Raw genomic sequence first — 288,358 nt, forward strand, 5'->3', positions numbered from 1 at the left:
TTTAGAAGATTTCTTTGTAATTGTTTCACGATTATTTCATCAAAAATTTCAGTGTCTGGAACGCCAGATTAATATTTTATTTCATTTTTACGATTAACTTAGATAGAGATTTTCAGAGACCCAAAGACGATGGCATACTAGAGGCCACCTGTTCGAGTCCCAGGGCACATCCTTGATTATCTGTCACACACAAGCTTATTTGCTTCATGAATACATCCAGTCATATTTGTAGATTGTTTATTTGTATTTTTGTGGAGTAATTTGAAGTGTGTGTAAATACTGTATCCATTTGAATGTGTTCTTTGAGGGTTATTCTGTTGATTTCTGAATTTGAGAGCGGGTTTTGCCCCGTGATTTCTTCGGTCTTCGTGTTCAGTGCAATGAGGGTTCGATTCCGGCGACGACATTTGTGAGATTTGTTGTGTGTTGCGTCATTTATTATGGTAATTTTTAAATATTGATTCTTTCGTTGATAATTAAGAGTGTTTTAATTAATTAGGCGACCACTCGGAAGTGACTCTGAGTTTGTGGAAGTATTGTGTTAGTTCCAATTGGGAGTAAAGGTCTTAGGTTATACCGTCGCATTTACAAAGTTTCTCTTGTGTTCAAACATATTTCAAATTAGTCTTTTGTATGTGTTAACCCTGTGCTTGGCATCAGGTCATAAATAGGGGAATGATTAAATCGTTATCAAATTTTAAATGAACGGAGTGATATCTCCGAGTTTGTATTCAGTCCATGTGACATTATATAGTTTTGATTCATTTTGCACTCATGGTAACGTTTGATGTCATTGTTTGTGTTTTAACACGAGTTATTAAATTGTGCTTAAGGTTTTTGTGCTTATAATTTGCCGTATTTGAATGTATCCTAGTTTTCCTCCGTTCACTTATGCCTATAAGTTAATTATAGTATAAAGTTGATAATGTGCCGCGAACGCTTTTTGGCCATGGGAAGCCGGATATTGTATTTTAGAACGGAGAAAAATGCGTTCGACCCTCGCACAGTCGAAACAGCATTTTTTACTCATCAGTTTGGATTATTTATTGCTTTCAAGACGGAGTGGCATTTTTCTCTAGATTAGAAAGGTCCCTTGACTATCGATCGCCGTGGCGTATGGCTCCATATAGCTGTAGACCAGCTGGGGTGTTATTGCCGTCGTATGGTTCAATGGGACTGTGAGATTCGATGGGGAATGTCTCATATGGCGCCCAACGTGGGGTACTTTCGGCTTTTGTAATGTTAAGCATTTTCGGCATTTTCGATAGGCATTTAGGTGATTGTTTCGAAAATGGGCTCAAGCATGGTAATGCCATATTCAGAATTTTGGGACTGGCGAATTGTAGTAAGCAACAATATGGTAGTTCTTGTTATAGGATGCTGATAACTGAACCAGCATTTTAACATGAATGACAGATTAAATTAAATGTTATGGATTAGAGGCTAATGAAAATATAGTCGTGGTTATAATCAAGTTGATGAGAACCATGACAGTCATTCGTATAAAGTGGCGTACCCAAAATCAAGTAGGGGTTAAATTAAGTCCAGGGAAACAATATAATTATTTTCCCAAATCTGCGGAAAAACGAATATCGATACCCTTCAGGTAATAGTGTTCATGGGTACCAGTCACGCGGCACTGACTGCGAAAGGCCTCATTACTAATTGCGTACCATTTATTAAATTTGTGTTGGTTTTTTCGCGGCAGAGAAAGGTGACCTCGGGCGTTATGAGTTTCGTGTGAAATGGCAGTAAGTTAGGAGTCATACGTTAAGTTTGGGACGGCATTACCCATTGTATTAGGTGTATCTGCATCAGTACTGGAAGGATGGCTTAATTCATTGGCATATACCACCTGTGTTGGTGATTAAATTGTGTTTATACGTTACGAACTTATTCCAAATCTTATACATGATGATAGGCTACATTTCTTAATTTTTCATGAAGAATATTCTTGGTGGAATGTTATTTCAGACAACTTCGAGATAGCTGTATTGAGGCCAGATATTTGATTTAATTCGGATTATTGTTGAAAATTTATGAAGTTGTATAGGGGAACCCTGGATAATTTACCTGTCGAATTGATCATTCTCAGTCCGGGGTTCGAGTCAAATGGGGCTCACTTTAATGAAATATTGTATCTACAACGGATATGGAAGCGATGCGGGCTCTAATGGAGGAGATAATGGAGCAAAGGTGGGACAGATAAGTGAGGACATTCAGGAGAAGGTTGATCAGAAGATAGATCATATAGTGAAAACGTTAAGGAATGATTAATCAGAACAGTGAAAACGTCAATGAAACAGTTAAACAGAAGATAGATCAGAATAGTGGAAACGTTAAGGAAAAGATTAATCAGAATAGTGAAATCGTTTGGGAAATGATTGAACAGAAGATAGATCGGAGTAGTAAAAGCGTTAAGAAAATGATTGATCAGAGAATAGGTCAGGTTAACGAAAATATGGAACGAGTACAAAAGGAATGTAAGGAAAGGAGAGAAGAGATGAATAAACAGATGGGGATATTCAATGTATCGTTAGAGGAAACAATGGAATGTTATGACAAACTAGTGGGACAGATAACGGCATATCAGGAACAATGCGAAAGAAACACCGCTTATTTCGAAAAGTGATTAGACGAGGAGAACGAAAACAGGGACGGTTCGAAAACTCGTTAGGTATGGCGATTGAGCGTGTTGAACGTGGTGAGGCCCGGACATTAATTATGACGGAACAAATTGAAATTCATATCCAAATGGTGGTGGTGCACCACGAAACCATAAAATATATTTCATATATAAATATATTAAAAGGCAGATACGTCAGACTCAGGCCAATATGCATGAAAGTAGGAAACAGACCAACGCTTTGAAACAGGAAATTGTGGCCAACGCGGATAACCAAATATCTGAGGTTAGAAAACAGGCATATGATGAAATAATTGCGATCCGAGAGGAGGTACGTAAGAAAGAAGATGTCAGAAAAGATAGAAGCCTCGTCGCAAAAGATCAAAAGGCGAAGATTCGAGTGGACACACACGAAGACCTTATCCACGAAGTGAAGGAAGAAATGGAGAAATTGAGATTGAAAGATGACCTTCAAGAACTCAAAAATAAATCAGCTCCGATAAAAATGAACCACATTAGTCCTTATGATCTTAAGGTGGAAGCTGAAGGAATGGGTTTATTCGAGGGGTTGAATACCAGTGGAGACCAAATACCGGCGGCACAAGTACATAACTCGACGCCTCTTCCCATCGAACCCATACCATTTTATAACGTGGTGAGGATGGCTGAGGATAAACCGAAGCGTTTCAAATCAGGAGGTAAAGTGACACCAAAGTAATATTTGGCTGAGATAGACGGCTATATACTTGACCACCCGCTGGCTCCAGAACGTAGGTTAAGGATAATGGAGAAATTTTGAGAGGACCAGGCTGTTGTACGATTTCAGGCGTTCCGGTATTATTTCGATGGCTATGACAGCTTTAAGAATTTGTTTCTTGATAAATACTGGGGAATGGAGACGCAACAAAGATTACGTCTGGAACGATATAATCGTCGCTATTCTATGATCAGCCCGGGCAATTAGTGAAGATTAGAGAGCTCCATAATCCTCCGGCGGAAACAGAGCTTATATCGGCCATTAGCAAGCGATTCCCAGCTGACATTCAACGGGCATTGTTCGCAGCTTATGTAAAGACGGCTGTGGAAGCAAAACATGCATTGCAACACCTCGACCAAACGTCAAGCGGACATCACCCTGGTGCTAGACAAACCGAAATGGTTAATACTCTTGTTTGTCAGGGAAAAGATCGGATCAAGGGTCAAGGTACCAATACCTGTGAGGCCTATGCAGATAAGCAGAACGTAAAGGACACCCAATGGAATTCTCGTGCTTGAGGAGAACCGAAACCACAATATGGCGGAGAGTAGCAGAAGGAAATGGGCATAACCGAGATCATCGATCCTATTCTATGTGTCAGCGGTAAAACAACCGAAATTTTCAGCAGCGGATGGAATACTTCCGAGGAGATCTCGAGGATAGAAAGAGGGAGTCGCAACAATACGTTAGAGACTTGAACTTATCACGATCAGAGAGAGACATATGGGAAGAGCCCATACGACATCTGACTCAAACGGCTGAATGCCAGGGAGCTGAAAGCCTCGCGTTACAGAACCAAAACGTAAATAAAAGCAAATTAAATTCTCGTGTCCCAGAATATGAGGTCAATGAGGAAATCCCTCTTAAAAACCCCGTCTTCTAAGCGATGAGATAGCCGGAATTTCGGAGGCTATCAATTCTCAGAGTTCTCCATGGACAATAGTAACGATTGACACTGGGGTGGTACAGCCGGATGACTTGCTCGAGGACAAAATCCAGATGAATACAAAGGTTGTAAGAGAATTGCCAGTAATCTACATAAGAATAAAGAGAATACGCGTTCGATACTTGGTGGATTCGGGCACAAGTGTCAGGGTCGTATCGAAAATTTTATTAGAAGAACTGAAGTCAAGAAACCACTTTCTATTCATTCCCATCTCGAATATTAAAATTCGCGGCGTGATTCCCGGTCGAACTACTATCTGTAACGCTCAAGCATACCTTGATTTGGAATTGGGGGATGATACCATTTCACATCCATTTATTGTATGAACGAATATGGAATACAATGTATAGTTGGGTCAGACTTTCTCCGGGAACATAATGCCAATATTAACATGGAAAGTAATGGGATTTGTTTTAAATTAAATTCGGTCCAAAAGGAAATAAAATTGAATGATGTTGAAAATTTAGATCTTCAAGAGGTGATTTGAATACCCAGTTATGTTCGGAAGAGGAGAAGAAGATGGAGAAATTCTTAGAATTTGACGAAATTAGTAGGAAGATATTTGATAAATCTGAAATCACGATCACGGCAGTGGAAGCAGATGACGATGAATCGTCGTTTGAATTGCTCGTCGAGAAGAAATTTCAGTGAGGCCAAAATTGGAGATGAAGAAGAGTTCGGTTGCAAGAAATTTTATAACAACGCAGGAAGTTTTCGGATCACGACAAGGGAAGATTCCAAATTTTCAATAAACCCTCGTTGTAAATAGTTGGGAACCATTTATGCAGCGTCCTTACCCTATTCCAGGGAAACATCATAACAAAGTAAGCCAGACCATTAATGAAATGGAAGAAAGCGGATTGATTACTAAATCCCCGACGCCCGTTTTAAACCGGCTAGAAATTGTCGAGAAAGCAAACGCGTCATTACGAATTTGCTTAGATGTTTGGGCAGTACGGAGTACGCCCACGCTCCTTTTATCAAGAATATTCTAAAGAAATTTCGGCACAAAAGTTGTACAGTGGGGTCGATTTGATTTCGTCGTTTTACCACGCGGAACTCGATCCCAAAGCTAAAATATTGACAGGATTTATGATTGATTAAACGACGTAAGTTTCAACAGGCTCCCATTCGGGATCATAAATGCTGTTTCGGCGCTTATCAGAGCGTTGGATAGAAATTAAAAATGAAGAGAATGGATTCATGATGAGACATGTCATTGATAGTAGTATAGCAATGTATGTTCTAAAACAGTGGGTGCTACGTCAGCATTTTCCCACGAGATCATTGCCCCTAGTAGTGCACCTATGCGGGTTCTCATCCGTGATCATTGACCCCTAGTATAGTAGTTGCCCAATGCCGATTCGCGGGTTTTGCATAATGGAGGAAGCCTAATCTCACAGACGTAAACTTGGATGGGCAAAGCCTCACTTTAAAGGCTAGATGCCCTTCCCGACGCCATCTTGAGTAGTAGGGAAATGGGGATTCTCGCGACGCCACCAGGGCAATGTGGTATTCGCTTAAGAGAGCAAGTCCAACCTCATGGATGAGGCCTAACTACACAGGTCCCGATGGCATTTTTAATAGTAGTGCAGTGTGGATTCTTGCAAAGCCATCTTGAGTAGTAGGACAAAGGGTGATTCGTGGAATAAGAAGACCTTTTTTATCTGCCCTTCTCGACCCGAGAGCTTAGTTTTACGGCCGAGTGCCATTCTCGACAGCATCTTAGTGGTGCCTAACCTCAAAGGACCCTAGTTCTAAGGCTAGCTGCCCTTCTCTACACCATCTTGCCGGATATACTTTCACGACAATATCTTGGAGAGGCCTCACCTCAGGCGACCTAGTTTTAAGGCTAGCTTCACTTCTCGACTTCCCCTTTCCCGACTCTTTCTTACAGGGGCATAACCTCAGCGGGTCCTAGTTTTATGGCTAGTTGCCCTTCTCGACACCATCTTGACACTATCTAGGATAAGTCTACACTCAGAGGACCATAGTTTTAGGTCTAGCTGCCCTTCTCTATATGCCCTTTCCCGACGCCACTCTGGAGGGGCCTATCCTCAAGAGGAACCTATTATTAAAGCTAGCAGCCCTTCTCGACCTGCCCTTTCCCCGACACCATTTTAGAGGGGGCCTAAGGTTTCTAGTCTCAAGGCTAGCTGCACTTCTCGCCATATCCCTTCCCGACACTATTTTCTGGGCCTAAGAACCCGTCTTAAGGCTAGCTTCCCTTCTCGACATGCCCCTTCCCCGACACCATCTTAGAGGGCCCTAACATCAGAGGAACCTTATTTTATGGCTAACTGCCCTTCTCGACGCCATCTAGATGCTATCTTCGATGGGTCTAACCTCAGAGGAGTCCATTTTTATGGCTAGCTGCCATTCACGATATGCCTTTTCTCCGAGACCACCTTGGAGGGTCCTAACCTCAGAGAAGCCTAGTTTACAACCCTAACCTCACAAATGTCATCTTCAAGGGACTTAGCCCCGTCAACTGGGGGCCTGAGTGCACAGAGACTTGTTTTTACAGCTAGATGTCCTACCATCGCCATTTTGTTAGATTCCCTTCTCGACACCATCTTGGAGGGTGTAACCTCACATGATCCTAGTATTATGGCTAGTTGCCCTTCCCGACACTATCTTGGAGGGACGTTACCTTAAAGGGTACTAGATGCTTTTCCCGACATTATCTTGGAGAGCCTAACCTCAGAGGATCCTGGTTTCAAGACTAGCTGCCATTCTCGACATTCCCCTTCCCCGAGACCTTGGAGGGACCTAAATTCAGAGGACATTAAAGCTACCTGCCATTCCCGTCATCCCACTTTCCCGACACCATGTTATAGGGGCCCAACGTCAGAGGATCCTAGTTTTAATACTAGCTTCCCTTCTCGACATGCCCCTTCCCGGCAACATATTATAAGGGACCTAAGTTTTCTACTTTAAGGCTAGCTGTACTTCTCGACTTGTCCATTCCCGACACTATTTTGCAGGGGCCTAAGGACCCGTATTAAGGCTAGCTGCCCTTCTCGACATGTCCCTTCCCCGACACCATCTTAGAGGGCCGTATGGACCCTAGTTTTATCGCTAGCTTCCTCTCCTCGACATGCCCCATCACCGACACCATCTTTGAGGGACCTAACCTCACAGGTTAATCAGATGCCCCCTTTCCGTTACTATCTTGCCAGTTCCCCCTTCCCGACGCAACTTGGATGGGTCAAACCTTCTAGTTTCAAGGCTAGCTGCGCATAGTTTTATAACGAAATGCCCTTCCCCGTCGCCATCTTGTAAGATGCCACTACCGAACGTCATATTCTTTGTCTTATGTGAAAATGGAAAACCATGGAACACTCTGTATCCGACACCGTTACATTATGGAGGCCAGCTCAATCCCTCCTCCTCCTCCTCCTGCTCCTCACAGTTTTACAGTTAGATGGCTATCCCCCATTCTCCTTATCTGACACAGTTTTTGCGGGAAGATTCCCTCCTTTCTGTATTCGGCCAAATTGCCCTCCCCCTCTACTATTTTTGAAGAAGCCTAACTACACCGTCGCTAAGGCTTTAAGACACCATCCGTCACATGACTTCCCGTCCAAAACAAGACAAAACATGTTGTTAATCTGTACATGTTTAACGCTGTTACAAGGGACCGAAAAATGCAATGTGCTATGCCCTCTACTAAGAGCAACAATTGTTTTTTGTTTAGAACGTATATAGTCTCTTGCTATCTTTCAGTAAAGTGATGAATAGTCAGCATACATGCCCATCGTGTTCAGAACAGAAATACTTACTTATTATAAATATAAGGTATGTTAGGAGGAGTGCGCGTTATCTTGTTGATAAAAAATTGAAATTGACACGCAGGCAAATGATGATTGCATGTAATAAAACTCTACGGGAAACTAACTCTCCCTCCTTATTTCGCGAACATAACATCAGCTTTAGGACGAAAACACAATAGTTTCCGTAACAGAAAACAAATCTTGGATTCGATCTCTGATCTCTATCTGTTCAGCGTTAGAAAAAAATCACTAATACATGCAACACATGGAATCGAAACCTGAACTCTCTGATTATTGCTAGAATAAAAATACCTTACATGTAGCCTCTGCAGTTCAAACCCAAGATTTTCTGAACCGGAGGCCTCAACGCTGACCATTTAGCTACGAGTCGAATAATAATAGCCGGTCTCTCTAATTCGATGCTAGGAGGCAGCCGGACATTTTGTTCATCCGTAGGCGACATGCGCGTCGTAATAACCATTACCAAACTCCATAGCACTTTACCTCTGGAATGGCCTTGGCCTACCAAGCTCTCGGTGCACACCCTCTGAAGGCCTGCAGATTACGAGGCGTCGTGTGGTCAGCACAAGAAATCCTCTTGCCCCATACCATTTGACCGCTGCACTGCCTCCGAAGGCCTGAAAAATTACGAGGTAATGGTATCTTCAGGGCTGCCGACAGTAGGATTCGAACCTACTATCTCCCGGATGCAAGCTCACCCCGACTAGGTCATGTGGGATCACGGGTTGTTATCCACAGAGCACACTGTTGGATTCCTTGGTTCAAATCCCCCTCTAGTTAATTTACGTGAGATTTTTGCGGAGGCGTGGATAAAACACATCCCTATTATCCCGGAGTTCGAATCCTAACAAGGTAAGGGATTATTACCTGCAACTATAAGACAAGCTGATAGCGACAAAGGACATTCTAGACTACATAAATATAATACTGATATTATTATTATTAATATTGTCTGTCTCTTACCGGTGACCGAGGGTTCGATTCCCGGTGAAGTTACGGATTTTTACCTGAACCTAAGAGTCTTGCAGGTCTACTTAGCTTATGTGAATAGGATTATGGAACTATATGACAAAAATATAGCCCCCTCAGACTAGTGAATCAAGATTAAGGATCATAACGATTCGTCGTCCTAACTACACAACACCTCGTAATCTATAGGCCTTCGAGGTGAGCAGCTTTTACTTTGCACACTAGTATGTATTTAATATTATTAACTTAACGCACAGATATACTTGGTAATTTTCTATGGCGTGCAGAGAACACATACGGTGCTGACCGCAAGAAGCGTGATTTGCTGACTTGCACCCACCGTTGATAAGCCCGACAGGATGTCGCTGTTTAAGGGGTGTACAAAACTCTATCGACTACTGTACTTGCGTTTCTAAGCTAGAAATAATAATAATAAATTTTATTATTTCTTGACCCCCGTTGGTGTCGTAATAATGAAAGGCTGGTTATCTATCCTTGTAGAGGTGTGTGTTGCCTATGCAGTTAGGCGTAGGTCCTTTGGTGTCCTGCGTGACGTTATAAGGATAACAAGGGCGAGTTGTCTGAACGGTTAGACGTACGCAGCTGTGAGCTTGCATCTGGGAGATAGTGGGTTCGAATCTTACTGTCAGCACGAGCCCGGGTCTCCGGGTAAAAGGCAGACAGTATTAATGATAGTAAAAATAATGCTGATATTAATAAAAACAGTATTATAGAGAGGTCCATAATGTCCTTTAATTTTGAATACTCTGTGGGTTACAGCCCCGAGGTGTCTTAGGCTACCAAGCGACCAGTACCGGTACTCATCCCCGAAGACCTGCAGATTACGATGTGTCACGTTTTCAGCATGATAAATCCTTACGGCTGTTGTTCTTGGTATCTCCAGACCGGGGGCCGCTATCACACAGTTAGATAGTTCCTTAATTGTAATCACGCAGGCTGTCTAATCCTCAGGGAGGTAGTGGGTTCTAATCCTACTGTCTTCAGCCGCTAAAATTAGTTTTCCGTGGTTTCACACCAGGTAAATGCTGGGGGATGTAGCTTCATTAAAGGCACGGCCGCTTCTTTCTAACACTATGAAAACCTCATGTTGCAACCGTAAATAGATAGCGTTACTTGTAAAATAATAATAATTTTATTGGCCGTGCTGTTAGGGGCGCGCAGCTGTAAGCTGTAGCAAGCAAATTTCTCTCTTCTCTCGTTCCCCCTGCCTGTGACGTCTATGGTGTATCGTGTGAACAAAAGGCAGTAGAGCAGTGCATGTGGGCTGTGCAGTTGCGCATAGACACTCGCTCTGTTCGGCTGCGAATATCAGTGTTTTTTGTTTTGTATTGAAAAATTCAATAAATATTATTTTCGTCAACACAGTGATCAAATATAATATCTGTGTGTGTGTATGTGTGTATAAACGTGGAGGCAAACGCAAAAAGTGCTCGTCGTTTTATAAAAAATGCAGACGGATAATGAACTTTGATCGATACTTGGAAATATAAGCAGACAATCAATTGTCCCCCCGTTTCTTTCTTTTATCGAAGCAGCTTTCACTACAAGTTGAACATAGGTAAGCACGTGTGTACTGTTTGTAAAAATAACTATATATAGATTTATACCGTAAAACCTATTATATATATATATATATATATATATATATATATATTTACGATTTTTTTCTTTTTAAAAGGTCATCATCATTTTTATCGCCATCATCATCGGGGACTGTTGTCTGCAGTCTACTCCATCATCAACGGTGATTGTTATCTGTTGTTTACTCTTGTTAACATTTATCTTGTGGCTTGATTTTCATCATTAATCCCGAAAAGTATGTTGATTTTTAAAATGTATGAAATATTATTATATATTATTATTATTATTATTATTATTATTATTATCATCACTATTTAGTAATTTTAATTATTTTTTGTTTTCTTTTTAGATATTATCTTCATTTGGTAAAAAGAAGGCACATAATATTACAGCGACAAACGTTTACTGATTGGAATATTTTTTGTTGTATCTACATCGCAGAAATGATTGGGTCCTTTTCTGTGACCACTTTTGCCGAATTCATCATTTTTATCATTTGAATGTATGCTTCTATCGTTTTATTAAACAACCGTGCGTTTGTATATTGACAAATATAAACTAATTGTTACGGAGTTTTCCGTGGTAGTTAGAGGTGAAAGAAGGTGCGGGGTGGTGAATAGGTCTCAGGCTACGAAATTAAAGTGAATTTAAAATTTAACAAGGTTATATTTTCTTTTCAAAATCAAGAAATAACAAATATGGCAGGTACAGAGTAGCAAGGCAACAAAAGAACAATTACAGTATTTACAGGATTTGGGCTTCGAGCCCCGCGATCACAATCCTTGAGCAATCAGCTCAGTTTTACCCCAAACACAAGTGTCAACAGAGAGGGAAGAACCCCATTCATACCTAGGAGCACTTGCTCCAAAATACACAGTAAGGCCTCCTTGAGGCGCGCAGAAAACAAAATTTTCGGGAAAAGAGCAACTTGCTCTCAAAATTCAGGCCTGTCAAAGGCCACACCTAATTCTACTTTCAAGCTGTCCTCTCAGGACATATACACAGGGGTAAAATACCCAACCTACTGAGGTCTGTTAAATGACAAGAAGGTTAATTACATTACCTCTAAATCAACAATTTGAGAGGAGGCGATTTTCACTCCTAATGTATTTGTTTCAAAACCTAATTTGGCTCTAGGCCACTGATGCAAGGGCTAATCCCATACTAAAGAGGTGACTTTAGAAATTGACAAATTTACATAATGTTAAGGAAGAATAGGTTGAGAAAACAAGTTCACCTGAAAACAATATGAGTGGGAGCTCGAGAGGGTTAAGCACTCTCTATCCCAATATGTAGTTTAAAAGATAGAATAGATACAAGGTCCTTTACATTTAAGGAAGGTTACATAATGGAAAAACTTCGGACCCGCCCCGAGAGTTAAACTGCTGAGCAAGCAAGAAAAGAAGTAATTAATCGGCCATTACCTGGTTGTTGACTGCCGCCGAAGAAAGAGGCGCTTCCCGCCCCCTGCTATGTACTTTACACACGAAAAGATGGAACAGAAGTGGCCCGGAGACCCTAAAATCAGCAGTTTATATCCTCTCGCGGAAGGTTCGAGGCGTTAGGGGAATGAAAACACCCTCCCACAAACTCTTTATTGGGTAGGATACAGCAACATATTCAAGTTGGGGGAAGATACATCTGATTGGTCAGAAATTAATAAAAGAAATTCGGGATTGGCTAAATACAAAACAAGGGGAAAGAGAGGGGTATACAGCCAACTTAAACAATAACAGAAAGAAATTTAACAAGAAACAAACTTTTGAAATAAAAATTTCTCCAAAAAATAGTTCTTTCACTCCGCACTAGGGTGCACTATTGTTGATCTTCAGTAGTGTCCTCTAGAAGAGAAAGTTCACACTTCTTACTACAAGCAAAACAAAAATACGTCGAAAATGACACAGTTCAAAAACTCTAAAATTTCCACGTAGTGACATCTTCTGAGAAACTTGAAAATTAATACCGTCAATAAAGTTCAGACTTCCTCCAGCAGAGGAGTTTCAACTGGCGCACATTTTAAATTAGCGGCGTGGAGGTGTACCGCCCGGTACACTAATATTTGTATTTTCATTATAGTATGGAAAGAATTAACGAACTCGGACGATTTTCAGGGACCCCTACAAGAAGATTAGGCGATCTTCCTGTTGATGAACAATTTAGAGATATTTCACTTGAATGAATATCTACAAGATTTGGAAATATAATATTGTGCACTTGAGAAGAATTTAAGATATTTCTACCTAATAGATTTTATACGTTAACCGATAGCGAACTTGAAAATATAAATCAACGAACAATTGTCTTATCATATCACGGATTGGAAAACAACACATGCATTCTTAGCTTTAATTATATTTAATTCAATATTATATTATGTGAAACATTAACGCACATATAGCATAAATTGAATATTAATTAATTATATATTTATTAATATTTTCTAATATGGCATCTAATTGGAAACTATTAATATCTCTTTTACCTCACGTATAAGTGGTATTATAAAAAATCATTGAATATTTTAGATCCAAATTCGTTTTTAATATCATGCTAAAATGTATTTGAAGGAAAAATGTTTCCTTTGCTAACTACGCATTCTGCCCTTAAGCTAAATGCCTCACTTGCATATCCATTTATTCTTTTTAAAGATAATGATGAAATTTACGAAACTTCTTATGTATCATCGAAAATGAAAAACTGTTATGTTCTGATTATATTTCAGAATGGTTTCGTGAACACTTGCTTGCAATATTTCAAAAGTTTGAAGTGTGTGAGAGAAATAATGTTCTACAAAGTATTTCTCATCTTCAGATTTATGTCTGTAAATTTGATCCATTAAATTAATTTCAGACAAAAACCTGTTATCAATATTCAGAATAATGATGACTATTATGCCTTTGCTGGGGAGATGTAGTGTTTACAGTGCACTATGGATTCTGGTATGGGCTATATCAAATTTGTTACTTTGATTGACCTGTCTCAGTCTCATCCTTCGCTTTGATAATATGAAAGTGACTGAGGTATGAGTGATGCTAGTAACACCATTCCTTATGCAGCCAGTCTCTGTTATGAATGGTGTGAAAATATTGCTCATAGGGTCGGTTGGTGCATACATTTCAGTGGGCTTGGCAGACTGATATGTAATAGCAACTGCTGGCTCGGTGAGGAAAGCAACGGGAAACTACCTCGCTCCTCTTTTCCTTAGTACGCCTCTTCAGTGACGCCTAGGCTATTTATGACAGCTGTTGGCGGAGCTGTAGAGGATCAAACCAGCCTTCGGGCTGATTACCCAACATACATACATTGCTTTCTATGGTGTGTCGCAATGATATTAAAACCAGCAACGCATAATCCTTGAATAACTTCACAGTATGAAGATGTTTTATGATTTGCAACATACGTTAAATTTTGACTGTGTCACTTTTCCAATGGACATAACAAACATTTCCAAATTTGAGAAAATCCTGATTTTTCATGTTATTTGTACGGTGTAAACGGAGAGAGCATTGTAGGTCCACTTTATACAGTTTCTTCTCCAAAATAACACCATATTCATCTTTTGTATGTTTCCCGTGAAAACACAAGCTACTACTCTCTTAACAAACCTTTCCTGATTTTTAAGCTCGCAACTTTCATCGCACACAGAAAATATGTTTATATGTGACAGATGCTTGCAGTACTTTTCAACAAAAAGCAATTTAGCTACTCATTCGTTGATTGTACAACACACCCAGCCGTAAAGATTATTCTTCCAAATATGGAAAATGCAGAAATGAAATTTGAGAATTATCGTCAGGAACCTATTCCGTTTACTTTTTATACATATTTTGAATGTTTTACAGCACCTTTTCATCGTTGCCGACCAGAATTGTCTGAACCATATACTGTTTATATAAAGAAGCATACACCGTTTTCTGTAGCATACAAAATTGTTTGTTCATACGATTCATCTGTATAATTTTTTAAGGTGTATCGCGGAGAAAAATGTACTGAATGGCTGTTAAATCAATTACAAGAGTCAGCAGATCGCGTTGATTTACTTATATCACATCCTTTTCCAATGCAAATGGCATATGATGGTATGATTATGCATGATGAAACAGATGAATGCCACATCTGTAAGCAGCCTATTATATTCCCTGAGATTAACGTTAGAGATCACTTCCCCTTTACTGGAACATATTGTGGACATGCACATCATTCATGCGACATTTTATATCGTGTTCCTGAATTTCCTTCTTGCTTTTTCATATCCCCTCAGGCTACGACAGCCACTTTATTGTTTGAGAGTTTGCAAAATTAAAATGCACAAAGTTCACTGTAATTGCTCAAGATCATGAGCGCTTCATTTCATTCTGTCAACGTGTAGGCGATATTAGCATTCGTTTTCTAGACTCCTATAAAATTATAAACTTTTCTTTTGATCCGCTCGTATATGAACTTTCAAGTGAGGACTTTAAATACATCCATGAGTATTTTTCACATCCTGAGAAATTTAAACTTTGTTTAAGGAAAGGTATTCTGCCATATGGTTATATTCAAAGCTTTCAAACGTTAGAAGAAACAAAATTACTTCCACAGTCTGCATTTTCTAGTGTATTAAATGAATGCAGTTCACCATGGCTCATCGTCATATGATGAGCATACAATTTCCATTTCAGATGGAGACTACTTGCATGCATGTAATGTGAAGTCACCATTTAATATAAAGTCATTAGGTGAATATGCTGAGTTTATTTAAAAGTAGACACACGTTTTCTCTGTGATGAGTTTGAAAAGTTCCGCAAAATGTGTTTAACAATTTATAGATTAGACCCTTGCTATTACTACACGTCTCCTGGTATTTCGTGGGTGCAATGTTAAAGTATACAGGTGTTAAACTTGATCTTCTTACTGATGTTGACATGCTTTTGTTTTTTGAACGCGGAATTCGCTGCGTTCTTGTTTCGCTGGTTAACAGACATGCAATTGCAAAGAATCCATACCTCAACAATTATGATTCGGAGAAAGAAGATTATTATCTGATTTATTTTAATGTTAATAATCTGTTTGGATATGCGATGTCACAGGCTTTACCATGTAAAAATTTTGTATGGCTTTCAGAAAATGAAACTGAACATGTCGATGTTTATCTAGCTGCAAAAGGTCGTAATCGCGATAGAGGCTTCTCTTGGATACCTTTGTAATCTGCATAAGTCACATTCTGACCTTCCCCCTGATAATGTATCAAAGCATGGTAAACTGCTAGCGACCGTATTTCCAAAAAAGCGGTATGTTATTCACATCCAATGACTTGTTCAATGCCTAGAATAGGTTTACAATTATAGTGTATTCATCATATTATCGCGTTTAAACAAGAAGCATGGCTTAAAACGTACATGGATTTAAACACAGAGCATCGTCAACGTGCTACATCATTTAAAAGTACATTTTTCAAACTCCTGAATAACTCGCTCTATGGGAAAGTATGGAAAATGTACGCAAACATTGCGACATTCATTTAATTAATCAATGTGATGGACGGTATGGGGCACGCAAGTATATCTCGGAACCGAATTTTGAATCCTATCATGTAGTTGATCGTGACCTTATTATCGTTGAAGTGAAAAACTGAGATAGTTTATGCAAAGGAAATTCATTTGGGAATGGTCATACTAGATTTCTCAAAACAAAAATGTGTAATTTTCATTATGGATTTGCAAAGCAGCTGTTTTCAGATCTTTCACTTTTGTGTATGGATACAGATAGTTTTATTTATCAAATTCGGGAATACAGACGTCTACAATGTCATGCGAAAACATTCTGAATACTTTGACACTTCTTCCTTTTCACCATGTAATCAATTTAACATTAAGCCATTGAACGAGGAAGCCATAAGCCTTATGATAGATGAATGTGGTATGAATATTATGACAGAGTTTATTGGTTTAGCACCAAAAATGTATGCCTATGAGACTGAAAATTCTCAATATGTAAAAAAGAAGAAGGTGTACATTCAAGTGTAGTTAGCCATTTTCATGTTCAGCACGGGGATCAAGGAAGGAGCCTTCCCGAAGGTTGAAGTTACTGCAGTCGGGCGATTCCTACGCAACGGTTTAATACGGGATAATTCTTCCACAAAGGTGCTGCTACACAGCAACAGGTATGTAAGAGAACTTACGAACGAAAAGTCCTTTTTCAGGACCAACCATTCACAGAACACTCATCAATCCCTATTGGTAACAGCTTACGAATATTTCACTTGAACATTGAATCGATTTCCTCTGCTAAGAGTCAATACCTCTCACGTCTGATGCTGTAGAACGAAGTAGATGTTATAGCAATACAGGAGACTCACACCAAGAATGATGCAGATCTTTACAGAAGAGCAAGAATTTATGGATACGTTCTGGTTGGGTCCATAAATGATGAACAGTATGGCATTGCAACATATGTCAGGTGCCACCTTACTGACTACAAAGTAACTTACCAGGATAGAACGGCAGATATTTTTGCTTTGGGTGTAGAAGTTGCCGGCACCACGGTTGCAAATATTTACAAACCACCACAAGTTAGTTGGCCAAATCCACCTGTAAGATTCTTGAGTCATCCAGTTGTGTATGCTAGTGATTTCAACAGACAAAGACATGTCTGGGGATACCAGAAAGAAGACGAAAATGGAGCTATTCTAAATGAATGGATGGACATGTACAATCTTCAGCTTGTGTATAATGCTAAAGATCCTGGTTAAAGGATTATTCTCCTGATTTGTGCATCACATGTAGATCTGGATCATACTATAGCATAAACTGTGATATTCTGAGTCACGTATTTAACATCGTAAAACAAAAAGTGAGAATACGAACTATGCATTATTTGTGTAAGTGTAAAATACCAATCAAACCATTATATTGTGCCAATTGAACTTTCCGTGATCCAACATTTCCAGCATGGGGTTAAACGTGGTTTCTTCAACTGTGGTATCCAGCGAGGGAATGATAGTGATTTCGACGAGGGATAGTAACGTGGTGTCTTCATTGAATGGACGTGTCAAGCTGCTGGTGATGAGTTCGAGTCTTGCTGCACGCTGCAGAAAGTTCCAGTCACCAAGCCGCAGGACAGTACTTCATCAATTCTTATAAGCAGATTGCAGGCGATATAAGTGTTTTTCATATATTTTCTTGAGTGAGTAATTCCACTTAGACACTAACTGACTTTTAACAAAGCACGCAATCATTTATAGTGCTACATTCGTCAACAGAAAAGTGCTTCGTTTGAATTTTACTATTCCTAATAATTCAAGAAGACTCCATGTCTTGTTTTTTTGCTAGGGGCTTTACGTCGCACCGACACAGATAGGTCTTATGGCGACGATGGGATAGGAAAGGCCTAGGAGTTGGAAGGAAGCGGCCGTGGCCTTAATGAAGGTACAGCCCCAGCATTTGCCTGGTGTGAAAATGGGAAAACACGGAAAACCATCTTCAAGGCTGCCGTTAGTGGAATTCGAACCTGCTATCTCCCGGATGCAAGCTCACAGCCGCGCGCGTCTACGCGCACGGCCAACTCGCTCGGTCCATGTCTTGTTTGAACTGTAGATGTCTCTTTAAAATCTTTTATAAATTGGAGTAATTTCACTTAGACGAACTATATGGTTTGCCATAAAGCAAGTGCACTATTATATTTTCTTATGAAACCGATTTAGATGAACTGTAGGAGTATACAGCAAGTGATTGACGATTTAGATGAACTGTAGGAGTATACAGCAAGTGATTAAGAACTTTTATTTGAACTATGAGATTATTAATGGAGGTGTGTGTTAATATTATGTTTAAAAAGATCTTATAAAAACTGTAGGTTTGCATCACAAGTGATGGACTTCGGTTTTATACAATTTGGTTAAATGAAGTACTATGTGCAAAGTGTTATTTTGGACTTTAATACTATATGAGAGATCCTACATGAACTGTAGGGTGTTTATGATCACAGAAAATTGGTATTCCTTTTGGACATTTTTAACATCAAGTGGATGTATCAGAATACAACGGCGCCGATATTTCATTTTTGCATTTTGAAAAGATTGACTGAAAATTTAATTTTAACAATTCAACTGCAGGGTGATTAACATGAAAATTTCAATAAATATTGTCAGAATGATTTTACCATATATTATTCACCCTGCGAAAATATCCTTCTCTGTACCTGCTCCAATAAGTGACCGCACTCTACCTGAGATGCTTCCCATGCTGTGGCCCCATAATCATTTCCCGGTACAGTGTATGTACAACACTATCACAATGTACTAGCTTCCAAAAATGCAGTTTTTGTAAACAGATGGGAATACAATCACACTATTGAACTATTGAACAGAATAAAAGTTCATTAATTCCATTTGATAATAAACGTCAGTGGAATAGTGATTCTCTTACTAATGTACTATGGGGTACAAAAACATATAGCTGTTTGTTATGCCATGTTATTTTTATGTAAATAATATTCATGATTCTTTCATTATTGAAAAGATAATAATTATATGCAAAAAGGGGGAAAAGATTATCTAAAAATATTATTATGTTGTCATTTTAAATTCTATTTTTAATTTCTATGAGTATGATGTAAAGTTTTAAAAACGTATTCTCTAGATTGTTACATTTATCTGCAATATATAAAAAATGAAATATCGATTTTTATCATATCTATATATGATTTCAATATACAGATATCACAAATAGTGTTTTCAAATTATTTTTTAAGTTCTAATTTAATTCAGTTATTGAATATGTAACATGATGTTTTTTCGATAAATAATGAATATGTAAAAACATTTTCAGAAAATTATAACATTCCTATATGTATATAAACTCACAAATACTAATACTAATAATAATAATAATAATAATAATAATAATAATAATAATAATAATAATAATAATAATAATAATAATAATAATAATAATAACAACAGTTTGCAATATTCAATAATTACAAACAATGATAACGATGTTAATGTTGATAATGAATAAAACAAAAATTAAAAATGATATATTGTTCTATTTTTACTATAATAGATTAACATCGTATATTTATTCCTCTTCCTTTATTCATCTAATTATTATTTATTATATGGTGAAACCTGTTATAAATGAGTTAAAAAGTATCACCTTTCTCCTCACCGGACCCCTCCTTATTCATCTACTGCTCTTTCCTCTTCTTTTATCTAACGAAAAGGGTAAAAAGTGAGTAAAAATTGCAACTTATGGGCCACATCTTATCAGGAGGTGAAAAAAAGAAGAGGACAATTCTACACCATGCTTACTAGATTGATAATATAACAATAACGTAAGCATATCTATAGCAAAACGGGGTGATATGTGTTATTAATGTATTCTTGCCATGAAATGATAATTTATTAAATTATTTAGTCTAATACTCTCATCCATTATTCATTGCAAATAGAAAGGGGATCGTTATTAGATAGCTCTTAATTTATATTTAAAAACTATGCGCTGTGGGGATAGGTCTCTCGAAAATGGTGCCGGGAACTTATTCAAAATTCCGCGCCTTACACTTGACAAAAAGCAAGTGGCTATTCCCCGTCAAGATGATAGCAGTGAGGTTAGGGTTCGACCTCTTTTTTAAAATCATGACACGTCCTGTCAAGATAACAGCAGTGAGGTTAGCGAACTTTCGGGGCAAGTCGTGAAGAGCAGCTAGCCTTAACACTAAGGTCCTTAAGCCCCTCTAAGGTGGAGACGGGGAAGAGGCATGTCGAGAAGGGCAGCTAGCCTTAAAACTAGGGTCCATAGACCCAGACTAAGATGGTTTCAGGGAATGGGTATTTCAAGAAGAGTAGCTAGCTATAGTGTAAGAGAAGGCCTAATGGCCTTAACTACGCCAATAAAGACATTTATCTATCTATCTATCTATCTATCTATCTATCTATCTATCTATCTATCTATCTATCTATCTATCTATCTATCTATCTATCTATCTATCTATCTATCCATCTATCTATCTATCTATTTATCTATCTATCTATCACTGGAGGTCCTCTGAGGTTAGACCATCCAAGATAGTGTCAAGATGGTGTCGAGAAGGGCAGCTAGCCATAAAACTAGGATCCTCTAAGATTAGGACCCCCTAAGATGGTGTCGGGAAGGGGCATGTTGAGAAGGGCAGCTCGTGTTAAATCTAGGGTACTCTGAGGCAGCGAATCCCCCACTGTCCTACTATTCAAGATGACGTCGCAAGAATCTCCATTGCTCTACTACTCAAGATCGCGTCGGGAAGGGCACCTCATCGTAAAACTAGGTCCTCTGTAGTTAGTCCCCATCCATGAGGTTAAGCATGCTCTCTTCTGCGAATCCCCATTGCCCTACCACTCAAGATGGCGTCGCGAGAATCACCATTGCCCTACTACTCAAGATGACATCGCGAAGGGCATCTAGCCGTTAAAGTGAGAAGAGGCCCCTCCAAGATGGTCACCGTGTTTCGTCGAGAAGGGCATCTGGCCGTAAAACTGAGGTTACGCCCCTCCAAAAGCGTGACTGTGAGGTTAGGCTGGCTATCTTATGCAAAATGCACGTCGGGAAGAGCAACCAGCCGTAAAAAGTGGGGATAGTGCCCTCCAAGATGGCGTCTGTGAGGTTAGGCTTGCTCTGTTACGCAAAATCCGATAATCGGCATTGCATAACTACTATGCTAGGGGTCAATCACCTCGGGTCAGAACACGCATAGGTTCACAGATAGGGTGGTGGTGGTGGTGATTATTGTTTTAAGAGGAAGTACAACTGGGCAACCATCCTCTATATAACACTAATCAGAGGGAAAAATGGAAGGGATCCGACACTTCGAAAAATGAAGATATTGAACCGTATCCTGTCCGAAAATGGGGCTAAACTCAGCGGTAAGATGCGCGTGGTACGTTCGGTAAAATAGGCTACAAGAAAAAAAAAATCTCAAACATAAATATACTGGAAAAGTATATGGACAGGCGTTACGATTACATTATTTAGTGAATAAGAACGCAACATATAAGGGATGAGATGGATTTATTCGGCTAAAACATAAATGTCAATCACACTAAACTCAAACTAGATTTTAAAAATGAAAATTGAAAAGACGACCTCTAAAGGATCAAACAGAAAGAAAAATGTGTCGCGCTACGAGCGACCATACATAAAAAAAACTTAACACAAGTAACATAAAATTCGGGTATCGCCCGATAATGATCAAACAAAGTAATTTTAAAAAAAGAAGAAAACTGAATACTTCGATGATGTTACATTCAAATGGTTTGTCGCCGCGGCCAAGTTTTCTAAGCCCATGCCCGAGGGCTGCAATATATAAACTGTCTCAATGATGCCATATTATCAAATAATACACTCATAGGCAAATTAAACGCGATAAATACACACTCCGACACAGACCAATTCGGATTTAAAAAACAACAACAAACATGTCTGGTTCAGGCATCGCATTACACCCCAATCCAAAACCACAGATTCTAAATATGGTCCCGAGCCATATGCAAATTGGACCGGTTCAAAAGACCGTCGACCAGAAATTTAGCTTACGAGCTAAATAAAAAAAAATATTAATCAACGTTGGTTATATATACAACACTTCGACACATGGCATAAAACAATAGACAAACAGAAATATAAAATCACACACTCCAGATACCTGTGAATAAATAAAAGTATGCACTGCATGGTAAATCTATCGGGATAAAAATTCCGATAGGTGGGCGTTGTCATGTTGCGCCGAGCCCGGGACAAATACTTCCGTATTCCACTCTCAGTTTCTTCGCGGGCAGGTTTCATACACGCAGCTGTTACAGACAAAAACCACCGATGCTGGCTGGCAAGGGGCTGCATGATTCTTGGAACTAGCGGTCTCGCACATAACATCGTCCTTGACAGGGTGACCAGGCCTCAGCTGGACCCCTCTTTATCTAACGCTGGCTAGCACAAGCAAAACTTAGCCCTGGCAGGCAGAAATCCCTGCACTCTCGAGACGAAACTCATTCAGAATTATAAAGCCCAGCTCTCGCTTTCAAGTGGCACCAATAAGAACTGGGTATTTCGCACATACTGATTCGATTCCAGCAAATAGATACGGCTTCCTGCCTATCACCAACATATTTGGCTTCACGAGCCCTCACGGGCTCCACTGGCCTCTGACTCAACGTATCTAGAGTTCGACCCTTAACGTAACCAACTCCAAAAGGCGCCTCTGGCCACTCCGCTACATTCCCTAGGTTATCTCTCCTAGATTAGGCCATTCATTTATCATTACATGGGCATCTCTAGCCTCATACCACATATACCGTAGGTTCGACCCTAAATGGTCCCAAGAATCTGCTTTCCCTGCATATTAAAAGATCTTAATTCAATCAACGTTGATCACAACTCTGCTGCGCATCACATTGGGGGCGTCAAAGAAAAACATGCCGCATGCACCGATAATAAAACCAAGGAAAAGCCCCTGTTCTAATTCTGTAAACCTAAGCTCGTACCCGCGCGACATTAGAGGCAAATAGCTTCATGGCCGTGTGAGGACTCTAGATATCGATTCTCTACCACAAATGTAATAACGTGAAGCACACAATTGAAAGACAAAAATAAATATAAAACTAAACTACAACACACCTGTATCTACGCTATCTCATCCCTTTAAACCCATCTATCTAACTTAAATGCAAACGTCCCAAGCTATATCATGCACTTAGCTCTGAACATATTTACGTTAATAAAAATTTAAGTAAACAAAAGCCTCCACGGGCTGACATTCAAAACTGAATTAAAAATTATTTACATGAAAAGTTTAATCTGCCTAGTGTATCTTTGATGACTACAGCATGCTAAAGGACATTAGAAAACTTAGCTTTGACGACAGGTACCACCAGCGGCGCTCACATGACCGCTATTGTCATCCAGGCCTTAGCCTGACATAGCAGCGGTCTCCTGGATTTGAAGCATCATCCTTTGGAATCCAATGGCGGCCATGATTGTCCTGAAGGTGCCGGAACCCCCTGCAATGTGGTCGTACTGGAACTCGTCTCCTTCACCGCTTAGTAGTGCTCGTGCACATAGATTCCGCCCTTAATGATAGGCTGCGATTAGCTACAACCTGCGTGAAAATTTATAGTTCAAATTATGCACCATTAAATTAAGGGCACAAAGCCCGGGCAGATATCAGTCTTTCACAGCGGCAAAATTAATTACGAAACGCACTCGCCATACCCGCGAACCGCACGCGCGACCCGGAACGTTTATTGCTAATAAAGTAAAGCACATGCGTGAGATTAATCGCAAATAACGAATGGATCACTCACAGTCAAAGATTAGCAACTCAGAGCCTTTATCACCATCCCGCACCTTGGTGTCTACTCAATTACGAATGTTTTAGGCAGAGGTAACTGATCAGATCATTGTTTTTTTTTACATGAATTAAAACAAACTGAGCTTCTAACATGGCGCGGCTTCCCCTTTCCAAGTTCCTTTTCAACCACCTTCCTCCGTCCTGCCAAAGAACTTCGCCTCGTAAATCCTCGCCTTCCGGTCCCACAACCAAAACAGTTTCAAACCAGGCTATCGGTTTGAACGTAATACACATGAAACAGGCATAATTATGCAATGTTATTATTCACAGGCATATGACAATTCAAGTCTCGTTTTCTCCATATGAATAAACTGTGGAATATGGCTCCGTGACGGATATCTTCTGACAGATTCCAATGAAATTTTATACCACGTTGGGTCAAGTTGTCTCCATTTCGCTTGCAGTTTGCCAGCTCCGGAAGCTCGGTTATCCCCACTCCAGCTCGTGGTTGGTTGAAAATGTTAACCAGCGGACAGAACCTCCGCGCCTACACGTCGAAAAATGTCCGTCTATCCATGGCTTGGTACCGACTTCACTCTAACTAGGCGCGGTATAGCTTCCTAACAGCCATTTTCCTCCTACATGCAATAATCCATTTTTTATGAACCCTGTGTGTTGTTCATAATAATATGTGGCATATGGCGATATGTTACAATATCGGCCAAAGTAAAACAAGGGCCACGAAGGGCGTGAAAATGAAAGACTCCCTAGCCCTCGCAAACCTAATAGCGTCGGGGTCTGAAAAGAACAAGAGTTGACCAAGGGTGGTCGGATAGGATAGATGAAAGTAAGGAGCCTGGCACAAGTAAGTGGAACCAATGCCAGGACTCAGCTGAGGGCCCCGTCTTCGCCAACCCACGCTCCAAAGTTCAGAGCCCCTGAGGCCCCTTTTAGTCGCCTCTTACGACAGGCAGTGGATACCGTGGGTGTTATTCTACCCCACCCAAATAGGGTTCAATGACCAAGTGGAAAATGCTGACGTAGCACCCATTGTTTTGGAACATAAGTTGCTATACTACTGATGATATGCTGGTTGCATCGGGGACCTTAGATGAACATCTCGAGAAGATCAAGAAATTACTAATGGATTTGGAAAGAAACAATTTTAAAATTAACCTCTCGAAGCCACGATTTTGCCAGGGCAGCATTCTATTTTGGGGAATATTATCGATTCCGGAGGTGTTATCCCAAACCCAGTAAAAATTCAGGCAATACCAAAATTTCCAAGACCAACTAGACTCAATTATGTTAGGCAGTTTTTAGGTATCTGTAATTTCTTCGCCGACCACTGTCCAGGGTATGAGGAAGTTGGGCACCATTACTATATTCAATGAAAAAGAACAATCGGTGGAAGTGGGACGATGAATGCGAGGCGGAATACATCAAGAGGAAGGAACTCCTCAAAAGCAGCGTATAACTCGGGTATCCTGTTTACACGAAAAAATTCATTGTGCAGACGGACGCATCAAGTATCGAAGTAGGCGCCGTCATGTACCAGGAAGATCTGGAGAGGGAAACGAATGTCACATATTTGGCATTCCTGAACCGTAAGTTCTGAGCACATGAACTAAAACACACAGTAACTGAGCTCGAGATGTTGGCCTTTTTAGGAGCTCTAGGTAATTGGCGGAAGAATATTTATGGTTTCCCAATTATTGTCCTTCGAACTGACCACAAGGCTCTTGCATTCATGTTGAAATCAACCATGAAGAGCGAGAGGATTTATCGATGGTGTTTGTTTGCACAGCAGTTCACATGACGATAGAACAATGTGCAAGCAAAACTATCGTCATTGCTGATGCGCTCTGTCGTAATCCAGATCCTGATGATACTGTCGTTCATCAGATCCAGCTTCCGGATGAGGATTGTGAGAAATTGGATAAGTTAAAGAGCATTTTTGAAGAACAGGAGAGGTACCTGAGACGAGCAGATTGATCAATTTCTTTAAACGGAAGTTCCAACCAGGTACAGCGGAGTACGCATAACTGGAGAAGGGATCGGAGAAGTACAACTACTTTAATGTCATTTTGAATAAGTTCGTCGATGACAATCACACGTGGTACAGGAGAGTAGTACCACCAGTTTAGCAGGAGGAATTGGTATGGTTGGTCCATCGAGCCATAGGTCTAAATAAGGTATCAGCAACTTTGAAAGAAGCGTTTATTTTGCCAAAACTGAACAAGATAGTTCGCCGGATCCTGGTGAATTGCGACAATTGTCAAAGGGTAAAGCCCAATACTTTTCTGTTGGAGCAGCTACCACGACCTTTGCTGCCAAGTAAACCGAAGGAGTTGCATGCTTTAGATCTTTACGGCCCGTTACCCCGTGCCAGGCGCTGCATGCAACATATTGTTGTGTGCGTCGACGTATTTTCAAAATACGTAAAGCTATGTCCAGTTCAGAAGGCAAATTCCCAGCGGTTATCAACCAAATCAAAGACAAAATTATTCCTAAAATGGGAAAACCGGAGTAAATTCTAAAAACCATGGTTTTCAATTTATCTCTGGAGTTTTCAAGCGCGACATTGACCAGTTAGGGGTGAAGCACAATTTAAGTTCGATTCGTTACCCCGAATCTAATCCTGCCGAACGAATCATGAGGGATATTGGGAAATTCTGCCGAATTTACTCCGCCTGTCAACATTGGCGCTAGGTTGACATCCTTCCCATATTTGAAGAGTGTATTAATGGAACAGTACATGAATCGACCGGCCAAATTCCAAGCGCCATCCATTTCGATGATATGCCGAAGAGACCTTGGCATGCACCGATTCAATGTCCACAAGACCCTCGTTTGTCTGCAGAATTATGCATCCAAGCCACCGCAGAGCATCTGAAAGAACAGGCAGAAAAGAGATTGCGACGACACCGTGGGAAGAAATATCATCGACCGTTGAGGGTAGGAGAAATTGTTTTCGTAAAGCGACCAGCAGTATTTGATCCTGCCAATAAATTTTATCATAAATTCTCGGAATTGTACATTGGACATGATAGAGTTGTTGAAAACTTGGAGAATAATTCCTATAAAGTCCAGAGTACGGATGGTGTGACAAAAACCGTGTGCAATGCGGAGAATTTAATACTATACCCTCCACTGGGATGTGGACCATCCGGATCAGAACTCCGAAGAAGAAGGGGAGGACCAAGAAGAAGAAGGTTGCGAACACCCACAGGGCGAAGAAGAGGAGAATCTAGACTAAAGAGAGGTCCAGATGATAACAACTGAACAGCAGAAAGATAAGGACGGACAATGGTGCGAGGAATGTGCAGGGCTGAAACAGCGACGTTAGATCTTAAGTCAATGTTGTTTCATCCTCGAACGAGAAAACGGATGGTTGAGAATGGAATAGCATGGCCAAAGAATGCATGGTCAATAATTTGAAAGATATGTTTTATAAATTGAGTATTAAGCCAAGAAATTCGCAACCCGTTCCAGATTTCTTGAGTCCGATGGAGGGGCAGATGTAACCGTATCGGTGATTTCATATTGAATTGGAAACTAATCGAGGGGAAGGAGACATTTTAGAGTATCTTTGTCCATGTAGACGTTAGGTTGCTTCATAATGCACAACACTTCCGAATGGGTAGCGCCGATTCAAGTGTGGCATTCTTTTAAAAGCCCCAAGAGAGAGCGAGGTAGCCAAGGAAGGACAAGGAAGGAAGACATATTCTGTCAAAACCTCCCACTAAAATGGCTGGATTACGGTAATGTCAACGCGCTATCTTGATTTCAGATGGAATATTTCTAGATAATCGCCTTAATTATTATTATACGGTACATCGGCGTGTTAGATATTTGGATATTAGACCCTTCCCAAAATTATAAATGATCATAAGATTTCTTCGTGAAATAAATTGCGTTGCTAGGAATGATGTAAGCGTCCGTAGCGTGCCCAGGCTGGCAGAGAACCCAGACTCCGGACGGGGAATCCCAAGAGGATCGTCTATATTTGATGGAAGATAACAGATAACTACCGATCGATTTGTTTTCCGCTTAGTATCAAATGATAAAGAATGATGGGTCACACGTTCAGTCGTATCGCCAGTATTGTAGCACCCGGAGAAAGCGAAATATGAAAATTGTAGTGGGAACCAACCGCTAACTATTCTCTGAATCGGGGTGAAGTTATATATCAGCCTGCCTGGGGGGGCAGAGGGACGACTTGACGTGAAGTACACGAGGCAGACACACGGTCCGTTGGTGTCCTGGCCTTGCCCGTGTTCGGGAGTGTTAGTGAGTAATTTGTTGATACGCAGTAAGAAAGACTATATCCAAGTGTACAGATAAAGTTACATTACGGAAAGTTGGTGAAAATTTGACTAACAGGACGATCGTATCGATGTGAAAACTACCGCGAGGATTTGCCGTGAGAACTTGCATTTCTTCGGGGTGAGAAAAACGAAATGTGTGGTGCCGCTGTTTTAAAGACAAGTTTAATGGGGAAAATATCAAGTAATCTTGGTGACATAGTGTGAAAAGTCGAGCGGGCTGACGGACGATTGTATCGGTGTAAAAACTACCGAGGGACTAGAATTTCATGAACTGTGTCAGTGAAAGTATAATAAAACCTACCGTAAATTAGCATTTCATATACTTTAGCAGTAAAATTATAATAAAATCTACCGTAAATTAGCATTTCATAAACAGTAACATTAGAAATAGTGGTAGAATCCATTAGAATTCAGATCTCACAAACCGTGTCAAAGGAAGACGGGATTTAATTGAACATCGTGTATGTTAGTGTGTTTCCAGTGGATATGATCGCAGGAGTATGAAGATGCCTGGGATGAACGCAAGAGGATTTGAACAAGCGGTCCTCGTCAACACCATGATGGCTTAAACACCTACCAGGAGCCTTTCCGAGTTTCGAACTATGGACATCATACCATGATGTTAAGTACATTAATTTGAAATATTATTTGTAAATGCGGGGGTAACTTCTTGTAAATATAGTAGTCTATTTAGGATAGGATTGTAGAAGTGAATTGCATTTGTTTTAAATTAGGGAATAGTTTTGAAGTGGTCTTCATGTTTTTATTAAGTAAAGTTAGTTTTGCTGGGAATGAAGACTTACGAATAATATACAAAAGTGAAGGATTTAAAAAAAATTAATCGAGAGCTAAGCATGTGCATGAATTTAAGTTTCAGAGTGCTTTAGATCAGGAGGGTAAATAGTAAATTTGTTTGATGGGTTTCAAACGATATAATATTTTCTTCATATTGGATCATACATTTATGATGCATGGGTCTTCTAATGTGCCTGTAGTGATTTGCAAATTGCGGTAATAGCAATGCACTCTGTTCGTAATGTAAAATTGTATGAATCGAGATAGAGAAGCTATATAAATGTGTGTAACTGTGTATTACGCGGACTCGAAGCTACGTCCTTCCAATGTAGATAGGGTTTGTCTTCCCTGTCAAGTGGAAAATTAATATTACTTTTTTCTTTCATGAGATTAAAAATCATTGTTTTACATTCTTAACCAGTAGAGATTTTGTTTGAGTACAGATCTTTGAGACAAAACCGTACGGATATCTTATGTGCGAGTGGCAGGTCGTGAACCCGTGTCATTGTGAATAAAGGATATGATAAGATGAATGACGGCTTGACGTGATAAAGATACGCAAGTGTGCAGAGAACGCATAAGTGAAATGAAGCCATGAATGTGATACAATAATCGTGGTACCGCAATGTTTTCTTGAGAATAATGTTTCGCTTTTGAGCAGATTTAAAGAATACGTTCTTGGCATGACAAGAGGCGGGGCCCCGCATGGGATGTAGGATCGTTAGAGGGAGTGCACCCTGACCGTGTTTTTGTTAAAGGAAATAGCTCTGCAGAATGACAAGCAAGAATGAATGAATGCCGGGGAGCTCACGAAAATCACTTCGCATTAGAAGATTTCTTTGTAATTGTTTCTCGTTTATTTAATTAAATATTTTAGTGTCTGGAACGCCAGATTAATATTTTATTTAATTTTTAGGATTAACTTAGAGATTTTCAGAGACCCAACGATGATGGCATACTAGAGGCCACCTGTCCGAGTCCCAGGGCACATACTTAATTTTCTGTCTCACACAAGCTTATTTGCTTCATGGAATCCAGCCAGTCACATTTGTGGACTGTTTATTTGCATTTTTTGTGGAGTTCTTTTGAAGTGTGTGTAAATACTGTATCTATTTGAATGTGTCCTTTGATGGTTATTTTGTTGATGTCTGAATTTGAGAGCGGGTTTTGACCCGTGATTTTGTTTGGTCTTCGTGTTCAATGCAATGTGGTTTCGATTCCGGACCCAACATGTGTGAAATTTTTTAGTTTTTGTGTGATTTATTATGGGTAATTTTTAAATGTTGATTCTTTGGTTGATAATTAAGAGTGTTTTAATTAATTAGGCGATCACTCTGAAGTGACTCCGAGTTTGTGTAAGTATTGCATTTCTTCCGATTGGGAGTAAGGATCTTAGTTAGTACCGTTGCATTTACAAATATTCTCTTGTGTTCAAAGATATTTCATATGAGTGTTTTGTTCTGTTAACCCCGTGCTTAGCGTCAGGTCATAAATAAGGGAATGAGCAAATCGTTATCAAATTTTATATGAACGGAGTGATATCTCCGAGTTTGTATTCGGTCCATGTGACCCTGTATAGTTTTGATTCATTTTGCACTCAGGGTTATGTTTGATGTAATTGTTTGTGTTTTTCGACAAGTGTCATTAAATTGTGTTTATAAGGTTTTTCTGCTTATAATTTGCCGTATTTAAATGTATCCTAGTTTTCCTCCGTTCACTTATGCCTATGAGTTAGTTATAGTATTTTAGTTGATAATATGCCGCGAACGCTCTGTGGCGCTGGGAGGCTGATATTGTGTCTTAGAACGGAGGGAATTGCGTTCGACACTCGCACATCCGGTAGACCATTTGTTTACCCATCAGTTTGGATTATTTATTGCTTTCCAGATGGGGTGACATTTGTCTCTAGACTAAAAATGTCCCTTGATTATCGATCGCCGTGGCGTATGGTTCCATATGGGTGTAGCCCAGCTGGGTCATTATTGCCGTCTTATGGTTCCATGGGGTTATGGGGGTTGATGGGAATGTATATGAATACGCAACACGAGAAAACAGCTGAAGAGAATTTGTTGAAAATTGGTATGTAAAGTCGGGGAATACGTCACAACAATCTAAGGTATAAATAATGTTATTGACGCTGAGTGAAATGGTAGTTATGGGGAAGGCCTAAATTTTAATTCTCAAGTATTTATGTTATTAGTGGTCCAATCAATAAGTAATACATAACTTAAAATATATAGTATTACATTTCCGATCAGTTACGTCTTATACATTTTTACCGTACCGGCTTTTATAACAGAGATATTCATAAATATGTATTTTTTAATAAGTTCATGTCAGCACCGAACCACAAGAAAATGGGTAAAGAGAATTTAATGAAAATTGGTATCTAAAGTGGGAAGAAGGAACTAAAGTTTACGCTATAAATAGAAAAATAAATAAATAAATAAATAAATAAATAAATAAATAAATAAATAAATAAATAAATAAATAAATAAATAAATAAATAAATAAATAATTGTATAAGACGCCCTAATATCATGGAGTCAAAACAAAACTAAATGTGAAGGCCTACAATATACAAAGCTCGTAAAACTGATCAACAATAACATTTCATTGATCATTGTTTCTTGTGATGTGCTTTGTGTCTTCTGTTGCCACTCATCGCCGATAGATTGGATTACTGCTGCGTACCGAGTATAACAGCCTGCTTGAATATTGGCGGGAAGTAGATGGGGAGTTAGATCTCTCTCTTCTTTAGCATGCCATTCCTCTGGTTCATACAATTTCTCATACTACTGGTAAGTAACACAATGGTTCATCATAGCATTCCAGCTATTTAATCCCTACGCTGAAGCGCTGATTGGAATGATAAGTGTGCAAATTGAACGAAATAATGTTCACGGTTGTCTGCGGCCTGTAGTACTGTTCGTTAACAATGAAAAAATGTGCGGTTTTCGTTTGATCGGGTACCGTAATTTATGTGATAATATTGCCTTTAATCGGTACATTTCTACCGGTACTGACGTCAGTGTCATGACCTATGTTGACTTCAGTTGGGAAAACCACAAAGACAGTCTTCCTGAGCACTCCGTAGCGAAGCGCGTGTACATCAGCTAGTCATATATTAATTATAGTAGTAGAAATAAACAAATACTAAAATTCCCATCCCACAGGTTATCTTTACTAGAGGAATGTTCCTTTTATATGGGTATCATGTATACAACGAATTACCAAGCAGAATAAGATAATGAAAACATAAGGAAACATTTAGATGAACTGTAAAAGAAAAGAAAATATTAGGAGAAAAAATACGGTAATATTCCATAAATGAGTACTGCATAAGGTATGAGTACTGTTTAAGGAACCTAGATCACTTAATTTAATGTACTCTCGCCAAAAAATCTATCTATGTCGATGCAACGTAAAGCAAATTCTAAAAACACAAAATAAACTAATGCACATCTGTTACTGAGTTTTGATTATACTTTGTAAAGATAAAGCTAAATAATAATAATAATAATAATAATAATAATAATAATAATAATAATAATAATAATAATAATAATAATAATAATAATAATAATAATAATAATAATAATAATAATGTCCGACTCGTTGGCTGAACGGTTAGCGTACTGGCCTTCGGTTCAGAGGGTCCCGGGTTCGATTCCCGGCCGGGTTGGGGATTGTAAGGTTAATTGGTTAATTCCAATAGCACGGGGGCTGGGTGTATGTGTTGTCTTTATCATTATTTCATCCTCATCATGATGCGCAGGTCGCCTACGGGAGTCAAATAGAAAGACCTGCAACTGGCGAGCGGAACCCGTCCTGGGATATTCTTCTTCTACTTCATGTGCCATGTCCTCGCAGAACGTTGGCGATCAGTAGCATGATCTGTTGGTTGTTCATAGCTGTTCTGAACAGAGTAAGCTTCGTCACCCCAAACCACTGGCTCAAGTTGCCGAGCCATGATGTCCTACTTCTCCCCGGACCACGTTTTCCATTAATTTTCCCTTGGAGTATTACTTGCAGAAGGTGGTATTTAGAGTTCCGAATCATATGACCAAAGTATTCTAGATTCCTTCTCTTGATGGTAGCGAGAATTTCTGGTTCTTTGTTCATACGGTGCAAAATGTCTATATTGGTCATTTTAGCTGTCCAAGCTATCTTCAGCATCCTTCGGTACGTCCACATTTCAAATGCTTGCAATCTCTTGCACATGGTCTCAGTTAGTGTCCATGCCTCAACGCCGTATAACAGAATGCTGAAAACGTAGCACCGGAGTAGTCGTGTCCGTAGTGAAATGGAAAGGTCACGGCTTGTCAAAAGTTTCCTAAGTCTCTGAAAAGAAGTTCTGGCCTGCTCAATTCTGCATCGGATCTCGTGAGTAAGGTCCCAATCATCATTGATGTGACATCCCAGGTATTTAAATTTTGCCACTCTCGCGATCTGTTCCTTCGCTGTTGTGAGATTACCTCGAATGCCATCTGCTTTCCTACTTATAACCATCCACTTGGTCTTCTTTACATTAAGCTTCAAGCCCATTGCGCTGCTGGCTTCAGTGACAGCATTAAGTAGTTCCTGTAGATCCTGGAGATTGGTTGCAAGTAGACCAGTGTCATCGGCGTACCTGATGTTATTTATGATGAAACCATTAACCACAATTCCTTGAGTCTTTCCGTAAAGAGCATCTCGAAAAATATTTTCTGAAAAGATGTTGAAAAGCATGGGGGAAAGAATACAGCCTTGGCGAACTCCTTTCATAATTGAGACTTCTTCCGAGACACGACAATCAACTCTTATGCCAGCACACTGGTTCCAGTAGAGATTACCAATAATACGAATGACCCGTCCATCAAGTCCTAATTCCCGAAGAATGTTCATAAGTTCATCATGGCGGACTGTATCGAAAGCCTTTTCGTAATCGATGAAACAAGCAAAAACATCGACATTGACATCTCGGCACCGTTGGACTAATACCTGCCTCTCTAGTACCAAAACCTTGTCTGAAGCCAAACTGCGAGGTTCCGATATTCTCCTCACATTTATGATAAATTATCGCATGCAAGACTTTTAGGAATACTTTCAGAACTAATTGTTCTATATTCATTGCAGAATTTTGCATTGGCTTTCTTAGGCAATATTACGAAAGTCGATTTGAGCCAGTCTCGAGGAATGGTTCCACTGCGGTGAATACTGTTGAATAGGTCAACTAATAATGAAAGGGAGTTTTCTTTCTCAAGGAGTTTCAGTATCTCAGCATACATCTCATCAGGGCCTGGATCCTTCCCATTCTTCGCTGATCTTATGGCATATTCTACTTCTGCACGTGTGATATCAACACCATCGTCTGCCCAAGCACCATGATCCACATTTCTGCGATCCAAGAAGAGATTTTGTACATATTCCATCCAGTCCTTCAGTTTCTCTTCTTTGCTCGCTAAGATGTCACCATTCTTATTAAGGAGGACTCCACTACCCTTCCTGTTATATGCACCAGTTACTTGTTTCACTTTCTTGTACATGTTGAAAAAATCATGTTTGGAATTCATTAATTCTATTTCGTTGCATTCCTCAGAGAGTTGTTGTACTTTTGCATTCCTTATTCTTTGTCGTATTAAATTCTGCAAACTTTTGTACTTTACAGGATCTTTGTTTTTAAAAGACCTTCTCTGGTCCATCAGCTTCAGGATTTCTTCTGTCATCCACGGCTTGTTTTTCCTTCTTCCAACATTCATTAATTTTACTTGACTTACGTCGTTAATTGCACATTTGATGTGATTCCAAGTGCCTTCAACATCATTTATATTAACGCTGTTTCGAACTTCCGCAAGTTTTACACGTAGAGCTGACTGAACTTCATCCTTCAGTGCTTGATCTTGAAGCTTCTGAATCTCAATCCGACTAAAACTCCCCTTTAAATGACATTTCTTCAGCCTGAGATTCATGGAAGCAAACAGTAGGCTATGGTCTGAGTTGATATCAGCACCTGGGTATGTTTTCACACATTTGATGGAATTTTTGAACCGCTTGTTAATTGTGATGTAATCAATCTGGTTCCTAATACTGTTGTCAGCATTAGAGGTCCACGTATAGAGGCGACGTGGAGATAGCTGGAAATACGTGTTTTCTATAATAAGGCTCTGCTCTTGGCACATCTGGACCAGTCGATCACCTCGAGTATTGCTTGTTCCTAATCCGTAGTCAACGACTACATCAGCCCGTCGACCATGGCCGACTTTAGCATTGAAATCGCCCATCACAATGTTTATCTCAGATAGTTTGGTATATGACAGGGCTGCTTCGATTTTCGTGTAAAAATCTTCGACATCAACGTCTTACGCATCACATGTTGGAGCATATACTTGGATGATATTCACTAAAATTGGTCGTGCATTAAGCTGTAATAAACATACCCTATCCGATACTGGTATAAAATTTTTCACAGACTTACTTATATCTCGATGTACAATGAAACCCACGCCATTAAGATGGCGAGGATCGTCATTACCAGAATAGTATACTTGATAACCACTGACCACACTCTTTCCTGAATGAGGCCAACACATTTCGCTAATGCCAAGAACGTCGATCTTGAGTCTCTCCATCTCTCTGATGGCGTTATGAGTCTTTCCACTTTGAAACAAGCTGCGAACATTTCACGTTGCTATCCTTCTCATGACTGGCCCGGAGATTCTTAGCACCCCCTGCCCACTGAAGGGCTGCCGGGGACTGGGGGCCTTGGTTTCATGTTTTCCAGTCATGCTAGAGATTTTCCTGGGGATTAAATACGAGGTGGTTTCCCGTTGCCTTCCTCGCGCAGTTTTGAGACCGCTTACACCACTATGGTTACGCTCCCAAATGTGTGTCACATCACCGTATCAGCCGATACCTTGGCTGACGCCAACGTGCACTAATGGCGAAGCTGCTGCCCTCCGTCATTATGGATTCCAGTGGCATTTCCTCCACTGAGGGCCATATCCCTCCCTAAAGGTTCAACCGCCCGAAGCGGTTGGCCTTTCAGGTTGGTCGGGTTATTTCCGGCCGCCCAACATTCGGCGTTGAGACACTAGCTGTACGGTCTACACCATATGTCATAACAGATTCTGTGGTCTAGGTAACACCGGTATGTGGTGTGAAGTTGTGGTTTCTATGGCAATTATGTTGAATCGGACAAGATGACTGACACTTAGGGCAAGAGACTATAGATAGATATAATAAACTGCCGTTCTATCTAGTGTTATCTATGGAATGATTGTGGGAAATCCAATATGGCTGTCATTTAGGGCGTAAAACTTTCACAAATATAACCCTAATAACAGCAAATAGAGATTGTAAAACTACTAAATAACACCAGCACCAGGTCAGCACATCAAAATAAGCCATAAACATCCAACAGAAATCACAACAGAAGCATACTTCTTGCATTTAGTTCGATATATTATGCAGCACAACTTCACTACAACCTTTGCATTGCAATTGAATAGGACAACTAATAATGAAAGGGATATCCCGGCACTAAAAGACATACGACATTTAATTTCATAATAATAATAATGGTTCGAATCTTTCTTTTTCAAGTTGCTTTACGTCGCACCGACACAGATAGGTCTTATGGCGACGATGAGTCAGGAAAGGGTTAGGAATGGGAAGGAAGCGGCCGTGGCCTTAATTAAGGTACAGCCCCAGCACTTGCTTGGTGTGAAAATGGGAACCACGGTAAACCATCTTCAGGGCTGCCGACAGTGGGGTTCGAACCCACTCTCTCCCGAATACTCGATACTGGCCGCACTTAAGCGACTGCAGCTGTCGAGCTAGGTAATGGTTCGAATCCAACTGTCGACAGCCTTGAAGATGGTTTTCCGTGGTTTCTCATTTTCTCACCAGGCAAATCCTGGGACTGTACCATAATTAAGGCCACGGCCGCTTCTTTCTCACTCCTAGGCCTTTACTATCCCATAGTCGCCATAAGACCTATCTGTATCGGTGCTACGTAAAGCAAAATTGTATAATAATAATAATAATAATAATAATAATAATAATAATAATAATAATAATAATAATAATAATAACCGTTCCCGGTCAGCTTGCGTGGTGGTCTAGCTCTGAACTAAGTAGGAGTTAGGCTACTACTGAATTATTATTATTATTATTATTATTATTATTATTATTATTATTATTATTATTATTATTATTATTATTATTATTATTATTATTATTATTATTATTATTGCTCAGAATCTGAGAGAGGAAAGTCTTAAGATATGGACCGGTTCCAAATAGCAGTGAATGACGTATAAGAACGAATCAGAAGAAGGAAGCAAATAATTCCGAAATTTGATAGTAGTAGGATCCAGCCATCTCTCACCGAAGAATTAGAGAAAATGGAGTCCAACAATTGGCAGCAACTCAAGACCAAAACAAAGCTAACAGGGTATCAGCCACAAAACCTTTGCTTTAAGAAAGTAAATGGGCAATTTGCACTGAACAATCAAGAAAACTGCACTGAACTTGCAAGTTATTTTGAAGAACTGCTTAACTGCCCAGAGCCAACACAAAGATTTCCACCGCAGGAACCTGACTTCACAAACCCAAATTCAGTACCACCGGATGAAGAAGAAATTACCAGACAGATAAAACGACTTAAAATGAATAAAGCTGCAGGTGAGGATGGGATCATAGCAGAAATTCTCAAATCAGCAGGCCCAAATACTATAAAAGAATTCACTGGTATCATCCAAGAGATTTGGGAAACAGAACAAATTCCAAAAGATTGGAAAAGTGCACTAATTCATCCTTTACATAAGAAAGGGGACAGAATAGACGTAAATAACTACAGGGGAATCTCATTGGTATCTGTTGCCTACAAAATTTTATCTCAGTGCCTTCTCGATAGAGCCCAACAGCAACTAGAACCAAAAATTGGAGAATATCAAGCAGGTTTCAGACCAGGCCGTTCATGTCCAGAGCAAATTTTAAACCTAAAGTTAATTCTAAGATATCAGAGAATTTGTAGCAAAAATGTAGTTTGTACTTTTGTTGATTTCAAAAAGGCCTATGATTCAGTTGATCGTCAATCACTGTTTCAGATATTAAAAGAACAGGGTCTAGACCGGAAAACACTCGCAATTGTAAAAGAGACATTGACAGACACAAAATCTAAGGTTAAATTCTTGGGGGAAATCTCAGACCCTTTTCCGATCAAAACAGGAGTAAGACAGGGAGATGGGCTCTCTCCACTACTCCTCAACTGCGTCCTTGAAAAGGTAATACAGGAATGGCGCAAACAGAAGTCTGTCCTCAAGATTGACCAACCAATCACTCTTGGTAGGGGCAAATTAGCAGTAGACTGCTTGGGATTTGCGGACGATCTGGCAATCTTAACTCGTGACGTTTCAACAGTCATAAACCAGATCGAACTCCTGAAAGAAACAGCGGAAAAAGTCGGCCTCCAAATATCGTTTGAAAAAACTGAATACATGACCTGCAACAAAGAAGCCCCTAAATTCATGGAGACAAAATATGGCAAAATAAAACGGGTCCAGCAATTCAAATATCTCGGTGAAATAATTCAGGAGAATGGAATGGAAACAAAAGCCAATGAAGTTAGATGCCAAAAAATGGAAACTGCGTATAGACTCACCCAGAATATCTATAACAAAAAGTGTCTCTCCAAGCATGCAAAACTAAGACACTATAATACAGTTATAAAACCAGAATGCCTCTATGGATCAGAGACACTAATTTTGAACAGGAAAACTGATTTAGAAAATATTCAGAAAAAGGAACGCAAGATCATTAGAAAAATTTTAGGCCCAAAACTCGTAGATGGACAGTACCGCCTTAGAGGGAAACAGGAAATCAAACAATTTTCTAACATTCACAGCGACATCAGAAAACGCAGATTAAGATTCTTTGGACATATAAAAAGGATGAACCCAGATAGACTTACCAAGCAAATAGTTGAATTTTATGAAAACCGAAGTAAAGCCAAAACGGACACAATAAAATGGATTGGCGAAATTAAAACAGATCTCAAACTGGCAGGAATTACACCTGAAGACATCCAAAGCCGGGTTATCTTCAGAACCAAAGTTCATAAGTGGCAAGTTGACCAAGAGGAAAAACCAAAGAAGAAGACCGGAACAACATGGTCTCAAGAGAGAAAAGAAGCACACAGCAAACGAATGAAGGAAATGTGGGCACAAAGAAAGGCAAATGCCTGTCTCCAAGTACTTTGCGTAGTCCTAATGGGCTCATTCGCACAATATATAATAATAATAATAATAATAATAACAATAATAATAATAATAATAATAATAATAATAATAATAATAATAATAATAATAATAATAATAATAATAATCATCATCATTCGCACAATATATAATAATAATAATAATAATAATAATAATAATAATAATAATAATAATAATAATCCGCCTCTGTGGTGTAGTTGTTAGTGTGATTAGCTGCCACCTCCAGAACCCCGGGTTCGATTCCCACCGCAGCCATCATCGAAGTGGTTTTCTGTGGTTTCCCCAATTCTCCTCCAAGCAAATGCCGGGTTGGTATCTAACTTACGGCCACGGCTACTTCCTTCCCTTTTCCTTGTCTATCCCTTCCAATACCCCTGTCCTCCTGCAAGGGCCCCGTTCAGCATAGCAGGTGACGGCCCCTCCCCCATTGGGCGAGGTACTTATCCTCCTTCCCAGTTGTATCCCCGACCCAAAATCTCACGCTCCAGGACACTGCCATTGAGGCAGTTGAGGTCGAATCCCTGCAGCCATCATCGAAGTGGTTTCTGTGGTTTCCCCAATTCTCCTCCAAGCAAATGCCAGGATGGTATCTAACTTACGGCCACGGCTACTTCCTTCCTTCTTCCTTGTCTATCCCTTCCAATATCCCTGTCCTGCTACAAGACCCCCGTTCAGCATAGCAGGTGAGGCCCCCCCCCCACTGGGCGAGGTACTTATCCTCCTTCCCAGTTGTATCCCCGACCAAAAATCTCACGCTCCATGACACTGACATTGAGGCAGTTGAGGTGAGATCCCTGCTGAGTCCCAGGGAAAACTATCCCTGGACGTTAAACGGATTATAATAATAATAATAATAATAATAATAATAATAATAATAATAATAATAATAATAATAATAATAATAATAATAATAATAAGAAGAAGAAGAAGAAGAAGAAGAAGAAGCAATCGTATGGCCTCAGCTACCCTGTGCAGATATTTAAATTTCACTCCATCTGGCTTTCTCCTCGTCAAGTTCGACGTTCCGATTTACTCAAGGCATACTAGATGGCAGAGTAAACCGAATCTCTCTTAGGCGTCTATGGCTGAGTTTTAATGACTTTTCTCGGCTAAATAAATACCAAAAATGTGCGACAGGTTTTGGCAGCCGGCACACTTCCTACCCTCGCCGCTAGATGGGGGCTTCATTCATTACATTCCTGATCCGGTTGAATAACTGGAAACTGGTCGTGGATTTTCATTTTCAAACACCAAATGTGTCACCAGAGATCTTTTACAAGGTAACTTAACATCATACGGTATGGTGTGTCGAATGGACTTTTTTCCGCCCTTCAAAAATATGACTACCTCTGCCGAGTTTGAACCCGCTATTTTGGGATCCGGAGGCCGACAGTCTACAACTGATCCAAAGAGACAGGACGAATAATAATAATAATAATAATAATAATAATAATAATAATAATAATAATAATAATAATAATAATAATAATAATACCGAGCTGGATAGCTGCAGTTGCTTAAGTGCGGCCAGTATCCAGTATTCGGGAGATAGTAGGTTCGAACCCCACTGTCGGCAGCCCTGAAGATGGTTTTCCGTGGTTTCCCATTTTCACACCAGGCAAATGCTGGGGCTGTACCTTAATTAAGGCCACGGCCGCTGCCTTCCAACTCCTAGCTCTTCCCTGTCCCATCGTCGCCATAAGACCTATTCGTGTCGGTGCGACGTAATAATAATAATAATAATAATAATAATAATAATAATAATAATAATAATAATAATAATAATAATAATAATAATAATAATGTCTCTACCGTTTGCACACATTTTAATTTGACGTCATCTGGCTGTCTGCTCGTCAGTTTCCACCACGATTGTCAGATACCTGAAATCAAAATACGGGACAGATGTTCGATCGAGGAAATCAACGGGCTCGTATTCTACAAGTTATAAACTTCGTTTCAAAATGATACGCTCCACCACGATTGTCAGATGCCTGAAATCAAAATACGGGACAGATGTTCGATCGAGGAAATCAACGGGCTCGTATTCTACAAGTTATAAACTTCGTTTCAAAATGATACGCTTATTACTATGTGACATTATAGTGCAGTTTATTAATTCATGCCTTAACATTTATACATTGACTGAAACTTACAGTACCGAGCAAGCTGGCCGCGCGGTTTGGGTCATGTAGCTATGACCTTGTATTCGGTAGACGATGGGTTCGAACCTCATTGTTAGGGGCCCTAAAGTTGGTTTTCCGCGATTTCCCATTTTACACCAGGCAAATGCTGGAGCTGTAGCCTGTTTTAAGGCCACGGTCTATTGCAATCCTAGCCCTTGTCTATCCCATTGTTAAAAAATCTTTGTCTGACTCCATATTTATATTAAAACATATTTTATTTTCTCTCGTGCGAACTATATTGAAATCAACCTTCCAACAATTTTATAAAATAAACAATAACAACAACCACAATATTATGATAGCAATTGCCCCATGATAGTTACCGGTACGCCTACTTACTCCCTGCGTACCCCTGAGAGCTCTGAATCAACAGTCCATGGAGATGATAAATTCAATGAGTACAAGCGAAGAAGTAGCCTATTTAAAACACCCATCGTCACCGTAATAGACCTGCCTTTGTCTGTGCGACGTAAAACAAAATAGGAAAAACCCTCAGTTTTTTAATTATTCATACCAATTCTGTCAGTTTCAATATATTTTCATTTCTCTGAAGTGCTGTTATATAACAGTTTTTTGTAATTCCTAGCAATTTCATGAAAATTTCTGCATGACATTGAACGAAAATTTACAAAAATGAGCAGCTCAGACCTAATCAAGTCAACAGAACACATTTCTCATATCCGACAATTTCACGCTGGAGTCGGACTACCTCATGTAGCTGTCCGCTAATACGCGTCTTTTCGCGAGGATGAACAACCCGAGAACTGCAAATAATAAGATAAAAATCAATTTTAATAATCTACGAACTCACACAGATAAAGAAACCAAGGAGTGATGAAATGAAATGTCGTATGGCTTTTAGTGCCGGGATACCCCAGGACGGGTTCGGTTCGCCAGGTGCAGGTCTTTCTATTTGACCCCCGTAGGCAACCTGCGCGTCATGATGAGGATGAAATGATGATGAAGACAACACATACACCCAGCCCCCGTGCCATTGGAATTAACCAATTAAGGTTAAAATCCCCGACCCGGTCGGGAATCGAACCCGGGACCCTCTGAACCGAAGGCTAGTACTCTGACCGTTCAGCCAACGAGTCGGACCAAGGAACGATGAAATATATCCTCTTTGAAAGAAAGAAGAAAGACTCTTAGTACTTTTCAGACGTGGAAACACTGACGTATTTCTCTCGAGGTTCAAAATACGGCACAATTGCCGTTCCGCATAGGAACTGTCCGGTATGCGGGACTTTTAACACGAATACGGCACTGTCCTGTAAAATCTGGTACCGGTACCTCTGGCAACCCTGGTTTCCACGTTTCGTTTTATTCTAGGCCTATTAGATGGCAGAGTAAACCGAATCTCTTTTGGGCGTTTATGGCTGAATTTTAATTAATTTTGTCCAGTAAACAGCAAAATGTGTCACCAGATATCTTTTACGTGCCGACATCGTACGACATGGAGTGTCGAATGGACTTTTTACCGCCCTTCAAAAATCCGACTAGCCTAGCTCTGCCGGATTTGAACCCGCTATCTTAGGATACGGAAGCTGACACTACCATTGATCCACAGAGACAACAACAACAACAACAACAACAACAACAACAATAATAATAATAATAATAATAATAATAATAATAATAATAATAATAATAATAATAATAATAATAATAATAATAATAATTTAAACCTGTATTTAATTATTTGTACCGGTAGGCTATTTAATTACTTCAGTGTTTGTACCTTATGTATTTATGCTAATTATTATTTGTCAGCCATGCTGACTATGTAAGTTATGTGACAGTAAAGAAATTAAGTTAATATATAGCCTGTCGATCCGAGTGGCTGAGATGGTAGAGTGCTGGTCTTCCGAGCTGAAATTGGCGAGTTCGATCCTTGCTCAGTCTGGTGGTAGGCTATTTAAAGGTGCTCAACTACCGGTACGACAGTCTCGCGACAGTAAAATAAACAGCTGTAGGCCTATGCACAGAGTAATTCTAATAAGTTAGACGATGATAAACGATACCGGTATCGGATTTCTCTCTTATTTAATAATAATAATAAAAACATGAGGTAAATACACAACGATGATCGAAATAAGCTAATTTCTATACAGGTTTAGCTCGATTGTAGGATTAGGGTGAATGTTTTACTAAGATTTTGGAGCATAGCAAACAATCGCGTAGGCCTACTGGTGGAATATTTTTTTATTATTAAGTTTCACCCGCACCTAAAGTACATAAGATAAATTCAACTTTAATTTTACAATATTTTAAACAATTTGGTAATAAACCATGTTAGAAACCAGATAAGTATTACGTCTTTCATTACAAACGAATAATATTAACTTAGGAACTGTTTAATTGAAGAGTGCCGTACTTACGCGCTCTCTTATGTAGTGAGACATCTTAATACGTGAATAGTTTATTTCAGATGTCATTATAATAGTAGTAGTGCTACTTGCTTGTTTCTTTCCAATTGTTATGAAATGATTTTACTAGCACGTGAGTCCCTTGTCCGTATCATTTTAACGTCGGCTGTATGTGGTCGTATACATTTAGTATTTCATTGCAGTCTGAAGAAGAATAATACGATTCATTTCACAGTCGGTTTCTACCGAAGTCAAGTAAATAAAGTCCGTGAAATTATATTTACAAACATTTCCTGCCAAGATAAGAAAATGCCAAGTGCTGTCAAACAACCGAAAGATAAACTTCCGTAACCATAGCAACGTCAGGGAGGTGTTACAACTACATGGAGAGACATACAGTATTTTAGAGAATGAAACGATTTTACACAAAATGAGCAGTGAGCAGTGTTGTACAAAATACGATCTAAATTATCAGACGGGAGGAAACAGTTACATTGAGGAAGGACGCGAAGGAGGACCGCTGCAAAAAATCTATGTGGCATAATTAAAATTAATTTCACGGTTAGCAATATTGTTAAGAGGTAATATATAAAATGTTCATTTCATAAAATATTGGGACTCAAGAAGCGATAAATACGATCAAAGGCCAAAAAGAAAGCGCCATGTGTATGTGTGTGCGAACGTGAACCAATGTGAACGATCACGAATACGGAAATCACCGACAGGTGCCGAACAAGTTGCAGTCGCCATTTTCTTTGGGAGTGAGAAGTGTCTAAAATAATAGTTTCGTGTAGTAGAAATTCTAATACTATAGAAAGGTACAATTTTTATGCAGGCAAACTACAAATGGCTTGCCTGGTCACATTAAAGCAAGAAATAAAGACATTAGAGTCAGTGTTCCCGAAAAATCATGAACGATTTCAGATAGTGTCTGCAAGTGTGGATGAGTTAAATTGTAGATTTGTGGGCAAAAATGGGAAGAAATACGAAATACATGCGAATATTACGGTAAGTTAGTTGTACCTGAGTGATCCCTTGATTGCTGTTTATTTAGAATAATTTTTTTGGTCGTCATAACCTTATTTCTAGTGCTGGGTTGTCGTCCATTCAGAACAAAGAAATATCAACTTTTGGACCGTAGCTAGGTTTTAGGTTATCGAATTGATACCGATAACTGTTTATTCACTAATTAATAGACTCAAATTTTCGGATAACTGTTGAATGTTGTGTACCTTTTTAACGTACTTACCATAAGTTTGAGAGTTAACGTGGTAGAAACGTCAAGTTTTCTAATGCTTTTGTTTTAGGAAACATATCCTTCTACACCACCAGTATGGTTTGCAGAATCAGAAGAAACCAGCGTAACAAATGCTGTCCAGATCTTGAGTAATACGACTGGAAGAGACAACCACGTAAGTTACATACTGATATCTCCACAGCTGTGAGCAAACTGGAAGGAAAACATAACCAAAGACTATGTTCGTAGTGGGTTACCACTGTTTAAAATGTAGATTGGCGTAAATTTTGATTAACTTACATTGTTTTCTGCTTGATTTGACAGGACTACATTTTAATCTGATGGATGTTTTCTGAGATTTTTCATATAGCATAAAGTGTGGTTTTAAGTTGGAATATAGATAAAATACAATGTTTTTATAAACTATATAGCCTAGCAGAAATGAAGTTCTATCAAGGTATCAATTAGGACTATAATTTGAGAATCGGTAATGAAAGATGCTCATCATTTCCTTTACTTACGATAGTTGTTCATGCTCTGCTGTATATTGAAAAAGATCAAGTTGTTGTGAAATAGCCTATTAATGAATAATTTGCATGACTGCCAATTAATTTCTACTCCAAGACTTCAGATTTTTCCCTCTTAGCATACACATATCCAGTGGAAGATTGCTATTTCATTTATTTATAATACTTGAGCAGTTGTTACATTGACTCCTAATCAGACCAGAATATCATGTGCAGGCTTTCATGGCCTATGTCAACTGACAAGCTACAGTAATTACGGTACAAGAAATGTGAGAGGTGAGAGCCGTGCGAGTTGGCTGTGCGGTCATGAAGGTGTGAGCTTGCATTTCGGAGATGGTTTTCCGTGGTTGCCCATTTTCACACCAGGCATCTTTATTAAGGCTACAGCGACTATGTTCCCATTCCTAAGTCTTTCCCACCCGTGTATTCTAATATTCTCGTACTGTACAACAGTTGTTACTGAAGATTTTGTATTGTGGTGTGCAGTGATGCATCACGGTATGATTTGTGCTGATACTGAAATTCACTATGATTTTTATCTGTGCTTGGTTTTGTTATTTAGCTATTGTTTAAGCGGATTTAATTTTTACCATTCTTTTCATGGGGCGATACCTGACTTTACCTGGACAAATTTATTAAATGTAATTAACTGCATCCTCCATCCCCCGAGGCTACAACAATTATCTGTTGTGTATTTTCTCTCCCAATTTCCCTTGAATTTCAATACTGAGGTTTTGTATGTGCAGTAGTTTACCATTGTTGCTGTAAACACTTAAACCCTAGATTTCATAAATATAATTTGCAGCCTAGTTTCTTCCCCCTTTTATCTTGAAATTAAATGGTGAGTTTTACCAATATTTATGCTGCTGTTTTCCCATGCTGCTGTTGAGCAGAGCTGTTTGATATGGCAACATTGTTATCATAAGAGCAATACTGTTTTCTTAACATGGAATGAGCTATTGTAAAATAAGAACTCTTCATCTCTCTCTAATAGTTGGTGATAAACATCATTATAAACTTTGGTTTAGGCTATATTTAAGCTATATTTCATAGTATCGAGTGAGTAGGCTATGTCGTTTGGATTGTGTAGCTGTGAACTTGCATTCAGGAAATAGTGGGTTCCAACTGCAATGTTGGCAGCCCAGAAGATGGTTTTCTGTGGCTTCCTATTTTTGCACTAAGTAGGTAAATGTTGGGGCTTTTCCTTATTTGTGACCACAGTCACTTCCTTCCTCTTCGTAGCCTGTCCTATCACATTGTTGCCTTAACATCTCCTTGTTGGTGCAATGTAAAACAGATAGGCCCAGGAAATAAAATGTTTATATTTGATAGTAAATGAAAGTAAGTTTTGTTGAAAACGTAGTCTACGTCTTCATCCTTTCAGTTACTGTTATAAAACTGAATTGCTATTGCTATTGCTCCTTTTACCTATTGTTAAATCTTTTTTTTTTTTTCCTTCCAACCTTGACAATGTCCATGGAGTCTTTGATTTTTGGGCCTTTCTTAGTCCATCCCTTTCTGTTACCTATCCCCAAATTCCTCATGGAGTTTAACCTTTTCTTCTTTATCATGTGATTAATTTTAATTGGGAGTGATGGTGATATTTTCCCCTTAACTCTATGATTGGCTGACTTGGATCTTGCTAAATTACTCTCGTGCATCTGTACAAGGTGAACACAGGGTTCTTGTTCTAGATATGGGGAATCTATAGTGAAGGAACTTACTTTAATCTTCTTCTTCTTCTGTCATCCTGGTCCAGGGAGCTCCTGGGTTGAGCTGTGGATCATCGAGTTCTATTTTGTCCTCTCCTTCCACTGCTCTTCTTTATATGGTTTCCACCTCCACTTGTTGTCTTCCTTAATCCGGTCCTCCCATCTCTTTCTTGGTCCCCCTCTTGCCCTTTTTCTGTTACATCTTTGCTCCAAACTTACTCTTGGAATTCTTTGTGCTCTAGTAATTTATCAAAATAATTGATAACATCATTAGGGCCCCATCCTCACAGGCACGCAAGTAGCTTATACGGCATCGACTCGAAAGACTTGCACCAGGCCTCTTCATAGGCCACACGTATACGTATATCGTTACCTTCAGCAGTATTAAATTGCAGTGCAGATTTGCTGTTGCAGCTCTGGTAACTGAAGGCAGAAGCAATTGTCTCATTGTTCAAGGATGATTAGTATAACATATGGTTTTGTTCTGTTTCTAATTTAACATGTTTCACACTAAGACAACTTATTTGCACATTTTTAGTAGATAACCCTTTTTAAACTCAACATATTTCACCTAGTCAGTCCCAAAAATCTCGGATCATTTCCTGTGTTTTTGCAACATAATGTATAAAAAAGATAGTAACTGATTCAGTTCGACTAGCACAGAAACATAAAAAACTCATTGTATTGAACATTCTAAATTCCAAAGAGATATATTTGTCTATCCTAAAAACATACTCAACTGACTAAAAGCCTAATTGTACTTAATAAAATAATCTTTGTCATTGGGACTGATAAGCCCACTGTTTTTGTCGTTTATAAAAAGTCACCACCACCACCAGGCTGTGGTTTCTCACAGCATTGTTTCCCTGTAGTCTTCAACTCTACATACAGTAATCTTCTCTGTCAGAAATGATGTGAGGAGTTTGTGATGTAGGCTCATTTTGGAGCACTTGTCTTGCTCTGAGAAATCATAAGGGCTTTTTAGGGGGAGAATTCACTATGACTAGTGGGATGTGATAGCTGAGTGGCATAGTCTCTAGCTTCTCACTAAGGCAGCCACGGTTTGAATCCTAGCCATTGCATGTGGGATTTTTGAAATGAAATGTTATGTCCCCTTGGTTTGAATTGCTTGCAAAATCAGATGTTCTATGGCTATGATCACAATATGAACAGTCACGTAAAAACTACAAGTGTACTTTTTAATGTTGCTATGACTACCCAATATGTTAAATATTCCAAAACTTAGTAGATATTAAGCTTTGAGCTTGGGCTAGCTGAAGAAAAATCACTGATCTTCACATTGTAGCTAAAATGATAATCCTTTGGAAAAACTCTGAATGAAGTGTGAAATATCAGGATAACCACTAGTGAACAAAACTACAAAATATGACTTTTATTAAGTGGTAAGGCAGTGGTGAGCAAATGTCAGTCCACTGGGGTAAATGCGGGTATACAATATGCCAATGTCATATAAAACAGGATCATTAAAGTAGGTAAATGGCCTGTTTAGATATGTTGTTCATTAATTTTTTTTTTGTGACTTTGTTCACTTGCTTGTGTGACATATAACTAAGTGCCACAGATTTCCTCCTGAGGCTGATCCCTGTTCCGGACTGATATTTCAAGGGAAGAGTAGAATAACATTGTTAGAGGAAAAAAAAGTCAGCTGTACATTTCTGAGCATAAAACACAACACAGTTTGTGTCAGTGCCATTAAATGTAAACGTAACTGCAAATGCGATCACAAGGACTGCATCGGTGGATATTGTACAGTATGCCCGAATAATTCTGAGCACAGAACCTCATTGGATTTGTCCTAGTTTGATTTGAACCCACTTTCTTTTTAGAACTTTGCAATATGCAGATGCAACATCATCATAATAGTAATAAAGGTTCCACTGTACCATATATATTATCTTCAATAAATCTGTATTCAAACCCCAGGTCTTTCCTGAAGCAGTAGTAAAAAACCTGACAAAAATTTGCTAGCTTTGGCAGATAACATGTTGAAATGAGCTCTAAAATTTAATTTCTGTTCAGAATAATACTTAAATAGGACATTTGAACAGCTAGTTTTATAATTCGCCCATTCATTTGAGCCATAGGTGCTCGAATCTTCCTCCTCTTTATAATGAACATGCCACGCTATTCTTCTTCTACTTTATAATTTGTCATGAACCATTAATTATACACTATTTTGCTCAAAATATATTTGGATTAAGAAACTTTTTATTTGGGAATATTATAGTGATAGAATGCTCACAAGCTCTGCATTTGGGAATCACTTAGGTTCAAGCCCAGTCATTGGCTGTCTTTAGAATGGTTTTGAGAATGATTTTCTCTGGTTTCTCAGAATATGTCGTACGTACTAAAGAGTAGGCACATGTGGAAAGAAGTGGTGGTAGTTGCTGTTCACATGGCCTGTAGATGTATCCATTCCCAATTCATGTTTCCTTTTAAGGAGGTCTGGGTGTGATTTGTCACATCTAGAATTTTTTTGCCATATTGTGCAAACATATCTCCAGAAGTTTAAAATAATGCCAAAACGAGCAGGCCGTCCCATTACGTCAAGACAAGTATTCAACCGGGTAGTGTCACTGACGACATATGACTTTACGGGGTTGGGCACCTTGTAGTGCCCTGCAATCAACGATGCTTTGCTGGAAAGGAATGCTCCAGCACGGTTCGCACAGAGTGCATAAAATGCACCGAGTGCATAAAATGCAATGTTGGTCTCTGTGGTCTATGCTATGTCCTGTTTCATACAATGTGAATTAGTTGTTTCTGTTGAGTAAAATGCGTGAATTAGGTAACTTGTACGTAATATACGACGACAATCTTGAAACTTTCAGCGCTTTATTTATTTATTTATGTATTTATTTATTGTAATCAGTGTATATTCATAACTTATCTTTAGTTTTAGTGTATTTTGTTTATAATTTATCAATACCAATACATAACATCTATATATACTAACTAAATGCTGTACAGCAGAGGTCCTCATACTGGGCAATCCGTCCCGCGGGTGCCCAGCTTGGAAGCGGCCGGGCAGGCAGGTGTTGGAGCGTATGCTATTCAATCACAGTGACGTGGTTACGTCACAGGCCTTGAAGGTTGGGCGAAGTTCTTCCAGTCACTCTCCATCACTGCAGCGATACCAGAGTTTGAAATGGAGGCAGAAAATAATGAAAGAAAGAGGGCAGAAATCCACATTATTTTTAATTTAAGAAATAAGTTATGTTCATTACAGTTTATGTATTTTTGACTGGATACAATAAAGAGTTAGGCCTACAATCTCGAGTATTTTTATAATGTATGTAATGAATTACAATTTTCACGATTACATTTTAAGAGGTGCTTTAGAAGCATTTCTTATATAATATGGAGTTATGGTGGATAAACTGTGGCATGTGGTCGAGTTTAAATTATCTGATAAACTCGCCAACAATCCAATCATTATTACATGGGAATAAAATCAGTTAGGTTATTTATTTGAAGTCATACTGTACATCTATCTGGTAGATACATTTACAATGTTGTTGTACTTTAATCTTGGCTAGTAAATATCTATGTTCTCGCTCGTGATGAAACTCCCTCGCCATTTAGAAGCTAGCTATTATCAGACGCCTGTTAAATTTTAAATACTATTTTCGGAAATTCAGTGAACAGGGAAAGTCGCACAACACTACAACATTGTGCAAAATCAAGCAGTAAACTTGTTGAATTATATTACTTTTTTCTTGATGAATAACAGGAATTTTACTTTAAAAAGAAATGGAAATACTGTCTTTCCCATCAAAAAGGAATTGTAAATACTAGCCTGTACGTTTAAACCCTATACCTTTATAGATTGTAACACAAAAATTATAACATGTCAGTTTTCTTTGAGTGAATAAGTATAACAAAATAAAACAGACCGTTTACATCGAGCACAGTATAATCAGACTGGAATATCTTGAAAAGGTTGGTTTTCTTGCAGTTATATCATTTTATTTTAAATAAAAATAAAAAAATAAAAAAAAAATCAACTCAGTACATGTGAATATGCACATGAACATGATCAAATGTTCTATTTTACAGTGTGGAACGATTTTAAACAATTAAAATCTTATACATTACATTTCTCATGTAGAGTACGAGTTTTTCTTTCACAGTCCTTTTTGTGACAGCATCCAGCACTCCTGCATGCATTGTCTGTAAGGAAACCTAGCCCGCACATATGTGCGTATCAACATTCAAAACCTCATGGTATTACGTACGATGTTGTAAGTTCACAATTTACGTTTGCTACACAATCTACATACTTCATTGATTATATTCTGATATTCAGTAAAGCTTCTAGATTAATATGAATGCAATAAATAAATACTTACATTAGGCATTACTGCTTCCCGCCATATTGCTAATGAACTCTATTTTTAAACTCTTCTTCCTGCCCCCTGGTGGTCAAGTACTAAATAAAAACAGCTGAAGTACAGCTACGTGTCTCGCACAAGCACTGCAGTACGGTCTAGTGCCAAGAAAAAGTCAAATAAGCTTAAACACAAATAAAATACGAACCCGCACAATTGTGCGTACACGGTCTGAAAGGGTTATCCATACTTAACCCTACATATGCTTTTCACGCTAAACTTTAGGTTGCCTTATACATTATAATGTCTAGTTCTCAAAAACTGCTCCATTCTTATCTATTGGCTCTGATTTAGGTAAATATGCGAGAGCTTAATTTAAAATTTACTTTACATTGAATATATCCATACTACAACTACATACTCTCCGTTTTAGTTTAGAGACATTTTTAAAATATTTTATTTCAAGTAAAAATTGTAATTTAGGTGAACTTAGCTCAATCATTCTCTGGTTTGGGGTGATTCAGCTGCCATCCATCCTTGGCCTGTTACTCTCTCGACTGCTCGGAAAACCAACGACTCGCTGCCTTCTCATTCCTTCTCGGGTGGGACCGATCTCGTGGTGTCGAACACATCTCTAGGGTCGCCCATTGCACATTTAACTGGAATTCATGACGATCTTCTTGCTTGAACTCACGTTAAAAAAGAAATATACAGATGAAATATGGGAATTCATATTGATATCCTTATAAAATAGATAATATATATTGCTTTTTTTGACTCTGCTGTTCTATAGAAGACTGCTCTGAATTGTATCATGGGAATCTTGGTATTGCTCCCAATCTATATTTTATTTCCAAGATGATCAGGTTTTAACAATCTGCTTGTTTTTCCATGATAATTTCTATTTTCTCTTCTTTCTTCTTGAATATATCTTAGATTCCACTTGGCAATCTCGATATTTCGCCGACTACTGCTATCTCGGCTATCATGTAGCAACTTGGTCTGGTTTGTCAATCTCTTCTCTTCTTCTCTTGTAAGAAATACTTCTTCTATGAATGGGCATATTTCTTTCTGAAGTGCTTTACGTTTTTTTCCCTTTAAATATTCCACAAACCTGCTACGCAGGCGTAGCAGGGGGAGAGGTGATACTCCCACGTGGCGCGTCCCAGGTGGCGGATAGGGGGGTCCTAACCGGCTTGCCGGCGGACTTGAGGGAAATAAAATACCTCTCGCGGACCAAACACACACCCCCTGCGGGTGGGGGACGCACATGTAGAATACAACCGCGGTATCCCCTGCCTGTCGTAAGAGGCGACTAAAAGGGGCAACCAAGGGCTGATTGAATTAGAACCATGAAACTAATTTTGAATCGTACCACCACGCGGGGAACACCATAGGTTGCCTGTACTTGCGAGTAGTACCACGCAATTAGGTACGAAATAGGTTTGTGATTAGTAGCAGTAAAAAGCCTGGCCTGGTGGATTCCAGTACCCGTGCATCGTACCCATGTGAGCAACACCGCGGGTCTGGGTGTAGCCTGTGAGTTGTACCACTATATGAGCAGCACCGTGGGTCTGCGTTGCCTGTGATTAGTACCCACTATGTGAGGAACACCACGGGAATACCGGCGCCCGTGTTTAGTACACCTAGGTGGGGAGGGAACCTTCTCGGTTTGCGTTGGCTATGAGTTGCGCCATTGTGTGAGACACACCATAGGTCTGCGTTACTTGTACGTATTGCAATACTTGTGAGTAGTACCATCTTGTGTGGAACACCGTGAGTCTTCACTACTTTTGATTAGAACCCCAACATGACACATACCATGGTTCTATTTTACTCGCGACATGTACCATTTTGTGGGGCCTTAGACGTGCATTTTGCACCCCGTTTAGACACCAAGTATCATTGTGCTTTATAAGTGGTTCCTTGGTCGGTAATAATATCATTTTCGATCTGTTTTGAGTCTGATCCACTGTTTTTCTTTGCTTTTTGTTGTGTTCATGCCCATTCATTCATTCTTCATGACATATTTAATTTTTAATTTTGGTCAGTGGATGCATTTGAAATTTTTGTTATTTCATTTCGTACCATTAGGGGCCGATGACGTTCGATGTTAGGCCCCTTAAAACAACAAGCATCATCATCATCATCACCTTTAAATATTACTTATTATCTATCATTAGATATGATTTAAAACTTGTTGTCCATTTGCTTTTCTTGGCGATGATCTAGTAGTTTTGTAATCCTTTTTTTTTTTAATAATCTATACTCCACACGGCCTTACTTCTAAATTGAAGTTTCGCAAAACAAATGAGCATCGCCTTCCCTCTGTTGCCAGCGCGCTATGCCTGCGAGAACAGCTGATGCAATATGACTGTGGTAAACAGCCCTTGTAAATTGTAATACAGTACTCAGAAAAACGAATGAATATGGATTGAAAACAAATTCACAAGAACTACACTTTCTAACAATATCTGGCACTAAAAGAGAATACATTATTAACAATAAAAGAGAAAATGAGAAAATAACACATCACTAACGGCTAATGGCTGGGACAGAAAGGAGGTTATGGTATACAAAGGGAACACTCTACTGATCTCAGAGTCACTGGAACCCTCCAACAATATGACAAACACACTAAATATTGAAGGAAAATGTAAAAGATCGCGAATTGTACCGAATACCATACACGCTAAGCGAGATAGGTTAACCACGGGGCGAATGTAATATTAGAGTTGGCACCTAGGTTTCGAGATCGTGCTCTGCCGATATAAATCGATATGAATGGCAGCTTGGGATTGGTTGGATGTCTATGCTTCAGCGCATGACCGCCAGACAGAGCCAAAATCTGCTAAAACGTCAATTTAGTAGTAGAGCCGTACGGTGTGTAGCTTGCTTTTCTTTGTCTTCTCCTCCACTGCCATATTGATCACGCTCTTCTTCTCTAAGTTAGGCCCGTATTAACTTCTAAATCATACTCTTGTTCGCCTTCGCTCTGCATAAATCCATTTCACGTAACTTCATTCATACCATTAGGCGACATTTTTTAAAAATTACGTAAAATCCAATGGCACATTATGAATGTGTACCCTGTTCATACTGGCTGGCTCACTTGTGTAGATATTAACCTTTACTGAATCTGAGAACAGTTGGTTGAAATTTATAAGTCCTTAAAAAATTTTACACACTTGCTTTATGAATAAATCATTGTCTGTTTTATTGATCTAATTTAATTCTAGGATGACCCAATTAGTATAGACACAATTATATGCAACCATGAATGACCACACTCCACTAATTGCTGTCAGTTTACAGTTCTCTCACAGCAAGACTCCAGCTGGGCAGTCTTCACTTGGAACAGGCTATAATCCTCATTGACAGGCTTCACTTTCGCTCCGCTCCGCATGGCTAGTTGCCTCACACAATTGGTGTATGCACAGAGGTTTTTTTTGCTAGTTGCTTTACGTCGCACCAACACAGATAGGTCTTATGGCGACAATGTGATAGGAAAGGGCTAGGAATAGGAAGGAAGCGGCCGTGGCCTTAATTAAGGTACAGCCCCAGCATTTGCCTGGTGTGAAAATGGGAAACCACGGAAAACCATTTTCAGGGCTGCCGACAGTGGGGTTCGAACCTACTATCTCCCGAATACTGGATACTGGCCGCACTTAAGCAACTGCAGCTATCGAGCTCGGTCGCACAGAGGTTTGAACACAGGGTTACTAGCCACCACAGCACATGACAACTGTTCCATGGCTCGACTCCAGAGAAAGTCCACACCTCACACAATCAACACAGTCAATTCATGTGTCTGCTCCTCACAGTGAACTACTTGACATTGATGACTAAACAGTTGTCACATAACAGCATCAACTTAAAAGTATTACCAAGCATGAAAGTGAACAATGAAAAGGTAGCTAGACAAGTTATAAAATTATTCCAGTTGAAGGTAAAGGAAATATTATGTAACACAATTTAAGCGGAACAAAATTCCACGCCATGGCTAATTAAGGGTTCAGTACTGTAACCCTGGACCCTGGTGCATTGTTGCGGGATGAAAGGAGTCATGATTGGAGGGCAGTAAACGACTCTGATTGTTCAAAAATCTCAATATATTGAAACGACTATTTTATCTAGTTGAATGCGGAATTCTTCCCACAAAATACACTCTTTAAATAAAGTTCCCAGTGCTACGAATGGTTGGGAAACAAATGAAAATTTGAATTGTAGTACGAAAGTGAACAATGAAAAGGTAGCTAGACAAGTTATAAAATTATTCCAGTTGAAGGTAAAGGAAATATTATGTAACACAATTTAAGCGGAGCAAAATTCCATGCCATGGCTAATTAAGGGTTCAGTACTGTAACCCTGATTACTGAATGTGAGGAGTTTATCGTCGTCGGCTGTAACTCGATCCGAGTATATATAACTTCTTCCTGCGTACATTGACCAGTTCAACTCAGTTGATGGATATGTTTGCGATGACTAAACAGACCAATCCTGGCATAAAACATACGCCCACACAAATCATACTGAATGGATAGAGGAGGGTAGGGTTGTAATTGACAGAGTTATCTTGCTTGTCGCTTGGCCTCTTGATGTCTGCGGCATTCTCTTGCAAACAAGTGGACAGCGGTGGATGTAGTGTTCCGCCACAGTGAATGGTCCACAGCACATTCTTCCCATGTCTGTATATCTATACCGCTTGTCTTCATGATGTTTTTCAGCTGGTCCTTAAAACGCTTAAGAGGGGCTCCATGAGGTCTACTGCCGGAGCAAAGTTCACCATAAAGAATTTGGCGGGGAAGCCTGATATCACCCATGCAGTGAACATGGCGTAACCATCTCAGTTGATGAGCGATGATTGTTGCCTCAATACTATTTAGCTGCGCTTTGTCGAGAACTGCCGTGTTGGTCACATAGTCCTCCCAATGAATATTCGAGATGAATCTCATTTTCTGTTGGTGGAAGCGCTTAAGATTTTTGATATCACAGCAATAGTGTGTCCAAGTTTCACAGCCATACAGCAGTGTGGAAATGACAACAGCTTTGTACACCATGAGTTTGGTATGCAGTTTTAGGTCGTTATTCATGAAGACTCTGTGCATTAACCATCCGAATGCTGCATGAGCAGCCCCAATTCTTTTATCAACGTCTTGTTCGCAGGTACACTGTTTAGACAAGATGTTTCCAAGATATGACAAGTGATCAACCTGTTCCAGTGAAGATGGAGATACTGAACTCAGGATGAGTTAATCCTGGGGCAGGTTGTGCAAGTACCTTCATTTTTTTTTTTTTTTTTTTTGCATAAATTGCAAGACCAAAGCGATTACATGCAGTTTTAAAGCAATTGACTGCCTGTAGTAGTTCTGCAGGTGTTAGAGCAGGAGATGCAGTGTTATCGGCTTATTGCAGTTCTGTCACCTGGGTAACCGGAGTATGTCTTTGTGAGCGAAGTCTTGCCAGATTGAAAAGGCCTCCATTAAAACCAAAATTTAATCTCCATGCCTAAATTGTTTGCAGATGATTCATGTAGTATGGCAGCCATGTACAGTGCAAAGAGTGTAGGAGCAAGCACACAGTCTTGTTTCAATCCATGAGTGATTGGGAACGAATCTGATACTTAGTTACCATGAAGAAGAACCTGTCCAGACATGCCAAAATGAAGAGCTTGAACCAATTCCACATAACGTTCAGGACATCCAAAATGTCTCAATACTTTCCACATAGCCGATCTTGGTACTGAATCAAAGGCTTTTTCCAGATCATAGCAAACTAAATACAGAGGCTGATGTTGCTCTCTGCATTTTTCCTGGAATTGTCTTGTACAGAAGATCATATCTGTTGTGCCTCTGGAGGTTTGGCAACCACATTGAGACTCAGGCAAAATCCTCTTTGAGATAACTCGGAGCTGGTTTAATACAATTCTTGCGAGAATTTTACCTGTAATTGACAATAGTGATATACCACGGTAGTTTCCACACACACTACGATCGCCTTTCTTGAAGATGGTGATGATGTTAGCATTTTTCAAGTCGTCAGGTACTTCTTGAGTTTCCCAAATCAAGAGGATGAATGTGAAAAGTCTAGTCTTCAAGGATATACCTCAATTTTGTATCAGTTCCAGGGGGATGTTATCAGGACCAGGAGCCTTTCTTGGTTTTAGTTGATTGAGTGCTTTGGTGAAGTCTCTGTATGTAGGTGGAACTGCCATCCATGGTTATTGGGGCTGCTGAGGGACATTACGAAGAAAGTCCTCAGCAACATTGGAGACACGATTTAGAAGCGCAGAGAAATTTTCCTTTCAACGCTCTAAAATTTTTCCATTATCAGTTAAAATGGTGGAGTTGTCAGCAGTCTTCAATGGCCCCGATGAAGATCGAATTGGACCATATATCTCCTTTATGCCAGCATAGAAGTTTTGCAGGTCATGGGCATCAGATAGTCTTTGCAGTTCTTCAGCTTTTTTTTTTTTTTTTTGCCACCAGTTATTCTTGATTTCCCTAATTTGTGCCTGACCTTTTCCTTTAACTTCCAAGAAATGCGATTTCTTCACATTGGAAGACGGATCTTGAAGATAGTATGGATGGGCTTTTCCCATTTGGCATTGATCAAACATTTAATTTCTTCATTATTGTCATCAAACCAGCCCTGCCTTTTTTCCTCACAAAACCAATTGTTTCCTCAGCTGACTCAGTGATGACCTTCTGAAGTGTGGCCCATACCTGATTTGTACTATCACTGCTGACTGGATGGCTAGCCAGTTCGTTTGAGATTGCATTTCCATAATCTGTAGCAATGGATTCAATTTGAAGTTTAGAAGTATTGAATTTCTTTCTGGGCAGGTTGTGGATGGATCTTTTTTGGTTTGTGACAGATTGAAATTCTCAACCGGCAAAAAAGGAGATTATGATCTGTCCACCAGTCAATGACATTTCTTGTGGTTCTTGTAACCAGGACATCTGTTTTATCACATTACCTGGTGATGATATAGTCAAGGATGTGCCAGTGCTTTGAGCAAGGATGCATCCAAGTGGTCTTGTAGCGATTAGGCAGGTGGAACTGAGTATTAGTAATGAAGAGTTCATATTCAGCACATAAACCAAGGAGCAGCAGACCATTGGCATTACAGTTACCAAGTCCATGTTTTCCCATCACATTGTCCTGTAATTGGTGATCTTTACCAACTCTGGCATGAAATCACCAAGTAGTAAGAGTTTGTCTCTTGGTGGTACTTTGGTGATGGTAGTGCTCAGCAGGTTGTAGAATTGGTCTTTAGCTTCTACATCAGCATCCAAGGTGGGAGCATATGCAGAGATGAGTGTCATAGATTTGGCTCCAGAGAGTGGGATTCGGAGAGTCATAATTCTTTCACTGACAGTGGTTGGAGTTAGCTGATAATCATTCACCAATGTGGTCTTCACAGCGAATCCCACACCATCAGTGCGGTGTTCTCCCATATCTTTTCCCTTCCAGAAGATTGTGTAGCCTGAGCTGAACTCTGTAAGTTTACCTTCACTGGGCTCTGGTTTCACTTAGGCAGCAATATCAATGTTCATTTGTCCAAGCTCATAGGTGACAAGCACTGTTCTTCTCTCAGGTCTGTTATTGTCTTTCAAATCAAGTAGGGTTCAAACATTCCAGGTTCCTATAATCAAAGTTTTGGTAATCTTAGTTTTTCGACCACATAAGGGGTGACCCGCTGAGTGCGGCCTCCCAGCTGTCTGAGTGTGTGACTACCGATGTTTAGCCCACATTTTCTAGGGCCTTCCCTATTCAGAGTGGGCAGCGGTGATCCTAATTAGGCCTGCCTAAACACAGATGCCGGACCGAATTCCTGAGTAGTCACGGGGTCTCAGAAAGACGACCAACACACATCTGCTACCAACGAGCAGATCCGAACTAGAGGCTTCCAGTTTCTTTTAAAGTAATAAATTTCATTTTTATCCATATTGAACTGAGATTACAAAGTTTAAAAAAAAATTAGGGTCCACCTTATTCAATACTATACAATTTGTTGTGTAGATGTAAATTACAACATATTACGTTTATTCAGAACTTGTTTTGATGCTATACACAGTAATTTACATCTACACAACAAATTGTATAGTATTGAATAAGTTGGACCCTAAATTTTTTAAAAGGCTTCCAGTTTCACCCGAAAACCTGCCTCCACCATCCTTATCCCATCGCTGTTGGACTTGAGTTGAAGGGGGTGACAGCAGGAAAAAGTGCTACAAGCGGGATTTTAAGGTGGATCACAGCTTGCAAGGAAGTGACCCACACACTGTGTTCTCGGAACTATTCCCTGTAGCACAAATGAAATCCGACATGCAGGTTCTAGTACCACGACTGCAACGGACTGCCGCAGACTCGAAATACCATTGAGTTGCACCTTCACAGCCAGTTCGTCTTGCATGACCTCATCCGCCTCCTTGACCGATGAGAAAGAAAAAGGAGGTTCCTCCATCCGCTTTGCCGTTGGATCAAAGACACAAATGATGGGTTCCAGTGTCATTTCTTACACTGAGGGGACCATCACCCCACCCAGAGGGGCTCATCCGTCCGAAGCCGTTGGCCCCTATGGGGGGTCGAGTTATTTACCGCCACTCGACACTCGGCGTTAGCTGTTTTTACAGCTGGTTGCCAAGCCAGCTAACCCTCCTCCTTTCCCATTCTGGACTTGGGACAGGACAATGGTGGAGTTTGAGGAGCTTGCAGATCTTATGGAAAGAAGAAAGATTTAGGTCTTTGGACCGAGCGAAACAGAGTAGAACGGGGAAAGGAAATAAATTGATGCGGAGGGTACAAATTACTGGCATGGAAATAAAAGAAGGTAACAAGGAATAGTGTGGCATTTGTAATAAGCAAGAACATCGATGCTATGGCTGATGTAGAATATGTTAATGAACGAATCATTAAGCTACATCAGAAAATCAACAAAAACACCCCGACATTTGTTCTAGTTTGTGCTCCATAGACTGGGTGTATTCAAGAAAAGAAAGATGACTTTCTTCAAGAATTAGAAGACCACATCAAACAAGTTAATACTCCTGTTATGGGAGACCTAAATACTCAGGTGGGAACTGTAAAAGCAGAGTATGAGGCAGTGATTAGACCTCATGGATATGAAAATGGGAACCACGAGGGTGAATGTCTCCTTGACTTCTACATTCAAAACAACCTAATAATCAAGAACACCTGGTACAAACAGCAACTAGCAACTACTACAGCTGGAATGGAGAGCAGAAATCTTTTATTGACTATGTCATTGCAGGCTGGAACATTTATTAGAGATGTGAAAGTGCTGCCAGGAGAAAGTTCAGGTACGACCACAGGTTGCTAGTAACTACCTTAGGAAGCATTGTGATAAAGACTACGCATAAATCCAAGATTAAAAATGTTTGGGGATTTGACAAACCAGATGAAAATTAGACACAAACTGCCCAAATGTGAAGTGGGACAGCAGAAGAAGAATGGTTTAAATTTAAGAAAACCCTGGTGGACTCTGTAGTCAATATTGTTGGCAACACAAGTAGCAGAGTAAGAGATAAAGTACCCCCATGGTGGAATGAAACTGACAGAACAGCAATTAAGGAGAGAAATGAAGTGAAGAAACTAAGATATACAGAAAGTCAGAAAAGTGTGGCAAGGAATGAAAAATTGGAACTCGGTGTGCTGTACCGAGATATGAAGCTCAAAGTGAAAAGAATAATTTCTAATGAGAAAGAGAAAACCTGGATGGAATTCGCACAGAAACTAGAAGGCAGCAAAAACAACAAGAAACTGTTATATCACTTGGTGAGAAGCAAGAAAAACAACTATGAAGGAATAAAGGCTGTGGAGAAGGAAGATGGAAACATCACTTGGAATGACAATGAAATGAGAGGGACCGTATTTTGAAAAAATGATATAATGGTGAAAATTTAAACGTCAAACAACAGGAGACCACGGTGAAAGAAATATTTGAAACGTGGAGCCTCCTACGACATGGAAATGGAAAATGCCCTAAAGAACATGAGTAAAACCAAGGCAACAGGCAGAGACGAGGTAAGCCCTGACATGATCAAGGCTGCTGAAGTGCAAGGATTGCAATGGTTGTTTAGAGTTCTAAACATCATTTGGAAAGAAGAACTACCCAAAGACTGGAATAAAGGAGTCATCACCCCTATGTTTAAGAAATGAGGCAGAAATTCAGCTACGGGGGCATTACTCTACCTCGTAGATTCTAAGTGGTATGAATCATGGAACAGAGATTAAGAACCATCATTGAACCACAGTTTGAAGAGGAGGAGTATGATTTTAGAAGAGGGCAACAAAAGATCTGATATTTTCTGTAAGGATGATCATTGTGAAACACTGGGAAAAAGGCAAAGGTGTCATGTTCATTATCCTAGATCACGTTGTAATGGATGAAATAATGAAAAATGTTAAGAGACTCAACAACAACTCTTGAGTTTAAAGCTCTTGCTTTTGCGGATGATGGGGCCTTGGGTGATAGTGAGGCTGAAGAAATACAAATTCTGTATTCAACTAATTTGGTCTCTAAGCAAGTTAAAAATGACACTGTTGCCTGTTAGTGTGCCACACCTAGTGGTCTTAATATTTTATTCCTCAAATGGTCTTGTTATTCTATTCCCTGATATCAATATCATATGTCTGTTATTTGAATATGGTAACTGTTCTCTGACTTGACATCTGCTTCCTCCTCGTTATGACAGATGGTGCCTCATGCTATCGTGAATTTCCAAAGCATTTCTTTCTATCCTAACTTTGCTTTGTATGATCTCTATGAGAAAAGAATGGAAACCTTGGTTAAAAAGATGGAGAGCTATGAAATGTGTTTCGTATCATTTAAATGGTACTTTAAAAAGATTTGTACTTTTTCATACGTGGCTCTGCTTTGAGTCAACGTACGGGATCTGTTAATTTGTGTGGATTCTTATTCCAGGTCTTTAATTTTTTATTATTCCCTTGATTTGCCATAGCTATGCTAGGCTAGTGTTCCTTGTGATCCCGGTTATGTTCTTTGTTCTTCATTTTTTATTGTGGCGATTAATTTTCACTTTTCCCTTTACTTTATAATTTACTTGATATATTTCCTACGTAGGGACAAAAAAAAGGTAACACTGACTCGTTTTGATAGAGGTGTGCGTGATGTTGTTTATGAAGATTTTTCATTTGAGATCTGTTTCTTTCTCTTCTACTGCGACGTCCTACTTGAGCACATGTTGTGATGTGTATTTAAAATGTTAATTCCGTACAATTTATCTTCGCTACCAGGGGGTGATATGAATATGTTCCATAGCATATTTGTGGTTTGATTATTGTAATGACTAGGTGAGCCTTGCCCTGTACTGCGGCCACCCTGATTATTTGATCTAGACTCTCAGATCGAGCTCATGAGCCTTTGACTCACTTTTCTCATGCTACTGCGGTTTTTATCGCGGTGTGTCTGGATTCTGCATTTTATGTTGCCTTGCGCTTCTGGTCTCTATGTGTGCATGTGTGATGCTCTGTGTGAATGTCAGGTCCATGCTATTTTTTTTTTTTTTTTTTTTTTTGGTACCTTAAGTTTTACTGTTGTGGTTGTTTATTTGATTACCTTGTTTCAGTTCTTGGCTGGTTTAGCCGTTTTATTTTTATATTTTGGGATCTTATTCTGTCTTACATATCATTTTTGACTGTTTATTTCACTTCTGTAGCTATGGCAATGCCTCCTGTCTATAACCTCTTTGTATTCTGTGATTATTCTTTTTGGCTGAAGTGCTTCTATTTCATCTTAAATTCTAGGAGAGGCTACTCTTTGGAGATTGTTGATGTCTTGGGGATTAAAGTTTGGCCTCATTTTGTTCTGGAGCGGTTGCAATTACTTTTCGGGTTTAAAGGTTTCCAGCCTTTGATATTGGGCACCGGCAACAATCCCAGGTTCGTACACGGGTGATCCCCAGAGATATCTTCGAATAGAAATAGCTAATCTTAAATCACTAAGCAGGAGGGATAAGAGAGAAGAAAAAAAAAGATATGAATGAGAACCTTTGTTGCAAACAAATTTATTAAAGAAAAGGAAACTTTGGCAAAGTAAAATACGGAAAATAAATTGAAAATGAACAACACTTCACAATAAACGTATGTCACTCCTGCACTAGGTCACCTGAAACCCTTAATAATTGATTAATATTACAAAATTAATCTGACCCATTTAATATTTATTCCAGTTAAGCACCAATGCTTTATTTGTTGAATTAAACAAGTTGGCCTAATTTCAAGCTAATCCAATTCCACTCTTAAAATTATAAACTCCAAATCCAGATAAATGCATATTGAATGGTTGAAATATTTTTACATCACTTAATATGAAATGAAATGGCACATGGCTTTTAGTGCCGGGAGTGTCCGAGAACAATTTTGACTCGCCAGATGCAGGTCTTTTGACTTAACGACTGTAGGCGACCTGCGCATCGTGATGAGGATGAAATGATGATGAAGACCTATACTGCTAATAATAAGAGATGGCTTGTGACATTTCCTAGAGGGAGGTCCGTTTACTGCCTGCCGAGGCGGGATAAAGGGAGTGGCTGTGTGGTTGCCATGGAAACGAGGGTGGGGCGACTGCGGTTGCCATGGAGATAAAACTTCTGGGAGGCTCGTCTTGCTGGGAGTTGCCAAACCTCTCACTTCACTTGTGAGCTAGATCTTGTTGCAAGCAGTTCAGTGTGAGTGGCCGTTAGTAAGTTTCTCATTGTATTTTAAATACTATTTACGTACGTACGCACGTGCAATCATTGTATTTATATTTTGTGTACGATGAATACTCCTCGAGGGAGAGGGAGGCCCAGAACTCGTCCACCTCGTGAAAAAAATGCCGTCGGCCATGGTGTGACAATTCATCACCAAGGAAGAGAAATGATATGTGCTGCAAGAGAATTCTTTGAAGAGGAGGCTACGAGTTTATCGGAAAGGAATGTTCCCTTAATTCCATTCCAGAGCAAAATTTGTTCTATTTGCGACCAGTTCCATTACAGTGGAAAACAAGAATGTGAAGATAGACCAGTTCTTGTCTCATTTGCGATCACTGTAAAATTTTCAGCAGCCTGTCATGGTTTCCACTCTTTAACGCAGCAAGGGGACTGCTAATAAAGGCATAGCTTTATATAATGGATACTCTTACAGAAATTTACGGAAAAGTGAGGATGTTTGGTGACAAGGGTTTGTTTTACCGCTGGATTTACGTCGCAGCGACACAGATTGGTCTTACGGCGACAATGGGATAGGAAAGGCCTTGGAGTGGGAAGGAAACGACCCTGGCTTGTTGTGTTTGTTGTGAAAATAGGAAACCATGGAAAACCATCTACAGGGCTACCGACAATGTGATTCGAACCCACTATTTTCCGAACGCAATATATTCTCTTCGGGCTATCATTATAGAATCGTCATTTTTTCAACTTATTGTAATCTAAACATTTTCTTAACATTAAGTTCTGGAATCTTGTACATCTAATCGAAGCGTACAGACAAAAATTATAATTTTATTTATATAGATGAAAGTAGACCGAGTGGCCGCGCGTTTTAACGCTCTGTGGCTATGGAGCCAAGCTCTGCATTCGGGAAACGCGTGGGTTCGAATCCCACCGTCGGCTCTTCTCAGAATAGTTTTCTGTGGCTTAATATCTTCACTTCCAGGCAAATGCCAGTACAGTTCCTATCCATAGGCACCCCTTACCCAATTTTATTCACCATAACACATTTCGTCTTTATTAGCTCCTCAACTGAGGTTGGTGCCAGGAAGGGCATCCGGCAGTACAAACATGCTGTGTAAATTAATTAGGAAACCACGGAAAACCATCTTCAGGGCTGCCGACAGTGGCGTTCGAACCCACTATCTCCCGAATACTGAATACTGGCCGCACTTAAGCGACTTCAGCTATCCAGCTCGGTAAATAAAAGGTTTATTTGAGTCCTGTTTATTATCTGTCAATCCCGATATAAACGCATCAGTCTCAAACGGTAAATATAAGTAATTTAATGACTTTCAACATACGATTCGTAAAATTCCCAGTTTACCGAGCTCGATAGCTGCAGTCGCTTAAGTGCGGCCAGTATCCAGTATTCGGGAGATAGTAGGTTCAAACCCCACTGTCAGCAGCCTGAATATGGTTTTCCGTGGTTTCCCATTTTCACACCAGGCAAATGCTGGGGCTGTACCTTAATTAAGGCCACGGCCGCTTCCTTCCCACTCCTAGCCCTTTCCTGTCCCATCGTCGCCATAAGACCTGTCTGTGTCGGTTCGACGTAAAGCAACTAGCAAAAAAAAAAAAAAAAAAAAAAAAAAAAAAAAAAAAAGAGAGAGAGATTCCCAGTTTCGCCAGTTACTTGAGGGATGTCTTCCTGTACTAAACCTTCAGTAAGGATTTCCCTCACAGCAACCTGACTGTTTGTATGTTACTGATAAGAACCTGATTGTATAAGAGTGATCGCAAATGGGACGACACCGCCTGGCCAGGCAGTCTACAACCGATCACAGTGGTCAGAATGACGGAGAGAACAAGTGAGCCGGAAGCGAGGGGTAAGAGCATGTACAGAAAGGAATGCTGGAATGTGGCAACATCGTGAAATGCCACGTGCAGTGCTCCTCCCTCCAACCATACCTGTCAGACGCCATCTCTTCTTATTAGCAGTATAGCCCCCGTGCCAATGAAATTAACCAGTTATGGTTAAAATTTCCCGACCCCTGTAACCAAAGGCCAGCATGCTAACCATTTAGCCATGGAGCCGGACATCACTTAATAAATTCATATTGACAGCTTTGTTACAACAAGAATACTGCCGACGTCCACTTGATTAGTTCATTTAATTACCCCTTATTGGGTTTCGTTATTGTTAATTTATTAACATTTTTCCAAATATAGTTGAGCTGTGGTATCTACATCAAATTCATTTGAGTGACATTTCAATCCAAAATGTAATTACATTTCTTCTGTACATAAATTGTTTAATCGATATTAAATCATTATCTTTCTCACTTGGCTTCATACCTCCCATATACAAACAACTACCATGAAACAAATCCGGACTGACAAAGACGTTAAATTACATGTCATAAACCTCATGTTTTATCCGTATTGAAAGTTATCATAACTTAAAATCCAATGAAAGTATTTATCAAGCCACCTATTAAATACTTTTTGTCCACTTATATGTGGTTACTAATACATATAATCACTTATCAGTTTCGGGACATGTTTCACCCTATTTAAGGGCATCTTCAGCCTTGAATATAATCTTAAAATATTACACTTAAATACTAAAAAAGAAGCTAGAAAATTAGCCCTGTAACCTTATTATCTAAAATATTGGTACATTTTAAATTTAGAAATGCATTTATTTCTGCTTCCCCCATTCGGAGGCTGCCAAAAAGACAAAGCTTACATAAAAATTTTGATTAGTAATTGCAAGGGCCGTTTAAAATGTGTCTATAAATAGGTATACTACAGTAAAGCCTAAATAATTATATTGTGAAATGGATTATATTTGATAAAGTCATGTTAAAATGTCAATGGAGTACTATCTATGGTCATTCTAGAATAATGTGGTCTTAGATTAAAACTAGATCATCCTCTTGATAAAATTTAAAGTTCTATTAAAATGTTACATTAAATGGTATACTATTTATCCTAGGCAATAGTATGTATATACATTATAAACAAGTGATGTCACAAACACAGGGAAATATGTCTGTCAAAAGACGTGGTCAGGGTCGCAGCTTATGTCTTTAAATTTGAAGGTAGTTAAACGTTCGAAGAGTAATTTGGCATAACGTGGAAACTGAGGCCTCGAAACATGATAATGAGAAATATGAAACATCATGCAGGCGTAATTTTGACATTTTATCATAAGTTAATCAAATGTAATCATCCATTTCACAATATATGTACCAATATTTTAGATAATAAGGTTACAAGGCTAATTTTCCAGCTTCTTTTTTGGTATTTAAGTGTATTCAAGGTTGAAGATGCCCTTAAATAGGGTGAAACATGTCCTGAAAGTGATAAATGATTATATGTATTAGTAACCACATATAAGTGGACAAAAAGTATCGAATAGGTGGTTTAATAAATACTTTCATTGGATTTTAAGACAACACGAATACTACGGAATATCACTTGATTTTCACTGAGAAATGGTAACTCCACATAAACAGGGTCAACAGAAGAGTGATTGCTGATGTAACGGAAGGTCGTGTATAACTACGCCTGCATGATGTTTCATATTTCTCACGATTGTGTTTCGAGGCCTTATTTTCCACGTTATGCCTAATTACTCTTCGAATGTTTAACTACCTTCACATTTAAAGACATAAGCTGCGACTTTGACCACGTCTTTTGACATACATATTTCTCTGTGTTTGTGATATCGCTTGTTTGTAATGTATATACGTACTATTGTCCTGGATAAATAGTACACCATTTAATGAACCATTTTATTAGAACTTCAAATTTTATCCAGGATGAAGATCCAGTTTTAATCCCAGACTACATTATTTTAGAATGACCATAGATAGTACTCATTGACATTTTATCATGAGTTTATCAAATGTAATCCATTTCACAATATATGTACCAATATTTTAGATAATAAGGTTACAAGGCTAATTTTCTAGCTTCTTTTTTAGTATTTAAGTGTAATATTTTAAGATTGTATTCAAGGCTGAAGATGCCCTTAAATAGGGCGAAACATGTCCCGAAAGTGATAAATGATTATATGTATTAGTAACCACATAAAGTGGACAAAAAAGTATTGAATAGGTGGTTTAATAAGAACTTTCATTGGATTTTAAGAAGACATCAAACACGAATACTACGGAATATCACTTGATTTTCACTGAGAAATGGTAACTCCACATATACATAATCAGCTGTTTTATATTTCACACAAATAAACACAAACCTGAAGCGAAGGGCCCTACAACTAACACAGTCTCCCAAAAGCTTATATCTACACTGAGTCTACAGCTTTGGGACAGAACCCCTACTTCAAATATGACAACCACATGGAATTCAATCCGCAAATCAAAAATCATTACAACCACAAATCAGAATTTGCGTTGCCAAAAATATGCAATAAACAGATTCACATAAACAACAGAATAAATTCATCCATCAGTTATAACCATCAGGAAATCCCAAATCCATTGACCTGGCCGAGAGTCGAAGTAATGACCGTCATGATGTGACATTACAGTGACCTGAAAATCCCTACCTTTAATTAGAGTATTACAAATGATGTTAAATCTTTAAATCTCTATGTGCTGTTACCTAACTAGTCACTCTGAATGAAATAATAAATGACGTAACTATCCTTTGATGACCCTATTTCAACGGGGTTTATTCTTTAACACGAAACGCAGAGCAGTGGAGAATCTTATCTTGGAACTCAAGCTCATTTATTTCCTTCGCGCCTTCAGCAGTATATCTGTCAACACACCAATATCTTCATGTCCTCGGCAGTTCATATAATTCCTCTCAAATCGTACTCCACATAACTTAGCCTTCACTGGGCTTATAATCTCAATTGTTCCTTTGCATTCTGCATTTCAAATACACAATGTCACATCTATAATCGTCGCATCCACTGGTTCAAATCTCACTAGGATTCACGTCATTGTTCATCAAGACCACTTAATCTCTTTATCTTCAATATTCTTAACAGTATCTCGTTCCATATTATCATTGGTTCACCACCTCTCACTAGCATTTTTAGTGTAAAAGTACCTTATCCCAAACTGAGCTCAAAACAAAGTACAAGATGAAGTATATAAAAATATAAAGTAACTCACAGCATATGTCACTAGCCCTCCGACCATTAGGTCGGCCCACCGATGTCGTGTTCACACCATCATGACTATGACTTTACCGTCTGTGAAAATTCTCTTCTTGATGTCCATGTTCTTGACACACTTTACGTATGGCATAATCGTACACACGTCTGCACTTGTTAGTTACACTGAGCATACAAAGGAAAAAATACAAATTAATTATATTACAAATTATACAAAAAATACAATCTTCTCACTCGCGTACAGTTCCCTTAACAGTTAATTAGAATTACATCTCGGCAGGAATCCATGATTCCGTGATAAACTGCACTCCAACGCGTCCTGTGACTTCATTTAAAATCACGTTTGCTACTGCTCAGCGAATAAGTTTATCGACACTCATTAATTAATACTTTGAATATATGACATGGGAATAACCCCTGCGGATTAAGTTCTACTTTATCCAGTTATTATTCATTAAGTCAAGAAATGCTCAGATCCACGTTTCTCCAACGGCGATCACCATACCCTTCCGTACCGTACCGAAGTTAAGAGAGTAGTGAGTTTCTTCTTCACAGCTTGGCGTCCTTCCGTCCGCTTTCCTCGTGGCACAGTGTCTGGGGAATCCTCTGATCAGTTTCATCATATCCTGCTTCCAGTAGCCACATATTTCATTTACAAAGTTTGCCAGGATATTTCAATTTAATTTTCCCAATTATATGAAAGTCTTATTCATCTTTGATAATATCTTCTAGTGGATTGGAGGTAATATTGCAGCGCGTTCATATTGGTGTCCCTGCTACTGCATCGCTGTTTCCTCGCACGCTATCTTGTGATTCGCTGTTCGAAAGTTCTGCCAACTAAATTTTGGATATCTCTGTCGCCTAAGTCTCACGCTTCTCTCTCTAGAGTGGAAGATTCCATTGCCTTCTTTCTTATGCAATATCTGCCGACCTCGACATGTGTGCTATTGGACTTATAAATTTAGCAAGCTGGATTACAACATGCATCCTGCTTCCCATACCGACTTTGCCTCATATACTATTACTTCCATTCAATTTTAACAATTACATGCCGACATGAACCAATTGGGCTCTATATATATATATATATATATAAAATTATTCATATATTCTTTGATTGAGGTTCCACTTTAACGAAAGAAATGTTTTGTGACAAACTCAGAGTACCATTGGTTGGTATTGTCTGAATCTATTGATATTATCCTTCCCTATGTACCTATAAAAAAATGAGAAGTGAAGAAGTTGATGAGATTATTCCTGAGGAAGTAAAAGACTCCTATGCATTTTAAAAGAAAATAGCCTCTAAGAATATGTATGTGAGTAACATATTTCCTTATGTATCCTTATGTTTGTTATCTGCCCATCTCATATCTGCTTCAGCCAATTTTATGATAATAAACCCCAACCTATTTTAATCTATTTCTCTATTGGGTTCTTGCCTTTTATGCTTTATTCATTTGTATAAGAGGCCTGGGTTTAGTTGCTGGCTGTCTTTCGCCAGTTTCAACCAGTCAACAGTTAATGTCCTCGTTAGCAAAAGGTAGTGGGTAGAGTTGGTAAGCAGAGGGTCGAAATGTTTCACCAAAAGGTCGAATTTAGGTGAATTAGAACTGGATTTGTTGTAACCCAGACTCCTCTCGTTATGTATCTGTGCATAATCACCTGAAATCGGTATTTTCTACTTATATTGTTTCTTTGTGAGTATTTTGTTACGTCCTGCATGTAATCTTTATGCATTCACTTTTAAGTTCTTTTATTGATGTGCCATACTTTCTGTGTGTTGCCACACTCATTCGAACTGTAAATCATGGAGAAAGAAAGTGAAACCGTCCCAAATACTCCTCCCAGGGTTGAATTACAGGAGAGTATGCTATGTCCAACAATTGTACTTCTCAGTCCTGTACAAAATGCAGTGATGATGATAGTAGGATTATGTATGAAGGTAATGCACTCATCCCTAATCAGGATAATTTGGTATTGGACCAGATTTCCCATTCGGTCGCGACTAGTTCGTCCCATTTGAATTCTTCCCTTGATGTACGTAAGTGGAATTTGAAATTCTCTGGCGAAGAAAAGGGTCTTCCTGTCGTTGAGTTTCTGGAAAAAGTAGATGATGTTGCTGCATGCACCTCGTCTTCAGATTTGTTTGTACCGGTTATTCCCGGTATGCTGGAAGGTTGTGCCAGCAAGTGGTTTCGATTGTGCAAACATAAAATTCCGTGTTGGTCTGATTTGCCAAGGAACTGAAAGTAAGATTCGGCTTGTCCGATATGGACTTTATACTCAAGCAGGAAATTCTTAGAAGGACTCAAGGCAGAGGAGAGTCCATCGATGATTATGCCACGGGTATACTAACCTTGTTCAATCGCCTCGATATCAGGGTACACGAGTCTGAAATTTTTGACACATTCTACCGGAATCTAGCCCCTCAATACAAATTACACTGTCCTGTGATGGTTTCATTGCCGCCATTCTGTATTGCTTTTTAGGATGACTTCTGCATTCCGAATCAGGATCCGATGTTAATTTTTCCCCATCACATCACATTTTCTCAAAAATCCTGTATTACGTTTATTTCATCACATGCACTAATGCACTTCTTATGTTGTTAGGAAGAGTGTTGCTTTAATTTAGATTTCCCTATTCTTTTATTAATTTATTTGATTAATGCGACGTCCTCCAGCCATCTCGTAGTCCTGTATTATCATGCTCAGAGTGTAGAGCCGGCAACTATGTACAACATTCCCGGCAACGCGTAGTTTTGGCTGAGTGGCGTCATTCTCTTGTTGTGCTTCGTCCGCGACAGCCTGAGTTGTGTTTCGCTTGCTAGTGAAGAGAGATTTTTGTCTTCATAAGCGTTCTATATGTGAGTGACGTACTGTGTTAATATTTTTATTGAACTTACATCTATCAACATGCCACGACGTGGCTGCAAGAACAATCCAGATACATTCTACTATGTATGTGGAAGTTTCGTGCCGATGAGACAGTGGCACAATATAACAGAGTTCGGGAGAAAGGCCTCCTATGCCTGCTTCGGCTTGAAACTTGGAGACCAAGTTTGTAGTCATATCTATGATGACTACAAATGTTATTACTGAACTAACTCAATTTCATATATACCATTATGACTACAAAGTAGCTACGACCCATATTGATCTTACAATGTGAAAAAAGCTCATTCCATTTTTGTAATCTTAACTGTACAAATATTTTGGTGTACACCTTTCTATATTCAATTTTAATGATAAAAACCTTTGTACATATGTAAAGTAATTCAGTTCAAGCATGTACATTTAAAAAATGTATTGTTAATATTTTTAAGAAATGTATTGTACTCTATGTCCAATGTATTTGTCTTACTTCCTAGGCTGATGATGGCATACCCTCTTGCCGAAACCGGTCCCAAATAAAATGAATACGTGATGACTTTTTAATTATCACTATTTCTTGTATTGAATAGGTGAATCCCTATACTTAACAATTTTGAATGTAAATCTCGATTCAATACGGAACTTAAAAATGAAAATTTTTGACACTAGCAGACTTGAAGAATGCTACCATTATCACTATCTTGAAGAAAGGCGTTCATAGTGCATGTGGGAACCACCGTGGTATATCACTTTTGTCATTTGGAGGTAAAATTCTCGCAAGAATTGTATTAAACCGGCTCTGAGTTATCTGATTTTGCCTGAGTCTCAATGTGGTTTTTGAACCTCCACAGGCACAACAGATATGATCTTCTGTGCTAGACAAGTCCAAGAAAAATGCGGAGAACAACAGCAACCTCTGTATTTAGTTTGCTATTATCTGGAAAAAGCCTTTGATTCAGTACCAAGATAGGCTATGTGGAAAGTATTGAGACATTTTGGATGTCCTGAACATTATGTGGAATTGGTGCAAGCTCTTCATTTTGGCATGTCTGGACAGGTTCTTCATGGTAACTCAGTATCAGATTCGTTCCCAATCACTCTTGGATTGAAACAAGGCTGTGTGCTTGCTCCTACACTCTTTGCACTGTACACGGCTGCCATACTGCATGAATAATCTGCAAACTTAGGCATGGAGATAAAATTTCGTTTTGATGGAGGCCTTTTCAATCTGGCAAGACTTCGCTCACAAAGACATACTCCGGTTACCCAGGTGACAGAACTGCAGTATGCCAATGACACTGCATCTCCTGCTCTAACACCTGTAGAACTACTACAGTCAGTCAACTGCTTTAAAACTGCATGTGATCGCTTTGGTCTTGCCATTACAAGATGAATTGTTACAAAACCAATATTTTGTAAACTAAGAGGTCCGCAACCTCACTATGTGCACTCATTGTTAATATCCATCTGTATCATTTGTTTTCATTTCTTTTCTTCTTAGGTTAACACAGTTTTAAGTTTGAATAATGTTTTGTGTTAATCCTGTTTTCACTGTATTTTATCACAGCGAGTTGTTTTTTGCTCCACGTGATGATGTAAATATTGTATATTGTGCTAATTTTGTTTTCCGTTATGTGTGTCTTTTGTTTTTTCATTTGTTCCTTCATTATGTTTTTTGGCATTTTTTAGCTTGTATTATGTAAATTCCCCTTTTTTCACTGAAGATGGCTCAAATGAGCTGAAACATGTTTGAATTTGACTCCATCTAATGATGGAATTATATGATGTATTGAATTAGGAGGGTACACTCAATTTTTTACGTTTGTAAATTCTTGCCATTAATGCGAAAAAACGAAGGTAGGCTACTTGAACAACCTTCCCCAGGATTAACACTTCCTGAGTTCAGTGTCTCCACCTTAGACACAACACTGGAACAGACTGATCACTTTTCATATCTTGGAAACATCTTGTCTAAACAGTATACCTACGAACAAGACGTTGATAAAAGAATTGGAGCTGCTCATGCAGCATTTGGACGGTTAATGCACAGAGTCTTCATGAATAACGACCTAAAACTGCATACGAAACTCGTGGTGTACAAAGCTGTTGTCATTTCCACACTGCTGTATGGCTGTGAAACTTGGACACACTATTCCCGTGATATCAAAAAACATTAGCGCTTCCACCAACAGAAAGTGAGATTCATCTTGAATATTAAGTGGAAGGACTATGTGACCAACACGGCAGCTCTTGACAAAGTGCAGCTAAATAGTATTGGGGCAACAATCATCGCTCATCAACTGAGATGCTTAGGCCATGTTCACTGCATGGGTGATATCAGGCTTCCCCTCCAAATTCTTTATGGTGAACTTTGCTCCGGCAGTAGACCTCATGGAGCCCCTCTTAAGCGTTTTAAGGACCAGCTGAAACACATCATGAAGACAACTGGTACAGATATACAGACATGGAAAGAATGTGCTGTAGACCGCTCATTGTGGCGGAACACTACATCCACCGCTGTCAACTTGTTTGAAAGAGAATGCCGCAGACATCAAGAGGCCAAGCGACATGCAAGAAAACCCTGTCAATTACAACCCCACCCTCCTTTATCCTTTCAGTGTGATTTGTGTGGGCGTATGTTTTATCCCAGGATTGGTCTGTTTAGTCATCGTAAACACGTCCATAAACTGAGTTGAACTGGTCAATGTATGCAGGAAGAAGTTATATATACTCGGATCGAGTTACAGCCGACGACAACGGCTTAAGTGCAATTGCATTCTCCAGTTTTAAAAACTTGAGTAAAGAAATAATTTTTTTTGTTAACTTCAATACTTTTTCTTCAATACTTATTATCAGTGAGGTCACAAATTAAACTGTCCTTTATTATCTTATCTGCCAGTTCCTAAAAGAAACTAAACATTTCTTCCTGTCTTTCTCTCGGGAAAAAATGTGTGGCTGTTTCTCTTGCAACAATTTTCAGTATAACTGAATATTTTCTTGGAAACATTCTTTCCACTAGTACTCACATAGCTGTCACCACGATTCCTCTTGGCTTTGTTCTGCACGTGTTTCCAGGAGTCTTGCTGTTCACTAAGTTCATGCCCTCTTCCGCTATATATTCCAAGACTAAATTTGTTCTTGTGCTAGTTTTATCAATCGGGCAATTGAAATCCCCGAATAAGATCTTTTCATTGTCTGGTACAACGCTTCGCTCTTTGTATACTGTCTATTACATCTATAGGGCTATAATCTGGTTTGAAGTAGACTCTGATGATGGTCCCTATTCATGTTTGCACTACCAGTTGGTTTTCTTCTCTTAATAGAACTTTGAACGGAGGCAATTCCGGTTTTATGAGGAATGTTACCCCTCCTGACGGCCTTCTTCTAACGTCTTCCTTTGCTAACACATGAATCTTGTAGAATCCTTCCATGTCAGTTCTTAAATCTGCAGTTATAAAAGTCTCTGTTGGCACACGTATGTCTGAGTCTCTAAATACATTGGTTGGTATATTATCTATTACACCGCTTAACCCTTCAACATCTCCCCCCTATGGGTGGGGGGACGCAGATGAAGAATACACCCACGGTATCCCCTGCCTGTCGTAAGAGGTGATTAAAAGGGGTGACCAAGGGATGATTTTATTAGAACCATGAAACTACTTGTGATATCACCACGCGGGGAACACCATGGGTCGCTTTTACTTGCGCGTAGTACCACTATGTTAGGTATCAAATAGGTTTGTGATTAGTAGTAATGGAGTACGTTGCCAGCTTCTACAGTACTTGTGATTCGTACTCCTATATGCGCAACACCATGGGATTAGCAACACCATGGTTCTGCCTTGCCTATGCTTAGTACCCACTATGTGAGGAACGCCACGGGATAGTGCGGGTCCCTGGGGTTAGTCTACTTATGTGAGGAACGCCATTTTTTGCGTTTTTTCCATGTGGTGCACAAAATGACCAACAGATCACGTTGGCTGGCCATCAGAGAGATTCATCCTACACTTTATCAATTCCTTCAATGGAATGCCTATCTTGAACGCCTGTTCATGTCACTATGTTGCAGGTGATTTTGCCAATGATCCCATTTTCCTCCAGATTACCAAAGCCTCTGTGGTCGTATTTGGGCTGAGTCTGCCTACGTATAACCAGCCATTCTTCTCAGCTTCTTGAAGTTTGTTTTTCCCTGTCACATGTAATAGTGGAGAGACTGTGGCATGTCCTCATGTCGGCTGTTTTGTCCACGACGTGGCTTTCTCATCCCTTTCAGAAAAAAACCGAAGAGGGTTACAACAGGTGTGGCATATATTGACCCTCTTCAAGAGCTGCTTGTCCCAATCAGATATCTTCTCAGCTGTTCATGGGTATGGCTCCAATTGAGTTCAGATGTGCCACCTTCATCTTGGCCCCTGTCACATCCGATAGCTGACATTGTTTATTCCCCTCAGAACGAGTTAAGGGTCTTCCCACGCCTTCTAGAGCTTGAGAGACAAACCTCTCTTCTTTAGATGGTTTCACAGCCACCCTGGTTTGTTCTCGCAATGTATGGTGGTGTCCGCTCTTTGATCGTACTGTGCCTTCTTTTTGGTTGCTCTCTATTCTCAAACTCTTCCTGACAGCGGTGTGTTCATCCTCCAGTCTCCTTGTCAGATCCAGGCAGTACCGATCGGTGGGGGCAGGATGGTCCACGGATTGGCCGAATGTTAAATCCACTGGGAAGCACAGCTCACTTTCAAACTGCATCTTTGCAGGTGTGCATCCGGTGGTCTCGTGCAGTGCAGACTGGTAAGCCAGGGGGACCAGTAGAGGACAACTATTCCCATAGAGGCGTCATGGCTCCAGTTTCCCTTGAACTCCACGGTGGTCTTTCGGCAGGGAGCTTCGTGTTCACCCTCTCTCCCTCCAGGAACAGAACTTGCAGTCTTTGGGACAGAGTTTTGACATGCAGGACATGCTTTATCTTGTGGAGACCCACTTCAACCTCTTGTGAACTTATGTCTTCATCTCTGTCATCTAGCTTTCTAATGTATTCTGATCATCTTCCATCTTCTGGCTGTCTCCAGTCTTCTGGTCACCTTCCATCTCCTTTATAATCATCTTCTGCCCATCTCCCATCTTCTTTATCAACCTTTCCTGGCATTCTACCATCCTCTTCTGACTTTATTCTGTCTTCACATAGGCCTCTTTCATAGTCATTTTTTTGGCCTTTTCTTCCATCTTTTTCTCCATTGTCTTCTGCATCATCTTCTTGTTCTTTCATCTCCATAATCTCCGAGAGCGCATTTAACTGAACCTCCAGTTTGTTGTATTCTCTGGTCTCGACTGACATGCAGAAATTTCATACACAAGAAAACCTAAGGATTTATATATCCATACCTGAGAAGCAAAAGGGCTTATGTCCATTTTATTAATGTCACAGTATAAGCTAAAAGCAGTAACTGACTGCACATTTATGCCAATTGCTTGTTATACAAATGCAGTAGAATCGTAAATGTGTTATATATATTTACTCTGCATATCATATAATTATGTAGATGTGAAATAAATTCATATTCATATACTCCAATCTAAATTTTCTTGGGAAAACCGTGAAAATGGACATGTACTTTTTCCTTCATAATTTCTTATTGCACTTCTGGATGCTGTAAAAGTAAGTTAAAACATAAATAACTGTGTGTAATGTCAATTTATACCTGTTCTTTAGCTGAACAAACAAGAAAAACATAATATAGCACAAAATGTTATAATTATCATATTAAGACAATTTTCACAACCTTTTTTACTCATTAATTTTGTCACTGAAGTTTTGCGCAAGATAATTATTGTAAATTATTTTCCCGAATGAAATGTTCTCCAGAGAATTTCAATTTATATCTATAGAAGTATCACTCATCGGTAGGATATTCATCTTCTTCTCCATGTGGGAGGTCACTGTAAAATACACTGTACTGCCGCGGAATCCGCTGAGTTAACATTTGCAGGCCCGTGTATTTTGCTGAACTAATGGGTTTGAGTCCGCTTCGTGTGGTCGGAGTTTTCTTTCGTAACAGGAGAGCATTTCTTCGATATCTTCTGATATAAATTTCTTGAAAACAGGTGTTGTCGAAGGATGTCTTGTAGGCAGTAATTCCAGGTTTGTCAGTTGAAACTTATAGCTATAGGCTACTTAGGGACATTTCACCAGTAGTACATTTCTTGCAATTTGTGAAAGGGGGTCTAGATGTTTCAGTTAAAGATGTGAATTTTTGAAACCGCTACATTGCATTTCATGGACTACTAGCGGCTTCTTTACCTGGCATGTTCTAATGAACTGAGCTGAATCACATGGTACAGCGATCTCCAAGTTGGTGAGTTTCGACTTTTTCTTTTCAGTGGTTGAATGAATATGTTATCTTTCTTCTCTGTGTAGAACTACCCATTTCTTTATGAGTTCTGTGTCTCCATGAACCTACTATGCTGGCGTAGCAGGGGGAGAGGTGATACTCCCACGTGGCGCGTCCCAGGTGGCGGGCAGTGGGGGTCCTAACTGGCTTGCCGGCGGACTTGAGGGAAAGAAAATACCTCTCGTGGACCAAACACACAACCCCCTGTGGGTGGGGGACGCAGACGAAGAATACACCCACGGTATCCCCTGCCTGTCGTAAGAGGCGACTAAAAGGGGCGACCAAGGGATGATCAATTTAGAACCATGAAACTACTTGTGATTAGTACCACCATGCGGGGAACACCCTGGGTCGCTTTTACTTGCGCGTAGTACCACTATGTTGGGTACCAAATAGGTTTGTGATTAGTAGCAAACAAGAGCGCAACGGTTGTTATAGTATCTGTGATTCGTAGCACTATACAGGGTGAACTTTAATAAAACTGATGAACTGCAGGGACTGATTCCTGACTGGAAATGGATCAAATAAATGTCCTACAAACATGTGTCCGGAAATGGACGGTGTGCGTGCAACGACACAAATAGTCCCGGAACACAGTACATAGCTGAATCGCATCCACGTCACAGCAGATGTTCAAAGTGGCCTCCATGGGCTGCAATGTAGGCGTTCAGACGTATCATGGATTGCCTCGCTCTTTCGCACATTCTGCCTCTCGCTGAATGGCGTCACAGGCGTTGTGAACATGCTGCTGAAGGGTCTGCACATCAGGAACTGGTCACCATACACAACGCTTTTCAGATGTCCCCAGGGGTAAAAATCCAGGTGGTTTAAGTCCAGTGATCTAGGAGCCCATACAACAGGGCCTCCACATCCTCTCCAGCGCCTGGGGAAGATGTTGTTGAGGTGTTGGCGAACTGTAATGCGGAAGTGGGATGGTATTCCATCATGCAGAAACCACATAACCTGTCTTATTGCCAAAGGCACATTCTCAAGCAATCCAGGCAGAGTATTCTGCAGAAAGTCCAGGTACGTTCCTCAGTTGAGGCGTTGTGGAATAATAACTGGTCCAAGTATGTGGTCGCCAAGAATCCGTGCCCAAACATTGATGCTGAACTGATGCTGGTGAGATGCTTTAGCCATTCCCCGGGGATTTTCTGTAGCCCACAGATGAAGATTATGTAGATTGATGATGCCATTTCTGGTAAAGTTTGCTTCATTGGTAAAGAGGACTGACGAAGAATCCCATATCTGTGATGGCCTGGTGCAAAAACCATCGACAAAATCCTTCCTGTAGAGGGAAGTCCGCTGCTGATATCCTTGCACTTGTTGCAGGTGATAGGGATAATAGCGGTTGTCATGCAGGATACACATAATCGTCGTCTGGCTTACACCATGTTGGCGGGCCACTTGCCTGGAGCTTGTACTAGGCTTCGTCTCAATGTCCTGCAGAACCTGTTCCTCCAGATCTGGTCTACACGCAGTCCGCCGCCTCCCTGAACATTCGTCTGTCTGAAAGGACCCGGGATCACACAAACTCCCAAATATGGCATGAAACGTGTGATGTGGTTGGTGTTTGTGAGGGTACTTGTTTTGGTATAGCCGTGCTGCCTCTCGGCCGTTTCCATTGCCTTGGCCATACATAAACACCATCTCGGCTTGTTCCCGACATGAATACCGGACCATTCTGCTTCCGACAGTATGCTGCTTCAATCACACTATCTGCAACAGAAGAACCACACTGCAAGTAGTCGGAGAAAATTTCATTCGTCAGTGCCATCTACCGTCGCAACGATGCATTTCTGGACACATGTTCATAGGACATTTTTTCCCTCCATTTCCAGTCAGGAATAAGTCCCTGCAGTTTGTTGGTTTTATTAAAGTTCACCCTGTATGAGCGACACCATGGGATGGGGGAACCCATGGTTCTGGCTTGCCTATGATTAGTACCCACTATATGAGGAACACCACAGGATAGTATGAGTCCCTGTGGTTAGTACACTTATGTGATGAACACCATAGGTTTGTGTTGCCTGTAAATGGTGCCACAATGTGCGAAACACCGTAAGTCTGTAATACATGTACGAATTTCATGACCTGTGAGTAGTACCATAATGTGTGGAATACCGCGAGTCTACGCTACTCTTGATTAGTACCACAACATGACAAATACCATGGTTCTACTTTCCTAGCGATAAGTACCATTGTGAGGGGCCGCTGACTTGGATTTTGGACCCTTTCGACTACAAGTATAATCGATTCAGTATTGTGCTATAGAAGCAGTCCCTTGGTCAGTAATACTATTGTTCTACACCACCTTCTGTGCCTGTGAGGCACCGTGGGTCGGTTCCACCGATCGTTTTAAATTCATATCCGTCCGTCCACCCACCCACCCTCATCACGTTTTGAATTGTGATCAGTGGTCGTTTTTGGGCTTTTAATTTGTCATTTCATTTCGTCTCATTTCGTACCATTAGGGGCCGATGACCTAGATGTTAGGCCCCTTTAAACAACAAGCATCATCATCATCATCCTCCTCCTCAGTTCTGTGTCTTTTTTGAACTTCCTTCACCAAGGTTCTTATCATCTGACATTTCTGTTCCGAAGAACTAGACTCCTTCCAGAAGCGTCAAATATATTTTTCGTTCCTCTTCAGTTAATTTCTCGTCATATTTCATTCTACATTTACATGGAGGCTTAAGTGTGCGTGCTGGGACTTCCTTTCCATCCTTAACTGATTTATAAGGTGCCCCAATCAACCTGCCTCTTTTAGCACTATTTCTTTTCTAACTTGAGGGGTCTTGTATCCTTTTTCTGCCGTGATATACTACTACTCTTCGTTAGTTGCAGGTAACTCACATGCCTCTGTTATTCTGACATTCTGAAATTAAGAGAGACTTTATGATGATAATAATAATAATAATAATAATAATATTAAAAATTATTATAATTATAATTGGCATAATGTTGTGGGTACAAAAAGTCAAGCTGACTGTCTACAGAAAACCCACTACTGCCTTCAGGTTCATAATTTTGGTCCAAGTCAGAGAAGTCTGATGCAATGTCATCCTGCAAGTCTTCCATATGCTCTTCATCCACAGGTTTCTCATATGAACGCTTGCCATCCAGTGTCTCTTCACCTGATAATATTATTTTTTTACGTTAGCAATGTACAATATTTTTAGTGGAAGTTTAAGAGTTAAGTTTAATGTTAATAAATAGCACTAAAACTGTAATAATAACGATGATTAAGATATTACTAAGAATACAGCCTACGTTAATGAGATTTAATTTTAATCAGTTCAAGTTAGTATTACTTCAATCTATACATCGAAGTTGGTGATTAGGGCGTAACTCCACAAAGCATAGTCAGTAAAAAAGTGTAGGCTATTATGGAACTGTTTAGTAAGAAACATAAATATATTTACCTCTCACTTCACGTGCTTGCTTCAGAGCAAGTTGCAATATCATCTTTGGAAAACCATTCATTTTGCATACTTTCAAACACCGAAGTCTCACGTAACTTTTAACTTCTTGTGGCTTACAATATTTCACTGTTGTTGTTTTCACGCTAATTTACATTCGATAATGCAGGTATTTTATATTCTCGTAACAGAGGAAACTATAATAACGTTCACAATAATGAGCACACTTCATTATCGTACTCCCATAATGTAGGCAAAAGGTGAATGTCTATTGACTCTTTCCACGGAGAAATTACTTAGAAGGAAAATGGCGAATGTCCCACATGCGACCTAGCACCACAAAAAAGTTTTTTGTGCAAAAGGCAGATATCCCACATACGCCCTTTCCGTCCTAAAAGCACTCTAGACTACCGCCTTTATGCCACACACTAATGGCATGGCAATGGAATGGCAATAGGATACCCGCCTTTATTCCATAGTTGCGGTCAGTTATATCGAACACAAAAATATCCGTAACTCAGATTCACAATAAATGGTCGACGCCCTTTTGCCTCTCAGGTACGGATATGTGTGTACTCGCTATATAAAGATGTTCTGGAATGCTTCTGACAACAGTCAAATCCTGCAGTATCCGGTCCCCTGATTCACGCCAATTAAAAAGATGTCACACGCAGGATCTATCCCACTTCCTATACCACCACTTCTGTTACGAATGAAACTCTGTTAGATTGACTTTTTAATCTAGGATGACTCTCTCTCTCTCTCCAGCCATGAATGACCACACTCCACTAATTGCTGTCTCAGCAGGGCTCCAGCTTACCAGTCTTTACTTGGAACAGGCTATAATCCTCATTGACATACTTATCCTTTCAATTTTGCTCCACACGGTCAGTCGCCTCACTCAACAGCTGCTCGCAGACATGTTATAGCACAGTGTGACTGGCCACCACAGCACACGACTGTTCCATGGTTCAAGTCCAGAGGAAGTTTGCCACTCACACAATCAACACACTAAATTCACGCAGCTGCTCCTTACAGTGAATAGCTCAACACTGACTGCTAAACAGCGGTCACATAACAGCAACAACTTACTACAATACTCCTCACAACAAAGTGAATACAGCACTTTACTCGCACCAACTGTTCCACACACAGACTCCTCATCGGTCTACGGTCCGCAGTAGTTCACACGCCATATTCCAAGGCAGCGCGCGCACACAATACTCCGCGTAGTACTCCAAGGCAGCACACACACAGTACAGGCAGTACACCACATCGATGCCCTGACACTGGCTGTGGTGGAACACCCATCACACACCCGCCTCTCTATCATAGCAACAACTCCAACTACTGATTCCAAGACAGTACTAACACACTACTGCCCTCAGTGTATGACGATACTCTGACTCCGGTGGAACACTGACGGCAGCCAGCACTACTGCTGTTCCACTTCCATTACTCAACTCCAACAACTCGCGGCTAGCCTCCTTTTATATCCTGGTGGTGGAGTACTAAGATCTTCCGGGCTGTAGTAGAGATGGAACATTCTCGTTGCACCTTCGAAAAGGTGTATGGGAAAAGCAGACGAGAACAAAGAGGCTGCGGCATGTCTTCCAGAAAATACTGAAGGGGGCTACAACAGGGCTGGCACGTAATAAGGCCATGTTAAAAAATACCCTCTTTAGGCCAAAATCAATGTGTCAGACACATCTAAGACTGATAGCTGTTGAAGCAATGTAAAACATATTGTTAGCACTGCTGTCCACACCTGCTCTACCATTTTTAACATTTCGTTATTTTGCACTTCTTGATATAATTGTTCTTCAAGGGATACAAATCTTTACCTTTTGTTTCCTTTCTTTGGACTGATTACCTGGGCATCTTCATTTGAAACTTTGCCAAGTGAGTTGGCCGTGCAGTTAGGGACGCGCAGCTTTGAGCTTGCATTAGGGGGATAGTGGGTTTGAATCCCACTCTCAACAGCCCTGAAGATGATTTTTCGTGGTTTCCCATTTTTTTAATCAGGCAGATGCTGGGGTTTTACCTTAATTATGGTCATGGCCACTTCCTTCCCACTCGTAGATCTTTCCTATCCCATCGTCGCCATAAGACATTTTGGTGCAACATAAAGCAACTTATAAAACAAATGAAAGTTTTATTATTCTATTACATGTTAAATTTGGCTTCAATTAGTTGAATTTTTATTGGAAATTAGTTTGTGAGCTAATATTTTCAGTTATTAATGAATTTTTTCTTGCAATTGCAGGTCCTGAACCAAGTTAGCATTTTGTTGAGGGAGCTGTGTCGATTACATTGCATACCAGAACCTCCAGATATTGCACTTCTAACCATGCCTGCTCCTCCTGTTGGGTACCGTTTACCTGAATGCCCCGATGAGGAGCGTGATATGGAGGACGACGATGATGATGAGGATGAAGATGGTGAAGAAGATCTGCATTTAGAAATGGATGAGGGGGAGAATGTTGCTAAAAATAAGGTGAGACAACTTGGAATTTATACAGGTTCCATATTAAATTAATTTTTCTTTCTGGCATGCGTGGGTTTTGTAATGGAGCCACTAGTTTTGCATAACCAGCAAACTCAGTCAATTTTCAATAAATAATGACTGTAAACCAACTTGCTCAGTGATTGAGAGGTTCATGAATCTATACTTGTAGCTGTCATTAAGCAGTTCACTTATTGCATTTAAATTTTTGGCCATGGTGTGTGACATGTCAGTGTAGTGTTGAAGCAAACCACGTAAGTTTCTTCTTCTGTTAAATATTTGAAGAACAGGCTCAAAGCTTTGATATCTGTCTGTAGTGATAGTTTCATTGAAAAGTATGTACCCTAATATCCCTTTTACATTACAGTAAAACCTCGTTAATTCGAAATCGTTGGGGCGCAAAAATCGGACTTCGATTTATGTGATTTCGAATTAACCGCTAACACGTAATTAAGAAATGCCAACTCTTGCGGCGTCACAATATATTCTAAGACCCGTTACTGCATGCAATTAACCTTGATTCACAGTTTAAACCTCTCAAATATCATGGAAAAAAATTATTTCCAAAATGTATCCAACAGGGTGCATTTACAGTATTCAAATAATGCACTTGGATAACACATTGGCAAACATAACCTCACGCAATGAAATCAATAGAAAGAAAACATGATTCAGAGGCGAGGAGAAATCTATACTGGTTCCCCTGTGCAAGGGCTTTATTCATTCGTTTATTGTACTGTATGCATTTCAGATGGCTTGTGCTTATACGGAAAGTACCGGATGCCCTTAAAACATCGTGGCTTATCGAACTTTCCTATGACAAGGGGAGACTGTCTCTGGCTTCCGTCCACATTACAACAGTACAGTGACTATACTTGTATGATTTCCTGCCATGGCACTTCTAAGACCCATTAATGCATGCAATCACCTTGATTCTCAGTTTAAACTTTTCAAATGCCATGAAAAACACTATTTCAGAAATTTATCCAATGAGGTGCATTTACATTATCCAAATAATGCGTTTGGATAAAACAATGGCAAAGATAACCTCACGCAACGAAAGGAAGAAAAACATGATTCAAAGACGAGGAAAAATTATGCTGGCTCCCCTGTGCAAATGCTTTATCTTTCGGATGACTGTACTATTTGCATCTTTAGATGCCTTGTACTTGTATGGAAAGTGCCCAACGCCCTTAAAACATCGTGGCTTTTCGAACTTTCCTGTGACGGGGAAAGGAAGTCTCTTGCTCCCGTGTGCACTGCACAGCAACACAGTACATTTCCCGGCTGGCAATTCTCTCCTTTAAAACCATTAGTCCGTTTGGCCTCAGCATTTAAACAAAGATAAAAGAAACAAACAGTGCTGTTTCTTCGGCATTGACAATATTGTTTGGTGTGTATGAATTGATTATAGGCTATAAGCCATGCTTTTTCGCCAGCTGTCAGCATTGCCAGTGTTCGCAGATTCTACCGCTCCGCACACTGCCTGCTACGTGATATTGTGGTGTTCCTTAAAATAATTACGATTCCGCTCGAGCTTAGCAGATATGAAGCACACTGTAGACACGCCGAAGTGGGTGAAAGTACGCAAAGTTACCCCTGCATGTTCTGAAAGACACGTTCTTTCATGACACGGAGAAATTTTGAATTTAAATTACTCTGTAAAATACTTTTTTTTCTTCCCAAAATGTAAATGCAGTTTCGAATTAAAAGTCTGAATTTCAGTAACAGGACCGACATTGTTCTTCGAATTATGAATTATCTGTATTTTGAACTAAACGATTTAAATAACATGCAAAACCGTACCTCATTTTTCCGGGACCGAGAGGTGCTTCGAATTAGGCGAGATTTCGAATTATCGAGGTTCTACTGTAATCGTATTTGTTCAGTCATTGAGTGGTTTCCAAGCTTTTGTGACACTATGTACTAAAATTCACCATTCTGGTGGGTCTTGAACTATTTCCCACAGCCTTTCCACACTTGGATTGCATGCTTCCTTGACTCCATTCATCCATCATGTCCTCTGCTGCCCTTTTCTCTTTATGCTGTCATAGTCTTTTCCTGCGAGTTGTGTCTCCTTATTATGTCCAAAGTACTTCTTTAATTTATTTGACTTTCTAAATAGTAATGTGGATTGATTTCTTTTAATATTGACTTATTGGATCTCTTAGTGGTCTGTTGAACTTTTAGTAGCCTTCTCCAGTGACACATTCCGATTGCACCTCTACCTCATCATTCATATTTCCTTAATGTCTAGCTCTTGCAACCATGTGTTACAACTGGGAAACCAAGCAATAGTGATGTCTGTGCTTTTAGAAACCCAATCCAGTTTAGCCATATCCTTTCTGCCCATGAGCAAGCATCTTTTGATCTCACAGCTGCTGAAATCTTCAAACCTAGGTAGATAAAATCTCACTCCACCTCTATGTCTTCTCCGCCTGTCTGCCATGATTTTTTTGGTTCCAGTTGCCATTTGTTCAGGGCCACCCAATCTACTACCTGCCAGCCCACAAAGGCTTGTTTGTGTAGTCTACCTGAACTGAAGTTAATTTACTATCGAGTATCTTTTGTAATGAAGTGGTTATAATAAACAGTTGCAATTTCTCTTCTCCGCCTGTTTGCCACGATTTTTTTGGGGCCATTATTTCAGGGCTGCCCAATGTACTACCTACCAGCCCACCAAGGCTTTTATGTGTGGTCTACCTGAACTGAAATTAATTTACTATCAAGTATCATTTTTTATTAAGTGGTTATAATAAACAGTTACAGTTTTAACTGAAATTATATAAGTTAAATCCACCATACACATTATAAAAAATATTTTTGCCTTGTAATACCAGGCTTAGGTCATTAATATATTTGCCCATGTCAACTTGAAATGTTAGGCAGGACAATCAGTTGGAGTCTCCTAACTATTCACACGCTTGACCTTTCTTCTCTAGAATTTTGCAGATTTCCTCTTGCAGAGCAAACAGTCTATTGTCGCGGCCACCAAATTAGGAGGGTGAGGAAAACTGCGCTGTCGTCAGATATGGGAACGGCAAAGCGACAGATAGTCGAGAGTCGCTTACCTCCGAGCACGGATTGGCAATGCCGATCGTGCAGTGCTGTCTAGTTGAAGCTCATCCGCTCCAGACCACCTTAACCCGAGTCATTCCCTGTCATACAGCTGCTGAGCTCACACCGTAAGTGCTGTTAAAGATGGATAGTGAATGTGTTCAGCCTGGTGTTTCTTCGGGTCTATCATCTGAAGAGGACGAAGTAAGTGCGAGAAACGAACAAGAAACTCCTCTGAAGCGTTGTTGGTTGGTTGGTTGGAAGGGCATAAGAAGAAGGATTTAGCCAGGCAGACAAAATCCGTAATAGTGAATGTATTGCAATACGTGCAGAAGTTGGCCGAATAAAATATTTTGCAGACTGTGAACTTCAGGAAAAGCCAAGAATTGACTGCAACAGTTTGTAATGTTAGCCTTTGTTCAGTCCAGAGATGTGTTAATGAAGCGAAAATATTCACCCAACCAAGAGGTACTTTCATCTCCAAGGAAAAACTTGATGAATTAGCTCTCTCTTGGGGCCGTGAGGTAGTAAGGTTGGCACCCTACCACTGCCAATACAACCCAATTGAATTGATTTGTGCTCAAGTCAAAAGAGAGGTGGCAGAGAGGAACACAACATTCAAAATAAAGGTCGTAGAAAAACTCGCATCAGAAGCCATCGACCGTGTGACTGCTGCAGACAGGGAAAAGTGCTTCAATCGCCCGGAAAATCTTCAAGCAGACGATTGGGCCAAGGAAATAGTAAGGTACGAAAGAATGGAGCCATTCATCATCAATGTAAATGACTACTCGACAGTGTGATGAGTGATGACATTGGCTAAGAAATCTTAGACTGCCATGTAGCTAGAAACCGATTCTTAATTCATTGTAAAGTAATTTAAACCTATTCTTTAAAGTGGTTATTTTTCTATATTACTCAGTCCAATATACAGTATTCAAATATTTAAAGTTATAATGTAATAAAACTGATACAGATTAATATATAATCCGCAAGTATTTACGGCGTCCTGCAACCTGTGCTGGCACGGGCGCCCCTAACTGCCTCAGCTAAGTGACGTTTACATGATCGCTTTCCGAGCCATTTTCCAGGAAAATTACAAGACTCACGGAAATATGGTTCAGATAAGAAATATAAGCCAGGCAATTTTTTACATTTTTCCCGCAGACAAAATTTTATTGGCTGAAGAAATAAAAACTTGGCCGCTCACTGAAATTTTCAATACATGATTCTACGGATTTAAATTTACTCGTTCAAGATTTTATTTTAAATAATTATTTGAAGTGGTTTATATGAAAAACAGTTATACCACTGAAATCAGCAGTCTTTTGTGAAGCTTGTAGTATAATTTGTTCTGAAACATTGTATGAATTAACATCAGGAGCTTGAGAGAGAACAACTTGCCTCGCGCTCCGAAATGATGTGTTCAGTTAGACATTTCTTTGCCAGTTGCTACATAACCTTGGCAACAGCGTAATTTCTCTGACCCGCCTAATTTGGTGGCCGCGACTATAGCTAACATTTGACCACAACTTAGCCACCTTACTTTTGCGTGGTAAATTACATCACCAGTTATCTAGAAATTATTAAGTTCAGAACACCAATTCCACACTTCTTATTAGGTGAAAAGTTTTGCGTGTGTATTATTCCTCTTTTTGTGGAAATTGTCCATTTCTTTAAGTATAAAGGGTAGAACATTATCCTAAAATCAAAATAGGGACCAGAGCTTCGTATACGCTCTGTCTTTTTTTTTTTCTTTTCTGAATGTCTTGAACACAATGTGTACTGTTGTCTGCACTCATTTCCCCCTTTTTCCAACCATGACTTACTGTATGGTTCAGATTTGAACATAATGGTAGGAGCACCAATTAAAGACACAAACATTACGCTTGGAGCGGTACTTAAATTCAAGTAAAAAATCTAAGATCGGACACTATTATGTTCATACGCTATACCCAATAAAACGTTCATGGTATTTTACTTGGACTGTTTCTCTAAACAGTTTGTATATAAGGACACTGATATCTTATAGCAGTTGAGGCTTTCACGACTGGTGTTTTAACCTATATCTGTATTTTTCGGGCTTATAGGCCATGGTCCAGGAGAGTTTGGAACCACACTCTCAACGCAGGACTGGAGAAAGTAGGTCATATCACCTACTGTTCTATGCATTCAGCATTCGATCAGTCAACCAGCCAGCAGAAGAACAAGTTCAATTGTTATCAGCAGAATCAACCCATGCCAAAGATTTTGCCAGCCCTGGACACCTCACAATCGTTAACGTGACTTACCTCTGCCTGTCAGAGACAAAAACCTCTCCACTGGCTAATGGAAGGAACTTCGCTATTACCTCTCCCTTGATTCGCGTGGAGGAGGTAGACGCGAATATTGGAGCTGCTGTTCGCAATTTACCATCAGACCAGGCGGACCAAATCTTTTAAATAGCCTCATATATACTAAAAAATGCACCAGCGCCGAAGAGCATCCTCATTGTTAAAGAAAGGAAGGCCATAAAGACACTGAACATGGACAAGTGTACTAATTCTTTCTGCAGGTAAAGGGAATGCCACAGTCATCATGGTTACTAATGATTACATTACCAAGATATTGAAGCTATTAGACACTGAGACCTACTGCAGATTACCAAGATATCCAATCCAGCCAGATTCTTTGAAACACCGATAGCCTTATAAAGGCCTCTTCGCTGTCAGACAGTATGAAGAGAGAAATCTCCAAAAATATAGCTCTACCACCAAGGCAATATGGCTTACCCAAGATACATAAGGACAAGTGTACCTCTATGACCCATCATGAATGCTATTGGATCACCGAATTACAGTATCGCAAAATATCTGGCCATCTTGCTGCAACCTTATATCGGTGGCACACAAGTATGTCAGAGAGACCACATCATAGAAAAGCTGAGGAACATTCAGTTGGAAGTTGGAGTTCTGCTTGTCAGCTTCGATGTGGTCTCGCTCTTCACTAAAATACCAGTAAAAATGGCCCTTTACAACATCGCTCAGGTTTTTCCCGAGTACATCACAAACTTGTTCAGCCATTGTTTCACAAGTTATTTCCTCTGGAATGACAATTTCTATGAACAAATCGTTGGTGTCGCAATGGGCAGTCCACTTGAGTCCTTTGATCACAAATTTATTCATGGAAAAGTTTGAGCAAACAGCACTCGAGACTGCACCACTAAAACCTTTGTAATCTTGAGTCATGGAGAGGAACAACTACAGTGGTTTCTACAGCGTCTGAATAACATTAACACTATGGAGGTAGAAAGTGAACAAAAACTCGCATCTCTCATTGTTCTGGTAATGAAGCCGGCCGGTTTAAATTTGGGCCAGTGTTCCGCAAGCTAACGCATCCAAACCACTATCTGCAGAAGACAACCAACCACCACCCGCGACAAAAATATGGAGTGATAATAACGCTAGCTGATCATGCGAGAAGAATTTGTTAAGCACAACACTTAACTGCAAATGAGGAGCTCAGCCACTTCAGTTTGGCCCTACACGCTAACTGGTACTGTCTTAAAGATATACAGTAAGCACTTCACCCCAGGCATGCAATAACTAGGGAGAAAGAAGAGGAGCAGCTGGCAACTAAATCTTTTATGCTGTACATTGGGAAAATAGCTGATAAAAGAGGGAGGCTGCTGGAGTCCCATGGAGTAAAAACTATGTACAGTTGAACCTCAATATCTCGAACCTCCATTACTCAAATTTTCAGTATCTCGAGTAACATACGTTTTCCGGCTGTTTATCCTATTCTTAACGTGTATTTCTGTGTTACTCGAAATTTGGTTACACGAATTTCTCAAAGCAAACATTTCCTCTCTTGAAGCAAAAAATACCCTGAAACTCGAATTTTGTGCAGCATTAACTGTGCAATACAGCATCTGTAGTTTGTGAGGAACAGTTAAAAAGTAAAGAAAGGGTTACAATGATGCTGGGAACTAATATGATGGGAAGAAGAAAAAAATGAAAACTTCTAGTGATTGGGAAATCGGCAAAGCCTCACTGTTTTGAATTAATTACCGGTCATGTACGAAAGCAATCCCCGAAGTCGCGGATGACAAGCTCCATTTATGAATCTCGGCTGTGTGGTATTGAAGAGAAGTTTCAACGTGGAGGGAGGAAAGGTTAACAGTAACAAACAGAAGAGACTAACGGATTTTTTTCATAGGTGTTAACGTAGGTATGTTTCTTGTTTCACTACTGTATGTACTGTAATCTGTCTTCTAAAAGTGTACTGTAATAAGGGTTATAATTAAAGTGATGCCGTAAAATAGAGTTTGTATATTTTAAATACTGTTAAAAATAATGTATTCAGTATAAGCCTGTATATACATATGATTCAATTATTATACATGCTCAAAAATGGTATTCTCTGTATCTCGAAATTTTGATGACTCGAAATAAAATTGAGCTTCTGAGGTAATTGGAGATATCGAGGTTCTACTGTATAGGCCCAACTAAGAAAATACTAAGGTCTGCTAAAGACAAGCATCATACTTTCTCCGCAGCAGGTGTCTACAATATCCTGTGCTGCTGCAGCCAAGTTTACATAGGCACTATGAAATGCAGCATCGCCATCCGACTAAAGGAGCACAAGTGACACAGCCGGCTGGGACGAGCGAAAGTTCATCAGTTGCTGAACACTCACCATTAACAGCCCATGACATAGTACAACACTGAAGTACTGTCAACTAAAGTAAAGTAGCTACAAAGGAAGCCATTGAAATCCTGAAATACACCAATAGTTTCATCCGTGAGGTGGGATCTGAATGGGTGAAGAAAGCTTGATTTCAGTACAAAAATCTTAAAACCTGGAGGACACGGTATCTGCGGTGGACCAGAAAAAGCAACAGGCAAGCAGTTGCCCCTCTCCGCAAAGGCTAGTCAGCTAATGCTGAGCTCTGTATTGCTGCAATCATTGGCAAAAGAACAGCCAATCACCGACTGCCCTTCCACCATGGCAAACCAATAGGTAAGCAGTGCACCACAACCTGCACTATATATTGAGGTGGAATTGAGACACCACTCCATTCCACTGAGAGGTTCGAAGCATTACATAAAATAAAATAAAATAAAAAGTACTTAGGTTCGAAGCAGTCGAAGACAGCAGAAACTTCGAGAATGCTGAACGTAGTTTTTAGTGGAATGCTGGGACTATCAAATGCTCCTGGGTCATGGCCTCCGTTTATGAGAAAAATATATGCAAACATTCGTTTTAATTTAAAGCGGTATGGAACAGCGGCCATCCGTTACGTGAGAATGTACGCGCTACGAAGTAACTAGGCTTGAGCAAATTTCTCGGTTGGAGCAAGGTTTATGTAAGCTGGACTGAAGTGCGTAGATTATTTAAGCACATATAGGCCTAACCACGCCTACGAGTCTCCTGGAGCTAAGGCTTCTGCTCGAAGCGCCAAGCCGTCAGTGTGCTGTTTCATTTAATTGTGGGTGGACCTGTGCTGTGTCTTTGTTGTGTGCGGCGATTACAATTTTATCTATCATTCGTAATTACATTGTTTTTCTCATTTTAGTTCCTGTGTATTATTGCTATTCATGACATGTCACGTCCCATGAAAAAAGTAAGAACGTCCCGTGAAACCAGTAAGAACTCTGGAAGAACGACTGCAAATGATAGAAGTTGAATCAAATCCGTTCATAAAACGAGTAGATACCGCTGAACGTCTTGGGTTAGTGCCTTCAACTTTAAACTCCATATTTGCTTAGAAGATTGAGATAAGAGAGCAAATTGATAAATATGGCAGGTCAAGTAAAAGCAGAAAAGTCGGAAGAGAATCTAGATTTGCTCAGCTGGAGAATGTCCTTTTCACTTGGTACCAGCAAGCATGGGCTTCCAATATCCCTATAGATGGAACCATATTACGAGAGAAAGCAAAGAAGTTAGCTGCAAGATTGAAAATTGATAATTTTACTGCATCAAATGGATAGATCGCTCGATTTAAAGTTCGACATGGACTAGTCTTCAGAAAGGTTTCCGGAGAAAGTGCTTCTGTGGACACGGAAGGTAAGGATCTCTGGATCGAGAGACTACTACTTCAGGGGTACGAGTTGCGTATAACACGGATGAGACGGGACTTTTTTTACGTTTCCTTCTGGACAGAACACAGGCGCTGAAGGGTGAATCTTGCTATGAGGGGAAAAGTTCAAAAGGAAGACTAACCGTTATGCGGTGTGTGAACAGTGATGGCAGTGACAAGAGAGTGCCAGTCATAGTGGGAAACTCATTAAAACCACGTTGTTTGAAGAACACGAAAAAACTGCCAGTGACGTATCATGCAAACAAAAAAGCTTGGATGACCACCACTGATATTTTTTCACAGTTTTTAAGGTAATTTGATGCCTCCATGGGTGCTCGAGGAAGAAAAGTCGTGCATCTTGTGGATAATTGTGCCGCTCATTCACAGGACTCGCCATTTCTTTGCAGTGTGAAAGTTGTGCATTTCCCCCTAATTGTACCAGCGTGTTGCGGCCTCTTGATCTTGGGGTAATATAATGCTTCAAGCAACTATACTGTAAGCACCTAGTGCAAACTGCTGTGTGCTTCTTGGATACCGGGAAAGAAATAAGCAAGGAAATCAATTTATTACAGTTGATTCATTTCACAATAGCAGCTTGGCGACAGGTATCACAGCCAACTGTCGTGAACTGTTTCCATAAAGTGGTTTCAGCTGTCAGCTACATACGGCGGAAATAGACTCCGCTGAAAATCTCTGTGATGATGGCGAAGCTAGTGATGACGATTATGTCTTTAATGAAGACTGGGAAGTGAAGTGATTCTGTCCCCGTTGATTTTGAAGATTATGTGCTGATCGATTCTCATGTAGCCACGTGTGGAGTGGAAACAGTTGAATAGCTGTGTGTGATGATGTGGCGGTGAGGAGTGATGAAGTGGAAGAAGACGATCGTGAGCCCGAAGCCGTCCTGAGTTTTGCCGAAGCGCATGCCGCCTTAGCCAAGGTGAAATTCTTTATGTACTCGCATGATATCAGTGATCGTCAAGAGAACATTATGTAAGTAGAGAAGGCTTTGTTTCGTCTGAAACGCAAAGCTTCGATGAAACATAAAACAATGACTTTTTTAATAAAAGGAGAAAGTAATAAAATGACAGATGCAGTATTGCACCATTATTTTGTTACGTTTATAATGAGATTGATAAACATTCAAATTAGCATCCTGTAACATTAATTACTCAAAGCAATATCAGTTATTTCCTATCATCTGTTTTGATATATTAGGCCTATACCAATATAAATGGTCCGTTATTGGACATTATAAATTTTCCAGCTAACTCATTCCTGGTTGCCAGCGTTTCGCCCCCGTGTGCTAGGCTGGGCTCATCAGTTGGTACCTAACACACCTACCAAGACGCTGGGCTAGCGCATACCGTGGAGGCCTATTTGAGAGAGACAAATGAAATTCAGATATTATGCCTATACAAGTGAACGTACATAACCTAACCAACATTACTGTTGTGTTAAATAACTAGACCAGTGATAGTGTCAATGTTGTTACCAAGAAAAGAAGATCAAATTATGTAAGTTTTGTGCATACATTTGAATTAAAGAATAACATTTCACAAATTTCAAGAGTTTCTTCCGTCAATGCTTTACAGTATAAACACTGAATGAATGTTTGTTTTTAAATTTAACAATTGGCAATTATTGTAAGTATATTTTGAAAATTGACAAAATATTACAAACACTGCCATTAAAAAGAGCCTTCGTATTGGTGCATCCCTTCATTCCTCACAAGAAAACGAATGTCGCTCACTGTCCTCTGTACAATGTGCGGATTATAGATTGTCAGCTGGGAGCCGACTTCATGCTCATGATTACAATTTAAATGTCCATAAGTAAGTGATCTATTTTTCACACATTGATTAACAATTCATGGATGGTGAATTGAGAATGCTTATACCACGTTTCTATTCGAGCCTTATGTACATATAGAACGAAACAACCGAGCAAGTTGGTCTTGTTTTGAGAGTCGCACAGGTGTGAGCTTGGCTTCGGGAGATAGTAGGTTCGATTTCTACCATTGTCAGTCCTAAAGATGGTTTTCTATGGTTTCCCATACACCAGGCAAATTCTGGGCCTGTACCTTAATTACTGACACGGCCAATACCTTTCTAATCCTAGCCCTTTCCCATCTTTCTGTCGCTGAAAACCTTCCGATGTGTTAGTGCGACGTTAAACAAGTAAGAAAAATAAGGGAACAAAACGAAGTCTACAAACGTTCTATTTCAATTCTAAATAATAAAAAATTACGCAAATTTTTGAAATCATCCGTATTTTGCTGAAAATGCAGGTTATCGCTGTAATATCCACTTGTAGTAATTTGTAATAAGAAAACTTACCTTAATGGTTTTCCATTATTACGCGATGTAAAGAACAGTGAAGAGAAATGCTGTAAAAATTATGCTTATTATTTCCATTACGTATATCGTGGTTGCAAAATTTTGACACCTCTGTAAGGTTTACATACAGAAATATGTTCAAATACAGTAACTGTATTTTATTATTTTGCTTTCCCCAATTTTTTATGTTATCCGCATTTATCGTTTTCCCGCATCCATCATAATTTTCCCCCTCTCCCTTGAAAAACGATGCATCGAAGTTTTACTGTATAAGATTGGGGATGATATGAGATGAAATTTTATGGCATGTTTTTTTATATAGCCAACCTCAGTTGAGCAGCTAATGAAAAGAAAATGAATGACGGTCAGAGAAATTGGGTAAGGAGGTGGAAGGTATTGGCTGTGGCCTGTGAATGGGATCTGTCCTGGCATTTTATTGGAAGTGAAAATGGGACCACAGAAAACAATTTTCAGGACAGCCAGGGGTGGTATTTTAATCTACTCATGTTCTGACGTTGGGGCTTGCCTCCCTAGCCATAGCGTATTAACACACGCAGCTCCCCTGCTTAGTACTTGCTCTCTTTAATCCATCATTAAAATGAGGTAAAAATATTAGTTTGTAATTTTACCTTTTCAGACAGCAAAAGTTCACGTTTCATATTGTTCATAAAAGGTTTTCTTTTGTATTATAAAAACTATTAGCATTACACTGTATTTACCTGATGTAAACCTTTTCTTCATGCTCATCACGACGCATAGGTTGGCTGTGGGTGTCAAAACAAAAGACCTGCACCTGGCGAGCCAAACATGTCCTCGGACACTCCCGGCACTAAAAGACATATGCCATTTCATTTCATTGGTTCAGAAAATATTCTTCGGTTTAGAATTGGTTTAGTTAATTTGCCCCACTGTCGGAAGCCCTGAAGATGGTTTTCCGTGGTTTCCCATTTTCACACCAGGCGAATGCCGGGGCTGTACCTTAAGCAAGGCCACGGCTGCTTCCTTCCAATTCCTAGGCCTTTCCTATCCTATCGTCACCATAAGACCTATCCGTGCCGGTGCGATGTAAAGCAAATAGAAATAGAAAAAAAAAGAAGAAAAGAGTGGGAAAATGTTCTTTAAAATAGTGCCATAAGCATGTTTTTGCCATCGTGTAACGATTCAGGCCCAGTTTCATCAACAGGCTGAAGTAAAACAGAAGCTGAATGACTGGAATACTATATTCAAGCAATTTGGTTTGAGATAAGCAAGTCTAAAATGCCAGTGTTGCGTGTTAGTCGACATTACATCTGTACTAACATCATTCTAGATGGATCAAAGTTGGAACAAGTACATCAGTTCCATTATTTTGTCAGTGTGGTAACAACAGATAGCCGACCATCTGCAGACATCACTATACTGAGAGTCAACTCAAGACCTTAGCGGTCCCTTTGATGTTAGTCAAACTTCTGGTCGGTGAATAGGCTTCCGCAGCGCTAAATAGTTCTCTAGGTTTGTTACTTGTTCCTGAAGTCAGGAGCTTCCTTCAGTTCGGTTAGATATTCTGGTGAACTGACTTGACGAATTAAACATTTTTGCCCTGTATAAATACGGAAAATATATCACAGGTTGTATGTTATTCGGGTTCGTTACCAACTCTTATATTTCATACGTAGATGGCTGTGGATAGTTATGGTTCTCAGTGGTGCATCTAGCAAAATAATAATAATTTAATATGATATTGACATCCTATTGCACTGTCTACTTAGTAAGCTTTGTTCGAGTTCATTCCATTGCTGATAAATTCGCATAATATGTGCAACGTTGAAGATGGATCCAAGAAAACTGTTGGCAATACTGGCTGCAATGCAACAGCATGTTCAGTATTCATATTGGCTGCCAGCTGAGAGGAACACGTGTGTGATGCTGTGGCGCTTGAGTCCCCTGTGAAATACTTTAAAGCTAACAAAAGTGGAGAAAAATTAAGTAGGAAATATAAACAAATTGTTTTAAACGTTTACAGTAGCCTACGAGATTAGAATCCGCTGTGGAATACGTGGTGAATAACACCGCGCAGCGGACCGGCGTTTTTGTGTGCAGTGTTTACGCCGCTCGCGTGGAATTTAAACTCCACGGAAAATCCAAGTCTCCAGCAAAAGGTCGATGTGTCAGCTCAGCACTTGCCATAAATAAAACAGGAAGGGCCTTAACACGGTATGGGAATAGGATCCTTGGCGTATCCGATAATAATAATAATAATAATAATAATAATAATAATAATAATAATAATAATAATAATAATTTGTACTTTGCTTTATATTCGTAACGGCCCTCTACCTGCAGAAATGTTGTCATGAAGAGATCTTGAGTTTGGTTTTCCCTTCCAAATGACAAGACTACAATATTTACAACATTCCTGGAAACATTGTATTTTGCAATCCCCCTCACAGGTGTTTTTTTCAGCTTTTTGAACTGTGAGAAACTGCCACTGACAGTCGTTGCACGAGAGCGGAATCGTATACTTATGTTGCAAGTTCCCATGTGCCTCACACAAATTGTAACCTGTAGGTTTTACATGGTCAATGAAGGAATACATAGGTATGGTACGTAATCAAAGTACAGCTATGTGAAAGGATGTGATTTTGGTTGATGTTTCACTATCTCAGAATGTAGTACTTGTCAGACAGACGCACGGCGTTAATAATAAGCTGGTTGTGGCGGAGATGGAGAACGGAAACGGAAGGGGGAACAGGGGACGTGCTCACGTGCGGAAGGATACTTTTCCTAAGCTCTTGAGTTGAATTTCAGTATAGTAGAGTACAGAATGGAGCACAGTTTTATCATCTTGTGAGAAAACTTCTTTGGGATAAGCAAGTTCCATTAAGATGAAAATTAATATTCTACAGGAGCTTCTTTGTACAAGTTACCTTATACAGTCTAGAAACCTGCATCCAAACCAACAGAAATATTAGCAAACTAAAAGCAGTGGAAATGAAGTTTTGAAGACCTATGATTCAGAAATTGAAGAGGTACAAAATAAGAAACAGTGAGATACACCATGTTGTCCAAGTGAAAAATCCCCGTAGTGAGATGTATCGAAGCCTAGCTGAAATATTTTGGTCTTCTCAAAAGAATGAAACAAAGAAGAGCTAGAGTGTGGTTTGAGAAGGAACTTGAAGACAAAAGATCAAGAGGTCGGTCATGGAAGAGATGGATCGATCAGATTGGAATTGATCTAGCTGGATGAGGTCTAGATTTGCAGCAGGTTATGAAAGAAGACATCTGCATAGACAGAAGTAAATGGAGAGCACTCGTTCACTGCACCCAGACTGCAGCTGGTTCCAGGTGATGATGTTCATGATAATGTGAATCTAGAAGGTGGTGGCAGAATCAAGCAGTTTTTTTAGTGCGGTCCTATGCGATTTTGTTTGAATACAGTTCTAAAACCGGTTGGGGAAAATGATCATAAATATGTTGTTTTAACATTAGAATCTCATTTCCCATCTAAGAACGGGAAGCAGCCTTTAACAGCCGTTTATCATCCTTTCCATGGTGTTCAGGATCCCTTTGTAACTTGACCTTACTTTGATTTCCTGATTTGGAGGCTATTTTATTAATCACTACGGTTCGGATGTTAAGGAAATGCAATCTCTTTTCTGAGATCATTTTACCCAAAATCTGTAAAATAAGTATAAATGATGGGTCCCTGACTCCGTTTAAAGCAATTTTATGTTGCATATAAATGCTTATTTTGACCATTTTTCGATGTTTTGGTTATATTTTGGTCATTTTAGGGCCTGTACTATGACCTTCAGATCAACAGCCAGATGCATAGGCTGCAGTTTTGCAAACTAGAAGTTAAATATTTTCTTGCGTACTACCAACAAATTTTAACTACGGTATTGTTATGCGGAAGTTGTTGTAACATTTTTATTCAGTTGGCAATAAGGTTACTGAAAATGTAGTAAAATTTTGTGGAGTGGCAAACCTGTTCCCTGATGCTTTCGTTTGTTTAGCACTATTCCTTTTGAAATTGTATTACTAGAGTCCAATATTACTCTTATTAGGCTATAATGTGGAAGTTCAGGTCAAGTAAAGAATTAGGACAGAAATCTATACAAGAAGAAATGTTGAAATTAATTAAATAATGTAACGAAACTCAAAAATTGTTGTAGAAAATTAAGACTGAAAGTGTTACCTGGACGCAAATGGTAAGATTCAGGTTATCTTATCAGATAATTCCTACCATACAATATAGTTTTGTTCTTTGTGTAATACTAATTACGAAGATACGCATTAAGGCGAAAGTAAAGTTTTTATTCGTAATCAGTGCCACGGTATGCGGCTGAGGATCATTAATTGTGTTATTATTCAATTTACTGTTGTTAATTTAATAGGTAGGTAGTTTATTTTTTCAAGACAATGTTAGAAGAGTAACTGGCAAGATTTTATCTTTCTTTAGTGTAAATACTTGGTAGTAAGTTGTTATGCAGGCAAAGAAAGATAACCTCCTTAATGTCCTCATTCGATGGACGAATCACATGGACAATATCGTATACCCTTACTCCTCTGTGGATCAGTGGTAGAGTGTCGGCCTCCGGATCCCAAGATAGCGGGTTCAAACCCAGCAGAGGTAGTCGGAGTTTTGAAGGACGGAAAAAAGTCCATTCGATACTCCATATCGTACGATGTCGGCATGTAAACGATCTCTGGTGACGCATTTGGTGTTTACCCGACAAAATTCATTAAATCTCAGCCATAGACGCCCAGGAGAGTTTCGGTTTACTTGGTCTGCCATCTAGTGGGCCTAGAGTAAAACGGAACGTCGAAATTGATGACCAGACAGCCAGATGGCGTCAAATTGAAATGTCTGCACACGGTAGCTGAGGCCATACAATTATTATTATTATTATTACTACTACTACTACTACTACTCCATGAGAGATTTGGAATAATAACAAAGCTTTTGGCATGCACACTAGCTATTAGGAAATGTGTACTATCACCTCTAATTCCCTACTACCGAGCTCGATAGCTGCAGTCGCTTAAGTGCGGCCAGTATCCAGTATTCTAATTCCCTGCCGACTAACATTTAGAAGGTAAAAAATTTTGAACTATTGGGACTTGAACTGTTAAATAAGTACATGACAGCATCTAGTAATGAAGCCGTAACGACCATGGCTACCTAGCAAGCTTGTCGTTGATGTGTTTGCGTGTAAGTGATATAGTCAGTAGCAATAACTTGCTAGTTTGGGAAGTATTAAAAATTTTTGTGATAGCTGGACATGGAGCGCGACATACATTGAAACCCTTAAACTTTACCATCTTTTGTATGTATTGTTTAACTCTTCCTGTCTGAGGGGAAGGTTGAAGGTCCAATACACTAGATTATAGCAGGCCGCTCTTTTCTGGCTGCTCGGATGTAACGACTTATTTTTAATTGTAATTGGTGAAAATGTTGGTTTACCGTACATTTTGTAAGTGAACCTATCCCAGTATCGTGTGATCATGTTGTCTAAAATAACTGAGGGAGCTGTCAACTTCATCTTCAACTGTAAATTTAATGTTATTATCTGATGAGTTGAGATAATGTAGGATGTTAGCGCTATTATTGGATCTTTGATCTGTTAGGATGAATGTGTCATCCATATAACATATCCATGTCTCTAGGCCTTGTATTTGATCTATGTTTTTTGTGTGTTCTAAATAATCTAGGTAAATACCTGTGGCTGGAGCTACCATAGGAAGAGCCTTTTGGTTGTATATTTTTTGATTCAACATTATATAATTGCCGTAGAGCATGAATTCCAAAATGTTTATGAAACCTTCTATTTCTGATTTACTGATATGACCTTGATTTAACAGCTTCATGATCAGTTACCATCTATCACTTCAGTTTCCCTATAGAGCTCATCTGGTTTTATCAGCACCACGTCTAGAATATTTTTCCCTCTAGTTGGTTCAATCACTTTCTGATTCAGCTGTCCTTCCCATAACTTATTCACCATTTGTTGGTCATGCTGTGGCGTACCAACAATTGACCACTTCAACAGCCAAAAGAAATGACTGTTCCATACCGCAAGTACACTGTGTCAATTATCAGCACAACCACATGAAAATTTAGAGACCAACCCAGTGCGAAAACGCACCAACTACGGAGGGAAGGTCCTTAAAGACTAGGTCACACTTGGCGATTTTATAGGAGCGAGTCAGCTAGCAACGAGTACTCGCTGTTTAAATCGTTCAGTGTGATTAAAAAAGTCTCTACTCGCCGAAAGCCCAGCAAGAAGGAAAATCGCTGCGAGAAGAGTTGGACATGTTTAACTTTTCTCGCTGCTAGCTAGTCACATGATCATCACGCAGTGACTCATTGCCTTGTGTGACAGCGTAATCGCTGATGCAGGAAGTGCACAGTAGCGAGAAGTTTTAGCTTAAACACCTTATAAATATACTTTCCAGTGTTATCATTTTAAATGAGTAATATAAAGTGGTCAGGTGATCAGATAATAACATTTCTGGAGGTTTTGCGGAAGTATTAGGCCCTATGGGACGCTTCAACCTGTGATTACATGGAAAGAGACCGTAGAGATAATGCTTACTCTAATATGATCAGTGAATTACACGAGTTGGGCTTTACGGTTACGCTAGATGAGGTCAAGAAGAAGATAAAAATCCTAAAAGGCGCATTAGTGTGTTGGAGGCTCCAAGCTGACCCCTCCTTTCTCTCCGGTCTCTCACCCATTTACGTTTTCTTCTTTCTTTCGTCAACACTGCCAATAATTCGCGACTGGCCTCGTGCACCATAAGTCTCAACAAACGTCTTATAACATTGCTCCGTAATTCAATAGACGGCATTATTATAAAACACCACGAAAATTACACAAAACTCAGCAAACTAATCTACTAAAACGCAGAAAAACAATGTTATCACTGCTTGTACCTCTACATACTACCTCGCTTGAGTCTGTGTAATGTGACATAAATTCTCGTAGCGATTTCACTATCAGCGAGAACTTGCAGCTAGAATTAGCAAGGAGAATATCGCCAAGTGTGACCTAGGCTTAAGTACAGGAATTAGGAAGCAATGGACTCTGGGCAGAAACCATGGTTAAAAGTCTGCAACTGAGGATTGGATCTTAGACAACATAAGGAATAGAAGACATTCAAAATAATGCAACTCCATATTATAGTTTAGGAGATCAAAATTTTAATTTAAAGTAAATTTTTAAATGGTGGCTGGACAAGAAGATAGTAAAATGAATTAAGTTAAACATAGGAATTTCATGTCCTCAGACACTATTTAAGTTAAAAAATCAGGATTTTAGAAAAAAGAATAACTTAGAATAACCTGGAATGACAATTAAACTGAACCATTACAAATTATGGTACAGTACCTTCCGAGCTCAGTATTGAACTTTTAAAATTAGGAGTACTCTTCATGCGTACAATTAACCGTTTCACTGCTAATATTGTGAGTGACTATCAGAACTCTCCATGCTGAATTATTTTTTAAAAATATAATGTCTCAAAATACGTGAAATATATGAAAAATGTGCAAAAATGATATGAAATTTCATATGAACTGGCAAAAGAATTTCAGAACAGCTTTAGTACCAGGCATTCACTTGCATATAGGCATTCCGGTTTCACCACTGTAGTGTAGTGTCTTATTTTAAGATTTTTAGATACATACTTTTTGTTATAAAACTTCTTTGTGATACCATATGCTCTTTCCATCTTGTGTACCTTCTCTTCTTACTGCAGATTTGTCTAAACCATTTTCTTGAATTATTTCTCCCAGATATTTGATTTTCGTTACTCTTTCCACTGGACCAATATCTGTTGCCAAAAAATTTTGGAGTGTTCTTGATGTTTGTAATAAAGTTTGTTTTTTCTGCGGAAATTCTCGAATCTTTTCATAATTAGAACATTTTATTGATAGTCAGACATTGGTTTTCATTCCACTCAATTACAGTAATTAAGAAAATAGATCATTCTTAATTTGCATGCGAGCAGTATTGCCATTCTGTGTAGATTTACGATGCATTTATATGCTGAATAAATCCATGAATGATACTTGAAATGTGTTGCAGACGGATGAAATGGATACGGAGCACTTGGCCACCTTAGAACGACTGCGACAAAACCAGAGACAAGATTATTTGAAAGGATCTGTATCAGGCTCAGTTCAGGCAACGGATAGGCTCATGAAGGAACTGCGAGATATATACAGGTCTGATAGTTTTAAAAAAGGTAAAACTTTTTTCTTGTTCATATTCCTTTTTGTTAATTTTCTCCGTAATCAATTACTAATGAGGTATACATATTTTTTAACTTCATTAGGAATGTACAGCATTGAACTGGTTAATGACAGTCTATATGAATGGAATATCCGTCTGATGAGTGTGGATCCTGACTCACCTCTGCATAATGACTTAGTTCTGCTCAAAGAAAAGGAAGGCAAAGATAGCATTCTTCTCAACATGACCTTCAAGGTACGGTATTGTATTTGGTATATCTTCTAGTTAGTATCTTAGAACGTGTTTTCTGTTGTTACGGTTATGTTATTTGTGTGTTCCTTTGTTCAGAACTTCTCTATAACTGTCAATCTGTATTAAAGTACATCTACATGGAGACGAGACTGACTATTTGGCCTGCCGGTCGGCCGTGATTACCCCATACACATCCATTCTGCCTGTCAGGTACAACGTCCCGTAGTTAGGAGTGACTGAATTCTCACAGTCAACAGTCCAAATGATAGGTCAGTGGGCCACACCATACATGTCGTTTCTGCCTGTCAGTCTTCAACTGTTCAGGCCAATCGGTAGGCAAAACTGTACATGTATGAGGCCCCTTACAGTCAATCGGACAACATCCAGCAAACTGAAAGCACAAACTGGCACAAGGCAAGGCTGTATTCACACACACACACACACACACACACACACACACACACACACACACACACACACACACACACACACTCTCTCTCTCTCTCTCTCTCTCTCTCTCTCTCTCTCTCTGTCTCTGTCTGTCTCTCTCTCTCTCTCTCTGTCTCTGTCTCTCTCTCTCTCTCTCTCTCTCTCTCTCTCTGCAGGGTAGGAGAGGTGGTGGTATACAATTTCTAATCACTAGATTGCATGCCAAAAGCCTGGATTAAATTCCAGCCTCTCCACGGTGTTCATATGGAGTGAGGGCATATGACACTGTTGATGGTGATTCATCTTTCGGGTGGAGTTGTACACCTTGAGAATATCCCACGGTGGTATTCGCAGGGAATAAGCTATGTTTTGGCACTGGGTTTCACCTGCTCCATTCCTATTATTATACTATTATATATCAGGTCTTTCATTTCTTCACATTCATTCCTCTGATGAGATTTACGTTGGGCAGGGCATCAGGTCTTAAAAACTCGCGAAGTTTCATCTCGCATCATACCCGATCCTGTTTTGAAACAGGGCAAGTGTTGGACATACGTACATCCTGTTCAGCATATGCACTGAGCAGATGAGAAAGTCTTAGAGAATTGTGTAGGAGGACTCTCTTTTGGGGGAAAGATGATCAGCAATTTTGGATTACACTAATCCTAGGAGCTAACACACAGGAACTGTAAGGCATAATGAGTACGCTGACTTTGATAAGCATAGAACGTTGGTTTTGAATCAGTAGAGTTAAAATAAGGGTATCGATCATCGATAGGCAGATAGACAATCATTCCAGCGTGTGAGGGATAGCAGGCTCTGAGGTGGTGGTGGTTATTATTGTTGTTTAAAGAAGAAGTACAACTAGGCAACTATCCTCCAGGCTTTGAGTTAATAAATTAGTATACTTAGGCTCCTTGATCTCCAGCTATGCTTTGATAAAAGCGGAAGGAGAACGGCCATGGTTCGTTTAACCACCTTCCAAATTTGGAGGGATTGTGCTATTACAAGAAACATCAATGCAATGTATGCCGCTGAAACTTCGATCACAAAATAGGAAGGTAGACAGCTTCAAAATGTGGATATATTAGCGTATCTTTAGGATCTCTTAGAATGAACACTGTGCCAATATCTCCGTGTTGAACTAACTTGTCTTAAAAATGAGATTCCTGAAGTGGATAAGTGGAGTATACCTCGGATAATTCTACCACGTGACAAAAATCATTGTTAATCCGTATTGAAGATACTGAATGTTGGATGCTAAATGGTTTATTTTGTCACCTATTCAATACATATAAATTTGTACATTTAGGAATTTATTATTAATTCCACTTGAGACATGTTTCGCCCTTCATTGAGGGCATCATCAGTCAAATCACCTCCTCTAGGCAAAAATCAGGTACCTGATTAGTATTTAACATACACACATTAATATACATTACAATGGGAAATTTAAGTACGAGAAACACTTGTACAATGGTGATAGTTGACAATATAAGTTTATAGACTAAGTAGTCGGCACCAATGCATAAAATTACTGGGTAATTTTAGCAGAGCTAGCAGTGGTGCTCCGAAGAATAATTGACGCACTCATAGGAAATTATAACATTTTTACAAATTATTTACATTATAACAGTCAGGGGAGAAAGGGTATAGTGCTCGGCGTCAATGTTTGTAACAAAAATTACTGTCAATGGTTGGTAACTATACAGTAAATTTACATTATCCAGTTGAACAGTTGAGAATTTACAGTTTATATACATATTTACAAGAGAGCTGCTTGGTGAGCAAGGATATAACAATGTCTAGCACCAAGTGCGTCCTGTTGTTTTAATCGTTGGAAGACGATTTTAGCATTGACATATCAGAAATATGCAGAGTGGTTTAATCTTATTTTATAATCACAGGGGGCAGGGAAGATATTCCATAGCCAAATGAGGTTCTATAGGCATCAAACTGAAAGTTATCTGGTTGAAGTCCCGGGTTCGGTACGGTGAACTTGGTCAGCGTGGATGGAGACTCGTTGGGTGTCACTGAGTAAACGGTGCATTTGAATTGCAACAATGATGGCAGTTATTTGTAGGTAATTGTATTATTGGGAATATGTTGCGGGTTGAATCTTTCGCTTTTACTTTAGTTAACTCCTTGTAGCTTGGAATGTTATGTGAAAACATCGGTGTGAGATGCCAGTGAGACTTAAAATGATATTCTTACGTAAATGAAAGTATGAAGGACCTCGGGACGAAGTTACTGTTTTTGTTGCTGGTCTGGTGAAATAGAAAGGAGTTGCTTATGCTACAAACTGCAGTGGAGAGATTAGAATGTATAACTACATAGTCAGAGCGTTGTAGCTTGGGATGAGGCATCTTCTCATTCTGTCTGCGAAGAGGAGCCGTAATGGCATGCCATGGTCGTGCCGGTGTGCGCTGGATTCTAGCGTGTTGTTGGAAGTTGTGTTGTATGAAGTGGAAGTTATCTGATGTGTCGCTGAGAGGCTATTTGTTGGTGAGTGTTGGTTGATTATGAAGGAGGCTCAGTCGGTAATACGCACGTGTGTAAATTCTCAACTGTTCAATTGGATAATGTAAATTTACTGTATAGTTACCAACCATTGACAGTAATTTTTTTACAAACATTGACGCTGAGCACTATACCCTTTCTCCCCTGACTGTTATAATGTAAATAATTTGTAAAAACGTTATAATTTCCTATGAGTGCGTCAATTATTCTAAGGAGCACCACTGCTAGCTCTGCTAAAATTACCCAGTAATTTTATGCATTGGTGCCGACTACTTAGTCTATAAACTTATATTATCAACTATCACCATTGTACAAGTGTTTCTTGTACTTAATTTTCCCATTGTAATGTATATTAATGTGTGCATATTAAATACTAATCAGGTACCTGATTTTTGCCTAGAGGAGGTGATTTGACTGATGATGCCCTCAATGAAGGGCAAAACATGTCTCAAGTGGAATTAATAATAAATTCCTAAATGTAAAAATTTATATGTATTGAATAGGTGATAAAATAAACCATTTAGCATCCTAATTCTACCACATCGCCGGAAGAAAAGGCAGAATGGGGAAACTAAGTGTAAAGAATGACGAGGGAGGCCCCGAGGAAGTTTCCCAACCACATGGATGGACGAGGTGCAGCCCTATTTCTCCAGGAGGTGATCCACTCAGTAACAGACTGGCATTCTTGGAAGGATCACATCAAGAGACCTATTTCATGCAGAGTCACCACGCCCTATCAAGGATAAAAGATCCAGGAAAGGGACAGCCTACTTGTGGATTAGGAACATAATCATAAGAAGTTCAGTAGCTTGGTGCATATTTGTCTTGTAATATCCTGGTTACAGATAAGAAAAATGTTTATGAAATCACCGCCTTACAAAGTGCTTAGGGTAGCAAGATTCCACCACTGAGTCGTGTTTAAAGAGGCGTTCTTAGTATCGTCTCTCCTGATGTTCAGTGTTAGCACGTCTTCTTTGAACATTCGGTTGCCATATTTTGTGTGGTCCAGCTTCTGCCTTGACGTTGGTTTGGGGACTTGTGTGTTGGTTGATCCCGAGGGCTGTGCCATCTCAGGGGTACCAATGCTGGATTGGCCTCAGTGTACAACCAGTGGCCTGAGAGGCCTCTGTGCTCTCTTCATTTGTAATTCTACCTTTCCTATGTTAACCTCCTTAAATGTTATTTCTCTGACACTCTATCCTGCCTCTCTACCTCAGGTAGTATGTATGTTTGTTTTCTATGTGATTAAGTACCTGTGTGTGGTGGCTTCCTTCTCCCCCAATCACAAGAGTTTTCAAAATGCACAGTGGTGGCTGATGACTTGCTGGGGTCTATTGACCACATTTATTCCTTTATAACTGGAATTCTAGCTGCTGCGGAGAAAACACCTCTCCTCCGGCATCCCTCGCCAGAAACAGGCCCCATGGTGGACCAATGAAATTGCAGCAGCTGTATGTGACGAAAGACAGTCTTTTAAGCATTATCGTCGGAATCGTACGAATGGCCAACCATATAGCTTTTAAACGTCTTTGTGCTGAAGTCTGTTTCTTGATTCGAGAGAGTAAGAAAGCTGCTTGGGCAAAGTATGTGTCTTCCATGACAGCACATACTCCATCATCACAAGTGTGGTCAAAACTCTGCCTTATTGTTGGAAGTTCAGAACATTCCTTCAGTACCTGAAATATGCATTAATGGGGATAGTTTCGAGTTCTTCAGTCATTGCAAATCACATCACGTCAGCTTCTGCAGATACGTCCAGTTCTGGGAAATACAACCCTGCATTTCTGCCTATTAAGTGCGAAGCAGAGGCTCACCACCTCTCCTTTGCCTCCAGTGCTTTGTATTCCTATAACATACTTTTCACGGAATTGGAGTTGTGGAGCACACTCATACTGTGCAGGTACACTGCTCTTGGGCTGGACAAAATCCATAATCAAATGCTTAAACATTTGAGTGATGTACGTCTCAGTGATATTCTCATTCTGTTCAACAGAATAATATGGACGGAGGGAGAGTTTCCATCTCAGTGGTGCGAGGGAGTTGTAATACCAATTTCCAAACCAGGTAAAGATCCAAAGCTTGTGGTTAGTTACTGGTGGTGTGCCTTACAAATGACCACTGTAAGCTTTGAAAAGATGGTGAACCTTGGAAGGAAGAGCTTTCCAGATCAATTACCAGTGAGAGTTTCGCTCTCATCTGGTTAGACTAGAGTGTGCCATTCCAGAGGCTTTTCTTTGGAAGGAACACCCAGTCATGTTTTTTGACCTAGAAACTGCGTACAACACTTCCTGGCTTTATGGGATTATCTCCATCTACACCATTGGGGATTCTGGGGAAATCTGCTGAGACGGACCCATCACCCAACAGACACCGGCCAATAATTGTAAGCAATAACAAAATTGAAACAAGGCAGAGAAAGCGACAGAGACTGATGTAATATTATTTATTTGATATATTGTATTGAAAAGGTCGTGTCAATTCATTTCTTATAATTGCACTTCAATTTTGAAATTAAACTGGACTTCGGCAGGGAGATGGGCTCTCATCACTATTATTTAATTGTGCTCTAGAAATAGTAATGAGGTTATGGTTTAGGAAATGTCCTCCAAAAATAAAGATTGGCTATAAAATCAAGACCAATTGCCTGGATTCCGCCGATGATTTAGCATTACTTTTTTTTTGCTAGGGGCTTTACGTCGCACCGCATTTAGCATTACTAGCGGTCGACATAAATGAAGCAACAACCCAGATATCAGAACTTCAAAACATTACAAATAAAATTGGCCTCAAAATATCATTTGATAAAACAGAAAATATGCCCCAAAAACCAACACAACTAAAAGAAGTTACCATAAATGGTCATAAAATCAAAATAGTAACCCAATTTAAATATCTTGGAGAAGTAACAACACATAACCTAATGAAAAAAATCTCAGTCCAAACAAGATCAAATAGATTAGCTAAAGCACAAAAATCACGGGGGACATCTACAAAAGAAATGTTTTATCAATAAATGCAAAAATAAAACATTACAACACAGTTATAAAACTGGAAGCTACATATGCAGCAGAAACACTTTTTGACCTGAATAAACAATCAAATGCTGACAGACTTCGGAAAATTGAAAGGAGGATTGGAAGAATCTGCATCGACAACAAATACCAGAAAAGATGGACAGTGGTGGATAATATCTAACAAAGTCATGTACAAAGAGCTAGAACCCATTACAGATACTATGCGTAAGAGGAGACTGGGATTCTTTCGACATATCATGAGGATGCAGGATTCGAGACTTCTGAAACAACTAGTATAACAAAATCTCGTCTCAAAAAATACCACAACAGGATGTAAATGGATCAGAGAAGAGAGGATCTGAAGGAAATAGACCTTACAACAGAAGACACCACAAATAAGATAAAATTGAATACAAAACTCAAGAGATCTCCACTTTACCCTTACGCGAAGCAAACCAACAACACGCACATTTTCAACCGAGGAAAGGGCACGCTGATCGGAAAGTTTTCAGAAGTACTTCAAAAAGACCTGAACGATGGACTGACTAAAGTGATCCTCTGCGGTCATAAGACAAGAAGATGAAGAAGAATTGCACTTTAATTAGGAACAAAAATGAAATTTATAGCTTATAAGATAATCACGAAGTCTGATCAGCTCAGACTTTATCAAAAGAAATGAGAACTAGATCCCATGCACTCATTTCACACTAGCTCGTGAAGCGGACCCCAGAAAGAAGACAGCCCCCTGCAAACAATCAAAGAATCACAGAGTCTAAAAAAAAAAAGCTTAACGCAAATGCGGGATGACGTAAATACGGGCCCCTTAGTTGGAGAGGAATATATGGCCTTGTGCAGATCAAAACATAAAATGGTAAGTAAATGGAGAATTCCATGTTGTCTAGCATGAAGAGCTAATGATTATAATAATAAAATATGTAGCCAGAGGAGAAAACACAAAATATAATATTGTGAGGAAAAACAAGAAAGGGGAAAAAAATAAATTAAAGCAAATAATTCTCCCTGGTGCTCGAAGGTCCATATGATCTCCACCTACACAAATTCACTCGCAAGCAGGAGCCACTACACCAGAAAGAAAACATACTTAGAGACAACCCAACCATATAAGGAGCCAAACTTGTTCTCATAGATCCAAGTGATACAAGCAAATATTGCATTAAGCCCAAATACTCGCAACTCCTGATAACTAACGCCTTGTCAAAAGACATAGTCATAACTCAAAAGTAGCATTGTAGTTTCCACCTTGCGTACGAAAAATCATGAAATCATCTCCTGCTAATGGCTTTGAAAAGTGCTGAAAAGGACTCGGTTAAGGCACATGACGGTGAAATGTTTAAACCACTCATGTGGAAAAATTCTGAGGTGTAGAGAACCAAAATAAGATCAAAACAAAAGCTCCAACATACAGATCACCTCATGGCCCACACATGTAAAATTATAAACCATATCTCATGCACTATGGGGAGAAAATTCAAGCTAGAGAAAAGCACATCAAGTAAATATAGAAAACATTTCTAATTCGAAGCAAATATGTGAATTAAATGAAAATTGAAACGGAGTAGCGTTACTTTAACAATTTCAATCAAAATATACCTGAAGTCATGATAACTTTTTTACAAATTGTCAAACTGTATTTAATTATCCTCCTGATCAATACATAATATACATCTAATTAAGATGAGCTTTCAGTTAGAAATGTTTCTACCCAAACATAGGGTCATCCTCAGTAAAATACATTATAATAATAATAATAATCTAAAAACATTAGACGTGATTGTATACAGTGCTTGTTAAAAAAGTTTTTCTTTAATAATCATGATGAAATTAAAATATGAGGTGATGGTCTTTATACAAGTTTTTGTGCTGAAAGTCTTTTTGTTGTAACTTCCTCATTGTCCCTTGATGTAGTTCAAATATATTTGTACACTGTTGACAACCAACATAGGCGAATATTGAGAATGAGAAAAATATAAGAAAATTAAAATCTAGCCTTGCGAAATAAAGAACATAAGAAGAAGGAGTAGAGGCGATTATAAGTTAGCAGTTACATCGACGAAGGCTTGAAAAGAGTAAAAGTTTGATAGTTTTCTGTTTGACACATTAAGACCCTCATTTTCCTCTCAGCCTAGGGCAGGATCCTTAGAGAAAACATAGGCAAGGACAGATAAAGAAATAAAACCCTACCCTTCCACGAGATTGGAATCTTGCTGTCCTCTGGTGGCGGAGAGGTGACATACATAAAGAACGTGAATACAGAATAAAAGAGGAAACTTTAGATTTGACATGAACAGTGCAGCTTTCAAAACCAAGGCCAGAAACAGAGACTGGCTCACTACAGACTTCTATTGAGAATTTCACGTCCCTTCGGCTCTTTCGAGTCCGAGTACGGAATGCATATTCTCAGTATTACGTTCTAGAAAATGAAGTACCACAGGGATCTATACTTAGTGCCACATGAAATAAATGTCAGGAAACTCATTCGTCAAAAGTTACCAGTGTTTCGCCCATGACTGCAGCATGACTGCTTTTTCACGTGCCGTGAAGTTTTATCCTGGCCCTAATTACTCACAATATAGGCTGATACATTCAACTGGTGAAAATATCCTTGGATTGGTTACTTTTAAACACCTGTACTGCCATTGTAGCTGTGTTATGTGTATTTCATATTGACCAAAATATCTTGACCTAAAAGCAGCCTTTAAACATTATTGGACGCGAATTTCAGTGTTCCGACTGTTCCTTCATGTTCTGTGCAGCTTTACGCTGGCTGTAACTAGTGTCCAAAAGTTAAGCATAATCATTAAACGAGGCCATACTGCCTGATAGGTATGTCAGATGGACTGCTGAACAAGCGGAAGCTAAATCACACATCATATGTCACACAACTTGTCCAAAAAACCAGTGTCAGAAAGGTTCTGATAGCTAAAGTACACCTTTGACAATAACTAACGAAACTTGGCAATGTCTTCCACAATAAAATATGCTGTTAATGGGGTGTATGGTTACCCTTAACGGCCACACGTTTCGCAGCGACGTGGCATGCTCTCTTATCAGATGGTCCAAAAGCTCTTGTGGCAGTCGATCCCATTCCTCCGAAAGGGCAACGCGGAAGTCTTGGACGGTCCTTGGCGGAGGCTGACGGGATGCAGTTTGCCTCCCCAATACATCCCAGGCATGTTCTATAGGATTCAGATCTGCAGACCTCGCTGGCCAGTCCATGTGATAATGTCTTCCCCAGTCAGAAATTCATCCACCAGAGCAGTGCGGTCGGGCATTATCGTCCATTCAGAGGAAGCTTGGACCAACAGCACCTCTGAAGAGTCGAACATGTGGTCTCAGTACCTCATCCCTGTAACTCTGAGTGTTAACAGTGTTCCTCAGACCACCCGTGAAGATATGCAGGTCCGTACGGCCGTTCAACATGATGCCGCCCCACACCAGATTAATGTGCGATGGGAATCATTCTGCAAACTGAGGCGGGATTCATCTGTGAAGAGCACATGCCTCCATTCATTCATGATCTAGTTTTGATGCTGGAGTGAGCGGGACACACACCGCTGGACGTTGGGCAAACAGTCCTGCTGTTCGGAGCCTCCGCTACACAGTTTGCCGGGAAACGGCAACTCCTGAGACGGCTGCAAGCTCTGCCAACAATTGTCTTGCAGGTGCACTCCGATTTCGTTGGGCGGTTAAGGCCAGATATCGGTTCTGCTGTGGGGTGGTTACCCTTGGTCGACCTGGTACTGGCCTACGACTAACATCTACTGTGTCTCGAAATAGTCTCCAAAGCCTAGAAATGACACTTCGTGGCACATTCAAGGATACGGCGACTTCAGTCTGTGTCTGGCCTGCTTTCAGGTGGCAGAGTATTCTATCCTGCCAAACGGGGTCCAAACGGCGGCGTCGTGCCATTATGTTGTCATGTTCACCACGAGGCTACACTCCGCACACTATAACAGGGCAAACACGACTGAGGGAATATGGGGCGCAGGCACTGTTTGTTTACCTTGCAGTTACGCTGCTAGTCAAAGCAGAGAACACTCCTTTCCTATACAGAGTGAACACATAATGTTGGTAGGTGCATATGTCGTGCGATTTGCGGTCTATTTCCTGTTGCCTTGCTTACTTGTAACTTGGGCTTAACTTTTGGACACTAATGTACACACAGCACGTCCGGTACAGCAGCACATTCCTGCTGACGCGGAGTCTGTCATGTTACCTCACGAAGTTCTCTCTACTGCGCAGTTACAGTCCTGTGTGCCTGCACACTGTACCGAAACACTCCACCTCAAGCTCCTAATGTTCTGGAACAACTGACTCTTCCGTTCTGACCAACCCTCCCAGCATGACCAAAATTATGGCTTCCAATTTAGGTAGCTAAATAAATTTCAGGAAACTCAAATCATAAAAAATTACCAGTGTTTCACCCCAGTGCGACATTGGCTCATCAGTTTTGATGATTGAGTTTTCCGAAATTTATTTAGTTACCTTAATCGGAAACCATATTTTTGGTCATGCTAGCCCGGGAGGGTATATTGATAATTCAAAATTGGTTAGTTTAAAATCCCGCCTAATTTGAAACAGCTCTCATTCCTGGAAACATGAGGTATGGTTTTGCATATTATTTAAGTTGTTTAATTCAAAATATGGATAATTTGTAATTCGAAGAACAATGTCATTCCCATATCCGAAATTCAGACTTTAAATTCAAAACTGCCTTTACATTATTAAAAAAATTAGTATTTTATGGAGTAATTTAAACTCAAAATTTATCCGTGTAATGATAGAATGCATCTTCCGGAACATGCAGGGGTAGCTTTCCACACTTTCACTCATTTCGGTGTGTCTACAATGTGCTTCATAGTTACTAAGTTCGAGTGAAATCGTAATACTTTTGTATTCAGAGTCATAAGGAACGCCACAATATCACCTAGCAGGCAGTGTGCGGAGAAGAGGATTCCGCGGACGCTGGTGATGCCTACAGTTGGCGAACAAGCGTGGCTCATATAATCCATTCGTATGCACCAAGCAATATTGTCAGTGACGATGAAACGGCATTTTTTTTTTTTTTTTTTTTTTTTAATGCCAAGCGCAAACAGACTTGTAGTTTTAAAGGAGAGAACTGCCATGCAGGAAAATTGTACAAGGGTGGGGTCACTGTACTGTGTTGCAATGCAGACAGAAGCAAGAGACTTCCTTGTCTCGTCATAGGAAAGTTCGAAAATCCACAATATTGTAAGGGCGTGCAAGTACAAGGCATCTAAAAAATGCAAACAGTACAGTAATCCAAACAATAAAGCACTTGCAAAGGGGAGCCAGCATAATTTGTCCTCGTCTTTGAATCGTGCATTATTTGAATAATGTAAATGCACCTTGATGGATACATTTTGGAAATAGATTTTTTTCCATGGCATTTGAAATGTTTAAATGGTGAATCAAAGTTAATTGCACGCAGTAATGGGTTTTAGAATATTTTGCAACACGGCAGGGGTTGGCATTTCTGAATTACGAGTTGGCGATTAATTCAAAATCACTCGGAGTCCGATTTTTGCGTCCCAATGACTTCGAATTAACGAGGTTTTACTGTATTTCCACATTATGGTATTTGTTTTCTGTAGATGTATGTGATTGGTCGAACAGGATTATCAATTTGAAAGTAGCCATTAAGCTTTGCGCATCTTCCAGTGCAAGGTGTCACGCTTCTAGCTTCGTAGGAATGCAGAGATTTCAATCAACCAATGAACATTACGATTTCATATCTCTCCATTGCTATTTTATTTATTCTTGTCGCAGCAGCATTCATTGTTTGTCTTTAATTCGTAAAGTAACATGTTTTTCTATGTGCCAGCAATCAACACAGAAGAAAATTACACAATTACTACATGCAGTATAAGTCTGTCTACAATAGCATGTATTAATCTCAGAGAATTTTTCAAATGATCGATTCAGAACTCAGTCTTGTAATATTTCAAGGTCAGTACCGCCATTTGAGAACTCGATTTGACAGTATTGCTGTAGATGTAAGACCTAACCTATATAACCTTATTCAACATACTTTTAGCTATGTAAAACTTAATTTTTGGTTCTAAAAAAGGGGCACGAGGAATGCAGAATATGTAAGAATAATATTTTTAAGAATATGCATAAGTAATATTATGGTACTGATTTTTATTGCAGTTGCAATATAATATTGTTATGAATAAAACTTTGTCTGTTTCGTTACTCTGATTTATTTCACGATAACCCTATAAATGCCCACGCACATATACGCAGACAGTTCTACAGGGTGTCGGAGATGTCCCCATGCCCCTACTTTCATATTATTATTTTGTTATATTACGACATGAACTATTGAGTTTGTAAAATTGGGGAATTAAATAGTTGTTGTATTGGTATCCCTGAAAATTGGGGAATTAAATAGTTGTTGTATTGGTATCCCTGGTTTGAAACTCTCAAAACACATTGTTTTCAGTCTTATTTCAATTGTGAAGCCATGGTTGATGTGAGCGAACACCACTGTTGAGGATTGATTAGTGGCGTGTGTGTGCCCAAATGAACAGTCAGGGCAAACAATGACAGAGATATTGAGTGTTTTTAGAGGTCACTTTGGCAAGCTCCCACCTTGTAAATCTACTCTACTTGATTGGGAGGAATGTGTTTTTGCCTCGGGCAGTGTCAAATACAGCCTGTGTAGTGGATTTAAGAATACGCAGGAAGAAACACGTGCCACTGTCACTTGATCAGTTGAGCAGTCTCATATTGAATCCATTTGCAAAAGAGCAGCTGAACTTCAAGTACCGTGGTCAGTAATGCATGATCACATTTAAAAGATTTGAAAATGAAAGGATTTAGACCGATGATGTAAATGAATTATCTGACAATGACATGGAGCAGCGACTTGCAGCCTGCCGTGCTTTGTTGGCACAATTTCCAATTGACATGTCTCGCTTAAGAGTGTTATTTTCTGATGAATGCGCAGTATATCGCTGGAATGTGGTTTTCTGCCCTAAGGAAAATTCCCATTATGTGCAAGAGTTGGAAAGGAACCTGCCTCATGTTATGGTATGGGCCAGGATATCATCACGTCACTTGTTCAAACCGCATTATTTTGAAGGTTATGTGAATGGAAATTATTATTTGTACATGTTACAAACTTCGTTAATACCTCAGCTTCAAGATAAGGGAATCGTGGATCGTGTGTTTAGAGCAGGACGGGGCTCCAGCACATTTCGCTATTCAGGTGCTTGAGTTCCTTGATGAACAATTTCGAGGGCACTGGATTGGGTGTGGCTCACCAACTTCTCCAGCCCCATTGAAATGGCCATCACAAAGCTTGGACCTACTATGCCAGACAGCTCGTTATGGGGAGTAATCAAGTCCCATGTGGCTCAACATCGGTATTGCAAGTTATGAATCTCATTCCGTATCGACGGTTATCACTTTACAAATGAAAATATTTATAAAATCCTCCTTATCAATACAAATCAAGTCATCTGTTAGATGAAGCAAAGTCTATACATGTTTCAGCCTAATCTCAAGGCCATCTTCAGTAGCAAAACAGTAATTACATAATACACAAACAAATTAAAAAACGTAATGAAGTGAAGTGACAGTTATAATGATTAGTGAGTTTAAAAAAACATATTGAGGTACAAAGTCCTCTAATAGATCATTCTTGAATTGTCAAATAAAATTTGCTGACTGTTAAAATGAAAACACTGTGTAAGTGCAGGCAGTATCCGGTATTCGGGAGGTAGTAGGTTCGAACCCCACTGTCGGCAGCCCTGAAAATGGTTTTCCGTGGTTTCCCATTTTCACACCAGGCAAATGCTGGGGCTGTACCTTAATTAAGGCCACGGCCGCTTCCTTCCCACTCCTAGCCCTTCCCTGCCCTATTGTCGCCATAAGACCTATCTGTGTCGGTGCGACGTAAAGCAACTAGCAAAAAAAAAGAAAAAGAAAACACTGTGCTGAGGAGTGTAGTGAGACCGTCAATACTATGGATTAAAACTTGTGTAACATTTGTAAATAAAAGTTGTCGTCTCGAATGGAGATGACCTTGTCAGCCTCAAGTCACATCGACAACAACACTTCACTTCATTACGATTTTTAATTTGTTTGTGTATTATGTAATTACTGTTTTGCTACTGAAGATGGCCTGGAGATTAGGCTGAAACATGTATAGACTTTGCTTCAACTAACAGATGACTTGATTTGTGTTAAGGAGGATTTTATAAATATTTTCATTTGTAAAGTCAACATCGGTATACAACTAATGAAGTATTGTGCCATTGTGGGGAGTAATCAAGTCCCATGTAGCTCAGTTGTCGGTATATGACTAATGAAGAATTGTGCCAAAGTGTGGAGGAATCCTTTCGAAACATAACTCCTGAGATGGTCCGCAAGAGGTCAATGAGGACTTGGAAAAGGATAGAACTCTGTGTAAGGTATGATGGTGCACATACAGGTCCCCTGGATAGAGATTGGGCCAGCTAGGAAGACGTCTGGGAGTGCATGTGCACTTTGGACTATCCTGTGTAGCGCATCCCCTCCTAACAGAGCTCCTGCTACAAGGACAGTTCAGTGCATAATTTTACACTCAGCTGTCACGCGCTGCTTTCTAATTTCTCGTTGTGTAGTAACTGTGGTTAGTGGTGTAGTGCGTTAGGCCTATCTGTGATGGTATGTAAGGCGTTAAAAGTAGCCTGCATCGTTAGGTGCTAAAGAGTCAGACTCGTGCAGCAATCTTGAACATTATAGGCTTTATGGAAAGGGAGGCAATGGAAGAAAAGTTTGTGATAGATTGTAAGGGAGTGCAGTAAAGAGTAGCAGCAGCTGTTGGAGTATCAGAAAGTTCTGTGGCACGGATTAAGAGCAAAAAGTGATAGAATTAGGAAAACCTATGGATAGTCTGTTTGAAACACCAAACAAAAACAGAATGCGCACAAAGAATATTACTGGACTGGACGACTTTGACGAAAGTGCCATACGTCGTATTGTTAACAATTTTTATTTAGATGAGAAATGTTTACCTACAGTTTCAAAAATTCGTGCAAAATTAGATAAAGACTTAAAGTTCAAAGGATCCAATACTAGTGTCAAGCGAATCCTTCGATCGTTTGGTTATCATTGGAAAACACTAACACTAACAAGCGCATCCTAATGGAAAAATATGACATAAAATACAAAAGATTTGTTTATTTGAAGGAATAAATTTCCCAGTCGGGCGGAGGATAGGCCTATAGTGTACATGGATGAAACCTATTTGCATACATCCCCTGTATCCAGCAAAGGCTTGTCTGAAAATTCAATATCCGGTATATCAGCGCCCATGTCAAAAGGAAAAAGACTTATAGTTGTACGTGCTGGCGGTGAAAGGGTTTCATCGAGAACTGTCTGCTAATCTGGTAGTCTGGCAGCCAGAATGTGACTACCACGATGACATGAATAGTGACAATTTTTTTAAGTGGGTGAAAGATATGCTTATTCCTAATCTTCCACCCCACAGTGTTCTCGTGATTGACTACGTGTCATATCACAACAAGGAAGTAGATCATGCTCCAACCTCCAGCTCACGTAAAGTGACGATCTCCTGGCTAGTGAATAGGAACATTTCACAACGTGAGACGATGTATAAACACGAGCTTCATGAGCTTATCAAATTGCACAAGCCGGCACACAAAACCTATGTCCTAGATGAACTCGTGGAACAGTACGGACACTCAGTCCTTCGACTGCCCCATATCACCCTGAATTAAACAGTATTGAAATAACGTGGGCAAAAGTGAAGAACTGGGTAGCTTCTCACAACGTCACCTTCACTATTGACGACGTACAGAAACTCGCTAGACAGAAATTCGCGTCAATATACGCCGAAGACTGGAAGCGTAAATGTGAACACAAAGAAGGTGGAGAAAGACTTCATGAGGGATGAGGAACCTCTTGACATTATAGAGTCCTTTGCAATTCAGCTGGGAGCCGACAGCACGTCATCCGGTGATGACAGAAGTGATGACGAAAGACTCAGTGGAATTGAAGATCTGTAGTGGATGTTATAAAACAAGTATGTGTTCATTTTGTGAATATAATGTCATTATTTTATTATTTCAAGTGGCGTTTAAGTTATCGTTGTATAAATATATTGTTGCCTTTTGCTCAGCATATATAGTTTTGCTCAGCATATATAGACCCTTTATGGTGTTTCTTTTTATGAATTATATTTTATTTCTGTACCTGAGAACAATTATATAATTATGTCATATTGTTAAGTCACATTTCTTATTTTACAAGAGAGCAACAAAATATTGGCATTAAGCAGCTAGGGACGAACGATCATATGGTCTAACACATCTTTCTCGCATTATGGCAAAAGTACCTTTATTATTATTATTATTATTATTATTATTATTATTATTATTATCATCATTATTTCATTTCACCCTCTTTGGGGTATATTGAATCAATTCTTTTTCTGTGTGTTTTTCTTTTCATAGTGCCCAGTATTACTTCATTTTTTCTGATCTTCGCTTCTGCTCGTCTTCCAAGATAATAGGTTTGGCTTTTAATGTAGATTTGTTTTGGAACCTTATATTTTCTTCTTTAGTTATTACTTTAGCTGTTCGACCGATTAGTGAATTTTGTGTAATTTTTAATTCTACCAAGTCTTTTTCAGTTTCTTTAAACTAGTTCGGTTTTGTTTTGGGTTACGGAAGAAGTCAAAGATTTGTTCAGTTAATCTATAAGAGTTCATTCTGAGGAGAAGATGACCATAAAAAATTATCCTTCTTCGCATGGTATCTGAGAGTTTTCAATTTTCTTGTAGTGTGTTCCATTCTCGATGTATATTATTATATTATTGTTATTAATATTATTAATATTATTAATATTATTATCGAGTTATTTTACATGACGTGGCTCAGGTTATGAAACCTGGTGTTATAGCAAACCATATTCTACACTGTTCATCTACAGTGTCGTAAAGTTAATTTTATATCAAAGTATAATTTAAAATAAGGACTAGGCAAAATGATATACGAAAACAATTTTGACAGCTACTATAATAACAGGTTAAATTAAGTTCTAACTCCTTAAATATATCATCTGTAACACTTCTAAATACATTCATTTCGGCTAGGTATATCTGTAATTTACAGCTGGAAGGGAATTCCACTAACTGAAAATCTGCAGTGTGTTGCATGTCAGTTATAACAAATATTTTGGGTCAACTGTACGTTGCCACAACACTGAGTGAGAAGGGGAAATCAGCATTCTCGCTTCCACGGCTCTGCTTCCTCACTTGCACACTTCCCCTCACCGGGTGTCTTGATAGCTGGCCTGATCTCTACAGAGTTTTTATATGTAAGTACTCCACTATACAATGTAATGTTTTGACGCAGTAGTGCGGGGTCTTCTCGGACATCCTGTAAGTAACCATGAATGGCCACACTTACTAATTGCTGTCCGTTAACAAGTCTCTCTTCCGTACACACACCAGGGAATCTTGGCCGGATGGAATTACAGTAAAACCTTGTTAACTCGGACATCCGGATAACCCGGACCAGTTTTTTAAAATAAATTATCTTGTTTAGCATAGTAAATGAAGACTTGTTTTACAGCCGATAAGTTGTTATTCTCAGTAGGTACAATACTTGAATTCTCTTGCCAACGGCCGAGTTCATTGCACTCACCCCACCTGCAGTTGCTACGCGGTAGCTTGGTAACTCAACCCTCTCCTTCCCCACCCGCGCCTTGCACTTGACATTGACCAAGAAACAATGTTCCTCAGTTGCGCTGCAATCTCGGTCATAATGTTCGCGAGTTTTCCTAGTGTCATACTCTAGGTACAGTATCATTATGCTGTTTCGTTTGCTCGTTGTCCGCAATGCGACGAAACATAAAAACATTGTTGTGACTATGGAAAAAAAGATGGAAGCATTGACAAGAATTGATAAGGGAGAATCATTAAACGACATTCTGCTGAGTTTGAAGTAGGAACATTGACCTATTCGATTGGAAAAAGAACTTAAAACGCATTGAAAACTTTTGTTTCAAGATGATTTCTGAGGACAGTTTGCATAATCGGTGTAAAGCAAAAACTGCTAAACTAGAAACTCTGGATGAAGCCATGTTTGCCTGGTTTTGTGCTGATAGAGAACGTCGTTTGCTGATTTCTGGACCAATCATCCAACAGAAAGCATTGAGTTTGAACAAACAGTTTCCCCATGGAGATCCAAGTTTTACAGCAAGGCAGGGATGGTTGGACAGATGGAAAAAAACGGCATGGAGTGCGTCAACTTACAGTCACTGGGGAAAGCTTATCTGGTGATTTTGAAGCAGCAGAAAAATTTAAAAGAAAGTTTGAAGACTTTATTAGAAAGGAAGAATTGATGGCAGATCTTTACAATGCCAATGAACCTGTTTATTTTACCGGATGTTGCCGAGTAAAACACTAGCCTCAAAAGTAGAAGATTCAGCGAAAGGGTATAAAAAAAAAATTAAAAAAAAGGGAAAAACCGCATCTCCATAATGGCTTGCAGTAATGCATGAGGAAAGCACAAACTTCCTCTCCTTATAATAGTGAAGTTAAAAACTCCTGTGCATTGAAAAATGTTAAATGAGATTCATTGCCTGTAATTTACAGCTTACAAAAAAGTGCTTGAATGGTTTGTGACATTTTCAAACAATGTTTTTTTCAGAATTTTGTGCCGTCAGTAAAAAATATATTTGACGAAGTGTGGCCTTCCCAACAAGGCGGTTTTGCTGATTGACAATGCACCTTCGCATCCACCTGTCAATGAACTAGTCAAAGATGATATTTCAGCAGCATTTTTACCACCTAATGTAACTTCTCTTGTTCAACCGATGGACCAAGGAATTCTAGAAAAAATAAAAAAAAAGTATACAAAAGGCAAATGGTAAGTCAACTGGTTGAGAACGAAGGAGAGCATGGTGTGGTAGAGGTGCTGAAATGTTTTAATGCAAAGACTGTTATTTATATTACAGTAGAGTCCCGCTCATCCGACCTTCGCTTATCCGACATTCCGTGTTATCCGACACTGGTAGACTTAATTTGAACTTTTGGTGGAGACTAAATTCAGGGACACCCGGTGTGGAGGGTGCGACCTTGGGACAAGCACTGGCCTGACCGCTGGCGGTAGGACCGGCTTTTCTCTCAAGCACAGGTGCAGTGAGTCTTCAGTCATTGTTCATTATAGTATTGGTTGGGTGCGGATGTTATAGTTTTCATATCCTTTGTGAGTATGGCGAGTAAACGGAAGAAAGTGATTGTTTCTATGGAAGACAAGTTGAGTGCACTAAAGAGACTGGACAAAGGGGAAACTCTTCAAAAAGTGGCTTCAGATTATGGTGTTGGACGTGTTACAGTGGGAGACTGGAAAAAAAAGAGGGAAGAAATTGAAAAGTGGTGCTCTACCAGAGCAACAAGTGATGCACTGAAAATTAGAAAAACAATGAAAAAATGTGAGTACGAAAAAGTAAGTGAAGCGCTATTTCTTTGGTTCACTCAACACCGGGAAAAGGGCCTGCCAATATCGGGCCCTATTCTGCAAGAAAAGGCGGTGTATTTCCAGAAGGAGTTTAATGAAGGGGACCCTAATTTTACTGCCAGTGCGGGGTGGCTTGATCGGTGGAAAAAACGGTACGGCATTAGGCAGCTTAATATCTGTGGAGAAAAACTGTCAGCTAAATCCGATGAGGTTGTGAAATTTAAAAAGGAATTTCAAGAAATAATTCTTGCTGAAGGATTAACCGGTGATCAGATTTTTAATTGTGATGAGACTGGGCTAAATTTCAAGATGCTGCCATCAAAAACTCTCGCAGCCCAAGCCGAGACGTCTGCACCTGGCTACAAGCGTATTAAGGAAAGAGTTACTGTTCTTGCCTGTAGTAATGTTACTGGGAACTTAAAAGCAAAATTGCTTATGATCGGTAAAGCAAAGAAGCCTAGGGCTTTTAAAAACATTTCTGTTAATGCTCTTCCAGTCTAGTACACGAATCAGAAGGCTGCCTGGATGTCTGCTGACATATTTAAAGACTGGTTTTTTACACAGTTTGTTCCAGATGTAGAAAAATTTCTAGCTTCGAATAATCTCCCGAGAAAAGCGCTTCTTCTACTAGACAACGCTCCATCACACCCAAATGAAGAGCAACTTAGAAGTGGTGACATCAAAGTCATGTTCCTCCCTCCTAACGTGACGTCATTATGCCAGCCAATGGACCAAGGTGTGCTGGAAACATTGAAGAGGAAATATCGGCGGAAACTCCTTTCATCCCTGATAGAGGAAATGGACAATGGCAATGACATGATAGAAAAGTTAAAACAAATCAACATGAAAGACGTGGCATATTGGATAGCGCAGTCTTGGGAAGAAGTTGAAACAACGACATTAGCAAAGTCTTGGAACATATTGTTGAGTGAGGTTGAACATCGAGAGGTGGTAGAAGAAGACATGGAAAATATTGTGCCCCTACTGAATTGCATTCCTGGCTGTGAGGATGCTACGACTGAAGATGCGAGTAAGTGGTGTGCACAAGATCAGGTGTTTGAACTAACTGACCCTGATATTATTGATTTTGTGAATGCTAATGGAAACGAGGATGATGATGAAGAAGAACGAGGCATTGCAGAACAAGAGGAGAAAACGATGACTCACAGTGAAGGATTAAGTGCATTGGAAATGGCATTAACCTATGTTGAGCAACAGCCGGAAGCAAGCGCAACAGAGGTGCTGATTTTTCATCGATGGCGGGATCTCGCAGCAAGAAAACGTGGATCAGCAGGCAAGCAGACATTGTTGACAAGTTTCTTTACATAAGACATTTGGAATGCTTTCATTCAATACTGCATGCAATGTACAATTGATCTGATAATGCATTAAATAGAGTACCGTAAAACATGTCATTGTTTTAGTACTAGAGTAAGCCTTCCTGTTTGTTTCAGCTCATTTTCAAAGTTGTTCTGTATTATCCGACATTTTCGGTGATCCGACATACTCCAGGTCCCGTTTAGGTCGGATAATCGAGACTCTACTGTATTGGGGAAGCTTGGGAACATGTTGGAAGAGAAATTTTGGTAAAGTAATGGAAAAAGTTGTGGCCTTGTGTGTGTGACTTGCCAGAAAACAAGATTGAAGAAGAAGAAAAATAAGTGTGGAAGAAGATTTTCTAGACATTTTTAAAAATATCGATGGCTGTTCCAATGTTGATGAAGACATTGGAAATTGGTTGCAGATTGACAATGACAGGCTATAAACAGATTACAGAGGAAGACATTATTGCATCATGCAATGTTATTGAAAATGAAAATGAATAGGATTCAGATTCAGACAGTGTTGATAAACCAGCTGTGGTTATGACCCACGCTGAAGCAGTAGCAAACATTGAGAAATTGATGGTTTATTTCAAGAGTCAAGCTGAAACATTGCGAAATGAACTTCTAATGTTAAAGCAGATGCGAGATCGTGCTGCTCATAAGCGATACACTAAACTGAGATAGGACAAGTTCACTGCCTTTTTTACTACCGACTAGTTTATAGTTATATCGTGTACAGTGCAAATACATAGGCTATTACAGTACATACAGTATGTTTTTTTTAGGTGAAAATGTGCCGATAATAATTTCTAAACTCCATTAAAAATATTTCGGTGATGTACATGTTTTTCCGTTATTCTCTGAATAACCCAGTTGAACTGGGACCAGGGTCGATCCGAGTTAGCGAGGTTCTACGGTACCTAGGGATGGCTATGATTCTTACTTTCCCTTATCCAAGTCTTGTCACTTCATACAGCAGCTGTGTGTAGACTGCTGGATCTGAACACAGGGTACGGGCCACTCAGTGCGCGATGACTGTTCGTTGGTTCGACTCCAGAGACAGTCTAGTAATTCACACTGTCACATGCAGTGAACAACCAAACAGCAACAGCTCGACAGTATTTAGCAGCAGGACGATACAACGGCGAATATTAACACAGGTCCAATTACCCTCACACTTACGATAGTGGCTCCCCTCACTGACTCAGTGATCCTCCATCCACAGAAATACACAAACAGTACTCACAGGTTGTACACAGTCTTCATAGGTAATAAATTTCATATTAATCCATATTCAAGAGGAATATAGTGTAAAATATTTAACTTTTTTAAGGTTACAACAAACAGTATTGAATAGGTGGAAACCTTTAGCTTTTGTTTTACACTATTCTGTACATTGTCTGCAGTCCAGCTACTCGCTTGACACTCCGACACACAAACAACATCTTCTCGTTTGGACTTAGGTGAGACACTAGCAACAGCCAATACCTCTGTTGTCACCTTCAGCCCAGACACCGAACCCCAACACATGAGTCTCACACTGGCACCACCACGGAGTCCAACACAGACTGACTGTCCACGGCTAGCCCCACTTTTTATGGCTCGGGTGATGTGAACCAGAACATTTGCAAGGTGGCTAGAGGCGGAACATTCCTGTTGAATTTCCAAAAAAACTTGCAGGTAAGCCAGCCGACGAGAACAATACAATGCCAGCCATGCCCTCCAGGCCAGCTGGGAGTTCCCCGGTTGGCTGACTCACTAGACCCTTCCAAGAAGTAACGAAAGGGGCTACGACAGGACTGGCACGTGACAGTATGGATACCTATATGGGTAATCAGTAAAACCTGACTCAGGGACAGCATCTGTTTTTTCCTATTATGGGACACAATTTTTTGGCAAATTTAATCAATTTTCTGTTTAAGTAAATTTCTCTATTACAAAAATAATGATTATACCCCATCAGTTCATTGTACTGACATTTCACTATATGACCCATAATGGAGTTAGGGTGACAACCAGAGAGCTTTCTGTAGAGATCGGGCCAGCTAGGAAGACATCCGGTGAGGGGAAGTGTGCGAGTGAGAAAGCAGAGCCGTGGGAGCGAGAACGCTGACTTCCCCTTCTTGCTCAGTGTTGTGGCGACGTACAGTTGACCCGAAATATTTGTTATAACTGACATGTAACACTCCGCAGATTTTCAGTTAGTGGAATTCCCTTCCGGCTGTAAATTACAGACATACCTAGCCGAAATGAATGCATTTAGAAGTGTTACAGATGACAGATAGATTGAAGGAGTTAGAACATAATTTAACCTCTTATTACAGTAGCTGTCAAAGTCGTTTCCATGTATCAGTTTGCGTAGTCCTTATTTGTAAATTATAATTTGATGTAAAATTAACTTTACGACGCTGTAGATGTACAGTGTAGAATATGGTTTGCTATAACACCAGGCTTCATAACCTGAGGCACGTCATGTAAAACAACTCGATAATAATAATAATAATAATAATAATAATAATAATAATAATAATAATAATAATAATAAGCTTCAAGAAAATTGAAAAACCCTCAGAAACTATGCGAAGAAGGAGGATAAACTTTTATGGTCATCTTCTCCTCAGAATGAACTCTATAATTAACCGAACAAATCTTGACTTCTTCCGTAACCCAAAACAAAACCGAACTGTTTTATAGAAACTGAAAAAGACATGGTAGAATTAAAAACTACAGAAAATTCACTATTCGGTCGAACAGCTTAAAGTAATAACTAAAGAAGAAAACATAACGTTCCAAAACAAATCTACATTAAAAGCCAAATCTATTTGTCTCGGAAGACGAGAAGAAACGAAGATCAGAAAGAATGAAGAAATACTGGGCACTAAGAAAAGAACAACACAGAGAGAAAGAATTGATTCAACATACCCCAAAGAGGGTGAAACGAAATAATAATAATAATAATAATAATAATAATAATAATAATAATAATAATAATAATAATGAGAAGAAGAAGAAGAAGGTCCGCCTCTGTGGTGTAGTAGTTAGCCTGATTAGCTGCCACCCCCGGAGGCTCGGGTTCGATTCCCGGCTCGGCCACGAAATTTGAAAAGTGGTACGAGGGCTGGAACGGGGTCCACTCAGCCTCTAGAGGTCAACTGAGTAGATGTGGGTTCGATTCCCACCTCAGCCATCCTGGAAGTGGTTTTTCATGGTTTCCCACTTCTCCTCCAGGAAAATGCCGGGATGGTACCTAACTTAAGGCCACGGCTGCTTCCTTCCCTCTTCATTGTCTATCCCTTCCAATCTTCCAATCCCCCACCAAGGCCCCTGTTCAGCATAGCAGGTGAGGCCGCCTGGGCGAGGTACTGGTCATTCTCTCCAATTGTATCCCCCGACCTAATGTCTCACACTCCAGGACACTACCCTTGAGACGGTAGAGGTGGGATCCCTCGCTGAGTCCGAGGGAAAAATCGACCCTGGAGGGTAAGAAGATTAAGAAATAATAATAATAATAATATAATAAGTACTTTTGCTTTAAGGTGAGAAAGCAATGTTAGACTATGAATGTGACTCAACGATATGACATATATAATTATATAATTGTTCTCAGGTACAGAAACATAAAAGGAAACACCATAAAGGGTCTACATATGCTGAGTAACAACGTATGTACACGAAGATAACTTAAATGGCACTATAAATAATAAGTAATAAAATAATGACACTATAATTATTCACAAAATGAGCACATTCTTGTTTTATTATGTCCACTACATCTCTTCAATTTCGCTGAGTCCTCCGTCATCACTTCTGTCGTCCTCACCGGATGACGTGTCGTCGGCTCCCAGCAGGATCGCAAAGGACTCCATAATGTGTTCAAAATGTTCCCCATCGCTTATGTTCCAGTCTTCGGCAGATATTGACGCGAATTTCTGTCTAGTGAGTTTCTCTACGTCGTCAATAGGGAAGGTGACGTTGTGAGAAGCTACCCAGTTCTTCACTTTTGCCCACATTATTTCAGTACTGTTTAATTCAGGGTGATATGGGGGCAGTCGAATTACCGAGTGTCCGTACTGTTCATCTAGGACGTAGGTTTTGTGTGCCGGCTTGTGCAGTTTGATAAGCTCATAAAGCTCGTGTTGGTATATTGTCTCACGGTGTGGAATGTTCCTATTCACTAGCCAGGAGATCATCGTCACTTTACGTGAGCTGGAGGTTGGAGTACGATCTACTTCCTTGTTGTGATATGACGAGTAGTCAATTACGAGAACACTGCGAGGTGGAAGTTATCTTTCATATCTTTCATTCTCTTTAAAAAAAAAAAGGCACTATTCATGTCATCGTGGTAGTCGCCACTCTTGCTGCCAGACTTCCAGATTAGCAGACAGTTCTCGATGAAACCCATTTCACCGCCAGCATGTACAACTACCCTCCACCCGATACTGGGTATTTTTTAAATAAACAAACCTTTTGTATTTAACGTCATGTTTTTCATTACAAGTTGTCCATTTCATGACCGTATCGATGTTTCTTCATGTTTTTCAATTAGGATGCGCTTGTTAGTGTTAGCTTTTTCTGATGATATCCTAATGATCGAAGAATTCGCTTGACACTAGTATTGGATCCTTTGAACTTTAAGTCTTTACCTAACTTTGCACGAATTTTTGAAACTCTAGGTAAACATTTTTCATCTAAATAAAAATTGCTAACAATAAGACTTACGGCACCTTCGTCAAAGTTGTCCAATCCAGTAATATTCTTTGTGCGCATTCGGTTTTTGTTTGGTGTTTCAAACAGACTATCCATAGGTTTTCCTAATTCTTTTGTTTTTCGCTCTTAATCCATACCAAAGAACTTTCTGACACTCCAATAGCTGCTGCTACTCTTTCCTGCACTTTTTTACAATCTATCACGAACTTTTCTTCCATTGCCTCCCTTTCCATAAAGTCTATACTCTATAATGTTCAAGATTGCTGCACGAGTCTGACTCTTTAGCACCATACGATGCAGGCTACTTTTAACGCCTTCCATACTGTTACAGATAGGCCTAACGTACACTACCACTAACTACAGTTACTACTCAACGGGAAATTAGAAAGGAGAGCGCGGCAGCTGAGTGTTAACTTATGCACTGAACTGTCCTTTTAGCAGGAGCTCTGTTAGGAGGGGATACGCTACGCGAGATAGTCCAAGTGCGCATGCGCTCCCTGATGTCTTCCTACCTGGCCCGATCTTTACTAATACAATTCCCAGCCTACTTACTGAATCAGGAGTTCTATCTTCACGCAGAGGGCAGCAGTAAGTACTCCTCTTGTACGCTGCCAAAATTTGGGGAATGCTGCAGGGATATACTGTAGTAATTTAAAAAAAAAGGATGAGATTGCTGTTCTTCGAACAACGAAAACTCTAAATGTTTCATTTGCTTTTGGATAATGGTGGGTTATCACAAGTGTACGATAGAACGCCATTATAATGCTGTTCACAAGAACAACTTCGATGTCATACTTGATGAAGAAAGAGAAGCAAAGCAAAGAGAGCTCTAAGCCAATGCAGAAACACTTAAAAGAAGACACTGATGATATCATTTACTTGTTGATCATTTACAGTAACCGTAACAAATCTCTGTTTTTAAATGTTGTTCATTTATAGCCCCTACCTTTATGTAACATACAGTTTGATTGATAATTGACAGGCTTAACATCTTATGAACAGTAATTTCAGTTTTCTCATAATTTTTACTGAAAAATTAACGACTCTTATCCTGTAAAATTGTGACGAGTGAGGAGACTTCTACTGCGCGAAGAAATGGGGACGCAAAGACGGATGGGATTGGAGGAGATCTATGCTGGCCAGTGATTCCTAGTTACACACTGTGTAGACCTCTGCGTGCTGTGCAGAATACTGGATGCTGCTGATATAAATAAGAGTTAATTGTTCAAATAAATTGATTATTTTGGTATGTTGCTGTGTTGCCATTTCATTTTTCTGTTGTGATTATGGAGGAAAATGGCCTATGTGAGGATATTAAGTATTGACTGTTTTGAGTGTTGTACCAAGTACAGGGTGGTCCGTGGGAAATAAATGCATTTGTAGGAGACAATCCTGTGACAACCAACATGCATTCGTGTCATCCGTCAAATGGAATCGGATGTGCAAGGTATGCTGTTCAGTCCACCATGGAACATTGGCCGTTGTGTGTGCGTATTGAGGTAGTGGAGGCGTTCAGGCATTTTAGGAGTGTTGTGGCCTTGCAGTGTGAAATGCACCGTCGAAGGGTATGCCATGCCCGTGTTCCAGAGGGAAGGGCAATATTCATTTGGGTGCAAAAGTGGCATTAGTGTGGTTTAGTAATCAATACAAAGCATAAAGGGCCTACAAAGATTGTTAGAACAGTGGACAATATCCAACATGTTCAAGCAGATCTATGGCGAAACCCCTTGTGATCTCTTCTTTCCCATTCCAGAACATTAGACATCTCTCGTATGTCCCTGTAGAGGATTGTGAGGCGTGATTTAAAGTTTTATCTGTACAAGTTGCAAATAGGTCAGCAGTTGTGGCCAGTAGATAAAGTGAGCCGGTGAGGTTTCTGCACAACATTACTGCACAGAATTAACCAACGTGGCACTATTTTGACAAATCTGGCGGTGTCCGATGAGGTAAATTTTCATCTTAACGGGTATGTCAGTAGCCAAAATGTTATGTGGTGTGCTATTAGACATTCCATTGGAATTGTTGAACAGTATTTTTTTAAAAGATGATGCGATGCAGGCAATGACTGTCAGTACCAAGTGATACTAAACCCTGATTGAGAACTACTTCATTCCACAGCTACAGGCACAAGGTCACCTGGACTTGGTAGGGTTTCAACAAGATGGGACTATGGCCCATATGGCCTGTGCCTTGATGGGTACACTGCACCACTTCTTTCCACATTGATTATTCTTTCCTATGAGGTTATCTGAAGGACAAAGTTTTTGCATGACTGCTTCATGCTATTATTGAGTTGAAAGATGCAATCCAGGAGGAGATTTAGGCCATTCCTCTAGAAATGTGTCAAAATGTCTTGAGGGTTTTTTGTGAACATCTGGAGAAGTGCACCGCCCCTGATGGAAGCCATATGCCTGATGATATTTTCAAGAAAGGAACATTGTTTTCATGTTTCAGTAATTAACTTTTGTTGCTGAAATGAACATTGGTTTCGTGTTTTAATAATGGCATTGCGTATAGCACTGAGAGTCACAACTAACTTTGCTGTAAATATACGTTACCTTTCAGTATCAATGTTTATTTTAGTACTGTTTCCTGTACCAAGTGAGTTGGCCATACGGTTAGGGACACGCAGCTCTGAGCTTGCATACAAGAGCTAGTGCTTTTGAACCCCACTGTTGGCAGCCCTGAAGATGGTCTTCTGTGATTTTCCATTTTCATACCATGGCCGCTTCCTTCTCACTCCTAATTCTCTCTATACCGTTGTCACAGTAAGACATATCTGCATTGGTGCAACGTTAAAAAAACCCAACAACAACCCACCTATTTCCTGTGGATTACCCTTTACTTACTTTACTTGTGTGTGTTATTCCTCATCTCTCTTGTATGTATGTTTTAACAAGACTACTCGTAGCAGTTCGTATGTGCTATTCTGTCCGACATCTCTGGCTAAGTCCTTACTATGGATGTGATAATTGCACAAATAATTTAAATATAAAAAAGTAAAAAAAAAAATTATCATTGGGTAATTCATTCAGCATAGTTTTGCACTTTTTGAGTTTTCTAAACATAGTTTTGAGAAATCTTTCTAGTTTCAGTGACCTGTTAATAGTTTTTTCTTTGTGTAGGAATCGTATCCTTTTGAACCTCCATTCGTCCGTGTGGTACATCCTATTATCTCTGGTGGTTATGTCCTGGTGGGTGGAGCCATCTGTATGGAACTGTTAACCAAACAAGGTTGGAGTTCAGCATATACTGTTGAGGCTGTCATAATGCAGATAGCTGCCACCCTAGTCAAAGGAAAAGCACGAATACAGTTTGGTGCCGCCAAGGTTTGTAACCAGGTACTGTATGCCATTACACTTCCTGCATGATGGCTGTACTTCCTTAAGGACCATGGTTATTGCCTACTTGTGGAGTTCTAGTGTTACTGTGGGAACAATTATTCTCTTAATTATCACTCCTAATGCTTGCTGTTTGTGAGTATATGAGTAGCAAAACTGATCTTTTTTTAAATTGTTATAAAATGAATTGTACAGTTTCATAGATGTAAATTTAATACAGTGTGTAATAATCCTTGTTTTCACTCCTATGTTGCATCCCCTCTATGAAAGAAAATATAAAAGTTGAAGTGTAGATGAGGGAGAAAAAAAAAAAAAAAAGAGAGAGAGAACCGAAGTGTTCTCGAAAATGTAGAAAGACAAGGTGGGTTGTGTATTGAAGACACTTGTCTTCTGTACTTGTTTGTGCAAGAATAAATCCAGACATATTTGGGATTTAAGTGTTTAAATGAAAGAAACCTTTGGGATTGTATTTATTGTTTTGATAAATCTGGCGTCTTTGTGTCAAGTCATTGAAGGGGCAATTTATTACTGCTTTAGTATTAAAATGTACAATAGCTGCAAGGAATAGATAAACATATGTTGTGTATTTATCTAGACCAGAAGTGCTCATGGTGGGCATTTCGTCCCTTGGGCACGGAGCCTTGTAGGCGGGCGGGCTGGTGATGAGTGTATGATTCAGCCACAGTGACGTTGTGGTTGTCACAGGTGTGATGGTCAATAACAGGCAGTGGCCTGCTTAAAAAAAAAAAAAAAATAAATAAATAAATAAATAAAAAAAAACCAAACCCCATGGCACTATAGCCCTTGAAGGGCCTTGGCCTACCAAGCGACTGCTGCTCAGCCCGAAGGCCTGCAAATTACGAGGTGTCGTGTGGTCAGCACGACAAATCCTCTCGGCCGTTATTCTGGGCTTTCTAGACTGGGTCGCCATCTCACCATCAGATAGCTCCTCAATTCTAATCACGTAGGCTTAGTGGACCTCGAACTAGCCCTCAGGTCTAGGTAAAAATCCCTGACCTGGCTGGGAATTGAACCCGGGGCCTCCGGGTAAGAGGCAGGCACGCTACCCCTACACCACGCGAATGGTGGTAGACAATGAAAAGAAAATGGCCTTGTCGAATCTCGCTGTAGAGAGCCAGTTGGAAGAACTGTATTTTTAATTTTATTTTTGTGCTGGCAGTGGGTTGTATAAAATGCCTACTGTGAGGCCCGTCTGTTATATTGAAAAGGCATAATGCAGAATGCCACTACAAAGCGAAACATGCTCATTCACATGATACTGTTGTAGGGGTTTTTTGAATTTAAAAAAAAAAAAAATTATTTTCAGAAACTCACCGAACAGATAGTCATAACACACTAGAACACTGAAAAATCAAGCTTAAAACTTTTTGAATTATGTATTACGTTTTGCTGAATGGATAATAGGAATTTTACTTTTCTTATTGGAAATTCTGTCATTCCCATCCAGGAAATGGTAAATCCTTAGACAATTCGACACTTTTATCTTTGTACAGTTGCTTTAAAAAGTAAGAGACTCAGGGTGTTGTAAAAGTTCCTCACAGATACATTTTTCAGAAACAATTGATCATAGACTGTAGATATAACGTTCGTTGTGGGTATCTAAATGGTTTTCATCTACATGGGAGTTGAATTATACACTACCTGATCAAAAGAATGTGGACTCCCCTGTGTAATGTGGAATTGAACCCTAGATGTGACGAGAGGCGGACCCGCCAGTATAAAAGGAGGCGGCGAGTATTTTGTCAGTAGAGAAGCAGTAATGGCAGAATGGATAGGTCAGGAGAGCTGAGTGACTTCAAACATGGACTAGTTATTTGATTGTCACCTGAGTAACAAATCCGTCATTTTAAGTGATCGGCTGATAATGACCCGGAACAGTGGTCGAAACCGGTACCGCTTGTAATCAACTAGGAATGTAAAATTACATTTCTAATTCTACTTGTATTGAAAAGGTTGAACCATTATATATCTTATTTCAATTTAATTGTAAATCCATCAGGGACATTTAAACCCTTCTAAAGCTGCCCAAGTCGACTGTTGGTGATATGATCGCGAAGTGGATATCTGAAGGAACAACTGCAGCTATATCAAGACCAGGCAGACCTCATTTAATGATGGACAGGGACCGTCGAGCATTGCAGAGGTTTTTTTTTTTAAATAATCGCAAGAAATCAGCAGAGGGAATCACTCGTGAGTTCCGAAGTGTTGCCAGCAATCCAGCAAGCACAATGTGTGTCGGGAGTTAAAAAGAATGGGGTACACTGGTTGAGCTGCTGCTCAGCCAAACATTTCTTTAGTCAATGCTAAGCGATGCTTGTGGTGGTGTAAAGAGCAATGCCACTGGACAGTGGATGACTGGAAACAAGTGATTTGGAGTGATACCCTGTGGCAATCCAATAGAAGGGTTTGGGTTTGGTGAATGCCTGGAGAATGTTACCTGCAATCATGTGTAGCGCCAACAGTGAAGTACGGAGGAGGAGGGGGTGGTGTTATGGTATGCAGGTGATTTTTATGGTTAGGGTGTGGTCTCCTTATTGGACTTAAGAAAAGTCAAAATGCAGAAGGTTATGGACACATTTAAAATCATTGTGTAGTGCGTACAGTAGAGGACCAGTTCGGAGACGATGATTGTTTGTATCAGCATGACAATGCATCCCGTCATAAAGCTGCATCTGTGAGTCAATGGTTTGTGGACAGTAACATTCCTGAAATGGACAGGCCTGCCCAGAGTCCCGACCTGAATCCGATGGGGAAACCATTTGGGTTGAGTTGGAACATTGACTTCGCTCCAGACCCCGGGTCCAGCATCACTACCTTCTCTGGTTGACTCCTGAGAAAGTATTGAGCTGCAATTCCTCCACAGACGTTCAGACACCTCATTGAAAGTGTCCCTAACAGAGTTAACACATTGAGTGCCAGCGACCCCATTTGGGTGTGTGAGAGTAGTCAAGTTATTGAACTTCATGTCCCCATATGGGGTTGTGCGTTCGTTCTAAATCGAGAACTGTGCGAACCCATTTGGGTGCACAGTATGTATTTCGAAGCTGTATAAAGTCTCTTCCTGCCATCTGTTGGTCGTCTATTTAAGTACACGCATAGTCCATCTTCCATTCCTCAATTCCTGTTTTGACGCGACCCCATATGGGTACGTCAAGAGTGCTTTGTAGGGTGACAAAGTCATTGTCTATCTCGCGCACGGATTGTTTATGTAAGTGTGCAGTGCTGTGAGTTTCCTTTTCTTTTTGAAGTCGTTACGAGTAAATCGAGCAGTAAAATACTTAGTGCAGATAGTCTGGACGATATATCGAACAAGTCAGACAATGATGATGTAAACGAAGTATATAGTTACAGTGAATTTGAACCTAGTACAGAGCAAATAGCGATCTCGCACGTTCATCTATATTGATACAGTCTTCAGCATACACATCCCCACTGTACTCCGGGTTTCCAAGCCAGCTATTGCAACAACTGAATTGATTACAGTAGAAGTCCGTTATAGTGAGAATTCACAACAGCGGAAAATTTACTCGCTATAACGGATTGTCGTTATATCCGATTTTTGTATAAAAGTCGGAGAAACCCCATATACAATAAAATTGGTATGAAACAGCAATCAGTTTGTTCAAAACTTGCGTTTCCGCGGATTATATCCACACTATGACTTACCTGTTTGTTATTTTTCGAAATCTGATACAACGTGAAAGTGTATGCTTAATTTCATTCTGAAAAAATTAGTTTCATATTTCTCCGAACCCAAGTCGAACCCCACTTTTTCCTTCAAAAAATTTTAATCTGGCTCAGAAAGTGCATTGTAAAATCATATGAATGCCTTTGTTGTACAGTACGCATTTTTATACCGTTTTTAGATGGCGAACATTGGCTTTCGTCATGCCGCATTTTTTTGCGGCTGCACAATTATTCTTTATTTCCGCGGGTTTAATGACCATTAACTTAAAATTGACATCGTAATACCGAAGAGAACCCGTTGAAAATTTGCCGGCAATACCTATTGCACGCTTCTCTACAATACGTCGATCCGTCAGGAAAATATTCTTGCTGTCTATAAAAACTTTGACGGTACTTTTACTCATCGTCAGATATAACCGGCTACCGCTTCACGCACGTCTCGCTTGCCGGGTTCGGCCAACTTCAGCGGATAGCTAGGCCTAATCGCGTACGTTGAAGGTCAACAAACAAGTTTATTGCGCCATGGTATGGCCTTTCCGCCCTTGCGTTTTTCGTGCACATACCTCACAATTTCATTTTCTCATATGTTCTTTAAAGCGTCCTTGTTGCGGACCACTGAATGCATTTTTTGTATCTTTGTCTTCGCTCTGACACCAAATATTGACTTAGTTAGGCCTACCCCATATTTTCTTGTGGCTGCACAATTATTCTACAGTTCCGAGTGTTCAATAACCATTTCCGGTAACTTAAATTTGGCATAATTTCGACGAGAACCCGTTGACAATTTGCCGGCAATACCTGTTCCACGTATCTTTACGATTATCCATTACGAAAATATTCTTGCTGTTTATAAAAACTTAATTTTACTAAGGGTCAGGTACAGCAGACGCGTTATAACTCTGCCTCTGAGTAATCGTGTCCTTTCTAAGAATTCAGAGGCTCGCATGTTTTGATGCCATTCTGCAGATTTGAGAAACGTTTTTGTAGAGGCTAATAGTATGTCATTCTCTCTTCAGTAGTTGCCGAGATCCAGTGACGTTACACACAGGCACTGTACAACCGGTTGTCACGGCTAGCGATGTGTAATAAAGAGGCGGTCGCTCATTGTCAACGAATTGTGTGTGCGTGCGTGGGGTGAAAAGAAGCAACGTAGTTACCGCGAGAGTTGCCAGTGGTATTCATTACTGTTCCCGCGAATGCAAGACAACCCTTGATTTTTCGCATGAGATTCTGAGGAAAAAACATTGTCTTGGATTCGGAGAAATACGGTATCACTCCAGAGTTTTCTTCTTCAAATGGCGTCACCTAACCTAACCGTATATGTGTCATGAAAACATAATTGATACGCATGTAGAGAAATGAGTTATCGTCGCTTAAAATTTACATGTGAATAGCCTTTCCGAAATTTAACTAGACACGAGAAAATATGAATTATCCTCTGAAATCAGTGATGTACTCTGTCATATCTTGAGGTGTATCACATTCTTACTTAATTTCAGTACATAGGATTAAAATTAAGAGATCGTTTACTTCAGCCGTTATTTTTAACGAATAAACAGCTGCTATCGACCACGTTATTTACGCCTGTATTACGAAAACTTGTTATTCTCTTTCATTCAAATTTTCTTTAGAGAATAGCAGTCTTTGGGTATTACTGATAGACTCCAACATCGCCTTTGAATGTCGATGAGAGAGCTCGCAAATGCACATAGTGAAAAAGCTATACCGTACTAAAGATGATCGATCACATTTTGTTACAAACGTTTCGGTTTCCTTATTCAAACAGCGTCACCTATCCTAACTTATCCGTACTATACATATGATGAAAACATACTTCTTGCGCCACTGGAGAAATGATAAACCTTCTCGCCGTAAATTTACATGATAATAACCTTTCCGTAATTTAACAATTATGCACTCTGCCATATCTCGAGGTGTATTCCATTTTTACTTAATTGCAGTATTTAACATTAAAATTAAGCAATCGTTTAGTCAGCCTTTATTTTTAATGAGTTAAGAACTGTTATCGGACATGTTATTTGCGCATTTGTTACGAAAATATGTTCTCTTCCATTTCAAATTTTCTTTACGGAACAGCAGTCGACGGGTATCACAAATGGACTCAGACATCGCCTTCGAATGTCGACGAGAGAACTAGCTAGTGCACATAGCGAGGAAACGATACGAAGATAATCGACTGCATGCATCATAACCGCTGGGGTGCATAAATATCGATAACGGAAAAAATCGCGCGCGCTTAATCGCTCGTAATAACGGATGCGTCAGTGATAGGGCTCTCGCTGTAACCGAAGGATAATACACCGATTAATATAGGAATTTTGAAGGGACATCAAAATATTGTTGGTATAACGGGGTTCTCGTTATAAGCCGTACTCGCTATAGCGGACTTCTACTTTGTTTTAGAAAGCAGTCAAGTGCCAAAAAATGAAAAAATTAGCTAAATGCAGAATATGTTATTAAGAGGGTATACGCGCATTTTGAGGCTGAAACTAGTCAAGAAACGTCCTCCTATAATGGTCAGGCATTACGTTGAATTTCATGTTTGGTTCAGAAACCAGTTAAGTGACACCGCTTGGCTGGTTTCTGGAGTAAACTGCTGGTATATTTTGTGATGTACCGCACCTTGCTGGTTAGCGCTGCTGCTCTCAATCATGAAAAGCCAGCTGTTCAGCTGTTTTTATTGTCATTGTTGTGTTTCTGGAATCGCATGTTCGTAGTTTTGTGAACAACTGATTGAAAAATTGTTTCTTTTGTTTAGTTGGTATTTTTTGTAATTGTAGTGATATGTCTGAAAGTTCAGGAGACAAACCTGTATCTGAAAGGAAACCGGGAGTGGTAGACAAATGAAGTCGCATGCATAATATTATTTGGAATGCAAGGGTAAAAGGAGAACATTATATTTCTTATTCAGACAAGGAAGTACCTGGTGTGAGCCCTGTACTATTCTTTGTTATTGTTTGCTTTATGTGCCCATCCATATCAAGAAGATACGTCACCTAAATGCCTTAAAACCTTACCTGATGGGATATGAACACTTTTATAACAGCATTTTACAATGGCCTACTACAGAGACAGAATGTGCTGTGGAGTTTGTTTATGAGGATTGATTACCGCCTGTCATGATGGAGCAGACATTGCTGATTTCATCCTTTTAATAATTAACACATTCACGCCCGTATCCGAGTTATTGCCTATAGCACGTGACCATGCTGTGGACTGTATCAGAGTTAGCCCGGATAAGCGCAACCTTGAACTGGAGCCGTTCCTACGCAGCTGGGATCTATTTTGGTCACAAGTATGTGCGAGAGAGATGAAAGTAATACCCTTATGAATGCTTCTACTCATCAGAAACCACATGGCCATGGCGATTTTCCCTCCCAATGCACTTTCTTCGTTTTGCTTCTGAAGGTAGCCTAGCGCTGGCACAACTGGCTGCGTAGTTGGTTTGTGATTGCACAAGCGTTTGTATAATCCTTTGGTATAATCGCATTCTGAAGTGTAACTTAGCGTGTAGGGACAATATAAATGATGCAAGTGATGCGAATTTACAAAGCACAGTTTTTCAGCTGCTTGAAAATTATCTTGGCCAAGGGTATACAGTCTATATGGACAATTATTACAAATAGCGTTGGACTTGCGAAACAATTACGGGAACAGAACACTGCTGTATGTGGAACAATACGGTCAAATAGGGGTGTACCAAAAGATCTAAAGGAACACCAGGCAATTCGCAGACGGGGGGAAAAGTGAACCCGACATACAAGTACAGTCACTTCTCTCCGAAATCTCAGCTCTATCTACTTCATCAGCTCCAAGTCAACATCCCGCGATTTTGTAGCCAAAAAGGACACCGGCCAAGGATCCATCATTTAAGTTAGATGGAAAGAGAAAAGAGCATATTCTTTTGAAGTTTACGCCATTAAATATAGTCAAATTCCCCCCGAAGAAAGTGCAAAGTTTGCTTCAAAAATAAAATGATTAGTGAAACACTCTACTTTTGTGGAAGGTGTGGTGTTCCCATTCACCCAGGAAAGTGTGACATTACCTACCACACCCTACAGAGATACTAGAAGACTTCATTAAGGTATGTGGAAAATTTTGTTTCCATATCTTGCTTACTTTAGAACTTATTGTGAAAAGAATTTGCAGTTCTTTGCTCTGCCACTAACAGCTGGAATAGCTGGGCCAGCCCTTCAAATAGCCGCTCAGATGATGGGCGTGAATTTGTTAAAATATTTTCTATTTTCACAAATATGGGATTTATGACAAAATCCTTTCAAAATTCAAGAATTATTCCATAAAAATATGTTTGCAACACTCATTTATTTCAGAAACCAGTTAAGTGGAAAATTTTTCGGATTTTTACACCTAAGTTAATAAGCACAAAATATTATCCTTCAAAAGAAAGTATTAAAATATGTTTTCAAGCTAAAATATTAAATCCCCTACCATAACATTTTGTTTAATGCTAGACAGTTTTTATAATTTTCCCAAAAATGACAGACTTGGCGCTTGACTGGTTTCTAAAATAATCTATTCAATTATGACCATCTTCAACGATATAGTCACTGGTTTCCCATGTTGCACAAACATCGCTGCTAGGTTCTCTTACTCATATTAAAAGTTATAGTAAACAAAATTGTACACTTATTCAATATTCCATAACTAATAATTCTTCTTATAATATTATGCTCTTACATCCTAATTTACCAAATTCACATGATTTTCACTACTTTATATAACTAGATTTTATTCGAAAATTTCTTAACCTAAAATCGGAAGATCTCCATTTACAAATATTTCCTGACCTAAAATCGGGGATCATACCTTTTTACGGCTCCAGTATGCCCAATGCTCTCATAATCAGCAGCATATAACCCGTCCCTCCAGAGGAAAAGGTAAGTTCGACCAAGTGTCAGGATAGTAACTACTGTATAAGTACGACCCCATATGGGGGCGCGTGTACGTGCACACTTCGTAATGACCAATACGACCCCAGATGGGATCTCAACATTTTACCTAATATACATAATAAGTTAACCTAATATATCATAAATACATCCTCATTCCAGCGATCATTTGCTTGGTTAAGCCTGTGAACGTTTTGGGCACCAGGCAGTAGCTTGATGTTATTAGCTCACGGCACTAGGTGGCAATCCTATGAAATTCTGTCTGGCACTCAGTGTTAAAGTCATCATAAAGGCAAAGGGTGTCATCATCATCCTAAACCATCTCCAGTTTCCCGGGTGTGGTATATGAGCCTCCTCCATCTCATCCTGTCCTTGTACCATTCTTCCTCCACCAACTTGTCCCAATCATGACCTCTCAGCATTACATCGCTCTTAACTAAATCTATCCATTTCCTTCGTGGCCTTCCCATGGGTCGTCTTCCTTCTACCTTTCTGTCAAATTCCTTCCTTGCAGTTCTGTTTACTGGCATCCTCTTCATGTGACCAAACCACTTCAGTCTTGATATCTGAATCTTATTTAGGAGAGAATTGTCTATTCCTACTTCTTCTCTAATTTTCTTATTCCTAATCTTGTCTTTCCTGGTTTTCTGGATCATAGTGCGTAGGAATTTCATTTCAGCTGCCTGAAGTTTGGAATTATCTCTATTGGTCAGTGTTGTGGTTTCGAGACTGTATGAGGTGTACCCATCTCATATTAATGCCCAATAATAGGGAATGTGGCTTGGATAAAGTCTAAAATGCAATTTCAGATAGGTGCCCAGATACTTTTGATCAGGTAGTGAAAATGAAAACCTACAACCTGCTTTCCAGTCATTGACCGGATCAGGGATGGAATATATGACTCATATATAGGCTAGTAGTACGATGAGGTTGCTACTCCCAAAGTGAGTTATTAATGACTGATAGATGCTATGAAATGAGAATGGAGTGTGTTGCTGGAATGAAAGATGACAGGGAAAACCGGAGTACGCGGAGAAAAACATGTCCTGCCTCCGTTTTGTCCAGCACAAATTTCACTTGGAGTGACTGGGATTTGAACCATGGGATCCAGCGGCGAGAGGCGGATGCGCTGCCGTCTGAGCCATGGAGGCTCTTTGATTAGGTAGTGTACTGTGATAATAATTCAAATTTAAGGGCCGGTTCTACCACCTTTGGGTAAAGTAGTGCGTAACTTGCTCTCCACGTAAAAGGATATTTCTGTTCGACCACGCCTGCATAGCACTATCAGCAGCATAAATCGTAGTTACAAGTGATAAAAATCATTGTTGTCCATATTGAAGATACTGAATGTAGGATGCTAAATGGTTTATTTTGTCACCTATTCAATACATATAAATTTTACATTTAGGAATTTATTATTAATTCTGCTTGAGACATGTTTCACCCTTCATTGAGGGCATCATCAGTTAAATTACCTCCTCAAGGTAAAAATCAGGTACCTGATTATTATTTAACATGCACAAATTAATACACATTACAATGGGAAAATTAAGTACGAGAAACTCTTGTACAATGATGATGGTTAAACAATATAAGTTTAAAGAATAAGAAGTCGGCACCGATGCTTAAAATTACTGGGTAATTATAGCAGAGTTTAGCAGTGGTGCTCTGAAGAATAATTGACACACTCATAGGAAATTATAAAGTTTATCGAATTATTTACAGTATAACAGTCAGGGGGAAAGGGTATAGTGCTCGGCGTCAATGTTTGTAACAAAAATTACTGTCAATGGTTGGTAACTATACAGTAAATTTACATTATCCAATTGAACAGTTGAGAATTTACAGTTTATATGCTTATTTACAAGAGAGCAGCTTGGTGAGCAAGGATATAAAAAAAAGAAGTCTAGTACCAAGTGCGTCCTGTTGTTTTAATCGTTGGAAGATTATTGTAGCATTGACATATCAGAAATATGCAGAGTGGTTTAATCTTATTTTATAATCACAGGGGGCAGGGAAAATATTCCATAGCCAAATGAGGTTCTGTAGGCATCAAACAGAAAGTTATCTGGTTGAAGCACCGGATTCAGTACGGTGAACTGGTCAGCGTGGACGGAGACTCAATGGGTGTCATTGAGTAAATGGTGCATTTGAATGGCAACAATGATGGCAGTTATTTGTAGGTAATTGTATTACTGGGAATATGTTGCGGGTTGAATCCTTCGCATTCACGAAATAATATCAATTTAAGTCTCACTGGCTTCTCACACCGATGTTTTCACACATCATTCCAAGGTACAAGAAGTCAACTAAGGAAAATTAAATACAATTAACTACAAATAACTGCCATCATTGTTGCCATTCAAATGCACCGTTTACTCAATGACACCCATTGAGTCTCCGTCCATGCTGACCAGTTCACCGTACCGAATCCGGTGCTTCAACCAGACAACTTTCTATTTGATGCCTACAGAACCTCATTTGGCTATGGAATATTTTCCCTGCCCCCTGTGATTATAAACTAAGATTAAACCACTCTGCATATTTCTGATATGTCAATGCTACAATCATCTTCCACCGATTAAAACAACGGGACGCACTTAGTACTCGACTTCTTTTTTTATATCCTTGCTCACCAAGCTGCTCTCTTGTAAATATGTATATAAACTGTAAATTTTCAACTGTTCAATTAGATAATGTAAATTTTCTGTATAGTTACCAACCATTGACAGTAATTTTTGTTACAAACATTGACGCCGAGCACTATACCCTTTCCCCCTGACTGTTATACTGTAAATAATTTGATAAACTTTATAATTTCCTATGAGTGCGTCAGTTATTCTTCAGAGCACCACTGCTGAACTCTGCTATAATTACCCAGTAATTTTAAGCATTGGTGCCGACTTCTTATTCTTTAAACTTATATTGTTTAACCATCACCAATGTACAAGAGTTTCTCGTACTTAATTTTCCCATTGTAATGTGTATTAATTTGTGCATGTTAAATACTAATCAGGTACCTGATTTTTGCCTTGAGGAGGTAATTTAACTGATGATGCCCTCAATGAAGGGCGAAACATGTCTCAAGCGGAATTAATAATAAATTCCTAAATATAAAATTTATATGTATTGAATAAGTGACAAAATAAACCATTTAACATCCTAAATCGTAGTTACCCAGCGCGTAATTTATTGGCCACTTTGAGGGTCCGATAAGACTTTACCTGCCGCTCTGATTTTGAGAGGTGGACATTTTTAGCTTTATTTCTGGTGACATACAGCTTAAATTAGCTTAGTATAATGGTAAAAGCTTGATACTGCAACAGTAATCAGTATTGTATCATAGGATTTTGAACGTTAATGCTTCCCTTGAATTGCAACGGTCACACCAGCCTCTCGTATCGACATCATTGGTGACACACATTATATGTCAAGCTTTCACGAAGAAGTTCTACAAGGATACAAAATCAGAAACCTATTTGGAAGTCATCTCAAATGGGCTTTAATCTTCCAATTTTAGTTTTTCAGTTTGCAGACACCAGGTATAAGAGTATTCTGAGTTACTTAATGTGCTTGCTTCGTAATCTGAGGTTCACAGGTTCGAGTCCTCATTATGCCACATATTTTTATTTTCATAATTAATTGTTCTATTAATCTGCATGCCTCTTTTCATATGTTCTTTTGTTAATATATTTCATTGAAATGTTTAATCACAATATTATGTGTATTAGGAAAATGCTTTATGTGTGTGCTACTTAAGAAAGTGATGTTATGGTTAATTCAAATCATCATTGACCTGCATTTAGGACTGTTGTCCAGCTGGCAGATTCCCTATCAGTTGTTCACCTAGTCTTCTCATAAATGATTTCAAAGAAATTGGAAACTATTCCATTCCCAAATTCCTCTTCCTATGAATGGATATTTACCTCAGTTTGTCCTTTACCTTTATCCTCCAACTTTATCTGGAATGTGTGTGACGTTTACATACATATATTCAGTCATTTTACAGTGGCCTTTTATCACTGGTACCTGCTACAGTGGTACCTGCCACAGTGGTAAAATTGCACCGGATGTTTGGCAGTAATCATTGGGAAAGTAACACGTTTCATGGTTTATTCTTTGGCACTCGATGAATCAACAGACTTGTCCGATACAGTCCAGCTCACCATATTTATTAGTGGAGTTTACCACAACCTCAATGTTACTGGGGAATTCCTGAATCTTGTATCATTAGAATTCTCCGTTTTTGGAGGGACCACGGAAAAAATGTACAATACGGGAAAACGGAATATCCAGGAACGGTTTAAAACCATCAACAAAGGCACTACTGTGGATGAGGATATTTTTCAGGCTGAGGAGAACTCTGTGAATGCCAGCAGACTGCCCTGGCAGCATGTGGTGTCCATGACGAGTGGCTGAGTATAACGCGAAAGCGGAACCCAAAAAATAAATTAAGAAGGAGAATAACTAGAAGAAGAAGAAGAAGAAGAATCATTTTACAATGGTGTCTTCAGATGACTATTTTGTTAATGTCATAACTTTCGGGCAGAACTATATGTTGTTGACTGCATTAATAGATATTGTGATACAAAGGTTTTCTTCACCTCATGAAATGCATTTGAAAAGACGGTGGATCATAGCAGTAAATCTTAAGAAGTAACTCGGGATTAGTACATTTTAATTCATACAAAATAACTCTTTCCAACATGTATTTCAACTATTTTACAAATAGGTTAACAATTAGAAACAAAATATTATAGCACTGTTGATGGGGCGCTAGCAGTGTGTAGCCAACGATTGGATTTTTCGTGTTTGTGCAAGAAATGTTCACAATTCAGGAGGCTTGTGAGTTCACTGCTCTCCACTGCCTCATTCATCAACAATTTTGGTGTTTGAAAATGAATAATGTTACTGGTTTTATGTCCTACCAGCTATTACCGTTTTTGGACACGTCGAGGTGCAAGAATTTTGTCCTGTGGAATTAGTTTACATGGTAGTAGATCTACCGGTCTGGGGCTGACGTATTTGAGCACCTTCAAATATCGCCAGATTGAGCCTGGATTGAGCCTGCCAACATGGGCTTAGAAAGCCAGCGCTTTATAACCGTCTTCCAGCCCGGCAGTTTTCAGAAATTGCAGATGTCGGTGACATGATGGGAAAAGTGGCAAAACCTGTTGATAACCTACGAACACATGGAGTTGCTCATAGACTGTTTCAAGAATTCCTGAGATATATCGATTTAGAATGCAGAGATATTCTCTATCATTGTGTGGTATTATGGCTGAGCTGAGGTAGGATATTCAAAAGATTTATCAATCTTCTTGACCCTATATCCACTTTATCTTCACATAAAAGGAAAGCCCTCACCAGAACTTTGCTATCTTCTCTGGATTGCAAACTTTCCTTCTTTATGGATCTTGCTGGCCATCTGAACATCTTGAATACCACTCTACCAGGCAGAGGCCAACTAATGAAATACAGTGGAACCTTCATTCTCCATTTTTGGAGGGACCACGGAAAAAATGTACAATACGGGAAAACGGAATATCCAGGAATGGTTTAAAACCATCAACAAATGGGTAAACATTACAAAAATAAAATATGTATAATTATAATCTTACATATGGCGTAGGGACGTGGCAACCCCATCGCCCAGTGGGAAACCACTGCAATCAGCCACCCGAGTATTGGCGGGAAAACCATACCTCATTGGGTTAGGAGGAAATGCCAACCCTGAACATCTGGGGTTGTCCCTCTGCAGTTAACAACCGTAGTTGTAAATCGGAGCTTGCTCCACCCAAGGTTAACTACCTTCGAAAGTCAACCATGGAAAGGTCTTTTAGGAAAATCCACCGTCCTGTCTAAGAAAGCAGGAGAAGGCTACATCGGATTCGGTGGGTAGCCACCTTGAAGACATCAAGTCGGAGCATTGGCAATCACCCATTCCTATGCCAGCACATAAGAACAGGATCAAACAAGATCAGATCAACTACATTGCAACTTATAATATTAATTCTCTTCTTAAAGCAGGAAAACTAAAGAACTTGACGGACGAATTAGATAAACAGAAAATTTTAATAGCAGGACTCCAGGAGATGAGAAATACTAAAGAACCATTCGAATCTGAAGGCTACAGAATTTACAATGGGAAACCTGGACTAAGGGTTACGAAACAATGCCCACAATTTGGAACTGGGTTTATAGTCAATGTGAAAATAATAGATTCGATAATCGATTTTCAAGCCATCTCGCCTAGAATTGCAACGTTGAATTTAAAAGCATCCAACAAAATTTATACCATCATAAATGCCTATGCCCCTACTAATGAAAATAATTTTCTAACAAAGACTAGGAAAGAAGTGGAAAAGTTTTTGGATCTCCTTGACCAAACTGTAAACCAAATAAATATTAACAAGGTTAAGATCCTGTTAGGGGACTTCAATGCCCAACTCGGAATAGAAAAGAAATACAGAGATATCATTGGGAAATGGGCTCCACATAAACATACAAATAAGAATGGTCAAAGACTTGTTGAACTCTGCAGAGAACACACTACTTCAAAGGGGAATGGCAGCTGGATCACGTATTTATGGACAAAACCTTCCACAGAGAAATCTACAATATTAAAGTATTAAGAGGAGTAGATATAAGTTCAGATCATTATATAGTCAAAATCAAAATTAAGTTCACACCACTAAAAAAGAAACCAAAACGCAATAAACGAAAAAGGAAGTTTGATCCACACCTGTTAATTAGGAAAGGTAAATATAGAGAAGTCACACAGAACATAAAACTGACAGATAACTTAGAAGAACTGGTTCCAATTCTCAGGCAACAAGCTGAAAATTTAGCCCCATTGAACACACTTAAAAGACATGCCTGGTGGACCTCAGAATGTGACAAAATTCATGAAGAAAGACATCAGGCATGGTTAAAATTTCAAACACACAAAACAGAAGAAAGTGCAACCAACTTCAAAAATATCAGTAAAAAGTTCACACAAATTATCAGGCAAACCAAGAGACAATCACGGAAAGATCTAATCAACTCAATAGAAGAAAACTACCACAAAACCAATTCCAGAGACTTTTACAAAATGTTTGGAAGACAAGTACAAAAATTTGCCCCTCCCACATTAATGCTGAAAAATGAGGATGGAAAAACGAGACATAATGACAAGGAAAATACCGAAATCATGGCAAAAGCATTCATTAAACTTTTGAATTGTGAAGAACCCCAGGAACTTTTAGCAGTTAATACAGACACGCCCATCAAAACCCCGCCTGAATCAAAGAGTTGAAAAAATGATAAGGCATGCGGAGAAGACAAGTTTTCGCAGAAATGTGGAAATATGCCAGTGATACAGTTAGAACATCCTTACACATGGCCCTAACAAAAATCTGGATAACAGAAAAGTTCTCTGAACATTGGACCACAGCCATAATCCACCCACTCCACAAAAAAGGAGATAAAAGCAATCCATATAATTACAGAGGTATCTCTCTCTTAGACTGCACATACAAGATTTTCTCCAGAATCTTATACAGGAGGATCAGAGAGCAACTAGAGGAAGAATTAGGTGAATACCAAGGAGGCTTCAGACCTTGGAGAAGCTGTGCAGAACAAATCATCACTTTAAAATTAGCCATAGCATATTACAAGAAGCAAAACAAACCTTCGTGGACTTTAAAAAAAGCTTACGACTGTATCCATAGACCTTCAATGTTGAAAATGTTAAGAAATTTCGGGCTCCATCCAAAATTAATCAAATTGATTGAACTCACCTTAACCAACACTAAATCAAAAGTCAAGTTCAGAGGGGAATTCTCTGAGCCATTCATCATAAAAACAGGCTGAAGACAAGGAGATTGCTTGTCACCACTGCTGTTCAACTGTGCCTTGGAATATATAATGAGGGAATGGTACAAGAGTAACCCAAAGAACATCCGAATTGGAAGACCCAAAGACAACATAAGTTTAAATTGCCTAGGTTTTGCCGATGACCTTGCTCTCCTGTCCAACAATATTCAGGAAACCAGACAAAAAGTTATATCACTACAGGAAATAGCACAGAAAATTGGTCTTGGAATATCTTCTGAAAAGACAGTAATCATGTTTACTGACCCATCACTCATGAACAAAATTGCCATAGGAAACCAAGAAATCAAAATTGTAGATAAATTTAAATGTCTCAATGAAAAGCCAGCATGGCATAACAGAATAAATAAACTGACCAGAACACAATATGTCACCAAGAATACCTACAACGAAAAAGGCCTGTCAATAGCAACAAAATTAAAACATTACAAAACAGTCATTCAACCAGAAATAACATACGCAAGCGAAACCATCTTCAAAACAACTAACACTGCACAAATAGACAAAATACTCAAGATAGAGAGAAGAATCATTAGCTCATGCATCAACAAATCATACCAAAAAGATGGACACTGGAGAGTAGCTTCTAATGAAACAGTCTACAAGGAAGTAGAACCAGTAATGAGCTCAATCAGGAAGAAACGCACTTTGTTTTTTGGACATCTAATCAGAGAACAGGATCATCAGGAGAATAATAGAAAAATGATGGAATAGTAAGTGCAGCATTAAGTTGATTACAGAAATCAAGGAAGATATGGATGAACTACAAATTCCAGTGGAAGACTTAAGAAACAAAATCAAGAAACTCGCAGACAAACAAACCAGACTGCAAATCAGAATCAACAAACAGACAATAGGAAGGGTGATTTCCGTTGAAGAAAGAAGGATAAGATCAGAGAGCATGACTGAACGATATTTAACCCTCCGGCACTCGCCATCTTTTCTGCGTAATAGCCAACAGCAATGGAGGGACGTGACGTCTTGTACCTTCCTTCCATCTAATCTTATGACGACTTAGGTATTGTTTGCACTTCTAAGGAGTTGGATCTGTGCGCAATTTGATGTTGAATTTGACTGGGCTACATCTGTAGTCCACATGAGTAGTTGTGTTACTATGTTGGCGGCTGGCACCAGCGAAGAGAATGTTATCCGATAGTGGTTAGAAGAAAATAGTGATAAGAATACCGCTGTGAAAGGTGACAGCAATGATGGAGAGGAAGATTGTGTTACGGAAGAGGTGCACTATTCTGATACTGAGTAAATAAATGACAATATTAATCAAGATGTTTATCAGACTTTCTCGTTGACCAACAGGATGATAGTGATAATAGCTATTACTATGGGAAGGAGAAATATAAGTGGAGAAAGTATAATATAATGGAGAACCTTTGTATTCGAGCTCAAGAACACCATTCTTCACTTGCCAGGGCCTAAAGATGAAGTTCGTGGGTGCAGACTGAGATGGAATATTTAGAATTGTTTCCAGATCAGAATGTCGAGAAAATTGTTGTGACCTGCTTTAATGTACTACAACATAGACTTGGGCCTGAAAGAGATGCGAGGCGTCTAGGTGAAGTAGAAATGCGTGCCTTATTGGTATTTTGGCAGGAAGAACAAGATTTTTGGTCAGGCGACTACCGAATTATCAACACAAAATCAAACAGGGGAAATGCAGGAGTTGGTTTAATAATGAATAAGAAAATAGGGCAGCGGGTAAGCTACTACGACCAGCATAGTGAAAGAATTATTGTCGTCGAGATAGACACCAAACCAATGCCCACCACAATAGTGCAGGTTTATATGCCTACTAGTTCAGCGGATGATGATGATGAAATTGCAAAAATATATGAGGAGATAGAAGATTTAATACAATATGTAAAAGGTGACGAGAATCTAATTGTGATGGGAGACTGGAATGCAGTGGTAGGCCAAGGAAGAGAAGGTAGTACAGTTGGAGAATTTGGATTGGGACAAAGGAACGAAAAAGGAAGTTGGCTGGTTGAATTCTGCACTGATCATAATTTAGTCCTTGCCAATTCTTGGTTCAACCACCACAAATGACGGCTGTATACGTGGACAAGACCTGGAGACACTGGAAGGTATCAAATAGACTTCATTATGATTAGGCAGAAATTCAGAAACCAGGTGTTGGATTGCAAAACTTTCCCAGGAGCAGACGTGGACTCTGACCACAACTTGTTGGTCATGAAATGCCATATGAAGTTGAAGAAATTGAAGAAAGGAAAGAATGCAAAAAGATGGGATCTAGACAAGTTGAAAGAAAAGAGTATTAGGGATTGTTTCAAGGAACATGTTGCACAAGGACTAAATGAAAAGGCTGAAGGAAACACTATAGAGGAAGAGTGGAGAGTCATGAAAAATGAAGTCAGTAGGGCTGCTGAAGAAATGCTAGGAAGGAAGAAAAGATCAACTAAGAATCAGTGGATAACTCAGGAGATACTAGACCTGATTGATGAATGGCGAAAATACAAGAATGCTAGAAACGAAGAGGGCAGAAAAGAATACAGCCGATTAAAGAATGAAGTGGATAGAAAGTGCAAGGTAGCTAAGGAAGAATGGCTGAAGGAGAAGTGCAAGGATGTTGAAGGCTGTATGGTCCTGGGAAAGGGAGATGCTGCATACAGGAAAATCAAGGAAACCTTTGGAGAAAGGAAATGTAGGTGTATGAATATTAAGAGCTCAGATGGAAAGCCACTTCTAGGGAAAGAAGACAAAGCAGAAAGATGGCAGGAGCATATCCAACAGTTGTATGAAGGTAAAGATGTAGATAATTTGGTTCTGGAACATGAAGAGGCTGTTGATGCTGATGAAATGGGAGACCCAATTTTGAGGTCAGAGTTTGACAGAGCTGTGAGTGACCTAAATAGGAACAAGGCACCTGGAATTGATGACATTCCCTCTGAATTACTGACTGCCTTAGGAGAAACCAGCATGGCAAGGTTATTTCATTTAGTGCAAGATGTATGAGACAGGAGAAGTCCCATCCGATTTTCGGCAGAATGTTGTTATACCTATTCCCAAGAAAGCCGGTGCTGACAGGTGTGAAAACTACCGCACCAATAGTTTAATATCTCATGCCTGCAAAATTTTAACACGTATTATTTACAGAAGAATGGAAAAACAAGTTGAAGCTGAGTTGGGAGAAGATCAATTTGGCTTCAGAAGAAATGTAGGAACACGTGAAGCAATCCTGACTTTACGTCTGATCTTAGAGGATCGAATCAAGAAGGACAAGCCCACGTACATGGCATTCATAGATCTAGAAAAGGCATTCGATAATGTTGATTGGACCAAGCTATTTATGATTCTGAAGATGATAGGGATCTGATACCGAGAATGAAGAATTATCTACAATCTGTATAAAAATCAGTCTGCAGTGATAAGAATCGAGGGCTTTGAAAAAGAAGCAGCAATCCAGAAAGGAGTGAGGCAAGGCTGCAGTTTGTCCCCTCTCCTTTTCAAAGTTTACATAGAACAGGCAATAAAGGAAATCAAAGAGAAATTTGGAAAGGGAATCACAATCCAAGGAGAGGAAATCAAAACCTTGAGATTTGCCGATGATATTGTTATTTTATCTGAGACTGCAGAAGATCTTGAAGTTGCTGAATGGTATGGATGATGTCTTGGGTAAGGAGTAAAAGATGAAAATAAATAAGCCCAAAACAAAAGTAATGGAGTGCAGTCGAACGAAGGCAGGTGATGTAGGAAATATTAGATTAGAAAACAAAGTCTTAAAGGAAGTAGATGAATATTGTTTGTAGTAAATTAACTAACGATGGCAGAAGTAAGGAGGACATAAAATGCAGACTAACACAAGCAAGGAAGAGCTTTCTTAAGAAAAGAAATTTGCTCACTTCAAACATTGATATCGGAATTAGAAAGATGTTTTTGAAGACTTTCGTGTGGAGCGTGGCATTGTATGGAAGTGAAACATGGACGATAACTAGCTCAGAAAGAAAGAGAATAGAAGCTTTTGAAATGTGGTGTTAACAGAAGAATGCTGAAGGTGAGATGGATAGATCGAATCACGAATGAAGAGATACTGAATCGAATTGGTGAGAGAAGATCGATTTGGCTAAATTTGACGAGAAGAAGAGATAGAATGACAGGACACATCTTAAAACACCCAGGATTTGTTCAGTTGGTTTTTGAAGGAAGTGTAGGTGGTAAGAACGGTAGGGGTAGACTAAGGTATGAATATGACAAGCAGATTAGAGCAAATGTAGGATGCAATAGTTACGTAGAAATGAAAGGGTTAGCACAGGATAGGTTGGCATGGAAAGCTGCATCAAACCAGTCTATGGACTGATGACTCAAACAACAACAAGGTGTTCAGCTTCCAGAGCTAGACTACAAGGTAGGCTTTTGCTGTTTTTGTGGTTGGAGTAGACAGATCAGTGAAGAAATGTATGCGATGTAGAAGGAGAATCTGCCCTCATCCTTCAGCTCCTGTGTGCAGGGAGTGATTAGATGAATGAGTAACCTATGTTGTTCATTCTGTATTTCCCCAAACCAAACAAGTCCCATGGCTCAACAGCCCCAAAAGACTTTGGCCTACCAAGTGACCGCTGCTGAACCTGAAGGCCTGCAGATTACGGGGTTTAGTCTGGTCGTCACGACAAATACGCTCAGCTGTTATTCTTGGCTTTCTAGACTGGGGCCGATATCTCACCATCAGATAGATCCTAGATTGTAATCACGTAGGCTGAGTGGACCACGAAGAAGCCCTCAAATTCAGGTAAAAATCCCCGACTTGGCTGGGAATCGAATCTGGGACCTCTGGGAAAGAGGCAGGCATGCTTGCTACCCCTACACTGCAGGGCTGGCTCTGGTTTCCCCACAAACATAAATATCGTAATTGTCTGAATAAAAGATAAAATCAAGACATTGACTAACAGATTTCTTTGGTTGAAGAATCTCTCTTGTTTTTATTATAGTAAAGCCATCTCCCGATTTAAGCAGGTGACTACCGATTTTTCATCGTTCTTCTCGATTTCCTGATTGCCGGGACCGATCCCCCGATTTTCAGAGCAGTTTCAGTAATTTTTATATTATTTTAAACTCCCACACGTTTCCTTGTTCTGTCGATATATATCTGAGCATGGCTGGTCGATAGTAGTTCTAATAATCACAACCGAATGACGATACGGGGTACGGTGGCCAGCCATGTGCTCCTCTTTGGTCTGTAATACAGTCAAATACTGAAATAGCTTAATAATGGGAAGTGGGAGTCGCAAGCGAGTAACCTAACCTCAGAAATAGCATGCCATAGACATCTACCCAGGGGAGGACCTCCATAAGTGCTCGTGTTACGTCACGTATTAGTGGTGCTTGGTTGTATTTCTTAATATTTGTTTTGGCCAAAATGTCAAAGAAATATGATGCAGTGTTTAAAGGCACTTTAGGGAAGAGTTTCCATGTTTCATTGAATCCAGGAAGGGACCAACGTTCACATGCTGTACTATTCAGTATGTCACTTTCTTATTCATACAATTTCATATTGCGAAAAGAGCAGTATATTTTGAACATTCATATGGATGTTATAGTAACTGTCTTTTAAGAAACAGTCGTTCTTCACTTGATGAAGCATGGCTCTTAGTGTCATCAGTAGTTTCATTTTTTTGGGGGGTGAAACTGATGACTGGGTTTACTTTTTAACTGAGGAGTGTGGTAAAATGTTGTGACAATGCTTCACCTTTTCAACAAACAAGACACATCTGAACTTAGACTGTGCTTAGTAACTTTGTAAGTCTTCAAACTTCCAATCTGAGAACCCTTACTCAAAATTTCGCTCCTGAATGAAGTAACCACAGGGTCCCACTGCAGCAAAATCCTATCTAACCACCTTCTTAGTGATAACCATCGTGTAGGCACATGCTTCAGAATTTTCCTGTTCTCTGTGTTATGTAAAGTCTGAAATTTTCTTAACTTTTCTTTCCTCTTCGCACTCCTTTCCAGATAATAAAAGTATATCAAGTATACTTTCATCTACATTTACAGACAAGCACACCGCACCCTTCTCTGCAGCAAGATTAATTAGGTGACAAGAGCAGCCTACGATGATGATAATGATGTTCCTATTTTCCCGCTTCAAACATCCTGCCACACCATTCTTTAATCCTACCATTACTGCAGCATTATCAGCACCAAGACCTAGGCAGTTTTTTAATGGAATGTAGAATTCCTGAAAAGTTGAGAGCAAAAGATTGGCAATGTTAGCTCCCCTTCTAAATTAGGCACAGGGAGTAGGCAACTCTGAATTTCATTGAGTTTAGGCCTAAAAAGTGTTACAACAATAGGATATATTTTCAGGACGCTTTTATTGCTCCCATCAGTACCAACAAAAAATGAATTCACCTGCAACTGTGATACAATTTTTGCCCTTTCTTCCATGCACAGATGAAATTAGCTGATGGTGTACTTAAATATGACAATACTAAGGTGATGCTTGCTATTTTATCAATTCCACATAGCAATGCAGAATGTGAAAGGATTTTTAGCAGAGTCACAAAGATAAAACCACAGTTCAAATCCTTGCTGTCTGAACAAACTTTGGAAAAACTTTTAACCTTAAAATCAGTTTAGCAAGGCAAGTGCTTTGAACAAACATTTAGTTCATAGTTTCTGAAGAGGGCTAAGTCAGCTACAGGTGTATTCACATATAAATAATGAAAATATATATATGTAGGGCAAATAGAGTTTTCAATGTATTAAATTATAATGAATTAGTACATGTTCTGCCATACGCCGCAGGTCACTGCCAAATTTCTCCTGATTTTTTACTTTTGAAAGTTGGCATGTCTGATTCAGTTACTTTGTTTAATATTTTTGTACTAAACGTATTTTCTCGTATAATTAATGCCCTTGCATGCTTTACACATCCCAATATTTTTGGGTCCAAAGTAGAGAAAAAGAAATGTTCATGTATTTGATGCACCCATTTCTTCGAACATCAATCGCGCAGCTCCAGATGCATTTCGAAATAGAGATGTCAACTACTCAGGTAGCAGCCTTCCTATTGTGAAACTGGGCATTCCAAATACCGGGCAGTGTGCTGTTATCATCCGGTAGGAAATACCACTGCACTACTGTAGTGGCCAGCCTGTCAAACATATTTCATCAATGTTTCGGGTACGGGACATGCATTTTCTGTGACCTCAAAATTGTTTGTTAGTCCACAGTGAGCAAGTATTCCAGTAATGCTGCATCATATAAACCCACGGTGGTCCGTTATACCGAAATACACGGCAATAGGGCAGCGGGCCGCAAGTATTCAGTGTCCGAATGCAACGTGCGCTTCAAACGACGAACAAGTCTCGCAAAGCATTTCGTAGACCAAAAAAAGTTTCCGAAAGTAGGAGAGGATCTGCTTAAGTATATGATTTTGTTACGCAACCCTGGATATGCCATTGCCGAAATGCTGTATTTTAAAGGACGAGAAATAGCTGCTGCACATGGACTCAATGTCTCGGATTTGGTTTGCCGAGGCTTGATGATTAATTTTATGAAGAGAAATGGTCTTTCTCTTCGACGAAGAACAACATTATACTACAAAATGCCAAATCATTTCAACCAAAAAGTAATTGATTTTCATTGCTTTGTGATTGAGAAGCGTAAAGTGACGGAATGTTTGCTCTCCTAAATAGGTATCACACGTCAGACGCCAATCAGTTTCCATGTGCCACATAGTTGAACAGTTGATAAGAAAGGAACATCGAGTGTTATCGTACGCGCTACCGGAAGTGAAAAAGAACGATACTGCAATGCTTGCTGTAACAGGTGATGGCAGAAAACTTGCACCTTATGTTGTTCTAAAACTAAAAACAATGCCTAAAGTAAAATTTCCACGAGGGATCCACATTATTATCTAGCAGGGTCCCTCCTTCAATGTCCGGCCCTTCTCATGTTAGACAGTTTTCTTTCTGGTGTGTCGTGATTATGTACTTAAATGCATTGTACTTTTATTAGTAGGCGTAAATGTTTATTTCACTTAAGATCATACTGTCGGCTCATAACGGGAAGAATATTTTCCAGTGTCGGTACTTCAAACCGATGTGTCTGTCCAACTTACCTGATGTACCCTATTTGACTTTCCAGAAAAATCTCACGCCGGAGTTTTACGGCAAATGACTATTAACTGCAAATGAGTTGAACCAATTGTGTTTGTTATATTTTATGTATCTTTTAAATTTAAATGAATTTAAAATAATTTTTTAAATATTTGAATTCCTCAAATACTTTACGCAACCGAAGTTTTCGCCTGTATATTTCATCAAAAAGGTACGTTAATTCCGCGAGAAAATACGGTATTTACAATGAATCACTGTTCCAAATAAGAAAGATTTTATTAAGTTTTGGCACACCAGAAATCTCCTACACATCTTCAAATACGTAAAATTGGAAATTACGTATTTTTAATAATTATAGAATTAAAAGTGAATGAAAATTGAAAAGTGACTTGAACTGAGTGCAAGATTTATTAGAGTTGAAATTTAATTCATTCCTTAACATAAAATACAACATGAAGAATTTGAATAAGCAAAAAAATGAAATAAATTCGTTGGAATGTAGCCTATGTGAGCGTTCCTGTTACAAAATTTTGCGCAAGTTCTAGTGGGTTAAACACTGTCATCACTGAACCATGGGTAGCAAATATCAATGTTTAGAAAAACTGTGCAGGTGTATATCTGCAAAACGAAGGACCTTCTTGCCAAAGATCAAGCAAAATCTTTACTGGAAGTATATAGTTGCCTTTTCAACCCTCGGACTAGAGATACTTCTTCTTTTACAGTATATCGGAAGTAATGGGTATTTCGGAAGGAACAGAGTGAGGCAATTCCTGGAAGGCTGCGTTCTACTTTGTTCTGAGGGAATTTGTAAAGGATTAACAAGATAATATGCATGTGCACATGCACATCCACACACATACCAGTTGGTGAATCTTGTGAGTTACCATGCTCAATTAAATCTAAACATCCAATATTTTCTACGGCATTGTTAAAATTAACTTGGATTCCTTCACCTAATGGTGATGCTGAAAGATAGTTCTCTAAATTCTGTTTAATTACGAGTGACAGACGAAGAAGTGTTAAGCCAGAAAATGCTGAAACATTAACAATGGTAGCTTTTGACATTCGACACGTCAGTGTGACGTTAAACCACTAGCAATACCGGGCGAGTTGGCCATGCGGTTAGGGGCGCGCGGCTGTGAACTTGCATCCGGGAGATAGTGGGTTCGAATCCCACCGTCAGCAGCCCTGAAGATGGTTTTCCGTGGTTTCCCATTTTCACACCAGGCAAATGCTGGGGCTGTGCCTCAATTAAGGCCATGTACGCTTCCTTCAAACTCCTAGGACTTTCCTATCCCATCGTCGTCATAAGACCTATCTGTGTTGGTGCGACGTAAAGCCACTAGCAAAAATAAAAAACCATTAGCAATAAGAATAATGGGCTCATATGTACTAAACTCCGAACAATGCTTACGATGTAGTAGTGCAAAGAACATACTGTAGAAAATCTGGCGCACAGGCTGGCTAAAACTGAAGATTTAGCTTGTCGATGTAATGGTTACGGGCTATTGCAAAAGAGATTGATAGCTCATGTTGATTCAGGTCAACGTTCAAGTGTAGCCGATGCTTATAACTGCTTATAATCTCTGTCTTAGATATGCTTGAGAGACATCAGCAACAAGAAAAAGAAACAAAACACACTTGGGAACGAATTTTACTGTTGAGGTTTTCAAAGTGCCATTAGATTAATTTTTAATATGCTGTTATTTCCTGATTGGAAATATTGTTTTTCCTCAGACTGGAATTTAGCAGTTACAATTTGAACATTTTAGGCGCCTGTACATTCTTTTTACGTTGCCATGGTGACCGGGCATTTGGGATTTATCCAGCGCTGCTATAGTAAACTTGTTAAAGCCACCTAATATTTAGGTTACCAATGCAGATTGCGCTTAATATATACAAATATTATGTCATTCACTTCGGTATTTGACGCTGATAACACCAAACTTCTCATTTTTGAAAACCATATTTTTCTAAAATAACTCCAAAATATTTTGTCTCTAGCCATAGACAATGTTTATAGTAATTTTGTGACCTCTGCTTCAGGTCCCTTGGCCATTTAAGCTATCTGTGTACTCATTTTGACGTTACAATCATACTACCAACTAACAATGTATTGAATGGCTTTGTAAGGCTGCATTAATCATGTCTTGTGGACTGGGAATGTCAAGATTGTTGCCTACCCTTGAAAAATCAACCTTGATTGTGAGGTCATCCTCTGACATTACATCAAAACCATAATTGGTAAAATATTAAAAATAAACACTGAAGCTCACTACATCTAAAAATATGGTGAGGAAAAAACACTTTAAAATTTTGAGTGTTTGTTGTCAGTTATAAGTATGAGCAATAAAACATTGTCCATCCATTTGTTTCTTTCTGGGTTCGTATATGAATATAGTAACATTATCCAGCTGATTCCTTTGCGAGTAGACGGATATGGTGTTTTACAAACTTATTGAGCTGGCTGATCTATGGACAAGTGGTCCGGTGACATTATTTTTGTTTTAATAACATAGTAAGTTATTAGCAAAATAGGTTGGCCATGGGTTCACCAACTTGGGAAACTTGACAAATTTATCTAGATAATCTGGAATCTCAAATTTTAATCATACTACTTTCAATAACATATCGTCCCCACTATGGCACATTAGCGAAAGGGACAGACTAGGGAATCTGTAGCTCTGAAGTTTTGATCTAGATTTTATTATTTATATGTCTACCCTCTGACAAAGTCTCACATCTGCAGCTTGTTCTGTATCTAACACATAAAACCAACCATTAAATATAAAAATGTATTTGATATGAGTAATCACAACTTCTTTCAGCTCCTAATTTTTTGACAGTTTGCAGATTTGTTAGTTTGCTAGAGGGGCGACATTGCGTTTAGGGGCTAGGTTCTTTGGCTACATATTTGTTATACTTGACTATAGTTCCATCAATGCGACCTCCCTCCACTATCCAAATTGAATGCCTTAGATCCAAACCTTATTAACAGAGCTTTCACTATTCCTTTATCTAAATGAAATGAAATGGCGTATTGCCGGGAGTGTCCGAGGACATGTTCGGCTCGCCAGGTGCAGGTCTTTTGATTTGACATCCGTAGGCGACCTGCGCGTTGGAATGGATGAAATTATGGTGAAGACGACACATACACTCAGCCCCTGTGCCAACAAAATTAAGCAATGATGGTTAAAATTCCCAGCCCTGCCGGAATCGAACCTGGGACTCCTGTGACCAAAGGCCAGCACGCTAACCATTTAGCCATGGAACTGGACCTCTATCTAAAAAAAGACCTTAAAAAGAATTAAACATCTGTACAATAGCTAAGAATAATGGATATAACAAATAGTTTACTGAAAAAAAAAAAAAAGAATTAAACACGCCTGTATTCTACTTTAATTAGAGAAACAAAGCCTGAGATTACGTATTCATCTTTCACGTTCACCATTGAGAATGTATACCAGATCACCAATATTTTTAAGAGAGACAACCAAAAAATAGCTTGTAAAACTAGTAACAATAATTCCTTTATTTTTCACAATACACATATAATTACCATATTTACTTGCATATCAACTTCACCCCTAATTTTCTTGACCAAGTATTTTGCATAAATTTTTGCGCTTATTAAGAGCTGCATATCCAGTTCGTAGGATATGCGTCTGAAGTAACAAATGGAAAGGGCCACTGCTGTGCACAGTCTGAACTCAACCCTGTGGAGCTTGTTAGTAGATATTTGTCATGGGGAAAGTTAACAGTTTCACTGCTTCATTCAAGCTAAAAGTGGTGAAATTCGGTGAGGAAAATTGTAGCAGAGGAGCGGCTCGTGAGTTTTCTGTTCAGAAAAAACAAGTCAGAAATTGGAGAAAGCAGCAAGTGGCATTATGTGGCCCAAAATGGGACAAGTTCCGGGTGTTCAGGAAGTGTTACTGGAATGCGTGAGAGAGATGCGGAACAACGCAACTGTAGTGTTTCTCACAAAATGTTACAATTAAAACCACTGGAAACTGCACATGATCCCACAATATTTTGGGAAACTTATTCAAGGCAAGGCACGAGTGGGTTACTTGGTTTATGTGGCATAATAATCTCATACTGCGGCGGAAAATGTTTTTGTGCCAAGAAAATGTCAGACAACGGCTCTGATAAAGTTACAGAGTGTCACAGGCACGAGATAGGTTAAGGCAGCAGAACTCATATCTTTTCTCGCAGATTGGCAATGCTGACCAAATCATGTGCATTTTGACATGCCAAGGCACACTACTGTTTCTGAGAAAGGAGCAGAAGTGTTCTAATTAAAACTACCGGCAACGAAAAGTTACGTTATACGGTGATGTTGGCCATTACTACTGACGGCTGTAAATTACCTCTGTATGTTATATTTAAATGCAAAATATTACTGAAGAACATTGCATTTGGAAATTCTAAGTTCCCATGGAGGGAATTAGATATTTTTCCACCAATGGAGCATATCAAAAATCAGATCAAAAATTAGATGTATGGCTTTTCAGGCGTTTGCTCTATTAACCAGCGTTTCGTCGTAGGTCTGACGCTAGGCTCTTCAGAGTGGGATGTGTCAGACCCTACCCACTTTGAAGAGTCTAGTGTCAGACCTAAGACGAAACGCTGGTTAATAGAGCAAACGCCTGAAAAGCCATACATCTAATTTTTGATCTGAACATTGCATTCCCGACTAGTATCCCCGAGACAAAAGTGAAACTAATCACTCTGCTTGTGATTCTGAGTGAATGTTCATAAGCAATGTTTTTTTTTAATATGGTACTGTATGATTATAATGTATTTTTTCTCCCAAGTCTTTTAAATGTGAACATTCTAGGTGAAGGGGTATAGTTTCGGTAAATTATGAGTGATATATAAACTAATAAATAGCCTCCATGTACAATTTCAATCTTTCTTCGTTTTTTATATGTTTGTAAATAAGTTTACAACTTTTGAGTGTATCCAGTAACATATTTTGCAAGATAAGTTAAAAACACAGACAACATTACTCATTTCATACATTATGCATTCTGGTGTTACTGATTGCTTTGTGTTTTATTGACAACGCTGTGTCAGTGACATGTGATGATTGTAAATGCATGGCGCACTGCCATCTCAGCATGGGGATGTGATCGAGCTGGCAGTGGCCTTCACGATAATGCACGAAAAAGCAAAGATGAATCACAGACCTGGCACACATACATTCTGACACAGGAACACAGTGCGCGCATCTCCTACTTGTTTATCAGGCTGACTACTTCTCTCATAATAGTTTTAATTGCTACAATATGTCCCCAGGTCTTTCAAAAGTTTTGTCTGAAAATTTTCTGGACCTCTGGGACCTTAGAATTGGCATTAAAAATGTGGCCAGTATGTGAGTAAATGCGGTAATCAACATAATGAGTTCTCTGATTCTGGAGTTTACAAACTCAATTGCAAAAGAACTGTGAGGCTACACATATCAGTCAGACGGAACAGAAGTTTTACAATTCGTTACTTGGAACACATCAGTGCAATGAAGCATAATCAATATTCTGCTATGGGACAATACATGTTTGACTTCAACCAAAATTTTACTTCCATCTAACAAGATATGAACATCCTAAAGGTTGCTAATAAAGGTATTCTACTCAACATTCTAGAAAATTGTTTCGTAAACCTGGAACAACATTTTAATACAAATTACAATAGTATGAAATCTCAGAAAAAACAAACATTTAATTTTACACGATTATCCCTGTATATAACAAACCTAGAAAGAATAGAAATTCCAACTCCTCTACCAACCTTCCACCACCCATCCGTTCCCCTCCTGCCTCCCCATACCTACATCTACGCTAGCTCTCACTCCTATTGTCAGCCATGGTCTCACATCATATTCAGTATGGTGCAAGCTTTCTTAGTCATAAGACACTTGTGAAGCTATGAAATAGGGGCTGAGTCTCATACAACTTTCATTTTTGCTATTTCTGCAGTCGTTTAAGTGCGGCCAGTATCCAGTATTCGGGAGATAGTAGGTTCGAACCCCTCTGTCGGCAGCCCTGAAAATGGTTTTCCGTGGTTTCCCATTTTCACACCAGACAAATGCTGGGGCTGTACCTTAATTAAGGCCACAGCCGCTTCCTTCCCACTCCTAGCCCTTTCCTGTCCCATCGTCGCCATAAGACCTATCTGTGTCGGAAGTTTTTGCTATTTCTTCTTTTCCTTTCTCCTTGAGTTAATAATTTATTATTTTTCAGACATCTACCAACATACTTCATCTATATTGACAAAGACACAAGATTTTTCACTGGATCACTTTTCCATAGATCTAAGTTATAGATGTCCCCCATCAGCCAGCTCAATAAGTTTGTGAAACACCGCATCTTTCTCCTCATAAAGGAATCAGACTTGTCATAAATATGCCTCATCTTTACATTTGCACCAATCAGCTGGACAGTGTTAGTACATTCATATAAGAACCCAGAAAGAAACAAATGGATGGACAATGTTTTATTGTTCATATTTATAATTGATGACAAAGACTCAAGATTTTAAAGTGTTTTTTTTCTCACCATATTTTTACTAGATGTATTGTGCTTCAGTGATTATTTTCAATATTTTATCAATTATGGTTTTAATGTAATAGCCGAGGATGACTTTGCAATCAAGGTTGAAAATATGAAACTACTGGCACTGCAGGTAACAGTGACAAGTCTTTGCGTGGTCAAACGACTGCAGGCACTTCATCCCCATTCATGCAGAAAAGAAACTGGAAACAGTCTTCTGACTCTCACTTTAACTTTATTTATCCTTGAGAATGAATCCGTCATTTGGAAAGACCCAGATCTCTGTCTTCCTCTAATATATTAAACTTACATTGTATGGTATGTCCTGTGTGTTCCTCTTTTAGAGCTAATCTTCATTGTTGAACCTCAACAAAATAGTCATAAAGGATAGTGCCTAAAGGAGTAGTTCGGAAATGTAATCTTTCCAGACAATAGCCTTGAGTATGCTTGTAAAATAAATATAAAACAGGGCACAAGTGCTCTTTAAATAATTTCATTGTTAACAGACAGTAACGTCAAGACAATTAACATCTAGTTAGAGCTGGAACAATCATCCGCATGGCCTCTACCCCTCATATTATCCATTGAAATATACTCCTTTTATATATATATAAATGTCCATTTGAACTGGTCACAGACTTTTATGAGAAAGGTGTAATTCCTCCTGACTTGATCCAAAGCAGAACAGTTCCACTGCCCAAAAAACCTAATGCTATTAATTGTTCTGATTACAGAACTCTCTCTCTTCAGTCGCATGCTTCAAAAGTACTTCTCAACATCAAGAACAGATCGAATGAAAATGTAGAATGCTATGTTGATAACGATCAGTTTGCATTTAGATCAAGTAAGGGTACTCAGGAAGCAATTCTGGCACTTTGTTTAATTTTGTAAAGAAGAGTTGAAATGAACAGAAAAGTGTGTGACCTTCATTGATTTGGGGAAGAAAAAAAAAGAGCTTTTTCTAACAATGGAAACAGTTGGTATTGGCTGGAGAGATGGGCAAAATGTATATAAACCAATGAGCTAGAATATAATATATAGAGTGGCTATAGCAGCTCAATGAGTGCTTTGGGTGGAGGCAAGCAGCACTGCGGCCGCCATGATATAAATGAACTATAGCCGGTGACAACAGCTGTCTTCTGGAGCTGTCTGAATCTGAGTAATATTGCATGTGTGTCAAGTTCATTGTTGATAGAAAGTCATTATATAAAATTTGGCTTTATTTATTGTAGCAAGAATATGCCTGCGTTCTATTCCGCGTGCTTCTGTTTGAACAAAAGCAGCAAAACAAACAGTGTATCTTATAAGTGGTATGCCAAGCAACAAAGTTCAGAACATTTTGAAGATCACTATATGTATTTAGTTAACGGCGAGACGTTTGTGGCCCAAGGCAGTACCGACAATTTTAAAGTTCCCACCCCATTTACAAAGAAACTACAGCAGAAATGAGTGTTCGAAGAAACAGCCAGCGTCTCTCAAACTGATACTCCCAATCTCATAGAGAAACCAGATAATTGTTTTATTTTAATATTAAATAAGATTTTAATTGCAGAGTACTTAATATTTTTAAACTATGTGAGTTACATTTTAATTATTTCCTGTTTGTTGTTTTCTTTCCAGTAAACCGTGAAGGGAGTAATGAAAATCATAATCATTGCCTTTTAAGTCCCAAAAAGCTTACGAAGTTGTTAAGACCCTGTAGTGAGCAAAAATGATTACTCAAAGAGGAAACTGAAAGCAGCAAAGCAGATTGTAGTTGGATAGAAAAAAATGCATTCTGACTTACGAACGCGGCATTAATGGATTAAACAGAAAGTTCTGTGATTCCGGGTCGAAAATGCAATGGTGTGGATGAAATTAAATAGGAATAGGAACATCTCTGTAGATTAGATTTCTACAGAAGAAGGAAGGTTTGCATGCAGCTAATAAATTAAGGTGATATCAATGGCAAACTCAAAATATGAAAGTTTATCGTCTTGCAGAAACGTTTAGGATTTTCATTTCAAAGGCTTTCGAATTCTGCTTATATGTAGGGATAAAAGAATTCCAAGGCTGTGAGGTGATTATGGAGTTTGTAAAATTTATGGAATTAATATTTGTTATTTTGAACTCTTGCTACCCAATTGGGAAAGGGATGAAGTCTCTTCTTACTAGAAAAATAATAACGTAGTTCTTCGATGGATGAATCTATGCATCAGTTATATGAAGCTATTGAAATTTCTGGATGGTACTCCTGTACACAAGTCAAACAGTAGAGTTTCAATATGTGGATTTATTATTGACCTCTTTAAGTGTAAAGGAACAGGCAGAGACATATCTGGGCAGATGTTGTACCTCTCAGTTATTTTACAAAGGTTAAGCCAGGGCCATTTAGAACATTCTTCTCATCCATACATAATAGGGGAGAAAACAGGAATAATCCCAATGTAAATGAATTCAATCGGCATTCAGGAAGCGTGTACCGGGACAGATTGATCCATTGACCATTGCAAATTCTAAAACATCAGGAAGTGATGTGCTTCTCTTACCTATTGCGTTTCTGTTACAAGAAAACACCTCTACTGATCTGTGCTACAGATTAGTAAAATGTAAAACATAGTATTTTTTCAGTCCAGCTCATGATGAAAAATTATGCCACTTGGCTGAAAAAGTTTTCAGAAAGAAAAAAGTCACTATTGCAAAAATATAAAAATCTTATGTTACAGACTGAAGTTCTCCAATCAGGTGCAGGGCAGTTGTTTTACATAAACGGCCGTTTATTTACTGCTATCAAGCCCAGTGAGAAATAACATTACGCCAATGTGACGAAACTTGTCTTAAAGCAGTATTTTGCAATTAGAGTGCATTACTGATCAGAGCTATTATGCAAGAGTTGAAAGGAGAGACTATAAGGCAGATTTAAATAAAATTAATACTTTTCAAGAGACAATGAATCGGAGCTGGAAAATATGTATCGATTCATGTGACTGAGGGAGCTGTTTCAAATCGTCAAATGCGACTTAAGAGATCTATATAAAATTCATATTGCTTGTAAATTTTGTTTTCAGTCTGCGTTATAAAAATGTTTCCATTCTGTAAGGAAAGTCTGCTTAAGGAAAATTTATACAAATCAGATAAGTTTTCCATGCAAGCAGTGTTCAGATATTTTAATCATAAATTCAAATAATCTGTAAATAAATAGAGAACATTCGGGATAAAAAATTATGGCAGAAATCAGATAGAAGTATTAGGTTTGATGACGACATTGCTTTTTTTGCAGTAATAGATAAAAATGATCAAAATGCCTGATGAATATGATCTGTGTGGTCCCGCTCTGTTCCACGCTCCGCCTCCTGTGGTACATTTAAGACATGGTAGATGCCATGGCAGAATTATAGCAACTCTGTGTATTATATTCTAGCTCAGGGCCTCTCAAACGCCCAAACTCTCACGCGTGCAGAGCGAGGTGCATAGGCTCTGTGCACTGTGCATCGGTACGCTTCGCCTCAACTCGGCTTGACTCGGATGGTGTAGTGTGCTGAGAGCGACGAAGCGTTTGGTGGTAGACGAAGTGTTTATCAGTGAAATAGACAAGCGCACGACAACAACATAATAATGGAGCAACCTGTTTCGAAGAAAGCAAAGACTTCCGAAAGTCCATTTCAATCGAACTGGGAACTTTCGTATTTTTTTTGTTTGTTTGTCGTGACGATAACGCCAAATGCTTAATCTGTGGGACGATAATTACGTGCGTAAGAAAATCATCTATTGAAAGACAACAGACTACATTCGGAAAATTATTGTGAAATCATAGGAGACGTCAGAGAGAAAGAATTAAGGAAGTTGAAACAGCTTGAAGAAGAGCATTCTGTATCCACAAATGAGTTTTGTTCCAGTACTGTAGCATTTTCATTTTGGTTACGGGTTCTGCATTTTTTTAAAATTATGTTTACATTCCTCTCAAACATGTATGTGTATTTCTAATTCACTTTTTAAATTTTTTTTATAACACTGGTAACCTTGTCCCATACAACTGTGCGTCTCCGCTCACCACACGTAAACATTTCGTAGTGGGGGAGAAACAGCAGTGAAGGTGAGGAACGCGGAGACAGGCCGAACGGGGAGACAGGTGTAGGGAGAGAGCAGTGGGGGTCTGCACTCTGGTCAACCAAGCGAAGTCGTCTTTTGCACCGTGCACAGTGCATGCACCACGCGCATGCACCCTGAGAGGCCCTGTTCTAGCTCATTGATATAAAATGCAGAACGCCAAGATTGAAATCAATGAATGCAGAAGAAATTATAAAATAAGGAGGGTAGTTAGACAAGGGTGTCCACTCTCCCCTTATATGTTTGACATGTTCATAGAGGAAGCACTAATAGTCATTAAGTAGAGAACAGTTGGGATCAAAAATAATGACAGAAAGCAGATACACATATAAGGTTTGTCGATGACATTGCTTGTTTGGCAGTAATAGATAAAAATGATCAAAATGCTTGACTTATTGACAAAAACATTAGGCAAATGAAACCTCAAAATTACCGGGCGAGTTGGCCGTGCGCGTAGAGGCGCGCGGCTGTGAGCTTGCATCCGGGAGATAGTAGGTTCGAATCCCACTATCGGCAGCCCTGAAGGTGGTTTTCCGTGGTTTCCCATTTTCACACCAGGCAAATGCTGGGGCTGTACCTTAATTAAGGCCACGGCCGCTTCCTTCCAACTCCTAGCCCTTTCCTATCCCATCATCGCCATAAGACCTATCTGTGTCGGTGCGACGTAAAGCCCCTAGCAAAAAAAAAAAAAACTCAAAATTAATTCCAAGAAAACTAAGCCATGATAGCATGTAGGCCCAGTCAAGCACATACATCAAATATCATAATATGCAAAGAAAAAATTAAACAAGTAAACCAGTTTTTCTACGACCTTGGAAGTCTGATCACACAAAATAACGTAAACATATCAGAAGTTAAAAGAAGGATGGAAATAGCTAAGAAGCTCTCCAAAATAAGAAGGATTTGCTGACCAATAAGCATATAAGAATAGAACCAGGGAAGGCCTTTATAAAAACATTGTTTGGAGCTAGCTCTATGGGAGGAAAGCTAGACATTGAACAAACAAGAAAAAGGAAAAAGTCTAGAAGCATTAGAAATGTTGATATGGAGGAGAATGAATTACATAAGCTGGACAGAAAAGAAAAGCAATAATGAAGTACTACAGGAAGTAGAAGAAAGGAGAAACCCCATTAGTGGAATTGAGAGAAGGAAGATAAGTTTATTGCTTTCATATGGCACAACAACTCTGAGGGAAGAGTGCCTTAGTGGAGAGGAAGAGGATGACCAAGAGAGAGCTATTTTAACAACTTAGATGAGTTGCAGATATTACTACAAGCTGAATAGAGTAGCTCAGGATGGAAACCTATGGCTGCAGTGATAAGCCATTGGAATTTGATTTATAGTGCTCTGAAGAGGAAAACTTGTATATCTCTTGTGTTATTATCTTTTTATAATTCTCTTACTTCCAATATGAATAATACATAAATAGGCATAACTTTCAGTTCTGTACTGTCTGAAAATAATGTTTAGCTTATTTGGCATAAGGGAACCGACTTCTCATTAAATATAGTTGTAATAACGATTATATGGCCTCAGCTGCTGAGTTACTGGCCTTTATTTATGTGGCCCGCAAACATTCTACTTTCACTGCCATATTAGTTTTAAGAAGGGGACTATAGGAACACTGAATGGATCCTAAGGTTAAGTAAGTAATTTTGTCAGACGAACTCTAGGTGGTCTGATGTGATCTGATCTGATCTGATGTGTGGAATGAATGAGACACTGTTATTCCCATCAGTTTTGGATATTTTCTGTACATTCTAAAGGGAATTTTGAGGAAAATGTATATAAGCAGGCTTTTAATCCATTTTCACAGAGTTCATGAGTATAAGTCAAAAGGTGGACAAAGTACTCTTAGCAACTCAAACACAAGGAGAGAGAGAACTTGTCCCTCCCTCTGGGATACTTACTGCACTTGTTGCTTGATTACTCAGTCATTGTTCATGGTTCACTGTGATGCTTCCTATAGGACTGCCCCCATCACAAATAAATCACTAATAAAGTTAGAAAAATGTTGAGTGATCAGTTTTGATACTGTGCTACTCATGTGCCTTCTCTTTAGAGTGTTTCACAGTGGTGTATTTAAGGGAAGGGCTTCATTGTCTTCAATCCACTGTTTTTAATTTGAAAAACCATTCTTGTATGATTTGTGCATTAGTGCTAACATGCATGATTTTATGTTCAGCAGATTATAAACTTTATGAAGTTATACTTGAAGCCCCTCTCAGAAAATTATTCCTAAATATGCCACTGGAGTTAATTCTCATGAGAAGTACTAGGAGCTAGATATTCTTACTTATCTTTTATCCTTGATTGTACAGTATTTTACAAAATTGCTACTATGGTCACTTAAGGTATGACTTAATTGTAATGCATATTATCCTTTTTTTGGCTGACAGATTTGCTTTTTGATAAACTTTCAGTAACTAAGCCATCAAGCAAGAAGGATGTTCACATCAATTAAATTATCTCAGAACTTCATTCTATCTATAACTTGTGTTTTAATTTACCTGAACTTCCCAAACAGTTACGATTGCCACCTAGTACAAGGTATACCAGTATACATTAACATTTAAGCACCGCAACCAAAGTTAAATTATGTAAGATAGGAAAACTGGAAGTCGCTGGTTATCGGGGGTGGGGCAATTAGATGCTTCTTACAGGCTATGTATTCATTTCTGAAGTTGTACGGGTGATTCCTCAGTATCTGGATTGACCCCTTCAGAGTATAGAGTGCAGCATCCCACCAAATCTGCAGCTTTATCCCAAGGGATTTGAAAAATTCTGCAGCAGATCTTGGGATTGACTCATGGCTTCTAATCATCATCCCAACCACATGTAAATCTTTAATGTTATTTACTTGCCGAAAGTAGCTTATTGTTGGCTTGTATGTATATTTCCTTGCGATCAACAGTTGCCAGCTGATCCAGATTCTTCTTGGCGCACACTGGGGTCAGTTATAATACCCCTTCCCCTTGTCCTGTCCAGTGCAGTGATTTCTATTCGGCGAGTGCTTCCACCTTCACCTCATGAACTTTGTAATTGTTATTAATGAGTACTTTAGTAATCATCTTCTGTATGAAATTGTGTCAGTTATTTCTTAAAATCTCTCCATGATGAGTAAAGCCAAGGGTATGGTGAAGGGTTTCAAGCTTGCTACAAGTGTCTGCAGTTGGTATTGCCTTGGCTTTCTTCCAGGAACATCTAGATAGTTAATGTCGCTCTGTGTTAATTTTGACAGAGCATTAGCCAGGATGACATTCCTGTTCAGTTTACTAGATTACTGGAACAAGATATTTTACTTCTAGTTTTAAACAGTCTATACCAGAAACAAAAGTTGATGCAATCAGCACCAAGGATGTCAACAACCGTGTAGTTTGAGTAGCAACTTGTCAGCATCCATCTTATCTATCTTTTTGTACTTGGGCCTGTTGATTTCTTTGTATGAGTTTGTCAGACATCTTCTTAGATTTCCAATCTTCAACTGAGCATATGCTGCATTAATCTTTCTTCATAGAAATCAGACTCTGGCCCAGTTTCGACAACTGTTGGTAATTCTTAGCAAGTTCTTCAAATCATTTTAACATTTGACTTAATAAAATTGGTGATTCACCAACAAAAAATATTAACAGTTAGCTGAATTACTTGTTAAGTCAACATCCCTGTTTGCCCTGTATTAGAGCTGGGCTGGGATGTCATGGCACCAAAATGTGTTTTTAACAAGCTAGGCTAGCAGGGAAAGGTGGGGGTTACACCAGAATGTTGATGGAGAGAGCGAGACAGTAAACTCAAACATTCTAGAGTGAAGTTACCAGCTGAACTGCTTGTTACAGACTGAATTGACACCCCTTGGGATGACTGTGATGGATGAGTCCATTTCGTGGACTGAAACTAAGCCAATGTGTGTGTACCACAACTTCCCGGCTGAGCACTGAAGGTCTAATATTGTGATTTTGAAAGATTGATGGATGCAGAATTTGTACAAAGATACCAGTTATTGAAATCAGTCATTGTTAGTAAAGCGGCTGCCTGGCCGAGGTGGTAAAGGCGTGCTCGGTTCGCCCGGAAGGATGTGGGTTTGAATCCCCGTCAGGAAGTCGTAGAATTTAAGAAGCGAGTTTTCCACTTTCAGATTTGCATATGGCCCTGAGGTTCACTCAGCCTACACCAAAAATGAGTACCAGGTTAATTCCTGGGGGCAAAGGCAGCCAGGCATAGAGCTAACCACTCTACCTCATCACGTGCTGCGGTTAACAATGGTGGAAGCCTTTACCTTCCACTCCTCCAAGGGTCTTCATGGCCTGTACGGAGGTGTCTTTGTCTACGTCATTGTTAGTAAGGTACGGTAGTTCACAAAGTTCAAGTGAGGTTAGAATATCCCACAAACTGAAATTTACCTCTTTCTCCCATGCTGCAGGTATCAATAATTTAAGATTTTACGCCACTATGTCTTATGTAATGGTTGGAGACAATGCTGGAATTTCAGAAGCTTAAGTTAGTAGAATCATTAGCATAGTTTCTGCGACAGTAGCATCCATGAGGAGATAACATTTCCTTCAGTGAAAGAGCATCAACAGATTATCAATTATTGTTAGATTCTTTAGTCCTATCAAAGCTAATTTATCTATAAATAAAACTTTTAAAATATCTGAAAAAAGAAAACGCATGAGATTATATGTTAAAAAATAATGATTAAAATAGGATTACATGTTTCGTTCTTGAAAGAACATAATCAGAATCTGTCAAATCACACACTTCTTTAATTTATAACTTCCTGCCCGATTTCTTCAACAATTGTTACGATGGTTTATGCACATTTCTTTAGTCTTTTTGTTATTAATCTTTAAGCCTACTTCTTTAGCTTCTAGTTTTAAGTCATTCAGTTTGATTTTCACCGAAAACATTCTGCAAGAAGACTGAGATCATCCGCATAATCTAGTTCTTCCAATCGGTTTTTTAATCCCCACTGAATGCCACGCTTTCTATTTGTTGCTTCTCTCACCATACAATCCAGTGTCATGATAAACAAGATTGGCGACAGTAGACATCCTTGTCTTACTCCAGATTTTACAGCAAAAGGTTCAGACAGCTTCCCTTTATGTTCTACTAAAATTTACTTAACGGATGTTAACTAACAATTGTTATTAATGTAAGGCTTTGGTTAAAAGCCCCCCCCCCCCCCCCCCCCGTTTCACAAACACATTACCAACATCTGTTACGAAATCCTTGTTTGACAAATGAATAAGTTTCCGTGAGATTTCTGATACGTTTGGCAGTGAGCGTCTTTCGTTTCTTTACATAAAGCACTCCTAGCGGTATGTTGGAATTGTATTTTGTCACACATCGTTGACATTATTATAGGTTATGGTTACCAGAGTCCACTAAGACGTAATTATGTCCAGTAAGAGGCAAAAAATCATTATAATGAATACAGAACAAATGTTATAGATTTAATTTGAAAAAATGAAACGTGTGCTTGAAAAATGAAAGAACAGGCTGTTATATCACAGCATTAAATATATATTCTTACATAAGTGCAATCTAAGGCTCCTACAACATTGGAAAAATGTGATAATTGATATGTCTCGACTGATTTTCAGTCATTCTTTTACCTGCGGGGAAAATAATATAATGCCTTGTCAATGCTGTAATGGCAGTAGGAACACACTGCAGAATTCTGAACAATCTTGTCTTGCACTCATGAACATAGTTGCCTACAATTACATGAAAATCTGAAGCATAATATCTAAGAATTATACGCAACTGCTGCTGTGGAGACATTGGATAAGTTTCAGTCTGCGGGAAACTCTAACCTATTTTCAATTTCTTCTAGTGCCTTGTTAATTATGGCTTTGTTAATTAGATATCGTATAGAAAACTTTCTTCTGACAACTCTATAAAGAATAGCTTCAAACTTATGTCTTCTACAAGCTACCATTTTGAAATGTTAACAGCTGTTATGAGGTTTAATACAGGGCTACTGCCATGTTAATTTAATACTAGTGTTAACAATTTGTTAACGTTAACAATAAGATGGCCATTTTGTTAAATTGTGTGTTAAGTCTACTTAAGAACAGTGTTAACACTTCATTGTAGAAACTGGGCCTCGAATTGATTAATATTAATGGAAAGTATAAAACCATTTATGTTAAAACCTGTGCCCACTCTTCCAATAATTGTCGAAATGTTATATTCATGAAATTCTCCTCATGTGGTTCTTCTCTCCCCACTGGTCCACCTAGGAGTCATCAATCAATCAATCAATCAATCAATCAATCAATCAATCAATCAATCATCTGCATTTAGGGCTGTCGCCCATGAGGCAAATTCTCTATCAATTGTTTACCTAGCTTTTTCTTAATGTTTTCAAGGAACTTGGAAATTTCTCAAACATTTCCCTTGGTATTTTATTCTAATCCCTTACATCTCATCTTATAAATGAATATTTCCCATATTTTGATCTTTCCTACTTTTAAAAGCTCTGCTCAAGCTTGTTCGTCGACTAATGTCATTCCACGCCATTTCTCCACGGACACCTTGAAATATATCACATAGTCGAGCATCTCGTCTCCTCACACCCAAGTCATCTCAGACCTAAGTTTGCAACATTTTTGTAACACTATTCCTTACAAGAAATAAAATTCATATTTGAAAATCCATCTGTGCTGGGTAGTGGCACATACACATTTTATTATGCATTATATGATGTTCCACTGGCCTGTGAGGCCTGTTCATACAAAATTATGTGGACCTATCCCTAGGCACCTTCTGCAGCTATGAAGAAAAATTTCTAGGCACCTTTCAATTCTGTATTGACTATACAAGACAGCCACAGTATTGCAGCAAGATTATACTTATGAAACAAAGATTTCTTTGGGTGGAGTTAATAACTTTTTTTCCACAAGATTTTATTGTCATCACCTTATCTCATATGAGACTTTATAGACATATATTTAATAATGTACACTCATTTGTATGTCTTTTCCAATGCTGCTGATGGCTTAATGACCCAAAACATGTACATTAAAAAAATATATAATTTGTTAATCAATAATCTGTAAGATTAGTATTGAATAGGTTGAAACTTAGTTTTAATTGAGACACTACCCTTTGTTGGAAATCCACTCAAAACAGGTTGTGCTGCTTTCCTTTGGATCTTTTCCAGTTCCCATATCAAATAATCCTCCTGTGGATCCCATACACTGAAACAATACTCTAATAGGGATCTTAACAGAGAATAATGCCCTCTCATTTAAATCCTTACTATAACCCCTAAATACTCTCATAACCATGTGAAGATATCTGTAACGTTGCACAGTACACCTGCACCTGCATTGTGGCAGTTGGCATATTTACCGTAACTTTCCATGGCATAATGATGTCGGTCTCTTTCCGGAGTTGTGATTATAGTCTACTATTATTATTGTGGTATTTTAAATTGTTTTGAATGATTTAAGATATATGTATACAGCAGAAACCAGAAAATTTATCAAAATTTGCATTTTTCAAAATATGCCTAAATTGATAGAATTTGTCTTCCACTTTAATTTGGTATATGAACTTCAATTTTATGCCCATTAATTCTTGAGATATATGTGGTTATTAAAATCATTGCATGAATGACCATGCTTATTTCTATCTGCCAACAATGAATTTCCCTTTCATGGAAAGTGTCCTACGGGGGTTGGGGTTGGGGGAAGTTGGTGTGCATACCAACTTGCTAAGGCAAAAGGTGACGAGTATCATCACAAAAGACAAGGCATGAAATTGGAGCTTGTTAGAGCAATTAAATCTATTTGTGAAAGACGGCTGACCTCAAGATATTGGAAAAATGTTTACATGGTAAAACACAAAATGTGAATGAGGCGCTTGATGGAACTATATGGAATAGGTGTCCCAAAGAGGTCTATACAGGACTTGGAGCAGTGAAGATGTATGTGAATGATATCATGTGCCATTTTAACAAGGGACTGAGGTTGAACTGGAAATTTTGAAGAGGATGGGTATCAACCCTGGAACAAATACAATTTCTGGAATCATCGAGACAAAAAATAGGACCAGAAGTGCTAAAGAGCATTCCACACCTGAAGAAAATCTGAGAAGCATGAGTGAATTAAAGAATAATATAATTTTAATGGATATGTGATTTAATTTATATAGTCAAGATTGGAAAATGTCAGACTCCTTTGCCTTCATGGTCAGCATTGAAGCCTTCAGTTCAAAGGGTCCCAGATTCAATTATCAACCGAGTCAATACAATACGCGTCAAGCTACAGCCACCGGTAAAGCAGGGCACACTATCTAAGTGAGTTGGCGGCAGAGCAACTTAACACAGGAGATCTTGTACAAGGTTATGTTCTTTGAGTTTGTTGTGTACAGTTGAGACCATATCGTCCTAATTGAATTTTAAGGAGTCCCCTTCTCCATACAACTATATATTTTAACACTCCATCATAGTTATTCTCATAAATTTTATTGTAAGATTTTATACACAAGCAGCAACATGACTTACTCACAAGCGTAGCCCCACATAACTGCGGTTACGAGAAGACAAGTTCTCATAGGTTTATGTAGTGTTCGAATGACAAGTCTAACAAGTCTTGAAGAAACTTTAAAAGTTGTGTGTTAATTATTATTAATCGCACATGTTCATGTTGTCATAGTTGTTACGAACGTTTCAGGTGATGTTATCTTCATACCTCGTTTCTATAGTGTTTTATAGACATTTTGAAGAAAATACTGTTTTCAATCTCCCCTGTCAACCATGTGACCTTGCCGCGGGGAGGCTTGTGTGTCCCAATGAAGCAGATAGCCAAGCTGCAGATGCAACCATATTGGATGGGTACCTGTTGAGAGAGCAGACTAACGAATGGTTCATCGAAAGAGGAGTAGCAGCATTTTGGAAGTTGCAAGGGCGGCAGTCTAGTTGATTGATATGGCCTTGTAATAATACTCAATATAGTTTAGCTGTGTTAATACGGCTACACGGCTGAAATCAATGGGAAACTACAGTTGTAACTAACTCGCGAGGAGATGTAGCTCTCTCTCCGTATGAATGATGTACCGATGACGGCTTCCTCCCGGGTAAAATATTCCAGATCTCTGGGTTGGGACTACACGAGAGGGGGTGATCATCAAGAAGATGGATACTGACATTCTACGAGTTGAGGTGTGGTATGTTAGAAGTTTGAATCGTTGTGGTAGGTTAGAGAATCTGAAAAGGGAGATGGATATACTAAAGTTAGATGTAGTTGGTATAAGTGAAGTACATTGGCAGGAAGAGCAGGATTTTTGGTCAGGAGACTACAGAATTATCAACACAAAATCAAACAGGGGAAATGGAGGAGTTGGTTTAATAATAAGAAAATAGGGCAGCGGGTAAGCTACGACTAGCATAGTGAAAGGATTATTGTTGTCAAGATGGACACCAAACCAATGCCCGCCACAATAGTGCAGGTCTGTATGCCTACTAATTCAGCAGATGATGAAATCGAAAGGATATACAAAGAGATAATAGATTTAATAGAGTATGTAAAAGGTGACGAGAAGCTAAGAGAAGAAATCCAGTTCAATAGTTTTTTGCATAAAGTAGATGGATTAGTTGATTTAGGTGAACACACGCCTGATCTCCAGAGGAACTTGCCTGCAAATCACGCACTAGTGTTCATGTTCGTACCTTTTATGTATAATTGGGTGCAACCAGTTGCTATTTATGCATGCAGAAATGCTACTCCAGGAGACATTCTCGCAATAATTCTAATACAGGTGATTTTACAGTTAGAAGAGGCTGGGGCGAGGGTGGTTGAATTTACTTGTGATGGTAGTCAGACAAATAAAAAGGCATGGAAATCGTTAGGAATCAGTGGCCAGACAAGTTCTCTACAACCTCACATCATTAATCCTGCAGATGTTAAGAGAAAGATCTGGGCTTTCTCCGACTTTGTGCATGTATTTAAATGCATGAGAAACCACTTTCATGATAAAGTAGAACTTCACTATAACAACAAAATCATTAATTTCAATTTCTATAGGGAACTGTTCAAAGAAGATCTATCAGGATATGCTGGGCTTAGAGCCTGCCCCAAGCTGACGGTTGCTCATTTAGACCCATCATCATTCCAGAGAATGAATGCTAGGCTTGCCTTCCAACTTTTTAGTGACACTGTTGCCAAAGGTATGAAATTTTATTGAGAGATGGGACTGGCAGGATTACAAGGTAGTGAGGGCACTGAAACATTTACCGGTGATATATTGTTGCTGATGCACTAAATGCATTCATCCCTTCTTAGGCTCTTTGTAGAGGTTCACCTTCTCATACAGCTCTTGTTAATTTTCTTCAAACTGTGAGATCTACTAACAACACCTTTGCCTCCAACAGAACCTTGGAATCACTTACGGTAACCCTACAGAGTACTTTGTAAATGTGTGCATGGCTTTGGGAAAGAGGATATAAGTATGTGTTAACAGGAAAGCTCACCCAGGATCCCTTGGAACGGCACTTGGGAATTATGCACTCTTTCAGTTCAGATGATCATCCACCGACAATAGATTTCCTTCATTTGCATCTACTTCAATGTGTCTACGTCCCTATAAAGCAGGCTTTAAATGTAGGAGGAAATTGCAAACCTAAATGGGAGATGATCTTGACCTCATATGTTAATCAGATGCGTATGTTAGCCCGGAATGTGGAAATGCATAATGAGACAGTGAAACAATCAGTTTAAACTTCCATTAAGCAAAACATTGTGGTTAAAGATGCAGTAAATATCGAAGACTGGGAAAGCTCTGTACCTGAATTTGATAGCGCAGTTCGAAACTCTTTGATTGAGAAGTGTTTAGCGTACCATTTGGCTGGGTACGTTGTTAATCACTCTTCTAAATTTATTAAGTGTTCGCCCTGTGCACATTCTCTATGTGATAATAATCAAAGTACAATTCAGTTCTTAGAAATAAAAGACTGCGGTTCAAGCAATAATGAAGTGTTTTTAACACGCCCTTCGAAAAGTGTATGTGATATTCTTTTCCAGGCTGAGAAAGTAATTAGTGAAAAACTGAACTCAAAATCAATGTGGGGCGAAATATTGTTTGATTGTATCGATTCTATAGACAAAATTTCAGTTGATCCTTCAGGAGCTGGCTGTTGTCTTCAACATGTTATGGATATAATCCCCAGACTTGTTTATCATTATCTGAAGTGCCGATTTTTCTTCAGAATGAAAGAAATCCGGCGAGATTTACAAACTCGAACATCCGCCAAATCTTCACGCAAGCTTTCGAAAGTCCAGTAACCGACAAACTGAGTTGGTAAGTAGAGTATTACCTTGAAATAATTCATGGGTGTTTGTTTTAATATGCTGGGAGTTATGTGTTATGTATGTGTACACTCGAGTAACTTGTGCTTTTCGCAACATGTGATGAAGGTCGTAGCTCTTATTTCCTTGTATGATACTTTTCCATTGTTCTCTGCCGTGGTATTTTAATTGTAATCTCTCATTTTTAAAATAAAAGGCAGTGTATATACTTATCAGACCAGCTGATCGGTATTGTGGAGCTACCACACACTAGCGCTGCCTGGCGGGGCGCACCTGAACTTGATGAGTAATTACACTTGGTTCTTCTATTCGTCATGGTCTTGTCATTAAATATTCATGAAGTTTGACCTCTTTACAGTTGCAGACCCTCTTCTGTAAGTGTTTAAAATATTTGGATCAAGGTTTATTTTTTTCCATTTGTGGTATAGGACTGTGTAAGTAAAATGTCCTCCACATGTCCAGTTGTTACTTGTTAGCTGTTTTTTCTTTGCTTGGTAGTTATTGACTCGTACTTTCTTATTTTTCAGAGCCAGTACAGCTTGGCAAGGGCACAGCAGTCATTTAAGTCTTTGGTTCAAATCCATGAAAAAAATGGTAAGTGTAAAATATATAAGTATTAATTTGATTACATGTAGACAGACTCCTTGGTTGAATAGTTAGCATGCAGGCCTTCAGTTCAGAGGGTCCTAGGTTTGATTCCTCGCTGAGTTGGTGATTTTTGTCATGTCTGGTCAATTCTCCTGTTTTGGGGTCTGGGTGTTTGTATTTGTCCCAATATGCTTCTTATCATACACTCAAAACATACCACATTACCTACTACCACAGAAACATATAATAGTGAATACATCCCCTCACTTAGGCTTGGCATCAGGAAGGGCACATTTGCGACACATTTTCCACCCACAATCCCACTAGCGGTAGAAGAAAATTTGGATTACTTATCTTACTATTCCTGTCATGGTAGAAGTCATATTCCAGTTTGCTGCAATTGTCTTCAAAATTCATGAAGAAGATTAATGTATTACTCTTCTTACTGTTCCTATCATTATGCTTTCATTTTGTTGCAATTGTCTTCAAAATTCATATCTCTGATAATAAGGGCGCGGATGTTTATGCTCTCTAAGTTTTCAGAATAGGCAGGCAAAATATGTAAAATAGGCACTTCAGATTTTAAAAGGAGGCAGTTTGATATATCATATCATAAGAATCATAACAACATAAGGACATAACAGTGTGCAGTTTTATGTATTATGCACTACTACAAGCCATTTCTTCAAAATCTCTGCATTCCAACTCACCCCTCCTATCAGGCAGAATACATCATTGCCCTACATTATTGCACATTGTATTGAGGAAATAAAGTCCAGGATTGGCCAGGCCAGAAATGAGGAGAGTGTTCTGTAGCAGAGACCTTAGTTTACATCTAAAAATTTGGCTTCTAAGGTGTTACGTCTTCTCCACCTTGTACTATGGAGTTGAGACCTGGACCATGAAGAAAAGAGAAATAGACAGATTAGAGGTATTTGAGTTATGGATGTACAGAAGGATGCTTCGGTTCGGCGAATGGGAAAGAGAAAGGAAATATTAAATATTGTCAAAATCAGAAAGCTTCAGTATCTTGGTGACGTGATGCGAGGAGAGAAATATCATGTACTGCAGCTGGTCATTCAAGGGAAGACACAAGGCAAAAGAAGACCAGGAAGGAGGCGCATTTCTTGGATTGATAATCTGAAAACTTGGTTCACTGTTCCACTGTTGAGCTGTTTCTCACTGCATCATCTAAAGCAAGAATCTTTATAACAGTAGCCAACCTTCTAAGAGGAGGTGACACTTGTTGGAGGAGGAGGAAGAGGAGGAGGAGGAGGAGGAGGAGGAGGAGGAGGAGGAGAAGAAGAAGCAGAAGAAGAAGAAGAAGAACCACTACAGCCTATTTCATTTTCAAAATCTGTGTGTTCATACTCGGCGGTAATGCTGGGGCTTTACCTTAATTAAGACCACGGTCGATTCTTTCTCATTCCTAGGCCTTTCCTGTCCCATCGTCACCATAAGACAATTGGTCTGTCGGTGCGACGTGCAACGTAAAGCAACTAGCAAAAAAAATAATAGAAGGCAGCATAATCGGCAGCCTGAGACAAAATATTTTTAATTGTTGAAAAATACCATTCCACATCAATTGATGTAATAGAAGTGTATTTAAAACAAAACAGTATAGATGGACTTGCATCTATGGTTACTGAGAGATTACCTTTGAATTGTGGTTAGTGGAGGGTTTTGTGTTTTTAATTTGTCATTTCATTTCGTATCATTAGGGGCCGATGACCCTTTAAACAGCAAGAATCACCTTCGTCATCATCATCATCATCATCATTTCCTCACTGTCAGGAATGTTTTGTAGTCATTCTCCTTGCTTTTGCTGTTTCAGTTGTATGCCTTCTGTCGAGATTGGATTGCTTGTTCACACTCCTCATTCCACCAAGGGTGTCTCTTCTTTTTCTGCAGAGGAATTAGTGTTTGTGCTGTTGTAATCAGTTTGCTTTTGAGTTGTTGCCAATATTTTGTCTCCTTTCTCTCAGAGATGGTTGGATCCTAGTGAGGTCAAATTTTGGGATTAATGGTTTCTTTGTGAAAGTGAGGTTTCAACTGTAGTTTGACTCTTGTCAGGTAATGATCTGAGTCTATGTTTGCACCCCTTCTGACTTGAACATTCATAATAATCTCTGTGGTTTGGATAGGAGATTGCTACATGGTCAATTTGGAATTCGCTGATGAATGTGTTGACGTGATTTTAAGGTTGAATATCCTGCAGAGTTTGACTAACCTTTGTCCATTTTGATTGGTCCATTTATGTGCTGGCAGAGGTGCCAACTATTACGGATTGTCCGTTGTGATTACGGATTTCACTTCACTATTATGGCATTACGGTCGAAGGGGAAATTTTTATGGAAAAGCAACATTGTTGCGATAAAATTGATTTCCATCATAAAAAGTAAAAAAAGTCAAAAATGTTCAATCCTTTAGAGCATTTCTGGTCAAACCTCGTAGTTTGTGTTTGAAAGTTGGCAACTAAACATATTTGGCACTTATTTGGTCATCACTTCCTTTTGTTCCCGTGAGCATTGTGAAATCACGGCCAGCTACATAGATATACACTGCTCTCTTAGCTAGAGTGACGCATCAAGTCGGCCATGAAGTAGGCTCTATTCCTTGCACTGATATTCTCCAGTGCGCGTTCGGCTCTTCCTCTGTTGTGTGCGTAGAATGAGTGGTATATTTGGCGCGTTTCAATTCTTATTATTCTAGTCATTGATTCGAAAAGAAGTGATTGGTTTTGTAAAATGAAGCAGAGGAATTGTCAAATTGCATCTTCTTCTAAGAAGACAGCAGTGTTACAGAAATATTGAGACAGTTACACAAAGGAATGGCTGTGCCTACTTGCTTCACGTGTTAGTGAAAACCACGTATTTTGCAGTGTGTGTTCTTGTGATTTCTCTGTAGCTCACGGGGGACAAGATGATTGCAGAAGACACATAGGATCCAAGAAACATCACACACACGGTGAATTAAAATTAGGAACCCAGTCTGTTTTATCGTTCTTTGTAAAAAGTAATGAAACTGTGGTGACGAATGCCGAATTGCTGTTCACATCATTTCTTTTGGCGCATAATGTTCCGTTATCGGTTTCAGACCATGCTGCAAATTTATTTAGATCGATATTCCCCGACTATAAAATATCTCAGAAATATGGTTGTGCAAGAACTAAAACCTCTGCTTTATTTCAATACACAGCATCTAAGGCGAAAAAGGAATTAAGTGAACTTTTGCAAATAATGCCTTTATCTTTGGCTACTGATGGTATTACAGATTCAAGTGCAGTTAAACTTTATCCTATAATATTCTCTACCGAGCTCGATAGCTGCAGTCGCTTAAGTGTGGCCAGTATCCAGTATTCGGGAGATAGTAGGTTCGAACCCCACTGTCGGCAGCCCTGAAAATGGTTTTCCATGGTTTCCCATTTTCACACCAGGCAAATGCTGGGGCTGTACCTTAATTAAGGCCACGGCCGCTTCCTTCTCACTTCTAGCCCTTCCCTGTCCCATCGTCGCCATAAGACCTATCTGTGTCGGTGCGACGTAAAGCAACTAGCAAAAAAAAAAAAAAAAAAAAAAAAAAAACTCTTTCTTTAATGCTCGGAGAGGCCAAATATCAACTCTTCTATCGTTATTGTTAGAGAGTACCGACAATAGAGGTGAGGGAATTTTCTCTGTTATTAATAGTGAATTGTCTTCTTTAGCCATTCCATGGGAAAATTGCATTTCTTTTTCATCTGACAAAGCATACACAATGATAGGGGCAAATAAAGGTGTTGCCAAATTTGTGAAGGACAGGCATTTTTCTGTTTATGCTCCAGGTTGTTCATGTCATCTCATACACATCTGTGCACAAAAAGCAGCAGCCCAATTACCAGTCCATGTAGAGAACTTTTTGGTTCAGTTATATACAATCTTGATAAGAGTTCTAAAAGGCAAAACACGTTGAAGGATATCAGGCTGTTTGTAGCACAGTCTGTGTCTGTTAGGTCATCAGCCCAGAGGCTGGTTGGATCCTCAAATAGCACCACCAAAGGTTATGCGGTTATAAGGAAACCGCAAAAACCAATGGCAGCACCAAAATGAGGCGTACTAGGCAAGACGAGGAGTGAGGTAGTTTGCCATTGCTTTCCTCACTGGGTCAGAAAGTGCTGTTGCAGCACGACTGACCCTATGAGCAACACCTTTCATAACACTCAGATGCACTAGCCGTGCTCTGAATGTCATTACTAAGCACCACCCATACCCCAGCAGCTTCCATATTGTCACAGCCATGGATGAGACTGGGACTTTGGTGAAAGCTACACTTTATTCTGGCCTGTGCCAAGAGATGGATACAAAAGTACTGTATCCATCAAGAAATGGCAGCAGGCAATGTAGCACAGAGGGTCACAAAATTGTGAAATATGTCAGTACCCTTTGGCTCTAAGTCTATTAATAGAGTTCTCGAGCAGTGGGAAGTTTGGACCCTCATGTTTTGTAGTGAGACCTACCATGAAAATGAGACCACCAAGCAGTTTGAAACTGTGAACTCTTTAATACAAGACTCGCACACAAAACTGTTCTGCTACTTTCTTCAGCATCATGCCAAAGTTGTAGACATCTCACTCAGAATGAAGGATTCCTATTCATCTCTTGAATATTTTGTTTGAAGATTCCCAACTTTGATCAAGGAAAGTGAACATGACAAACTTGAAGAGGAATTTGCAGTTTACCAGTGTGATACTTTCCCTGAATATATTGTACATGGACCTAACATTGATGTGAATTGGGGCAACATTGCAGAGCTTAAAAATGAAAGTGGACAAATGAAATATAAGACCTTCAGTAATGTTGTATTTGCAGTACTAAGTGTACCTCACATTAACTCTCTCACAGAAAGAATTTTCAGTGTTGTTAGGAAAAATCAGACAAAATTCAGGCCTACATTATCTACACTGGAATCACTTATGGTTTTGAAGATGAAAACGTCATCTCAGGGGGAAGTATGTTTCAAGAAAATGTACACTAATAAGCAGTTGCTGAGTGCAAAACAAGCTACAAAGAATTTTTTATTGCAGAAGTAACAGGTAATGAGCAAATTTTATTGTGTAATATGATATACTTTTGAATAGATTGCTGTAGAAAAGGGCAAATGGGGTGCTTTGGACTTGACTCGTAAACGTTTTAACCGGGGAGGGGTGTGCGCGAGTTAAAAATGGGATTACTGATAATCCACTGCCTGGGAATTTTCCTATTGTTTTTCTGTGTTTTCTTTCTTTGCCTAATTGTGCATTGAAGTCACCTAGTAAGATTTTGATGTGGTTTTGAGGAATTTTGGATATTATTTCTTCTAGAGTTTCTCAAGATTTGTCTACCTTTTCGTGGTGTGTTTTATTGTCCTCATTGATTGGCACATGTGCATTAATTAGCGTGTATATATATATATATATATATATATTTTTTTTTTCTCCACATTTTACGGTGATTGTCATTGGTTTATCATTTACGGGCTTCACATTTGTTATTGAGTTGAGTGTGCTTTTCTTGATTGCAAAAGCGACTCCTAAGAGTGGCGTGTTTTTGAAAATTTGTTTGTCTGTTTTATTTTTGAGTAGTCTGTAGTTTAACATCAAAAATGTCATTATTGGTCTGTATTGAAACGAGATTTACAGTCAAAGATAAGGGTAGGATTTTCCACCTGTTCAATACTATAAAAAATTTGAAATAATTAAAACGTCACATTTTTAGGTACCGGTTTCGACATTGTATATGCCATCATCAGCCTCGGATGTAGTAACAAGGACATTCAACTAGTTACATTAGAATATTTATAATATATGTATGTACAAACATAAATCTTCTAAAATACCTTGTAATTTACAATTGCATTATATCATAAAACATTTGGCTAGCTGAAAAACAAATACCTACTAAATACCTCCTTATAAGTTTCTAGAAAAAACATAAAATGTTCTATGTACATTTCTATCTCCTGGCGTTGTTAAATGCTTGTAACTGTGCATAAAATTAACAGTAGCATCAAGTTTCATATAAAATCTCCTTTTTTAATTGTATCTAAACAGCTGTTAAAAATAGACTACTGACCTTGAAACGATATATAAAATTCTTTCATGAGAGATCTTAGCAAGAATACACAATCAGCTAATTTTGTTCTAGAGTATTGATATACAATATAAATGGGTAGAAGGCCATTTTATTGTCCAATTTTTGTAAAATACAGTTCCTCATGGATTATGATAAATGAGCCATCATATATTGGTTGGATTGTTTAGTGTGGAATTAAAAACTGTAGTTCCCGAAATCCATTGCGTTTTCATCAGTCAGTCTTGTTTCTTGTAGTGCTACAATCTGTATTTCTTGTTCCTTTAAGGTTTGTTTTGGTTCATACAATTTTCCTGCTCGTATGAGAGTATTTACGTTTAGTGTTCCGAAAAAGGTTTTGCTGTTTGGGTGAAGTTGGCCAAAGGTCTCAGGCTTCCTCTGCGTGTCAGTCCAGTCTCCCCAGAATCCAACAGTCTGGTTGTACTGTTCTTGACAGCAGTGGATTGATTACCACCTGGGGTAAAAGTTTTGATTTGTAACACGCCTCATGATACTTGATTATCACAAGTTTGGACATAGGTCCAGTTCGTAGGACTGGAGTGGTGAGTTCCAGAACATGAATTTCCAGTGATCAGTCGCTGACCACTTTGCCGCTTGCTGCAAGTCAGACACGAAGTGGATTTGAGTTGGCTCTTCCATCCTCTCTGCCTCTTCTGCCTTCGAGGATGCTGACCATTTTCCCATTACCTCAGTTGATCCGTGGGTGCTAATTTGGCTATGCCTTATACACACCTGTCCTGCATCTGTACAGGAATTTCCCCTAACAGCCATTGGGACACGCTGTGTTGGGGTTGAGGGTCCCCACCCCAGTGTCTCATGCAGGGTTGTGCTTAGCTCTTACTCAGTTCAGAGCCAAACCCCCATGCAAGCTGACCAGGCACATTGCTGTTATTATTATTTGTCGTATGATGTAGAAATATAGTATCTACCCTGCAATACTGATAGCAGTACTGTCGAGTAGTAGACTCATAACCTGCTGCCCGGGTTCTCTTAGTTATTATGTGAATGTGACCGAGTACAAATGAACGATGGACAGCCCTGTTCTACAGTAGTTGGTTTTTTATTTGTTTTGTACTTCAAACAATGTTTGGGAAATATTATTGCAACATTGTATAACTCTGGTTCTGCATGTTATACAATATTTGGTATTGACAAACGGAATGGGGGTGTGAGGTGTGGTTCATTATAAAGAGAGTGGTGTTCTGTAAATAGTGTTTGGTCTGATTGTCTTATGTCTTTCAAGCAAATTTAATGTTAGAATCAATTGCTGCCTTCGGTGAGATAGCTAACCACGACATTCTGTTTAGTACCATACTTCTTCTTCATTTTCCTTTGGTCTAATAAATTTATTGAAAACCTACAACCTGTTTTTCAGTCTTTGACCGGGTCAGGGATGTAATGAATGAATCAGATATAGGCTGTTATTACGATGGGGTCGCCACTCCCAAAGTGATTTATATTAATGAGTGATAGATGCTATGAAATGAGAATAGAGTGTGTTGCTGGAATGAAAGATGACAGGGAAAACCGAAGTACCCGGAGAAAAACCTGTCCCGCCTCCGCTTTGTCCAGTACAAATCTCACATGGAGTGACCGGGATTTGAACCACGGTATCCAGCGGTGAGAGGTCGACGCGCTGCCGTCTGAGCCACGGAGGCTCCTAATAAATTTATTAAATTTTCTTAAAGGAGAACAGAACACAAAACACACATTTTGTTATTCACTGCTAAATATGTAATATAGGAATTTAATCACAATGCCGTTAATCCAAAGCTATGTCCAATCATTCTCAAGTTGTGACTGCTTGTGACGTCACTGCGCTGTCGAGTCTACCTGACAGCCTTAATGGTATGCATAAATTTGCACGGTCTTTTCCTGCACTGCATCTGCTATTGCTGTGTTCTTCTGTTGCCATTGTTAGTGGGCTTATTTTTACTTATAATGGATGTAAATAACATCGTGAGTGGCCTCATTTCCATACACCATCAATGGATTGTCTGGGAATTGTCTCTAGAGGTTGGTCTCAGTCATCAAATGGTGTAACACATACTGACGAAATGTCTTATCATGAGGAAAATTGCGTCCCGTTGGGTTCCACATCAACTCACCGATGTACAGAAATGGCACCGGTAAGCACTGGTTGGCATCCACCTGGACAGATACTGCAAAGATGGATACTCAATTAATAGTATAAAATTTATTATTACCTGTATATATGATGTATAAATACAAGGTAACTCATTTCTGCAGTGTATTGTTGCCATTGATGAGATGTGGACACGAGCCTACGAGCCTGAATTAAAGCATCAGTGAAATGAATGGCATCACCCAGGTTCACCACATCCACAGAAATTTCAATGGGAACCCAGTCGGGTGAAGCTTACGTTGATTGTGGCATGCGACTACAAGGGTGCCTGAGGGACAAACAGTCAACAGTGTATAATATTGCCGATTTCTGGAACAACATCTGCGTCCAGCTATGTGGCGAAAATGCCCACGTTTATTATGAGACGATCGCTCTATCATGTTGCATGATGACACACGTCATGTCACAAACATCGTCAAACTCGTATTGCAACGATGGCATTGTTAGGTCTTGGAACATCCTCCGTACTCACCAGACACAAGTCCTTGTGACTTCGGCCTGTTTCCGAAGTTGAAGGTACCCCTCCGAGTCCACCGATTTCCTGACGTGCCATCTGTACTCTGCGCAGTTGGGTGCTCCGTTTGTCATCAATAGAGAGTGCTTTGCCATTGGTCCCAAACAGCTTCCTGATATTTGGTAAAAGATAATAGACTTTGCAGGTGATAACATTGAAGGAATGTAATGCAATTGTTCTTGTTAGTTCATTAAGTATTATATTCTATCAATATTGCCACTACTTTATTTACTTTATTACTTTATTTATTTATTATTTATATAAGCAAATACGGTGGAAGACCTTTTCCCTTCTGAAGATATAGAAACCTAGCAGGTAAAACACTCGAAATTAGTGTAGACGGCTCCAGTCCTCTTCAGTGCACTTGGCATTGGAGTACCATGGATTTACGAACAACCCTTTATAAATATGTTGTTTGAAATGTTCAGTGGGAGCTGACAGAATTCTTTACGTATTTTTTTAAAATTATATAATGTTATACTTAACACCATATGACATTTTTGGGTTTTCTGTAACTGCAAGATGATAAGATGACCTGGTACCATAAGTATGTATGGTGCTATGATATCCTGGCGAACCATTACTGGGCTTATTCTTCTTATATATCAGAAGATTATATACGTATAAATTGATTACTGTTAAGATAGACAGCTGAATAAATAGTGGTTTGCAGTGAGAGTAAGGTGGAATGCCAGCAATGATTCGAATAGATAGCTTTTGCAACTTTGCAACTATTTACACGTGCACAGTTGCCAAAAAAATATTAGACCATACCTCAAAAAAATTCAAAATATGCAGAACGCACATATGCTTTAGTTACTTCATGCTTCAGATGGCGGAGTAGGTATGTTACTCAGGATAGCTTGGCACAAATATGGTTAATGTAGTTTTCCCATGTCAGCTTCATGTCAGGATGTAATCCAAGAAGTTTAACATACATATTAAGGAGAAAACCATTTATTTAAAGCCATGATTTAGTTTCCTCAAATATGTGTTTGGATAACAACAATAGTTCATCAAGATTTTTACATGAGCTCAGAAAAATAGAGTAGTCTGCACATAGGACAGTATTTGTTTGTACATTCTCATCTAAGTCGTTTATCATGATCAGAAAAGTTCATTTCCAGAAATGTCATAATATGCTAATTTATCAAGTAGAATATAATGTAGTACACAATCGAAGGCCTTACCAAGGTCACATAGGGAAACCCGCGACATAATTTTCTTCCTCAGAATCTCATTATAACTAAGAACATCATCCAGTGTATTTATTGTTGATTTTCTGGTAAAAAGTCATACTGAGGTCTTAATAATAAAAGTTTATTAGACACACAATACTCATGAATCTGTACTAGCATCATATATAAAATAAAAAAAAAATAAAAAAATAAAAAAAGAGTGAATAGGGACAACTGAGACTGAACGATAGCTGCTACATTCTGACTTTATCATTCAGACAACATCTTTTGAACTTGTCGAAGAAACTGAAAACCCGAAACAATATTATTCAGAAGCTAACTGGTACTACTTGGGGATCTACTGCAAACATCCTACGCTCTTCAGCCTTAGCACTGGTTTTCTCTGCTGCTGACTACTGTGCTCCAGTGTGGATTAATAGTCCGTATACAAAGTATATTGACCCACAATTGAATACCAGCATGCGTCTTATATCTGGCACCATCAGATCAACTCCAGTTCACTGGCTCCCACTGTTGTCAGGAATAATGCCACCTGACTTACGAAGATCCAGAGCTCTTGTTCGAGAGTACAACAAGATCTGCAAGAATCCTCTGCTACCTGTTCTAAATGACATACCAGCTCTTAGTCTCAAAAGACTGAAATCACGACATCCACCCCTTTGTGACGCTGCTCTGAAGACGTCCACCAACTTCAATGCTTTGGAGGAGTGGAAAAGCCGCTGGAATAACTCTCCCGACGTGCTCCTGCATAACATCTTCAGAGGGGAAAATATTGTAAATGGATCCCAACTGTCACGTGCAACTTGGTCCAGACTGAACAGGATCAGGACAGGTCATGGAAGGTGCAGGGATTCTCTCTACAAGTGGAATTTTGTACCATCTCCAGAATGTGACTGTGGAGCCCCTCGCCAGACTATTCCCCACATTGTAAGCGAGTGTCAACTACGGGCATATCCAGGTATTTTGGAAGACTTCCTATCTCCAACAGTGGAAGCACTACAGTGGATTGATAAGCTGGACATTCAGATATAAGAGATAACACTAATGCCTGAAGTGAATCAATGTTTTTTGTTATTGTGTATATATTGTATATTATGTATATAATTTCCTTGCCATACGCTAATAATAATAATCTGACCTATCATGTTGTTTGTACTCTGGCACTACCCTAGAAATGTTCAGTTGCTCTGGAAAGTGACCAGTTTGGAGACAATCACGTATGATCTTTGTCAGGGGAATAGAGATAGAATGAACCAAGATATTGAAGTAAGTAATCCAATGATTCAGACAAGTATTGTAATAACCAGAGGTCAGAAACTAGACAAGACAACTGAAAAAGTAGAACAAAATTAAGTGGAATTTGTGGATAAGTTTGAAAAAATGACCAAAGACATGCAACCGATTCAGCAGGAACTACAAGAATTAAAAATGGAGAATGAATGTACAAAGTCAGTGATATCGTTGTTGAATGAAAAGCAACGGCAAACTGAAAAGAAATTGATGGTTAGGGTGCCTACACCGACAATGATATCTGGAGGGAATTATGATGGAAGTTATAATGTAACATGTATGGCGAATAGTCCACAGATAATAAATATTATTAAGACACATGAAGACCGTCCACAATGATTCACTGGAGTACAACAAATAAATCTGAAAAAACCTATATGTGACATAGAGGAATATTTCCGTAAGAATAAATTTTGAGTAATTGATGATTAAGGGTAGTAGAAAGATATTTAGATGGCACCGCAAACATTTGGTTTCCACACATTTCACTATTGCTTTCATAACATTTTTGAAGAGTTCAGAGTGGTGTTTTTTGAATAAATTCTGGAGTGTAGGAATCCAGCAAAATTTACACGTGGAATTAAATTCAAAATTATACTCTATAGGACGACCAATGAGATACGCTAAGTATTTCACATATCACTTGTCTCGCATGAAAAAATTAGACTCGCCAACTACTGAACTTGAATTAGTGCATGCCATATAGAAGCAGTTCCCTCCAAATGTACAAAGATTGTTAACAGTGGCAAACATTCAAACAGCTGTACAAACGGGAACAATTTTAAGGCAGCTTGATAACACTACAATTCACAATAATCCAAAGGTGCCAAGGACTGAACAGGCAATTCATGTGATGATTCAACAGGCACCAGAAAGAGGAGGTTATGAAGAAAGATGGAATCGTGTGATGGAGAATTCAAATCCAAGGACTAGAAACTGGACAGCTGGAAGAAGAAATGAAAACTGAGGACATTATTGTTGAAGAAATTGGAATTCATATGGAAATGAATGGGAATTTAAAATGCAAATGTCATATAACAAAGGAAATAGATGTTACGGGATGATGCCGTACCATCAAGATCGAATTGAGGAGAGATCACCATTGTCGAATACATGAAATACCGCACATGAGAGAAATCAAGAGAATCAGCGGTATGTCGAAGATCTAAGGAGTGAAACCTATCAAAAAGATTAATGGGAACAAGCAATTAGACATCAGAATTTAGGCATAGATATTACTGGTCCAGAGAGTCTGGAACTTGAAGAGAGTCGCCGAAAAGAAAGAAATTGTGACCGGTGCTTCTCCATACGAGATAACATCCAATGATAAGGGTGTGAAAAATAAAAAGGACTTCAGTTGGGGTTCAGTGAATTTAGTAGATAATCAAAGATAAAATGACACTAAATCGAATTGGTGTGTTGCACAGATTGACCCATGGGGTCCAATGTTGTACTCAGTCTGACATTGTTAGTTTTCCGTTCCGGTCTTATGTCGCACACAACTTTAAGGTTATTAATTTCGTATGTTACAGCGAACATGGTGCTGAGCTTTATGCAGTATTTAGCCTGGACATTTTTCTGTTCCATGCAGCCATCTACGGTTAATTTGTTTTAACAGAGCTGCTTATTCTTTGGAGATTGTTTGCCACTATTGCGTTGTATTTACAATATGGTATCCATCAATCGTGGCATGGAAGCTGATGGTATTTGCGGACAGTTTTTTGACACTGCGATATGGACTTTGATTTGTCAACCGATTCCAAAAGTGAAATTAGTGTTCCCGAATCTGAGAACAATTTTTCGAGTGAGGGGGAGGAAATTGAGTTGGAAGACAGTGGCAAAAACGGTGATGTAGTGGGTGATGAACGAAGTAGGTGACCGCAATTTTTGAAAAATATTCTCACCTTGCTGTGGAATACACACCTCCTAATACAGGAAAGAAGACTGTAGCTTTAGTGAACAGTTTTCAGCTATGTAATATGCAGCAAAAGGAAGAAAATAAGCTTGAAGTGGGTCAAAGCATTTCAGGGATCTAGTTAACAGGGTGCTTATATGGGACGTTACGAAACAAAATGCACCTAAGCATGGCCGATGGAACAGCTGTGAAAAAGTTTTTTTGTCTGAATGGGAAGCTACATATCATAAATGCTCATGAGGCCATAAAACTAAGAAATGTGCCGTGTGTTCTGACAGGAAAGTGAAAGGCAGCAGAAATGAGATGACATTTTATTGTGGGACCTGTCAAGGGAACCTAGGACTACAGCCAAGCAAATGCCGTGGTTAATTTTTTTAACTGAATTGCTTATTCTTTAGTGAACAGTTGCTGATAATTTTGTTAACAAAATGGATATTAAAGAAATGTGTACTTACTTACTTACTCCTTGACGCTACGGTCCTTGCAGAACCTTGGTCTCCGCAACAATCTTCTTCCAAAGCTCTCTGTCAATTGCCTTGGTCCTCCATCTCCGGACTCCCATGTACGTAGATCAGCCTCCACCTCTTCTATCCATCGCTTTCTTGGTCTACCTCTACATCGTCTTCCACCTGGATGCCCCTCCAGCACTTTCTTAGGTTCTCTTCTGCTTTTACCTGGCTGGAGTAGGCTTCTCACATTCCAAGTCGCTAATACCAATCCATAACCATTTCCTCGCCTAGGTCGTTTATCAATTTTATCCGTCCGATTTGTTCTTACTCTTTGTGGCTTCTCAACAGTTTTTATTTTTTTTAACGGGTTAGAGTTGTCAACCCTATGCCCAACCCCCAACCTGGAGGACCAGGGTATCCCTTTTAGTCTGGATCATCACCTTCGATCTGTCCGGCAAGGGAGGCCCTACCAGTAGCTAAGCTACCGCCGGCATAGCTCTCAGGATCTTTTGACCACACGAGCCCCACCACCATGACAAGGTAAAGATACCATCGATGGGGAAAGAAATGTGTAGTTCATATTTTTAATGTTAAAATTCAGCATTTTACTAATATGAGTATTTCCTTCCCATACCTGCCTAATTTTAAATTGGATCTGTGCAAGATGCAGGTGGGAAACTGTTCGGACTCCACAGAGTTAACCTTAAGCAGTCATATTTAAATAGAGAATGTTTGCTCAGCAGATCATTTTTAAAGGGTAAGTTTTACAAGTTTCACACAAATGCTTTAATTTGACTAAACTTTAAATACAGGGTTGAATCTTTATATACAGGGCTGGTATTGCTACAGATTCTGCTTTGCTAATTTGTTTTACACCTACACCTTTAGTCCTTAGTCCTTTGATCAACTCTGGAATGGTACAGTACAAACCAAATGGCTCGATGCAGACCATGTTTCTTTTCACAAGTTGCACAAAAGTACACAAGTTTCCTGTCGACCACCTTTGATTTTCATATTTGAACGTACTGCGCAGTCTTTTGTGTTGATTTACTCATTGAAATTAATAAAATGCAATTTCCTGTTCTTCCTTTCATATGTGTCCCCTGTTGATTGATGACTTTGCATCGCTGATCCTCGCACAGACTTTCCCTTGGCCGATAGTTCTTCCCCCAATTTTTTCTTAACTTTTTCAGAAATATCCAAGAAAAATGTATCACTATCAGAATTCTCAACTGTATCAGTAATGTCTGAATTGTTTAAAAATGTATGTTTATGTTTGCTATCTATGTTACTTATAGACATCATGATGCTGAGTGAGTATGCAGAACATAAACACAAAGACTTGTTTGTTTCTTGCTGGAATTCGATTGATCCTGTATTGACTTGTCTGATTCTATTAAATAAACTGTTTAAAACAGGTTTATTCTTAGTCCACCCCGTCAATACACCCTATAATGATAGAAAATGATTGATTTAAAATACATGTTTCAGGAAAATGATCCATTCCCTTCATCAGCTTTAGTAAGCTTGGTGCTCATTTGGGTCGTACTTTGAGAATTTGTGTGCTATTTATAAAGAAAAAAATCAGTGTTAAAAATGAGTTTGTTAGAACAAAACATAACTAGATTTTATAGGTCATTGCAGGCTGTTGGAATTCAATAATACATAATGCATTCTTTTCAGGTTGGTTTACACCACCCAAGGAGGATGGTTAGAGTCTTCTCTCCCTTTGTGCATGCTCACTGTTCTGCAAGCCTAGAGACTGAGGAACAAGTGCTCACCTGGGTGCTGACTCCATTTAAAAAGCAGAATAAAAATACAAAGACCTCATGAACATAGATGCTCGGCATCAGTTTGTTATGTGTGTACGATGCGTGTGCGAGTGAGTGTTAATCTTAACTGAGCTATGACTTGGGGAAGGTGAAGTGGCTTTGCCTTCCATCGCATATGAAACATTTAAATAAATGTAACCATTAGATAGAAGAGGAAGAAGAAGGGGAAGTGACAAAGACTGTTTTATGAGAACGATTTTACTTTCTTCATTCAGTGTTCAGTCTTACATTATTTTTGCATTTTCTTGTTATACAGACGTTTTAAACTATTGCCAGCAACTTTCATTTATGTTTAGATTATGAATGTAAATGTTACTTATTCCAAATTATTTGAAGGAAAAAGAAAGTGATGCATACCTAAATATTAGCTCATATTTTAATACATTGGAAGAGTGAGAAATGTGAAAAAAGTGTAGGAGGTGTATCAACTTGAAACCTCTCGACTATGAGTCTTCTTCATGTTGAGACATTCCATCGTCATAAGATTTGGCATCAAGCAAGACAGGAAGCATCTAAAATGGAAAGTTAGTTAATGTTTCCCTTAGCTTGTAGAGGATATGTCTGTATAAAAACAGGCATTACATTTTTAACACTGTCCATAATTTATCACATTAATTAGATCGTTACGAAAAATGGCTCTAATGTGTATTCAGTTGTTATGCGGAATGTAAAGTACTTTTGTTATAAGTGTTTTTTTCTGTAAGTGTGCAAATGAATGCATTTCTAAAGAAAAAATCAATGAAAATTTAAGAGTTTAATTTTACGAAGTTATTTTTTGTTGATTATACCTAGAAGTAACTGTTGAGAGCAGTGGCACATAATTGGTATTGAGGACGGTATGCTGTGTGAACAATTCTGCTGTGCATGACTGATATTTGGTTATTTTGATGCTGTTGTAATGCAGGATAAGTATTTATTTCTGTATCCATTTCAGAGAGTTTGAGTTGTTCCTTACAGTGAGTTAGAGAGGAAAATTGGGCATCCCTGCTAGAGTTGTTAGAAATTGTGCCAATTTTACTAAAAATATATTTAATTTGAAGGCACTTCTTCCATTATATTTATACTTGTTGCTCAAATACATTAATTAGTATGAAGAGATGTTATCAGAGCAATTTTTAGCTGTTGCTACTTTAAAATCATTGAAACTACGTACAGCTGGGGAATATTTTCTGCTTTTTATGTGCTTGTAAAGTTTGTAATATTTTGTACGTTTTTTGTTTCGCTTATTTTTCCAGACTGCTCTTTTAGTGCAATTCTTGGAATGCTGCCTCATATCGGGGACTTTCAAAAGTAGGAGTCATTAAGTTATGAGTTCCGAATTGGAATAGAAGTGAACACCCTATGTGTAGGCTGGTTTAATTCCAGAGCATATGTCAAGATGATACAAATGTGGAAAATGCAGGTACCTTGAAAATATACAGGATCATTGTTTTATCTATGACGGGGATGGTCACTTGCCCGATCACCTGCGCTGCAAGCTTGTCTCCCACCAAGCTTTTTGCCATAATGCGCTTATTGGCGCCAAAAGTTCCTCTCCTTTGCAATCTGCTGAGAGCTTTATCCACGTAAGGTTCAGTTTAGTTGAATGTTCACATGTTTATTGCTCAGTGTGTTGTACCAATGCCATTTTCATTATATGAGCATGTGTATATACATAATACCTATGTAAAGTACAGAAAATTTGGTTCAAAAACAGTGTATGACTCAGTGCCAGGCGAGCGCTGGCTGCATTATGGCAAAGTGCTTGGCAGGAGACAGTCTCGCAGCGCAGGTGACCAGGTGAGTGACAATCCCTGTCATAGGTAAAACAATGTCCCTGTAGTTAAATATCTGTATCAGTTATATTTTATGAACAATAAGCTAATTTTTAGTATTTATTTATATATTTGGAATTGTATTAATCCAAATATTCTAATAGCTTTTGAGTGATTTGAATGGTGATGTTAATCATACATAGCATACAATTCGTTTGAAAAAGTAAATTGGTGTGATAAGGTAAGCTGCATTTTTAGCAATATTTATTTCTGATGGATGATCAGAAGGCCTAGTTTTGTATTCATTAAGAATTATTGTGGCACGTATTGGAGGTTGATCTAATTTTGTAGAGTTCCCTACTGTTTTGTATTATGGAGGTTTTGAGCAAATGTGATGTCCATGATGATTTGTAGTTTGAAATCCTTCAAGCACATTTCTTGGATAGCTAAGTGCAGCCTAGTTAGGATTATGGCCATTCCATTAATTGTGAAATTTCTTCAATTACGGGCAAGTTACAGTGAGTATAATGTTTCTCCACTCACTAGGTGAAGGAAACCAAAATATTCCTTTGGGGTTTTTCACCTTTCCTTCCTTGGTATGAAGCACAAATCCAGTGAGATTTATTTAATGTCTATTCAAATTTCTTTAAGTGTTACAATTTCAGTTTAGTAACTTCTTTGAATGTGTATAATATTATTGTAATGTTGGGAACATTTTAGAGATTTATTTTATGTCCTGAGAGGTATTAACTAAGCAGAAATGTATACATATTCAAACATTTTTAAAATTTGACCTTAAATTCTTCCTATGAGCATCTCTTTTCATAACAGTTGTGTGATGACATTTTTTTTCATTCAAATTATTTGAAATACAAGATTATTTCAAGTGTTCTTGTATTTTTGTATTCCTTTGATCATCCAATTGTAGTCTACAATTTTTATTATTTAATCATATACCAATTTTTTCCTTACTTTTCATTTAAGGACATGGAAGGGATTTTCATATTTTTCCAGTTATATTGCAGTGAGTGTTCTTGGAGTGTTGGTCACTGATAGACCTGTGCATTAGGTTGTCTGGAAAGTTCTGCGCACAAACAAGTTTTGTTCCTTATTTCCTCCTACCAAATTCCATCTTTCTGGTAGTTGTAAAATTCCATCTGCATTTTGGAAGTCATATGTCCTTTAATTGCTTTTTAACAGTCTTTGATATTTTGATGTAATTTCTCCATTTGGCTTCAGTATGCCCACACATAATTGTGTGGGGTGCTCATAATAGAGAAAGTGTTTGAACACCAGATGAGACATAAAATTTAATATGGTATGCTGCTAACTGTCATTGATAACTTTGTCCAAATACTTTGGTCTTTTTTTTTGCATACCTGTGAAATGTCTCTCTCCTCTTTGTTGAAAAGTAGGATCATGTGTTTAAAATGCAGCATTTATGTGCCAAATTTTCCCACTCTTTTGGCATTTTTTAACATCAGAAAATGAGGGAAAGAAAATTATGCAAATCTAAAATATCAGTGGAATTCCACCACTTTTTGGTTAGGATCCTTTGGCAGTTCCTGGCATCGAGGTTCTCCTTATGAAGATCAGTTTTGATCTTCAGCACCTTCAACTGTAGAATTTTGTGCAAAACTGAATATCCATCGCTTCTAAATCTGGTTACATATTATTTCAACAGTTCATTTTCTGGATACTGGCCTGATTTTAGTGCCCAGAATGATAAAGTGGTCTTCTTGGCACATTGCAGCTGTTCTTCTTTTTTCCTTGTTTACACCATTAGTGTACAGGTGATGGATCTATACAGAACTCATATTCTGCAGCACGATTACAGTTATTTTCTGCAAAGGCAATTACTGTTAATTTAAATTACATGTTGTAACTTCCATTTTTCTTACTTATTGCTTACCACCCTTCATTTATGTATGTTGGGTATTCAGCCCAATAGCTGGTTTGATCCTCCACAACTCCGCCGAAAGCTGTCATAGATAACCTAGGCGTCACTGAAGAGGCGTACTAGGGAAATGAGGAGTGAGGTGGTTTTCCCCCATTGCTTTCCTCACTGAGCCAGAAGTTGCTATTACGTATGTCTGCCAAACCCATTCAAATGCATGCACCAACCAACCAACCCTATGAGTGATATTTTCACACCATTCATAACAGCATAAAGAATGGTATTATTACTAGCATTGCCCGTACCTCCGTCACTTTCATATTGTCAAAGCCAAGGATGAGGCCGAGACAGGTCAATGAAAGTAACAAATTTATTCTAGCCAAATCTAAAGGACATAGTGCACTGTAAATACTACATCTCACTAGCAAAGACATTAGTGTTCATTTAAGTATGAAAAAAGAATTAGTACAGAGACCATTATATGTTGTAGACCATTATATTTATGTTGTAGACCATATTTCCCACATGATTACCACAAGCATACTAGCAACGTGTATATACCAACACTATGCTTAGCTTGCCAGCGGTCCCATTACTTCAGTGTGGACACTTTCACTTCTCAGTTGCTGACTACAGACTGATCGGTCATTGAAAGAATAGAATTTTCTCATGACCAAACATTTCACACAAAAAATAAAAAAATAAATGATAGAACACTTTTACATAATGTCAGGAAACTTATGCAACTTTCATTTTGCCTCAAATTTCCAATTCGATATTAAGGGTAGGAAAATTATGCACGAGGGAAAATGACACAGGTAAATATGGCATTTATGTTTTGCCACAATAACAGTGAAGTATCTTTTACTCTTCCAACCAAACTGCACTGAGAGATAGTTACAGCTTATGTATTTTCAAATATACATAAGCATGTCAAAAACATTTGCAACTCTCAGGGTGGCATGCACCATCCTGAAGTAAATTACTCCGAAAGTAGCGTCTACTAAAAAAGTCCATACTACAGAAGTAAACTACACAGTTCAAAAAAAATTAGGGGAACATGTTTTTTAATGTCTGGTATGTGAACGTTAATGTGGTAGATGGGGTTCCAATTATTGTACAGCATACCTTGAGACCCTAGCTACTCAGGGTATGTCACATCGAAGTTATATTCCATCTGTAGGCGTAGCCATGCATTCAACTGTCAGGTGAACCCTCAAAACAAAGCGAATAGCAGTGCGTCCGTGTGTCGTGAGGTACACAGACTGCTGTGGTCATTTGAGCACGTGGTACATCAACCAGCACATCCCATGAGACATCTGAACGAGGTCAAGTCGCAAGGATGGACTTTTCGTCGTGTTGCTGTGGATCTCAATGTCTCTCCATTAGTTATTCAACACTTGTGGAATCGCTACTGTGAGACAGGCCAGTTCACAAGGGTTGGACAAGGTTGTGGACGCATGACAACCCCACAGGATGACCGATATCTGACCATCTGTGCGTTGCGGCGTCGTTCAGCAACTGCCAGAAAACTGCAACAAGACCTCAGGAGGGTCACTGGAGTCACAGTGTCTGACCAGACAGTAAGGAACAGGTTAAGAGAAGTGTCCTTATGACTCAGACGTCCTGTTTGAGTGCCCATTTTAACACAGCAACATCGCGCAACTCGCCTTCTGTTTGCCTGTACCCACGTCAACTAGCAACTTCGCCAATGGAGACCTGTGTTGTTCACAGACGAGTCCAGATTTCTCCTGATACAGCCTGATGTACATCAACGTGTATGGAGATGCTTTGGTGAGCGGTACATGCCAAATGTTGTCCAGGAAGGTGACTGATTCGGTCAAGGTTCTGTGATGGTGTGGGGTGGTATCATTATTGATGGCCGTACAGATCTTGTCGTCATCCTTGGTAATCTTACCGCTGCGGGGTACATCGAGCAGATACTGCTATAGCATGTGTTGGTTGCCGCATACGGTGTTGGCCCTGAATTTGTTCTTGTGCACGACAGTGCCAGGGCTTATGTAGCGCGCATCACCAGAGCTGTCTTGCGAGAACTGGACATCTAAGAGATGGAATGGCCAGCAGTGAGTCCCGACCTTAATCCCATTGAGCATATGTGGGATAGGCTTGACAGAAGTGTTTGTGGTCGTCGTGTTCCACCACAGACTCTCCAAGACCTCGAACAGGCTCCCGTTGAACAATGGGACCTGATACTGCAAACGTGACCTCCGTCGACTTATACAGAGCATGCCATGTAGATGCCAAGCTGTGATAAATGCTCTTGGAGGACATGCACCATACTGAAGCTCTCCGACTGTAATAAAAATCCACCCTGGAGGACTGTTATCACTTTGTTTGGACATTTCCGTTCGTGTTCTGAAAATGAATGTGAATCCATCGATGTTCTTTTTGTATGCTTCAACGGTAAAGAATAAAGATTTAATTGGTAATATACCTGGGTGTGAGCTATTGTTTTGTGGAGCATGGCATACGTTCAAATACATGTTTCCCTAATTTTTTTGAACTGTGTACAATGGGAGTTATTTACTCCAGAAGTAATGTTGGAGAGCTGAAGTACAATTTACTCTTTTAGTTACTACTATAGAAGTAGCATTAATTACTTGCGGAGTGGTGTTGTGTTTGCATGTTTTCTTTAAAGAAATCTAAAAGAATAAGGTTGTGTGTGATAGGAAGTCGGGAAAAACTACTGTAAGCGAAAAAGATAAAGGCTTTGTTAATAGAGATAGTGAAGATCTATGCAAAGGATATAGACTGTACGAAACACGACTTAGAACATAAGAAAAGGAATGCATGCAAAGTCGTGACAAAATAATTCAATGCTTCGAGGGGTGGAAAAAACAGTCAAGAGCAACTTAAAATTCTATGGAAGGACTTAAAAGCAAAGGCTAAAAAGCAGAAAGCTATGGACACATGGGGAAAAAAAAAATTAAAATTGGAGGTTGTTTCTTTCTTCATACAGATCGCCTACATCCAGAGCACTATTTTCCCAAATTCGTGAACCAGGCCATCGGCAAACAATATTCATGATCTCCATACTCGCAAATGACTTGCGTGTTATTAGAAAAATACTCCTTCCGATTTCTGAGAAGTTCATCGTTCTCAGTGGGAGGGCACAAAATGGGAATATACGTGCAGTCAATTGCACCCACGATGTGTGGGAAATCTGCCAACGTAAAGAATTTCCTTTTATTTTCCGAACATTCAACATAATTTGCAGGCATATTTATGTACCTCCCTGTTAACATTAACAGTGATCTAACCACGCGATGAAAGATACGGCCAGCAGTCGTGCAGTAAACGTTAAGTAGATCACCGTCAACTAATTGAAATGTTCCAGTATGAAACACTTGCAGGGCATACAACAACTGTAATTAGGGAGATATAGGTGAATTCCGGCCAGAATTTTGTTCTAAATGATTTCCAAGTAGAATTAGAAGGGAAGTAAAGAATTCCTTCCTAAAACCAAAACGTTCCTTGAAGTCTCTATGTACATATACGGATCTCGCCTTTCACGCACTGTACGCACTATTACATTTCCGTCGTTTTCTTCGCTGAGATCGTCAGTATAATCTAAGTAATCCATAAACACGTTTGAAACATCTTCCTCTCGTATACGACTCGGTATTCTAATTAGTCAACAAGTCTAAACTTAGCTTACTCCATGCATGACGTGAGAGTAAATTATAACTTATATTTGTGCTTTATTTACTTCTGTAGTAATACACTAAAAGATGGTGCTCTTCAACATTTTACTCTTGTAGTAATTTAGTCCAGGAGTCCTTTCAAGGACTAAAATACTTCAGAAGGAATTTACTCTCATATGGAAGTCGCGAATGCCGACTTCAGGAGTACTTTACTACGGAAGTAGAACTTACTCTTCGTTGGTGCACGCCACCCTCAGGCAACCAAAATAGTTCGCTCAGCTTGGTCACTAATGGAGATGCAGTATACTGTTTGTTGATTGTGATGTCATTACTTTGAGTCAAACTGAAGCTTGAACATTCTTTTTGCAATTGTACTATTCGTTAGTTGTCCTGCCAAAGTAATTTGTCGCTAAAAGTATTAAATTATAAGATTGTAGTCCTGTCCACTTTTAGTTTATGAATTATTTTTCTGTTTGAGTTAGTTGTGGAATGAGCAAAATATAAAAATTAACATACATACATACATACATACATACATACATACATACAATATCATTATAGACTGTTATGCCTTTCAGCGTTCAGTCTGCAAGCCTCTGTGAAATTTAATAAACATCGCCACAATCCTCGATTTGCAAGTAGTGTTGTGGCCTCATTTAGTTCTGTACCACTTATCTTTAAATCGTTAGAAACCGAGTCTAACCATCGTCGTCTTGGTCTACCTCTACTTCTCTTACCCTCCTTAGCAGAGTCCATTATTCTCCTAGGTAACCTATCCTCCTCCATTCGCCTCACATGACCCCACCACCGAAGCCGGTTTATGTGTACAGCTTCATCCATCGAGTTCATTCCTAAATTAGCCTTTTTCTCCTCATTCCGAGTACCATCCTGCCATTGTTCCCACCTGTTTGTACCAGCAATCATTCTTGCTACTTTCATGTCTGTTACTTGATATCCTGAGTCCACCCAGCTTTCGCTCCCGTAAAGCAAAGTTGGTCTGAAAACAGACCGATGTAATGATAGTTTCGTCTGGGAGCTGACTTCTTTCTTACAGAATACTGTTGATCGCAACTGCGAGCTCACTGCATTAGCTTTACGACACCTTGATTCAATCTCGCTTACTATATTACCATCCTGGGAGAATACACAACCTAAATACTTGAAATTATCGACCTGTTCTAGCTTTGTATCACCAATCTGACATTCAATTCTGTTGAATTTCTTACCTACTGACATCAATTTAGTCTTCGAGAGGCTAATTTTCATACCATACTCATTGCACCTATTTTCAAGTTCCAAGATATTAGACTGCAGGCTTTCGGCACAATCTGCCATTAAGACCAAGTCGTCAGCATAGGCCAGACTGCTTATTACATTTCCACCTAACTGAATCCCTCCCTGCCATTTTATACCTTTCAGCAGATGATCCATGTAAACTACAAACAGCAAAGGTGAAAGATTACAGCCTTGTCTAACTCCTGTAAGTACCCTGAACCAATAACTCATTCTACCATCAATTCTCACTGAAGCCCAATTGTCAACATAAATACCTTTGATTGATTTTAATAATCTACCTTTAATTCCATAGTCCCCCAGTATAGCGAACATCTCCTCCCTCGGTACCATGTCGTATGCTTTCTCTAGATCTACGAAACATAACACAACTGCCTATTCCTCTCGTAGCATTTTTCAATTACCTGGTGCATACTGAAAATCTGATCCTGACAGCCTCTCTGTGGTCTGAAACCACACTGGGTTTCATCCAACTTCCTCTCAACAACTGATCGCACCCTCCCTTCCAAGATGCCAGTGAATACTTTGCCTGGTATACTAATCAACGAGATACCTCGATAGTTGTTGCAATCCTTCCTGTTCCCTTGCTTATAGATAGGTGCAATTACTGCTTTTGTCCAATCTGAAGGTACCTTACCAACACTCCATGCTAATTTTACTACTCTATGAAGCCATTTCATCCCTGCCTTCCCACTATACTTCACCATTTCAGGTCTAATTTCATCTATTCCTGCTGCTTTACAACAATGGAGTTTATTGACCATCCTTTCAACTTCCTCTAGCATAATTTCACCAACATCATTTTCCTCTTCCGCATGAGCTTGGCTGTTCGCAACACCACAAGGATGAGAAGATGTTCAAAATATTCCCTCCACCTCTCCAGTGATTCCCTGGGATCTATTGTGAGTTCACCTGAATTACTCAAAACACTGTTCATTTCCTTTTTCCCTCCCTTCCTAAGATTCTTTATTACTGTCCAGAAAGGTTTCCCTGCTGCTTGACCTAGCCTTTCCAGGTTGTTACCAAAATCTTCCCAAGACTTCTTTTTGGATTCAACAACTATTTGTTTCGCTCTGTTTCTTTCATCTACGTACAAATCCCTGTCTGCCTCGGCCCTTGTTTGGAGCCATTTCTGATAAGCCTTCTTTTTACGTTTACAAGCTGCTCTCACTTCATCATTCCACCAAGATGTTCGCCTTTTCCCATCTTTACACACAGTTGTTCCTAGGCATTCCCTTTTTGTTTCTACTACAGCATTCCTGTAAGCCACCCATTCACTTTCTATATCCTGAACCTGCTTACTGTCTACTGTTTGAAACTTCTCACTAATCGTATCCATGTACTTCTGTCTAATTTCCTCGTCCTGGAGATTTTCTACCCTTATTCGTTTGCAGACAGATTTCACTTTCTCCACCCTAGGCCTAGAGATACTTAGTTCACTACAGATGAGATAGTGGTCTGCATCATCGAAAAATCCGCGGAAAACTCGTACATTCCTAACAGATTTCCTGAATTCGAAGTCTGTTAAGATATAGTCTATTATGGATCTGGTACCCCTAGCCTCCCATGTGTAGCAGTGAATAGCCTTATGCTTGAAGAATTTATTCGTAACAGCTAAACCCATACTAGCACAGAAGTCCAGCAAACGCTTCCCATTCCCATTAGCTTCCATATCTTCCCCACTTTTACCAATCACCCTTTCGTATCCTTCAGTTCTATTCCCAACTCTCGCATTGAAATCGCCCATTAGCACTATTCTATCTTTGCTGTTGACCCTGACCACGATGTCACTCAATGCTTCATAAAACTTGTCCACTTCATCCTCATCTGCACCCTCACATGGTGAATACACGGACACAATTCTAGTCCTAATTCCTGCAACTGACAAATCTATCCACATCATTCGCTCATTTACATGCCTAACAGAAACTATGTTGCGTGCAATGGTATTCCTGATAAAGAGCCCTACCCCAGACTCTGCCCTTCCCTTTCTAACACCCGTCAACTACACTTTATAATCTCCTATCTCTTCCTCTTCTCTCCCCTTACCCTAATATCACTTACTCCTAGCACATCCAAATGCATCCTCTTTGATGACTCAGCCAGTTCTACTTTCTTTCTTCCTTCCTTCCATAAGCCCCATTAATATTGATAGCTCCCCATCGAATTCCATTTTGTTCGCCAAGTTGTTTCCAAGGAATCCCTCGCCTGTCAAATGGGAGTGGGAGTCCGATACTCCCATAGGTCCGAGGCTTGCTTAAAGTGTTTTGAGCTCGGTAAATTCATGAAGCAGGATGCTACCCTACTTGCACATAGTCCAAGTGAGGATCTCTCCTCTAACGGGTTATGGACCACTGGTGAATTGTATAGTCCTAGCGCCTGAGCACAAGGAGAGCCACGACTCAGAATATGTCCGAGATGTCCACTTCCATTCCATAACAACTGGTATCCCAACTCTCAGGACTACTTACTAGGCCACTCAGCCGTTGCCCATGGTTCACGAACTAGGACGTGACTACAGTAATCCATAAACATGAACCATTAACCCTTGAGAATAATAGTGCTATAAATATATTCTACCGGGCGAGTTGGCCATGCGGTTAGGAGCCCGCAGCTGTTAGCTCGCATCCGGGAGATAGTGGGTTCGAACCCCACTGTTGGCAGCCCTGAAGATGCTTTTCCGTGGTTTCCCATTTTCACACCAGGCAAATGCTGGGGCTGTGCCTTAATTAAGGCCACAGTCACTTCCTTTCCATTCCTAGGCCTTTCCCGTCTCATCATCGCCATGAGACCTACCTGTTTCGGTGCGACGTAAAGCAACTAGCAAAAAAGAAAAATATATTCGTACTTTGATTTACTTATCTACGTGTCTTGTATTTTACTGTACTTTACGTAGGAACACACAGAGAGAAGGTAAGTATTTGAATAAAAAATACAGTAAAGCTTGTTTTTTTATTTTGGAGAAATGAGTTCTTTTTTCAAATTGAGAAACTTAGTATATGAAAGTGAAATAATATTTTTCAAAGCATGGATTTTTTAAAATTCTGTTAGAAAGGTCCATTACTGGGCTGTCAAAGGTCTTTCAGAATTCGATCTGTAAAAAAATTCAGTGGTGTATCTCAGAACCCTATTCTTCAAATGCAGGGGCGTATTTTCCTTGCGTGCAAGGCATTCATTGCAAATGTTATGATAGTGCAAAGAACTGTCTGAAGTACGATAATAGGTTGTTTCAAGTCAAGAATTATTAATTTCATCTCTCAGAAGTTCAAACGTTCCGCGCAACTGCACTAGTTCTGTTGCTTGACTACTTGTGGCGCTGGTGTAGTCTCACCATCTAATCCACTGTAGAAAGAAAGAGAGAGCAAGTGGAGAAGTTAAGGACATAACGCATTCAATCTGAAAATTGCATTCAGTGGCATAGTTCTGCATGATGTCACTGCACTAGAACGTGCAACTGTTAGCAGCTTCCCAGTATCTCCTGAATACTGGATACTGGCCGCACTTAAGCGACTGCAGCTATCAAGCTTGGTCGCTTCAAGCTTCACGCCAAAAAGTGCTCTTAAAAGTGTTAGGAAGACTTCTTATACGTAAGTATGAATTTTCTGAAAGTGCTTTGCGTAAGATAGGCACCTCAGCTGCATACTCATATTCTAATTGCAATAACACAGCGAGACCTCTACCGCAGCAACTAAACTAGACGAGGAATCTGAGACCTCTCATTTTAATTAATTTAATGCTTGAATATTCCCCCCATGTAGACCTAGTTCACGAAATTTCATGTAGTGATATTTTATTTTAACCCAGTTAGTAACTTTGTGATAGCAACACGGAATCTAGCAGCTGCCCAAGTTCAGTGAAGACAACCGAACATCCACTTAAACAGGTCTATTCAATTTATAGTAGTATTGGCTTTCTTGCATAAACAAATAAGAAAATAACACAAATATTAATATTATTCTACTCTTAAGAGTGTTAATGTGGAGAAAAGAAATCCATTCAATGTAACACAATTTATAGGCTAATCTAAGAGAAAAGTTAGGGCATATAAGCTGGAATAAAAACGTTATTAAACGCAGAATGTCATTTCATCAAATAAATGGGCATTATCCATATTCCTTAAAGCACGCCAAATTAAATCAATTTGAAAACATATGCAAATACCAGGCTATAACTTATCGCCGTTGTGTCTGAAAATATTGCTATGTGACCATATTGATGAACAAGTACTGACACGCGGCACATATATCATTAAGAACAATAATTCTCTAAAAGAAATTCACACAATATTGAACCTTAGATAATTGAACCTTTCAAACTGAAATATTTCACACTATTTTTCTGGCCGCCACACAATGATTGCAAGAATTATTTTTATTTCTCTGGCGATTTTCCTAAAGAGCAATTCAGTAAATTGATTGAAGTCTATAGAAAATGTTTTGATATAGTATGACTTAAATCTGAATTGAAAACGTCAAATCCTGAAGTTCCTATTGACTAGTTGTCCTCAGAGCGGCCTTTGACCTTTATAAATTGTTCACAATGGTTACAACTATTTCCGCTCTATTGTCATCTGTAGAACGCTCTTTCTCTGCCCTAAAGCAAATAAAATCTTTTGTCCGCAATTCTCAAAGTCAGAGTCGTCTCTCTGCATCAATAATGATGTCTATAGAGAAGGATCATCTTGTTGAGATGAAAGCACGTGAGGAGTTCTACAGTGACGTCACCAAGGCATTCTGAAAACGAATCGCAGTGTTGAGTTCACCTACATGTAATTAGGGTGAGTAGAATTGGAATTTACTAAATACATTGTGCTACTGCATGGTTACTAGTTGAAAGCGTACCGAGCTCGATAGCTGCAGTCGCTTAATTGCGGCCAATATCCAGTATTCGGGAGATAGTAGGTTCAAACCCCACTGTCAGCAGCCCTGAAAATGGTTTTCCGTGGTTTCCCATTTTCACACCAGGCAAATGCTGGGGCTGTACCTTAATTAAGGCCACGGCCGCTTCCTTCACACTCCTAGCCCTTTCCTGTCCCATCGTCGCCGTAAGACCTATCTGTGTCGGTGCGACGTAAAACAACTAGCAAAAAAAAAAAAGTTGAAAGCCTCCATGGGGAATGCAGGATATGCCACTGTTCAAATGATATTCATGTTAACTTTTAACAAACTCTTGTGTTAAACAGTACTACTGCATTTTAGAAAGAGAATAAAAAACTTTAATTTATTCACTTTCCAGCGTATTTACACACATTATGTCGAACCTGCTTGGCAGCCATGATCATTAGGGCATCAAGTCTACATGGTGATATGGATCCCTAGATTCCCTTAGGGAACCTAAATTACTTATCCCGAATGAGGAAATTTATAGTACCGATATAATGGGTCTGTTATTGGACAAAATATTTCAGGTTCCCTAAAGGAATCTATATCCATATCATCTGAAAGTCGGACAAGCTTCAACTTTTTCAAAAGAGATAGCCTCTCATAGCGCATTGACACTGCCAGTAGCTTCAAGTAGCCTATGTAGGGGCCTCCACAGTATGTACTTGCCGTGTATCTTGGTAGATGTGCTATTTACCAACTGACGAGCCCATATTAGCACACTGGGAAGAATTGCTAGCAACAGCAAATGAGTCAGCCTAAAAATCTATAATCTCCAATAACAGACCCATTATATTGGTGTTAAGTATATATGGTCCCAAATTGTGGTTAGCCAGTTCGAGAGAAAAAAGAAAAGTTACCGTTAGAATGTTGGTCGGCAGGGTATACAATTTCCAATAATTAATTATGTGCCAAAAGCCTGCATTTATTTCCAAACCTCCCTGCAGTATTCATGTGGAATGAGGGCATTTGTGCAGAATTTGCAGAATTCATTGAATTGGCCTTGTACAGACATTTTCGGGAGTACTAGTGATAGTAGAGAAACAATAATTGTATCAATTTAGCCTATCAAAAATTTACCTGGTATGTATTTTTTTTTTCAAGTTAATAATTGAATTGTTGACCTCCTCTTTACCGTGGGCATATTTAGAATGTAATAGTACTGAATAGTGTGTATAGGACTCTATGCATTAACATGCACTATATATTGTGAGTAGTGTTAAAATGAATCATACTTTAAAGAATTCAAAAACAAACAGGTATTTTATGTACCGGTACCGTTAATAAAATGTCTTCAACACATTGAGTCCTTGCCCACTTTTTCATCTTTTCAGTTCCAAAAACCCAGGCTTTTTAGGACTAACTCAAATCATTTTGCACATGATTTTTGTGAACATATTCAAAAGCCAATACCATATTCTGAAAGAATGGAGACCAAAGATGTTTTTGAAGGTTAGAATTGTCAAAGCCAATATTTGTTTACTAAATTTATTCGGAAAAATGACAAATTATGATCAGAAAAGAATTTGCATAATAGGCATATTCTGAATTGTCAGTTACTTCCTCTACGGCATCCTCAGATTCTGTTTTCATTCAAAGAATGTGTGGTATTCATGACATATTTATTAATATTGGCAAATAACATGCCAGCCCTGCAGTGTAGGGGTAGTGCATCTGCCTCTTACCTGGAGGCCCTGGGTTCAATTCGTGGACAGGTCAGGGAAATTAACCTGGATCTGAGGGCTGGTTCCAGGTCCACTTAGCCTACGTGATTACAATTGAGGAGCCATCCGATGGTGAGATGGTGGCTCCGGTCTTGAAAGCCAAAAATAATGGCCGACAGGATTCGTTGTGCCAACCACATGGCACCTCGTGATCTGCAGGCCTTTGGACTGAGCAGCGGTCGCTTGGTAGATCCTGGCTCTTCAGGGCCATTGTGCTATGGGTTTTTTGTTTGTTGTTGTTATTGTTGTTCCAAATAACATGAGTACTAGTGGAAAGCAGTTATTTAGTCGTAGTTCCCTGCATACTTTGTACTTTCCACCTTCGTTTATTCATCGAGTAAAAGTTAATAATCACATTCCTATATCCCAATAATACCGTATTGCACTTCAAGCCCCCGGCGTGGTTTTGACATAAATTATAGTAGACAACCTCTTATTCTCAGCATTCAAGGACACTTTTATTCTCCATCCCGCGTAGTAGGGGAAAAAAATATTAATCCACCAGCGGTATAAGTTCATATAACCACACTTCAGCTGAAAATTGGAGTGTAGATACATTGTAGTGTAGATACGGTATATTTAGATAGTGCTGTATCTTGCCTGCTATATTGGTGTGTTATCTTTCGTGTGCTATTAGAGCGTAGTACTAATAATAATTTGTCTAAGCATTTAGCTTTGTTGGTAATCTTTGAGTACAGTAGTTCTTGCACATTTCATTTTTGTTTGTGCTTAGTAGTGACATACGGTACCGGTATTGTAATTAGGATCCGTCTGAAAGTAGTTTAAAAATTAATGTAGTGTACGGTACAGTAGTATACGAGTAGCCTAATATCCTATCAGAATTTAATGTGCTTATTTTATTGTTGTAAAATATTTGTGTAGTACTGGTGTAGTAGAGGTATCCATAGAAACTCTTACTAAAATTCTGTTGTAATTAGGATGGCCTTAATTGCAGTTTGGAATTGTGTAGTTCTTGTGTATTCCTTTTGATTTCAGTAATTAACAGCAGTTTTTATTCTGTTAGGGGTTGTAGGATAAAAAATAGAGTACGACTAAGTAGTATTGTAGTGTAGTCGTATATTACTTACCTGAGTACTATCCCAGGCAATATATCCCTCCGTTTATTTTTTCTTTTTGCAAATAAGTTATTTTATTTTTATTTTAATTTTTTCCGTAAAGAATGGCTAAGGAGCGCGAGTGTACGAACTGTGGGTGTGGTGAGGCATTGAGGGGTATGAGGGAGGAGTTGGAGAGTTTGAGGGAGATAATTAGGATTCTCACAGAAGACAGGAAGGGAGATAGGACTAGGATTCCCTCAAACAATGTACAGGTTACAGTAGGTGTACAAGAGGGAGGGGAAGGAAAGGGGGAGTTGTAGAAGACAGGTGGTCTAATGTTCTAAGGGGAAGGAGATTGCAGGCTAAGGGCTCTATTCAGGATCAGAATTCAGGACAGGTGTCTGTGCGAATTCGGTACGAGTCACTCCAGGTGGAACAACAGAGGGAAGATGAGGGACAGGGAACTGTTGCTGAGATGTGTGGAAGTAGGACAATGGGAAAAGGTAAGAAAGGTAAATGTAGAGTAGGGGATAGGAAAAGACAGGTGGAACAGGGTCATGGGAAGGAGAAAAGGGAGGAGGAAGTAGCTTCTGCAGTTATCAGGAAAGATAGTGCTGACCAGGTGGGGAGGGGATCAAATGAGGTCGTTAGGGTTGAGGCTCTGGTCATGGGGGATTCCATTGTTAGACATGTGGGGAAAGTGTGTGGAGGAAAGGGAACCAGGGTAGAATGTTATCCAGGAATTAGGTTGAGGCAGATGTTGATGAAAGTAGAAGAGAGGGAGGAGGGGAAGGAAAAGGTGGTAGTGTTTCACGTTGGTACCAACAACATAAGGCAAGCTAAAGTACCAACATACTTGGAGATGTGTGGGATCTGGTAAATGCAGCACGGGTGTTTAAGAAAGCGGAGATTGTTATTAGTGGAATACTGTGTAGGAGGGATAGTGACTGGAGGGTGATTGGGGATTTAAATAAGACTATGGAGTGGGTATGTGAGAAACTGGGAGGGAAATTTCTAGATCCTAATGGGTGGGTGAGAGATAGGGATCTGTGCTCAGATGGCCTTCACTTAAACCGCAGTGGTAAGTATAAGTTAGGAAATTTGTTTGGAAGGGTAATAGGGAGGTACATTTAGGGAAACGGGGTGGCCTAGGGAGCGGTGATAAGGGAACAGGGAACTGGAAATCAAGTAGGGATGACATAAAATTGTTAGTGTTGAACTGTAGAAGTATTGTAAAGAAAGGAATAGAATTGAGTAATTTAATAGATATATATTTACCAGATATTGTAATAGGAATTGAATCATGGCTGAGAAATGATCTAATGGATGCAGAAATTTTCTCACGGAACTGGAGTGTGTATCATAGAGATAGGATAGGAATGGTGGGAGGGGGAGTATTCATTCTGGTGAAAGAAGAATTTGTAAGCTACAAAAAATTTAAAGATGAGACACATGAAATTCTAGGTGTAAGGCTCTTTTCTAAAAATAATAGGCAACTTGATATATTTGGAGTGTACAGACCGGGAAAGGGTAGTACTGACACGGATTCAGAATTATTTGATAAGATAATCAGCTATGTAGGAAACGACATGGAAAGAAATGTGATTATAGCGGGAGATCTGAATTTACCAGATGTCAATTGGGAAGGAAATGTGAACGACAGGAAGCATGACCAACAAATGGCAAATAAGTTAATATGGGAAGGACAGCCGATTCAGAAAGTGATGGAACCATCCAGAGGGAAAAATATCCTGGATGTGGTGCTGATAAAACCAGATGAGCTCTATAGAGAAACTGAAGTAATAGATGGTATTAGTGATCATGAAGCTGTTTTTGTGGTAGTTAAAAATAAATGTGATAGAAAGGATGGTCTTAAAAGTAGGACAATTAGGCAGTACCATATGGCTGCTAAAGCAGGCATGAGGCAGTTTCTAAAAAGTAACTATGACCGGTGGAAAACAGTAAATAAAAATGTAAACAGACTCTGGGATGGGTTTAAAGAAATCATAACTTACGATTGTTGAGGAATGCGAAAACAGGTTTGTACCTTTAAAGGAGGTAAGGAATGGTAAAGACCCACCTTATTATAATAGAGAAATAAAGAGACTAAGAAGGAGGTGCAGACTGGAAAGAAATAGAGTTAGAAATGGCTGTGGAAGTAAGGAGAAATTGAAGGAACTTACTAGAAAATTGAATCTAGCAAAGAAGGCAGCTAAGGATAACATGATGGCAAGCATAATTGGCAGTCACACAAATTTTAGTGAAACATGGAAGGGTATGTATAGGTATTTTAAGGCAGAAACAGGTTCCAAGGAGAACATTCCAGGAATAATTAATGAACAAGTGGAGTGTTTATGTGAGGATCTTCAAAAGGCAGAAGTATTCAGTCAGCAGTATGTAACATATTACATATGATAACAATGACATTTACAATAAGATACAAAAGTTGAAAACTAGAAAAGCAGCTGGAATTGATAAGATTTCTGGGGATATACTAAAGACAATGGGTTGGCATATAGTTCCATATCTGAAGTACTTATTTGATTATTGTTTGGTCAGAGTGGCTATACCATATGAATGGAGAGTTGCTATAGTAGCCTCTGTGTATAAAGGAAAGGGTGATAGACATAAAGCTGAAATTTACAGGCCAGTAAGTTTGACATGCATTGTATGTAAGCTTTGGGAAGGCATTCTTTCTGATTATATTAGACATGTTTGTGAAATTAATAACTGGTTCGATAGAAGGCAGTTCGGTTTTAGGAAAGGTCATTCCATTGAAGCTCAACTTGTAGGATTCCAGCAAGATATAGCAGATATCTTGGATTCAGGAGGTCAAATGGACTGTATCGCAATTGACTGGTCTAAAGCATTTGATAGGGTGGATCATGGGAGACTCCTGGCAAAAATGAATGCAGTTGGACTAGACAAAAGAGTGTGACCTTCATAGCAATATTGAGTTTTCACATTTTATTATTATTATTTTCAGTACTACTAGCTTTCGTTTATCCTTAGTCTTAGTAGCAATATTGAGATTTTTTGAGGTTTTGTTTATATCTGAAAAGATAACATTGACTCATGGACATTTGATTATTATTATTTACAAAACTTTGTTTTTCCACATTTGGTGTTAGTTATGTTTACTATACGAGTATTATTTTATGTGTATAGCATCTTAAGCTGTCTAGGTTGGGCACTATTATTTTTCTCCCTTAATGGATCAATAAGGCCTCATCGCTGTAGATCTGGAAGAAAAATAAAGGCTTTACTTACTTACTTACAAAAGAGTGACTGAATGAGTTGCTATATTTCTAGAAAATAGATCTCAGATTATTAGAGTAGGTGAAGCTTTATCTGACTCAGTAATAATTAAGAGGGGAATTCCTCAAGGCAGTATTATTGGACCTTTATGTTTTCTTATATATATAAATGATATGAGTAAAGGAATGGAATCAGAGGTAAGGCTTTTTGCAGATGATGTTATTCTCTATAGAGTAAGAAATAAGTTGCAAGATTGTGAGCAACTGCAACGTGACCTCGAAAATGTTGTGAGATGGACAGCGGGCAATGGTATGTGATAAACGGGGTTAAAAGTCAGGTTGTGAGTTTCACAAATAGGAAAAGTCCTCTCAGTTTTAATTGCGTTGATGGGGTGAAAGTTCCTTTTGGGGATCATTGTAAGTATCTAGGTGTTAATATAAGGAAAGATCTTCTTTGGGGTAATCACATAAATGAGATTGTAAATAAAGGGTACGATCTCTGCACATGGTTATGAGGGTGTTTAGGGGTTGTAGTAAGGATGTAAAGGAGAGGGCATATAAGTCTCTGGTAAGACCCCAACTAGAGTATGGTTCCAGTGTATGGGACCTTCACCAGGATTACCTGATTCAAGAACTGGAAAAAATCCAAAGAAAAGCAGCTCGATTTGTTCTGGGTGAATTTCCGACAAAAGAGTAACGTTACAAAAATGTTGCAAAGTTTGGGCTGGGAAGAATTGAGAGAAAGAAGAGGAGCTGCTCAACTAAGTAGTATGTGTGATACAAGTTCTTATAATTTTGTTGCTTACCACCTATTCAATACAATAGAAACATAGTACAAACTTACATATTTATTAAGATGTTGATATGGTACATGTTTCGCTCCTTTTTCGTGAGCATCATCAGCCAATTATTATTTACTTAAGGTTGTATAAGATCATGAAACAATTCTTTTGGATTAATATTATGCCTATAAAACTGATTGACAAATCTTATAAGTCATTATTAGGAGTTCTTACTTTTAATTAGTTTTATTATTAACTTAGTAATGTATTTAAATTTGCTCTCAATTCTATTAATTTTTTGTTTGGTTTTAACTATTTTAAATATCTCATAATTTTATGTATGGTTTTGATTAGTATGTGGTTAAGTGGAAGAGAGGGCCTCGAGCCCTAACTTCGCCACTGAAATAAAAGGCATTAATAAATAAATAAATAAATAACAATAAAATTTTGTCTTTAAAACATATTTGTCTAAAATCTATCTAACATTTTATTGACGAAACTCATCTGGTGAACATCCTTTAAAATTATTTAAAAAATATAAAAAACTTTTGAGATCTGGCTAATTGTATTGATTCAATGTTGCTTAACTTGTATGATTGTCACTAAAACTTTGTTAACTATATTGACAATTTTCTGCAGTTGATGATTGTCTATGTTATGGACATTTGACTTGTTCTCATTGTTGCTGGGGTAACATTTATACAAATGTATTGGCATTAATTTTATATTGTCAATAGGAGAATATTGTTCGTGAACAAACTTGTTGATGAAACACTTTCTAATGTGAATAGGATTTTAAATGTTCTCGTATGTTCCAAAATGGCTTGTTGGTATATCTGTAATGAAAGATAAAAAATTATATGTTTATGATTATAATTCTGTATAACTTCTTATTGGAAGAATTGTCACTTACTTTTCTTTCTGCTGCGTAATTGTTTAGTGTTACTCCTAGCCTCTTGAGAACTACTTGTTGTTCTGTTTGCACTCCTTGTATTATATGAGTGAGTATGGATGAGTTTACGTTTTGGCGAGGAGTGGGAAGGGGAAGTTAAAGTTGGCAGTGCATTGATAGCTGCAGTAGATTGTGGAGGGGATTGCCTAGGAGAAGTAAGGGGAGGAGTTGAGTTTGTTTGCGTCAATAAGCCATTAACTTTTGTCGGATTAAGATGTTTATAGAATTTATTTATATCAGATTTAAGCATTTGTATTAGTTCCGGTAATTGTACTAAGATGGGGTTCTTTATTTCAATTTCGTCATTTAGGTTTTTATTTTTGTTATATTGCTGATCTAAATGACTGTATATGTTTTCCAATTCCGTCATTTCTCTTCCTTTTTCTACTCTTCTTAAAATTTTTAAATCCCTTTCAATATACTTGTAAAACTGTGTCCAGTCTGGCATGTGTACACCCATTGCAGAATGTTTCTTGTGTTTGGCTGCATTTACATGTTCGAGATATCTTATCATAAAGCTTCGGCTTTTTTGGCCAACGTACGAAAAGTGCATTCTGTGCACGCGAGCCTATATATTCCAGATCCTTGATATTGATTACTATTTATATTAACTTTATTGTGGTTGAAGAAAATATTTCGGTTCGTGTTTTGGGATTTGAAGGCAATGTTAATATCCCGTTTTTTGATGGTATTAGTGATTTGGTATATAGCTGGGTTAGTAAATGTAAAAGTTGCAAATTTGGATTTATTATCTGGTATAAGACTACTGGCCAATTTTATTTTCACCTTATTAATTATCTTGTTTACCATTTCTATTTTATACAATACAAATACAAATGCTTAAATCTGATGTAAATAAATTCTATAAACATATAAATCCGACAAAAGTTGATGGCTTATTGATGCAAACAAACTCAACTCCTCCCCCAACTTCTCCTAGACAATCCCCTCCACAATCTACTGCAGCTGCCAATGCACCGCCTACTTGACTTCCCCTTCCCACACGCAGCAGAAAGAAAAGTAAGTGACAATTCTTCTGATAAGTAGTTATACAGAATTATAATCATAAACATATAATTTTTTATCTTTCATTACAGATATACCAACAAGCCATTTTGGAACATACGAGAACATTTAAAATCCTATTCACATTAGAAAGTGTTTCATCAACAAGTTTGTTCACGAACAATATTCTCCTATTGACAATATAAAATTAATGCCAATACATTTGTATAAATGTTATCCCAGCAACAATGAGAACAAGTCAAATGTCCATAACATAGACAATCATCAACTGCAGAAAATTGTCAATATAGTTAACAAAGTTTTAGTGACAATCATACAAGTTAAGCAACATTGAATCATTACAATTAGCCAGATCTCAAAAGTTTTGTTTTAAATATTTTTAAAATAATTTTAAAGGATGTTCACCAGATGAGTTTCGTCAATAAAATGTTAGACTTAGATATATTTTAGACAAATATGTTTTAACTTAAAGACATAATTTTATTGTTATATGACATAAAATATTATAAGATTTGTCAATCAGTTTTATAGGCATAATATTAACCCAAAATAATTGTTTCATGATCTTATATAACCTTAAGTAAATAATAATTGGCTGATGATGCTCACGAAAAAGGAGCGAAACATGTACCATATCATCATCTTAATAAATATGTAAGTTTGTACTACGTTTTTATTGTATTGAATAGGTGGTAATCAACAAAATTGTAAGAATTTGTATCACAAGTAGATCTTCAATACGGACAAAGAAAATGACATTTATAACCTGCAATAAGTGGTATGTTCCGAGCTGTCAGCGGAGAGATGGCGTGGAGTGACATTGGTGGACGAATAAGTTTGAGTGGCGTTTATAAAAGTAGGAAAGATCACAATATGAAGATAAAGTTGGTATTCAAGGGGACAAACTGGGGCAAATATTCATTTATAGGAAGGGGAGTTCGGGATTGGAATAACTTACCAAGGGAGATGTTCAATAAATTTCCAATGTCATTGAAATCATTTAAGAAAAGTCTAGGAAAACAACAGATAGGGAATCAGCTACCTGGGCGACGGCCCTAAATGCAGATCAGTATTGATTGATTTATTGACATTTTTTGTGCACAAAGCTGTAAACACTGAAATGAATATAGCTGTTTGTACATCAAAACAAAAATAAGTTCAACTGAATGAAAAGCAAAGCAAAGTCACCTCCTTACAGACCGTGAAGGCCCTTGGAGGAGTGGAAGGTAAAGGCTTCCACCATATTAACCTCGGCACGTGATGGGGTAGAGTGGTTAGCTCTACGCCCGGCCGCCTTTGCCCTTAGGAATTAACCTGTTACTCATTTTTGGTGTAGGTTGAGTGAATCTCAGGGCCATGTGCACCTCCGGAAGTGGAAATCTCGTTTCTTAAATTTTACGACTCCTGACGGGGATTCGAACCCATGTCCTTCCGGGCGAACCGAGCACGTCTTTACCGCCTCGGCCAGGCAGCCCCCTGTTCAACTGAATGTCAGTTCACATTCCCTTTTGAACAGATGTGTATAGGCCTATAAATCAGTTTATCTTGGTGAGTTGCATATAAACTATTGAGATTTGTATGTTTTCATAGTTTATGTGCAATTTTGTGCTTAGCCATTGTTTTGTTCTTCAGTCTGATGCTCATGTTGTCTCTTTGTTGTGTTGTGTGTTAAGTGGGTGATGTTTTAGTGCGTTGCAATTCTAATTACTGTATTATAGTCGTAGATTGTAAAAGAAGTGATTGGTTTTGTAAAATGAAGCAGAGCCATTTTCATATTGGATATGCTACTAAGAAGACAGCAGTGCCAGTGTTACAAAAATATTGAGACGGCTAGTGAAAACCATATGTTCTGCAGCGTGTGTTCTTGTGATTTTCCTGTGGCTCATGGTGGTCGAGATGATTGCAGAAGACACATTGAATCCAAGAAACATAACACATGCAGTGATTAAACAAGCCCATTCATCATTCTTCGTAAAAAGTAACGAAACTGCAGTGATAAATGCTGAGTTATTGTTCACATAATTTCTTTTGGAGCATAATATCCCCTTATCTGTTTCGGGTCATGCAGGAAATTTATTTAGAACAATGTTACGTGACTCTATAATATCGCAGAAATATGGTTGTGCAAGAACTAAAACCTCTGCTTCAGTTCAATACCTAAAATCTGAGAGAAAAACGGAAATATTTGAGATTTTGCAACAAAAAAAGCCATTTTCTTTAGCTGCTGATGGTAGTACAGATTCATATGCAGTTAAACTGTATCCTATAGTTGTTTCCAAGGCTTTTTGTTTGGAAAAAGAGGTGCCGGAACGCACAGGAGGGAAATTAAGGAAGAAGACATGGTATTTACCGAACATCTAAGAAACCATGTAATTTTCATCGAAACCTACTTACACTGAATTCAAAACAATTTCCAAATTTGTGACATGTTATCATCCTCTGAATAACGACCTTGTAACAACCAAGTTTTGACATACTTCGTTGGATCAAATACCGTCAAAGGAAGTCCAACAATTTTTATAAATAGAAATGAGGTAATGGTTTTCACCGACAAAGATGATCTTTCTGGAGTCACAATCAAGTTCATGTGATAAAATCCCCTTTCACACTCACTTGAAGATATAGCTATTGTGTTGAGTGTCCTCCGAACCCGAGAAAGCTCCCCGGGCATTTCTTCTCTGAATTTCAGATGATCTCTGAAGGTTCGAATAGCTTCTCTTTCATTCATTTGGGGGCCCGATGACCTTCGATGTTAGGCCCCTTTAAACAACAAGCATCATCATCATCATCATTCATGTGGAATCTTCTTACCAGTGTGCCTATTTCAGCTTCTCCATACAGAATATATTATCTTGAGTTCGCTGGCCAATTCTTAGAATCCAGAACTCTTGCAAATCTTTTTTTTTTTTTTTTTGCTAGTTGTTTTACGTCGCACCGACACAGATAGGTCTTACAGCGACGATGGGACAGGAAAGGGCTAGGAGTGGGAAGGAAGCGGCCGTGGCCTTAATTAAGGTACAGCCCCAGCATTTGCCTGGTGTGAAAATGGGAAACCACGGAAAACCATCTCTTGCAAATCTTGACAGTTCATTGTCTACTTCGGAAAGTAATCTTATATGTGGAGAAGTTTTAAGTTGTTCATAGAAAGCATTCGGGGAGATTGGTGGATCATAAATTCTGTTTTTCTTAAGCAATGGAACACCCTTAAACTGTAGATTTGCAGCTGCCTCAAGAGCTTTTTGATAGTAAGGCCCTGGGACAGACCTCTTCTCGAAAAATATATCAACAAGACACTCAGTCTTGCTGTGGGCTTTGTAAAGATCAGCATTTCTCTCCTGCAGATCTAAGCTTAGTTCGGACAGTTCTTGCAAAGCATCGCAAATTAATCTCAGATCCAAAATAAATTCCACAGATGTTATTTTCCTGTGAAGACCTTCATAAGTGCTTTTTTCCTTTCTGTCACAACCCTCTTCTGATTTGCCACTTCCAAAATGAAGTACCAGTGCTTCAAAATCCTGTCAAACAGCCAAAACAGTTCTATAGCTGGATGCAACCCACCTTGTGGACAGAAGTCTTCCAATTTTTAAAATCTGCATCTCCAGTGTACCTGCACATGACTGGAGCTGCCTTGCATTCTTTGGAGAAGCATGATACATAACATACGCTTAAGAAATTGGAAATTGCAACACCATGAAGGCATTGGTCGTTTGAGTTGATTTTCAAGATATGGGACGATGCCATGTAGGTATGTAACCGATCAAAGTTTCAGACCCACTGGATTGTTCCTACAGGTCTCCCAACGTGATTGGTCGCGGAGGGATCAACTCCAGAATACGGACTCTGGTGTAGCGTAGTTGACTTGCAGTCTGTGCAGTGAAGTGTTCCCCGTCAAACATGCCTCGACGACAGAGAAGAGCACGCTATCAACAACTGTCGCCGTTTGAGAGGACTCGGATTATTGGGCTGTGTTAGGCTGGATTATCGATAAGGACTGTCGCTGCACGTGTTGGCCGACAGGCATCTACGGTACAACGTGTATGGCAGCAGTGGTCAAATGAAGGTACCCTCACTCGTAGACCTGGCACAGGCCTAGCCCGACAGACAACTGTGAGAGAGGATTGCCGCATCATTCGGATGGTCCGGATGGAACATGCAACAGCAGCGCAAATTCGAGCAGCTGGGGCACCCCACGTTACACAACAAACAGTTGGTAATCGCCTGCGTGCAGCTGGCTTACGAGCCCGTGTCCCTGCAGGAGGTGTTCCATTGACCCCACAACAGCGACGTGTAAGGCTGGCCTGGTGTCGAGAAAGATCGATGTGGGTCGACGAATGGCATAGGGTCGTCTTTAGTGATGAATCGCGCTTCTGTCTTGCCCGCAGTGATCGCCGGAATCGTGTACGCCGACGTACCGGGGAGAGAGCCCTGCCAGATCTTATTGTCGAGAGGCACACAGGGCCAACACCAAGCATTATGGTCTGGGGAGCTATTGGCTTTAATGTGAAATCACAATTAGTGCTTGTTGAGGGCACTATGACTGCTCGACAGTACGTTGATAGGGTACTCAATCCAGTGGTTGTCCCTATGATGGCGAACATTGCTAATGGGATGTTTCAGCAGGACAATGCCCGGGTTCACACTGCACACATCTCCAGAGAAGCTGTCCACGACATCATAACCTTAGAATTTCCCGCCAGATCCCCGGACCTCAGTCGTATTGAGCATGTGTGGGACATGATGGGTCGACAACTGGCCAAACGTCCTCAGCCACCCACAACTCTGGAACAACTGACCCATGCAGTGCAGCAAGCATTGGCCACAATTCCTCAGGAAGCGATCCAGGGCCTTATTGACTCCATGCCTCGACGAATTCATCAAAGTATTGCAGCTCGTGGTGGGCGCATCCTATATTGATTGTTGTCCGAACTTGCGGTCAGAGGGACCTGAAATTGTAATCATCGAATCACAACCGAACACTCGTCCTGCATGTTCAATTGCAGCAATGTAGCACCATTCCTTCTGGGTGTTGCAGTTTCCATTTTCTTCAGTGTATAATTTGTCCATAAAACTCTTAAATCTATTGATGCAAGAAATCTCTTTCATAACATCGTGTACTGATAATTCCAGTCTATGTCTGGCACAATGCCACAAAACATTGTCAGGAAATCTGTCTTTGAAAAGTTTAAAACTCCTGCACTTACCGGCATTCCGAACATTACTGCGGCACCATCACACGTCAGTGAAATTAAATTTTCCTTTAGAAAATCTTCTGTGAACCCTAGTGCTCCTATAGAAGACATCAAGCTTTTGTAAATTCCATTTGCTGTTACGTCATCTAACTCAATTAAATAAATGAAAAGGTTGACCTGTTCTGCCATTTTTATTTCTTCAATGTAGGTGCGAACATATACTATCAGAACAGACTTTTGACTTAGAGTAGTTGATTGATCAAGAATAAGAGAGAACTTGCTCTTTGAATCAAGTACATTCTTTATCAATCTTGTTCTCATTTCACTGCCTATGTGGTTTACTATATTTACACAGGCATTACTTGAATGCAAAATTCTCCCTATATCAATCCCGTTCAATTCTTGTAAATCAATTTCAGTTTCAAAATTGTAGAAAGACTGGTTCTTTTTTGCCACCGTATAAGCAGTACGAAATTCTTTACAAGTAATTTCCTTTTCTCTCTAATGACTTTGGACATATTGTCTCAAGTTTTTCTTTTTTCCGTTTTTCAGTTATTTTATTAGCACTTTTATGTCCAGCACTTTCTTTGTGGTCAAAAATATTTTTCCAGAGAGACGTTAGCTTCTGTTTACGATTTTCTCCAGAAGACACAATTTCACAGTTTATCCACTCTTTTGGTAGTCGCATACCCACATTCTTCTGTACACCTTAAAAAATTCAACATTTTTGCACACCTAGCAACCTAACTTGTCGTCATGAAAATACAACCAAACGTTTTTCTTTACAAAATCGTTCTTTTGTTCTACGGTCCAACAACTAGGCCACAGACTTTGAAATTCACTTTGATCTTTACAGACCGTTATGGAACTCGTCGACACATCTGTTGCTTCAAGTTCCACACTTGAGTTCGATGATACTCCAGTTGATGGACTGACGAACTGCTTGGGGATTTTTTGCGTTTCTGGTAGGTACACAAAAATATTCTGAAAATCTTCATTTTCGCCTCGTGGTAGACAGATTTAGGTTATGTCTATTGCCGCGTAAGAAGTAGTACAAACTACGGCTGAGAATTCAACAAACACAGGCAATTATCTACAACGAACAACAGTACTGTATATTGAGGGCAATCCAGATGAAACGTAACTACGTAGAACTGGTACCAATATACAAAACAGCTACAAAGTGAGCAAAGAAAGAATAAGAACGAATAACGTATATCCATGCTGCCCGCAAACCGGAAGAATGTTTTCGATTTTGATTGATTTCGATTCTCGAAATAACAAGGCCATATGCAATATTTCCTTTTCAATTAAGGTCATTTAGCGCGGGAAGAGTAAAAATAATATTTTTAAAATTCTTAACCAAAAAAAAAATAGATATTTGAAGTTTAAATACTTTTTAGAGATTTGTATCCACGAAGAGGTTCCGGAACGCCGTTCCAGTGCGTTCCTCCAGAAAAAAAGCTCTTAGAAAAAAGTAATACAATCATCTAAAGTATCATTAATTAGACAGTGGCTCCTTGAATTCCCCGATTACTTGACGGATGGGAGGATTATTTCTTGCCAAGTTTGCAGCAAAGAGGTGAGTAAAACATATTTTTTCTCAATTTCCATGCGATAATTTGATGACAAAAGTAGCCGTGTTTAGCAGAAACAATCTCCAAATAATAGTTAACAAATAATGACATAAATATTTAAATGTTTTTTTCTAGGTGTCCGGTAAAAAAAGATGTACCATCTTATACAACACACGCAGGGTGCTCTACACAAAGCAAATGCAGAATGGGAATCTAAATCTAAAGCAGACGCTCTTGACGCAGACATCTGAGACTTCATCCAGGGGAAACGCATTCAGTGCTGATTTGTGTCGTGCCGTTGTAGCAGCAAACATCCCTTTTAAAAATTTACAAAACTCCCATTTCTGAAATTCCTTGCCACCAATCAATCCCTTCCGAGTCGACCCTTCGGGAAACATATTTGCAAGATACTTATGAGGATGCTATTTCTAGGATAAAGATGAATCTTGGAAATTCATATTTGTGGTTCTCGGTTGATGAAACAACGGACAACCTTGAGTGGTACGTTGCCAACTTAATTGTTGGAAAGCTTAATCCTGATACACCATCCAGAGCTTATCTGATCTACACGAAACAGTTGAGTGATACCAATCAAAATACAGTGGCTCATTTTGTGAACAGTGGACTCAAAATTTATAAATCCCGATGAAGACAACGTTTTAATAGCTGTGACGGATGCTGCTTCGTATATAGCACCTGCAATGCGTACACTTACGGTGTTTTATCCTTCTCTTGTGCATGTCACCTGCTTGGCCCATGGCCTGAATCGAGTACCGGTAGCGGATCAGATCAGACACGAGTTTCCGAAGGTGAATAAAAAAATCTCGTTTGTGAAGAAAGTTTTCATAAAAGCTCCATTAAGAGAACAGGCTTTTAGGCAAAAACTTCCAGGTGTTCCTCTTCATCCAGAACCAGTGAGTGCGCACTCTGTGGGGAACGTGGCTGAGAGCAGTAGACTACTGCAGTGAGCATTTCGGAGCAGTCAAAGAGCTTGTGTAAACTTTTGAGGATGATTCACTTTGTGCAACCAACGCTAAGAAAGTTCTGAATTACTCTGATATTGGAAATGACTTGGCGTACATCAGGGCTCATTTCACATTCATTGCAAATATTATTACTGCTCTTGAAAGTCGTGAGTAGTAGGGCTAGGCTGGTTCAACAGACCGCCAATCAGAGGCCGCGGAGCGGTTTACGTGACTGCGCACGGGAAATTTGAATACTGTGACGTCACTGCTGAGTCAGCACCCAGTAGTAGGGCGATGTACGTTTCTAGCTGAGGTCATTAACCCCTAGTTGAGTAGTAGGGCAATGTAAGTTCGCAGGTTTTGCGTACGAGAGCGAGCCTAACCTCACAGTCGCCATCTTGAGGGGCCTAACTTCACTTTAACAGCTAGTTGCCCTTCCCGACGCCTAAGAGAGCGAGCCTAACTTCACTTCCGCCATCTCAAAGGGGCTATCCTTAGTTTTACTGCAACATGCCCTTCCCGTTGCCAATTGCACAAGATGGTCGCTATACACAGCTCCTTATGAGACGGCCTAGGGGCGCTTGCGCAAGATGACGGCTATACACGGCTTCTTATAGAGAAAGATGGCGGCCATGGGCGCTTGCGCAAGATAGCGGCTGCTCTTATGAAACGGCCTAGGGGCGCTTGCGCAAGATGGCAGCTATACGCGGCTTCTTATAGAGGAAGATGCCAGCCATGGGCGATTGTACAAGATGACGGCTATACATGGGGTCTTGTATAGAAAGATGACGGCTATGGGCGATTTCGCAAGATGGTGGCTATACTTAGTCTCTTACAGAAAAGGATGCCGCCCATGGGATATTGCAAAAGATGGCGGATGTACATAGGCTCTTATAGAGAAATATGATAGCCATGGGCGATTGCGCAAGATGGCAGCTATACTTAATGTGCCGTTTCACAGTTCTTTATAAGAGCTAGAGCAACAAAGATGGAGTCTCTGCGATCAAAATGTCAAGTAAAATACATTTAACGTCAGTACGGGCCGAATTGCAAGTCTTTTCGTCGATCAGTTACGGTAATGGCCGCGTATAGAAGGCGCAGAAAAAAATGACAGATGGACATTATTTGAAACCATTATTCAAGAAAAAAATGCTCATCATTATTATCTAATCTAACTTCGAGGTGTTAAGAAGACGTAAAACTCATTTTATAAGGAATTATCCAGCGGAGCTGTATACAAGGGATTGGAAACGAAGATTAATTCCCGACTACACGCTAATTTGCGGAGAGCAAGATTTAAACGACGCGGGAGATTTAATACGTGAACAAGAAGAGATAAGATATACTACAGTGGAACTACGTCACGCAGTGACGCAAGCCCTTGGCGAAATTTTCCCGATACCGTTTAACATTGCAAGACACCTACGGACCAGTGATTGAATGCATTTAGGCTAATAAAAGTCGGCGGAAAGAAATTTATTTTTAAATCAGAATATACCGAACATCTGTATTAGAGAATTTTGAACTATTTATTGGATCAACTGTACCCCAGTAAAACCTATGCAATTTGGGCAACGCAAGAGCTATAGTACTTGGAAGATGTCAGCAATGAGTCAAATGTTCTATCATTGTTCTGTTCCATACGCACGAGTCTTCACCATGGGTCTGTAAGGAAGCAAGGCGATGCTGCTTGGATTCTGACGAGGCGAGACGATGTTGGCTGTCCCGGATGACCAGTGATCGATGTTGAGAAGCTACGATGTACCCGACCACTTGTGGAGGAACCAGATGACGAGAGCCTAGTCCCGGATGACCGGAGGAGGAAGCGCCGAGATCATCTTGAGCAAAGCTAAGTCCATTATCCAAGTCGTTTTCGTAAGTAAGAATATATCATTTCTTTTATTGCTTGTTAATATTAGTTTGCGCGAACTCTGTGCATAGATAAACATCTGGCGGAATTGATTGGAAGTAGGTACTCATCCGTATGAAACGTCAATTCCATTTGTAGGCGTGGTCACCAAGTGATTTCACGATCGTAATGTTTTCCAGAGATATGTGAGGAGAGATCGCTAGAGTTATTATTATTATTATCAGTGATGTGTAAACAGTGAAGTTAGCATTAATACCTGCGTGTACTAAATTTAAGCAACGTCAAACTGTTCAAGATCATGCATAGGATGTGTGTTATGAAGGAATAGCAGTAGACTACTCCTAGTTCACGTTAAAATTTGACACTGTGACTGTAGTAAATAATGTAGGCATTTTAGTAATGTCACGGCACGTTGATGTGCAAGTAAAGGTAATAATTTACATGATGAAGTGATTATGTGGTTTTATATGAAATATGAGTAATAATTGACGCGTTATGGATATGATATAGAGTTGTTGATGATGTATGATGGTTGTAGTTATTGTTTCTTCGAGAGAGATAGTCATAGTTGTACGAAGTAAGGTCTCGTGACTTCTATTGTCATAGTTGAGAAGGTTACTGATTTCTCGCCAATTCCACGCAATGATTCTGAAGCCTACGCATTTTTACCTAGTTTAGGACATGATCTCAAGACGTGTACTGCAGTGTTTTCTTTTATCCATATTAAGTTACCTAGAGAAGCATATATGTGCTCCAGATAGGATTTGAGCCTTCACTGATTTACTTAGGATGATCTTGAAAACTCTCACTGAATATAATTACATTTCTGTATAAATTTCAACCTATAGACTGATCACTGGTGACCTAGATTTTCAAAGAAGAATCATTTTTCTTTTAGCTGGAGATAGTGTCATACGATTAAATAGATTTTCCATTGGTAGTATGTGTTATTATAACTCTGTATGATCAGTGTGGTGACGTTTCTTGCTATTTCGTACGCACGTAGTCTATGTCAATAAGATAAGGTCATATTACCTTAAGTTCATGAATTAAATCTTGCGAAAATGCTACTTATAGGGCGATTACGGCTTACAATGGACGTAGCTTAGCTCATGATGTGTACCAGGAGGAAATATGAGTGACTAAGAAGTAAATAAGTAGGCAGAAAGGAATGTTTAAGATGTAAACATATACGTGTGTACTTGTCAAAACAATGCAAGAAGAACTTTATAATAGCCTTATTGATAGTCTTAAAACTGCAATCAGACAATCAGTCAGTGAAAATTTAAGGAATGTAACACTTTTTAGAGTAGGTATCAGGTGTTGATTACCAGAATCTAATGCGATTTCCAAGAATAATTGACTTAAACGACTGGAACTCCATTTCTTGACTGAACATTAGCTCAGAAAATCCATGTGCGATTCTTTATTTCTCAAAGGAATACCACTAGAAAAACTGTAAATAATAATTAATAGGATTTTTGTTTTTTATTTTTTCTGAGGATGCATCCTATATTTTTAATGTACTTAATCTTAATGTTTATTTTCTTGCCAAGAAGGCACCTGTAAATACCATTAACTGTGTTCAATTTAATTTATTTAGTTATCACCCAACTCGGTAGGTGAATTGAAAGAGAAGGAAAAGGTAGCTTTTTCAAGAATCTTCCCAGATGTTACGTGTAATTTATACTGACAATTGAGGATTTCGGAGATGAATGATTTATAAGAAAAGAAGCAATTTAAGCCGAGAAGGCATTCATTTAGGTGGAAGTCGAAAGATGTGATTTCTTTTAAAATTGTGGAAGGACATGAATTATTAGATTGACATAGAGTCACTCATTACAAGAGCTTCTTTTTAGTAAAGACTTGAGATAATTTCTTGAATATTTTATTTAATATTTGAATAAATGAGGAATAGTGAAATCTAAACACTCTTTCTCTGTGTTCTTAGAATAAGGATTAGTTGTAAGACCATAGTATTAACAAGCGACGACGATTCCCATAAGAATTAATAAGAATGGTACCTAACTAGATACGAGTAAGAGACGTCTTTCTGCGTTAGTTAGAGACTACCGTTGGTTGACCTGGACGTTTTTCTGTTGCGGAACTCTCACCCGTAGAACTTAGTTACCAGATTTATTGAAGTTAGAGCTAGTCAGGATCTCTTGTGTCCTTGCCTGGACGCGGGAACGGCGCAAGTAGAAAATGTCGCCCATACGTGTGGCAATTTGAGAAAGACACCGTGGTCGAGAACCGTTGGTCGCCAAATAGAAAATGGCGCCTCAAAGTGATGCGAATGGAGAAAAACGCCACAGGAACTGTTGGTTGCAAACCAAATAGAATTTTTTTTTTGAGATACTCATGTATGTGGAAATTCAAGAGAAAGTCGTCGTGGGAATTCAAGAGAAAGAATATGACACAAAACTGTGAAGAGGTCGATTCCCATATGTAGCAATAAGAATGAGGAAAACATTGAGAAACCTGGTAAGAAGATGACAGAGATGATAGTCGAATGACGGATCTTTGGTGCAATATTAGGGTAAAATGGGAGAATTTACTCAAAGAAGTGGGTAAGATGAAGGAGATATTTTAGAAATTAATGGATGAGGAATTATTGATGGTAACAGCAAGATGATTGCATGGAGATGGAGATGTCGTACGGTAATTTCTTACTGGACTGTTATGCATTATTATTTTATGGGATCGAAGTGGACACAGCAAGATATTAGACTGTGAGAACGAGTAGATGCCCAGTATAGATAATGGAATAGGAGAAAGAAGAAATGGATGACTGCTCTGAAGAGGATGACAGAAAATAGTTGGTAGCAGTCAGAACTAGGAAAGAAGGATAGATTACTGCTAATATGTCAATGTATTTAGATGTAATTTAGATATAAGAGATAGATTGTAAGAGGTTATTTGAGTTATTTTCAGTTAAGAATTGGAGTCATAAGTACATAGTACCTCATATTTCCTAGTGTGATTGGGTCAACATCGTGAGCTGAATCAGATCCAAGTAGTGAAGCCTGCCTGTGTATTTGCTGAATATATATATTGTTGATTGGAGTAGTGGGAGAGACATTGTTGGAGAACTTAAGTTGTGGAGAATTTAGGGAAACCATAGAGTTTATTAGGATTTTTAGAAGTTAGAATACTAATTGAATATCGATATGACGACGTTAAGCCATTTGAAAGCTCAATTTGAGGAGTATCAAAGGGAACAACAAGAAGAACAAGAACAGTATCGGAAAGACCAAGAAGAGAAACAAGAGAAATATCAAAAGGAACAGGAAGAGAAAGAAAGAAGACAGAAAGAAGAGCATCAGGGATTGTTACAGGTTATAAAAGAAATGATGGAAGAGAACAGAAAGCGCGATGAAGAAGCTAGAAAGCGCGATGAAGAAGCTAGAAAGGAGAGATTGGAAGAGAACAGAAAGCGTGATGAAGAAGCTAGAAGACGCGATGAGGAAGGTAAGAAAGAGAGGCAGGAAGAAATGAGAAAGCAGGAGGAAAGGTTAAAGGAGATCATGGAAAGGATGGATAAACGTGATGAAGAATCCAAGAAAGAGAGACAGGAACGAGAGGAGAAGGAGAAGAAGCAGGAAGAAGAGAAGAATAAAGAGAGACAGGAACGTGAGGCGAAGGAGAAGAAACAGGAAGAAGAGAGGAAGAGAGAGAAGCAAGAACAAGAGGAGCGATACCAAAGATTTATGGAAGAAAAACATAAAGAAATGATGGAGGAAATAAGGAGAGGTCATCAAGAACAAAAGGAAGAAATGAATAAATATCAGGAGAAGATGGAAGAGGTGACTAGGGAACAAGAAGAAAGACATAAGATAATGATGGAGGAGATGAAGAACAATATAGATGAATGGAAAGCTGAAATTAGTGGAAGTATGGAGGAGAAGAACCGAGAGATACGAGAAGAAATAAACGAAATTAGGAGAGAAATGACAGGGAACAATAACTATCTCCAGTCTTTAAAGGAGAATGTAATAAAGGATTTATCAGATAATATGGAAAAGTTAAGCCTAGATTCCCAAGAAAAGTGGAGATTATGTGAGGAAAGTATAGGAAAACTAGGTGAGGATGTGCTAACCACGAGTACAAGTCTGGAAAAAAAGTACGACCAAGCTGCAAACCAAATTGGAAGCAGAATAACGGAGATAAGAGACGAAATAGAACAACATAAGGATGAATTAAACCAAAGAATAACGAAATCTGAAGAAGGGCTTAGACAAATGCAAGCTCAGTTACAAGAAATTCGGGAGGAAGGAACAGGAAAGACTGTTATGATGTCTAGTAGCGAGCGGAACAGAGGAGTTGAGTTTCAAATAAATGAAAGAGAAGTGACACCCATACCAGTCACACGTTCTAACCGCAGTATGGGGGAAACAAATGTGGATAACGGAAACAGTGGTTATCCTACGATTATTAACGTCATAAAAACCTTCGATGATAGACCGAAGCACTTTAATAATTCCACCAGTATTTCGCCCAAACGTTTCCTTAGGGAAATGGAGGATTACTTCAAGGAACATGGCATCGCTGAGGAGAAGAAATTGAAAATAGTGGAAAAGCATTTAGATGCTAATCCAAGCTTATGGTTCCAAGCATTTAAATATACTTTCCATGAGTATAGTGACTTTAAAACGGCGTTCTTACAGAAATTTTGGAGTCCGGAAATGCAGCAGAATTTACGCTTAGAGTTGTACTCTCGCAAGTATGCTACGAACGGTCAAACAGGGTTTAGTGATTACTTCGCCTACCAGTTTCACCGTTTTCAAGACCTTGATTCGCCACCCAGTGAGCTTGAAGCGATCAAGACGATACAACGACAATTTCCCTCAGATATACAAAGGCTGCTGGCTACTGCTAACCCAACCACGGCAGTGCAAATGGAAACGACACTTAGACAGATCGATATGACTACAGCACCACACCCCCAAAGAATGATTAGGAATGCTTACGGTGAAGAAACGGTTAATGTGCTCACACAGGAAAACATTAATGGAAATACCCCTGAAGAAAGAGGAAAAATGAACAGGAAGAGACAATGGGGAAACCAGGAGAATGGAAGGAGAGATGAAGAAAAATGCTATTGCAGGAAAGGGTCCTACAACCAAGAAGCATATCGGGGAAATAGAGCATATAGACGCAACATGCGATACAGGAACCCGTATAGAGAAAACAGAGGAAGAAATAATTTTAGAGGAAGATATGGTTACGGAAGAAGAAATGTGAGAGATGACCAAGGAAGGGAAACTTATAATCGGAGACCTACACGCGATGTAAATGAGGACCGAAACGAAAAGATCAAGTGGGAAAAAGCAATTAGAGAACAGGACGTCAACGCTGATGTAGAGGGAGCGGAGAGTCTTGAGTTGCAGAGATACAAAAAGAGGAAACAGGAAGAACAAATCCTCGATCCAAACGCGAGAGAATTCGAATGTAGAAGAGAAAATGAAAAGATAACAAGCAAAAAAAAAACGCCGATTTTGAATTAGAAGGTGAGGTTGAGAATATAAAGAACGCATTGGATTCCAAAATTCACAGTTATTTCATAACGCAGGTTGATTCATGGGAAATCGATTCGGAAGAACTGATAAAGGATTTGACAGTACATCACATGAAAAGAAAATATGAATTGCCTATTATCGTAGCAAGAGTTGGAGAGCTGAAAGTACGTTGCTTAGTTGATTCTGGGGCTAGCATCAGTGTGCTTTCGAAGGAATTATTCCAAGATATGAGTAGAAGAATGAAATTATTAACCATCCCAGTTTCGAAAATTAAAATAAGAGGTATAATTCCGGATAAAACAGTGGAATGCAATATACAAACGTATTTGGAAATAAATATTGGAAACAGGCACTTTGAGCATCCATTCATAGTCATGAACAAGATTAAATATAATATTATACTAGGAATAGACTTCATGACGGTAACTGGAATGACGATCGATATGGAGAAACAAGAAATAAGGTTCCCTATATCTGACGAACACATCAGGGAAAACCAAGAACGGATTAAGATCAATGACGACATTATGATCAAAGATAACAAGGAGGTATCGGAAGAAGAAAATATACCATCGGAAGAGCATCCGAACTTTCAATTAGAGGAAGGAGAGATATCTCTGGCGGATGAAAACATTGTTGCAAGCATAGAAAAGGTGATGGCTATAGAGGAGGAAGAAGACATGCCGAACATAGCGGAAACAGTGGCGAATGCTAAGATTTCCTCGACCGAAAAATCAAAACTTCATGAAATCTTACAGGAATATTCCGATTTATTTAGGAATAAATCAGGACAGATTCCAAATTTTAAATATAAATTAATAGTGAACGATTGGACACCCTACAAAGGCAAACTCTATGGAATTCCGGAGAAACACTTCCCAGAAGTGAAGAAGATCATAAAGGAAATGGAAGACGATGGTATTATAATGAAGACATCAAGTCCGTATTTGAACCCTTTGGTAATTGTGGTGAAAAGCAACGGGAAACTCCGTTTGTGCCTTGACGCGGGTTTTTTGAACGGTCGATTGATTCCAGAGTATAATCAAACTCCAAAAATAAAGGATATTATTCAGAAATTCCGTGACATGAGGTATTTTTCAACCATGGATTTTACATCCTCATATCACCACATCGTTCTGGAGGAAAAATCCCGATTGTTAACCGGATTTATGTTTGATAATCAGACATATATCTACTGTCGTCTCCCATTCGGTTTGAGAAATAGTTGTGCTGTTTTGGTGAGAGCATTAGACAGAAATTTAACGCCGGAAGTAAAGGAGTTTTTAACTTACTATGTGGACGATCTAATTCTGGCAACTAAAACATTTACAGAACATTGTGACAAGCTTGAGAAGTTGTTTCAAAACCTAAGAGCCACTGGATTTAAGATCAACCTTTCAAAATCAAAATTCTGTCAAGAAGAGGTCCTATTCGTCGGTCACATGATAGACGGTACAGGTGTACGGCCTAACCCAGTTAAGATCCAAGCCATATGCGATTTTCCCCGACCGAAACGTATAAAGCACGTTAGACAATTTCTTGGTATGGCGCAGTTTTTCTCTAACCATTGTCAAGGATATACCCAGACCGCTGCACCTTTACAGGATTTGTTAAAGATCAACAACAGGTGGAAATGGGATGAAAAGGCAGAAAGAGCATTCCAAGAATTAAAGACCTTGTTAACAAAAAGCATCAAATTAGGCTATCCTAACTATGAAAAAGAGTTTATAATACAGTCAGACGCATCTAATGTTGGCATCGGAGCTTGTTTGTACCAAGAAGAAGAAGGAACACCTCCCAAAAGGATATATCTAGCATTCACTAGCCGAAAATTAAGGAGCCACGAGGTTAACTATACTACGACAGAACAGGAGCTATTAGCAATCATTTACGCCTTACAGCAATGGAGAAAAACTATTTACGGATACCCAATAACGGTCAGATCAGACCATAAGGCATTAACATTTGGATTGAAAGCTGCAATGACTAATGAGCGGATAACAAGGTGGATGTTGTTCACGCAGCAGTTCCAGATAAAAATCGAGTATTGTAAGGGAAAGGAAAACATCCTTGCTGACGCTTTAAGTCGTAACCCGGTGGAGAAAGAGGAAGTAATTCATAAAATTGAATTGGTCCCGGAAGATGAAGAAACATTAGAGAAACTACTGAACCTAGTACACTTGCAGCGTCAAGATGAAAGGTTGAAACAAATTATAGATAAATTGGAAGATGGAAACTGTGAGAGTGAAACAAGGTCGAAAATTGCGAAAATCTACAGCTTAGAGCAAGGAATACTAATGGCTAGATCAGGTAAAGGTCATAATAGGATACGTATAGTACTACCTTCGATGTTATACAAGGAAGTAATCTGGCACATACACAGAATTACAGGTCACGGTGGCGTGGAAAAGGTAACACAAGTCATACTCGAGAAATGTACTTGGAAAGGTATTCGAAGAACTGTGAGGAATACAGTAAGAACATGCGACATATGCCAAAAGGTCAAACATGGCAGTGGTACAGTAAGACACGAACCCAGAGCTATACTACCTCATAAAGCTCGTGAATTATATGCTATAGATATCTTTGGCAGACTCCCAACTGCCAGAAGGGGACATAAGTACATAGTCGTAGTGATGGATGTGTTCTCTAAATATGTGTCGTTACAACCAATTCAACGCGCCAACACAAAGCAGGTATTACAACGTCTGATCAAAAACATCTTACCTAACATGGGAAAGCCTGAGAAATTACTGTCAGACAGAGGGACACAATTTACGTCGCTTCAATTCAGAGAAACCATGGAAGAGTTAGGAATTAAACACATTCTTTGCTCGGTGAGACATCCAGCGTCCAATCCTGTTGAAAGATGCATGAAAGAAATAGCGAAATTCTGTCGAATCTATTGTCCAAACCAACACTGGAAGTGGTTAGAGGTAATTGGAATAATAGAAGACAGCATGAATAACACAATACATGAATCCAGCGGACAGATACCTAAAATTATTCATCATAGTATTAAACCTGAAAGACCTTGGGACGCAATTGTTCACCTACCTGCTGAACCTGACTTAGATATCGACGAAATTAACAAACTGGTTCGAGAGAGACTGTACAGACAAGCCCAGAGAAGGTTAAGGAGGGTACAGCATAAGAAATTCAAACCTGAGTTGAAGAAAGGCGACCTTGTATTAATAAAGAAACCCGCAATTTCCAGTGTAACGAACAAAATCTTTGCGAAATTCCTGCATTTATTTGAAGGACCATTTAGGATTAACCGTTCATTCCGAAATAATGCATACGAAATTCACGACTTAGATGGAAACAGTAAAGGAGTACATAACAGTGCAAACATCAAGTTATATTTCAAGGAATAGAGAAGGGGCAAACCATCTCAGGTGATGACGAGTCAAAGAAGTACAGATTGAAGCCACTTACATCATGAATAAACCGATTGTTCCGAAGAAAGGAGTAATAATGCAAAAGAGAATTCCTAAAGAACAGTGAAAAGTCCCATTATAAGAAGGAAGACGAATAAAATAAATATATGGCAAGCCATATATTTCTTTCAACGTAGGGGAAGTTAATGTGCCGTTTCACAGTTCTTTATAAGAGCTAGAGCAACAAAGATGGAGTCTCTGCGATCAAAATGTCAAGTAAAATACATTTAACGTCAGTACGGGCCGAATTGCAAGTCTTTTCGTCGATCAGTTACGGTAATGGCCGCGTATAGAAGGCGCAGAAAAAAATGACAGATGGACATTATTTGAAACCATTATTCAAGAAAAAAAATGCTCATCATTATTATCTAATCTAACTTCGAGGTGTTAAGAAGACGTAAAACTCATTTTATAAGGAATTATCCAGCGGAGCTGTATACAAGGGATTGGAAAACGAAGATTAATTCCCGACTACACGCTAATTTGCGGAGAGCAAGATTTAAACGACGCGGGAGATTTAATACGTGAACAAGAAGAGATAAGATATACTACAGTGGAACTACGTCACGCAGTGACGCAAGCCCTTGGCGAAATTTTCCCGATACCGTTTAACATTGCAAGACACCTACGGACCAGTGATTGAATGCATTTAGGCTAATAAAAGTCGGCGGAAAGAAATTTATTTTTAAATCAGAATATACCGAACATCTGTATTAGAGAATTTTGAACTATTTATTGGATCAACTGTACCCCAGTAAAACCTATGCAATTTGGGCAACGCAAGAGCTATAGTACTTGGAAGATGTCAGCAATGAGTCAAATGTTCTATCATTGTTCTGTTCCATACGCACGAGTCTTCACCATGGGTCTGTAAGGAAGCAAGGCGATGCTGCTTGGATTCTGACGAGGCGAGACGATGTTGGCTGTCCCGGATGACCAGTGATCGATGTTGAGAAGCTACGATGTACCCGACCACTTGTGGAGGAACCAGATGACGAGAGCCTAGTCCCGGATGACCGGAGGAGGAAGCGCCGAGACCATCTTGAGCAAAGCTAAGTCCATTATCCAAGTCGTTTTCGTAAGTAAGAATATATCATTTCTTTTATTGCTTGTTAATATTTGTTTGCGCGAACTCTGTGCATAGATAAACATCTGGCGGAATTGATTGGAAGTAGGTACTCATCCGTATGAAACGTCAATTCCATTTGTAGGCGTGGTCACCAAGTGATTTCACGATCGTAATGTTTTCCAGAGATATGTGAGGAGAGATCGCTAGAGTTATTATTATTATTATCAGTGATGTGTAAACAGTGAAGTTAGCATTAATACCTGCGTGTACTAAATTTAAGCAACGTCAAACTGTTCAAGATCATGCATAGGATGTGTGTTATGAAGGAATAGCAGTAGACTACTCCTAGTTCACGTTAAAATTTGACACTGTGACTGTAGTAAATAATGTAGGCATTTTAGTAATGTCACGGCACGTTGATGTGCAAGTAAAGGTAATAATTTACATGATGAAGTGATTATGTGGTTTTATATGAAATATGAGTAATAATTGACGCGTTATGGATATGATATAGAGTTGTTGATGATGTATGATGGTTGTAGTTATTGTTTCTTCGAGAGAGATAGTCATAGTTGTACGAAGTAAGGTCTCGTGACTTCTATTGTCATAGTTGAGAAGGTTACTGATTTCTCGCCAATTCCACGCAATGATTCTGAAGCCTACGCATTTTTACCTAGTTTAGGACATGATCTCAAGACGTGTACTGCAGTGTTTTCTTTTATCCATATTAAGTTACCTAGAGAAGCATATATGTGCTCCAGATAGGATTTGAGCCTTCACTGATTTACTTAGGATGATCTTGAAAACTCTCACTGAATATAATTACATTTCTGTATAAATTTCAACCTATAGACTGATCACTGGTGACCTAGATTTTCAAAGAAGAATCATTTTTCTTTTAGCTGGAGATAGTGTCATACGATTAAATAGATTTTCCATTGGTAGTATGTGTTATTATAGCTCTGTATGATCAGTGTGGTGACGTTTCTTGCTATTTCGTACGCACGTAGTCTATGTCAATAAGATAAGGTCATATTACCTTAAGTTCATGAATTAAATCTTGCGAAAATGCTACATATAGGGCGATTACGGCTTACAATGGACGTAGCTTAGCTCATGATGTGTACCAGGAGGAAATATGAGTGACTAAGAAGTAAATAAGTAGGCAGAAAGGAATGTTTAAGATGTAAACATATACGTGTGTACTTGTCAAAACAATGCAAGAAGAACTTTATAATAGCCTTATTGATAGTCTTAAAACTGCAATCAGACAATCAGTCAGTGAAAATTTAAGGAATGTAACACTTTTTAGAGTAGGTATCAGGTGTTGATTACCAGAATCTAATGCGATTTCCAAGAATAATTGACTTAAACGACTGGAACTCCATTTCTTGACTGAACATTAGCTCAGAAAATCCATGTGCGATTCTTTATTTCTCAAAGGAATACCACTAGAAAAACTGTAAATAATAATTAATAGGATTTTTGTTTTTTATTTTTTCTGAGGATGCATCCTATATTTTTAATGTACTTAATCTTAATGTTTATTTTCTTGCCAAGAAGGCACCTGTAAATACCATTAACTGTGTTCAATTTAATTTATTTAGTTATCACCCAACTCGGTAGGTGAATTGAAAGAGAAGGAAAAGGTAGCTTTTTCAAGAATCTTCCCAGATGTTACGTGTAATTTATACTGACAATTGAGGATTTCGGAGATGAATGATTTATAAGAAAAGAAGCAATTTAAGCCGAGAAGGCATTCATTTAGGTGGAAGTCGAAAGATGTGATTTCTTTTAAAATTGTGGAAGGACATGAATTATTAGATTGACATAGAGTCACTCATTACAAGAGCTTCTTTTTAGTAAAGACTTGAGATAATTTCTTGAATATTTTATTTAATATTTGAATAAATGAGGAATAGTGAAATCTAAACACTCTTTCTCTGTGTTCTTAGAATAAGGATTAGTTGTAAGACCATAGTATTAACAAGCGACGACGATTCCCATAAGAATTAATAAGAATGGTACCTAACTAGATACGAGTAAGAGACGTCTTTCTGCGTTAGTTAGAGACTACCGTTGGTTGACCTGGACGTTTTTCTGTTGCGGAACTCTCACCCGTAGAACTTAGTTACCAGATTTATTGAAGTTAGAGCTAGTCAGGATCTCTTGTGTCCTTGCCTGGACGCGGGAACGGCGCAATAGGCTGTTATAGAGAAAGATGCCGGCCATGTGCGATTGTACAAGATGCCGGCTATACATGGGCCCTTATGGAGAAAGATGACGGCCGTGGGCGCTTGCGCAAGATGGCGGCTATACACAAGCTTATGTGGAGAAAGCTAGCTTAGAGGCTACTGTGCAAGATGGCAGCTGTTGTTATGAGACGGCTTAAAGGCGCTTGCGCAAGATGGCGGTTATGCACAGGCTCTCATGAAGAAAGCTAGCTTAGAGGCTACTGCACAAGATGGTGGCTATACATAGGTGTTATGACCTCCTCATCCGTCAAGGCATAGTTTTATATCTCTATCGAACAAGTTTAAACATGCATTACTATAACGGCGCGACCTTATGCTTAAGGCTAGGGTGAGCACGTGCTACTATTCTGTTTTTAACCTGCAGCGACGACGTTATCATAGTTATGCATGTTTAGACTTGTTCGTTATGAATGTTACTTACTGACTGAAGGCTTGATAGATAATATGAGTGAGAATTTTTCTTTAGTCTCCGGGATACAGTAATAGAGAGTAGAGCGCTTTATTCTAACATGACGAGAACATCAATAGTTGATGTAGAAGGCTTTAAAGTAAACGGCAACCAATTTGTGTTTAAAGAGGTGGCTGTGTTAGATTGCAGTGTGTTGTGGGCACCAAAACTTGTTAGTTTAGTATTTAGTCCACCTTTCCCTTACTGTTTGCAAACAAGTGAAGAAAAAAAGCAGACTCAGTGGATTGAAAAACTTAAGGTTTGCAGTAGGAAGAAAAAAGGAATACCTTATCGTTTTCTGTCTTTAATGATGAACGCACATTTATCAAGAGCAGATCTTGTTTTTTAAGCTGTTGTGATAAGAAGGAATGGTTGGGTATCTACCATCATCGTGTGAAAAATATCGACATGTATGAATTAGGGTGTCCATCATTTAAAACACTTCTTAAGGAGCATAGTGGAGAAACAAGTAAACAGTCCTTACAACATGGTTGCATGCTCTGTGATTGGTTGTGTTGCAGTGCATGCCGGGAGTTGAACAACATATGTAAATTGCAGTGTCGAAATGACGTTAGTGTGAAACATTTGTAGAGTAAAGACAACATGTCATTTCTAAATGGTACGAAGTGTAACGCAGTTGAAAAGGCAATCGTAAAGTTTTATGCATGCAAAAAGAAATTAACACTTTTACTGGAGAAGAGTTATATGCATTACCTAAGGCATTTTTGGTAATGTAGCTACGAATGCTGTAAAGAAGATCTAGGATAAGGTTCCTCGTAAGTGAACTCAAGATCCTATTTTGTCAGAGCTTCAAACATGTAGTTTACACCATGAACAAGTGAGTTTGGGTGGGAGACCTTCTGTACTACAGTGTCGTAGATGTCAACTTATTAAACTGTATCACGGACCAAAAACCAACGAGTTGTCATCTCTTATAAACACTTATCATGGCTGCGAAAAGAGTAAACAAGTTGTCTCAGAAAAAGGTGAAGAAATGTGCTGGGAAAAAAGGTGAGGAAGCATGCTGGGCATGGGCTCATCAATAACGTGATTGATCTTCTTCCCTTCGAGCTTCATCTTTCTAGTTACGAGTACTGCGGCCCTAGAACACGACTTGACGTTCGCTTGGCACGTGGTGTTCCTGGTATTAATATGTTAGATGCTGCCTGCAAAGAGCATGATAATGCTAGATGAAAATCTGCTTCGTAAATCTATGTTGCGTGTGTCGTCAGCTAGTGCTTCAGTTGCCGAGAAGATAGCAGTACTTGTCGTTGCCGGTGCAATAAAAGGAAAACTATTACTAGGTAGTGGCAAAGACAGTAAAATAAAGAAAGGATAAAACAGGTGTACTTGAAGAAAATGTACTTATTCTAAAATGAATATGAATTGTAAAACATATTACAGGTGTGTTTAATATTAACCCTATCCTACAGCATGTCCTAAATGATCTAGTAAATGTCGATGTGTATTGACTTATAAGAAAGGAAAGGTAGAGGATCTAGAATTAAAAAAACACAAGATTTAAAGAACATCCACTTCATTAATCCATGAATTAAAGCTGTTATTAAAACTAAGCCAATTAACATACAGTTTATTTCCACGACGTCGAATAACACGTTCAATTAAATTGATCCGGATATTTTGTTTTCTTCAGTTCTCCGATGTGGAATCCTCCTTCAATAGGCTGTCCTCTGAGATCGTGAAGTAAATACGTAACTGGATTAGTAAGCTTAACACTCTTGATTTGAAAAAATTCAGTGTTCTATTTGGGGGTGTATCCTTTTGCAAAAATAGATTTGTGTTTGCTGATGTGAACAAAATCACCTTTAAAGCGATAGCGGCGCGGATCAGCTGTTTTAATTACAAGATGAATAGCATCTAGGCGTGGTGTATTCCTTGTAACAAGACGTGGCTTTGTCCCGATAGTGCGATGAGGTGTATCGTTGTAGGTAGACACAAGTCTAGGTAGCAGATCAGTCCAACGAATATGAACCTTGTATTGTAAATTCTCGCCACACCATTGTTTTGAGTGTACGATTAAAGCGTTCTACAACACTTGCCTTGAGATTGCTGAACGTAGAGTAGTGTTGAATGCCACGTAACTTGAGGTAAGAAGAAAAATACTTGTTGTAAAACTCTTTACCTTGATCGGTTTGAAGAAGCCTTGGGCAGCGCTTCGATTCTTCAACAATATGTTTAAATGTGTCCTTGATTTGAGCTGCTGGTTTAGAATGCACAGGTTGTGCAAAAGCAAACTTCGAGTACACATCGATAACAGTAAGTAGGTACTTATACCCCTTATTGCTACAGGAATATGTAATCATTTCTACTAAGTCTGCTTGCCAGAGATCATCTTTTTTAAGTGTAATAAGGCGTCTGCAACAGTAGGTGCGAGGTGCTGGTTTATGTAACTCGTGTGTGATGTTTACATTTACAAGTGAGATCTTATCTTGACAAGCCATTACAGAATAATACCAGCATGTTGTAATTCTCTCTCTATTTCTAGAATTTCTGATTCGAGACCTGTGTGACCAGCATTTTGCGATGCTCTTACAAGTTGTAATCGTTCAACGAGTAAGTTTAGGCCATTCCAGTATCTTACGTCTGTACACGGCAACAAAGGTTTGTAGATAACATTAAGACCACGTGCAGTCGGTAACAGCTTAGAAATAAACTCTCGATACTTGTAACTCTTATTTGCATTTACAGCTTCTGTTCTCTTGTAATTACGTCGTGTTGCGTCAGTAGCAAAAATTATTGCTTTATATTTTTTAAGATCATCTTGTAAAATTATATCTTTGTCAGGTATTCGCGAGAAAAGATGTTCCAAGAGTCCTTTCGTAGGTTTATAGGTACCGGTAACACATTTTATAATAAGTTTGTTGCTATTAATCTTAACATTTGAATTTCCTATCCAGAAACAGTCGTCTTCATAGCGAATACCGTAGGTGGTGTCAGTTTGTGCTGTAAAAAGTTTTTTTAAATATAAGGTGCAATGATAGTTCCATAGGTATCTTGAATAAAATTTCTAAACTGATTACGATACTCTGGCCTGATAATAACCTCAGAAAAAGATGGTATATCTTGTGTTGATGTAGTAGGTGTTTCAGCAATAACATCTGTAGTTAAAAGCTCAACACGCTTAGATGGTGAAGTATCGTTAAGTTTTTCTTCCTTATCCTGTTCTTGATATATATCTAGCTTCTTCTCTTCCTTATCCTGTTTCTCGTCTTCTTTATGCTTTTCTTTTTTATACTTCTCTTCTCCTTCATGCTTCTCTTTATTATATAATGTTTGCATAGAAGCAAAACTTGAAGTAGACTGCGGCAATGAAGTAGAATATAAACCCATCCAGTGAGACATATGCATAAAGAAAAGACACCTAGCTGTACATTTGCTATGAGATTTACAGCACTCAACATAATGAACAAGTAAACTAATCTTTTAACACAACAAAAAGTATTCCTACACTACTAGATAATTCAAACGCTTGCCGAAGTCTTTGTTCAAACACTTTGTATGCATGCCTTTAGCTTTGATGACCTGTTCCAGACAATCATCGTTGTGGATTATTCCTTAACTTATAGTCCTTGGTAATAGGGATGAGTAGATTTATCGCGAAGCGATGTATCATGACGTGACGCGAGCGGAAATATTTATCACAGACACTGAGGCTATATTACATTATTAACAAATAAAATTATCATTCATTCCACAAGTCTGAGCGATCCCTGTTCTAAAGTACACAATAATGGCCCAATGAAATATCAAGAAAGAAATTATATAAATGCGGAACGAACACCCGGGTTCGAACCGACCCTCACTACGATACAAGTTGCCGTGCCGATGGAACAGAGCCATCGCCTACGCTAATTATACATAACATCTCACATACAACAACTCAAAGAACCACACATTATATACACTGAATACGTGAGGCATCCCATTCTTCATGTTAGCATTGTGAGATACCAATGCCTGCGTGTAGAATCGAGCTGACGACCCCTGAGATCGGAAGAAGGTACTGAAATCCCTAGCTACATTATACTCAAATAAGTACAGTAATAATCTGCAAATACCAGTATCAGGCACCGTGCCATTTATCATCGAGTACATCATTCTGGTGTGTGGAATATTTCTACTCATTAGCCGACTCATTCAGGACCTTACTCTCTCAACAAAGTGCTCCCTCACTAGAGGCAAGTCACACACACAAAACCAGGTCAAACGTCTCCACCCTCTCACCACGGGCGGTCGACGGATTTGCCCTTGGCAAGCATAACAAATCGTTTCTTTAAATGGACCCCGTTCCGAAGTACGTAAACTGAGGCCTATTCCTCATTAATAACATCGCATCGGCTTCCAATCAATTACCTCAATTCCACAAATATTTGTCATGGCCAACCCGTGACTTCAAACATGACACCTATTTTATAACGCAACACCGGTTTCCTGATACTAATATCTGCATGATTGCCATTATTATTATTATTATTATTATTATTATTATTATTATTATTATTATTATTATTATTATTAATTCTTCCATCTTGACACTGACTTCCTATGTGATTTACCTTGTAATTAGATCATACTGAATCGTCACACGGACCTTCCTCGTAATTATAATGTAATTAAATATCCAAACGGCAATCAATTTATAATCGAACCCTAATTAATTTCTGATTAACACATAATTAATTTCCAATTGATTCATCACACGATAACACGATAATGAATGAAATATTCACACAGTAATCAACTCAATTAATTATTCACACGATAATTACTCCATAAAATATTCACAGTTAAGTATCCACACGATAATTACCTCAGCCTCAAGTCGCACTTAAATTGTGATAAACCTGCCAACTTAAATCGTAACACTCCCTATCTAAATATTTCAATGGAGGCCGGGGTGTCAGTTCCATAGTCATATCTCGTAGTTCTGGGTCCTCACGGAGTAAAATCACACTATTTACCAGCCATGCATTATCAACGCTAGACTAACTACAAACTAACTTGAATTACTCTGGATTACTAAAAATTGGTCTCCTGACGCATCAATGATCACAAGTTTCCGCAAATAAAATGAATAAGTCAATCTACTACTGCATGCAAACTTACATTACAAATTTACAATTAATCCCTCAGACCTGTTATTAATTAAATAAAATACGAAATAGAAGCTACGTGCATCATGATAGCACATCTACATTAAATTAAGTTACAATCTCTAACATTATAGCGTCAGGTTATGATCAATGGTTCCCGCCCCATCTAATCATGTCATATTAAATATGATTAAATACTCATCTCTATCACGTGATGACACCTTTGTCGGCTCAGGAAGTTCATCCTGGTTTTACTGTTGTTCCATTGGCTCCCAGATGATCATTGGTTGTCCCATTCCACCTTCAGGATGGAAATCCATTGTTTCTGGTCGATGAAGCCACTAGCAGTAATCCTGTGCACACAACGACACTTATTTATTTCACAATCCGATTAATTGCGTTCAGCGTGAACGTCCAGCCACGGTTTCGGATACTACTTCGTTGTCCGCGGTTCTGTATCGAACTCTGTGCGCCTCTCAGCCGCAATACTTTCGTGACTACCAAACACAGTCGTGCTGTAATAATAATAATAATAATAATAATAATAATAATAATAATAATACAAGTCGCACCGAATGTTCGCTACACGTCACAGTATTAAAAGTTAATCACTGGCATCACGTCTATGAAAAAAATTATAGTATTTGCATGAAATTCACTAATTCACTTAAAATTTGAGCTTAAAGTCACAATGGGAGCTTAGCTAAACATAGCTCCGCCCTTGGCAAGCTGAGAATCCCGAATGAAGAGCTTCCCTTACTGCAGTGGTTTTTACAAGGAGGCGATTCCCCCTTCCCAAAATCTGTATATTGCCTATCCACGGCACACTAGAGGTGTAATAGTACGACTATCAGGTGACCAGTATTCACCTGACGTGGTCGAGACATATCCATTCAGTTATCCTTCGTTGGATCTCCTTTAAGTTATCCTTGGTTGGATCTCCTTTAATTAATGTTTGTCCTGCTTCCCCCTCTCTGTTAGGGTGAACTCCCGAGTCGGGGATGTGTGCTGACGATAACCAGATGGCCCTCAGTAGTTTTCCACGCAGGAACGACACAGTATTCTTTCTCCATTCGAAAGTTAACAAGAGGACATTAAATGACCCAGTTATATTTATCTCTTTTAAATCGGGAAACGGCTCCAGAATTCAAATTTGATTAATTTTTACATCGTAGATAATTAAGATGGCTAGTCCGAATTAAAGATGGCTCCCATATTTCATTTCGAAACAGTTGGTTTCCCCTCATTCTCTGAGTCTTGAGGAAGGGATGTCTTCTCTCGAGTTACGCCACGGCTTGCCTTCCGCTGCGGGCCCCCGCTGCATGAAGAAATGTATTGCGCAATAGGTCGCAAAAAAGGAATCCTGTAAAATAATTTCAAAAGACTCAATTTGTCTGTCTTAATGATGTGGGTATTAATTAATTTCGGTCTCCCTTTTTTAACTAGCATTGCGTCCATAATTTCAAGGATCAGTATTGACCAAAGGTCCTTGGACCATGTCCCTGTCGGGTGCAATATATACTTTTCTATTTCTTCTGCCTTAGTCGCTGCTGCTTCTGTACAGCCATGACATGTACTTTTTAATGAGGTTCTGTTATACGCATTGCACAATACTTTTTTCTTTTCCTTGCTCATATAGAGAACCGCAAATAGTGACACACTTCAAGTTCTACTAAAGTAAAACCGATTGAATTTTAAAAGGGGAGACTATTAGAGTCGGTAGCAAAAATCCAACTTTTTACCAGACTTTTCGAGTAGCTAAAGCTTCCATCTATAACGTTTCGATTCTTCGACTCCCTGTTTTAGTCTCAATATCGCAGGTTCATCGTCCGTTGATTTGCAGTTTTACTTCCAGTCGAAAAGAGATTGAATATTTGAAAGGTGGAGTTCTACCCGAGGTTGCTAAAATTCAACTTTTTTTACTTTCAAACATCAACACAACTGAGCAGTGGAGAAGACACAACTGAGTAGCAGGCGAGGAAGGACACGACTGAGGAAGGGTAAGTGAGCAAGGACCAGTGAGGTACACCCGAAGAGCGCTGCGCTTTATCTCAAGTGCGCCTTGGTTCACACATAACTCAGACCTCAACAGAGAGAATAATATAGCTCTCATTACCGATCGCATTATAAAGCAAGCCAGGAATCTCTATGCCAGACTCGGTAGTACGCAGAAAATCCTCATTAGGGAGCTCGGGAGTCATGAAACCGAAGGTCTCCTGCGCAGAACAGATCCGGAATTTAAAAATGACTATCGCCTACCTGAAACTCAGAGCCCGACCATTTGTCGTTGGCTGTTGGTGATGTAATATCTAAAATTCGACACGTCAGTGTTTTATTGGCTGTTGGTGTAAATCCGTTAGCCAATCAGAATGCGTTCTTCTAATGGCGGGATCTCTCTGGTATAAATTGACGAGCGAAAACGGTAACGATGAGCAGTTCGGTTTCCAAAGTGATCACTCTACCATCCACCAGCTAATGAGGATCACTGAGGAAATTACCAAGAACTTCAACCACAGGAGGCATACTGGAATCTGTTTTCTAGATTTCTGAAACCTTTCAAATCCAAACAGGAGTTCGAAAAGGAGATGGACTATCACCACTACATTTCAACTGTGCTCTCGAGAGGGTCATCTTGGAATGGAGACACGTTTTCGAATCTAAAGGAACTCCTAATGGAGTTCAAATAGGACGAACTCGTAATGGTATCGATAGTGATTTCCTTGCTTTTGTAGATGACCTTGCTCTCCTTACTTCCTCTCCTGAACTAGCTTCTCAATTAATCAATTGCCTGCATGAATGCGCATGTAAGATTGGCCATAAATCTCCTACACCAAAGTCCGACTCGTTGGCTGAACGGTCAGCGTACTGGTTTTCGGTTCAGAGGGTCCCGGGTTCGATTCCCGGCTGGGTCGAGGATTTTAACCTTAATTGGTTAATTCCAATGGCCCGGGGGCTGGGTGTATGTGTTGTCTCCATCATCATTTCATCCTCATCATGACGCGCAGGTCGCCTACGGGAGTCAACTAGAAAGACCTGCACCTGGTGAGCCGAACCCGTCCTGGGATATCCCGGCGCTAAAAGCCATACGGCATTTCATTTTTTCCTACACCAAAACTCACCACATCTTCTGACTACTCACGGTAGAATCAAATACGTACCTTGGTGAATGGGTTGAATCCAACAATTATGAGAACTTCACCGTCTTAACAAAAACGACATTCATCTCCAAGCATCACTCAAACAGAAACTTAGACAGGTTCAGAAGTTCCAACTCGACTGAATCATGCCCATTCTGATGTATGGAAGAAAGCACACTCCGAAAGGATGAAAACCTGCTGGGACCGCAAGAAGACAAACAGTTAAGATCCCGTGGTCCTTAGTGGCCCTAACGATGAATAATAATAAAGTAATAATAATAATAATAATAATAATAATAATAATAATAATATAGATTTTACGTCCCACTTACTGCTTTTCTTTACGGTTTTCGGAGACACCGAGGTGCCAACATTTGTCCTGCAGGAGTTTGCTTACGTGCCAAAAAATCTACCGATACGAGACCTGCGTATTTTAGCACCCTCAAATACCTCCGGACTGAGCCGAGTTCGAACCCACTCATTTGAGCTCTAAAGGCTATTGTTCTACTGTCTGAGCTACTCAACTCTGTACACGAATGAAACACAACTGTACTGTAGCTTACAGAAATAATAATTATCGATCCCACTGTGAGATTTGAGCACCATACAGGACAGCCGGAGGAGGTACCGTTCATATCGAGAAGCAGAATGTCTTTCTATAAGCAGAAGTGCCAGTTTGACAGTATCCGAGTTATTTGATTGATGGTTGGAATACGTGGTAATATCCCAGACTTATAAACTTCTGGAAATGTTTCGGTCGTTGCTGCGATTCGAGAATATGTGAACATACTTCGATCTCATCTTTATGGACCTTTCATGATACAAACATACCATTTTGAAAAAGATATAGCTATATATGTATCAGTTTGGCCACCCGTTCAGGCGGGAAGTTGTTGACGTCATCAATAAATTATTATTATATGTACTTGTATGCTTTACTGGGTTTTTGAATATTTCCGCCAGACTACGTCCTCCTTTGTCGGGAGGTGCTGCTATCCGACGGAAAATGTATTAACTAGCATCATTGCAGAGATACGGTATACTGCGACTGCAACTCATTTGCGTACATCGTTAGCGATATGCTGCTCTACTTCTTTTCTCTGATTTTCATGAAAACACTGTTATTGGTTGTAAGTTGATATAGCTCAAATTGCAAAAGCCGACGATGATAAATTAATATATTTTTCACTTGTGAATAACTTACTCAGACGTTGTACAATAATATATTGCTTCATCAGTAGCATTCAGAGGTAATTTTGAGCTGATCTAATCGACAGGTTGAAAACATGAGAGAAGAATGATGACCCTAACATTGTGAGCTAAATTTGATATTGCTATCATTCTTCTATTTATTCTTTACTCTTCAGCTTGACTTGATCAAATCTAGGTATCTTCTACTCCGGGAATGGCAAACCTTTTCCGACTACTATCTGCGCACTTTTTAGCGATAGATTTACACCCTAGTGCTGAATCGGTCGACTTCGGTTATCTTTCGAGATTCGTATTGGCAACCTATGAAACACAAACTAAGAATCGCTTATCATCGCTGTGCGACATCTGGCGTACACTTTACGTACTCGTACTGTTGTTGTTTACACAGCAAAGCCAATTCATGCTAGGAACACGTTTCGCATCGGGAAATTATATAGTATTATATATTGTGTGTGTGACACAGTTGTTGGCGTTAAGATAATAAAGGTTTAGAAAATTCATATCAATTGATCATATTATCGATTCAATTCAGATTTCATTTCCATTCAGTTGGCAGTATTTACCGGAACCGGCAGTGCTCCTTCTTACTCCTCACCGAGTACAAAAATCTATCACTAAAAAGTGCGCGTACAGTAGTGTGTTGGTTAAGGTCTTGTTTATTACTATTTACTGTCTAGTGTTCCACCGTGGTGTAGGGGTAGCGTGCTTGCCTCTCACCCGGAGGCCCCGGGTTCGATTCTCGGCCCGGTCAGGGTTTTTAACCTGGACCCTAAGGCTGGTTCGAGGTCCACTCAGCCTACGTGATTAGAATTGAGGAGCTATCTGTCGTTGAGATAGCGGCCCAGGTCCAGAAAGCCAAGAAAAACGGCCGAGGGGATTCGTCGTGCTGACCACACGACACCTCGTAATCTGCAGGCCTTCGAGCTGAGCAGCGGTCACTTGGTAGGCCAAGGCCCTTCAAGGGCTCCAGTGCCATGGGGTTTGGTTTGGTTTGGTTTGGTTTGGTCTAGTGTGCCACCGGTTATTTTCCTTTAAAATGATCATGAAATACCCTCATTTGACTTCATTTAGGTATTAGAGTGCATTACATATAAATCCATTCGGATGAATATTTCAAGATTTTATTTTGTAAACATCACTGAAAATTACATTTCCAAAATAGGACAATTCTAAGAATAAAGTATATTTTTGCTCTAACGTAAAGTTTGTAAACAATATGGGCGTAGAATTAATTGTGACATACTTCTTTATTAAAATGTAATGTTAAAATATGCTATGTTGTAGATTTTTGACATATTTATTAACTTATGTGTTAAAATAATTAAAATACGTTAGTATGCGTGCCACAGAAGTCGTGTTCGCGTGTCACCTAGTGGCACGCGTGTCAGAGGTTCGCCATCCCTGTTCTACTCTCTTTCTATTGGTGGTTCTCAGAGTTATGTGGTATCTTTCATTTTTCAAATTTCGTGAATACATATTACCATCTCCTTCTGCTTTATAATTTATCATCTATCAGGCGGGGATAAGACCCCCCAATAGTGAAAAATGAAAAGAAAACTCAGTCAAGTTAGATGTCACCGACCAGATTATCTCAAAACGTTGAGTCGTTAGCTGCAGATGCTTGGATTTAAGAAAATGGGTTAAAGCCCCACCGTCAGCGACTTGGCTGCGTGGTTCGAGTCATTTATCCGTAAGCCTGCATTCGAGAGATGGTGAGTTCGGCATTCCTGAAGATAATTTTCTATGGTTTCCCACTTTCACAATATTGTATCTTAATTAATTAATCCCTGGCATATCCCATCGTCATCATAGGACCTCCCTGAGTCAGTGAGAGGTAAAACCATTAGCAATACGTTCTCTCTTGTCAGCCTTCTCAACTGTAGGATAGTGCCTACTTTCCGACAGCTCAGGAGGAACACTGAACCTCATGACCACTATTAACACGGATTTAGAATTGTAAGACGAACACTAACATTCTAAAGGGGCTAAGCGCCAATTTTTCAGATTTCATTTTATTGGGCCTGTTGGTGGTGCATCCACATGCGCATCTATCTTCTATTTATATAAACTATCCATAATGTCTGCTTTCACAGCAATAATGAGAAAATGACAAAGTTTCAGCAGCTGAAATTAGCACCAAATATACTGTACATGTTAACATTGATGTTTTCACGGCCCGTATTTACTTGTAGACATGATATGGGTTTTCGGGCTTATTCCGTGTCAAGAAAGCAAGATGAAACTCTTTAAGTTTCGCAGAGAGCTTTGCTCTGGCTTTGGCTAAGAACCGTACCTAAGCAAGTTGCTTCAGCCGTATAGGACGTACTGAATCATTCATTAGGGAATCTCTGTATTTCGTCAATAAGTTGTCAACCATAACCCTTCGACCCAATGCACTTCTGGTGAGTTTCGATGTGGAGCCCTTCTTTACTAAAGTGTCGATTGACTCGGTCATGTCTCTCACCGAGCATCTGTTCGCTGAGGACATTACTAAACTGTTTCATCACTGCATAATTTTGAGCTACTCCTTCTTGTGTGGACAATTTTACAAACAGACGTATGGGGTGGCTAGGAGAAGTCTACTCTTGCCGGCAGTGGCTAATTGAAGCCCTGAATATCATAACTGCACTGAATTCTGAATTCGCCTCGGTGAGCTCTAACTAATAATGAACAAATCAACAGAAGTGTCAAACATTTGGATATGCTATGATGTTAGTTACAAAACTACTCAAAGGCAGGACTTGTGTTGTTACGGAAGACACCCGACCATCCATGACTACTGCGTATCTCAATATCATAACAGCACAAGAGTGTAGCGCTGCACGAAAATTGTCAGGTGGCGGGAAGCAAAGACCTTGGATATAATGGCGGGAACCAACACCAAGCAGTCGTCTTTGTTTGCTGACAGCTGGTCAGATGCCTCGTCGCGTGTTCTGAAGCAGCGAAAGTTGTTTATTTTAAGTGATAATGGAAGATTCAGATAGCGACTTCCCAGTGCCACGAAATAAATCACGGCCAAGCGAATGGAAGGCAATTATACGGAAGAAAAATATTACCTGTGGTGAACGAGTACCAGTAACGAACACTGTAGGCAAAGAAATACCAAAGAGAGTTTCAGGACCAGTCTGCAAGTAAGTAACTTTGAATAACATAATATTGATAATAATACAACATTTTATTTTCTTACTTCAGTATGAGATGGAAGGAGCGCCTGCTCATTATACGGCAACCCTGGGTTCAATATCCGGCTCAGTCAGAAATTTAAATCATGATCAATGGGCTGGAATTCTTTTTAGCATGAGCTAAAAATGCGCAATATTACGCAGCTTCTTGTAAAATATAATTTTCTCTTGTTTTCAGCTGTAGATGTACATGTATGGCAACATTCTCTGAAGTTTTTAAAACAGATGTATTGCAGAATTAAATCCCATGTCTACAAAAGGTCTGCAGGATACATAGCTAGCTGCTTTGATTTCTGTATCAGTTCCACAAAGACGCCGAAACAGGAAAGTCGAAGCAAAAAAGACTCATTCCGCTGTGTTTCATTACAGGGTACCGTAAATAATGTTATATTTTACATCTGTGATAATTTTACATTGTGTTATAATTAAGACTTTGTATTTCCACTGTAATATAATAGTAAATTATGTAACCTTATAAATGTTATGTTTGTATTGTGTTTCAGAATAAGTGTGGTGATACTGAAAACATTATTTGCAAACAAGCTCTTTTCTCTCTACATAGCTTTGGTAAGGGAAGAGTACGGCGTATTACTGACTTATTTCTGCAAGGAATACCATCCCCACATGATAGACGCGATGGTCGACGGGTAGCGAGATGCTTTCCTGATGAACTGAATATTCAAATGTTGCATCCTATTAAATCATTTGCCTATAGAGTCGCCCGTTATGGGAAACCTTACGATAAGGATTTATGAATTGAATGTGCAAAAATGTGGCAGATATACCTTCAAAAGTATGATCCGGAAGCCTATCTAGCTTTGAAAGGGAACAATGTAAATGTGACACCAAAAGTGAAGTGTGAACATTTTTAAAAGTATATAAAGAAAATTGTAATTATCCATTCGGAAGACCACTAGTTGATGCATGATCTGTGTGTGAAAAACTTCAGTTGGAAATTCATTGCGAGAAAGTATCAGCAGTGAGGCAGAAACTAAAAACTGAACTTCAAGTATAAAGCTAAGGCTGAGTACTTCTATAATACAATGGATGAATATGGAAAATTAGTAAAGGAAGGAGGGAATGAACATTGTATGTTAGAAGCTATACCCTTTGACTATGTGCAGAAAATTCCTGATCCTCACATCCCTAATACGAAGATGTTCTACGCAAGACAGTCCGGCTCCTTGGATAAATGGTTAGCGTGCTGGCTTTTGGTCACAGGGGTCCCGGGTCGATTGCCGGCTGGGTCGGGAATTTTAACCATCATTGGTTAATTTCGCTTGCGCGGGGGCTGGGTGTACGTGTTGTCCTCATCATCATCATGACGCTCAGGTCACCTACGGGCATCGAATCAAAAGGCCTGCACCTGGTGAGCCAAACATGACTTCGGATACTCCCGGCACTAAAAGCCATACGCCATTTCATTTACGAAAGACAGTTGTGACTCTTAAATTTTGAAATACACCGCTTTTCTGATGGGACCACTACAATGTTCCCATACACAGAGTTAGTTGGAAATAAAGGTCCCAATGAAGTTATTTTCTTTGTGCTATTTTGTACATCGCAGCATGTACATAAAATGTTCAAACTGTGGAATTAATTGGAAAGACGTATATATTTAATTTGTGGTAGGTCGTTCTAAATTATTATGCTTATGTGTAGGGCTTTTAGTAATCCATTTCACATTATCATCTCATTTCATTGTATCACGGCAGTAACGAATTCTGAACGAGCTGCTTCTTGAGTAAGGTATTACAACATCACCGGTATTAATAGCTTGCAGTAAATTTCCAGTAACCCGAGGTCAGGCGACCGGACACACCACGCAAATTTTAGCCCTGTACCAGGAAAAGGACTTCATATGGATTGCAAGATTATTTAGCCCGCTCCATATTCTGAAGAGACGGTTATAACTTGTTAACTCCTATTTTTCGAAGTTCGCTACATGATGATTTGATTGCCCTCGAAATTTCAACCAATGTGAATGAAGGTTACAAATCAAGTTGATGGATATACAGCGATGGATAGAAGAAGGGATAGAACATCAGATCTTACTGGACCATGTGATATGGTAGATGGGGGGAGATTTTGGAGCGTATATACATCAACGGCAAGAGCACGCGAGCGTTTTACTTGGGAGAAGTTCTTAGCGTCTTTACATCGGAGAAGGTCTTTTACATCGAAGCATCTTTACATCGGAGGAGGTCAGAACGTCTGAAGGACTTAACTTAGTTCACTTCACATCTGAGTAGAGTACTACTCAAACTCACTCTCGTTGAAAAATGGTTATCACATTGACGAGAGATAAAGTCAATGAGAGACCGGTTTTGACTTATCTAGAACAGGAGATATCTTTGTCATGTATTTAGTTACGCTGCAGTTTCGTAATACGGAAGAATACAAGTGTGTTCCCTCCATGAACGTAACCCAAGGTGGTTTTGATATTGAAATTAGGGCTCGTTACCACATTACGTAATGAGTATTATAGGAAGTATTGTGCCCGCTCAAAGCCTGAGTCCCAACCAGCATTTATCTCAGGGCGTGTTACGGTCCGAATCTATCGCAACTATTAAACAATTTTTTTTTACATGAAGATATAAGATCTCAAATTAAATGTATGGGCGCCATCCAATTAGTACTACAGGGTTGAACGAGACACTCTAATAATTAACTTTGAGGCTCATCAACAAAACACCAAAAAACAATATATTAAATCAGATCTAAGGGAAAAATATGAAGGCTCCGTCCTAGGAATGGGGACGGATATTTAAACGGTCACCAAGGGTTTACTATTCTACAAGAATAGGAACCTGGAACTGTTTCCTTGCAAATGCTATAGGAGCATTTTATTCAAGTAAACAAAATCATTTTTTACACACAACCAAAATCTGTTGATCCTTAATTTGCCGGTATTGGCAAATTATTCCTGAAACTTTTTACACAATATTTGACACTTTTGACCACCCCTCCACTTGGATGGTGGAACCGTTGATATCTGAAGGTATCATATTTACCCTCGTTAACACAATGACCAGTGGTGGTCATGGACCAATTACCTGTCGGCCAAGTGGGCGCGATCACATGACCCATGTCATCGCCTCCACTTTTATTGAGATCAACCCGGGACACTACAAACTCTATCCGGGTTCCTAACCAAGATATGCTAATTGTTAACTGAAGGAAACGAAAAAGTGACTCTAACCTAAAGGTCCAGATGTAGGGATTTGCCTTCATATTTCAAATATTAATTTAACTTGTTGTTTACAACAACTTGACATTATTACGTTATTTCGCCAGCTGACTTCCCTAGTATCATTCATCATCATCACCCGAAATAATAATAAAAAATATTATTATTGTTATTCACATTTTCATTAATAGTGGAGATCATGATTATCGTAACCCGTAATCATCCTCGCTCTAATATATTAACTTCTCATTCTTATTATTCTCATCTGAAATAAAAAAGTAGGTTCTTCTCCTTCTTCTGATACTTCAAATATTATTATTATTATTATTATTATTATTATTATTATTATTATTATTATTATTATTATTATTATTATTAAAGTAGTTTGAAAATTTCAATATTTTCATTTCAACTCCCACCATCATTGTTATGTTCAGAAACATAAAAAGTAAATTCTTCTTCTGCCTCTTCAAATTATTATTATTATTATTATTATTATTATTATTATTATTATTATTATGGTAAATTATTTTCACGCGTTACCCCACAGTTAGCGATATTTATGGTTAATGCATAAGCTTTTACAATTTCGGTCTACTTTGGCCCTAGGCAATTGATTTATGATTTACTTGGATTATTATTATATTATTATTATTAATATTATTATTATTTAGAACATTTATATTTTTATTTCCCATCTTTAGAACTTAGTCACATATGTTAACTCCTAAATATGAACCACCCAGATCCGATTTCATATCGCTCGGGACATAATAACGGTATTTGAACCCGCAACCTTATTTTCGTACTGTCGTTAATTCATGGAGACCATGTCCTCCTGAGACAAATCTCAAATCCCATAACACCTCGCAGTTGGGCAACTACATCCAATCTCTGCAAGGGCTAAATTATTCTTTCCATTTTCGGTTTGAAGTCCATTTTTTCACTGGAACTCTTCAAACATTTAATTAACCCTCGGTGCGTGGACTCTATTCTGCCACTCATAACACCGGTCTCGGCATACGACCTCAATGTCGGCCTTAAGATCCATCTATTTCTTCATCATCAGTACAATTCACTTTCATCTCGTGCCGGATGTCCGTTCCGCACGACTTCCGATCTCAAAAATGGGCTCAAACCACTCTGGGCTGTCAACATATCATGACCATCCTATACACGTGTCTCTATCACTTCTAAACAAAGATTTATGATTATTACGGAGTCCAAAAAACGTTAATCAAAATATTCACGCCACATGTTATCTCCACATTGAAATTGCTTTAACTTGCAATCATACCATTAACTTAGGCCCGTGCCATTATTCACAAAGCATTGCAATAAACACGCATTTACACATTACCCATGTTCATTTATCACTCCGATACTTCTACTGATTATTATGTTTCTGTCCACTGGCGAGCTTCGCTGCACGAATAATCATCGATATTTACAGACAATTCAATGGACTTCATTCCGTCCTACAAGAACAAAAATCACTCGGAAACCCTCTACCTCTGGATACTCTTACAACATGCCTTAATATCTATAAAGTTTCCGATAACGGAAAACACATTTGAGCACTTTTAAAATGAATATTAATCTTATTTTTACGTGAAACGTGCTCCATATAATTTCAAACAATTCAAGCACTTGAATAAACAAATCAACCCTACTCTACTGTATACTTAATCAAAATTATGATGAGTGCTTGATCTAATTATGTACATACTAATTTGTCCCTTTGTCTATCTATCTTTGAATTTATACGAGCCGGAAACGGCTCGTTTCACAATCAAGTTACCATAATGAAGGAATATGATTTCCTCCCGCTAACGATAGCTAGTTGCTTTACGTCGCACCGACACAGACAGGTCTTATGGAGACGAACTAACGATAGCAGTCTACAAATAGATTAAAGGGTACTCATCTCAACCTGTAGTTTGCTAAACTGGACGAGGAGCACAGGCCCCGCCCAGTCTAGCCCTGCATTCTACTGGTTTTCATACCAGCTTGAATAGGTAATCCAATGCACTATACAGATTTACACATATTAATTATCAAGTTTTAAAATGTTAACATTTTAATAAATTTACACACACTAAAATTGAAGTGAAACTTTACATGTCTGGCCCTTTATCTAGCCCACTTAATGTAAATCTACATCCTTCGTTCCTTTCCCGGACACTAGGAACATGGGATACCTCGGGATCCCCTTTTACAACGGTCCGGGCGCGCACTCGAATTCCCGTCGCGTTTTCACGCAGCTGACCAGGTATCAGTTGATGATTGACTGTTTACTGGGTGAAATACGTCGAACACCCGTGATCGTTCTCACGCCATGTACTCCCTAATTTCTTTTTGTAGAATTTCACACTCCTATCCGTAGGTTTTAATTTAATTTATTCGGTAAATATTGGAACTCTTCTTGTAGTAGACTGTTCAAGACTGTAATATGAACTACTACACGTCACGAATCACTGTGCTATGTAACATTCCAACACTTCGAACACTACTCCACGAGTAAATATACACATGTTTCCTGGCGTAGTAACAGCTCGGAATATTCACTTGTAAGTTACGCACCCCTAGCCTGGTAACAGCTCGAACACATTATCAGAAGTAAGTAAGTCCGTCTCCACGACCCTATATTTATATTCGTCCACCTTCCCTCCGAGTTCACGGGAGGTCATCTTAAGGCATGCAGTTCCGATATCCTCATCCGACTATTTGCGCCTTTGCCAGTGGCTTAAATATGGGATCCAATGATGTAATTTTCTCAAAGGCTCCATGCCAATTCTCAAATAATATCGTTCGCTGGTAATTGATATAATTGCAAATTTAGCTCTTGTATCCCGGCCTGGGATTTCGCGCTCTTTTGCCGCGTCTCTTGCCTGCAGCCAATCAACGGATGGCATCCACGAATTCTCAGAATTACGCCAATCAATCTCCCTCAGTTAATAACTTTTAATAAATTTTATTATATGGTTAGCCTTCTAAATTCCACCTCATTCCGAATTTATTAATCACTTCCTTCTATAAATTTAATCCGTGGATTCAAGTTTGATACTGCTTCTTACAATACGAAGTTGTCGTACCTACTACTGGTCTATGAATTTTACGATTGGTCCAAGCTAGCGCGGGACAGAGAAGTTTCATATTTTTTCTTCAAGTGCCAACCTTGCGCTCAGCTCCTGCTAGTGACTTGGAGCTCCCTTGACGTCTTTTCTAGGAAATCTGCACATGGTCTCCTCCAGTGTGTCGTACAATAATTTCGCCCGCGGGCCTGAAACCTTCCACTGACTCGGAAATAATTCTTGCCTATCTCTTCCCCCTCGTCACAATTTCTGAGAATTATAATCCTGCTCTCCATTGTATTCCTTAATCTTAGTGGAGACAACAGTCTGTGGCAGGTTGCACAATACCATCTCGGCCTGTTCTGTACTTCTTATATGTAAAGTAAGATATTCTTGCTTCTGAAACTGAAATATATATTCCTCAATAATTAATTACAATTGAATGACGCCTAGCACACCCTCACCAGGGCGCAGTATTAAAGTCAGAAAACTCGTTGTCCAATTAGTGGGCAATCTACGAATCAGAAATAGGACTATACCTACTACGAAAAATGACCAGTGCATAACGAGAGGATCATCAAACAGCTTCTACATCAACGAACATGTCCAGATACCAGAATCTACAGGTGGTGAGCTAATGGCATAAATTACTGCAACTATCCGCGTAACAGTTCATTTTAATAATTTTATTTCATCCAGTTTTTCTTTCGTTTCCGTAAGTTCAGTGTTCGTAAATACGCCGTCACGTATATCAATTTACCAAATAGCTATTTTAATTGGTACTTTTATAAAGTCTTATTAATGATCCTTAAATTCCAAGTTAGTGTGTACTTAATGGGTGGTGTTCTGTCACCCCACCTCTGAGAGTATTTAGAGTCTCATTACCTATTATTATTATTAATAATAATAATTATACACTATCGTATTCAAGCCATAAGTTTGAAGGCTGGCGCCCATGGGATATTGTTTATGGAGAGGGAAATGAGCGAGTATTTATTTATATTAAAATTAAGGTGACACGCCACGCCACATATCGTCGCACATCTGCAGGCAAGGGTGGGTACGTCACACATTGATGCCGAAAGCGTGGAGCCCGAAAACCCTTAAGTACTGAACTTGAATAGAACGGCTGTAAAGAAGATAGAATCAGTGTTTTGGGGGTAATTGTTTTGTATCCACAGTATATTTTGTTTTGTGTGTTTGATTTTGGGGGTAGCATGGCTGAGCAAGAGGAGAAAGACACGCACTGCCTATTGGGCACGTGCTAATGAGTAGTTTTTAAGTAATTCTAAGAAAGTGGTAGATAAGTGTATAGAGGAGGAAACAGATAATAAGAGCGAAGACAGCAAAGGAAATAAGAGCAGGAATAACGAAGTTGCTATAGATTCAGATGATAGTACGATGGGGGCGAGGCGCAGGTTAGCCCTAACAATGAAGGTTATAATAATTCGTTAATAGAAATGATGCAGTTAGTTAAGATAATATAGAGAACAGTAAATCTGAAATAAAAAATGAATTGGAACAAAATAAATCTGAAATATGAATGGAATTGGAGAAAACTAAATGAGAAATTAAAAAAGATATAGAACAAACTAAATTCGAATTAAGTAGGGCAATGAATGAACACATGATCGAAGCTAATAAAAGGATGGGCGAACACAGTAAACAGGTAAACGAATTATTTAAACAAAATGAAGAAAATAACAAGGAAATAGAGGAACAGAAGGAGAAAACTGAGCAAAACAAACGAGAGGTAGAAAAGAAATTGGTAGAACAGGGGAGTGAGTTTTTTAGAATTAATGAAAAAAGAAAGCAACATCATCAGAGAGGAGTTAGAGAAACAGGTAACGGGTATTAATAATAAAGCTGAGACCCATAAGGATGAAATAAGGAAATTTAAGGAACAGGTAAGAAACAATACCGATACGGTTAAGTGTATTATAGAAGAAAACACTAGGTAACATAGAGAAAAATCCGCGATTGTAGAAGCCAATACAGTGGGAATAGAGGCGTTGAAAGGAAAACAGGATACTTTAGTGAATGAAATGGAAAGGGGAGAGAAATATGTTGATAACCGCATACCGATAGCAGAAACACCCGTAAGGCGATAAATAAGAGAAAGACAAGGTAACATTGAGAGACAAAGTCATGGAGGGATTTGCAGTAGGGAAATAGAATTACAGAGGTTTAGTGGGAAACAAACAAACCCGCTAGAATTTCTTAAGATGGTAGAAAAACGGTTTGGGAAACGGATTGAGAAGGAGTTTATGGACGGGGGAGAGGCGATCGAAATTATTGATCATGCTTTTGTGGGAGAGAGGGGTTGCTGGTTTTCAGTCTATAAAAGCAACATGAAAAGTCTGAAGGAATCTAAGACGAAGTTCACAGACAGAGCATTGAAAGAGAAAGAGGGGTATTTGGGATGTTGAATCACAATGAAGGGGTCTCTATGACTGAGTATTTCTTAGCTCATGTGATGACTTGCCAGAATTTAGACGGAATAACAAATGATTCACATGTGGTAAGATTACTGTTACGACATTTTCCGGACAGGGTGCGCGAAGCAGCGTGTATGCAAAGTATTAAAACTATCCATGAAATGGAACAGTTATTAGGGAGTTTTGATGCATTAGGAAACATTGGACATAGAACAGGAAACCCATATAAATTTGTTCCTCATAGTGAGGCAAGGGACAATAGGAGACAGCAAAACTACGAGTGTCGTAATCAGTTTCAACCACGGAATAACGGTAGGGGTGGAAAATAGAGCGGGAAATGCCCAACGAGATATAGGGCAAGTTACTAATGAGCAGACTGTAGGTATGCGAGCGTAACCTTTAAAGTAAATGAGGGCTGTAATGAAGGGTCACGATTCCAGCCGTATCAGCAAGTAGTTATAAATTGTGTTAAGAAACTATGCCCATATGACCTAGATATTAAGGAAAATGTTATATATGAAGAAGATCATAACGATTTATATTGGGCAGATGAAGTCGTTAATCCTGTCGTTAAATTAGAAGTATGGGGGCATATGTTAATGTGTTAATTGATACAGGAAGTCGGAAATCATGTATTACCTCATAATGGTATGATTATTTAGTTACACAGGGTATTAAGATGGAAGAGATGCCTGTTAAATCAACATTCATTATTACAGCTGTTGGTAAAAAGTCGAACAAATCTACTAGCAAGACGCGGTGCCGATTAGTACAGAGGGTTTTATTTCAGTACAGGTTTGTTTGCTTATTCCTCACCTGGTATTTGATCTTATCTTGGGATGTGACTGGCTGACCTTGAAATCGGCCCAGTTAGATTACAAAGAAGGAATGGTAAATCTGAAGTGGGGTAATAAGTATGTCAAACTCGAACTGTAAAATGGAATTCGGAGTGTTATTGAGGTTTCTAGATTTGAGGAGGAACCTAGAGAGGGGTTTAATTTATGTCAGTTGTGGTTGAAAGAGAACCAGAAGGATGCTATTTTTGAAGTTGCGAGCAACGCTAAATTAGGGGAAGCCCAGAGGGACGAATTGTTGGCAGTGTTATGTGAACACGTTGAGATTTTTTCTGTGAATCCCGGTAAAACATATGTCTATGAACATCCTTTTTCAGTGCTGGATGACAGTCCTTTCAGTGGGCCACGGTATGCTATACCACACAAATATGCCAAGGCAGTTGACGATCAGACACAAGAGATGTTAGTCGATGGGGTGATTGAAGTGTCAAATAGTCCTTATTTAAATCCTTTAATTGTTGAGCCTAAGAGGGGTGGGGTGTCAGACTCTGTATCGATGCTAGAGATGAGCGAATTACGTGGGTAGATTTGGCAATTGGAGGAATTAGGACGAGCATTGTCTCACTGTATTCACCAAGTGAGGGTGCAGATGAGGATGAAGTTTACAAGTTTTATGAAGCATTGAGTGATATCGTGGTCAGCAGCAAGGATAGAATAGTGCTAATGGGCAATTTCAATGCGAGAGTTGGAAATAGAACTGAAGGATACCAAAGGGTGATTGGTAAACGTGGGGAAGATATGGAAACTGATGAGACTGGGAAGCGTTTACTGGACTGCTGTGCTAGTATGGGTTTAGCAGTTACGAATACATTCATGAAGCATAAGGCTGTTCACCGCTACACATGGGAGGCTGGGGGTACCAGATCCATAATGGGCTATATATTAACCGACTTCGAATTCAGGAAATCTGTTAGGAATGTACGAGTTTTCCGAAGATTTTTCGATGATATAGACCATTATATGATCTGTAGTGAACTGAGTATCTCTAGGCCTAAGGTAGAGAAATTGAAATCTGTCTGCAAACGAATAAGGGTAGAAAATCTTGAGGATGAGGAAATTAGACAGAAGAACATTCTTATGATTAGTGAGAAGTTTTGAAGAGTAGACAAAAAGCAGGTTGAGGATATAGAAAGAGAATGGGTGACATACAGGGATTCTGTATTAGAAACAGCAAGGGAATGCCTAGGAACAACTGTTTGTGAAGATGGGAAAAGGCGAACATCTTGGTGGAATCATGAAGTGAGAGCGGCTTGTAAACGTAAAAAGAAGGATGATCAGAAATGGCTCCAAACAAGGGCCGTGACAGACAGGGATTTGAAAGAAACAGAGCGAAACAAATAGTTGTTGAATCCAAAAAGAAGTCGTGGGAAGATTTTGGTAATAACGTGGAATGGCTAGGTCACGCAGCAGGGAAACCTTTCTGGACAGTAATAAAGAATCTTAGGAAGGGAGAGGAAAAGGAAATGAACAGTGTTTTGAGCAATTCAGGTGAACTCATAATAGATCCAAGGGAATCACTGGAGAGGTGGAGGGAATATTTTGAACATCTTCTCAACGTAAAAGGAACAGCAAAGCTCATGGCGAGGAGGAAAATGATGTTGGTGAAATTACGCTTGAGGAAGTGGAAATGATGGTAAATAAACTCCATTGTCATAAAGCAGCAGGAATAGATGAAATTAGACTTGAAATGGTGAAGTATAATGGGAAGGCAGTAATGAAATGGCTTCACAAAGTAGTAAGATTAGCAATGAGTGTTGGTAAGATACCTTCGGATAGGACAAAAGCAGTAATTATACCTATCTCTAAGCAAGGGAACAGGAAGGACTGCAACAACTACCGAGGTATCTCATGGATTAGTATACCAGGCAAAGTATTCACTGGCATCTTGGAAGGGAGGGTGCGATCAGTAGTTGAGCGGAAGTTCTATGAAAACCAGTGTGGTTTCGGACCACAGAGTGGCTGTCAGGATCAGATTTTCAGTATGCGCCAGGTAATTGAAAAATTCTACGAGAGGAATAGGCAGTTGTATTTATGTTTCGTAGATCTAGAGAAAGCATATGACAGGGTACCGAGGGAAAATATGTTCACCATACCGGGGGACCATGGAATTAAATGTAGATTATTAAAATCAATCATGTTGATGATTGGGCTTCAGTGAGAATTGATGGTAGAATGAGTTATTGGTTCAGAGTACTTACAGGGGTTAGTCGAGGCTGTAATCTTTCACCCTTGCTGTTCGTAGTTTACATGGATCATCCGCTGAAAGGGATAAAATGACAGGGAGGGATTCAGTTAGATGGAAATGTAGTAAGCAGTCTGGCCTATGCTGACGACTTGGTCTTAATGGCAGATTGTGCCAAATGCCTGGAGTCAAATATCTTGGAACTTGAAAATAGGTGCAATGAGTATGGCATGAAAATTAGGCTTTCGAAGACTAAATTGATGTCAGTAGGTAAGAAATTCAACAGGACTGAATGTCAGATTGGTGATACAAAACTGGAACAGGTTGATAATTTCAAGTATTTCGATTGTGTGTGAGATTGAATCAAGCTGTGTTAAAGCTAATGCAGTGAGTTCGCAGTTGCGATCAATAGTGTTCTGTCAGAAGGAAGTCAGCTCTCAGACGAAACTATCTTTACATCGGTCTGTTTTCAGACCAATTTTGCTTTACGGGAGTGAAAGCTGGGTGGACCCAGGATATCTTATTCATAAGTTAGAAGTAACCGACATGAAACTAGCGAGAATGATTGCTGGTAGAAACAGGTGGGAACAATGGCAGGGTGGTACTCGGAATGGGGAGATAAAGGCTAATTTAGGATTGAACTCGATAGATGAAGCTGTATGCATAAACTGGCTTCGGTGGTGGGGTCGTGTAAGACGAACGGAGGAGGATAGGTTACCTAGGAGGATAATGGACTCTGTTATGGAGGGTAAGAGAAGTAGAGGGGGACCAAAAAGACGATGGTTAGACTCAGTTTCTAACGATTTAAAGATAAGATATATAGAACTAAATGAGGCCACAGCACTATTTACAAATAGAGGATTGTGGCGACGTTTAGTAAATTCACAGAGGCTTGCAGACTGAACGCTGAAAGGCATAACAGTCCATAATGATGATGTATGTATATATACATCTGAAACAAGGGTAGACATTTTAGTAATCTGCAAACGCTATTAAGATTAAAGTCAAGAAGAAAGAACTGTCATTGAAATTAACTTTTAGAAAGCTATGGATTCAAGATTATGACGCAACTAACTTCATATATGTACATCTGTATTTTATTTGCGCAAGATCTGGCTGCCGTGCATTTCTAAGAAGTCGATGGTGAGATGTCCGGTGGAGGCTGAGCTGAGGTGACGGCAGAGGAGGCTTAAGGTAATCGCCCACTGCAGGGAACCGCGCCGCGGCGCGCGGAACAAGCTTGTGGAACATTCCACGGGACATTTTCCGAGACTTCGCCCATACAGCACACCTCACCGCGCCGCGTCTCTCCAGTTGGGGAAGTGCAGCTCACACAGAAATATGAGTTCCAGTTCCGAGGAGGACTTATTTTTTGCGGTTGCGCTACTTGCAAATGAGGAAGAAGAAAAACGCGAAAGAAAAGTTTGGGTCCACAACATTTATGAGAAAAGGGAAACGTACGGAGAGATTCACCATTTATTTCCTGATCTACTAAAGGACCGAAGTACATTTTTCCACTAATTTCGTATGTCCCAAGAAAAATTCTGTGAACAATTGAACCTAGTTAAGCCGTGTGTACCGAGCTAGATAGCTGCAGTCGCTTAAGTGCGGTCAGTATCCAGTGTTCGGGAGATAGTAGGTTCGAACCCCACTGTCGGCAGCCCTGAAAATGTTTTTCCGTGGTTTCCCATTTTCACACCAGGCAAATGCTGGGGCTGTACCTTAATTAAGGCCACTGCCGCTTCCTTCCCACTCCTAGCCCTTTCCTGTCCCATCGTCGCCATAAGACCTATCTGTGTCGGTGCGACGTAAAGCAACTAGCAAATAAAAAAGCCGTGTGTAGAGCGAGAAAACCACCTTTCGCCGAGAAAGGCGTACAGTGCACAATACCACTAACCGCGTGAAGGTACGAGCGTGCTGGCACTAGTCGAGGACTCACGAGGACTGCCGAAACGGCACGAAACCACATTCTTTCCGTTATTCCTTCCTTCTACCCTCGCCCACACAAGCGCGCCGAAAGGAAAAAGTTCCGTTCCAGAAACCTGGAGGCTTCTGGCGCGGAAATTCCACAAGCTTGTTCCGCGCAGCGCGGCGCGGCTCCCTGCAGTGGGCGTTAAGCCATTTCATTTCACAAGAAGCAGACCACGGAAATTTCTTCTCGGCTGCGCTGCGCGGCGCGGTGTAGTGGGCGATTACCTTTACATTTCCCAGAGCATTCCGATGACCAATGGCAGGATGTGATTGCCAAGCCTGAGCCACAGATGTCGAAGAGAAACTAATTCAATTCCGGAGCAGCAGAAAGAAGAAGATAAGATTTTCTTACTAAAGTAAGATAAATAAATATTGCAAATTCTAATATAATCATTCATATTTGTTGGTGTAGAGATGGTTAATCGTTGTAGTCTTCAATGCATTTCAAATATGTCAGATTCTCGCGGATTACCGTTTGTGTCAAAATAGTCGGAAATAGTCGGAAATAGGTAGTCATCTAAAAGACATAACCAATCCTGGTTAGAGAATGAGAAGCGAATTATCCTTTAGTGCCAGTGCTGTGATATTTAAGCGTATTGAAAGGTATATAAGCATATATGAATTGTAATATGTATCGGTAGAATATTTAAAGTTATATGTGATTGATGGTTGATATCTTGGAGTATGAAGATTGAACAGTGCCATATGAAGTCAGAGTAGGTTAATATATGCATATGAGAATATTTGAAGTGGTAATGAGATTAAATGAGAAGAGTTTGGATTAATCAAGTGAATAATTGAGAGTTAAATGATTCCTAGCGTTAAGTTGAGGTACATTTGAGATTTATTAGGAAGAAATGGAAGAAGTGGGATATGATATATGAGAAGAAATTGATATTGAAGTATTAAATGAATATAAGGAATGATATATAGTTGGAATATGTGTTGCAACGTCGACAAAGAAGGAAATTATGAATTATGAAGAAAAAGAGAAGAGTACTGACGCAATCCAGGATCATTAATATTCATGATACCGTGGAGATCAATCGTTGACAAGTAATCCATACCCCACGTTGGTGATAACATATTGTGGTGTTGATAATAAGTTATGGCATAACGAATCATTTTAGAGGATGTTGGGTAGTACGTTGATTAATCTTAACCTAGATCTCTATCATAATGTTGAACATTCATTGAAGAAGCACATGGCACACAACGAATTATATGCATATGCATTTGTATTTCTTTATATATAATCCAAGGAGGTTAGATAATGAATAGACTCTTCATAAATGATATCCTTTACCTATTTTAGTAAATGACACTTGGTAATGTGTTGGAATTCAAGTATTTATGTGAGAATATTTCTCATCCGACACATTTTTATGATTAAATCGAATTGAAGATTAACGAGATGAGTGATACATTTGGGTTGACAAGTGATATTATTAATGTAAATATTAGCACACATGATGGCTAACTTGATACTTTATTTTAAAGTTCAGATTGTCTTGGAAAAAAATATGTTGTGTGGCTTCTTCCAAACGCTTTCCATTTAAATAATAATCTTACAACAAAGAAAATCTAATGTCATCCTAAGTAATTACAGGAAGAATAAGATATGATGCTGAAATATGATACCATCCAAGACGATTCGTAAATCATTTGGGATACTTTAATTATAATTTACAAACATTTTTTATGCGATTGATAATGTGAAGGTGACATGTGAGTTCATTTCAAGAATTTCAAATTCAAATCATTTTTATTGTACATAATTATTATAATTCAATCAAGGATCCTTGTTACCACAACGAAACTGAAGTGATGAATCTTAAAATGAGATGATAATTTCCTTTCAATTTACATTTTATTTCTTATTTTTCTTAGAATTTGAATAATAATTATGATTAAGTCCGCCTCTGTGGTGTAGTGATTAGTGTGATTAACTGGCCGGGTTCGATTCCCGGCTCTGCCATGAAATTTGAAAAATAGTGCCTTGGGAGGTCAACTGAGTAGAAGTGGGTTCGATTCCCACCTCAGCCATCCTGGAAGTGGTTTTCCGTGGTTTCCCACTTCTCCTCCAGGCAGATGCCGGGATGGTACCTAACTTAAGGCCACGACCGCTTCCTTCCCTCTTCCTTGCCTATCCTTTCCAATCTTCCCATCCCCCACCACGGCCCCTGTTCAGCATATCAGGTGAGGCCGCCTGAGCGAGGTACTGGTCACTCTCCCCAGTTGTATCCCCCAACCCAATGTCTCTCAATCCAGTACACTGTCCTTGAGGCGGTAGAGGTGGGATCCCTCGCTGAGCCCGAGGGAAAAAACTACGCTGGAGGGTAAGCAGATTAAGAAAGAAAGAAATTATGATTAAGATATATTGGTATTAATATTCATCATCTAGTTTAAGCATTTCATATTATTTTTAGACTTAAGGTAGAATAGCAATTATTTCTTGATGAGAGTAATGATCTGTAGGATAGAGACGTCCACCGTTAATATCAGCAGATGAATGTCCGTTAAAAAAGTCGCATCTCTCCCGGAATCCACGTTAAATACACTTTGGCAGTCACCTTACCCTGAGTATGCTAGTCTGGATTTCTTCGCGACCCGTCCTGGACGCAGGAGAGGCGCAGTGTCTTACCATCGGAGAAGGTCTTTTACATCGGAGCGTCTTTACATGGGAGGAGGTCAGAATGTCTGAAGGTCTTGACTTAGTTCACTTCGCATCTGAGTAAAGTACAACTCAAACTTACTCTCGTTGAGAAATGGTTAACTCAATGACGGGAGATAAATTCATCGAGAGACCGGTTTTGACTTGTCTAGAACAGAAGATATCTTTGTCATGTATTTAGTTACGCTGCAATTCTGTAATATGGAAGAATACAAGTGTATTCTCTCCATGAACGTAACACAAGGTGGTTTTGATATTGAAATTAGGCCTCGTTACCACATTATGTAATGTGTATTATAGGAAGTGTTTAAGTCAGAAAAGTCGCTGTCGAACTGGTGGGCAATGCACGAATCAGAAGTAGGACTGGACGAGGGAAGACCACTGCAGAACGAGAGGCTCGTCAAAGAGCTTCTAGATCAGCGAATGTGTCCAGATACCAGGATCTACAAATGGTGAGCTAATGGCAAGATAAATGGAGCAGACCACTGTCGATATTTACAATATTCAAACTACCATAGCTCGTAAACTACTTATACTAGAATCCTGAAAAGAAAACACCATTGGCATTCTACATTTCTCTAGTTTTATTTTGTTGTTGTCAATAGGCATTGTACCATTTGAAAAATGTACATTTCTAAAATAGTACGCCTTCTAATCATTATTAAAATCTATGTATGTGCTTCAATTATACTCTCCCGACCACACCCACATATACAAATAATAATAGTTTTAATAATAATAATAATAATAATAATAATAATAATAATAATAATAATAATTCCCACCTCACTGGCTGAATTGTAAGCGTACTAGCCTTCAGTTCAGAGAGACCTGGGTTCGATTCCCGACTGCACCAGGTTTTTTAACTGCGAATATTTAATTCATTTGGCTTGAGAACTGTGTGCTTGTGTCATCTAAATACACTTCTCTTAATATACAACCACTATAGAAACACACAATAATTAATACACCTTTCCAATAGGATTGGTGTCAGGAAGGGCATCCGGCCATCAAACTGGGGCAAATTCACACAAAATATTGACCCCCAAAAGTGGGGAGAAATCCGGGATTAATAATAATAATAATAATAATAATAATAATAATAATAATAATAATAATAATAATAAAGCCCACCTCACTGGCTGAATTGTAAGCGTACTAGCCTTCAGTTCAGAGAGACCTGGGTTCAATTCCCGACTGCACCAGGTTTTTTAACTGCGTATAGTTAATTAATTTGGCTCGAGAACTGAGTGCTTGTGTCATCTCAATACACTTCTCTTAATACACAACCACTATAGAAACACACAATAATTAATACATCTCTCCAATAGGGTTGGTGTCAGGAAGGGCATCCGGCCATCAAACTGGGACAAATTCACACAAAATACTTACCCCCAAAAGTGGGGACAAATCCGGGAATAATAATAATAATAATAATAATAATAATAATAATAATAATAATAATGATAATAATAATAATAATAATAATTGTTCCGAGGATTGTGTGGAACTCAGAGGTGAAAGGAGGTACGGGTATGAATGGGTGGGTATACTGTACCGGTAAAAGAGCCCGACTCTCAGATTATATTTTAAAGTAAGCAAGAATATAGTTCTCGGGGCTAAAACTGGGTGACTAGTAGCTAGGGCTCGGTACAGGAGGTAGGGTCCTATCTACAAGAAAACTTTGACTCTGACTGAACAGGAGTTTATTCATATAAGACATGAAATTGCACATCACCTCCAGGTAGATATAAGTTGTCTTCCACATAGTCCTACAATATGGCTCGGATTCTCCAGTTCACCAAGCCGAGCAGGTTGGAACACGTTCCAGAAGATTCCAGGGACTCCGTACAGAAGCGGCTGGACTGTCTGGGTTGGTAGAAGGTAGAGATGCCTCGAACTTTCGAGGCCCAGGTTGAACTCCGACGATCCTGGTGATGTTGCAGATAATCATTTACTACATCAGTCCAATGTGACTGAGAGGGTTGATATCTCCAAGGTCACTCGCAGTACTGATAAATCTGAGTTCATAAAAACCTTGGATGATTAACCTATTAGCGAAGTTACTAGTTATTATTTGTCAAGACTTTCAAAATTTAACACTCGTAAAATGATATGTGTCTGTATACGAGGATTATAAATACTTTCAAAGTTCACCACTAGCAAAAGTCTTCGTCTCTGAATAAATACTGGCAAAAAAAAACACATGTCCCTTCTCATGAAACTATGACCAAATTTAAAGTTCATCACTGGCGAAGGTACAAGTCTTTGAATGAACACGGACGAAAAACATACAGTAAGTCCATCCACGTGAAAATCTGAATAGATTTAAAGTTCATCACTGGTGAAATTTATAGTTTTGAATCAACACTGGCGAATGTACAAGTCTTTGAGTGAACATGTACGAAAAACACAAGTCCATCCACATGAATAAATTTACAGTCTATCACTGGCAAAATTTATAAGTCTTTGAATCAACACTGGCGAATGTACAAGTCTTTGAGTGAACATGTACGAAAACACAAGTCCGTCCACATGAATAAATTTACAGTCTATCATTGGCGAAATGTATAAGTCTTTGAATAAACACAGGTGAAATCCTAAATTTATGTTTTAAAGACGTTGAATGAAGTTAGAGTTTATCACCGGCAAAGTTTATAAGTCTTTGATCCAGTACCAGCAAAATCACAAATTGATGCTTACGGGAACTTAAAGCACATTCAGAGATCATCACTAGCAAAGTTTATAAATCACTGTTTATTAGAGGAACGAGTCTCTTAACACTCGCAAATATTGCAGGTTCAATTTATGAAGAATTCGTTCTTAAACACACATAAATAATACAAGTCCAATTATGAATTTAACACACGTAAATAATACAAGTCCATTTCATGAATAATTGGAAAAATTCCAATCTCGAACACCCGTAAATATTGTAAGTTCAATTATGAAGACTTAGAAAATGCTCTTTAACACTCGAAATATTGCAAGTCCACTTGAGAATACTTGGAAGAATTCGTTCTCCCACACTCGAAGAAAATACAAGTTCACTTTATGAATACTTAGAAAATTACAGAGTTCCTCGTCGGGACTGTCACTACACGACGAAAGTAGCAGCGAGAGTGTCCACGCTGACTACTCAGCTGTAACTGAGTGAACAGGCTACAGTGGGCCCTCCTTTTATTCGATCCGGGGCGTCTACGTCACAATACGGCTTGACTGAATATCTCCTAAATCCCTCGATAGATTTACTTGAAACTCGAGCATTGTGACGTTCAAGTGATCCCAAACAAGATGACATATCGCTCAAGCCGCTAGCATAATTATTACGGGAGTTACAAAATTTTCCCCGTCGAACATTCGAGAAGATGTGACGTGGAATCTAGAATATACGAGTCCAGGGTGGGAACACGTGGTGTGACGGGCGGGCGGTGTAGCTAGCCCCTGTGGCTACGTCACAGCTCACACCTGTCCTTCACTTGCTTGCTTGCCCCGCTGACGGTAAATAAACCAGGCGTGCTCAGAACATTACGCGTGATAATTAAATGTCTACTCAAAAAATACTCATGTACAGGTCGTAACCGGTACAATACGAAAATTGAAAAATTGATTTAAAAATTTAAAATTGGCAGTTTTATTCTCCCCCCCCCCGTGTTTTCAGATGTTAACTTTTAACAAAAACAATTCGCTTAGCGAATAACAGAATCTCAGGATACTACAATGAGCTGGAGAAGGAGTATAATGAATTCATAGAAAAATTAAATAACATTAATTAACAATACGAATTTGAAGCTCCTACATTTCCAATGTGACAAGAGCGATCACTGCACCATTCAATAATATCTCTTACAAGAGCACCTTTGCTCCACAAAATTATCTAGGAGACTAATCTCCAAACCTTATACTATTCCAGCCTTCGAAAAGTACCATTCAACCTTTACATTGATCCTTTTACATTAATAGGTAGAGCGTCTTTCCTCTAAAATTTTACACTTAGGAATCGATTTCCGAAAATTCACACTTTTCAGACCTATCAAAGGCACAACCTACATTTATCAAAATTTCACTGTCATAATTGCTCAACAGTCTGGTATCTTTAACATGAAAATGAATGACATTGATTGTAACAGGGGTAGCACGTACCCATTCTACAAGGCCTTTGGTAAAAAAAAAAAAAAAAAGGTTTACTTACCGGCCCAAAAACCAAAATGGAACGGAGGCGTCTCTTGTACTCCTAGAAATTTACATTAAATGCATAAAACCCTAGTTGGGCTTGTGGCCCGACGTTACAGAGACCATGCCTATACTATTGAGGTGACCAGATGGAGAGAAAGCTTAAATTGCAAGGAAAAGATAAATTTAACATTTACGGAATCATAGTCACCTCAAGACCAAGTTGAAGGGGAATAAAAGAGAGTTCCCACTCTTTATTCCCCAAGTTAAATTAAGATCTTAAACCGGATGTAGGATTTACATGGCCGGATTACATTAAGAAAGTATTTTGAAACATTCCCCTCGAATTAACTTTCTGAGACTATTACATGATTAAAATACGGCTGACATTACCTTGAGCTGGTGGAACTTCCGGAGATGGACGAGGCCAGCCCTTTCCTGCCTCCTCTACTAACACACTCTACTGCTGGACTGGAGTAATCGAAAGACTACATGGCCCAAACGGTCGCAGCTTTTATAACCGAGAGGAAGGTTCCATATTTCTGTGGGCCGAAGCCCTGACACACCCGCAATTTCCATTGGACAAGCAAATAAATGTCAAAAACCTTGGTTGGTTACTTAAATAAATGTACAAAATTTCCTATTGGCTACAATTTTAAGCTGGCGGAAAGAGATACAAGTGCTGATAACCTTAGAACACCAAAATCAATCTACAAAGAAGACAGTTTAGGAAAGCAATGTCTACAAAATTTATCTTGAAAATTTATTGTCCATCCTCTCATCAGAGGGAGCACATAAGTGGGTGAATGTTCAAACTTCTTCCGAAATGAGTTTCATTGTTCATGTTATAGATGGCCTTCTAAAAAGCGCTTGATTTAAATTCACGGAGCGGGTGTACCTCCGGTTAATGGCCTGTAGCCTCCGAAGAGGCCTGGTGCAGGTACTTCGAATTGACACCATATAGGAGACTTGCGTGTCTATGAGGACGGGGCCATACCTATGATGAATTCTAATGATGAAGACGCCACACACCCAGGCCCTGAAACGTCGGAATAAACAAATAAATGTTAAAATCCCGGACCCGGCCGTGAATCGAACCCAGGACCCCCTGTACCAAAGGCCAGCTCGCTAACCACTTAGCCACGGAGCCAGACTTAGACTCATGACCTCATCCTGTGGTGGTGCATCTCTTCTCTGGCACACTTCCTAGGGAGGTGAGCCGCATGTACAATTTTAACCACATACTAGCCCTCCTATCATTCTTAAATTTCTGACAGTTCCGGGAATTGAATCCGGGCCCCTGAGGACGGCAGATAATAGCGATGACTCTTACGCTACGGAGGCGGAAATAATAATAATAATAATAATAATAATAATAATAATAATAATAATAATAATAATAATAATAATAATAATAATAATAATAATACCCATGTCAAGCGTTCATTGGATAAATATCACAATATCAGGAGTGACATAAAACGATGAGTTTGTCTTGCTCATTTATTGGAGAGCCCTGTGGCACACTGGGAATGAACAGTTGTAAAATTATGGCATGCTTAATAAAAATCATAGAAAGAAATGAGTTGTAAATAAAACTTACCTGTCCTCTGATTTTCTATGAGACAAGGTTCACGTGGACATAATCGTGATTGGAAATCTCCACTGGTTCGTTTAAGACTGATTTTCAACTGAATGCGGGGTTATTTTTAGTTCCGATATCGTATTCGCTTTGCTGGGAAGATTAAAGGACAGTTGCCTGCTTTGGGGAAGGAAGGTTCGATAATCTTCAATTACAGACTTGTCGGACGATGAACCCATGAAAAGAGAAACCTCTCTTCTGATCATAGGCCTAGATACTGAGGTTCTAATCCTATGCTCGACAATTCATCATGAAGCAACTAGTCCCATAAATTCAATCGAGAACTACGGCTAAAATATATTTTTCATTACTCATCAAATAAAATCAAACATGGTGATTCATTTGAATTTAACATGAGTTCCTAAGGGAAATAATTGTATAATTGTGTGATAACTTAATTCACTTGAATTCACCATTTGTTAACATTTCATATTGTAACACCACATTTCAGCAGAAGTTGGTTTACTTTCAGGATCACACGCTAATACATAATTAAAGGCCAATGTTTCCAATTTTTAAATTCAAATGTTATTTTCTGTTTTATCATCATTTGTGGCCCGTTAAAGTATTATTGTAGTTCTTATTTACTTATTGTTTTCATTACTTAATTGTTAAATAATAATAATAATAATAATCGTATGGCCTCAGCTACCGTGTGCAGACATTTCAATTTGACGCCATCTGGCTGTCTGCTCGTCAATTTCGACGTTCCGTTTTACTCTAGGCCACCACTAGATGGCAGACCGAGTAAACTGAAACTCTCTTGGGCGTCTATGGCTGAGATTTAATGAATTTTGTCGGGTAAACACCAAATGTGTCACCAGAGATTTTTTACATGCCGACATCGTACGACATGGAGTGTCGAATGGACTTTTTTCCGCCCTTCAAAAATCCGACTACCTCTGCCGGGTTTGAACCCGCTATCTTGGGATCCTGTAATTAATTAATTAATTTTTGTATTTTTATTTATTCTTTATTTTAATTTGTGTTTACCTTTACAGGCAGTACGTATTATAAGTGTTGGGCTGTTAAGAAGGTACTAAAATTAAGTCTATTTTCTGTATACTTCCAGAGAGACAAATGAAGAAATACATAAAGAGATAAATAAATAAAATACAGAAATTAATAAATACATAAAATTCTTCAGCAGTAGAAGGGCAAAGGCGTCCCTGGATCCGGAAGTGAGTCAGCATTTTTCTGCTGCGTCAGCACCAGAGGTCATTGACTCCGCCCAATGTCACTGACCCCGTGGCATCATGACCATGTGGCCGTGACGTCAGCAAGGTCATTGACGTCGTGACGTCATCACCACGTGCTATTGTTTGTGAACAAAGCCACGTGATTTTTTTGACAGCCACTTGCTTTTTGAAAGCTGTCATCTGCCATATTTAAACAACAAATCGCTAACTTCAGTGCTGCCATCTTTACGGCACTAAATTTCACGGGCGGGAAATTTGAATCTTAGCGCGAAATTTGAATTTATAAACAAAGCCACGTGTTTTTCGACAGCCACGTACTTTTTGACTACTGTCATCTGCCACCTTTAAACAACAACGCATCGTTAACCTAAGTGCTGCCATCTTGACGGCACTAAACCTCATAGTTGCCACCTTAGCTACGTGGTGGCGGGAAATTTGAAACTCCACATGCTTTCTTGACAGCCATGTGCTTTTTGACAGCTGTCATTGACCATCCTTAAACAAGAACGACCAGGCGAGTTGGGCATGCGGTTAGGAGCGCGCCGCTGTGAGCTCGCATCCCTGAGATAGTGGGGTCGAACCCCACTGTCGGCATCCCTGAAGATGGTTTTCCGTGGTTTCCCATTTTCACACCAGGCAAACATATGTACAAGCTGCCCTTCTCAACATACCGAGCTGCCCTTCTCAACATACTATTAACTTAGTTTTTAAAACCAAGATGGTGTTAGAGATGGGCAATTTCACAACATTGCGGCTAAACATGAGCTCTTATGAGACGGCCTAGGGGGCGATTGCGCAAGATGGCGGCTATACACAGGCTCTTATGGAGAAAGCTAGCTTAGAGGCTAGTGCACAAGATGGTGGCTATAATAGGCTGTTATGGCCTCCTCCTCCCCCGCCTCAACCTCCTCAGCCTCTGTCAAGGCATAGCTCTATCGAACCAGTTTAAACACGCATCGCGAAAGCAAGAGTTTACACGTGTTTTTAACCTGCAGTGATGACGTCATCATAGTTGTGCATGTTTAGACGAGGCAAAGGAATGCAATAAGTGCAACATCTTGAATGCAATATAGTATTTATTTACAATGTACTACAACAGTTTTCGTTTTGCTGCTGACTAGGTTAGTATGCTTCTTAACAATGTTTTGCGAAGAGGTAGCATGCTTCCGAATTGCAATGCCTCCTGCAACATTGAGATTAAACAAAACATTTAGAAATATATTGTAATATGTATGTTATGCTTTACAAAGAATATAATACACTTCTTACCTTGTTGTTATTCATATGGTTTGTTCCTTTTCGGAATCATCATCATCAGGTACTGGGAAAAGTTCATCCATACACTGTGTGCAGTGTTCAATCCTCGGACTTGGTCCATCCCAATCATCATCACCGTTTTGTCCTCGATGCTTGTAATGACGTTGACAGGTTCTGCATAAAACTACATCGATTGACATCTTACTATGGAGAGGAAGGATGACTCGAAAATTATTTACGAAAGGAGCAGCGTACATAGATAAACATCCTGCTGGTAAACATTGAATCAGATGTTTCGGCATCTGAGATAAGGTTCCATGTTCATAGAACATCTTAATAGCCTTACTTACTCGTGTGAGATAAATAGGATGTTGCGTATGAGCATGCACATTGACAGTTTTGTTTATTGTACTCTTTCTGTTCCATAGCGTACGAGCACACATTAATTTTGATGATAAATGGCTATTCCGTAGGAGGAGGGATTGAGCTAACCTCAGTAACTGCGAAGAGGAGGACAAGGAGGAGGAACGTAGCTGACCTGTGAGGCGGAGGGAAAGGAACACGACTATGTCCGGTCTTAGGAGGAGGAGGAGGATGAAGCTGTTATCTTAACAGCTGCCACATTAAAAAATCGTGTCGGGAAGGGATTATGTTACACAATAATACGCTTACTGCGTAATTCGTCTTCTATTTCTTGAATCTCTCGTGCATACACTGTATATCCAACATCTTGATAAGCTCTTAGGAGTTGTAATCGTTCAACGAGTAAGTTAACGCCTTTTCAGTATCTTACATGTGCATAGGGTAACAGATGTTTACTAATACGTGTAGGCAGTTGATGTGTAGAAAAGGGAAGAACTTGTTTTGAGGCAGTATGTGCTTCTGCAGTGTTATCAGCAGATAAAAACTTAAGACGGTCTGATTGAAAAGAAGCGGTTAAATCTTCTTCTTTTTCTTCTACTGATGCATCTTGATTCTCTTCTTGAAATTTTGCACATCTACAGAACATGCTGCTGGGTTAGAAAATAAAGTAGAATGAAAAAGCTGTGATGGTAAAGAAACGTTGTGTTCTTCTTTATGCATCTCCTCTTTATCTGGTAGTGTGAGGTTAGTAACAGAAGTTGTAGTAAGCTGTGATGATGTTATATCGTTTCGATCACGCTTCTTTATATCGCGCTTTCGACATTTCGTTAATATTTCTATGCGTTCTACTGGTAAATTAGTTAAGGAAATGTGTTTAGAATTTACATGTCGTGTAAGATTATTACGTCTGTTGAATATACCAGTACATTGTTTGCATGCATATATTTCCAAGTAATGCTTTACAGCTTTATGGCGTTCAAGATTGTCTGAAAAACTCACACTGCAAAGATCACGCATAAACATAATAGATGTTTTACAGGTAGATCTGATGTATAGTTTTACACTGCAACCGGAAAATAACAACACCGGCAAATAACAACTGCCTATCTATCTGTAAAACTGCATCAAATATAGAGGAGGGGGAGGAACTATTACCTGTCAGAGGAGGAGGAGGAGGAGGAGGAGGAGGAGGAGGAGGAGGAGGAGGAAGCTGTTATCATAACAGCTGTTTAATGTATGCCCCCCCCCATACTCGGTTTTCGAAGCAAATTTGTGCTCTTTTGACGAGTTCTAACCACGTAGGCGTAGATTTTGAACTTTTCGTGATGACGCAGCATACTACGTGACCGTGATGTTACGACCACATGCTCTTGTTTGTAGTAGTATTTAGTATAGTATTTATTTAAACATAACAGGCGATTAGCCCCGATACAAGTTTACACAGCCCCTTTCCATGCACAGACAACTAACAACCAAAAGAAAAGAAACGAAACACGAGACTCCTTGGGCACGCTATCGGGCCCGTCAGATACTCGTGCCCTTGTTTGTAAACAAAGCAACATGCTTTTTTGACAGCTGTTATAGTAGTATTTAGTATAGTATTTATTTAAACATAACAGGCGATTAGCCCCGATATATGTTTACACATCCCCTCTCCATGCATAGACAACTAACAACCGAAATAAAATAAACACGAGACTCCTTGGGCACGCTATGGGGCACGCCCGATACTCGTGCTCTTGTTTGTAAACAAAGCCACGTGCGTTTTTGACAGCTGTCATCTTGACGGACCCTAACCTCACTAACCTCACTTTTAAGGAAAATAGAGCATCGCTAACCTCACTGCTGCCATCTTTACGACGCTAATCCCCATTGCTGCATCTTATGCACCTTCGTAGCACGGAATTTAAAACCCATGTGCATTTTAAACATCTGACAGCTACCATCTTTAACCCCCTCGTGTGTGCTTCTACACTTGTAGGGGATTAACCTTGGTTACCCTCTTCAATTGAAGATCCTCTTCGTGGTGGGGGGGACTAGTAGCTCCTTTCTTGCGATGCCGAGTGGAGCCCTACTGGGTAACCATTCGGTATACAAGGAGGAGGAAGCTAAAGCACCACCCAACCCTAAGGTGTAACGCGACCCGTGCCGATGGGGTGCATGGCACATGGGAGATGTGTCCTGAACGGAGTCTTCGAGATACTTGGCGCCCTCTCGAAGTAAGTAGCCTTACCCGGGTATGCGGGGCTCTGCCTGGGCGGACATATATTTCCCTAGCTCCTCGTGGGACCTAAATGAGTACTGTAGCTACCCATAAACCGGAGAGCTCTTCTGGGGCCTCCGAGAGAAACACCAGTTAAACAACCGATGGGGACTCTTCGGAGATACCCTCGGATAGTACGACCTCGACAGTAAGAGAGCTCACTCTAGAAGTGGGCAATCTACTAGTCCAGAAGAAGAAGAAGAAGAAACAGCGCTCCGGCGCTGAGAAGAGGAGGTATAAGAAGGCTTTAAAGGCCCGGGAGCAGGCCAAAGAGGGCCTAACTCCTGGAGCTGAGAGGCCTTCTACTGCCATGACAGCGACGACCGTGGGAGGATCCAATGGGCACAAGAGGCAGGACCCTGAAAAGGACTCTGCTTCTAGGGCACAGAGGACTCCACCCACCAAGACGCCAGTGGGGAAACGACTTCTGTCGGGGGCAACCCCAGAAGAAGATCGGCCGACCCACAAAAAACCCAAGGTGGAGTATGCTAGGATAGCTAAAGCTGGGATCAGGATGGCCATAGTACCTGTAGGATATCCTGACCAGCAGCTAACCGAGAAACAGGTGGAATCTGTGGAGGAGGCTATCACCGATCTGATAGACGGTCTTCCGGAGCAGGGGCCCATTAAGCCTCAGTTCCTGGACTGCTATCTGTCGAGAGGTGCGGCCGTCATTATCGCAGAGAATGATGAGACTGTAGCATGGCTTTCTAGTCTTGTTACAGGTCTACAACCGTGGGAAGGAGCCAGGCTCACAATTGTGGGCATGGATAAACTCCTTTGGATACCAGGACAACCAAAGGACAATAACGTTCTTTTGGGAAGAATGGCATGCCAGAACCATGGCTTAAATCCCAACAGCTGGAGGGTCTACGACCGCAGGGAGGAGAAGAGAGGTGTCCAACTTGTGGTCAGCATGGACTCCAGAGATGTGGAGAAAGTGGTGGGGAAGAAGATCTTCTGCGGGGTGCATGTTGCTACCTTCACCTTGGTGGAGGGCAAGCGCGACAAGCAGAGGACCAACCCCACCACATACAACACTGAGATTAGCAGGGGCGAAGAGCGGGAGCCCGGACAGGAACCAGGGCCAGCCAAGCCTCAAGATTCATCGCGGGAGACGGAGCTGCATGTTCCGGAGACCGCATAAGGTAAAGTATTGCATGAAAGTAAGCAATGATTACTTTCATACAAGCAAACATACAACACTGTATAGGGGCCTCCAGGGTACTTATTAGAAGTATCCAGAAAGGCAGGTTTTCGGTCGCCCTGATACAAGAACCCTGGCTTAGACAGGGGCATATCGTGGGACTAAGATGTGCAGGCTTTACTCTATTCAGTGGAATAGCAGAGGAAACGCCTAGAGCATGTTTACTAGTTAAGGATCATAACGCTTGGGCTATACCAGGCTTCATTACTAGAGACCTTGTAGCAGTTCTAGTGAGATATGAAGAGGGCGGACAGCCAAGAGATCTGGTTGTCTGTTCTGCATATTTCCCAGGAGACTCTGAATCTCCCCCCCCCCCGCCGGAGGAGTTCAAGAGACTGGTGATATATTGTAAGAAACAAGGACTAAACCTCATAGTAGGATGTGACGCCAATGCTCATCACAGCATTTGGAGAAGTAAACATAGAAACCGAAGGGGAGAGCATTTCATAGAATTTCTATGTACAACTGATCTTGAGATCATGAATATAGGTGATACCCCTACCTTCATCAATAACAGAAGTGAGGGGATCATAGATCTTACCCTGGGTTCCATGGGAATCATACAGGAATTTAAAGACTGGAAAGTTTCTTTGGAACCTTTCTTGTCAGACCATAGACACATTGTGTTTCATATAGAGGGCTCCTTCGAGATCCCACCTTATAGAAACCCTAGACGAACCAACTGGACGTATTTCAGGGAGGACGTGAGGAGGGGACTAGAAGGAGGACCCTCAAATACAATTAAGAATAAAGAGGAGCTGGAGCTCAGTGTGAGCTTTCTCACACAAACACTGGTTACCTCTTATGAATTAAACTGCCCAGTTGTTAAGGCAAAAAGAGCAACAGGAAGTTTCAAGTGGAACAGTTATCTTCAACACCTGAGGAGAAACACACGAAGGCTCTGGAATAAATACAGGGAACTTCAGGATCAAGAAAGCCTAGATTCTTATAAAGAATCACAAAGAAGTTATAAGTCAGAAGTCAAAAAGGCTTCTAGGAAATCTTGGAGACAGTTTTGTTACTCCATTGAAAGTCAACATGAAGCGGCAAGGCTTCATAAGATTCTAACCTTGGATGGAAGGGCAAGGCTGGGCTCACTGGTGTCACCTTCGGGTGGATACACATCCACAGAGAGGGAGACCCTGAACTTACTGCTTGATGCCCACTTTCCAGGTTCAGCAGTCACGGATAGTGAAGTAGAATCGAGCGGATCCTTCAGACCCGATAGAAGTGGCTGGAAGGAAGCCGCAGAGATTGTTACCCCCAGAAGGGTGAAGTGGGCATTAGAATCTTTTGTCCCTTACAAAAGTTCAGGAATAGATGGGATTTTCCCGGCGCTTCTTCAGGAAGCGGGTGGGGTCCTCATACCATACCTGGTCAGAATTTTTAGAACCTGTCTCCCTAGGGGGTACGTGTACTGCTTGTAGCGTCAGGCGAAGGTAGTATATATACCTAAACCCGGAAGGTCTTCATATACTAGACCTAAGGATTATAGACCCATCAGTCTAACGTCTTTTCTTCTTAAGACCTTGGAAAGACTAGTGGATAGACATATCAGGGAGAAAGTTTTAAGAGACTGTCCCCTGCATCCTCATCAACATGCATATCAACCAGGGAAGTCGGTTGAGACGGCACTACACCAGCTAGTTTCCAGGCTGGAGAGTGCCTTGGATCAGCAACAACTTGCTATGGTTGTATTCCTAGATATAGAAGGTGCCTTTAACTACACATCTTTGGGCTCCATAGAACTTAGTCTAGAGAGAAGAGGAGTGAGCAGGATGCTCATAAAATGGATTATGGCCTCGCTGCAGGGCCGTCAAGTTCTGTTTACCCTCAACGCAGTTATGTTGAGAGCTAATATAGACAGGGGGTGTCCACAGGGAGGAGTATTATCACTAACATTATGGTGTCTGGTAGTGGATGAACTACTTACCAGGTTAAATGTTGGAGGAATTTACGCCCAAGGCTATGCAGATGACATTAGCCTAATGGCGGTGGGAAATTTCCCCAGTACGGTTTCAGAGCTCGTACAGAGCTCCCTACGTAGGGTGGAAAGATGGTGCCACGACACGGACTTGTCGGTTAATCCCGACAAGACGGAGCTCGTGGTATTTACCAGGAGGAGGAGGCTAGACGGACTGTCAGAGCCTTTCCTATTTGGGAAAAATTTAGTTAAGACAACCACAATTATCTAGGGGTAATCCTTGAGGCAAGACTGAGTTGAAAGAAACACATAGACCATAAGGTGGATAAGGCTCGCAAGATTATGTGGGCCTGTCGCAGGGCCGTCGGAAAGACTTAGGGCCTAGGACCTAAGGTGGTCCAGTGGCTCTATATTTCTATTGTACGGCCCACGATCACCTATGTATCTTTAGTCTGGTGGCCAGGTTCGAAGAGTAAAACTGTGACCATCAAGTTAAACAGTGTCAAAAGACTTGCGTGTCTGGGAATAACAGGGGCACTGGATACTACACCACTATGTGAAATGGAGGCCATCCTATGTCTTCCCCCCTTACATTTATATATTAAGGAAATAGCGGGAATGAGTGCCTACCGCCTCTGGTCACTCGGAGGATGGTCCTTCAAGAATCCGAATAGAGGTCATGCCTCTATTCTCACAAGGCTTCACCAGACCTGCCCTATGACAATGATGATTGGGGACCTGATGAAACCTAGTTTTAATTTGAACTATAAATTCACAGTGGTGATACCCACAAGGGAGGAGTGTGCCGCGGATGCTGGGGCCCGTCTTAGGTCTGGGGGCTGTACATGGTACACAGATGGCTCGCGGACAGAGACGGCACAGGTGCCGGGGTCTGGGGGCCTAAGACAAGTAAATACGCTACTGTTTTCCAGGCCGAAGTATACACAATACTGGCCTGTGCTGTATATATATATATGGAACATGCCTGGACACAGAAGATGCATCACTATTTGCAGCGATAGCCAGGCAGCGTTAAAAGCACTATGTGCATTTAAAACAACATCAAAAATGGTATGGGAATGCCAAAGGATGTTAGATCAGCTGTGTGAACTTAGCTCAGTTACCCTATTATGGGTCCGTTGGCACACAGGTATCAGTGGAAATGAAGAAGCTGACAAACTAGCGAAACAAGGCTCAAAAGGTCCTTTCATAGGACCAGAGCCCTTCCTGGGAGTGTCACTCCGAAGCGTGAAACTGGTAATATCCCAGTGGAAAACCAGTCTCACTTAGACATTTGGAAGAGGTTAACTATAGCAAGGCAGGCACGTGAACTTATCAAAGGGCCTAGCCATATAAAAAGGTCCTGATAAATTTGAATAGGACCAGAATGCGAATGGTAGTTGGACTGTTGACAGGCCACAATACCTTACAGAGACACCTACACATCATGAAAATCAGTCAGGATCCGATGTGTAGAAGATGCGGTAGGGAGGAGGAGACCTCCGCGCATGTGTTATGTGTCAGTGCGAGGCTCTTGCAAGCACTAGACATCGATACCTTGGCTCACATTTCGTGAGCCTGGAAGATATCAGGAATGCCAACATCCGGACACTGGTATCCTTTATAGGAGCACTAGGTCTGGACTAGGCTAACCCGTTCAATGGACACAAAGGGTCTTCACAGACCTACGTGTGGAGCCCTGCGAAGGCAGGGTTCACCCATTCTTTATCTATCTATCTACCATCTTTAACCACGTGGGCGCGGAATGTTAAACAGCTGAACATCGCAAACTTCAGTGCTAGCATCTTAACGGGCTAAACCTCACTGTTGCCACCTTAGGCATGTGATAGCGGGCGATTTAAAATCTACGTAATCTTAACTCAGTACAATGTTCCTCTGTGAGCCACAACATGCAGTCGACGCACACTGCTGTGTTATTAGTAATTTAACGCTTATTTCCGGTCGCGAGTTAACCAGCTCGCTGCATGCAAATATTTACTTTGAATGTTCTGTGTGTGTTAAATGCAGATCTGTTCTTTTCAGGCAAGTGTGTGCGTTCCTACTGTGCAGTAGTAATAATATACAAGCCAACGCCTTCGGAAACTGGATGCATCTTGTTTAGTTTCGCGATGCAGAGCAATAGTAAACAGTGATTATTGTGTTACCGTTTATTTACATGCTACTGCATGTAGCTATTAGCTTGGATCCGCTGGCTAGGAGAAGATACACATCGTCGCGAGTTTGAAGTTAGAAAAGATTAAGCATTTACTAATAGAGATTAATTTGGTACATCTAACAAAGTAGAAGCGTTCTTGCAGATAACAATCGATGAGGGTGTTGCTGCTGTCAAAAATATACCAACTTCAGCTAACTCCTTCTGGGAGGAAGAGGTGGCGGTGAGGTGGTAGAAGAGGAGAAGCCCTTTAGCCCTTTAACCTTTTAGCCCTTTATCCCTAGGAGGAGGAGGAGAACGCGGGCAGGAGGAGGACGAGGAGGAGGAGGAGGAGGAGGAGGAGGAGGAGGAGGAGGAGGAAGAGTCCTTTCATCATATTGCCCTAATAAGACGTGACCATGGGTCCCATTCCCTATCATGTGTGTAATAGGAGGAGAGTGACATCGGGTGCAGTGCTCGATTCTAGTCTTCTTGTGTTTCAATCACTTCTTTTGTGATCTGCAAGTCTAAACATGCACAACTCTGATGAAGTCATTGCTGCAGGTTAAAAAATACATGCACCCTCTTGCCAACGAACAGGTTTAAACATGCACATCCATAATGACGCCATCGCTGCAAGTTAAAAACACGTGCACACTCTTGTTTTCGCGATGCATATTACAATTGTTCGATTGAGCTATGCCTTGACAGAGGCTGAGGAGGAGGAGGCGGAGGTTGAGGAGTAGGAAGCCATAACAGCCTATGTGTAGCCGCCATATTTGAAATAGCCTCTAAGCTAGCTTTCTTCACAACAGCAGCCGCCATCTTATGTAGTAGCCTCTAAGCTAGCTTTCTCCATAAGAGCCTGTGTATAACCGCCATCTTGCGCAATCGCCCCCTAGGCCGTCTCATAATAGCTCATGTATAGCCGCCGTTTTGTGAAATAGCCCATAGCCGACATCTATAACACCATCTTGGTTTTAAAAACTAAGTTCATAGTATGTTGAGAAGGGCAGCTCGGTAAGTATGTTGAGAAGGGCAGCTTGTTATAAGATCGTAGTAAGTTGAGAAGGGCAGCTTGCTTGCTTGCGGCGTGGCTAAGTCCCGCGCTATAAAGTTTACTTCCGTCAAGATAGCGGTAAGCCACGTGCATGTAGTGAAAGATAGCGGCTGACAGCTGTCAAAAGCACGTGGAATTTTTCAAATTGCCCGCTACTACATTCCTAAGGCTCCAGGCATATGGATTTAGCCCCGTCAAGATGCCAGCACTGAAATTTGCGATCGTCTGTTGTTTAAAGATGGCAGCTGTCAGCTTGACAACTGTCAAAAGAAGCACGTGAAATTTTTCAAATTTTACGCTACTAAGTGGATATAAGGTTTAGTGCCGTAAAGGTAACAGCAAGATGCTGTCTTTTCAAAGATAGCCGCTGACAGCTGACGGAATTTTTCAAATTTCCCGCTGCCACATTTCAAGGTATGAGCACGATGCTCTGTTGATTAAAGACAGGACCTGTCAAAAGCACGTGGAATTTTTCAAATTGCCCGCCACCGCATGCATAAGGATGAGGTTTAGTGCCGTAAAGATAGCAGCACGATGCTGTCTTGTTTAAAGATAGCCGCTGTCAAAAAGCACGTGGCTTTGTTTACAAACAGGAGCACGTGGAATTTCAAATTGCCCGCCACCATGCGCCAAAGGTAGTAGCCATAAGGTTTAGTGCCGTAAAGATAGCAGCACGATACTCTGTTGATTAAAGATGGCTGCTGTCATCTTGTCAGCTGTCAAAAAGCGCGTGTCTTTGTTTACAAACAAGACCACGCGGAATTTCAAATTGCCCGCCACCATGCGCCAAAGGTAGTAGCCGTAAGGTTTAGTGCCGTAAAGATGGCAGCACTGGAGTTAGCGATGCGTTCTTGTTTCAGGATGGCCAATGACAGCTGTCAAAAAGCACAAGGCTGTCAAAAAGCATGTGGAATTTCAAATTACCCGCCACCACGTAGCTAAGGTGGTAACTATGAGGTTTAGTGCCGTCAAGATGGCAGCACTGAGGTTAGCGATACGTTGTTGTTTAAAGATGACGGATGGCAGCTGTCAAAAAGCATATGGCTGTCGAAAAAGCACGTGGCTTTGTTTACAAATCCAAATTTCGCGCTAAGATTCAAATTTCCCGCCCGTGAAATTTAGTGCCGCAAAGATGGCAGCACCGAGGTTAGCGATGCGTTGTTGTTTAAGTATGGCAGATGACAGCTGTCAAATGCACGTGGCTGTCAAAAAGCACGTGGATTTGTTTACAAACATGAGCACGTGGCGTTGTTTACAAACAAGAGCACGCGGTAATGACGTCACGGGGTCAATGACCT

At 39.4% G+C, this 288,358-nt stretch overlaps 1 protein-coding gene across 2 annotated transcripts; it reads left to right on the plus strand.

The window, feature by feature from the left end:
* The first annotated feature begins 44,563 nt into the window (after positions 1 to 44,563).
* LOC136857883 (ubiquitin-conjugating enzyme E2 Q1) lies at positions 44,564 to 198,102 on the plus strand. Of its 2 annotated transcripts, none has more exons than XM_067136918.2 (8): positions 44,564 to 44,950; positions 45,250 to 45,354; positions 84,556 to 84,786; positions 104,322 to 104,481; positions 104,572 to 104,723; positions 133,364 to 133,567; positions 180,663 to 180,729; positions 196,024 to 198,102. In XM_067136918.2, exons 1-8 carry the CDS (start codon positions 44,789 to 44,791, stop codon positions 196,053 to 196,055), a joined length of 1,113 nt encoding a protein of 370 aa, XP_066993019.1. In that variant the 5' UTR covers positions 44,564 to 44,788; the 3' UTR covers positions 196,056 to 198,102. The 2 variants fall into 2 exon arrangements, with proteins under 2 accessions (XP_066993019.1, XP_066993018.1); XM_067136917.2 differs by having other exon boundaries at positions 44,617 to 44,950; positions 133,364 to 133,579.
* The last annotated feature ends 90,256 nt before the right edge of the window (positions 198,103 to 288,358 follow it).

Source organism: Anabrus simplex, chromosome 1, assembly GCF_040414725.1.
Source record: "Anabrus simplex isolate iqAnaSimp1 chromosome 1, ASM4041472v1, whole genome shotgun sequence".
Classification (NCBI taxonomy): domain Eukaryota; kingdom Metazoa; phylum Arthropoda; class Insecta; order Orthoptera; family Tettigoniidae; genus Anabrus; species Anabrus simplex.

Bases quoted from the DNA above. Each gene is read 5' to 3' on its own strand.
- LOC136857883 (XM_067136917.2), top strand. From the start codon at position 44,789: ATGGCTTGCCTGGTCACATTAAAGCAAGAAATAAAGACATTAGAGTCA. The intron at 133,580-180,662 runs GTACTGTATGCC...CTTATTTTTCAG, and splicing joins CCGCCAAGGTTTGTAACCAG to AGCCAGTACAGCTTGGCAAG. The intron at 180,730-196,023 runs GTAAGTGTAAAA...CATTCTTTTCAG, and splicing joins TCAAATCCATGAAAAAAATG to GTTGGTTTACACCACCCAAG.